The sequence below is a fragment of the Petromyzon marinus genome, chromosome 11 (genome assembly GCF_048934315.1).
Source record: "Petromyzon marinus isolate PM22_M1 ecotype Great Lakes invasive population chromosome 11, UKy_Petmar_22M1.pri1.0, whole genome shotgun sequence".
NCBI classification, from domain to species: Eukaryota; Metazoa; Chordata; class Hyperoartia; order Petromyzontiformes; family Petromyzontidae; genus Petromyzon; species Petromyzon marinus.
In genome coordinates, this window is record NC_133677.1 from 7,001,460 (window position 1) to 7,277,314 (window position 275,855).

A 275,855-nucleotide genomic window follows, 5' to 3' on the forward strand; every position below is an offset into this window, starting at 1 on the left:
CCTCCTTTACCAACATGCACTGGACCAGCACGGTGAAGTATGGTCAAATAACCCCCTTGGACTTGTCATGGCGTGGCGGGAAACCTGAATCCTGCGGTGAATTTAACAATGGAGTGCAATTATTCATCTGTTACAGAAAGGGGACACGTGGAGGAGCAACGCGACGTCACGTGGGTCAGGGGGGGAGGTTAATACTGACACCTGCTGGCCAGGCGTGCTCTACTGCACGTCAGCTGCGTGTTAACGTCCACAAACTGTGTTATAATGACATCGTACGTTGAACTTCTTTCGCACCGTACGTGGCCAAGCGTGCTAATCGGAGATTGTCGTGCATGCGCCGTTCTACGATTATTGACGAAACGCTGTATCGAGCCCACACCTGCCAGCACCGCCCCCCCCACACACACAAGACCAGCGTGCAGATTTGCACCGTTACGAATCAACGCATGCGTCGCGATGAGCGCGCACGTGTTCGAGCTTGCTGCATGCCGGTGCGTGCATAGCTCGACTCCCCGTCCACACACCCAGATCCAGCAGCCAAGGCCTCCCGTCAAATCCCACATACTTGGCGGGAGGTCTCTCCTTCTCTTGTGCTGCCCCCGAAAAATGGAACTCCCTTCCCGCAGTGATCCGTGCTGTCGACTTCCAACCCCTATTCGATTCCAGGCTCAAGATCTCCATCTGCTCTTCCCCCCCCCCCAGCTGTGCCCGACTGCCTCTTTTCGATGAATTCATTCAGATTGCTGTCTTCACGATGGACATCAGCCAACCTCCACCATCGGGGTCTTCTATACAGCCGTCGCTTCTTTTTGACCACTGTGCACTAACTTCAGCGATGGTCCCCCCCCCCCCCACCACGGAATTTCATCAGAGGGCCTCTTTTGCCAAGAAGGCGCCAGTGCGAGGGCTGCCACACATTTGAAGTCATTGGGGTTTGACAACACAGCGGGGTATTTTCACACGTGTCGCGTATTGTCGGGGGATGGACGTCAGGGGTCGCACTAAAGGCCACCAGGGGCGGCCAGTGGCATGCGGGCCTTGCAATGCAGAACGCGGTCCTAGCGCGTGGCTCGTCGATTACGGACTCCCTGAATGGACTTTTGTTGGTTGCGGCGTCTTGAGATAGACTTAGATTTGAACGCTATTTACATCCAAATTGTATTGATGGATCAGAGACAATGTGTTACACACCCACTTGCACTTACAGGGCATGGGGAGGCCCTCAGCCAGCAGTGGGTTGGCAAAAGTGCTGTACGTGCTTTGTGGATACTATCAATGCAAGACTCCTATTTGTTAAGACGATGCTGTTTGCTCAGTTTTCTTTCTCGGCCAAACTAGTTGACTTTTTTGACGTCAGTGATCGCATATATTAATCGAGCGTCTACTTTAAAGCACATTTATAACCTCACGGATGTTGCTTCTAATCTGCTGAAATTTCCATAATGTGTCATCATTGTCTTTTAGAAAGATTCCAGGACTGTGCCGAATGCAATAAACGGCCGTCGAGCGTACACACAAGTTACACTTTAACGTTCCACTGTCGTGAATAAATTTTGGACGAAAGATAAATGAGTTGCTGTTCCGTTATACTATTAATTTAGATGTGTATTTCCACGACATGACTGGCTTGAAACAGCATGACGTGGAAATGAAATCTCCTTATCTGGCAAAATCTTCAGCCATTAAGTTATTGGAAAGAATACAAAAAATCAGAGACACAAAGTCTACGTTGTCTCTCGTTGGCACGGCAACTTGTGGCAGGCGGCTTATTTGTTTGCTGCATGCGGCGGTGTAAAAAAAGTGCTGTGTTTATGCAACCTAAACGCATGGTTGCTTTATGCAACAACCCCTGTCGCCAAAGGAAAGGTTCATAAGTCTCCCACTTCATGGCTGTGGAGTTATCAGTCATGCCAGCCCCGTAGTATGGGGGGCAGCAGGCGAGTTGCTTGGGAGGGGCTTAGCGAGCCCCCCCCCCTTCCCCATCCATTACATTATTATATTCAAGATGTCCCAGACTTTCCTAACATATTGGAAGAGAGAGAGACCTACAGCGAAATTCATTATCGGGGCAATCAAGAGAACGGCGCGGTAGAGGTAAAAAAAAAATATTCCTGGGCCTCGCACACAAAATAGGGCCCCGCATTTGAGGGCTTTTCTTGGTCGCAAATTTGAGGAGGCCTCACGTGGTATTCTGCCGCGGGAATCCAGCCCCTGGGGCCTCCAAAATTCTCTTGGCGCCCCAGGAGAGACGACAAAAGCAGATCGTATATCGTTACTCATTCCGTTTAACGTTTAACATTTGTTATAATGTTTAACGTTGGCCGTGTCGTATGACTACCCCTTTTCAACAAATTCACTCCACCGTTGTTGAGTCATCCGCAGGGAATTTTTTTTTTACGTAGGAGAAATAACTCAACTTATTGCATGCAAAAAAACAGGCCCTGTTTGTTTTTTTATTTGCATGCGTTGTTATTTATCTCTGATGGACACTACGGGCCACTGTGTAAGCAGGATTCACACACCGACGCTACCACGGTGGCATGGTCACAATTGTCGTCTGTGATGGGATAACATCTGTCACATGTAGCTTATTTTGACTTTAAACTCATTTAGTGCGTCATAAATTAATTCATTCAACAACAACAACAAAATACACGTACCGCGCGTTTATTCTTATATCCAAATAAATGCCTCTTATTTAAATAAACAGTGAACTGGAATTCTAGATTTGAAGCTTTCGTGACTGCAAGGATCCATACTCTTTGGTTCTATTCGGTAAAGGCACGTAAAAGTATAAAAAACAAAAAATAAAAATACAAAATAAAAAATTCACGACGTTTCGGCCACAACACAAGTGGCCTTCATCAGGTGAAGGGACCAGACTGTCCCCGAAACGTCGTGAATTTTTTATTTTTTGTTGTTTTATACTTTTACGTGACTTTACCGAATAGAACTAAAGAGTAGTGAACTGGAAACCTGGTGGTGGTTTTGATGACCGAACATTAAGTATTAGGATACAGTAAGCGTATCCTGATGTACTTTTGAATAATACATTAATAATGATGTATAACCCTTTGTTAATCCACTGCTGGGTGAAGGCCCACTCTACACCAAATTTGACCATGAGTGTTATCTGACCATACTTCAACATACTGGTCAGTGTGGGTGGGTAAAGAAGGTGCAATGACTACTGATATTAGCCGTGAGTAAACCCAGGTTCAGTGTGCCACTGCTCCGCCTTTTATCGTTATAGTCGTGCCATTATCTCTCCACACGAGCTATTTATCAGAAAGAAGAACCGAAAGTATTGTGTTTTTGCACTAGCAGCAGATGATTCAAGAATTCGTAAAGCGATGACAAAACCACGCTTGGGCTGTCGCTAGGTCTCATGACATCCCAAGTAATCTCTTGCAGGTTCTTTCTTCGATTTCACACTTAAGGTGTGGATAATAAGTGGCGTTATTATTTTAAATATGCAGCGTTTTAAATATTGTGTGCCGCCAATGCAGTTTGGAGGAGACATTTGCTGTGAATAATGCAAAACATTACCTGCCATACTGAAGCTACAAAACCATTTCAGGCCCCAATTTTGCACATTAGGCATGGCATGATTCAGCTATTCTGAGATTGTCTCGGTACGGAGCTGCAAGTTGATCAAATAATCACATTTATTCTCCTTATTTTTTTCTCATTTGCACTGTCTTTGCTATACTGTCTCATAATGCATTGCTTTTTTATTCATTCCGTCTCATTATTTCATTCATTTGCCTCATTGCAACATTTGCATATCAATAGAAAATTATATAAATCTTTAATAGCCTGTTCTTCCACTTACGATTGAATGTACGTATGTATTCTAAGCCTAACAATTGTGATCAATTAATTGAAGGCCCTTCAAACTCCTCAGAAGAGAGCACCATGAAACTATTCCATAACCTTTACATAATGTATGTTTTTATTTATATTATTTTCCCATGTTTCGTGATATTTCAATGGGCATTAAAGGACTTATCTTTAGTGAGTACAATTGTATGCTTTGCTATGTTCTATGCGTTTGTTTAATAGCGCTGAATACAATACATGCTGTGGATACACCTGCTGAACAAACAGACCTTTGGAACTGCTTGAAGCCTGTGATAAAGGTGGCTTCAGGATGCGTTCCCACGAATGTTACTTAACATACACACACACAGCATTAATGTGTCCTATCTGGATAGCCAGACATGCACATTAGAATCTATGTTTAACATTCTACCATTGAAAAGATTCATTAATATAGCTTCTGTCGGCTTTTATCAGGTGCGTTACAAAAAATACTTTTTTTACAGCGTTGTAAAGATAAAGGTGCAGCACCGCAATTGCTCGCTCATGCCACGGCTGGCAGAAGAGCCTCCGCAGAGGGAGTTCGAGGTAACCCTTTTAGTGGGTATTCGGACTACTCTACCACGATGGCCAGATGTCTTCTGGTCAGAAGATATGGGCGTACGCACAGAAAATGCTGTCGTGGTGTAATGGTTAGCCACACTTGACTTGCAAGTCAGAGGCCACTTATCGATCACCTGGCAAGTCACTTTCGTAAATCACTTTGCCTCCGGCCAGAAGTACAGGGTGCTTCAAATTTCCTTTTTTTTTACTTCTCAGAATTTGCAACAACACCACGTGACATGTGCTGCTGCCTCCGGGCTCTGGAGACCACCTGGAGAATATTCCAGGCCACGTGTTGACAACGATGGCGAACAAGTGGGAGACTCTTTGACTTTTTGAAGCTATTTACATGACATTAGTTATCATGTTATCCGTTCTTTTTCCATTAAAAACGATCGTGCCATATATTGTGTAAAACATTTTTTTTAAGCACCCTGGAAACATCGGCACACCACAATTGATCGGCAGGTCACGTGTGGTGGGCTGAATCGTGGATGCTCCCACCTGGCGGAGGCTTTGCTGCCGGCAGTGATGCGAGCAGGAAATGTGAGGCCTCCCCACCTAACAGAGGACATCGCTACGTTGATTTTTTTTTTAAGTTCTTAAGCGGTGTATATTATCTGCTATGGCAAATGGAATTGGAGCATGAACATTGGCGTATAAAATGGAAAGGAAACATAAAACTGCACAGAGGTGTATGCGAAGATGCGAGCTTTGAATTAAACAGAGCAACAGAAAGTGGAACGCACGGAACAGAGATCATCAGCATGCTACATACACTTCGCTATAACGGAAGATAGCTCGTGGTTGAGACTAACAATGGAGTGGCTGCCAAGGAAGGGAAGATGAGCGAGAGGATCTTCACTGTGCACATGGAGTGACGAAGTCAGCTGGCGTGCGGAAGCTACGCGGATTATGCATCGCAAAAACGTAACAGATGGAACGACACGGGGAGGCCTTCATCCAGCAGTGGGTCGATCATAGCTGCTGATGATGATATGTTCATTTTAATAGTCACATACCTGCCGCGCAGCTACAGTTATGGGTTGAATATTAACATATATAGTATTAAATATTTCATGACTGCAGGAATTCATACTCTTGGGTCTTTTGGTCAAGTCACGTAAATAAAAAACAATAGATCACGTCAAATTTCGATTTAAAGCTTTCGTGACTGCAATGATTCATCTTCTTTGGTTCTTTCGGTAAAGTCACGTAGAATGAGAATAAAATAATAAATTGATAAAATAAAATAACACAATAATATTCTATGCTAATTCCTTTGTCAAGGGGTGCCTCTGCGGATGTGTATGCTTTAACTTAGCTATTTCAATGCTAAATTCTATGCTAATTCCTTTGTCAAGGGGTGCCTCTGCGGATGTGTATGCTTTAACTTTTAACATAGCCATTTCTGTGACCAGTCACAAGCTAATCACTCAGCCATTTCAATGCTAAATTATATGCTAATTCCTTTGTCAAGGCGCTTTGTTTCCTCTCACACAGCTTAAACGTCGTGATCTGAACGTGGCTTTTTCACTCCAGCGCTGTCCTACCAGACAGTCTCGTCCCTTCACCTGATGAAGGCCGCTTGTGTTGTGGCCGAAACGTCGTGAGAATATTATTGTGTTATTTTATTTTATCAATTTATTATTTTATTCTCATTCTACGTGACTTTACCGAAAGAACCAAAGAAGAATAGATCACGTCGTTTCGATCGCAACACAAGCAATCGTCTGCAGGTGAGAAGACGATTGCTTGTGTTGTGATTGCTTGTGTTGCGATCGAAACGTCGTGATCTATTATTTTTTATTTGCATGACTTGACCGAAATACCCAAGAGTATATATAGTATTAATAATGATGTCAGGGTTCAGAACAAGTTCCCTCTAATGCACCGAGCGAGCAGAACCACGAGTCATCAGGCAGGAATCAATACAGTAGCTGCGGCAAACCGAGGGTACATGTGGTGCTTGTAAGATCACGAAAAGTTTGGCAAAACATCCCCACAGGACCAAACCCAGATGCGATGCAATGGGAACAGAGGCATAGTGGTTATTTTATGAAATTTGTTTGAATCTTTTTTTTTCAGACCCACCCCCTCCCTACCTGACACGTCATGAGATGAATAATCTCCCCGTATATCTCTCAGAGCAGCGTCTCCTTCGTGGAACAGGATGGCTGCGGAGGAGATTTTTCGCAGAACGTCTGCCGAACAGTATTTAATTTACGCCATCGGCGTCATGTCCCGAGGTGAAGAATCCACTCGGAAAAAAATATTGCAAATGTGAGCCCCGTGTGTCAGATTGAGGCTGGAGAGGAGATTTTTTTCCCACTGGACATATTCACGTGACCTTCTTAACCTGAATACAGGAGTGGGCGTACTTTCCCACATGCCGTGTTATGCGATTGAATTTCTGGATTTTAAGAGCACAATTCCTGCTAAATAATAGGACTGGCTTGTCATCAGAATTCATCAAATGGTCTTACTCGTTTTCTTATCTTAATCACTAGAATCCAGATAATGCCAAAAACATAATTTTACTTATTCCATTGTATAATCTGTACCGTCGAAAGTATTACATATTCTGGCAGTCTAAAAATCTACCATTCACAAGTCAGTGTGGAGAAATAGGAATTAATATATGTGAACAAAAGTTTGGCAGGAAAAAATTTGAAATTACTGAATAATTATCACTGTCCATGTGGAACGATGTACGAAATGAAATCGGCGATGATATCAGCATGTGTGCAGAAGGTGGATTGTTCAATTGCGTGACCGTGAGATAAGGCGTTTGCCTGGGAGGCCTTCATACAGCAATGGATAGGTCATGGGTTAATTATGTTGGTAAAATATATATACCGCTTACTATTTGAAAACAGGGGGTTTAAAAACCGCAGAAAGAGATTGGCCAAACATGTAAGAGCATGGTTCCATGAAGATCATTTTTGAGACTCGCGGAGTAATTCCTGTGTCACCACGTGTATAATAATAATTATTATTTAAAAGGAAGGTCCTTTGGAGAGCGGGGATGCAGCGCGACATTAACGCCAATGCAAGTTTCCTTAAGGAGTTCTTGGATGTCTTGACGAATATCCACTTCGGTGTAAGGAAAGCCCGAGGGATGGAGAGAGAGAAGATTATAAAAAATGAGAAACTCGTCCAGCGCGATCATGACAGAGAGGTGCAGCATGAAGAATGATTATCCATGACCCAGTGGAGGCACATGAGCTCAGCGTGCTGCGGCGAAATAAATCTTTAAAACATTGTTATTGCTTTTTTTATTTGTTGCGTATTTAAAAAATAGGTCGTGTGTGTATTCTATCAAGTCACAGGTGGCTCAGCGGTAGAGCAAGCAGCTCGCAAATAGAAGGCCATGAGGTCAAATCTTGATTGGCTGTTGACTCGTCCCATGATCCTTTTCGCATGGATACAATCTGTAACACTTTGTAGGGAACTCAACAATGGTTATCCTATGGATATACTCGCCCCCCCCCCCCCCCCCGCCATAGGAAAGTGGAATTGCCAGGAAATGATAGCCGTCTCTCTGCTCACTTAAGCAAGAAGTCACCTTCACATTGACTTGTACATCTCGGGTAGGATGACTTGTCGTGACGAGTAATGGTGCGAATAATTAAGTCTCTTTTATTATTTTGAACATTAACAGAAAGACTTGCTACGCTGTTCAGCAGGCGTTGCTTTACAGAAGCATGCTGACGTTATGTTGTAGCATTTTTATCATCATGTTCCTGAGACCAGGAGGCCACAGCATGCCTCATGCCACGAAGACAGCACGCGGTACAACGGGTTCCTGAAAAAAGTACTCAACACTTGGAGAGAAATGTCCGGGCATTATGCCGAACAACAAGCGGCAAAAGCCGAAAACCCCACCGGCGAGCTACGCAGCACAACTGCGAAAATCTACAGAGCACCTGTCCATTGGCAATCGTGGTCCCGAAAATACGACGACTTGGGCATTGGTATTTGGTGTGCTGCGTGGAGAGATAAATGCCAATTGGTTCAGGGGTTTTGCAGTTTTTTTTTCCGTAAACAATGCAACGTGTGCCTGGATGGACGGACACAATAATTCCCGGGCATGGCAGTAAGCAGCGGCCTATCGGCTCCGTTAATAAAACTGGCGATGGGATGTTTTAGTCACGCCAACGTGCAAGCAGTGTGCCTTGCGAAATAATGTATTTCTGTAAAGTGTGCGCGCACTGCGCCCACTCCCTCACCTTCATTTAGATGCTACCGTGCAAACTCGCCTCCCTTCCCACCCCTATACACCACCGCACGGTGTTGCTGTGGAAATATCATCCATAGTACAGGTTTTTTGGGTTAGATCGCGTAAATATAGAAATGTGTCTTTAAACCCGCCACCACCCGACACAGCGAATGGTAAGGTTTGTCACGTAACCATCACATCTACCCCTATATTTAAGGAACGAAACAGGAGGATTTGTCCACAAATCTGGCTGTCGCCTGATGAAGCTAGTTGTAATTACTGGCGAAACGTCGTACTCAGATTGTAAATGTTGTGGATTTGCTCTCCAACACACCGGTGTGCTGTACTAGTAACGAATCGGCATGTTCTGTTTACGTAACAAACCTTGCTAATTGGCTGTGTTGGGTGGTGGTGGGTTTAACGACACATTTATATTTTACGTGATCTAACCCAAAAATCTTTATTATGGATGATATTTATCGCGAAAGTCTACGTGTTAAACTGGAAATATACCTCTGCAAACCGAAGGAATGTAAGTTTTGAGCTTGAAATTGTTACGATAATAATGATTCTGCTTGCATCACTTCACGTTTGGCGAGGCATTCATCTTCTCAGTGGTGGATTAAAAACTAGCCCCGACGATGACGTCACCATAGTTGTCAGCAAAATATTTTTCTTTGACACTGAAAACAGAGCTAGGGCACAATATATCAGCAGCATCCAGCGCCACAAAGTATTTCGAAAAGCACACACAACATAATTTGTGTTCATCATCTTTTACACAAACAGCACGTGCAGCGTATTTTATTTTTCTCCAACACACAGTGCTCGGCGCATTATATTTGAAGATTAAATCGAACACATACATATTTCCAGAATTAAGCCCTAACGCACAATTTCCGCCAAATCCAGTCGAGCCCACGATGATTATTTTTTAAAACTAATTTCTCTGCGCAATTTGCTTTGGCGCAGGAAAAGTCAACCGTGGCATTTTTGTTTGTTTACCAACACTTTATTTTGTCCACGTAACATTGAACACAGTGCACTCATTGCTGAAGCTGCTTGGGGTAACAGTGCTGACCGCTGAGATTTGTATCTATCCAAGCCATGTTCACGGCTCATGGTAAAAATGGTAAGTGGAGGCCCTTGTGTTCGCACAAGGGCCTCCACTAGAGGGAGCACCGGTGAGCTCGTCAAGGTAATGCCTACTTGTCCACGCTCGCCAGCTGTAATGGATGAGGTCAGAGTACCCACACTTTACCCCATCACAAGTGACACGCTGATTGACTAACAGTGGCGTGCCCATGTATACTGATGGGTTCACAGAGGTGGAGATTTTGATTTAAAGCTTTCGTGACTGCAGAGATTCATATTCTTGGTTCTTTGGGTAAAGTCACGTAGAAGGGAAACAATATTTTGGATTATTTTATTGTTTCCCTTCTAAGTGACTTTACCGAAAGAACCAAGAATAAGAGATGGAGATATTTAATAAACTTGTATTTTTAAACTGTTGCTCTGGAAAGACCTAACTGGCGATCTCTGGATTGTAAGTCATGAGTGCTTAACCATTACACCACAACCGCATTACTGACAAATAAAATAATGTTGATTTAAAGTGGGCTCAATAGTATAATATTAGACAGCAGTGTATCATCTCATCAGACTTGTGCACTGCTACCCTAGTACAACAACTCTTTATATACACAAAATATTTCTATATATATACTTCCAGAAAAATGTGCTTGACTTTGCTGCATCTCAAAGTCACTGGCTACATTAACACAAAGGACAGGGCGAAGGAGCGAGTCCTATTTTTGGAAACAGTTGGACACTGTTACTTGTGCAAGTCAATATTCGCGCTTGAGATTTTTCTCCAAGGCTACTGACCAACTCAATAACAAATCAAAACTAAAGTCTTTAGAGATCTGCTTTGTCTTCCATTACCACTTTAGTTCTTTGACTGATCTTGTTTTTAATTAAAACAATCCTAATTGACTTAATGAGCATTTAGACAGTACTCAATCTCCGGTTTCCAGCTCCGAACCAACAGTGAAAATTCCACGTTCTTGCGGTACGGGTTGAGTCTCCCCATCGGACAACTGCTGTTGACGCCCCCCAAAAAAGGTGCTGCCTATTTTATTGACGCAGGATGAAGAATGATGGGATGAGTCAACCCCCTCCTCGGATTTGAACTGGCAACCTTCTGACTGCAAAACCGCTCACTCTCCAATTGGTCGGATATCAATGTCATGCAGTATGCGGTCAGCAGTTATGAACTCGTCAGATCATTGTTAAAAGTACATGTGCATATTACGTGCAATTTAAAACGATGATTAACGTCTTAAGGCGGTTTTAATCGTCGTAATTGTTCACGTTGATTTATATTCTTGGTAAGTATTGAGTTTGCTCTATTGTTTTCAAAACAGGAAGTGTGCCATAATTAGTAAGGTTTCCTAAGAAACGTTAAATTTTGAAATGCATTGGCTGGAAAGATTGTAAGGTATATGGATCTTTTGGGGCAAACTTTGACAAACGGTTGCTGGAAATATTACTGTGTATAACTGAGTGATGGGAAATCTGACTGTTGACATTACACACCTGACACAGCTCGACATATATGTACGCTTCCTTTGAAATGTCATAAAAAATATATTTTTGCTTTCACTACCCCCCCCCCCCCCCAAATGTAAGATGACTGCCAGGCAAATTTATGGAATCGAAGGATGGCGTAGCATTGGGCACAATGGATTACGATATCACGTCTGCTTTTCCCGTTAACTTGGTGATAGGCGCAATGTCACCGTATAACCACTGTTACGCAACTGTCCTCTCATAGCCCTTGGTGGCTCTCATCATTGAGGGTTGTCAAATTGCAGTACCATTGACAACCGCTGGATGGAGGCCTACCATGTCGGTCATTGGCATTGTTCTTCCGTTTTTCACAAGGTTGGTCAGTGCAGGCTAGTGGAGAAGGTAGGACCGCTAGGGTCGGTTCGGATATAACTTATCAACGATGTTAACCATAGCCAGGAATCGAATTGAGGCCCCCAGGTTTATATGTCGCAATGTGCCACCGATAATCCTCCGCTTTCCAACATTAATTTTGCTTTGCAGTGCCAAAATCCCAGGTGCCACAAAACTTGTGCAGGCCCATTCCTTCAGATCCACTTTCCCTCTCGTGCATTTCCCTTCCGTGACTGCTAATACTGTCACGGATCTCATTTGTCTACTTCAAGAAAGTTTCCTTTTAGAATCAACTTCGTTTAAATCGCTCATTAATTGGAATCGTTAAATCGATACATTGATTAAATATATATGACTCGTTTTTTGGTGGTCTATTACTCAGACTCCTTTAAAAATGGATACCTAAGGCAGGAAACCCCGACAAGCCACGCCCAGCGTTAGGCGGTTGGTGATGTCGATGACGTCCCAAGCCGCGCCCAGCATCTCCCATCCAGTGGCACAATTGTAAAACGAAGGTGATATACTCGATTAGGTGAGTAATCAAACTCGATGGAATATTTGTGTACATCAGCCCAGCCTCAATGTGGGCTCAAAGTTCAAGCCACGCACCTGGATCTCTCAGCCCTCCCATGATGGGTTTCTCTCCACTCGACCAACCCAACAAACCGATAATACGGATTTTATTTTTGGGTTAGATCGCGTAAATATGTGTCGTTAAACCCGCCACCACCCGACACAGCCAATTAGTAAGGGGTTGTCACATAAACAGAACGTGGCCAATTCGTTACTAGTTACAAGCACACTGGTTGTGTTGGAGACCAAAGCCACAACATTTACAATCTGAGAACGACGATTCGTCAGTATTCACAACCGGCTGCATCAAGCGGCCAGCCAGATTTGTGAGAAATCCTCCAGTTTCTTCTTTATATAAAGGGGTAGATGTGCCATTTATATATTTACGCGAACTATTGGTCTCGAAAAGCCTACGTTGTTAAACTTACAGCAAACCGATCCTGCCTCGAACATGCCACCTTGCCTACAATGGCCTCTACTGGTCAATACGTGGAACTCTGGCATCACCGTTCACTTTTACGAGGACGAAGAAACCGTCCCTGTGTACAGCCGTTTATCTATAAACGCGTTGGTGAAAATCTGCAGGTAGTGCATTCCATCAACACTGGAACCGTGCCAGAATTGTGCACCAAAGCCCCAGAACCAGTTTCTCCAGCTGCACGGCGTGTTTCCAAACGATGTTGGCACGATGCAGATAATTAATAAGAAAACATAAACGCCCGCACATGTTTTGTTTTTTTGTCAAAGACAGCCTGCTGCTAATCCTAGCCTCGTTCCCGTAGTTGTGTCTTGATGTGCTCGACAAGGGCATGTGTTGAGACACGGTGGTGCATCTTGGCTCGGCGCAAGTTGAACCTTCATTTTTCGCGATACCGCACGTACGTGACTTTTCTTACATGTGCCGTGAGTTCAACCGAGCGGCAGACGTACTCTTGGAGGCAACACATTTATTTAACACCAACACACGGGGTAACTGCCCCTTAACAGAATAACAACCTATTGTGGTGACCACCAGGCTAACTACACGAATTACAACGTAACTGGCTACGATGGACCGCGGCCACAGCTCGGGTCCAGGTCCACGTGCTGGAGCCTCGGAGTAAGTAGAACGTTGACGAAGGTTTCTTCAGGATAAACAACAACAACAACAACGCCGGTCCCTCTAGGGGCCCGGCTGATATTCTCTGCGGCGTGGCTGGCTCCGCCCTTTGCCACGACCACCTTCCAGAATCCACGAGCAGGATCTGGACTCCGACCACGTGGCCACCCCTAGCCACCCCACTTGGGGCCCCTTTGTAGACTTAACTGCTCACGTGTCCTCTCGGGTCAACCAGAGTGCCATGGCCTTTAGTAACCAAATTCCGACGGCCGGCACCCCCCCCACCCTGTCCTGTAGGGCTGGCACTGCACGCCAAGCGTGGTGCCATCCAGCACTATCAGTCAACGCTCACCGAGCCCCTCTAGGGCCGGGACTACACCCACACCATTGTGGTGTCCGCGATGTCGTTACACCGCACGCCGTGCCTCTCTACGGCGGGCACTGCACAGTGACATCTCGCGATGTCACTACACATGGAACAAGAATGGTCTCGACAATGAAAATGACCCTGGACAAAGCCACGCCTTGTTTGTCTGGGTCATTGATGGATATTTCTTAAGGAACTGTCTTGGGTTTAGTTATAATCATTTCTCCTGATACAGAATTTTACACATGGATTACAGTACTTGTTATTGTGTGCGCTTGCAACTCACCCTCTCGTGTGTCGTAGGTGCTCGCGAACAGCACTTGTCACAAAAGTCGTTTGAGGCTATAGGAGGGGGAACTTTGTCTTTGTATACTACATATGGTCCTTATGGCGTTACCCCATGGTACCAAATAATGCTAAATGGGCCGAGGCAATGAAATATTTTATTTCTGGGACACTATTTTTTCCAGGGTAACTCCGCGACTGGGGTACCAATGAATCCGAAATCAGTGTCACACTCCGCGATGTCGAAACGTCAAACAGCATAAAAAAAATCCGTTATCGAAAATTTCAACTTTGAATAGTTGCATCGTGTTCAGCTCGTCGAGATGAGTCGATTGCCACATCGCCGACCATCAACAGACTAAACGTGACTGCATCACGGGACATTATGCGAGAGCCGGGGTCATAAACTACAACCCTGCAACTGCTTGCTCACGCCACTGCTGGCGGAAGCGCCTTCACTCGAGGGAACTAAATGAGAATACCTTTCGAGGGTATTTGGCCTACTCTTCGACGCTGGCACGATGTCTTAGAAGAGGGGTCAGCACAGCAGTCACACTTTACCCCACCACACGCCACCAGCTGATCGACTGACTCGTGTTTGCTGCTCGGTTTTCAGGACCGGGGGGAGATGTTTGGGAACTTTCACCGTTGTTTCAACTGCCGCGCTGGACGATTGAACCAGCGACATCTGCATTGCAAGTATACTATACAAACCATTACACCACGGCAGTATTCTATAATATATTACATATACCCTTAATAATAATGCAGCAACTCTTACGCAGGGACGTATGGCTGAGTCAAATGAACATTTTCTGGAGGGTCCTGCATTGACTTGTTTGGCCGGTTCCATGAATGAGTGTGTGGCTTTCCGTGGGATATACAAACGAAGTGCTCGTAAAAGACCCACGGTCGTAAAGAGAACACGCTCAGACTTTCACACAGATGGAGTTAACCCATCGCTGCACGGCGATCTTTCGACTACATCGCTGCCGAAGTCGACAATGCGTGGCTTATACCATAACAGCCTCCTCCTCCCATCCCAAGGACTAACTAACTCTGCTCAACACCTGCTTAACCTTTGAGAGGTGACAAGATCGGACGCATTTAATATGAATAAAAAAAGCTCTTGGCTAAGCATGTTGAAACGGGAATGGCCAACATTACCGTTAAGCATTTAGCTATTCAGAAATACGCATCGCGCGAACGTAAGTGTGATAACCACAATACAAAAAAAAATCTATCCACATTCATAAGCGGGCGCATTAATTGACAGAATCCACGTCACACGGTATTGCGCAAAGAGGGAACACCTTTTTTTGTCTTGCCCAGACTCATCCGCCACCCCCCCCCCCCACCATCGTTCCTTCTCCTCCTCCCATCCCTTCAAAGCACCCAGCCCCCTACCAACAAGCACCACCAGCAGCAGCACCACCACCACCACCACCTCTACCCCCATCCCACTCAGCGCTCAACCCCTTCCCGCTGCCAGCGGCTCGACCAGGCAGCCCCCGACTCCACCACACCACACGACCGTCTTTGCCTTCCTTTCATTCCGTCTAGCGGACAATCCACTGCGCTTGAATGCACCGCGCTGCTTATCAGGCACACACATTGGTACACGTATACTAACACGCGCAAGCCTTGTATGTGCGGAGTAAGCACATGCTAAAATATACATTCAGTAAGTCTACAGGATTATAGGCTGCGTTGCAGCTGCGCGCGTAACACGCCTTCAGGCCAGGTCCGTACCTTTACAACATTAGGGCATTCATATTCCTTTTACCGGACAGTGAATGCATCAACACATATTAAAACAGGGCATACATAATACATACCACGCCTGCATATAATACGCCTTAGACCGTACATACACGCGCAAAGACAAAGACACGTGCACGCGCGCACGCACGCACGCGCACACAAACGCACGCGCGCCACACACGCACACGCACGCACGCGCGTGAAGTGACATCGACTCGCACCGGGAGCTCACACACACACACAGCCGCTGACATCATCTCGCAGGCGCGCACACATACAAATCCGGCATAATTTATGAAAAAAACCCCATCCATACATAACATACACACGTACATACAGAGGGGACACACACACACACACTCTCGCTCGCACACGGAAGAAGGAGAAGCAGAGAGGGAGAGCAGCAACGTGACGAATCCAGACTCCCGTGATCCTGTCGTGATTTTTGAGAAGTGAATGCTGCTGCTGTAGCTGCTTGTCGTGTGTGCTGTTGTGTTGCTGCCGCTACAGCTGCTGCTGTAGCTGATTGTGGTGTGTGCTGTTGTGTTGCTGCCGCTACAGCTGCTGCTGTAGCTGCTTGTGGTGTGTGTTGTTGTTGCTGCCGCTACAGCTGCTGCTGTAGCTGCTTGTGGTGTGTGCTATTGTGTTGCTGCCGCTACAGCTGCTGCTGTAGCTGCTGTGGCGTGAGCTGCTGCTGCTGCTGCTGTGTGTTGACATAGCCGCTGTCAATAGCTGTGTGTTGCTGCTGTGTGCTGATATAGCTGCTACTGCTGTGGTGTGTGTAAGCTACTGTCAGAGCTGCTGCTGTTCTTGCTACAGCTGCTGCTATAGCTGTTGTAGAATCGACAAAGGCTGGGTGGGCAAAGCGAGGACTCATCCTAAACAAGAAGACGCACCACAGCCCCATCATCATGGGGAATTACGGTACAGCCGGCTTTTGGATCAGAGGAGGCTACAGCGAGAGTGGACACGGGCACGCCAATTATACCACTTACGGTAAGGCGAGACATTGTGAGTTCAATGATAACGTGATGGTGATGATAATGTTCGGAAATTGTTTTTTTTTAATTGATAACGCATGTCCGTACTCGAGATACTAATAATTACAATGCACGGTTTATTAAAGCTCCCAACGCTCGTTGCAGTGCACGTGTGTATGTATCCCGGGTGGCATTGTACACACGCGTGAATCTCTATGTGCCGTATTCTGCCGTACTGTTTTAAATAACCATTGTATTATTACAATTTCTGTTTCTTTCGGTAAAGTCACGTAGAGATATATATTTTAAAAAAATGTTTTAATGACGGACGCTTGTGTTGCGACCGAAACGTGTTCTTTTTTTTTCTACCTACGTGACTTTACCGATAGAACCAGAGAGCATGGTTTCCTGCAGTCACGAAAGCTTCAAATCAACACTTATTTACCATTTGCTGGGCGTTTCACGCGGTTTACAAATGCAGACTTGTGTCAAAGAGGTCGCGTCAAAGCGTAGCGCGTCAAAGCCGAAAGCTGCACGCGTCCCCGAACGGACTGGTGTAAGATGAAGGATTATGCTAACGGTGAATAACCCCACAATGGGATCTCGTTGTGTTTTTTTTCTGTACGTATAACGTGGAGTTGAATTGCTGTGTGTGTGGTTGTGTGTGTTCATTTGTGTTACCTTTAACCGCCGACCTTAATGGTTGGGGTTGGAGGTGGTGGTCCATGGGTTGTTTGAGGGTTGTTGTTGTTGTTGTGTGTGCCGCTCGCTCATCCCTCTCTCTGCCTCTTTGCTTTGCCTGGCCAGACGTTCGAGATTAAGTCACGGTAAAATGCGAGGTACAAGGGAGAGGGGGAGATTCACGTTGTCGGCAATCGACGGTCGACGCAGTAGTTTTTGTGTTCGTGTAAAATATTTGCGGGTGTGTTTGTCGCGACAGTTTGGGGTGGAATGGGTGAATCTATTCCGACACGTGTCAGAGCGTTTCCTATTCATATGCCACGCCGTTTCCACCGCGGAAAGGAAGTAATAATACATGGTGGCAGTGATCAATGCATGAAGGACAAATGGGTTTTTACCCCGTCACTGCCACATTTCCATTCAGATCACTCGATTGCATATATACTGTCCATATGGTACCAGAGTTTCCGGAGTACGAGACGGACTTATCCCCGTGTATTTTAAAACAAAAGTAGTTTGTTTGCGTGTGTGTGATCAGATGTGTATAACATGACTGATCTGATAGCTTGGCACAATTATAAGGGTTGCATCTCACTGACCGGAGGCTCCGTCTTGTAATCGGGCAAGAGCGATGAACCTCATTGTTACAGTCGTACAAGGTAGTAGTCACGCGTTTGAAATAATGTACACTGCGCATGAACACAAGCTGTTAATCATCGAGGCTCGCTCGACTTGAATTTAGCAAAATCAAATGTATCCGTGAAGACCAAAGAAACTTCGATGAAACTGGCGCGAGTGAGTGAACTTGTCCGCGTGATTGCAAATGTATATTTAAATTTATGTAAGTTGATGACTAACGCCGGAGCGTGTGCTTCATCATGCATGGCATGCGGCAGGAATGTCACATTTGAAGAAGAAAAAACGACTACTCGTCACTATAACAGGAAGGTGGGGTAGTGATCGGTAAAATGCAAAGCTGTTCGTACTGTATGAGAACTCGACAGTGTTTAATAAACGCTTGCGCCAGCATTCCCGGGCACATTAATCAAATATAATGCTTCACACCCGGCGTATGTAATAGGGTGTGAGGAGCGGTGGTGCAGTGGCTAGCACACAGCTCTGTGAATCCAAGTTCGATGATCATAAACACCTAATGTCAGCCTGGATTCGCCCCCCCCACACTCCACTACATCATCAACACGCAATAATAATCCTGGTGAGATATGGGCAAAACCCACCGATAATCGACACCCTAGCAGTGCCGGATTATCCCAGTAGCACAAGTAGCTTCATTGGCTACAGGCCCCGCACTTTCAAAGGCCCCGCGCTAAATGCTTTCAAGCTATCAATTCCGATTCAGTGATTCTGCACTTGCTCTATTACTATAGTACTATACTATCTTCAACTTTTATGAACGACTGGGTGTTTAAGGTTAGCGATTTGTCGTATTATCTGGCAAATGAAAAAAATACAATTACTATGCAAGTTAAACATTGATGTGTTTTAATATATACGTTTTAAAAAAAATATATAGGGCCCCTTTATAGCATATGCTACAGGCCCCGCGCTAGCTTAATCCGGCACTTCACCCTATGGGAAAGACCTTTAAAATCATCATTAACTAATGGCTGCCCGTAAATGAAAAAAAGTGGCAACCTGTTCAAACGTCTAAAGAAAATTACTAATTTATAGGGAGTGGGAGTCCTAGTATTTGTGTAAGTCAAGCGAAGAGTGTTTTGGATCCAATCGTTTTTCAGATAGAGCTTCCTGAGATAAACAACACTAATTTTAATGCTGCCTTAGCAACTGTGCTGTCTCCTTTGCCACCCTTTATACACGCAAACTGCCATCACCGAATCGCATTACAGTACTATCTTTGGGCACGTCATAACAAGTGGTTATCCCTACACATTTGACATTGTGACTGCGCGCGCCTTCGCAAGAGCCCGTCGTGCTGTGTTAAATTTTGTCGCTTGTTTTGCCCACCAAAAATTAACGAGCATAGTCGCCAGCGAGGAGCGTCGCGCGTTTAGCCGTCCGGCGGTTCATGAAGGAGGAGGACGTGGAACGTCGTCGTCGTCGTCGTCTTGACGTGCGCGTGCGGTGGAGTTTGACGGCGCCGCTCGTGGCACGAGGGTCACCGTAACCTTGCTCGGCGTTGCTCCGCTCTGCCGGCAAATGCATGCGCACGGATGCTACGCAAGGTGACTTCAAATACGGCTGGCTTTATTTTCAGGCGACATCTCGAGGGCGTGGAGGGGTGGGTGGGTGGGGTGGGGGGGGATAGGCTATTATTACGTCTCTCTGTTTTAAGAAGAAGGTGGGGGGGACCTCCCAAGGCCCCTCGATAGAAATAGAGCGATAATCCTTAAGCTGGTGTGTTGGTCGAAGCATGTGTCTCCCTAGCCAGGGTTATTTGCTGCGGTGGTATCGTCGGGCGTTCCGTTTGACGAGAGCCCAAATATGCCACTGATGTGAGGACGTTCTGTCACCGTATGCTCTTAATTTAATGTCCTCACTAATGCTACGTGAAACAGTTTCTTTGCGTTGACTACTCGATCGGTTACAGATGAGCATAAATATAGGGATAATGCTGTATTTGGGTGGCAGTGACGGTGCGGTTGTCAGTGTACTGCAATATGAACCCTGCGATCTAAATTCAATTCCCGTCCATGGGAAACATCAGTGGATAGTAATCTCTGAACTGGTCCTGGGCTTCTCTGCCTTTACCAATCCACACAGACCAGCGAAGTGAAGTTATGGTCAATCAATCGACTTGACTTGGAAGGGGCCTTGATCCAGTAGTGGATTTACCAAGGGCTGCACGTACAATGTCAAATCACATTTATATGTTTATGAGTACACATTTTTTGTAATATATAAACAAACCATATGAATATGTTCTTGGTTCATATTCTTGGTTCTTTCGGTAAAGTCACGTTGAAGGGAAACAATAAAATAATAAAATATATATAATATATGTGAAACATATATTTTATTATTTTATTGTTTCCCTTCAACGTGACTTTACCAAAAGAACCAAGAATATGAATCACTGCAGTCACGAAAGCTTTAAATCAAAATTTTAATCAAAATGTTTTTGGTTCTTTCGGTAATGTCACGTAGAAGGGAAATAATAAAATAATAAAAATAAAAACAATAAAATTCTCATCATCAGGTGTGAAAAACCTGATGATTGCTTGTGTTGCAATCGAAACTTCGTGAGAATTGAATTGTTTATTTTTATTATTTTATTATTTCCCTTCTACGTGACTTTACCGTAAGAACCAAGAATATGAATCCCTGCAGTCACGAAAGCTTTAAATCGAAACATATGAACATGGTAAACAATATATTTCTGTAGACATGTCTCGTTTTGTATTGGGTTTTGGGAAAATATTTAAGTAAATGTCATGGTATTTATGCAAGAGTTATCTCGTGGTTAGAGCACTGTACCAGTAACCTTTGACCTTTGCTTCCCAGCCATGGCTAACATCACTGGCAAGTGATATCTGAACTGAGGAGTGTGGTGCAGTATGTTCAAACAAGTATGGTCTAATGGCCACTATTGAGGCCTGAAATGATTTTGTACGGCAGGTAATGTTTTGCATTCTTCACTGCAAATGTGGCAAAAATTGCATTGGCAGCATATGATATTTCAATGAATGCTGCTTTTTTTAAGAACAATGCTGAGAATTATCCACACCTTAAGTGTGACATCTAAAAACCTCCCAGATATTACTTGGCATCTCATAATGTCGATTTACAGGCCAGCGTAGTTTCCCCATCACTGTAAGAAATATTGAATCGTCTGCTACCGGTGCTAAAAAAAAACGCTTTTTATTTCTGGTAAATAATCTGCGTGGATAGACAAGCACAATAACAACTGTAGGGAGTGGAGTAGTGGCACAATGGACTTGGGTTTACTCACGACTGAGTTGTTTTTGAACCAGTCCCTTACACCCCCTTTACCAACCCACACTGACCGGTATGGTGAAGTATGGTAAAATAACACTCATGGCCAAATTGGTGTAGAGTTGGCCTTCATCCAGCAGTGGATTGATAAAGGCCTCATAAAAAAAGAAGGCTACGTGATGTTTTTTTGTGGGTGAATCTTCTGACAAAACGGTACAAATTACCGTGTTATGTAGAGGACAACAACGTGGACTGTCCGGGGGCCTTGTAATGCAACAGTTATACTCGTATGCACATGCGGTGGCGACAGCTCTGGGAGGCCTTCATCCAGCAGTGGATTGATCACGGATGATAATGTTGATTAAATGAGTTGCTATCATCATGCCATTTAAAAATATATGTTTATACTTAGAAGATTTTTTTTCCATTCCAACACAAGCTAATGTGGTTCAGGATCGTTAGAGGGCAGTGCCAACAAAAATACCTATGGTACTGTACAGTACTTCTGTGCTCCCTACGTCCCTTCTCTGTGCTGTCTGCCTTTACCAACACGCACTGACCCAGCGTGCTGAAGTATGTTTAAATAACCCTCGCAGCCCACGTGGAATGCTGTGGCCCTCATCCAGCAGTAGAATGACAAGGCTCTACACGTACAATATATATTTTCCATAATAGTTTTTTTTGGGTTAGATTGCATAAATATTTAAATGTGTCGTTAAAACCCGCCACCACCCGACACAGCCAACTAGTAAGGGTTGTCACGTAAACAGAACGTGGCCAATTCATCACTAGTACAGCACACCGGTGTGTTGGAGAGCCAAGCCACAACATTTACAATCTGAGTACAATATATATTTTTTTCTTCAAGCACATTGCTGATTATAATAGCACCCACACACTGCTATGCAATCTTTCAGTCACATTGCACAGCCAAGGGCTGTGTTTTTAATTTAGAAAATTGTATCCTCACAATTAATCGTGTACACTACAATAAAGTGATAAACTTTCCAAAGCATTGATGCACTATTCGGGCAGATTGAATGGGATCCTCATGCAAGGCAGTGGGTTGCCGCTTGTGCATGCTAAGTGTTTCCAGTGTGTGTGGGTAGGGACAAAAGGCTCCATCATCATCACTCAAGCCAGAAAAAAAACAAATGCATTGTAATTTGATATTGTCCACCACTGCCAAACATCCAGCTCTCAGACGTGATCGCACCTCAGCGTCGATGACTGCAATATTGAACAAGTGCCTTCACCTGGCATAAAAGGCCCAATTAATCCTATTGCATTATTTAACCTTCGCCAGAATACGGAAATTCATCGCAGTCCGAATGCAGCGATGTTGGCCAAAACATCCATAATAGAGTGGATTGTTGACGCCAAGCATACATTTAACAAAGACAAAGATTTCCCCCGTATAGCCTTGACAGACTGTAGGGGCAAGTGCTGTTAGCGAGCCCCTATGAAGGCCAGCACGGCACACAAGGGGGTGGGTGGCCGTCACCACGCCTGGCCGTCTTTGTCTCCTGAGTGGCGAAGTTTTTACACATCGCACCAGGTGCTCGTGTGAGGCTGAGCCGACGTAGGGGAGGCCCAAGACCGGTTAAGCTAATCGTCACTGGTGTTGGCCGTGAGCGGGAATCGAACTCAGGTTGCTGGGTTCGTAGCGCAGCGTGGCGCTAACCGCCACACTACCGCTCCCCATATACATTTTACGGCAATGTATTCAGATGCGTCTACACTGCCATGGTGTACTGGTTACCACGCTGGACTTTAAATCCAGAGGTGGTCGGTCTGGTTTGATCTCAAAACAATGCCCAAGTTTCTTAAATCCCCCACCCGCCTCCAAAACAGGTTACCACCAGAGTTAGTCGATCGACTAACTCTGTCACGTGTGGTAGGGGTAAAGTCTGGGTACTGCCACCTTTTACAAGTTGCCTGGCCAGTGTAGAAGAGTAGGCCAAACATTCCCTCTACAGCTTGCCCTAGTGGAGTGGTGTAAGACAGAAATTGCAGGCTGCACCTTTAAGTTTACTGTGGGTAGTCCTCGCCTGGAGGCTGCTTTTGAGTGATTTAATCACGATGTAAAATGTCGATGTGTCCTAGCATGTAACTACAAACGTGAATTCAAACAAAATAACTTTAGTCGAAAATATTAAATAATCCATTTCTATGTGGGAAACGTGATTCAAATCACCAAGAAAGCTAATAATGGGGCATTGTTCCACAATTATGATGTAACGTGACATTTTTTACCTCAACGGATTGATATAGCAACCTAAATATTATAATAACATCTGTTTGGCGGTTTTGAATTTCTGCTCCCTCAATGGAAAATATTATTTAACATAAATGTTCAACTATGCAACAATATACGTGGGACACGTGTAAGAGGCTGTGAGTTTTATCTGTGCTAAATGTACAGCCCTTTCGCCAATCAACTGCTGGTTAAGGGCCTTCCACAATGCCTTCTTAAGTCTTGGGGGTTATTTGACAATAATTCACCACCCTGGTCAGTGTGGGTTGGTAAAGGCAGAAAGCATAGACGCGGGAGCATAGAAGTACAGTACACCAATGCTCTCTGTTACCCACCACGAAATCCCACAGCCTATAACACCTGTTGCTACGCATGGTGGTTGCACATTCGAGCAATATCCGGGTTCAGCTAGGCTTCGCTTTCAAGATGTGATGGGACCGGGCACATTTCTGGCGATTTGGTGAGAGAGTGCTTTCATATCTTAAATAAAACTCAAAAATTAATACTCTGTAATATGGTGCATATTACATCGAATACGTAGAATAGCAGCAGCAGTAAGAAGAAGAAAACCCACAGTCGTTTTTAATACGCAGTGAAAAAGTAGTGACCGATGTTTTATAGCTAGCTACGCGGTGGGTGGTTCTTTTTTTTAATACGCAGTGCCTCCATATAATTGCCGTATCGAGCTATATTTGAAGGGTTAGACATAGCACACTGATTGCGTCCACACTTAAGTTATGCCAACTGCTGATAACCGCTGCGGTAAGGGGAGACGGCGGTGGATGGAGAGCCGTGGAGTCCACAGTGGTGTTCTTGAGAATCTTATTAAAGCCAATCACTGACACGCGTTTTAATAAATTGCTTGGCCCACAGTCCAACTGGGAGTGAACGCGGACATGTAATCAACTTCTGCCAATCACAATCATTTGGATACTTTCTTTCAAGGTCATAATCCGTATGGTATTGGCACAGCAATCAATTAATTTATTATTATTGTGGTTATTAACAAGAACCCATTGTGTACGCACCGAGATTATTATTATGGTGGGGGGGGGGTCTCGCCTTATTAATGATATACGTGTATGGCTGTTCCTACCTGGCATGCTTTCGATTTTACTGGCCGAAAATGATTACTCTCCGTCAATTATCGTGTAAAAATTATACCCACCTCGACGTCTCATTTGGCTTCATTGTTTTGTGTATTTCTTATTCATTTTCGGAACCAACGAAGCACGTTACATTATGTAGGACCACGAGGGGTGGCATGGGGAGGCCTTCATCCAGCAGTGGATAGAGAATGTTTACGAGGATATTGATAGTCCTCAAACCCCTCTCTTTTTGTGGTTCCTGAAGATTTCACATTATACATCTTAGTGTGATATAACAATTTATAATAGATCTAGAGAGATTACTTTTGTAGTAGATGTGAAACTTTACATTACCTTGGTGAGAACCCCGCAGAGACTTCAGGTCTCTGTTGCAAGGGCGACCCGGGCCGAAAAGTGACGGCCAGTACAATGCGACCCGTTGTGTGAAGATCGGTCTAAGCATCCTAAGTCCAAACATAAAGATCGTAAAAGAGGAAGGCGATGGAAACCAGAGGACGCGAAGGAAAATGTCAAGTTAGTTCATGCTTGGTCTTGACTTGGGCAATGTGTTAGTGTGACAATTTGTTTTGGGCAGTATCCAATCCACTCATTCATAACCGCTGTGTAAATAGAGTAACATACTTATTGGCTTTTGTCTCTAAAACTCCCTTTTAAATGCACCTGTTGTTATTACATCAGTCCTTGTTTAATGACCGTGGGTTTTTGTTCATGGCTCTTTTGAAATACTTCTACCAGCGGTGCAAGGATGATCAGTTTGGTTTTTAATTCGTGATGAAAGAAAACGCGAGCATGCGCGGATCACGACTAAAGGACGTTCACTTAACGTTACAGGTGGCTCATATGATAAAATAATGAGTGCGCCTTATCCGGTAATATACAAGGTAATCTGCTGATGGACTTGTTTTGCTTTTTTAAAAGCATACTCTTGCGGGGAGAATGGTGATGCAGTGATTTGCAGCACTTCAGCCACCCGAGTTTGATTCCTAACCGCAGCTAATGTCAGTTGCGAGTGAAATCTGAACTGGTCCTGACTGCCCCCACCCTCCAGTCACCTCCACCAAGCTGGACTGGCCATTATGGTGAAGTAAGGTCAAACAACCTCCATTACTGACACGGCGTGGGGGAGTCCTTCATCCAGCAGTGGTTAGGCAAAGGGCTGTAGATTATCATCAATAGTCATTTTCATTCACAATCAGAAGCGCACGGCGTATGCCACCAATGTGAGAATCGCCATTGGAATAAATAATGTCTGACTTTGTAAGAGATGGCTCATCCACTTATGCTCTTTGTACTGACTAGATGCATAACATTGCAACAATTATATTCAACTCCATTGTGAATCAACTGCTCATGAAGGCCTGCCGACATGGCATCATTCGTGGCGCTCAATTCACCACAATGGGTCAGTGCAGGTTGGTAAAGGTGGATGCCCGGCACCGGTTCAGATATCACTCGCCACAGATGTTAGTCGTGACCCGGAATTGAACTGAGATCACCAAGTTCACAGCATCGTGCGCTGTCCATCTCAGTTTTAAGCTTGAACAGGCCAGAGCTAGCAGCGGCACGGCAAACTTTTAATCAGAATATCGTTGTTTGCTTGGAGCAGTTTGCAATTTAAATGCTTTATTCGACGTGCAATATGCAAGGGTCGGTATTGCTGGCTGAATTCCCGGCTGTCGTGCTCTTCAAGCACGAAGGACTTCGCATGGCTCCCCTTTTGTTTTTCGCATGCTGCTGTTTATGTGCATGCGTGTACGAATGTGATAGCATGGCATTTTGAAAATCTTGATTGATAGCAGTTATTTCCAACTAGGAACTAGCTTTTTCCCTGCCAAAAAAAAAGGAAATCCAATGTGTTCTGATCTGACACGGTGCTTTGGCAGTCTTCTCTTACACGTGTCTAAGCCAGGCTGGCTGCTGACTGCTGAGCATGCTTAGGAGCCACCTGTCCATGACTATGAGGTGCATAATTGTCCCATGTTTCCATACGCTTATGGATTTGTTGTTATCATCCCGCAGTCGATAGTGATGGACATTTTGCTCGTTTATCTTTGAAAATTTTACCCAGGATAATTGGGGCAGGAAAAAATGAAAATGAATCATGCTCCGGTTACCCTTTTGAAATCGCAATGAAGATAGAATAGAATCAATGGTGTTATAAATGAGGTCTGCATCCATTTCATAGTGGGGTGAATGCCACATGCATATATCACTGCTCTGCTGATTAAAAAAAACACCCCATTGTTTATTTGAAGTATGGTTGAAGGATGAATTTGAATGATGTCGTTGCTGGCAGGAAAGGCATGTAATGGTAGAGAGGGCAAAACAACTTATGAAAAACATATTGGAACAGCGAACATGTGAGAAGCATTTAGAAATATGAAAAGCTTGCTTTGCATTATGGCCATACGAGTTAAAAGCCAATCAGTCCAAAAATAAAAATGTGAAACATTAATTTTTGTTAGCTGAACAGACAATAACAGCTCAGCTGTCCATGATATGAAAGACCAGTCAAACGGTTTGAATAAATCATTCTAAAAAGTAAACACGCTCAATACTTAAGATGAATAGATTGTTTTCTGTCACTGCACTTGTTCCCATTATATGATTAGTGACTCAAGATGGGATGCCAAGATAAGTTAAATATTATTTTGTCTGGTGCCTTGTCTGATGTCGCTTTCTATAAAAAACACATTTTAACTGCACCCCTTGTGTATGCTGCATATAATCAACAGCAGGAGGCGGTCACTTTTTCTTGGAATATGCATTTGCAATGCGATTTGTTCCAAAGACAGCAGCATCTGGCTATAGCCTCGGTACTGTTTTATTTCATTAATGTGCCAGTAGTAGAAAGCAGATGTGGGAAATCTCAACCAAAGTCCAATAACTGGATGGCATCAGTTGAAGTCCTCGTGCCAACATTGTGCCAAATCCTCTCTGCAAGCATTGGCACAAATGTTTTTTTTTAAAGCACATTTTCATTGTGAGTGGTCCAACTTGTTAAACTGTACTTAGAGCCAGATTTCATATATTTTGCTCATCGCGCTTGATTATACGAGCGGTCTTTATCTGATTAAAAGCGCAGGCATCATGTGAAGATTTATTCTGCACGTACTCTGTGTACAATTGTGCTGCAGACTCAGGCCTAAATGTGGATCCATTGTACGTACTGATTATGTTAACGACCTTCAAGCTACAAAATGTGCTGTATCACCCCAGTAATGGAATTTAATAATTCAAGACCATTTTACCGTGGTTGTTGGCCAAACACAACATGTAGTTTACATGTGTAAAAAAAAATGGAAACACTCCAATCAAAGCTCTAAATCATGAAAAAAACATTTTTTTCTGTTAACAATCCTGTATTAATCCATGTTCCAAGTGGAAAAAAAAGATATTCACGTCTCAATCAGAAAATAGTAACGAGTTATTGAATGCTATATTTATATATATGCATAAAGAAAACTTGTTTAAGGGTTTTACATTATTTTTACTGAGCAGTATTGGATAACTTTCAATTTATCACAAATTTATAATGCGGTAGCAAAATGTAAACTAAAATTAAAAATAAATGTATTTAAAAATAATACATTATGGAATAAAAAAAAGTTATTTCAATAAATATTTATAAAATGTTTATGTTTGTGTTTAAATATCACGGTGATTTTATATGGACCAAATGATGAATTTACACGTCAGTAGCGCAAAATGAATATCTGTCCCATCCTTTGTATCATAGGGATCTTTTATTAACACAGTCATTCCATTTGGTTGTTGACCAGAATGTATTTTCATAGGCTTACTGTAATACGCTAATGTGTGTGCATTTCACCATTGTCAACTCACAATCAAATACCATTTTACAGATGATATATAATATATTAGTTATACTTTATGCTGTCAATATCATCATCAGCTATTGTCTATGCACTGCTGGACGCAGCCCTCCATATGCAATCGCCAATGTCATATTTTATTCCAGGAAATTAATCTTTTTTGCACAAAATCATGAATAAAAAAGAACAATGTTCAGCCTTTGCTGAAGTGGTGGTTCAGATATAACTCGCCAATTATGCTATCCATGGACAGAAATTAAACTTAAGACTGCCAGAGTTCACAGTCCAGTGTGCGTATAAATACACAGTGGTTGTATGTGTAGAGCTGCTTTATACACCTACTGCTGCATGGTGCCGGTTGTTGGGCTTATTTGACCACCACATATTGATCACGAAGCTTTAATTGCTGGACGTCACACTTTAACTCGGCGTGCATTGCATGCTTGGGAAATGTTGGACCACATCCAGGGCAATTCAAGTCACAGCGAATACAGCTCTCTTTTGATATGTATATATAACCACAAGGATATACTGTGGTCACCTCTGGAAAAGTCACCTGGAAACTGAGTAAAATTGGGCCTGGTTACTGCTTGCATGGGTGAACGCCACGCACTTGCAGGTTGTCGTAGGCAGCCGCTGGGCTGTGTTATGTTGTAGATATATCAGTGTGCCAAGATCCGTCGTTGTAATATGGTTCTATAATTTTACCACGTCTGTGTTCCCTGCCTTCACCAACCCGCTCCGAAGAGCATAGTTTGAAGTATGGTCAAATAGCCCCTTATGATCCACATGCGGTGGGAGAGTCCCTCGTCCATTAGTTGATTGACAACGGGGCTGTGCATGTGCACATACAGCCAGAGAATCTCATCGACTCTTAGATGCAGCCCGGTTGAGTATTTGGTTGGACAGTGACCAAGGCAAAGCAATGTTGCCGCACGACAACGACCGCCTTTGACCACTTAGTGGTGGTGATGTTGCCGCGGCATTTGTGCCAGGTTAGGTGCACCTTGAGGCCACGTCAAGTGCCGAAAGCTTGCTGGCAGGAGGGCACACAACTGACCCAGGTGCCATGGGTTCAGGGGTTATTTAATAATAATAAATTTTATTTGTGAGCGCTTTTCTGAATACTCAAAGACACTTTACATAAAATCATAAAAGCAGCAAAAACAACATCAAATGGTAAAAACACTAAAAACACATCAAACTTAGCTAAACATTAAAAGCAATTTTAAAAAGGTGAGTTTTAGTCAATGATTTAATCATACTTGGCGAAAATGCTGCACACACATGCACACACACACGCAGTGCCTGGGCCCATGGTGCTGGAGGAGGTGCTTGTCGTTTGAAAGGGCTGTTGGATCGAGGACCGATCTGTTCTGCAGACATTAAAGGTCCCGTGGTTGTCTTCAATAAAAGCAGCTGCATTGACCGCAGCGCCCCAACTGAAATCCCAATACAGGTCAATAACTTCCCTGTCCTGGTCAAATTTCGCCCGAGCAGACTAATTCACAAAATAAACGATTCCCCTGTTGAGGCTAGATATCTCAGTAAATAAGATGTATGCACCTCAGTGGAAAGGTATAGTTTACAAAAGAGTATATAAAGGGAATATGCATGCATTGACAAAAAGAGGCGTATATGCACAAGTGCATTTTACAGCTCGTTTGACCATCTAGTTCGAGGGGGTTATTTATTTATTTAATCGAATTTCACCACTGGTCAGTGTGGGTTGATGGAGGCGGAAAACGTGGATGTGGGAGCGTACAAGTACAGCACAACAATGGCTATTGGTGTACTGCCGTTTGCTGTCCACAGCGTAGCTCTGAAGCAGCCTATAGCACCTGCTATGCAAGGCGGTCGCCCTTACAAGCACTATCCAGGATAAAGCCTGCTTAGCTTCACAATATCTGACGAGATCGGACACGTGGTGGGTGATTTTCCCATCGGTATATTTGCTGTATAAGGAGGAGAAGTCAAATATGTGTGAACAACAAAATGTGAATAAATGTGTGGCACCAGAATCAATGTAATCATAGACACACTCCTTCTGAGGATAACCACATTATGTGCTTCTGTAGCCTATGCGGGCCATGGATCACCACAGAAGCCTCCGAGGCAATAAATGCGAGCCTAACTAGGATCATCCTGTCATGATGAGCACATCTTGGCCAGAAAAAGGATAGAAATCGTCATTAACGAGGGAGTACTCCTTTGAAAACTGTGACCTCTGTCATATATGATGCTAGTGACAAATGTGTGGATTTTGTTTTATTCTTTTATATATCTCATATCTGTTCTTGAGATAATACCATAAAGAGCTCGCCATGTTTATATGTAACATTTTTTTTAAAGTATATCCCGTTGCTTTTTGTTGTTGTAGAAAGAGTCTAAATTGGATTTGGTTGGATTTTTCAAGGTGCTGATTACACTATCCAGATGCATAAAGGCACCGGGTATAACATTTCCCCACAGACCTCCACAGAGCAATGTGTAAATTAAACTGGGGGACGTTCTCTGCACGACCCTTTGGGATTTATTAAACTAGGACAGGCCACAAATATCAATGAGACTTCAGCACCAAGCATGCACACACTGAACGGTCCATGCCTTCGTGATATCTTGTAGTCATCGCTCTATTTCCTTTGCGTGAAACCTATGGCTCTGTAATCCAAACACCTCAGGGAATCTGTAAAACATGGGACTTGGGGATGGATGCGGCCAATAATGGCAAGTCGTAGTTTGGTGTAATACTGTACTTTTTAAAATGTAATATCATACATCATGAAAAATCCCGTGGTATGCTTAATAGCTCAATTTGTTCATTAGAAAATTTAAATTAAATAAATCATGGCATTACCGTAATCATAATTGTCATGATCGTCATCATCATCTTTACATTTGAAGCTAGAGCATAGATCATCAGTCGTGATCTATCCACGACTGAATGAAGGCTTCCCCAAGCCATCACTATCTCTCACAGTCTTACGATGCCACAATCCAGCGAGCTCCTTGCATACGAGCTGGTTCCATCGCTCCGCCTCTACGGTGGACGAATACTTGGGGGATTTTCCTCCTTTGGCTGCCACTCTGACGTGAGTTTCAACCGCAAGTCATCATCCGTTCTATCGACGAATTCCCTGCCCAATCTCACTTAAATGTTTTTTTTTAACAGTCAGTACGATATCCCAAGCTTTAAATACGTTTTATAATCTACGCGCTAAGGAAGTATTGTTGCGTATACTGTAAGTGCATGTTTAAAACAAAAATCATTTAAAAAAAATATACAAATAAGCCGCATAAACAAATTCTGCCGCTACAGTTTTATAGCTCCGGGAACAACAGTACTTTATTTATCACTCCTCCCCAGCTCCATTAACTCGCACGAATGGCGAACTTGCAGTCGGAGGTGCTTGCACTGTGAGGAACACGGCGGAAAGAAAAAATAGTGAGTCGAAAAGAGGGGCACGTTGCCCCTCGTGCTCCCGGGACCGTGAACTTTTAAGTCACGCTCCAATTTGTAGATGTTAATCCTCATGGAAGCAAGCGGCGAATGGCAGGAACAACGTTTCTTTTTTTTTTAAAGAAAATGTCTCGTTAGGGCAAGTAAAGCCTTTTCGCCTTATTATTTTTTTGTCAGCCACATGGAGGGGGAGTGGGACGACTGTGGGCCAGTTCGTCCCTCGTCGCAGTACAAACAGTGTGCGTTTGGGGAAAGCCATTTGGGAAAGCCAGTTGGTTACAATCACATTGGCCATCTCTCTCGCTAACGAACGTACAGTGCCCGTTTTTTGGCTTGCTTGGGAGAAAGAGAGAAGGTGGTGGTGGGGGGAAGGCCCAAATCGTGTCACCTTCTCTGGCTTTTGTCCAATTAAAACAGCAAAAGAAAAATCGAGTGTCCAGTGCATATGTCAAGGGGCTTGGATATTGCCGATATATTTAACAAGGCTTCAGTAAGAGCCGTGCAAGCCGTGCACAGTGAAGGGGGAGCGGGGAACCCCATTCCCATTATGTAACCGTGAGCTGTGTTTATTTTTTGTGTTTTCTTTGTTTTGGTTTGAGTATTTTATTTAATTCAGGAGATCCTCGTTTGCCGTTGTTGCCATCGCGCAGCGGGTTATTCTACCGCGCAGCCCCTCTGCGCCTGTAAATGTCAGCTTTTTCATTTCCCCCGTGACGATCTTAGCATCTCGAAGCCAGACGCATCTCCCTACGGATAATATTACGCAATCTCTCTCCAGGAGCCCGATGAACGAGCCCCCTTTTACCGGCGTTTTGCGTTGCGCCGCGCATGCAGTCGCAAGCAGGGACACGCGTGCAGGACCCTCCTGCTGTTTTCGCATCAAATTCCACCGTTCTTTGGTTTGTTGCCGTTCCACATTCTTGTTTGCTGGTTAGATATCACTCCGTTGAGGTCATGCGAAGTAGAATGACGTTTTGGAGATTTAAAAGAAAAAAAAATGTGTAACTGAATTCTTGGTCACCGTTTCTTTAATTCGTGCCATTGTGTGCACGTATTCAATATAGAAACTAGCAAGACAGACCGCATGTCCTTTGGATGTGACCGTCCGTGAAGGGTTAGGGGAGGGCAGCACCGGTCTTAATATCGCATGCCACTGACGTTAGCCGTCGACGGGAAGATAACTCGGGTGGCCAGGTTCACAGCACAGCGCAATAACTGCCGAACCACTGTTCCCAAGTATTTATCGCATGTTCTGGTGTCCTTTATTAAAGCAGGTGACGGGCATGCCGAGCTACAACACCTCTTCTGCTGTAGACAAGTGTGTGCCTTAAAACAAAACAGCAAGGACTTCTTTCGCTGCAGGATATCATTTTTATATTTAGGTAATTTTTTTAGGGGGGAGGGGGGGCTATCACGTTAACACGGGGGGGGGGGTGCTATAATGCTGACACAAAGGGGGGCGGGCTCTAACGCTGACACAATGGGGGGGGGTGATATCACGTTGACACGGGGGGGGTTATAACGCTGACACAACGGGGGGGGGGGGTGATATCACGTTGACACGGGGGGGGGCTATAACGCTGACACAATGGGGAGGGGGCTCTAACGCTGACACAATGGGGGGGGGGGGGTGATATCACGTTGACACGGGGGGGCTATAACGCTGACACAATGGGGGGGGGCTATAACGCTGACACAATGGGGGGGGCTCTAACGCTGACACAATGGGGGGGGCTATAGCGCTGACACAATGGGGGGGGGCTCTAACGCTGACACAATGGGGGGGCTATAACGCCGACACAATGGGGGGGGGGGTGATATCACGTTGACACGGGGGGGGGGCTATAACGCTGACAATGGGGGGGGTGATATCACGTTGACACGGGGGGGGCTATAACGCTGACACAATGGGGGGGGGCTATAACGCTGACACAATGGGGGGGGGCTCTAACGCTGACACAATGGGGGGGGGCTATAACGCTGACACAATGGGGGGGGCTATAACGCTGACACAGTGGGGGGCTATAACGCTGACACAGTGAGGGGTGGGCTATAACGCTGACACAGTGGGGAGGGGGCTATAACGCTGACACAATGGGGGGGGCTATAACGCTGACACAATGGGGGGGGCTATAACGCTGACAGTGGGGGGGGGGCTATAACGCTGACACAATGGGGTGGGCTATAACGTTGACACAATGCGGGGCTATAACGCTGACACAGTGGGGAGGGGGAGGGGACTATCCACGTTGACACAATTGTGCCTCTTCCTGTGAATGACGTCAAAAGGTCCGTGGCGTTTATTTTTACGGCAGATGGCAAAGTTTGGTAATGTCTCGCAACACCAGCAGTTATCTGTGGAAAAAAAAAACTATTGACCCCGTGGAAATTTGCCGGCAAACACATTAACCACTGTGCTATTGAGCCATATTCACATAGGTCATTTTAATATGCGTTTTTAGTGGATAATATGAAAATGCACATTTGTAAGGCACATTTTATCCGTAGATCCCAATGCGCAATGCATGGAAAGCAGGGTATAAACAACCAAGGTAAACGGCCAAAGATAAGGCCAGTGTAAAGAGGTGAGTATTCAATACAGACTTAAATATGCCTAAGAAATGTAGTCCACCACTAGGAGATGGAGTGACAAAATGAAATGTGCAGAAGTTAAATTAATCGTTGCATTACCAGCCTGCGAGAAACCACAATAGCTTTGGAAGGCCTTAATCCAGCAGTGGACTTGTCATAACTGATGATAGGATTATATTTATCAATGTATACGTATCGACGTTATGAAAACCTTTAACGCCGCTTTCATTCGCAGCAGTGCCCTTTACATGATAGCGTCAACTTGTAACGCGCAAGGTATCCGATCGCACTAAAAGAGAGGACTCGAGTTCTGCAGTCCTCTATATAGTCAGATGTTTTCAGCCACTTGAGGAGTGTTTACGTCTGGAAGGAAACCGGAATTAAATGTATAAAATAATAGTAATATATCAGTGCCGTTGGTTACGTGATCCTTTATAAAGCAACGAGTGCAACGGCAGAAGGCCGTTCCTTTAATTGTAGCTGCCAATCTTTTTTTATTTACCATGTTATGCCGGGACAACTGCCCGTAAATTTGCAAAACGTCATTAAAAATAGTTGGTGTGAGCTGAGCTATAAAGTAGCATTTGTTAACGATGACTTTAATAAACAATTTTTCATGCTGTGTTTCTACACCACTGCCACTTCAGTCTGTGGCATTTCATTGAAGTTCCAAACATAGAGGAAAGCTGCTATGGTGTAATGTTTAGCACACTCGACTTACAATCCATACTCCCACACTCGACTTGCAACCCACACTCGATTTTAAATCCGCAGTAGGCTTACAATCCATACTCCCACACTCGACTTGCAATTCGCACTCCACTTGCAATCCACATTAGACTTGCTAGCTGGTTCATTCTGTTCTCCCGGTGCGGCAGTTGAAACAATGGGTAAAGTTTATTCAATCACCAATCGCCTCTGTCCTAGCGGTACGAACGGGTTCACCACAGTCAATCGGCATGTCGCATGTGGTGGGATAAAGTGTAAGTACTCCAACCTCTTCAAAGACATCTGGTCAGTGTGGAAGAGTTTGTCGAAAATACCCGAGAGAGGGTCGATATAGAGTTCCCACTCGTGGAGGCGTTTTCCAACAGCAGTGGTGTGAGCAAAACACTTGCAGGCCAGGACCTTTGCCTCACATGTGTAGCGCACACCCGGAGATACTAAACTGTTGCTAGCCTATACACAAGTAAAACGTGGGTACACAGTATTACTGTTGCTCGCCTATACACAACACCACGTGGGCACACATAATTACTGTTGCTAGCCTATACACAACACTATGTGGGTACACGCAATTACTGTTGCTAGCCTATACACAACACTACGTGGGTACACACTATTACTGTTGCTAGCCTATAGACTACACTACGTGGGTACACACTATTACTGTTGCTAGCCTATACACAACACTACGTGGGTACACACTATTACTGTTGCTAGCCTACACACAACACCACGTGGGTACACACTATTACTGTTGCTAGCCTATACACAACACCACGTGGGTACACACTATTACTGTTGCTAGCCTACACACAACACCACGTGGGTACACACTATTACTGTTGCTCGCCTACACACAACACCACGTGGGTACACACTATTACTGTTGCTAGCCTACACACAACACCACGTGGGTACACACTATTACTGTTGCTCGCCTACACACAACACCACGTGGGTACACACTATTACTGTTGCTCGCCTACACACAACACCACGTGGGTACACACTATTACTATTGCTCGCCTATACACAACAACGCGAGCCGTCTAACACCGACGGCGCTGAACCGAGACAGCCAACTACGGTCTAGCAGCGCAATATCGAGTGAAGACGACAGCGACGATGGCAGCGATCTTTAACAGCACGACGGGGATCCACTCCATACGACAGCCCCGAGCTCTCGCTCAGGGCTCCCTTTTATGCTCCCAGCGTGGCCACGCTCCGCCCCGGCCACGCCCCCTCTCAAGAACCTACCAGCGGGTTCCCCGGCTTCCCCCACGTGCCCCTTCTGTGACCTTTCCCCCAGATATTCCCCTCTGGTGTATCACCTGGCCTGCTGACGTCAAGGGCTGCTGTAAGCCGCAGATCCCCTTCCCCACCAGCAACCAGCGCTATGCTGCTACGTTACTTATTCTATGCCACTACACATGTTTACATACATCGCATTTAATGCGTGCAAAGCCTTGGCTTTGCAGTGCACCCCACCTATTGAACACATTGGCATTTTCCATGATGTCCTTTATCGAGTGCAAGTCGGAAGAGATTATTCTTCAACTGTAATTTTGGAAACTTTTCCATGTCCCCTGGTCTAGCTGAGGCCCTCGATATTCTCCCTGTGACTGACCTCTTTTTTTGTACACACATTCTACATAGGTGGCTCTTTGCGATGCTCATGCCCTGCTGTTTGTACTGCGTCTTGGAGATGCAGCTACGCGCATACACTTGCAGCCCTTTGTCAAGCCACTCAGAAACGAGGGTCCTCCACACGCCGTTGCGGCTCACGGGGGTTATGTGACCACACTTGCATTGTAGACATCTCCGCCGTGCGCCGCAGAAACTCCTTGAGACTCGCAAGGACAAGGGCCGTAATTGCTTCTCGTCGTTTCTCCGTTGCAGTTCCCGTCACCCGGAACGCCATCCCTATTCGTAACGATCAATAATTTTCTTAGTTCAAAAATCCATCCGAAGGCGCATCTCTTCAGCCCGACATTTAACCGAGTCTCACCATACCGCGCGACGCGATCTGACACTGAGCTCGGCTCCATGACTCAGAATTGCGTCTTCCCGTCCGTTTTAAATTGTATTATTATTGTTATTACTTCACCGTGCCGGTCAGTGCGGGATGGTGAAGACATTGAGCATAGGAGTTCGAGGGCTGTGAAGTACAACACTGGATATTGCTGAACTGCCCTCTGATAACAGTTAGCCCGAGAGCCTATAACACCTGTTGTGCGTGATGGTCGCTCATCCAATGACAATGCAGGCTTAACCTGCTTCGCTTTTGAGACGTCACGTGCAGCTTATACTGGGTGCTTCAAATACATGTTAACACTCGTATAGGACTATCGTTTTTAATGGGAAAAGAACGGATAATACACTGTGACATGATAATAAATGTCATGTTAATATCTTCAAAAAGTCAAAGAGTCTCCCACTTGTTCGCCATCGTTGTCAACACGTGGCCTGGAATCTTCTCCAGGTGGTCTCCAGAGCCTGGAGGCAGCAGCACATATCACGTGGTGTTGTTGCAAATTCTCGGAAGTGTTAACATGTTTTTGAAGCACCCTGTATTTATGTTTTATAAGTCCAAATAATAACAATTTGTGAAGTCAAAATGCAGTCTCTGAGGAGTGATGTCAGATCATGAAACGGGGTATAAAAGCGAATCATTTCAATTTAATGAGATATCATTAATCGTTCCCGCTGAAGGGCTGTAAACTCTACCAGCGCCAAATGATCGTAGTAGTAATAATAATGAATAAACGTAAAGCTGGCAGGTGGAGGGAATTGTAACCTTATCTTTTACTTCACCATTAAAACTGGAATGCCTCAAAGTAACACGCTTAAGGGCATTTCAGATGCTGCTTGACAGTTACGATGCATTACAACGATCGGCAGAAGCATTCAACGTGAAGTGTTTCAGCTCTGCTTGGAATTACGCCCCAATAATCTGGTTGTTTAGCCTGAAACCCGGTCTGAAATTGCACACTCTATGCTATAAATGTGTCTCTGTGTTTTGATATTGTCAATCCTTTAGTTTTGTGTTGAGTAAGGTCCATCGTGCTAAGAAACTCCTTTTCAGTCGTAAAATAAATGAATAATTAGAGTTTTAACAAGGAGCATGGATACATAAAAATGTGCACAAGGGAACAGTCAAGGTTGTGCATTTCTTTCAACTTCAATGTCCGTTTTTTGTCTTTTCTCTCAAATTATGAAGCATCTGTTGGGATCTCTTGCGGTCGAGTACAACCATCCACAGTAGAGAACATGAACTCAAAGCAGATACCAAAGAGTCACCTCCTCTGAGTTACCTCCTTATAAGGTCGCACTCATTACACAAAGTGCATCGCCATAAATGAACCACAGTACCTTGCTGATCTCGTCAAGGAGCATAAACCATCTCGTGAGCTCCGGTCATACTCGCAGCAGCGGCTTTTGGCTGGACATCGAACAAAGACGCTCACCGCATCGGGCGCTTTCAGATGCGATTCTGCGTCCGTCCGGAACGCTCTTCCTTCCGATGTTGGCACGCCACTGGAGCTACGCACTTTTGAACGTGGTTTGAAATACTCGTTTCTTTAGAACTGCTTGTTGTGTTCAGTTTGTTGTCCTCCCCGCCCCTCCGGTGAGCACGGTGTGGGCTACGTATGGTGCGAAAGAAGTTCAGCATGCAGACTCTGACGCATGCCATCACGTGACCTCTGGTGCGCACGGCAGGGGGCAGCATTTTGTCATCTGGGCTGCCAATGAGAGCGACGCTCGTCAAACTGATGCTTTTTAATTCTCTGCGCTGAACTTTAGCCAAAGCAAGCCACGAGGCCTGACAGTTGAATTGTTGCAGTCATCGTTGACTGGGCTGGAACCATCGACTGAACCTGGCTTCATCACACGTGGCTGGCTGCCTGTGCCACTTTCAACAGGACCAACATTGTTCGTTAAACCAACATTGTTAGTCCCTCAGCTCAATACTCAGCCGAACACTTGGTTGCTTTGGTTACATCAAGGTTGATATTGGGCTAGTCCTACAGTCGGCCAGTCACCTGCAATGGTACATAGAACACACAGATATCTAAACGTGCATAGGCACGTATGCCACACACACACACACATATGTTGCTGTGCGTGCGTTGTTCGTATGTGGAGTACATTTGCAATGCTGCTATTTTTCACCGGAGAGTACAGACATCCGCAGTGTTCATAGAGGGCCGTTGCCGAGTCTCGGAAAAGTCACACGTGGTCCAGTGTTGAATGCTGCTTGAAAAAAAAATGCTACAGAAGGCCTCTTTGCTTTGAGACCTACATTTTATATTGTTTATTTTTAAAAATGTTTGTTTCGTGATAAACTAAAGCCTCGTGTGTTTCCTTATTCGTTTCTTGAATTATTGCAGCCATTTGTCAATCCACGGCTGGAGGAGGGCTTCCCTGCTTTGTTGGCCATAAGGGTTTATGGATCATGCTTCACCACGCTGGTCAATGCAGGTTACTGAATGGGGGCCAGGAAGAGTCGAAATATCACTCGCCACTGATGTTTGCCAATGACTCGGAATAAATATCAGAACGTCGGGTTCGTAGTGGTGTGCGCTCACCACTAGGCGCATGACTCCATCAATACTGTAAATAAATACAGATTCGTGTGCTTTATGTAAATCTAAAGCATTATGTGAAAAAATTCTAACGGCATTTGGAGCATATTTATGCAACCTTTTTGTCAGTATCAAGATGTTGAATGGTAGAAAAGGCTTTACGATTTCTGACACAAATACAAATGTTAAGATGTTCAAACACCAAATAGACGCAAGTTATAAGGCATCAAGTCTGCATTAACCATACATACTTGAAGTAATACTCTTTGGGTCTTTCGGTAAAGTCACGTAGATCGAAAAATAATAAAATAAAAAATCACGACGTTTCGATCGCAACACAAGCAATCGTCTTCAGGTGAAAAAATACAGCAGGTGGACTGCTGAGGCAGGAAGAAATATGAAGTAATCTTTAAACAGTCTAGCTGTGGCCCTATGTAATGAAAATGGACGGATTTCAAGTTCGTGTGACGTAACATGCTAAAGTCAATTTCATGCATTGAGTTAGGTTAAGATTCATAGCTTCCAAGTTCGTACTACACAGTGTATAAAGGTTAATTACAGGCATTCCTTTTTGCTGGTCTTATCAAGCTTTAGGAGGTCGTGAGTTAAATCCCGACCCTGACGCCTATATATTTGGCATTTGCATTTCTCTCTCCACGTGGTCGAATGGATTTTTCTCCGGGTCCTCCGGTTTTCTCCTCCGCATTTTAAAATCAACGTGCAGTTAGAGTATTTGGCTGCTATGAATGTCCACGTGATAAGCCACTTCGTTGAGCTTATCATTTGTGGCCAGGTCGCTTCTGAAAAAAAGAGCTATATACAGTGAGAGAAAAAAGTATTTGATCCCCTGCTGATTTTGTACGTTTGCCCACTGACAAAGAAATGATCAGTCTATTATTTTAATGGTAGGTTTATTTGAACAGTGAGAGACAGAATAACAACAAAAATCCAGAAAAACGCATGTCAGAAATGTTATAAATTGATTTGCATTTTAATGAGGGAAATAAGTATTTGACCCCTCTGCAAAACATGACTTAGTACTTGGTGGCAAAACCCTTGTTGGCAATCACAGAGGTCAGACGTTTCTTGTAGTTGGCCACCAGGTTTGCACACATCTCAGGAGGGATTTTGTCCCACTCCTCTTTGCAGATCTTCTCCAAGTCATTAAGGCTTCGAGGCTGACGTTTGGCAACTCGAACCTTCAGCTCCTTCCACAAGTTTTCTATGGGATTAAGGTCTGGAGACTGGCTAGGCCACTCCAGGACCTAAATGTGCTTCTTCTTGAGCCACTCCTTTGTTGCCTTGGCCGTGTGTTTTGGGTCATTGTCATGCTGGAATACCCATCCACGACCCGTTTTCAATGCCCTGGCTGAGGGAAGGAGGTTCTCACCCAAGATTTGACGGTACATGGCCCCGTCCATCGTCCCTTTGATGCGGTGAAGTTGTCCTGTCCCCTTAGCAGAAAAACACCCCCAAAGCATAATGTTTCCACCTCCATGTTTGACGGTGGGGATGGTGTTCTTGGGGTCATAGCCAGCATTCCTCCTCCAAACACGGCGAGTTGAGTTGATGTCAGAGAGCTCCATTTTGGTCTCATCTGACCACAACACTTTCACCCAGTTGTCCTCTGAATCATTCAGATGTTCATTGGCAAACTTCAGACGGGCATGTTCATGTGCTTTCTTGAGCAGGGGGACCTTGCGGGCGCTGCAGGATTGCAGTCCTTCACAGCGTAATGTGTTACCAAGTGTTTTCTTGGTGACTATGGTCCCAGCTGCCTTGAGATCATTGACAAGATCCTCCCGTGTAGTTCTGGGCTGATGCCTCACCGTTCTAATGATCATTGCAACTCCACGAGGTGAGATCTTGCATGGAGCCCCAGGCCGAGGGAGATTGACAGTTCTTTTGTGTTTCTTCCATTTGCGAATAATCGCACCCACTGTTGTCACCTTCTCACCAAGCTGCTTGGCAATGGTCTTGTAGCCCATTCCAGCCTTGTGTAGGTCTACAATCTTGTCCCTGACATCCTTGGAGAGCTCTTTGGTCTTGGCCATGGTGGAGAGTTTGGAATCTGATTGATTGATTGCTTCTGTGGACAGGTGTCTTTTATACAGGTAACAAGCTGAGATTAGGAGCACTCCCTTTCAGAGTGTGCTCATAATCTCAGCTCATTACCTGTATAAAAGACACCTGGGAGCCAGAAATCTTTCTGATTGAGAGGGGGTCAAATACTTATTTCCCTCATTAAAATGCAAATCAATTTATAACATTTTTGACATGCGTTTTTCTGGATTTTTTATTGTTATTCCGTCTCTCACTGTTCAAATAAACCTACCATTAAAATTATATACTGAACATTTCTTTGTCAGTGGGCAAACATACAAAATAAGCAGGGGATCAAATACTTTTTCCCTCACTGTAGCTAGCTCAGTGAGCCTTACTTGGTAAAAAACTAAATGTTAAAAAAATCCAGCTCTTTCCTGTTAAAACACAGGGTATGACACTACATTATGGGGAGTGGGGGGGATGTGCGTAGAGAGGATGAGTGTCCTGTTCTCTTGGGCGACACATCCAGCCGGCTAAATCAGCACGCATCTCGCTCCCTTAGCTTGGGGTTCCACCGCCAGACTAAGCTTGCTTCGGCTAACCAGCAGGTGGTTTCTACTACAAATGTTTATACAAACACATTGAAGTAAGGTGAGTCATTGAAAGTCGTGTTTTTCCTTTTGAAGGTCACTCTCTAGGCGTTTTTATAGCTTGGTTAATATTCCAGTTTGAAGTATACAATAATAATAAAAAAACGAGTTACAACCGTGAAGAGACAATTTATGAGAATTGCTTTAGATTTTTATGGAAATGTGCTCCGGTAGACTCCCCGGCGGTTGATGGGTGCTTCTTAACCACAGCGGTGGTAACGATAATGAGTTGTGATGGTATTTATGTAACATCTGATGAAGCTGTTTGATCTCAGATGAGGGGCGATAACGTTTTATCAACTACAACGGCTGAATGGACACACTATTATTAGCATTTGCAGTGAGGAAAAAAAACACACACACTCAGGGGAGTGTATAGATTTATTTTTGTTGCAAGGCACGGGAAAATTACATTACCGCATCATCATTCCCAGCTAAGTGCAGAGAGTTAGAGGTGGCCGCTGGCTCAGAGGTCAGGGGGCAGTGGTGGTGCTGGCCCATTGGGGGCTCTAAGCAGAAATTCAATCCTGGTGAGATGACAGAAGATATATCGGCAGGACATACATATTTAATCAGATAAGATACATTTAGAGACAATAGAGATATAATAACATGAGATAAGAGATGCAGAACATATAGAGATGAATTGGTTATTAAGTTAAAATTAGCATGCTAAATGTATTACGATTTGAATTTGAGCTGATATTTGATGCACCCATATATTTCTATTTGTTATTAAACCAATGCCCTTTGAGCCTCATGTGGCCCTCAGCTTGCTTATGCTGAGCACCACACCTGACACTGCTGGCATCCTGGGTTTGAATCCAGGTATTCGCTTGTGATTGAGCCAGGTTCTCAAGTTGTAGTGAGTTCATTGTTTCAGCTAAGCTATCCGCGAATGTGCAAAAAGAAAACCCCGTCATATAAAAAGTTGAGTTTCACTTCATTTGGCTCAATTACAACTCTGAGAAGGAGAACTATCCGCATGACTGCCATGCGACGAATATTACTCTTGAGTGGCAGAGTCGGTGGGAAGAGTGCTACGCAGTTCTGTAGACCCAGATGTAACTTGTAGGGATTGTTGTGGTGATATCTGCTGGGCCAATCTCAAACACTGCTCTACTTTGTCCCATGGCTTGATACTGACAGCACAATGCGGATATAATTGGGCAAACGATATAACAATAAATAGGTGCTGAGAGTTTTGGAAAAATTATTGCCCAGTATTCAACTAATCATAATCTGGCTGAGTGGCACCGTGGTTGGCACACAGCCCCATAAATTATAATGTTGCCACTCCGATACCTGGTTGGGGGTTGACATGGGGTCGATAAAATAGGTGTCACTTTGTGGGAGGTTAAATTGCCCCCACCAATGTGGAAGTTTCCACCACTGACTCAGAGCAGCAGCGTGAGCGATGCGCCATGCTCAATGGAGCGTAAAAAAATCACTCTTGGCTTTGCCATCTTCAAACTAGTCGTGGAACTTGCATTGCAATAATATTTACTATCATGGCAGATATGAAAACCACCCAGATTGAGGTGTATCATTTAAAACATGAATGCGTTAACTTGTCCCAGCATATATTCAGATTGATGTGCTGTGCTTCTACGAGCTGGTCCAGATGTCTTGCGATCCCAATTGAATTCCATAAAACTTCCATCTTTAAAACAGTAATCAATATCCAAAGGAAACGAATGTTAGTGGTCGATTAACTGGGGAGGGGGGTCACAAGACATCTGGACCACTCTCTATTCCGCCTGCGACGCCGGGCGCCATCGTCCTCACGGCCCACCCGCCGGCGTCACCCGCAGGGAGGGGGTTGCCACGGGCGACCCGGTGCGGTGATGTCACCGTGACGCAAGGACGCCGCGGCGTTAATTGGGCGGCCGTGTCAGGTGTCTCTGGCCGTGCCCGCCGTGGTGGGGTGGGCTGGGGGGTGGGAGGGGGGGGCTGGGGGGTGGGAGGGCGGTGGGAGGGGGGGGCTGGGGGGTGGGAGGGGGGTGGGAGGGGGGGCTGGGGGGTGGGAGAAGGGGCTGGGGGGTGGGAGGGGGGGCTGGGGGGTGGGAGGGGGGGCTGGGGGTGGGAGGGGGGGGTGGGAGGGGGGGCTGGGGGGTGGGAGAAGGGGCTGGGGGGTGGGAGGGGGGGAGCTGGGGGGTGGGAGGGGGGGAGCTGGGGGGTGGGAGGGTGGGGGTCAAAATGAATCCCCGGGCCCCAAGCGCCCGCCAGCTGTCGATCCATGGAAAGACGAGAGCTCAGCGGCAGGCGAGTGAAGAAGAAGAACAACAATCATCACCATCATCACACCCGCACCTCGCCGTAGCAACGGCGGCTCGGAGAGAAAACGCCGCGAGGCTTCTTCTCTCGTTGCGTAGCCCGCGACGGGGGCCTCCTTTGTTTCAGTGTTTTCGTCAACGAACAGCGATTTTTGTGGAAGAAAAAAAATTCACACCGGATCTATGAGCCGCCGCTTGTGCAGACAATGTCGATCCCGTTGTTGTCAATTGTAGTTGCGTTCAATTAGACCGCGTTGCCGTTTGCGTGTGTATATTCGTGGCAAGAGATACGAGTGTCGTGGTTGGTGCAATGCGCTACAAATCCGGTGACATTGAGTTCAAATCCCAACTTTGGCTAACAGTGTGAATAAATATTCTGATTCTAAACAACAGTGGTGGCGAGCGATACCTAAACCAGTCCGAGACCTCCCTGTGCCTTCCCTTGGGTGGGTAACTCCACCTTATTATATGAGCGCCTGGCGCACTCATATAACATCATCAGCACTGGGGAGACAAAGGCTGCTGGATGTGTCTGAGGCTAGCCACACCATCCCCTGTGGTGCACCATGCCGGGCTTCAAAGATGGGGAGCCGCAGTGACACGATGTTAACGCCCTCGCCTGGTATGCAGGAGGTCTTGGGCTCGATCCCTACCCTGACGTCTGTATATTTGGAGTTTGCATGTTCTCCCCCCTCCCTGGTCGCGTAGATTTTCTTCGGATCCTCAATTTTTTTCCCTCCACGTTTAGAAACATGCGTTTATGAGTATTTGGCTGCTGTACATTTCCACATGATAAGCCACTTCATTGAGCTTATAATTTGTGGCCAGATCGCTTCTGAAAAAGAACACTCTAGCTCAGTGGGCCTTACCTTGTAAAATAAAAAAATAGTTTAGGTTTTACACTTTACTGACAGCACGATGTTGACTACATGGGCTGGTCTTTTGCCTCTGGTGTGCTCGCTCACACAACTTCAGCAGACATGGAAATGCGTTTGACCCGCAACTCAATGGGACGTCGCGTCACGTGAAATCGAAAAGGATAAATGGGCAGCGCCAGCTCATGCCACACTGTTCACGCCACACCAGAGCGGCATCATTTTCCCGGCACGAGGCAGCAAGCGTTTGTGGCGGCATCGGTATTTTTTTGTAATTAGCACAGTGGGAATCAATTCGATTGAGCGCAGATCGTTAACGTTTCACGTCCGCATTCCGTGTCGTGAAATGCCTGGAATAAATGGCAGTACGTGTTTCGATTTAATTCCTGGGATATAAATTAAAATTACCCTCATTGTAATCTTGTGGGAGCAGCTGGGGAGGGACGTGGTTTGTTTTCCTTCGCCCACGGATCTGGAGTACGCTGATTAACATTACAAGGTGCTTTGCTTCATGCGAGCTGCGTAGCAAAAGTCTGTGCCATCCCGGCACAGTTCGTCCAGGAGGAGGTGGTGAATGAGGCGTGCGGGACACACGTTTGCTACGCGCCGCTTATGCTCCAGGTTAACGCACCGTGGGGGAAACAGTGCCGCAGTAATTAGCGCACTGCGCTATGAATCCAACGACCTTCGATTCCCAGCCACGGCTAACATCGGTGGCGAGATGGTATCTGAACTGGTCCTGGCCACCCCTCCCCTTCACCAACCCGCTCTGACCAGCGTGGTCAAGTATGGTAAGGAAAAATCAAAACCCTCTAGCCGACACAGTGTGGAGGACTTGTAATTAAATAATCATTTACATCCTTTTGTCGATCCACTGCTGGCCGAAGGTCTCACGGGATCCAGTCATTGGAATTGTTTGACTATACTTCACCTTACTGACGAGTGCGGTTTGGTTAAGGGAGGGTTTTTGAGTCGGCTTAAATATTACCCACCAATGATGTTTAGCCATGGCCGGGAATTTGACTAAGGTCTCCGGGATGATAGCGCAGTGTGCAAACCATTGGGCTACCACCCCCCCACCTCCCAATCATTGTGGGCGCTAAAAACGGCTCCAAAATATTGTGCCATCGATGAAGGTCCTGCTGCTGGGCTCAAATACGCACAGTATTGTGAGGCATTGGATCAGAGAGTGACACCGATAAGTTGGTGTTGGGACGAAGGAAGGACACCTCTGAAAAACACACATTCATCACTCAGCGGCACACCATGTATCACGTTCATTACAATGTGCCGCACGGTTGAGAAAGTGACGTTCCATTCGCCGTATACACAACGCGGGACAGGAAACCTTTAATGCACGATGTACCTTTACGGTGACCTAAGCCTTAACAAAGATATTGCTGCTGCAGCTGCCGCTGATGTAATAGAATCGCTTTGTTATAGATTGAGCGTTGAGTCATATCGGTGTGAAATGAATAATTTATTTTGGGTTATAGATTTTTTTTCCTTCTCTACAGGACCATCCCTCATGCAGGGCATGCCATTATAACTATGAAATGCCAAGGTTATGCAGCATGCGGGCAGACACCTCTATACACCGCGCCATAAACTATAAAATTGGCCAAGTGTCTCAGTGGTAGAGCGAGTGGCTTGCAATCGGAGCATTGCGTGCTTAACCCCTCTGGTTGTGGTTTTGACTCAGCCCATCATCTGTCTGGGTGGGGGGGGGGTCAATATAATAAGTACCACTTCACGGGAAAGTGAACAGTGGTTGTCCTGTGGATTGCCGCAGGAAGGTAGAATTTCCACCACTTGCTTTCAGGGCTGTAAACCGGCAGTGGAGCACCGCCGCAAGCTAAACGATGCGGACGTGGCCACTGGGCCGGTGGCTGCGAGGGGGGGGGGGGCATTGGGGGTTTCACTTTCTGAGACGTGCCGTCGTTAACAGGGCCCACGCCGGTGTTTGCTTTCGCCCAGTCCGCAGCTCACCATTGTCCTGGAATAATGCCCGCCAATTACGCTGCATTTCCAATGCACGCCGACCCGTCTTAATTTGACCCGACCGGCGAGGCCCTCCCTTTCCCCGTGCTACCTTTGTGACGCGCCCGACAGGTGCGCCTCGTCCCGAACGCGGGCAGGCGGTGGCCGCGGTGGCCGCGGTGTCGGCCGTGTCGTCACGTGAGCCCCAAAGCGGCACGGTGGGCGGCCATGTCCCCCCAGACGCTCGCCGGCGGCGGTGGTGGCAGCTGACGACGACGCGCTGCAGCGGTGACTCTTGACCGCCAGCGGGATGCGTAAGGATGCAGAGGAAGCGCCTTCGCCCCAAACCCCCTCCCTCAACAACCCCGCAGTTCTGCGATTAATCAAAAATACTTAAACGACGTGCAAATTAGGCGGTTTTTTTTATTTATTTGACATCCGCACGTGGATTTTCAACAAATATTCGGCGTGAGCGTCATTTGATATTTCTGGGGAGCGTTCCGTAGCCAAGCCGGATGCTATTTGAAGTGAATTCGGCGAAGTGATCGAGAGCCACCCGATGCCAAATTGAGCTGAATCGCCTCTCGGGCGTCAGCCGCGAGTTTTAGCGTCCGCGCCGCGCGATGGACGTGAGCCGGGTGAGCGCGATGCACCTGAGACAGCGTCGGTGTGCGTCGGCGCACAGCGTCCGACCGAGAAGCCCTGCGCGGGGCCAACTCACAGGTGAGCCCTCAACTCAGAGGTGAGGGAGAGAGAGAGAGAGAGGGCTTCTTGTGTCGCACCACCGCTCTGCTGCTACGGGTTCGGCTTCTAATAATTGATGTAATTTGCATGATCCTTACTATTGTGATCGATTTTATTTTTTGTTGCTAACAATTCATGGGATTTACTGCAGAAGTTCCAGTGGCATGGCTGTTGGGTGTCCAGCCGGTGATAATACACTGAGGCCTACGGGCCAGAGTGGACCAGGTGCCGGCCTACGAAGAGGGCACACAGTGGACGTTAGTTTCCCATTGCATTCCTCACACCAGGACCCAGACAACTAATGCTACGCCACCACTGTGATTAGAGGTGTAACAAAGGATGCATTAATTAATCTATTTGTATCGATTCACGTGTATTAACATTATGCGTGTTATAATCAGCGTTTCTAGGTTTGTAGAAGCATGTACGGAACGGATTCATGCGTCCGAGGTCACGTCCACCAAAGAGATAGAGCGATGAGAGCAAGTCGTGTGCTGGTGCAAGGTGGTCCGTTACATCACAGGATCTGTGAGAGATACAGGTGGATTGGGAGGCTTTCATCCAGCTGTGGATTGTGCATGGCCGATGATAAATGGCTTCTCGTAACCCTTGCAATACCTTTCACAACGTTGCAAAAAAAATGATCGATTCAATTCACTGAGGTGGGATTGTTATTTGCAAAGTAAAAACATTATTTGAAATTGGACCATCAAAACAAAGGAATAAAATTGGAATAGAGATCAGTTGAGCACCCTATTCAACAAACATTATGCAAGCCAAGCTCATGTTTATAAATGACTAAACATCCATATCACATGAGTAATAATAAACACAATAATGCTGCACTTTATTAAGAAAACACAGTAATGTTTGCATAATGAGCTTTGCTTACTCGGCCAATTACTAAGCAAATTACAGACATGGGTAAAATAAAATAAAGCAGCCTGAAAACTAAGCTGTTAAATCTTACGAAAACAACCGTTGATGATTGCTTATGTTTAAGAAAAATAAATAAAATGCCCGTGTGTGTGTGCTGAGCATTTGCTTTGACATAAATACACAATGTAAGCAACGCAAAATAGTCAGAACCAATGCGAGCACAATTCTAATTTGCCTTTAGAAACTTTTGCAGAAGTTTTGAGTGTCTGCGCTGCATGGAATGAGGTACAGCATTGATCACGCGCCATTACTTACGTCCTCATTTCACAATGAGAGGCGTTGCCAAGCCACACCAAATAGTCAGCAATGCCAACTTACTATTACCAAGTTATTACATTTATTTCATGGATAAAGCCCACACAACGCAATTTGCCAAAGTAAAATAACGGTGAGTGTTTCTTAATGAAAATAATGCTGAATGTCAAATATATCACTTGAAAGATTTGTTCTTTATCTTATTTTAGATTTAGGAGTGGAGATAGCCAGGTGACTTATGGGTCAGGACATTGGGTTCGTACCTCTGAAATGCTGGGTTTTTGAACGTTGGTTTCAGCCCAATGTAATTAACCTGAGCTGCATCGGCCTCCGGTTGCCGAACGAACACATTATAAGGTCGCACTCATTACACACAAAGTGCTTGCCACAAGTCAACGACAATATCTTTGCTGATCTCGTCAAGGAGCATAAATCATTATGCAAACTCCGGTAATCCTCGCAGCAGCTTTTGGCTAGCCATCAAACAAAGATGGCCACGCATCGCACGCTCTCAGATGCGCTTCTGCGGCCGTCTGGAACGCTCTTCCTTTCGATATTAGGAAGCCACTGGAGCTATGGCACTTTTCAATCATCTAGATTGAAAATTAATTTATTTAGAACTGCTCTTTGCGGTGGCGCTGTAGTGGCACTGTGGCCCCAAGTGTGGATGAAGAAAACCCTTGAAGTGACTTCAGGTCCATGGTGTCATTCTTCAAGACTTTTGCCCGACACAGGGTGATGCACTGCTAGCTTGCAGCATTTTAAAAAGAAAAATGTCTTTCGAATCGGATATAATTGGGGAACAAGCAAAAAAAATGCAAGATTAATCAGCGGTTTTAAAGTTCACATTGGCTCTGGTAGTGGAGGTGGCTGTTGATCACTGCTGCAAATTCATCTAAATCAGAATCATCGTCTTTGTCCAGGAGGAGGTGGGCAGGGGGTTGGGCTGTTAAGGGTGGAGCAGCCGAAGACAGTTTTCCCTAACCGCAAGGGCATTGTAAACTGGTGCAACAGAAAACTCAAAATTCATTGCATGGATGTCTCTTGCTGCATGTGATCGGTGGCACTCGCGGGAGATCTGCCTGCCCTTCTGTCCAGCCGCGCTGTCATACGGCACGCAGATCTCTGCACAAAATCTAACGGACTCCAGCACAGTGCTTGGCAACTTCGGTCCCTCGCATTACCCCCCCCAACCCCCTCCGTGATTATCAAACATAAGGCGCAGACAGCGTGCGCAAGTGGCTTCGTTCGCTTGCCATCAGAAAATGTTTGTAAATCGTGAAAAGGTGGGTGTGATGGGACCACCGTGCAGGGTTGTGAGCAATGGAATTGAGAAACGCCGCTTGCGCTGGCATCTCCGTGTTGGTGTTTCGTTTCTGAACAGGCCTTTACACACAATGCAACTTACAAAAAGGATTTTTTATTTATTTATTTCCACTTAACCAGCAAATCAATAAATTACTACAAAAGAGTAAAAACATAATATTGTACGTGCTGGCCTCCTGCATCAACCAAAGTGGGGAAATATGAATTTGTATACTTGGGCCAAACGCAGCAAATTTGATGGATGGTGGTTTGTGAAAAGGGTGGCTCGGAAATGAAAGGAACGGCACTTTCTTTAAAGCTGTTTTGAATTATTTGTGCTCTCTGGGGAGAATTCCCTTCTCGACAATTGCAACACTGGACTGGGTTCGGTGGCTCCGAGGGAGTGCGCTCACCCATTACTGACTAAGGTTCTTTCGTCTGAACGCCACAGTCCCGACAGGCAAGTGCAAGATTTCACGCACACTCCTTCCCTAGGTTTAACATTTGCATCGCTGTCCCATTTGCCGGCTCATGGACATTAAAAACGCGCGCAACTGTCTGTGGAAGAAACCACTGAGGTGAAACACGTGGCCTGATCTCCCTGCTCGACACAAAAAAGAGACAAATGCATGCAGCTTAACAGCGCCACCGTGCATGTAAATAAATAAACACATACTTTCATGCATAGGATAATTAGATTACAGTATTCCCTCGTTATTCACGAACTTGCTATCCACGAATTGCATCTGGATTTTGAGAGAGATGAAGTGATGAGAAAACGTGATGATGCCGATCATAATTTAAGGTAAGTTCATATATAAACTGTTATTTAAGATATTATTTGGGTCTTTCGGTAAAGTCACGTAGATAGGTTCAAGGAAAATAACAAAAAAATAGCAAGACTTTAAGATTACATTTGTATTCACTTTATTTTTATTATAACAAATTATTTTGTGTTATGATACATTTTCACGTATTTAATAGCTTTTTTTTATATATTAACGGTAATTCATGAAAAAAGCCAAAATAATATGCAAAATGTGCTATTCACGAGCATCTCAGGTAGGTATCCCTGGTGAATAACAAGGGAACAACTATTCTGCAAAAAAAGATCATTTAGAATGGATTACAGTTATTATTAAGAACGTCATTAAGCATGGATTCTAAAAAAAAAATTTAATTGATCTCACGTGATGCTGATATTTTACAATGCTTCTCCAGGTGATGTGGGACTGCGAACAGAATGCCATGTTTATGCAGATTCCATAATTATTTTTTAATCCTTTAAATAATATTAATGGACTATCTGTGGCATTAGTCCTATGCAGACATTGCATGCACGCGCACGCGCTCTCATATTCACGTGAACATGCGCGCACACACACACACCGAAACGCTGCATTAAATTACATTTTACAATGTTATTTAATAACCTTATAAATTACAACCACAATGCCCCTTTTCATATTCATAGCCTTTGCTGTGCAGCATGTACAGCAACAACAGAGGCATTGCGGGGGTAAATTCTGTGAGCAAGCTTGGGTTGGAATTCTTTCCCATGGACCGCTTACAATGGCTATTTAGGATTGACACGATGCTTTGTAGCCTCACTTTGTCGTTCCCATTATGATAATGTGCCTCTTCTAACACCTAAGTATGACATATATTCCATTTTTAGTCCTCATGTTCTATTTATAATGTAAATTAGCTGACACAGAGGTTAATATTGTTCACGATCCTCTGTAAGCCGAAATAACTTGCTCCGGCACGGCAATTTATTGTAATTTGTTATAGCTTCAACCACTGTGTGTGTATTTTATAGCGAATGTATACAGCAAACCAATATCCCAGCCCGGTTATAAATATAGACATGCACATTAAATAATTACATTCTGCGGAGCCTGTGTTTTATATGTCTCAATGCGGTGCTCACTTATTGATATTTAAATTAAATTTTAAATTCATTCCAAGGCTGCACATAATGGATTGTATGGCTCGGCTTATTTAATCGCTACACAGAAACAGGGGGAAAAAAGATAATAAATATAAAATAAACATTTTAATTCATGAGTTTTATAGGTTAGATGACGCAGTTGGAGATTCGATCGTGTGGAATTCTTTGCGTGTAATCTGCAAAATTACGAGCGCAAACGTTTAACCATCTCTACATTGCTGGACATAACTGTAGCATTAGTAAACGGACAGTAGTGCACTTAACAATATCGACAACGATGAGAAAAGTGATGATGACGAGGATGATTGTGTTAACAATAGTAATAGCTGTGGTGATGGAAATGGTGGTCGTGGTGGCGGCGGTGTTGGTTACAGTGGTAATGGTGGTGAGCAGAAATGTTAGTGCCCTGCGCGACGAACCCAGCGACCCGAGTTCGAGTCCCACTCTCGACCAACATTGGTGACGATTATCTGAACTGGTCCTGCGCCTCCCCTAGATCGACTCGGCATCAAATGAGTAGCTGGTGCAGTGTGTAAATATCGCCACTTAAGGAGACAAAGGCAGCCGGACATGGCGCTGGCCACCCACCCCCTCGTGTGCCGTGCCGGCCTTCATAGGTGCTCGCTAACAGCACTTGCCCCAACAGTATGTTGAGGCTATACGGGGGGGGATCTTTGTCTTTGGTGGTTGTAGTAGCGATGATAGTGGTGGTGGCCATAGCAATGGTGTTGGTGGCAGTGTTAGTGACAATGGTGGTCGCGTGTCGGTGGTCTTGTTGGTGGCACTGATGTGGCATTTATGTTGCTGTTGTTGGTGGTAATTGCAGTGGTGGTGGTGGTGATTACAGGTGCATGCATGCAGGCAGGTGCCCATAAACTGCCAATCTGGGTGTATACCTTGAGGGTGAGCAAAGGGACACTTGGTGTTCTGCCAGCCAGATGGTGGGCACCCAGGGGGATAAGCTTCGATCAAATTTCGTGGCATTCCCTATCAGCTCTCCGTCATCGCTCATACACGGTGGGTCTCTGTAAGCAAGAGACTGCATCAAGCGGATCTTTAATTGCGCACACTTGCACAAAATTCTCACTAATTAATTATTTCCTGTGCAGCAGTGTGTGCCCTTTCGTGATCACACTGTTGTGGCATGCTCAAGCAAGAATACGGTCAATGATGATAACTACGGTATTCGTATAACAAAAAATCCAGATAATTGAAATGTGTGGCAATGCATCTCTTTGTGTATATATATAGCAAATTTAATTATTGCGCTATATAGTGCAAGTGATATCTACTCTATATGACATCGTCAGTTTTGTGTTTAAGTCAGCTGTAATTACGATTTCAAAATTTGTATTGGTTATTATTACACTTGGAGTGGACACTTGGAGTGGAGCGGTGATGCAGTGGTTATTGCACTGCATTATGAACCTGGTCACCTGAGTTCGATTCCCGAGAATATCTGCCAAAATTGTCTAGCGATAAACAAAACAACCATGTTCCCCTCATTTCGCCAAATTAGTAATGACCGGCATGGTGAAATATAGTCTAAAAATCCCCTCATGGCCAACATGGCATGGAGAGCCTTGCATTACTAAAGGGCCCAATATAATAATTATTAGTTTCAATTAATATTCTTTATACTTTTTTAATCATCATGTCATTGGTAATGCGTTGACTTTTTCTCGGTTAATAGCTTTGATGTTTACGCTCGATTGCGTGGCAATTTATGTTGCATTGTTTCGCAATAAACATTTGCTCACGAAGGCTCTATGCACGGCGTACAGTGAGGGAAAAAAGTATTTGATCCCCTGCTAATTTTGTACGTTTACCCACTGACAAAGAAATGATCAGTCTATAATTTTAATGGTAGGTTTATTTGAACAGTGAGACACAGAATAACAGCAACAAAATCCAGAAAAACGCATGTCAAAAATGTTATAAATTGATTTGCATTTTAATGAGGGCAATAAGTATTTGACCCTTCTGCAAAACATGACTTAGTACTTGATGGCAAAACCCTTGTTGGCAATCACAGAGGTCAGACGTTTCTTGTAGTTGGCCACCAGGTTTGCACACATCTCAGGAGGGATTTTGTCCCACTCCTCTTTGCAAATCTTCTCCAAGTCATTAAGGTTTTGAGGCTGACGTTTGGCAACTCGAACCTTCAGCTCCCTCCACAGATTTTCTATGGGATTAAGGTCTGGAGACTGGCTAGGACACTCCAGGACCTTAATGTGCTTCTTCTTGAGCCACTCCTTTGTTGCCTTGGCCGTGTGTTTTGGGTCATTGTCATGCGGGAATACCCATCCACGACCCATTTTCAATGCCCTGGCTGAGGGAAGAAGGTTCTCACCCAAGATTTGACGGTACATGGCCCCGTCCATCGTCCCTTTGATGCGGTGAAGTTGTCCTGTCCCCTTAGCAGGAAAACACCCCCAAAGCATAATGTTTCCACCTCCATGTTTGACGGTGGGGATGGTGTTCTTGGGGTCATAGGCAGCATTCCTCCTCCAAACACGGCGAGTTGAGTTGATGCCAAAGAGCTCCATTTTGGTCTCATCTGAACACAACACTTTCACCCAGTTGTCCTCTGAATCATTCAGATGTCCATTGGCAAACTTCAGACGGGCATGTATATGTGCTTTCTTGAGCAGGGGGACCTTGCGGGCGCTGCAGGATTTCAGTCCTTCACGGCAAAGTGTGTTACCAATTGTTTTCTTGGTGATTATGGTCCCAGCTGCCTTGAGATCATTGATAAGATCCTCCCGTGTAGTTCTGGGCTGATTCCTCACCGTTCTCATGATCATTGCAACTCCACGAGGTGAGATCTTGCATGGAGCCCCAGGCCGAGGGAGATTGACTGTTATTTTGTGTTTCTTCCATTTGCGAATAATCGCACCAAGCTGCTTGGCAATGGTCTTGTAGCCCATTCCAGCCTTGTGTAGGTCTACAATCTTGTCCCTGACATCCTTGGAGAGCTCTTTGGTCTTGGCCATGGTGGAGAGTTTGGAATCTGATTGATTGATTGCTTCTGTGGACAGGTGTCTTTTATACAGGTAACAAGCTGAGATTAGGAGCACTCCCTTTAAGAGTGTGCTCCTAATCTCAGCTCGTTACCTGTATAAAAGACACCTGGGAGCCAGAAATCTTTCTGATTGAGAGGGGTCAAATACTTATTTCCCTTATTAAAATGCAAATCAATTTATAACATTTTTGACATGCGTTTTTCTGGATTTTTTTGTTGTTATTCTGTCTCTCACTGTTCAAATAAACCTACCATTAAAATTATAGACTGATCATTTCTTTGTTAGTGGGCAAACATACAAAATCAGCAGGGAATCAAATACTTTTTTCCCTCACTGTATATGGGAGCCTGCCAGAATTAGTGTGGATAAATGCGGTTTTACTGGATTGCACTTTTTGTGGAGGGTTCAAACACACTTTGCTTAAGGTTTTTTTGTGTGTGTCACCTTCTGTCAAGGTCATTCAGTAGCCTTGGACACTCATGGGTATGCCGTGTCCTCAGATGTCCTCAGTGCCTTGGAGACACTAATCTTTTTAATAGCAACAGTTAGGACAGCTGTGTATTATTCATGATGACATACGAAACACATGCCTGCATAATATATATCCTCATCATCAGCATCATCAACTTCGATATAATCGTAATCATTGGGTTTGGCTTATTGTTCTCATTTTTGTTATTATCATAAATACATTTTTGGGGCAATATAAACAACCTATTGTAAATTAGAAAATGTGGCATGTCAAATCGCATAGATTGAAAGGAGATAAACATCTTTAAAATGAATTGAGCGTCTTTTTTGGGCCATTTATCAACAAGAAAAAATCGTCCCCGTTTTGAAATAAATGATATTTTGCAACGTGGCGCACATTTTTTTGACGTGCGCATGTCAGCAAGTTCTATTCTAAGACAATTTTCCTTGCAATTATTTAATTTCTTGCCAAAAAAAAATTTAGAGGGGAAGGGGGGAGGGGATCGCGCAGTGGGTGGGGAAGGGGGGGGGACAATGATTGTTAAAAGTTTGATACCTGAAGGCAAAAACAAAACTACTGCACAACTAAATTTGCTGAGCCTATATATGAACGAAAATGCATGGCAAGTGGCCTCGTGGGTGTAGTGCCCGACAGGAGAATGAGAGACTGTCGTAGTCTAAAGGCAAAAAAAAATAAGATAAAGATGCAGCCCTGCAAGTAGTCGCTCGTGTCACTGCTGGCGCAAGGGGCTGCACACTCGGGCGATCTCGAGAGAGTTTCCCCCCGCAGAGGGTATTTGACCGACTCCACCGTGACCGGCCAGACATCTTGGAAGAGGTGGAAGTACCCACGCTTTATACCCACCGTACACGGCCTACCGACTAGTGTACACATGCTGATGGGTGGACAGAGGTTGGCAGAGGGAGGAAAGGGTGATCGAAGCAGCTGGCACCATTGTTTTCAACCGCCGAGGTCTATTTATTTAAAAAAAAACGATAATGGTACAACTGAAACACACACGCGGCGCAAAAGCGACATGTTGGAAGCTTAAATGAGCCCCTGCGCTAGTAGGCTTATCGCCATTACTGTTTAACGTTCATGTCTATCTTGGGTGAGAGGATACGATCGCTGCACTCTGCAGAGGTTTGTGCTACCATTTGAACACCATCATTAGGCATTCAAATGCCATAAGATTGTGAAGAACGTTGGACGAAAATCAGTGATGTGCTTGCCAGCTAAGTGAAAACGCCAGGCTATCCAAAAATGCAGTGAGATCAACATTTTTTGGGCTGTAAGATTGCATTCAGTCTGGCCTGTGGTTTTGTAAGTATGCACACACACACACAAACTTGGATTCTGTTCGCATGACAATAAAAAAAACCCCACACATTATTTCGAATTATTATACCAGACATGATCTATCTACTGCTTCGCTCGAGTGTGCACTCGAGTACAGCTGTAATGCATCATGCTTTTATAGTCCATGAGAGCATGGAGGTTGGTTGGTACCAGCTGTGGTAGAAAAATCCACCATGGGCAGTGTCCACCATGGGCTGAAAGCCTGGCATAGATACTGCCTGTTTCATATATACTCTTCCTCCTCGGTTTTGATATGCCATGGATATTTCACGTGAAATTATTTTTGTTTATTTTTCAAAACTATATCCTCTGTCAAACGTACCACCGCACCTTTTATAAATGGCATTCATCGCGTAAAGTGCTGCCTGGTTGACTTTGCTATCGTGCATATTTATGATCTAAGAGATAAACATGTTGGAGGGAATCATTGTTACCATCTGCCACCCTGGGTGGTACTGAGAAGTCACGTTTGGACCAGTGGCTCGAGGACCAATACCTAGAATTAGCTGTGCACATTCCATTTTGTCGGGGCAGATCTACCGCAGAGTTATTGCCATATTTTTCATGCTCTCCGTGCAACCAGGAGTACGTCCTTAACCCTCAGCTGAACTTTCATGACAGAGTAGGGTCAATCAGCATTACAAGAATTGTAATGAGCGGCGCAAGATAAGTGGTGTAGATCTAATAAATCACAGGTTGCAGCCAAATAATCCTGAATGCACTCGCTCTCGTTAGTTTTTCGCAAGATAAGGAGGGTCAAATCTCCTTGTCGCTTGAATGAGTGACCACCAGTGCATAGCAGGTGTTATAGGCATATCCCTGTGCAGGCTGTGAAGTGTCAGTTGATGGCAGAACAGCAATGGGATCGGTCCACAATTATGGCATCAACTCACTGGAATGAATGTGTTATTTGTTCATATGTCTGAGTTTTCTCCTGGTGCTCCGGTTTCTTCCCATAATCCAAACACATCAATGGAATTGGTCAAACATCACATTAAAGGGAGTCTTGAGACTCAATGAGACTTTCCTGTGTAAATAAAGGACATTGTTATCTTTTGATTTAAAGCTTTCGTGACTTCAGGGGTTCATATTCTTGGTTCTTTCGGTAAAGTCACGTGACGTTACCGAAAGAACCAAGAATATGACATTGTTATCATTAGGAATAAGAATTTGTGATGAATGGGGCACCTTTTGTGGGCTGGAGGAGGGCATCTGACCACGATGGGCTTGAGACTAGGTGCCTATGGTGTCTGGATTTTGGCACCGAAAGACCAGAAACTGAAATAATACTGTCGGAGAAAAATGTTGGACTGTGCAACAGTGGATGAATCTGGTATTCTGTCCTGGGAATCAAAGCTGAAATATGATGTGATATTTGTATATACGACACGAAACTTTTTTTGTGTTCATTTTTTGGAATGCTGTAGGCTAAAGAATCGGTGCTACACTCACAAGGGTGTTATCCATGACAAAGTGGCCGGGTGGCTCAGAGTTCAGAGTGCTGAGCTGGCACCGCTGAGGTCCTGGGGTCCTGGGTTTGGTGCTGCGGTGGCGAGATGTTAACTACCTCGCCTGGTGTACAGGACGTGGGTTCGCTCCCGACCCTGACGCCTGTATATTTGGAGTTTGCATGTCTCTCTCCCTGTGGTCACATGGATTTTTCTCTGGGTCCTCCGGGTTTTCCCTCCACATTTAGAAACATGTGTTCAGAGTGTTTGGCTATCAGTTTACACGTGATAAGCCACTTCATTTGGCTATCATTAGTGACCAGGTCGCTTCTGAAAAGGAGCTAAATAGCTCAGTGGGCCTTATCTGGTAAAATAAAAATAGTTTATAGAATCTGGGGCAGCCACTTTCGGTTGAAACTGAGTTGTCAAGCATAGCGAGTCGATGGCCTAAACCGGTCACCAATGATTGCTCAATACAACCATCATGCAGTGTTACATTTGGTTTTGCACTTAATTTGACTAAATTCCTTTTTCGTGAAGGATAAAAAATACCCAATGCTTTAATTATCATGTGACAGTCAAATTACCGTGGAAAAGAAAACAGGTTGACTTATGGTAAACTGCAACCCCCATCTTGTGTCAAGATAAAATGCCACTTGATGGGTTTGTCAGAAGAGGTTTCAGTGAAGATATTTTTTTACGCAGCCATTCTTTGGTCACACATGGGGATCGCACGGCTCCGAGAGATTTCTGAATGAATTCTTTGTCTCGTGAAGTGCCGCCAACAGTGTACCAGGAATACGATGGGGTAAAAGATGAAAACATTTCAGAACATTAAATTTGACCTCAACAGCGATTGTGTTGTGGTTTAACTGAACCAGACATGTTTAAAACACAAAACCAAACCAAGAATTTGCATTAAACGCCAAAGGGCCACAAACATAACAATATACATTCCTCCCTATCTGAGGCTTTTCAAGATTTCTACTGCTCATAGAATGGTAATGAGTTATCTGAAATAGTACAAGATGTTGTGCCGTGCATATATACCTATGCAAATACAGGAATACATGAGGTAGGCAGGTAAGTAGGTATGTAAGGAGGTAGGGTAGTGGTCGTGGGTGAACTGGTCGGTAGTTAGATAGGTTGGTAAGTAGATAGGTACAGTAGTTGGGTTCCTGGGTTGGTGGATTGGTAGGTGAAATAGGTAGGTTGGTGAGTGGGTGAATTGATGGTATGTAAGTAGGTACGTGAATGCATAGGCATGTAGGTAGGTGGGTAGGTGAGTAGGTAGGTGAGTGCATAGGTAGGTATGTAGGTAGGTGGGTAGGCAGGTGGGTAAGTAATAATCAGCAAAGTGTTGCTCTAATGTAATTTAATGTAAAAATTGACTCCGAATAAACATTTATTCTGAAGAAAATGTGGATTTGATTGGACCAGCAACTCATGCGTGGAATAAATGCTCACCCATGTGATACCGGCATTCATAAGTGAACATTCTAAAACTAGGGCATTTTAAAATACATTATATATGATTTACATTATTTATTGAGAGTAGCAGCAGCACGAAGCAAAATCTTCGCTTGTCATTTTCGTTTTACAAATAACACGGTTATATGACCAGGAATGCATTTTCAGATAGTACGGAATATTTTTTTTTATAAGCCACAATATAAACACTAAAGCAATTATTTTTTCATTTCAATATATGTATTGTGAATGGCTACTGTGTAGCTCTATTTTATAATCCCCACGCTCCGTGCAGACAAACCGAGGCGGCAACGGGGCGGGGAAGCGAGCCCAGCCGACACAGATTCAGACAGATTGCGCTGCAGCTTATCTCTAGATTTAAACGTATCGAAAATCTTCTTTAACCCGTTGTAAAGGTAAAAAAAAGTCCACGAATATCAGAGACTGGAGTTCATTTTTTTTTTAAATCGATTTCTGGCTGCAAGTACGACAACTACAGTATGTATTTTTGCTTGTCCCCTCAATTGGAGAGTTGTATGCGACCTCACTGCCTGAATGCATCATCATCAACATCGCTCTTGCTGGACGAAGGCCCTCCTCTACCTATCATAGTCCTCACAATGCACACATTCACATAGCTCCTGCACGCAAGCCGATTTATGTATTCGCTCTCTGCTGGTGGATGCCCTCTCCCGGAGGGGGGTGGGGGTGTTTGATTCTTTTGTTGCCACTGTGAGTTGTCTCAGCCACACCCGGCCACCTCCCGTCCGAGTGGCGTGTGTGGCATCGTTTTTTAAAATTTCAAAATGAAAATGTTCGTCATGAACCGGATAACGATAATTCCGGGAGCCTAATTTGAAAATGATTACATTCCAAGACATTACTGTGAGTTGTGAAAAACATCACATTCCTCGCGTGTTGTTTTGAAGTCAATTCTGTAAAAGCTAAAAATTGTACACGTGCCAAATATGATAACACGTACAAATGCAGCAGATAAACACGGACATTTATAAAATAGTAAACGTGCATGTTTATATAATGAAGCACTCTACGGTTCGAACCTTCAAGAATGAACCGAATAAAATTAATAAGCAATAACACTGAATTATATATAATGTGCATGCATGCATTGTAAATATAATGAATTGCAAGCGTATACATTACACCAATGAATTCCATTGAACGGAGGGACAGGTGTTCCCTTAAGCCACTCTGTCAATGCAGTGAGGTCACCTGCTGCTGCTGCTGCTGCTTTTTCATCATTGGGCTTGCACAGCAGTGAGATGCGATGCGCATTCGTGGCCAACGCGACAAACTTCGCCAATCGTGACAAATGCGTTTGGTGCAACACTCTTGGGGCACGCGAACGACCTTCTTGCAAACCAGTTTTTTTTTTACACGCGACAGTGATTGTTGTTTGTATCTTTTTTTAAAATCGCAAACACGTAACCTTACAATTGATCCCTTTTCGTTATTAGTCAACTTGCTAAGACCAGATGCGGCTGGCTGATCTGCGTTGCGCGTAAATAGATTAAAAGGATAAAGGACACCTCATTCTGGCTTGCACAGGCCCCAGCTAAGCCCACGCCGGCTGCCCAAGGCGTCAGTCACATTCGGAAGGCCCCTGCCGTATATAGCAACCGGGCCGTGATTGGCCCAAGTCTCTGGTCTTCGCGTGCCATGTACCAAGAGCACACTCCTACCAATCCCTCCCCTTCATCCCCACCCTCCCCCCTCCAGCCTTCCCCAGGGCTCTGCTGCACGCCTATAAATTAATGCTATTTGTGGAGCAGATGAGGTCTGACGTGTGTATCTCCACGTCCAGGGTGGCTGTCCCCCTCCCAGCAATCTTCCCGTGTGGGGTTTAGCTGGCCTTCACGTGTGCAGGACACCCTTAACACCGAAGTGACTCCTCCTCTTCCGTCAGCCCCTCCGCAGTCAGCCACACTTACCTCTCAGAGCCCTCCCCAGTCCGAGCCCCCCTTGGGCTGCTCCTCCAGATTCTCACGGTTCTTAGTGTGCGCTGCTATTCTCAGCCCTGGAAGACGGCAACAGCAGCAGGAGCGGTTGAGCCCGTCTCAACAATTCTGTGAATATCATGGGTGGAAAGCAGGTCAAGCAAAAGCCATGTGGTAAGCAGGGGAATTGATTTTTTTTAATCATCACGTACATTGCGTGTGTTGTGCTAACAAAAAAATGTTGGGGTGGGAGGGGGTTGCGGGGATAAATTTAAGTGGAATTTTAATTATTTTTGCGGTTATGTTTCAGAGAACGACGTTTTTAAGAGGTAGCCTGTTGGAATTATTTACGCCGGTTGTTAAGAGCCAAAACTGGGAGGTGTGTGTTTCGTCAAGATGTTTGAATGCGTTAGTTTGGGCAGACATTGCTGTGTAACCGAGCTGTACTGATGTTACGTAGACAAAATCAATGTTTATCCAAAAATATCCATCTCCCTCTCACATTCTATAGAGCGAATATAACCCATTCATTGGCAATGTCATACTTAGGGCAGCCAGCTGTTGCTAATCAAATTTCTTTACGTTTAGCCTGCCGTTAACACTTTGACATGTTGTTCACTTCATATTGAAAGTGTTCACAGTTCCAATCATTTACAGCCCTTGCCATTCTGTTGGTTGATGGTCTGCTCATGTTGTGTCAGCCGTGCGAGTTGTTTGACCATACTTCACCATGCAGGCCGGTGCGGATTAGTTCAGGGGATTGTAAAGGATCCCATTTCAGTTAGCACCGATGTCCGGACTCAAACTCAGGTCTCCAAGTGAATAGTGCACAGTGATGCAGTGGTTTGCGTACTGTGCTCTGACACTGATCACTCAATTTAAATTCCTGGTCACAGATTGACAAAGGGTTGTAAATTATATATTATAACGATATTACGTTACCGAACTCACTATTTTGTCGATTTGAACTTGTTTGTTTAAACAGATGAAGGTTAAATACATTGAACTGGAAGTCATTTTAGAGGTTAAACTAACCTACTTACCTGTGTTCTTATTACATCTCATCAAAATAGCACAAAATCAATTTGAGCGTTAATGAACTAGCTGGCTGGCTGACCAGCGATATTTTTTTTGTTTTAATTTAACAAAGATTGACAGAGTATTCTTGGTTCTTTCGGTAAAGTCACGTAGAAGGGAAACAATAAAATAATAAAAACATAAAACAATAAAATTCTCACGACGTTTCGACTGCAACACAAGCACTCATCATCAGGTGATGAGATAATTTTATTGTTTTATATTTTTATTATTTTATTGTTTCCCTTCTACGTGACTTTACCGAAAGAACCAAGAATGAATCCCTGCAGTCACGAAAGCTTTAAATAAAAAATTGACAGTGTACTTAAGACGGTTTTTAAGTTTTGACAGATGCTGACATTACGTAGTGGTTAGCACACTGGACTTGCAATCCAGAGGTCGCCGGTTTGACTCCATCTTCTAGCGTAGCGGCGGAACCAACGGTGCAAGCTTCTCGACTTGTCCCGTTGCCTCCGTCCACTCGAACGGGATAATTGGGTGGACCACAGTCGGTCGGTCGGTCGGTCTGCAGGTCCGGTGTGGTAAATTGTGAGTACCCACGCTTATTTCAAGGCATTTTTGGCCGGCGTGGAGGAGTCAGCCGAAATCCCCTCTGGTTCCGTGTCCCCTCTAGTTGCCCTCCAGTTCCGTGTCTCTCAAACTTGTTTTGGGCCCGCAGACCACTCAGCTGATGCAAACATTTCCACGGAAACAACCCAGCCCCCCACCACCCAGCCCCCCACCACCCAACCACTGGTGACAAAACGAATTCGCTTATCTCTCTCAATATCAATAATTCAAAACCATTCATATTACCGGGACATTTTTTTTTAAAGCAGGTATAAGGTTGTCGTGTTTTTTTTAGGGAGGGCATTTAAATCTTAGGGTTAGGTTAGTTTAATCAGGGTAGTTTATCTAACTTCATGTTTTTTTTAATTAAGTATCGTGAGCAAAATAGAAATCAATGTCCGAAACAAAAGGTATGAACATTTTTATTATTTCCGGATCAACCTGGAATTGAAACGGCAACCCGCAGACCACCTGGAGGACCCTCACGGACCACCGGTAAATCCGGGGACCACACTCTGAAAACCACTGCTCTAAATTTCGATTTAAAGCTTTCGTGACTGCAAGGATTCATCTGTCTGGAGGACAGCGCTGTCCTCCAGACAGTCTCCTCCCTTCACCTGATGAAGGCCGCTTGTGTTGTGGCCGAAACGTCGTGAGAATATTATTGTGTTATTTTATTTTATCAATTTATTATTTTATTCTCATTCTACGTGACTTTACCGAAAGAACCAAAGAAGACCACTGCTCTAGTTGACGCCCTTCTGCCAACAGTCCCGAGAGAAAGACATATCAGGGCTGCACCTTGACCTCTTTTTATTTTAAGTTTGGGGGTCACATAACAGCAAAGTGCTCGGACGGCTGAAATTGAGGTGGGGGAGGCTTGTGTTCTGCCTTTCCTGCGAGAAAACCTCCCTGGCAGCTCTTAAGAGTGTACAGTAGAAATGCTCTTATAACTGGGTGTGCTTGGAGTGCTGTAGCCTCTACTCATTGAAATCACATTCGAGTACCCTTAAATATTTAAGCACCATCAAATGCACACAGTCGCTACTTTCATGTTTGTCGACAGCGGGTTTTTTTACCGACGTGCCGAGTGGTGCGGAGGCGTTCGTCCAGCAAAGATTTTGACAAAGGGCTGAAAGAAGAGAGAAAAACGATAACAGTTTCTGCATATATCAGCCGTTTAAAAGTAGTATAAACAAATGTCTCGGATTGACTTGTTTTTCTGAAAAATAAATCCCCCCCTCCCCCCGCCCGCTATAAACTACCCACAAAATGTCACGGTGTTTGTGTAAATGTGCACTTCAAATACGCAAAGCCGGGTTGTATGTTTTTCAGTGACCGTGCGCAGATTGATCGTGTTGGATCACGGAGCAATAATCGTTTCCTTCTCTCTCCGAGACAGAGAGCTCATGCCCAATGTGTTTTGTCCCTTGGATTTTTTTTTCTCGAGAAGGCATTAACTTGAACTTACCAAGTGTTTAAATACAATTTTGAGCGGATGCGAATTACTGTACATATCTCAGTTACTCGTCTCTAGAACAAAAATATCAATGCTTTTTTTTTCAAAATCGTTTGAGCTAGAGAAGATTGCTCCTAGCTGTAAAAATAGATATTTCCTCAATCTGATGCTGCATTACATAAGGAAATAATTGGATGTATTGGAATTGTATTTCTTGGATATGCAATTTATCAGATTCAATGCCTGCCTATCAAAAAGTGTTCATAGTATGCTGATGGGCAGCAGAGTTCATAGCGAGCTGCCTGCTGCATACTTGCCTGAGTAAGTAGGTGCATTTATAAACTCCTATAACCTAGATTATCTCTTATATCACGGGTTTGCTGTTTCAACGTTCATAAACAGTGCTGAATCGCAGGATCATGAGATACGACGCCTTTCAACCGGCAGTGGAATTGCCAAATGGCTGCTTGAGGACAGGGACGTTGCAGCGGCTGCTCCGCGTAGCACTTTGCTCCAGCGTCATCCTCGACTGCAGCTTTTTCATTCGAGCCTTTGGTGCTCGTGAAGTCCTTCGCTAGAATCAGCGCAGTTTCAAGGAACAAGTCTGCACTGCAGGAGCTCGGCGGTGAATAAAAGAAGCCCGGGGCAATGCTGGTCTGCGATAACTGCGGAGGTCTGGCCACATCGCCTGGACCCCACGAGCCACGTTTCTCTCTTAAGAGCCTTTACCTATTTTCGCACGGTGTCAACTTAATTACGCGATTCATTTATTATTCTTAAGGTCGGCTTCCCAACAACAACAACAAAAAAGAAACATGCCGCTCGTTTTAGTTTTTTTCTAATGCGGTGATCAAAACGCCAAACTGCAATTCCTTTCTTCCGGCGGGATTTCACCGAGTGGCTTTTTAAATTAGAAACGCGATGAAAATTCACCTGCGCCGCATCATTACCGCGGCAACACGAAAGCGGCACTGTTGCTTGACACGGACCTGTAGCGTGAACTTGTCTAAAGGGGAGGGGGGGGCATTGCAAAATCCTGCGGGTGGGGGGGGCGGAGGTGTGCACGACACAGCCAGTGTTGATTTTTTTTTAAAAACTGAAGTTGAACGCTACGCTCCGCTTTTGTCTATCGTTCATTCCCGTCCGAGATTTTAGTCCCTGCGAGGAAAGACCGCGATGTCCATTGTTTCATTGCACCCTGTTAGAATTTACGGGTTAGCCAAGGGGGGGGGGGGGGGGGTGAAGCCTTCATCAGGGTGGGTTCAGCCTCCTCCAATCTCCCCTTATGCTTGGGGTGGGAGGGGGGGGGCTTCACACTCTTCTCCTACAGCTTCGGCATACACAAGACAGCTGAACACAGTGAGGTGGGGCACGAGAGAACGGGGGGGGGGGTGGGGGGGGTGCAGCGGGGGTGGAAGGGCAGGGACGGCTGTGTGGGTGCTTTGGGATTTGGAGAGCAAAAGCACTTTGGTAAGGTCCCTGAGATGTGTGTGCCAGTCGAGCTCTGTGGGCCGTGGGCACGACAGCAGAGAACAGGTGTTGGGAATAGGCAGCTGAAAGAGCCCCTCTGCTCCCCTTTGCACGCAGCGCCCCACGCGCCTGCCTTGTGTACCCGAAGAAGTTTGATCGCTCGGCAGTGGCTCGGGTCAAGACCCAGGATTATCTTGGGGGGGGGGGGTGGTGGTGGGGGAGGGAAATAAATAACGAAGTTAATGCACGTCTGATATGTATATATCATTGTAACTGTTGTAAATTACAATGACGTTCAGTTTACGCCTTATCTCCCTCTCTATCCCATCATATTTTGGAGAGTCTATAATCTTAAACATATGATCATATGTCTGTAGGAATACAATGCTGTATCTTCATGTTTGTTTAGCAATTGTGGAGTGCAAATTATTCAATGGATTTTGTATATAATTTTTTGAAAGTATATTAGCAATTGTCATCCTACACATTTAAACTGTGGCGATAATAACGCTTATAATAATAACATTATCTCAGATTTATGTTTCGAGGAAGTTTCCTTCCAAAGTTTATAAAACATTCACGTGAAATAGTGTATATTTATGAATGCAGGTATTTGTCAACGAAAATATTATTACGTACATTACTTTGAATGTTGAATCAGTCTTTTTTTTATCTGACCGGGCATATCCGTTGTCGTCTCGCTCCCAAGAATGCAAACTGCGGTCAGCGAAGCATTGAAAACAAATACATGCCAGCGTTGAAGACAGCAATTATGCACACGTTTCTATTTGCCTCACATAGCTATAAACCTTTCAGAAGCATGTATCAAATTAGTTATTTGCTTATACCGTCCTGTTGCCAGTAAACGACTAGCATGAGGGTTTAGAGTTCATGTGAGGGTTAGAGTTCGTGTGAGTGAGGGTTAGAGTTCGGGCGAGGGTTTAGAGTTGGTGTGAGGGTTTAGAGTTCGGGCGAGGGTTTAGAGTTGGTGTGAGGGTTAGAGTTCGTGTGAGTGAGGGTTAGAGTTCGGGCGAGGGTTTAGAGTTGGTGTGAGGGTTAGAGTTCGTGTGAGTGAGGGTTAGAGTTCGGGTGAAGGTTAGAGTTCGTGTGAGGGTTAGAGTTCGTGTGAGGGTTAGAATTCGGGCTAGGGTTAGAGTTCGGGCGAGGGTTAGAGTTCGTGTGAGGGTTAGAGTTCGGGCGAGGGTTAGAGTTCTGGCGAGGGTTAGAGTTCTGGCGAGGGTTAGAGTTCGGGCTAGGGTTAGAGTTCGTGTGAGGGTTAGAGTTCGGGCTAGGGTTAGAGTTCGTGTGAGGGTTAGAGTTCGTGTGAGGGTTAGAGTTCGTGTGAGGGTTAGAATTCGGGCTAGGGTTAGAGTTCTGGCGAGGGTTAGAGTTCTGGCGAGGGTTAGAGTTCGTGTGAGGGTTAGAGTTCTGGCGAGGGTTAGAGTTCGTGTGAGGGTTAGAGTTCGTGTGAGGGTTAGAGTTCGTGTGAGGGTTAGAGTTCGTGTGAGGGTTAGAGTTCGTGTGAGGGTTAGAGTTCGTGTGAGGGTTAGAGTTCGGGCGAGGGTTAGAGTTCGGGTGAGGGTTAGAGTTCCTGTGAGGGTTAGAGTTCGTGTGAGGGTTAGAGTTTGGGCTAGGGTTAGAGTTCGTGTGAGGGTTAGAGTTCTGGCGAGGGTTAGAGTTCGTGTGAGGGTTAGAGTTCTGGCGAGGGTTAGAGTTCGTGTGAGGGTTAGAGTTCCGTGCCGGCAAGGTTATGAGCATGAGATTGATGATGTTCCCTTGAAGCCTTATCTCCTCGTGGCCACGTGACTAATATTGTGCTCATCACAAAATACCCACGATTGTGGAAAAATATCAAAAGCAATTCCACAATTCTCCCCCCCCCCCCCCCCCGCTGGAAAATGCTTCCGACTGAGGTCATGAGTGAATTTACGCACTCGAGTTAGTCACCTTTATTTGGAATGGGAACACTCTGTCTACACTATGTAAATAAGGCATACAACAATATGCTGAATCTTGACTTAAACATTTCGTGACTGCAGGAATTAATATTCTTTGGCTCCTTCGGTGAAGTCACGTAGATAGGTTCAAATAAATAAAAAAATGAAAAAAAAATCTTTTTTTTTATTTGAACCTATCTACGTGACTTTAACGAAAGACCCAAAGAATAACAATATGCTGCATTACAAATTACAGCCCTTTGTCATTCCACTGCTGGATGAAGGCCCCCCCCCCCCAGAGTCTCAGTTATGGTTGTCATTTGACCATACTTTACCGCGCTGATCAGTGTGGGTTGCTGACGAGTGTAGACCTCTACTGGTTGAGATACAACTCGCCACTGATGTCACCCGTAACCGGTAATTGAACTCAGCTTGCCGGGTTCATAGCGCACTGCGCTGCTCGCCACTACGCTGTCGCTTCACCACCAGTTTATTTAGAGATTCATTAAAATGAGCAACGCTTAAGTCACACGGGCAGCAAAACCATGAGGTTGCCTTTGCAGCGCAATTCATCTACAGGGTGTCCTTGAAAGATATTGTTCATGAAATAATTCATAATTGGACGGTAGCCCGAATGGTATGGTTGAATTGTGGGATTACGTTAAAGATAAAGTGTGTTTATTAAAAAAAACATGAAAAAAAGCTTGAGTGATCTTGAACAGCGCCGAGCATTAGCATTAAAAAAAAAATCTCAGCCGAGATGCTGGTGAACATCTCAATACGATGATGCTACGGCGGGCACGTGTGGGTTTAAATGTTCGCGCTGCCAAGTGCGAGTGTGTGTATAGCGTTATTGGCGGAGTTAATAACCACTGTCTAATTATAATTTAAAAAAAATGGACAATACCTTTACAAGACATTTATTTTTGTCACATCGGTGTGACTACATGAATTTCGAAACGTACAAAAAGACTGCAACATGTACGCATTGTGTAGTTAAAATAAGCCAAGATCAAACTGCTTTCTAATTATAATGATTTTATAATGTACGAGAGCTTGATGATCACCTTGTACTTGGCGACATTGTTGTCCTCGGGAAATGTAATACATTGAGGGCCGCCATCGTAGGTAGGACACTTAAGCACAATGCGGTGCGATAATTATTAACGTAAGGGGCCGTCCATAAATGACGTCATGCGATTTTAGACGATTTTTGACCCCCCCCCCCCTCGTCACACGGCGTCACAAAAAGTCAGACCCCCCCCCTCAAATATGACGTCACAAAGCTCTGCCCCCCCCCCAAATAAAACATGCTTCAAATCGGTTTAAACTATTGTCATTGTAGTGCGTATTTAATGTGGCGCAGCACTCTGATGCTGTAGGAGAAACATGTATTAAAAAGTCGATTTAATTAAGTAGAACGTGTTGTCTATATGTATTTAAAGTTGCGCATTTTGATGTGACGTCACAATTTCTCAAACCCCCCCCCCCTCGTCACACATCGTCACAAATGTCTGACCCCCCTCCCCCCCCCCAGGTGCGTGACGTCATTTATGGACGGCCCCTAATACCCCTCGAAACTTCCACGCACGCGTATTTCCGCACGTACACAGTGTTACCTGGGGAAACGGGACCTATCCAATCTGGGGACCTCCTTTCCGCCAACATCAGCAGTCGAGTTACTTTCACCAGACGATCCTTGCGTGCGCAGGAAAGAGAAATGCACCCCCCCGCCCCCCACACACAACCGTCTGCACGCCTCGGGAGACGATACTTCTCTCTGAGATCAGAAGCTCAGTGCCGTCACCCCAGTTTAGCATTTCCGCCTTCAGGCATCAATAATGCAGAGACACGGTCCACGTGCGAGGGAGTCAGCCCGAGAAATGATCTTGACAGACGTCGACCCGCGTTGCAATGCGTCTCGACAGCGAGTAGCCCGGCACGACAAAACGTCGCTGCAAGCGTTTTCTGCGGAATTGTTGTTGTCAGTGGGGAAGACTTAAGTGCTGTGATCAGAGCTCGAGAGGAGCTCGCGTTAAAGATGGGAGCTCCATTTATTTATTATTTTTTTAAACCCAGCCCTTTCATTTTTACATCGCGCTTAACAAAAAAAATTGTGGAGCAAACGTTGTGCCAGCTGGGGCCCGAGCTGCATTTGTGGTTGTGGCAGCCGATGTGAGGTGACGTTGGTAAAGACGATTATTGGATGAGTGGGTATATCTGTGCTTCATCATTACGCATTGTGCCTCCTCTGTAGGTACACACATAACATTGGTTTAGCATTGAGGAGCTTTTTTTTAGCTCATGCGTGTTTTATGGGTTCTACGTGTGTGGAGAAGGAACGGTAGTTTTGCGTTTAGAGCGCTGCGCTACGAACCTGGAGGCCCGAAATTTATTCCCGTTCACAGCCAACATCGGTGACGAATATCTGAACCGGTCCTGGGCCTCCTCTAGGTCGACTCAACCTCGAATAAGTACCTGGTTTGGTGAGTAAATATCGCCAACTGGGGGGGCAAAGGGTGTGTTGCTGGCCACCCACCCCCTCGCGAATTAAACTTGTTCCAAAAGTCTGTTTAGGCTATGCGGAGGATCTTTAACTTAGGAATTTTACGCGAGCTTTTATTCTAATTGAGAAAGATCTTTTACATTACATTTTTAGAGATGGTCCTAAAAATTTGTGCAAATGCAAATTAAATGAAACGTTCATGCAAATATAATACAAACACATCTTGCATATAAAAATTGTATTACCATAAGCAAAACAACTTTATTAAAAAACTTGAGTAACACATTTGCATACTTCTCCCAGACTACTCCACCAATGTCAATGAAGGAGAAGTCATTTTAAAGCTCAGACTATGCATTTTTAGTGAATGTTGTCACCGTTTCAAAATATTATTGATATTGACTCAATAATGTGGCTCACGGGTCTTAACACTGCGTATCCGGGCACTCTCCCACTTACAGTGGCCTAGAGCATGCTGGGCGAGGGTCAGGTGACTGGTGAATGTCTGACGAGGGTAATGTGGGTGGCACGTCACCTCACCCGCAGAACGTGCTGCTCACGAGCAAATCTTACAATGGCTGAGACAGAACACGGGACATTGGGGCGTGCAATGCAAAAACGCTGGAATGCCTCCGTCAAACAATCGCAAATTTTATTTTGCCAGGTAAGGCCCACTGAGCTGTATAGCTCTTTTTTAGAAGCTACCTGGTCTCAAATGATAGCCCAACGAAGTGGCTTATCACGTGGAAATTTATAGCAGCCAAATACTCTAAACGCACGTTTCTAAATGTGGAATGCCCAGAGAAAAAAATCCACGTGACCACTAGGAGAACATTCAGACTACAAATATACAGGCATCAGAGTCGGGATCGAACCCATGACCTGTATATCGGGCGAGGTAGTTAACATCTCACCACCGTGACACCCACTAACCCTCGCACCGCTCGCTTCGCGTGCCTTCCCTCCCGATTGCGTGCACGTGCAGACTCCGGCCACCGCTCTATGGTGCTGTCCCCCGACGCGCTGTGCTGCGACACGGCCGTGCGTCCCGTGCGCAAGCGCGGCTCCCAGCAGCACCCGGCGTCGGCGGTCACGGCCACCTCCTCGTCCGCCTCTTCTGCCGCGGCGGCCGCGGCGGCCGCGTCGGCCGTCGCCTCCTCCTCGGGCGGCACCCTGGCGCCGTACGGTCAGCTGCTTTTCCACCCGCGCGCGAAGGGTCGCAACGTGACGCTGGACGGCGGGCGGACGCGCGCCACCCGGCGCCACAGCTTCTGCCACGGCGTCGCCTTCGGCCACCGGCCGCTGCGGCCGTGCGAGCGCGTGCGCCTGCGCTTCACGGCGACGGCGCCCGGCTGGAGCGGCGCGCTGCGCTTCGGCTTCACGAGCCGGGACCCCGGCACGCTCGACTCGGCGCGCATCCCTCGCTACGCGTGCCCCGACCTGGCGGCGCGCCCGGGCTACTGGGCCAAGGCGCTGCCCGAGAGCTGCGCGGGACGCGGCTCCGCGCTCGAGTTCTGGGCCGAGGCGGACGGGCGCGCGTTCTACCGCGTCGACGCGGGCGAGGCCGTGCCGTTCCTGCGCGGGGTCGACGCCGCCGGCCCGCTGTGGGCGCTCATCGACGTGTACGGAGTCACGCAGCAGGTGACGCTGCTCGGTGAGTACTGTCCCACCGCGGTCACGCGCGGTCGCTTCGTAGCCGCGGCGTTCTCGGCGCGTGTTTTGTGCACAGACGGGAGCGGCGGTGGTGGTGGTGGTGGTGGTGACCCGCGGCAAATGCGCTGTGCTAGGATAAGAGGCTTGTTTGGACGAGCACGGTTGGCTACGTGTGGTACGAAAAAAAGTTCAACCTACACACGTGGCTAAGGATGGCTGTTGGCGGCCGATCTGGGTGACGTGCGTTTTGATGAAGCAAATGGCCGATCTGGGTGTCGTGCGTTTTGATGAAGCAAAGTGGATTCACTGGGGTTGAAACGACCCGTGGACTTTGTCCATTGGAAAATCGAGTCTCGTGCTCATGATAAACACTGCATTGACTTGTGCATATGGTAATCGGTTACGGACTATTTTCTGAAACAAAGAAGCCAACGAACTTTACAAACGAGCCAAAAAAAGGAACTGATTCGTTGATTCGAATTGCGAACCCGAATTGTGACAATTTGCTGGTTGTCTGCGAAAAAAAAGGTGGCGGGTTTTTTTAACGTTAAAAAAACCGCCACCTTTTTTCAAATTTTCTTGCCGTGGTTTTCACACCTGATGATGATTGCTTGTGTTGCAGTCGAAACGTCGTGATAATTTTATTGTTTTATATTTTTTATTATTTTATTGTTTCCCTTCTACGTGACTTCACCGAAAGAACCAAGAATAGCAAGATATAATTTGAACAACAGGAACACTCAAGCCGTCCCTGTAATGTTGAGCATCTGTATGGCTATATCCTTGCAGGTGTTTTATATAATTGTGTAATGACCGCAGTGTCTAGATTGCCCCATGATATATTTCCCATCTAGACCTGCATTCGCACACATTTGCTTAGATGTGCACAACAATGTTTTGTTTACACATACGCTCACACCCATGACCGATTGGGGAAGATTTTTTTTAAAGTTGTGGGAGTATCCAAATCATGGGCTCGAAGCCACGCTTTGCATCAGAAGTGAAAAAATTGCTTCTGATTATGTTTTTTTAAAAATAAAAAAAACGTAAAGTAACACAAATGGCAGGATCGTCACGCGAGCCATGTTGGCCCAAACTGGAATCGCACAAACACTTACATCATGGCCAAGTGTCGCGTATCAGAGGCTCTCTGCAATGTGGCGTGATTACGCGAGGCGGAGAAAAGCCACCGTTGACCAAGAGACATTTAAGGGCGAGCCGAGCGATAGCGGCGAGGGCTGCGTAACTTCATCCCCGTCGCCCGCTCTGCTTCCATGCAGCGACACTTGGTCATCGCCACCTCTTTAATCCGACCATATTTGTCCCATTGAAAACGGGTCCGATTAGGCAGGTGTGGTGTTCGACGGAAGGTGATTTGTCCCGCAGAGCCAGCTTTCGTTTCTGCCCATTTGAGCCGGCAAGGTTCAAAGCACGAACTCTGCGCTGCATGCGCAGCTTGAAAGCGGATTTTTAAAAATATATATACGGTATATTTATATACGGTATATATACGGCCATTGTTCGATCACACACGAGATGGAACTCAAGTATTTTGGACACAGCTGTAGGTGTGATGGGGGGAAACCTGTGGAAACTGTTGATGATGTAGACAGACTAAGTTTATATGCATAGTTTTGTGGATTTAACGGGGAGGACAGTTATACCAACGTTAAAGCAAAACTCAAAATTGCAGATAGATCATGGACACTCAGTAATGAGCCGACTGACGGAGAGAGAGTTCTTTCACACATGTAATACTCATTTACTTATTTTTCCGAAAAATTGGCAGTGAATATTTTTTTACCGGTGAAATCTCAGAGTTGCATTTCTAATCTTTCGGCTGCAAAAGTGCACGAGTCATTGTCAGCTTAATCCTTGGGCAGATGGATGCATGGGGTCTGGGTATCAACGCCACTGGGTTCTGTACCTTAAGCAGCCTCCCCATGTCAGCAGATGTCATGTTGAAAGGCCCTTGATTATCCATTACCAGGGACAGGTGCCTCCAGCCAGATTTCTACTTTGCCAAGTGTCCCCAAAATAAAGCTTATCAGTTGCTGACGTTTTTTTTTGCCCCACGCTCAATAATTGTAAATATATAAAAACTTTGGGGTGGCGGCGTTGAGCCCCAGTGACCCGAGTTCGATTCACAGCAACGACTAAAATCGGCGGCGAGTGATATGTGAACTCGCCATTGGTCCAACCTTCACCAACCCACGTTGACCAGAGTGGTGAAGAATGGTCAAACAATCCCCACCATTCACACAGCATGTACAATGGTAGATTGACAGAGGGCTGTATATCATTATTATAATTAAAAAAATATATATTGCATTGGACATGCTTGGAAAAATGAATGCAACCTAGATGTGCTACATGTGAAGAGCACGCAGGCAGAGTGCATCCGATTTTACAGTAACTGGTGAATGGAAATAACGTGAGTGCCTCCAAATTACCCCTAGAGGCAAATAAACGGGTTAATAATAGCTCGTGGCTGTAAAGTCTGCGGCGTATACCTTCGACAGCCCAAGTCTATTGTCCGTCATCCAGAATCAGCTGTGACGCCGGGGTGAGGATGAATGAATGTGGCTCCTTGTCCTGCCGAACAACGCTCTGCCTTGTAAAACCAACACGCGGGGTCCCCAACAGCTGTGAGGTCCCAGGGCACTTGACAGCCCACCAGATGAACGTCTCCCGAGACCGCATCTGTGGCTTTTAACCCCCCCCCCCCCCCCCCACGTCATCCTCCTCACCAGCAGCACCCACTCCGTCACAACTCCCACTCCCGACACAACCGCACATCTAATCGAGTGGCTCAGTCAAAGCCTAAACATTCCCTTTTTTTCCTGCGGTGCCCTTGCAGAAGTTGTTGGAAATCTGAGCGTTTGAAGTGGGCCTCCAGACGGAACATGGACATGTTTGAGAAGAGGCAGTCGGATTCACGCCTTCCGCCATCAAAACATGACCATTGGTTGTTCTGTCCGAGGTCATATCGGAGCTTGAATGCAGTATTTTGATTTATTCGAAGCAAGGAACCGTCGAGGGTGGTTGGAGAATAGTTGCCTCCAAAGTGGACAACTTGATCACATCCTCGTCAAGGAGCGTAAACCATCACGCAAACTCCGGTCATCCTCGCAGCAGCGGCTTTTCGCTGAGCGTCGAACAAAGGAAGCCACTGCATCGTGAGCTTTCAGATGCGCTTAAGCTGCCGTCTGGAACGCTCTTCCTTCCGATATTAGGAAGTCACTGGAGCTTTGTTTTCTTATACTAAATTGAAAACTCATTTCTTTAGAGCTGCTTTTTGTGTTTAGTTTGTTGTCCTTCCCCGCACCTCCGATTAGTAGTTGGCTACGTACAGTTTTGGAAGAAGATCAACACACATACATTATTTTGGCCAGTCCATCAGTGGGTGTATTGCTTCCGTCTCCGTGTCCCCAAGACGCCTGGTCAGTGTGGAAGAGTAGACCAAAATACCCTCTAGAGTGTCTCTGAAGCTTCCTCGAGCGACGGCCTATCTGCCAACGGTGGCTTAAGAGCAGGCAATAGTTGGGCTGCCCCTTTTACCTTCGCGTCTCTCCTGTGTCCCCGTCTGGGAGGCCGTGTGTCCATGGGGGAGCAAGGTAGGGGGAGGGCGCTCCGGTGTTATCCGTGCTTTGCACATTTTCGCCGGTGCATCAATTCACTCGGGAACACTCGCACTCGGTCGTCAAACTGTCTCCCGCGGCGGTGGTGCTGGTGGTTATCACGAAGCCCTCACCCTCATCGATGTAGGAGTCTTTGCTTTCTTTTCGATTGAAAGCATCGGTGCAATGTATAGCTCACAGGATGTACCGTTTTGTGAGGGGAGGGGGGGGGAAATGCGTCCTAGAACATATCCCTTAGAAGTCGCTTTTCTGGCGCTCTGCACCGGAGATTTTTTTTGAAGCACATTATATTGCCTGTGTTTCATATTCAGGTGCGTGTTAGCAATTATTATGCCAACTTTTTAGGAGTTCTTTGCATTAAAAAGCACAATGTACAGTCCACCTTGCTCCCCCGCCCCCCTTATCCCCAAGCCACCAGCATCTTTGCCAACTTAGCCGAGCGTGATTATCCCTGCAGGGAAATCTGCTGCAGCGTTTTTATATCTAAATTAATTATGACATACATCATTGCAGATATTTAATAAGCCCGGCCTCTCTGTGTTCCGGAAACATGTTGGACAGGGTTCCAAGCAGACTAATCAAAGTGAGCCCATTTATAACTATTTCAATTTGTAACGTGCCGCATAGTATTCTCTGAGTCCCTTGGAGAGAGAATGACTCAGAGGTGCGAGGAGGAAGGCAGCCAATTGATGAGCCAGCACCGACAATTACCCAAGCTCTACGTTTCTCTATATATCAAGGCGTTATCGACCAATGAATGAGTGTTTACATGCAGGAGAAATCCGGAGCACCCGTAGAAATCTCCGGGCATTCGACGGGGAGGGGAAACGCTTCATTCGATACAGGGCATCATGCCAGAACTCAAATTAATTTACGCTATCCCTTTGCCCATGATGCTATTTTATATTCTCCGCCGCACGTACACACCGTGACGTCAGGGTACTTATAATCACGCCGCGCCGTTTGCGTGATTAATTATTTAGGGTGCGGGGTTCCCAATCAATCGTACCAAATTTTTTGTTACTTTTTTTTTTGTCACCGTATAATTATATCGTTGTCTTCAAGGCACTCGACGGGCCATGATTCAGGGAGCTGTAAACGTCGGCGCTTTGAACGCGCTGTCAATTGGCCGCGCGCGCGAGGAACGGCGGCCGAGTGTCTGCGGCACTGTCGCGCGTATCCCTTCGCTACTGCTCCTATGATTGCTACTGCACAGCAACGCAAAAAGCCTCATGGTTTGTTTTCTTCTTCCTGTGGCCGTACCATATTCTTCAGATTATAAGATGATGCGGGGAGTAAGAAGCACCCCAGCATTTGCGGTATTTTTGTAAATAGTTTTAAAAAATATATATATTAAATATATATTTATTATGATCCGGAGAATATGCTACTGCCATGGAGAGCCGTCTCTCAGAAGTCGATTTTGAACGCGCCGCTTTAAAATAAGGGAGAGGCGTCTTGTGGAAGAGATTTTAAATGGCTGGTGGTGTTTTCTCTTCTCTGCGTAGTGACATATTGCTACGGAATTTGAAACACATCTTCTGGAACACCGATGTGTTTCTCCAGACTATGAGACACACCTCCTCTGCTTTTGCTTTCGAATACAGGGGAGAAAAGGGGGCATCTTATAATCCGTAGAATTCCGTCGCTTCTTCACGTACTTCAAATTGGCTCGAATATGCACCGCTCGTTCGAGAATTATTTACAAACAAGCAAAAGGAGCTGGTCAGCACATCTGTAGGCCATTGGAGCCACTTGCTGTGCGGCTGGCAGGTTTTAAAATAAAACCCTTTGCCGGATGTTAAAATAAGAAAGTCGTGGGAAAGTCGAGGATAGGAATGCCACGGTGAAGTGGGGTGGAGGGGGGGAGTAAAAAAAACGTGACGTCTGGCATCGGATGCTCGCCACACTTAAAATAAACAGGAGCGATGGCGTCTTGACCAGGAGATTCAAGATGGCGTGTGTGCGTGGAACACTGAGCAGAAACAAACGTCCTGCGGCCGGCCCCAGCAGAACTAAAGTAAACAGCCGCTAGCTGCCCGCAAACTCCGACTACGAACGAAAGAATCTGGGTGGTTTTTTTTTTTGCCCAGAGAAGTGTTTTAGTGTGGTTGTTTCCCCCCGCCCACCACCACCACCACCACCCCCTCTCAAAACTGGGGGGAGTGAGCAAGTGCGTGTGAACGTGGTCGTTGTCTATATTTGGTGAAAGTCGGTGCGGTTTGTTCTCACAAGTGCACCCGCGTCCCCAGCAGGCTTCGGTTCCCAGCCACGGTGGTGGAAGACAGTTGGAACAAAAATTGACATCTCGTCTCCCTCAGGCTCCACTCGGCCTGAAAATGGGCAGTGCTTGGCACGGTTCATCAACTTCAATAACGGAGGTGGCGGGGTTGGGGCGGGGAGACCTTGCGTACCTGTCCCAGCCGAATTGTGTCGCGTGCGTTTTTTTTCCACGGGTTGTGCTTCGACGTGCGTTGGGCTGTAACTGCGTGTCGCTCTACGTTATCTCGCCCCCCACCCGTAACGCGGAGCGACTCCTCGGACGTGACGCCCGACGACACGCGGCAAAGCAACCTGAAAATGCACGGCAGGGCCTTAATAGGTGTTCGGTAGTAGCCCTCGCCCCAGCAGCCTACAAAGGTTATCTGCGTGGCAGTGATTAAGCAATTGTGAGCAAGAGCACAGCCTCTGCAGTGCATTCCACTGCTAAGACAATGCACTTCTGCAAGGTCAGAAAGGACACAGCCTGAAGGCCATTCTTGATCCTTCTTTGAAATTATGATTCTTTGAAAAACCCTAAAAAATGTGATTCACGTGCTTTACAAGCCAGTATATCTTGCGATATATACCGCTGGGTCAGGTGTTGTGGTCATATATCCCCCATCCGCGGACGTGTTTTACTGCTGCTCAACCGTTGCCTCCCGCGCCGCGTGAATATTAATTGGAAAATAAACATCAGGAAGGATCATTGACGGACGCGGGGAAATGTCGAGAGCCCTCAACTGAAAGGACGGAGAGAAACCGTGAAAACAAATGTACGTCAAGTCGTGAATGATCTTTGAGAAAAAAATAAGCGAAAATACATCGAATAGCTTCACACTCATATGACGTTTATAAAACAAGCTCAGTTGAACACTCGTAATGAATGTAATGGAATTGCGACCGTTATGATACATATGGTCACATTTTCTACAAAGGTAGAGATAGATTTATGCGCACGCTTTTAATAACTGCACAGGGCCAGTGCAGACAAATAAATTATGTCGCACGGTCTGTTTGTATTAGAAAGAAATAGAGGGTGAGAGAGGTGGGAGTCAAAGTAGCCCTTAATGACAGAACTCTGCGGGCGATTATTTACACTGTGGCAAGGCTCTCTGAGCAGAAAATTATTTTCTGAACCGGCACAAATGATGCATGCGCAATTGTAAGCATGTGTGATGGAGGGGTGAGTTGAAAGAAGCGAGCAGGCTCTCTGGCTAGGTGCGCGCAACAAAGCCAAAGATACCCCGTATTGCCTTCACAGTCTTTTGGGGCAAATGCTGGTAGCGAGTACCTATGAAGGGCGGCAAGGCACACGAGGGGGGTGGGCAGCACCATGCCCGGCCGCCTTTGTCTCCCCAGTAGCAATATTTACACACCGCACCAGGTACTCATTTGAGGCTGAGTCGACCTAGGGGAGGCCCAGCACTGGGTTAACCGACACGCCACGGGCGCGCGCGCGCACACTTACACACAGACTCGGCGCGCACACACATATACGCACGCGCACACACAATATACACACACACAATACACACACACACACTCGCGCTTCCAAATAGCGAGCATGAGGTAATGCGGCCGCCGTTTGGCACCAGATAAGCGTATCAGAGCAGGGCCCCCCACGTGCCTCCACTCTCTGTGTGTGGCCGTGACCGTCTGCGGCCCGCCGCCCCTCCGTGTGAAGCGATCGTGAAAGCCTCTTCCCAGCTGCCCACGCCTGGCACACATCACCGCCTCCCCTTGGCCGACTGCCCCCCCCCCTTCTCTCTCCTCATGCGCGCTAGAGCCGTCGATTCGTCGCCCCGTCCTGTTGATTCGTATATGGTTGTGCGCTGTGCAAGAGCAGTGGCCCACGCCATTCGGTGAAGGAGATTCACTGCTTCGAGGAAGTTGCGTGTGGTCAGTCCGAGTTAAACACTGCAAGCCACTTGTGCGATCATCAAACGGTCAACTTGTGTACATTCCTGAATCAACTTGTGAACGCTGAATTGAGATAATTTATCAAATCATTGGGAGGTTGGCGATATATGATGCGAAAGAAGTTCAACGTACAGAGAGAGGGAGAACCATTGTACCTCTGGGTTACAAAATTATCCTGTTTTTATTCGCGTTAGTTAATTAACTTACCACTTTCCTAAACAAAATTGTTTTCCTTTATTGGTCACTCCCGGTATCATGTACTGCAATATATGCATTGTTATTATTGCAGTGCCCTCATCCTATCTATCTCCGACCGCATACAGTGAGGGAAAAAAAGTATTTGATCCCCTGCTGATTTTGTACGTTCGCCCACTGACAAAGAAATGATCAGTCTATAATTTTAATGGTAGGTTTATTTGAACAGTGAGAGACAGAATAACAACAAAAAAATCCAGAAAAACGCATGTAAAAAATGTTATAAATTGATTTGCATTTTAATGAGGGAAATAAGTATTTGACCTCCTCTGCAAAACATGACTTAGTACTTGGTGGCAAAACCCTTGTTGGCAATCACAGAGGTCAGACGTTTCTTTTAGTTGGCCACCAGGTTTACACACATCTCAGGAGGGATTTTGTCCCACTCCTCTTTGCAGAGCTTCTCCAAGTCATTAAGGTTTCACGGCTGACGTCTGGCAACTCGAACCTTCAGCTCCCTCCACAGATTTTCTATGGGATTAAGGTCTGGAGACCGGCTAGGCCACTCCAGGACCTTAATGTGCTTCTTCTTGAGCCACTCCTTTGTTGCCTTGGCCGTGTGTTTTGGGTCATTGTCATGCTGGAATACCCATCCACGACCGATTTTCAATGCCCTGGCTGAGGGAAGGAGGTTCTCACCCAAGATTTGACGGTACATGGCCCCGTCCATCGTCCCTTTGATGCGGTGAAGTTGACCTGTCCCCTTAGCAGAAAAACACCCCCAAAGCATGTTTCCACCTCCATGTTTGACGGTGGGGATGGTGTTCTTGGGGTCATAGGCAGCATTCCTCCTCGTTCAAACACGGCGAGTTGAGTTGATGCCAAAGAGCTTCATTTTGGTCTCATCTGACCACAACACTTTCACCCAGTTGTCCTCTGAATCATTCAGATGTGCATTGGCAAACTTCAGACGGGCATGTATATGTGCTTTCTTGAGCAGGGGGACCTTGCGGGCGCTGCAGGATTTCAGTCCTTCACGGTGTAGTGTGTTACCAATTGTTTTCTTGGTGACTATGGTCCCAGCTGCCTTGAGATCATTGACAAGATCCTCCCGTGTAGTTCTGCGCTGATTCCTCACCGTTCTCATGATCATTGCAATTCCACGAGGTGAGATCTTGCATGGTGCCCCAGGCCAAGGGAGATTGACAGTTCTTTTGTGTTTCTTCCATTTGCGAATAATCGCACCCACTGTTGTCACCTTGATTTAAAGCTTTCGTGATTGCTAGGATCCATACTCTTTGGTTCTATTGGGTAAAGTCACGTAGGTGAAAATAAAATAACAAAAAATCACGACGTTTGGCCACAACACAAGCGGCCTTCATCAGGTGAAGGGACGAGACTGTCTGGAGGACACTCCAGCGCTGTCCTCCAGACAGTCTCGTCCCTTCACCTGATGAAGGCCACTTGTGTTGTGGCCAAAACGTCGTGATTTTTTGTTATTTTATTTTCACCTACGTGACTTTACCCAATAGAACCAAAGAGTATGTTGTCACCTTCTCACCAAGCTGCTTGGCAATGGTCTTGTAGCCCATTCCAGCCTTGTGTAGGTCTACAATCTTGTCCCTGACATCCTTGGAGAGCTCTTTGGTCTTGGCCATGGTGGAGAGTTTGGAATCTAATTGATTGATTGCTTCTGTGGACAGGTGTCTTTTATACAGGTAACAAGCTGAGATTAGGAGCACTCCCTTTAAGAGTGTGCTCCTAATCTCAGCTCGTTACCTGTATAAAAGACGCCTGGGAGCCAGAAATCTTTATGATTGAGAGGGGGTCAAATACTTATTTCCCTCATTAAAATGCAAATCAATTTATAACATTTTGACATGCGTTTTTCTGGATTTTTTTGTTGTTATTCTGTCTCTCACTGTTCAAATAAACTTACCATTAAAATTATAGACTTATAATTTCTTTGTCAGTGGGCAAACGTACAAAATCAGCAGGGGATCAAATACTTTTTTCCCTCACTGTAGCTCACATCATCTTCCAACTCATTCACTGCATAATAAAATACATTTTTGACAACATATCAAGCAATGTAAATACATTTGTAATATGTTAGTTTTTTGCCCCCAGCAGTACATTTTCAAAGGCTGTACGTGTACATATATACTTAAGCCATCCATTCCCACACGTCGAATGAGCACATTTGGCTACATACGGCGTGAAAGACGTTCAACATACATGCATAAAACTTGATTTGAAGTTTTCGTGACTGCAGGAATTACTATGTGACTTTACCGAATAGAACCAAAGAGTACTATTTGGTTCTTTCGGTAAAGTAATACATAAATTAAAAGAAAAGACAAATACGGACATTGCTATTCAGCCACGCTCCTTGTTAAAACTGTAATGAAAGTTGACTACTTTCAGTGTGAAGTTCAACATTCGTACGTCCCATTCAATTTACAAATAAACTTGTATTCGAACTTCGGGAGAATTTCTTACAACACGTAAAAAAAACACACGCACACGAGCGCTATTTATTGGAAGACCCCGCAATCAGCCTTGCCGCCACGTCCTGGCACACCTCATCGCTGCTCTCCCACGCCGGGCATCGTCTGCAATTACACAGTGCACTCTTGCGATACGCTGGGGCGCACGTCGGCATGGCCCTATCAGCAATTGTCCGAAACGCGCTGGAGGGCACGTGTCTGGTCCATTAAAAAATAAAACAGCGAGACTATTTGGACGCTACACGCTCGCCCCGGCATTGTGCCCGATCTTCGTTCGTTTGTTCATTTATTACGAAAATTACGCGTTCTGCTCGCGCGCAGATGGGTTTGATGTTAACGTGCCGTTTCACCTAACGTTGCCTGTTTTAATAGCTTAAGATGGACATGCAAGCCATTTATGAGTACGCATATATTACGTTCATTAACCCGGACAATCTTTTATTGTTTCAACCGTCAAGTGCGTGTGCTCGGCATCAAATCCTGCATAATTCACAGATGCCATCATCACCACCACCACCATCATCATAATCACTGTCGTATGTTTATGTTACAAGCCCCTAAATCCCCTAAATTGATGATTAAATGAACCTTGTGCATCAATGCTCCCCGTCACCTTCACCAAGCCACACTGACCAGTGTGGTGAAGTATGGTTATACAACCCCCACGGCCAGCACCAGGTCAGGAGACCCTTATCCAGCAGTGGATGCACAGCCGGTACATGATAATGATGACGACGATGTGAAGCTTCCAAATCTTGCCTTTCTTAAATCATGGAAATGCATACGCAGTCTCTGTGTGATTGATGGCAGTGGCATATTTGGTTGTCACTTGCTGCTATGGATATATCAGGGTCCTTTTGCAGATGTTGTGTAGTAACTCTTGACACCCAGGAGACTTTTAGAGGAAGACGGAGACGAGTATTCTTATAAAGGGCTGCTTGCCGTGTATTCGCACTCTCGCACACTCTTATACACTCTCTATACACTCGACGCTTACGCACGTCAGAACTCTGTCCTTTACGCGGACATCCCCTCAGCTATCGACGGCTTCCCCTATGTCTATCGCCTCGTCTGTCCCGGGCGGGGGCTCACCCATCACCGCCCGGCGACGAGGCGAGGCCTCCACATCACTAGCCCTTCTTCGGTGGCGGCGGCGGCTGGGATGTCTTTCACGCGGGCTCCCGTTCCCATCTTATCTCTCCCCGCGGCGACCACCTCGCCTTCGTCCCGGGGTCCCCCTTAAGTACCCTGCCGCCTCGATGACATGACGTCATCACATTACGTCATCCCACTCCTCTACAGCTGACATGACGTCATCCCACTACTCCTCTACACCAAGGCTGGCACGGCCCGGTTTCATTCATTCGGGTTTTAACTGGTTTTTATATGAAACCGGAGCACCTGGATCCTGCCCAGATCCGGTTTCATTCGGTTTTATTAAAGTTAAGTCGGGATTTCAGTCGCACGCACCCATTAGCTTTCAGCTCCTGGCCAAGCGGAGGAAGACCCCTTCGCTAGAGTGGTGGCTGACTATCCCGCGCTCCAGAAGATGAGCCATCAAACTGTTCAGCATGGCCACGTCGACCGCTGCCGCCGCTGCTGCTGCTGCGTCTGAGCGAAACTTCTCGACGATGGGATCTGTCCATTCCAAGTTGAGGAACAGCCTGGCGCCCAAACGCAGTCGAGAAGCTCGTCCTCGTCAAGTCGAACCTCAACTCGTTCTACGACTGCCCAACGTCGGCGACGACAACACCGAGTCCAGCGGCGAGAGCGAAGACAACGAGGAGGAGGAGCAGGATTGAAGTGTGCACGAGACGCCGATAATAAAACCAGGTTTTAATCGGCAAAATCGGGTTTAATTCCATTACAGCCAATAACCCGATTTGTCGGGCAAAAAAAAAACCCGGGTTTTTCCCACCCTTGCTCTACACAGAGGTTGTGTTCATTCGTGTGTATGTGTGTGTGTCACAAATTGTGGGAGTGGTGGTGCAGTGGTTAGCGCTGCGCTGTGCTTCGAACCCGGCGACTCAAGTTCGATTCCCGCTCACGGCCAACAGCAGTGACGATTATCTGAACCGGTCGTGGGCCTCCCCTAGGTCGACTCAGCTTCAAATGAGTACCTTGTGCGGTGTGTAAAAGCATCGCCACTGGGGAGACAAAGGCAGTCGGGCGTGGTGTTGGCCATCCACCCCCCTTCGTGTGCCATTACGGCCTTCATAGGTGCTCGCTAACAGTGCTTGCCTCAACAGTCTGTTAAGGCTAACACGGGGGAATCTTTGTGTCACAAATATAATTAATGCATGGCTCTTAATGGTTTAAAAAAAACTGCGTGATCAAATTTACCGAAGAATAATACGACCACAGGCACAAATCCCTCATTGGCAGGGACCATAAATAGTCTCAAAGATATTGCGGGATCCTGCCGCGGTGAATCGGTCAGCGCGCTGGACCTGCAATCCAGAGGTCGCCAGCTCCATCAGTTCCTCCTGCCGCGAAAGTTAAAACACCGGTGCAGATTTCTTAATTGCCACCCCTTCTGCCGTCTCTCCACTCAGCAGTATAAATGGGCACCCTACAGCTCGTCGGTTGGCAGGTCGTGTGTGGAGGGATACGGTGTTGGTGGTTACTCTCACCTTTTCCAAGACGGTCTGGCCACTGTGTGTGTCTGTAGCTCTTAATCACAGATGGAATGGCTCCGGCCCACCTTTTGGCTGTGGTCCGTTTGCAGTGCAGTTTGCGGCTTGCTTTGAGTCTTTAAAACGGCTTTTTCGAAAGCCACCACAGAAAGCATTTCGGAAGTGTATACCCGCGACGAATGAGGCCTCATGGATTGTCAATAGGTCTACAACGACTCATAGCCTCCCTTATCCCCTTGTGATACGATGGATTGTCACATATTGGGGGCCACGATTCAATTCCAGAATTCGCACTTTTTTTCTCTTTTACATCGTGGCATATTGTAGCGGCTCTCGTGGCTGTAGGGAGCAATCCTCAACTGGATGAAAACCTCCCCTCTTCCATTGGTGGGGGATGTTATGACCGTACCTTACCACGCTGGTCGCTACAGGTTGGTTACAGGTTGCAATACTGGACATCTGTGAAAAAGAGCTTAATAGTTAATCGGATTCGTCCAGTATAAATAAATTTTCTGATTTCAGGTGAAGATGCTCGCCCAGCTAGGGGAATGCAGCACTCACGGTTAGGTGATTCTGGCCACTGTTGAGGATTCAGGGTGTACGGATAAAAAATAATCGATTCTCGCCCACAGCATTCAATATACTTGTGCCGGGATCGTAAGGATCGACTTTGGCCGATGAGTCGACGTGCCGTTTACCGCCCTCTGCTTGCCAGTGACCTAGCAGGTCCTCCGACATGCATGGTGACTGTAAGGGTTGGTTAATGTCACTGTTAGAGCGGCACGGCTCTGTGGTATGTGTCGAACAGAACACGTTAACTGGGAAATAAGAGCTCGACAGCGGTTTTGATCATTGCATCACTGTCGACACGAAGTTGGACTGAACAGATTTTTTAAAATACACAGTGTGGTCTGCGAAATATCTCCGCTGACATGCTCTGCTCTCATTTGTACGTACGGACCTTTGTCAACCCACGTTGTTTCACTATACTTCACCACCCTGGTCATTGAGTGTTGCTGAAAGGAGAAGTATCGCAGGACCGATTCAGATTTCATTTGCCAGTGACATTAGCCGTGGCCAGGAATCAAATATGGGTGGCCAGGTTCATCGCGCAGTCCGCGAACAACTGCACCACCGCTCCACCCCCATAAATCTTTCTAATCAGTACTTAAATTAATAACTACAATATGCACAGTGCTAGTTGCTGGTCATGGCTTGCTGAGAATTTCTTATGAAGCGAAACGTGTGGGGAGACCAGAACTGGTTCGCTCACCACTGACGTTAGCTACCAGATGCTCGCTTACCCCAAGACAAATGTGCCTGTCACACGTCACAGCACGGGCTGCGATGCCATCCATGCTACTTGCTCCATGTGGCACACTGAGGCTGGAGAGTGCATTCTGTCGGAGCAGTCGACTGGTTTGGGGCGCCACGGTGGAGAGATGTTAACTACCTCGCCTGGTATACAGGAGGTCGTGGGTTCGATCCTGACCCTAACGCCTGTATATTTGGAGTTTGCATGTTCTCCCCGTGGTCACATGGATTTTTATGGGGGTCCTCCAGTGTTTTCCCTCCACGTTTAGAAAATGAGTTAAGTGCATTTAGCGGATGTACATTTCCACATGATAAGCCACTTCGTTGGCCTATCAATTGTGGCCAGGTCATTTCTGAAAAAAAGCTATAGAGCTCAGTGGCCCTTGCCTGGTAAAATAAAAAAATAGTTAAGTTTTAGTTTGTCAAGTCATGCATGAGAACAGCAGGTCCTGCTTACGTCGGGGAAATTGGCTCTGTAATGGCATTTTCGTTGGCCCACATTTGACGCGCGCAGAGATGGCACGCGCCGCCTCCGTGACCTGGGCTTGTTTCAAATCATTATCGAAGAAGGTCCACATGTGCTCGGGCTAGAATTTACCATAAATATGCCAGACCAAGTGTCAGTGTCCGTCGGTGCGTGACCGCCACATACCGAGTGATTTCCCACTGCGAAGAAAATCTTCACTCTGGACACATTTCAATTTTTCGTAGGAATGTAGATGGGGGCAGGGGCAGAGCCAGGATTTTCAGCCCGGGGTGACATTCAACAAATTTTAATTTCAAGAATGATTAGAGAGTCAGGCTGTTGAACTAGAGTTCAGACGATACGATTGCGGCGCGGGCGCATCGACTGGAACTGCTCCATGATTTCGTCGTTGGTGACGCCTTTTGCGACGTCGTTTTCGACGAACAGGAGCATCGCGTCAGTAAAGTACTCGGGTCTTAATGTGCTTCATCGCGCTAAAGATGCGCTTGTCTGTGGCGGTGGCCACCGGTAGGGTCAACACGAGGCGCACCAGGCGGTAGACCAGGTGAAAGCGGGAATCTCTGCGGCCGCTTGTCGCCAGGTTGATGGACAGCATTGGCAGCGTATTCACATTCTTCAGCTCTTCATCTCGCCGGATTTCCTGTTCGAAGTGGAGCAGCTGCTGCTCGAGGAGAAGCATGTCGAGATCGGGAAAATCGCGCTTGTAAAAATCACAGGCCAGCTCCAGGATCTTGCTGACTTTGAACGACTCAAATCGATTGCGGGGCGATAAATGGACCGCCAGCCGCAACATCGAGCTCGACCAGCATATTGTCGATCGAGGCGTTAAAGAGGTTGATGTGAAACACGTGGTCTTTGAAGATGATGTAGGTGCAGCGCCGAGGACGTCCAGGGCGGGTGCAGTTCGCGTTCATGTCGACGACGGGTACCTCGTTGACGTCGCAGAAGGCGTTGACGTCCTTGAGCAGATCGTCGTAGCCGTTCTCGCGCAGCTCCTTCAGCGACTCAATGGTGCAATCGACAAGCCGCATCGCATTGACAACGTCCTGGTCCTCTTTCTGCAGCGCCACGTGCAAATCGTTCGTGATCTTAAGCAAGCGCTCCATCGGGTGCAGGCAGAACGCGAACTTGAACGAGAACATGTCGTTGAGAAGGCGATGAGCTTCGGCCCGTTGCTCTGCCTTGGCGCCGTCCTCTTCCACGTTCTGGATGACGACGGCAGTCGCGTTGAATATCTCAATCAGGCGGTGCAGCGAGCGTCAGAAAGGCGACCACCTCGTGTTGCCCGCCGCCGACAATGCCGTCTCCTGATTCTGACCGCGGCCAGTGGAAACCGCCAGCTCATCGACCAGGTCGTCGACGAGCTTCTTTTGCTCGGCGAGCAGTTGGTCGTTGCGCTTGCACGAGCTGGTGGCAGTGTGGATTATGTCCTGGACGAGGTCAAAGAACGCGGCAATGTCGGCGACGCCATTTGTGCAGGCAGCGACGAGAGCGAGCTGCAGCTTATGCGCCCAGCAATGCGTGTAGTAGGCCATGTCGTTCATGGCCTTGATCAAGGTCTGCAAGCCAGCGATCTCACCGCTCGTGCTCGACGCGCCATCGTATCCTTGGCCGCGGCAGGTCTCAATAGGGCGCTGGCGACTCGAGAGCAGGTTGACAATGGCGCTGCAGAGGGTGGGCGCACACGTGTCCGACACGTGCTGAATATCGACGAGTCGCTCGCGCAGGATGCCCGTACTGACCTCGACAAAGCGGTTGACGACGACCAGCTGCTCCTTCTTACTGACGTCACGCGACTCGTCCGCCATGATGCAATAGTACGCGTCGCCAATCTCGGTGTCGAGGCGCCGGCGCACCAGTTGAGCGTGAGCATGGATCAGGTCCTTCTGAACGTCGGGGCTGGTCATGGTCGTATTCTGCGGCGCGTTCTCCCAGGTGATGGCCGCAAGCAGTGCGTCGCGCTTGCGTAACATGTTGAGAATCTCCAGAAAATTGCCCCTGTTAAGAGAGCCAGGCGACTTGTCGTGTCCACGCATCGCAATGCCCTGGTTCATGCAGACGCGCATGACGTCGACGGAGGCGTCCAGGCGCTTGCGGTTGCCATCAATAGTTTTGGCATTCTGTCGGGCCAGCCCAGTGTCGCCCGTGATGACGTGCTGCCGGGCGTTGGGAAGGTCCCTGGCCTTCTTCACGGCGATGTTGTGTGCCGACTTGTGCCCACCCTGATGCTTATTCCAGGTTGAGAAGCCAGGGGAGTAGATGAATGCCGACGCAACGTTATCTGCGCTTGACGACGGCGGGAAGAGGTAGCAATAAAATCAGTAAACAGACTCACTGATGAACGAGTACTCGAGCCAGTCGAACTGAACAAACAAAGACGCCGTCGGGCGGCGGGCAGCGCCGCCAGCGAACTTGGACGGGTATTTCAACGTCCCGGTCAGGCCAGGTTGTGGAGCCGGAGGCGGTACGAACCGTCCCGCTTGCAGATACGCGTAGCGCAATACTTCGGCGTCCGACTCCGCCATCGCCGCCATCGGTAGCCTCGTGGCGGGGTCGCGATCCAGAGCGCGAACAGGCCGTAGCTGTCGCTCTTGCTCATCGGACTGTGGTTAAATCCGTTCTTCATCCGGCGGTGGCGAAGGCGAAAGATCACGCCTCCACTGAAGGGCAGGCTCGTCTTGCGCTTCAAGAGCAGGCCGAGGAGGACGCGCTAAGAAATCGGCTATACCCCACGCCATCGGTTGGCGGACACACTCTGACAATGTAGTTGCACGGAGTCCGCCAGACCGAGTGTCGTACACTTATACGCAGAATGTTTCAGATTTTCGATTTTTTATTTTTTTTCGGGGGTGACAATTGTCAACCCTGTCACCCCCCTGGCTCCGCCCCTGGATGGGGGTTAGGGGGCAGTAGGGGAATAAATCCGCCATCGTTGTATTTGTGTTCTTCAGGTGTTCGTTGTGTAATTCAGAGTTAATTTAGTGATAAGCTGCTCCTATTAATAACCGGTTCACTGTCGTGTGATTACTGTGGCTTATTTGGGTTAGGGATGTCCTTCTTATAGTTGTTCGTGTGTACTATTGACAGCTTACGCGGTGAAATGTGAGCTGGTACGGGAATTCATTCAAGCGTATGTGTGTGTTAATTTAGCTTCGTGTCCTCTGTGGCAATAAATAAATAAGTAAAGGATGGAATTGTGTTTCAGTGGGTCTCACAGGATGTAAACCGATAGACAAAAATGTGCATAAGTCAGGCCTACATTAAAATCCATTTTGTACCATTGGACTTTATTGACATTTTTTGTTAAGGAAGCCACGGTCACTTTTAATTAAGTCTGACAAAATAAAAAAGAAATCATCACAAAGGAATGCATGACCTCAAACACAAGAACTCTCCCAGGATCTCGCTGATGGTTTGTTGTATAATCCTGGTGCAATTTCTCAAGGATAAGCAGCGGTGAGAAGAGCACACATCGTTTGAACGGACACCTCACTTGTTTTCCCCGTTTTTCACAGAAACGGGTTTGGTGAAGCCCCCACGCCGGCTGGCATCCTTCCAGCTGTGCCCACGTCTGCCGTACGGTGCGCGTCACCCCCCAGCCTCGTCCTCTGACATCAGCCAAACCCAACGTGGCCGCGGAGGCGGCGCCGGCGCCGGCGGGGATGGCCGGGAGGGTGAGGACGACGAGGAGGAGGAGGGGGAGGAGGAGGAGGCGGAAGGGGATGCGGCGGAGGCTCGCCCTGGCGAGGCGCTCGAACGCGCCGTGGCTGCGCTGCGCGACGTTCGGATCGGCGGCGAGCCGGCGCCGTCGCGCGCGGCCCGGGCGCCGTCGCTCGGCGCCGTCGAGGGCTCGCGCCGGCAGCAGCAGCAGCAGCAGCAGGGCCCGGACGCCTCCTCCATCGCGCTGCCCGATGACCTCAACCCGGACCTGTGGTTCCACGCGATGCACGGCAGCGGCGTGCTGCTGTCCGACGACCGCAGCCTCGCCCGCTCCGCCCCGGACGCGGCCGGCAGCGAGGCGGGAGACAACGAGAGCAACGGCAGCGGCAGGTTCAGCGCCGGCCAGAGCTTGGTGTTCACCAACCGGCCCGTGTTCATCGGAGAGACCATCTACGTGCGCGTCGGTGGGCAGCAGCAGCCCGGTGACCCCATCACCTTCGGCCTCACGTCCTGCGACCCGGCCACGCTGCGGCCGGACGAGCTGCCGACCGACCCTCACTCACTGGTCGACCGGAGGGAGTACTGGGTGGTGGTGACCGTGTGCCCTCTGCCCGGGTCCGCGCAGCAAATAAGCGAGCAAGGTGCAGAGGGGGAGGGGGCGGGGGAGCGAAGTGTGCAGTGTGGTCACGCCACGCACGTGCTTCCTTTCGTTTCATTGCGAAGGCTTGCGCTGTGCCACAGTGGGTGTCAGCGCGACAGCAAAAGTGGCACAATGGGAAATAAAGGCAGCTGCAGCTGCTGCTACAGCAGCGTTGCCCGTAAATAAATTAATATTGTTTGCCAGCAATTCAGAGTGCTATATTTAGGCCGATCGAGAGTGATGACGGCCAGGCAAGAATAGTCGATAATTATTTAATACACGAGTGGAAGCACCCATTGGTGAGCGATGGTCCCCCCCGCACTCCCCCCACCTCCCCACCCCTGGGTGCCCCCAACCCTCGTGTGCGATAACCCCCAAGGTTAAAGCCCCACCCGCGGTCCCGTCCCAGGTGCCCCCCCCCCCACCGCCACTCGCCACCCCCATACACGTACCAGCCACCCGTACTCTCCCCCTGCACGCTGGCACGCGGCCTCCAGCCAATCAAAACGTGCGCTGAGCAGCGCGCGGCATGCAGCCGATCAGCATGCTGGGAACTGACGGACAAAGCCATTCGTTTTTTTGCACAATATGATTTGAACTTTGCAGTGTTTAATCCAAGTAAGGTATTTCTGAAGCTATTTTGCTACATGCTATCCAACCCCATTTTCTTGTTCACCAAATTTCCACATCTCAGCATCATGATTCGATTCAAGAATTGATTTTTTTTTTTTACATGGAGGTGTCTGTCGAATTTGTAGTGGCTGCAGGTTTTACTTGGGAAAATTAAATACAGCAGTCATGATCTCTCCACAGCTGGACGAAGGCCTCCGCAAGCCACTCCCACCTCTTAATGACCCTGCGATGGAATGATCCACAAAAAATAGGCGCACAAAGGGATTTTCATCGCTCCATCTCCGCGGTGGTTGTTCTCAGAGTCATCTTCCCTCCTTTGACTGCCACTCTAATTGTTAGTCTTGACCACCAGCCGTCGCAGCTGCCAGCGACGTGACGCCTGCAACGTATGCAAATATAAATCAATGGATTTGTTGCGTGAGTGCGATGTGTCGTCAGAACAAGAATCAATGTCAAACGATGACTGATTAAATAAATATGCATAGTACTGTGTTGCCAGGGTAGATCTTTGTATTATTAGTATTATTGTTAGCAGCATCGTTTGAGAGAAATTAGCCCACCAGTGTGTGTTCAGGACAAGACATCCGTCTTTTCAACGACATGCAGTGCAAATCCGAAAACACATCTTAGGGCAACACAGCACAACCACGGAAACCTTCACAGCACGCATTAGTGAACTCATTTCTCCATGTCAACAAATACTTATTTTTAATGCCCTTGTATTGATGCTTCCTTACAATAGACTCTATTCGTAGCAGGGGCCCTTCTGTTCAACACAGGGAGACAGCTGATTATTTTAAGCATCTGGACGAGCGCGGGTGAGGCGATCTGAACCACGACCCCTTTGGACCCCAGGCAGACACACTAACCACAGGGCGAGCGGGTCAGCTATTGATACAGAACCCAATTTCTAAAATTAGTCCTCCCGACAGCTGAAGCAACTCATCTTTTTTTTCATAGCGGAAGGTTATTGAGGCAACGGTGTTCCCGTGGGATGCCTTTATACGAGAGGCGATGAGTTGACATCCACAGGATTTTCGCGAGTGGTAATAGCGTAAGAGCAATGGGGTTGTTGTTGTTGTTGAAAGTGAGGCACTGTCGCGAGTGGAAATGAAAAGGCGCACAGCGGGTCGTTTATCCGCGTGGCGGGGTCGTCACCGCGCAGGCTGTCACGTCAGCCGCCCCTTGTTTCGCCTCTTCTCTTCCCATCCCATTTTGCTGCAATTTCCTCCGTGTGCTCTCCACTCCGGCTACCGCGGCCTCACGTCAACCCCACCCCCCCCCCCTCTAGCCACTCGGCTAAGTAGCGGGGAGCTGCCGTCTGAAACCCTTTTTCTCTTGCCTCTAGGCATTGTGGACTCTATTCTCCTGTTCAAATTCAGGCTCACAAACTTACTCTTCTCTTCCAACTATCACCGGTTGCTTTTTTTCTCTTCTGAATTCTTGTTCCTCGCCCCACTGCATTGCACAGGGTGTCCTGTTAACCCCATGTTATGCATTTACAATATACATTTACCCGGCCTGGTGGAATTTACCCGGCCCATAGGAATTTGGAATTTCGTCCACTGGCTTATGGCCGCAAACAGGAGGGCGCGTGCTGTCTAAATACTAATTTTACTAAGAAATCACATTGACTTTGACTATGCTATACATAACAAAAAAACTAAATCTATTTTTATTATACCAGGGTCAGGCCCCACTGAGCTATGTGGCTCTTGTTCAGAAGCGACCTGGGCACAAATGATAGCTGAACGAAGTGGCTCGTCACGTGAACCTTATGGCGGGACCCCAGGGTCCCGAATAAACGGAAGTCAAAATCGTAATTAATTAATTTATTTTTGGCGACTCCGTCCCACCGCGCACATAAACGCCGCGACTCACCAGAAATCAATCCTCTCCTTCTTCACCAAGCGCCCGTCGTTGCCAAAATTGTCGTAGTCATAAACAAAACTTTGAAACTTTGATTAGCGCATCGTGCAGAGCTCGTCGAGAGGAATAGATTGCCGCACCGTTCGCCTTCAACAGACATCAAATGACGTCGCAACGCAGTTTATGCGAGAGCCGGGGGCTTATGAGATCCCGGGGTCCCGCCATAAGGTTCACGTGGACATTTATAGCAGTCAAATACTCTAAATGCGCGTTATAAATGTGGAAGGAATATGCTGATACTGAAACACAAATTACGATGAGTTATTTACACAAACTTGACACCAACATTGCATTTTCTTGTAGCACTCAATTGTCCAGAGGCCCATTGTCTGTCACCATCCTCATGTAAAATCGATAATGCTATGCCACATTTGTGCATGCCATTTTTCCCGACCCTGTGTTATACTGATTACGTTACCTACAACATGCACAGCAAGCAGAGGTAAACCAAACAGTTTCGCTCACGTAGGTATAACCAGGACATTGGGGACACGCTGACGAATTATTTCCCTCCTTCGCCGCCTGCTTCCTTCCGGTGACACACGACGGCCTCTTTTGAACAATGCCTTGAAGATGTCGTATTTCAACATTACATCGATTCCAATTGCATTGCATTTCTCTGCACACCTGGCCTTTTGGGCTCACTATTCAGATGGAATGAGGCCAGAACGAAACCTGGAAGAGGTCCATTGATCATCTAAGGTACAGCGCCTGGTCGCAGCAGTTCAGGACTAACCCAGGCTTTGAGCCTCATGTCGCATTGAAACCAGAGCTTCATTTCAGATGGATCTGTCCTGGTTGGCAAAACCCGGAAATTATTTTTGGCACATAGCACTCAGAATACTACTTGCTATGGCTTTGGCTGCTATAGTTTAGTACCCACTCCGGTCTCCCACTAATTCGGAATGTATTCAGTGAGAAATTAAACCCTGCACGGAACGCTGTGTTTGACTGCTTGTTGTGGAGGTTGCGATGACACCCAGAGCCGGTCAAGCGTATTCGAAGTAATTTATTGGTAGCCGATTGATGTTTTGAGCGTTTGGATCTATGCTCAGCAACTGTGATGATGAGAAAAAAAATCAGCAAAAACAGCAGGGCTCAATTTTTTACTGAATATTCACTGGGTCGCTGGTAGACGGGAGTAGGTGGCACGTGACTATTAGCCACAGCCATAACGGAGAACATACTGTATGTATGTATGTTGAACTTGCACCGTACGTAGCCAACCGTGTTAATCGGAGGTGCTGTGTCGAGTGTGGGAATGTTGTCCCATCGTTGCCGACCTGAGCACACCTGACTGAATAAAGCCCCCCTGAGCAGTCGCAGTAATAGGAGTCACAATTGTGTTGCTTTCCTCCTCCGCCGCCGCTGCTGCTGCTGTGTCTGCAGATGAGGGCGGCTGCATGGGAGAGGCAGTGCTGGGCCTGGTGCTCATGCCAGATGGGGAGGTGCACCTGAGCCTCAACGGCACGAGAGAGGGCATGCTCGTGTGCGCCGACCCAGGCCCCCCGCTCTGGCTGCTCTTCGGATTCCGCAATGCCACTGCCACCGCGGAGATCGGCATTCTGGGTAAACGATGGCCTCTCTTTGTTGTTGTTGTTCTTGTCGTACGGCTGATGTAGGTGCAGAGCAACAACTACAAGTTAGCACTCGGGTGGCCAAGCGAGTTAACCGCGTCAGGAGCGGGAGGAAGTGTATCGCCCTGATGTCTCCTTCGCACGTGTGGATCGGGCATTGCGTTCGTGAAACGTTCTGGATGACCACAGTTGCACGTTGGAGAGTTTTTAATTTTCCATTTGTGCATCTGCCATGGTTTGTGCGGATGTGGTTTAGGGTGGACCATGAGAAGGAATGAAAGACCGGAGCACGGCATTTATTTCTTTTTAGCCAGGGAAAATTTACGCTGCTGGCCGAGGAGCTAATTACAACTGGTGCGGTGTGCGATGATAATCATACAGCTGTGTTTGGCGAGATCGGCTCGTGTGCGGGTGTAGGGTGGATTGTTTCATCGTGGGACCAGGAGGCGTGACGGTGGCTTGGGGAGACCATCCAGCAGTGGATTGATCGCGGCTGTTGATGATGATGATGACGACGACGTTTGGCCGGCCACTGTGCGTTAGTTGCGTTGCGAGAGCATTCCATTGGTAGGCGGTTTTTGTGGAGGCTCGGGTAATTGTAGGAATTATAAAATATAATAGAGTTTCGGGTTATAAAGGGTCAAAATGTGACCGCGTAACAAAACCGTGTACGTATGTATGTACGTTGAACTTCTTTCGCACCGTACGTAGCCAACCGTGCTAATCGGAGGTGCGGAATACAAATAGGGAGATGCGTGCGCATGTTTAGAGTTTTGAGAAGACGGGTGATTTTGTGCGTGCATTTTAAGAGGGGAAGAATGTTAGAGGTCAGAGAGAGAATTGGTAGAGGTGCAAATGAAGACATTTTGTAGAGAGGAACCATATCTATATATAAAAGGGAAATTTGTGAATGTGTGTCTGTTCAAAATGTTTAGCGTACTTCTCGACATGCAACCAACTTGAAATTTTCCATGTGGGTACTTTCCAGACTGTACACCATGCAAAAATTATAAAAATAGACTTTTGTATTTTTTTTGGGGGGGGTGGGGGTGCAATAATGCACGGCAAGTGATCTGTGACGTCACATCTGTCATGTGACCCGCGCATGTGGAAGCGTAACGCATTGTAGTGTAGCGGTTAGCGCGCTGCGCTACGAACCCGGCGACCCGAGTTCGATTCCCGCTCACGATCACCACCGGTGACGATTATTTGAACCGGTCCTGGGCCTCCCCTAAGTCGACTCAGCCTCAAACAAGTAACTGGCGTGGTGTGTGAACATCGCCACTGAGGAGACAAAGGCGGCCGGGCGTGGTGAATCCAAGTCCCGGGCAAAGCCGGGTAGTAAAGCTAGTATATTATAAACAAAGACCGACTACATTGATGGGTTATAGTTAGAGCCTTCGGAGGGATCGTGGGGTGCAGGACCTTCGCTCTTTCTGACCTTTCGCGAAACACATTGCTGAATTTTGCAATTACATTTATTGCCAGCAAACACACCTCTTTTTTCAGGTAAACAGACTTCACGCAGATCGCCAGAGATGACAGAGGCTTACGCAACACATTTAAATGCTGCCGAGTAAATGTCGCACGAGTCGCCGGCGTATTCTAGGTAACGGTGTCTTTAGAGGTATTTTCTGGGTAAAAAAACAACTGCACAGAATCCTAAGGCCGTGACCTCCATGGCATGCGCAGAGCTCTGTGTATTTTTGGAAAGCCAAGCTTGTCCATTGGTTGGGTGAGGCTTAGAATGTTGAACAGGGCGGGGCCCCCTTGTGGTGACAGGCTATCCAGATTATTTCATTGCGGGGCAGGCTGGTGGTTGGGGGGGTTATTCTGGATGAAGCCAAAAAGCTCGTTTAACATTCTGCGCAAGGGCGCCCCCTCACGTGCCATTAGTATTCCGTGTCGGGGCGTCTGGTGGCCCACGTTGGCATTTAGCAGCAACGCTGGAGTAGATGCGAATTGCCAGAGTTCTCACCTCAGCCGGTTTGGAAATACAACACAACTGTGGCCCACTCTTGTGCAATGGAGAAGGGCCATTTACAATTTCGATTTTTTTTTGTAGTCTATATTATTGATGACGTGTTGATTTCCCCCCCCCCCCCTTCTCTTCTGCGAAAGACATTAATAGGTGTTGGATGCTTTTTGTCATTTGAGATTTCAATCGGCACATTTCAGGACTCATTACATCTCGAAGCAAATGCGAAGGGGTGCTGTGTTGCGCACGCGGTTATAAAGCTCTACAGCATGTGTAATGCCTAAAAGCACATTTTTTTACATTTCCCTGGCAGCGGTCAAGAAGCACAGGTTGAAACTACTTTTGCAGCTTATCACGAACAAAACGTGTGTGAAAATAATTTTGTGTACATATATACACACCCAACACTTTGGTTGTGGACAGCAACCTTTTTTTCAGAGCAGAGAGCAGGTGGAATACAATTTTAAATACAATTTTGAGCTGTACTGAGGTTGATTGGATTTGGGGTTTGGGGTTGGGGGGGGACTGCAGCTACATGGATAGTTTCCATGAGAAGATAATGGGCACAAATAAATAACTAAAATATGCTGTGTCTGTAGCTGGCCCATGGCTTGCTGAGGATCCCTTATGGAGGTTATACACATCCTTGTTTACCATGCTGGAGACCAAGTAGCATTTTTTTGGAGGGCTTTAAGATAAACAGTTGAAACTATGTTTCTCAGCTGATAAATCTCACCACGCATTTGTGTAAATTTATACATTTTAGTGAAGCAGCGTTAACTTCACTTGTTACAACGAGTGTGTGTGTGTGCGTGCGTTTCTAGGCACCCAAAAAGCCAGCTTTCTGGGGTCGTCGTCTCCCTCAATGGGCAGCAATCTCCCAAGCAGCGACTCGGACATCACCATCAGCAACAGCATCTCCTTCTCCTCCTCGTCATCTTCCCTCGGTACAATAAACAACGACGACGATGCCGCCTGGTTGTGCCCCCGGAAGGAGGGGGGGTGGGGATAGTGCCGCGGTGTAACGGTCGGCACGATGGATCTCCGTAGTCACCGGTTCAATTTCCCGGTGAGGCGGTTGGAGTGTAGGTGCTCCCGCCAGCGTGGAAGAGTAGGCCAAAACGCCCCCCGAGAGGAGCTGTCGAAAGCTCCCTCCAGCCGAGCCCCTTCCACCAGCAGCGGTCTGAACAATTATGGATATTGATCATTAAAAGCGAGCGTGAAACTATTTGCTAAAATAATCTCATCCTAAGGATGAGACGAATTTTTTGCTCACGTGTTAAAAACAATATCTCTTTTGTTAGTCCGCTGCTGGATGAAGGCTACCTCATGCCACGTGGCTCACAGGGGTTGCTTGACCATACTTTACCACGTTGGCTCAATGTGGTCCGGTGGAGGAGGGGGCCCACAACCGCTTCAGATATCGCTCGCCACAAATGTGACCCTGTGCCGGGAATAAAACTCAGCTTGGTGCATACATCCTGCGGTGCCCTAACCCACTGCACAACAGCTCCCCCCCCCCCCCCTCATGTGGTAAAATCACAGCGTGCCGATCACATCACACGTTTGCTTTTCCTTACCAAGATAATGAACAGGCAGAACTCGCCGCATTATTAACGGCAAACGGCTTTGGCGTTTTTTCCTTCCCCCCCCCCTACCCCCTTTTTCCCCCGTGAAGTGACAGCGCCCGGCTCTCCGCTCGGCGACGGCCCGACCGCCGTCTTCCCAGCTTGCCCGGTGCCCACCACCACCACCACCACGGCGGCGGTCTCCGTGGCGGCAGTCTCCGTGGCGGTGGGCGCCCCGCCCCCGCGGGGGCACGGCGAGCGTGCCGCGTCCCCGCGGGGGCGTGGCGAGTGCACAATCTGCTTGGAGAACCCGGCCGACTCGGTGATCTACACGTGCGGACACCTGTGCCTGTGCTACGCCTGCGGCCACAGGCTGCGCCGGCAGATCAACCCGGCGTGCCCCATCTGCAGGCGCCTCATCAAGGACGTCATCCGGACTTACCCCATTTAAAGGATGGTGGGGGGGGGGGTCGCTCGTGTCCCCCGCCTTCCCCCCGTGCGCCATCGCCCCCCCCCCCCCAACCCGACTCTCCCGTTCGCCACGATTGCCGCATCCCGCCTCGAGCTCCGCGCTCCCCGCCGCTCCGCCCGTCTCTGCCAACCTCCGTCCCTGTTGCCCGTCGTCAGTGCGCCACTGCTCCCCCAAAGCGCCTCCTCGGCTCGCCGCTTACAAGCCCGCTTCGCTCCGGGCACCCGTCTGCATGTGCGAATGGTGTTGAGTGTCATACCTTGACTTGTGAGCCACACCCATTCACTTGCTCATTCATGGGCACACATGGGTATGGGTTAAGTGTGCAAGTTAGAGGATTCGTTTAGTTGCCGCTTTGATGGTAAAAGAGGATTATTGTTTTTTTTTTTACGTCGGACTGTCGAATAAATTGTTTCATAATAGATAGATCTATATTATATATAACATGCTCAGACATGCTTTTCAAGATGACCTACAAAGCTAATGTTACACGTACCTTTATCTGCAGCTTCACCTCAACTCATCCGATCGTGGCAGCTCCATCAGTGATTGAAGAGCTGGCTGCCAAAAAAACAAACTGTAATAGAATTAAATTATTCACGTATCTCTGCCATCTGCATGTGTATGAGGAGGCATTCTGTACATTTACACAGCCAGATGATTGTTTTCACAGTGCCCGTCCTTTGTTGGTTCTCATCGATCATTTTTAAGTTAATTTTTTTTTCATTTTATTAGAGATTTGTAAAACGTATTTGTGACCCACGACCGTGACGTTCTGTGCCTCGCAAACGAGGCGTACGTCCGTCGTCATGAAGCGGTTCTCATTATTTATAGCGAACGTGTTGCAGTAATTCCACATAGGTGTTAATATGCGCGTGTGGTGCTTGTTTGGAACTGGTAGTCATGAGATTTTGACCTTGACGCGTGAGTTTTCGCGGCCGCTTGTCCAGGCGTAGGTTTTAGGGGCTCGGCCGCGCGCCTGGCGTTTGTTCCCCCTCCGTATTTTGCCGCGCACTGCCGCGTTCATCTCATCCAACTCCTGAAGTTGCCCGCGTGGCGAAAGCTTGAGAGAGAGAGAGAGAAGAAGAAATGATCAAAACGCAGTCCCCAACCCGGTAAACCGCCCTGTGAGATTTCAACCTTTGTTCGGTCGAAGTCGTTATGAATGGGGCGGTGTGAATGTCTCTTTCACAGCGTACAACACCGCTGTAGCAGAGTGCGGATTCGACGATCACGTGTGGCGGTCCTGTCACGTTTATTTATGTTTCGTTGACACAGCCTGCTACACTCACTTGACACTTCTCCACCTAATTATTTCTTATCTGCACAAAAGCAATGCTTGGCTGAAGACGATGAAGGTTTGACCGGTCGCTAGTCCGCTATTTTATGGCTTTCGAAGAGTGCAATGAAATTAAGAGAATATACTCACTTAGAGCTCAACATGAATTTTAACTGTAACCTGTGAGCAGAAAATTTGGAGGCACATTCCTTTAAATACAATTGGATCACGTGGGTTTGTATAAATAAACAAAAAAACATGACAACTTTGATGTGCGATTGAATGCAATTTTAATCATAAAAAAAACAATCTGAAGAAAATCGTTGTCCACAATTGACTTTTTCCCTGTTTCTGCTGTACTTTGATAAAAGGGCAGCATTGTAGAGTGGATGATCCTGGCCTATGTGTTCAGAGCCAGCAATTTATCCCCTCATTCAGTTGTAGTTTCTCCACGCACTCTTGTGATATTCCTACACTGAAACACACGCACACGCTAAATAAACTGAAACTGTTCCCACACTAAAACGCACAATAAATGTATTGGCCGAACGTTCACAAGTATGACCGTCCCGAAAATAATATTATTCGCGCTCTGTAAAGCACGTATAGTGATATCAAAAGTCTCCCTGCCCACTTCGGGCTATGGGGGCTCATCTCTGGCAGAAATGGGGCGATCCTTTGGTGGGGGCCAGTCTGTCTCTAGATCCTGGGGAAAAAAAGAGTAAATTATTTATTATTGATATTATTACGCGATGCGACAATTTGGCGCAACTCGTGAGATAAATGTTACAGAATACGAAGCACTCACTATCACGTGGACACGTGGGATAAAGGGAAACTGACTCGCAAATTGTTTGAGACTCGACGTGTGTCTGGTTATAGAGCGGGCGGCTATTATGTAGTTGGAGATGTAACGATGAAACAGTTTAATTTTTTTTAATGTTCATATATGAGATGTGTTCGTTGGTTTCTTTCGTTTTTGCAATAAAAGAGAAAAGTTTGTGTTTTATGTAATAAGGTGTACACGCTTCCGTTGCCTTGTGGTTTTATATTGAAATATGCCTTCAGGCTTATTCTAGCGACGTACAATATTGTCATCGTATGCGATACAAACGGATTCTGCCGTTGTGTATAACTGTTAGCACACCAGATGTGTAATCCAGAGGTTATAGTTTCGATCTCCAGGCGCGGGCGGTTGAAACAAGTTTGTGAAAATAATTCCCCCCATATCTCTTCAAGCCGGTAGTACGACCCGGGGTAAGGCCCGGTTAAGTCGACTGGCATGTCGCCTGTGCTGAGGTATGGTCACGAGAGCTCACCTTCGTGGGGGCCTCTCCACCAGCAGTGGCGCGAGTAGGCAATTGCAGGGCTGCACCTTTATATGATGAAAAATGGCAACCAAAATTAAATTCGCTTTATACAGCAGGCAATTGTTTTTAACGTTTATTTTCAGTGATTGAAAGTTGTTTATATTTTATTCTTTACCTTGCTTCATAATTCGCTGAAACATTAGTTAGCATCATGCTTATCCTCATAATGTTGGTTAATTTAATAGCAGTAACTGTTTGGAATACTATAGACTTGTGGAATATGATATTAACATGAATTGAAAGCATATTTATATTTGATTCAATAACTACATTTTTTTAAACGTTTACAAAATATTGCATATATTGCACAAGGTTTTTTTTTTACGATTCTAACCTTTCACTGAAAAACAAAAGTTTTGGCACAAATTTAGCATGACATTTAAAAAAATTATGTTAAGTGTGCTATAGAGTTAGCTCGCACACAAAACGAATTGCTTATGAATATATTTGGGAAGACATCACTGTAAAGTACCATTTTTATTCTCTCTATTACATTTTTGATGCATACAGTATCTTTTAAAATTATATTGACAAATAATTGAACTATTTCCCCCAAATGTTGGTGAACCATGCCACAGGTACGACTATGATAAATTTATACATAATGTATGTTTAATGTTGCTTAGCCGTAGCTCACTCGTCACCACATTGGTAATTGGGCTTTGTTTGACCATATTTCATCACGCTGGTCACTGCAGGTTGGTGAAGGGGGCCCCGGGATAGGTTCAAATTATTACTCGCCACTGACATTAGCCGTGTCCGGATACCCAAATCGGGTAGGCGAGTTTTTACTGCACAGTGCGCTAACCACCGCGCCACCGCTCCACGTTACTGGGGATAATCACAGAGGAGATGTTTACCGACACCTGCAACCGAAATGTGTCCATCCTTCAATACGCGGCTGTAATGACAGAGGAGAAAAACCCAGCGTCTCTTGAGAAATGACCGCTCCTGCCAATGTCTCGCGAGGCCTGCCTCTCACAAAGCACACGCCGGCGAGAGAGCCTCCCAGAGCAACTTAACAGCTCAACACAGTTGCACGTCCCAGCGCATTCAATTACAGGAGCAATCTCGTACGTCTCACTCCCAGCGTCGGGCTCTGTGGAGAAAATTGAATATCCACCGGTCATGAGATGGGTGGTTTGCGAAGCGTGTGGGCGGTGGGGCAAGTGCGAGGCACCGCTGCTTATGAGGACGTTCGAAGGTCGACGGGGTCAAGCGTGAGGTCGGCGCGGGTGTAAACACGATTATTTTTAGGGTTAGGAGGGATTGTCAGAGAGGGCGGCTCTTGGTGTTGCGGTCGATGTCATGCTCATAATGTCACTCGTGTAGGGAAGCCTCGTGTGGTCAACGGTATCTTTCGTGAGAATCCTGCATACATTGCGATGTTTGACCAGTTCAGTTTTTAGAGAGTGGAGTGTGTGTGTGGAAGAACATTGGAGAACCCAGAGAAAACCCACACTTGCGTGGAGGGGTAGGGGGTGGTAAACCAATGTTCCGCATGGAAGAGTTCACGACTCAACTTTTGCTGTGCTTCCATCTTCTGGCCACATAGCAGCCCAGCGGGTTTCGGGAGTTTCACGAATCTCTCTCTCTCACACGACGTGATCCACCAATCAAGTGTTGGATCTTCGGCGTGCGTCACCATGCCAGGCCTTAACATGCCTGTCGTGTGTGCAAGCCAGGGCCGGAAGATAAATGTTGAGGTCACCCTTCACGGCTTCACCCCTGCTGCCGAATCAAGATGTAGCCCGCGGGAGATTTCACCTTGTCAACATAGGTGGTAGAAATGTACAAAAGTTCAAACACCTTTAGTCCCTGGCCGCCCCTCGTGCATATGTCACGATAAATACACCCGGTGGAAGATTTACTGTCAGGAATATATGGGCCATGACAAAGAGGCAACTGGAATGCACAAAAGAAATGAACGTTTTTTTTTTTCTGGCGTGATATATGGCAGCGTAAGACATTTTAATGCTTTACATTTTGTTTATGGCGTAATTATTTTGCAGAGTGACACAATATTTTTCTTTCCCTCTTAGCCGTGTTTGTGAATTACACATGCGCGTGCGAAGATCCCTGCATCGGGGTGATTACAATACATCGCTAGCTGTTTTTTTACGCCACACATTTCAAGGCATCGCTGGATTTTACACAGCAATGTGCTTTTTCTGGAATTTGCTCATTCAACAGCTTGGCTGCATCAAAGCTGAATCGTACCTGAACTCAGTTTTTCAACAATTTTAACAAGCGGTTAACATTACAGACACTTATGTATACGTTTATATGTTTTTTTTAAGAGTCTGTCATCATAGGAAGGTAGTGGCAGGAGGTGGCACGAGAATGGCACCATTCCCCGGGCACGAACATGTCAAGCTGCGGGTATGAACTCCACTCTATGCCCTGCTCTATATTCTGTATCCTGGTCGGTGTGGCTTGGAGTAGGGAGCCAGATCCGGTTTAGATATCACTCGCCACTGCTGTTAAGCCATGCCGGGGAATCAAACTCAGGTTCGCTGGGTTTAGACCTCAATGCACGAACCACTGTGTGCTTAGTTGTAATCGTTCCTTCTTCTTCACGTTGACATTTCTTCTTTGGATGGCGAGTAAAGAGGTAAACTGCCATGGCGTCCATGCGTGAATCTGATGTCTTTCTCTCAAGTGAAATCTGTAATAAGAGAGTACACCGACGGTCGCTGACCGGCTGGATAGGCTCCACTGTGTCAGCCATGAGCAAATCAAGTTAAGTCGGATCATCTGGGCCGAAGTTCAGGGGCGGAGCTCAAGGGTCCTTGCGGGGAACCATCGGGAAGGTTCTAGAAGGGGCGTGGCTAGAAACGGGGCTTGGCTCCGCGTGAGAGGGATATAAGGGGAAGCAGGAAGAGGCTAGAGGTCAGTGTGGGAAGTCTGGAAGCGGGACCGCGTCTCGCGCCTTCGGAACGCCAGCGGCCACGTGGCGGCTCGAGGGTTGCCTCCTTGCGCGCCGCCGGCCAGCGGCAGGCAGGAGCGGGGAGCGCGAGCGAGCCGTGCGCGGGACGGAGTCAACGCACGCCGCGCAGAGAAGAACGGAACGGTTAATATCCGAATGGAGGAGCGTGGAGCTGTTCAGCCGACACAGATATAATAAAGAAAGACACAAGTCAACGTTCGTCGTCGAAGTGTTTTATTACACATGTGGAGTGACATCGAATGGGTCACTACGTAGCATAGCGCGGGTTCCTGGCAGAGAAGGGGATCTGCAGTTGCAGCAGCCCTGTCTGTCAGCAGGTCACGTGATAAGTCCAGAGAGAGGGATGTAGGGGAAAGGTGATAGAGGGGGCACGTGAGGTAATCCCGGGAACCCGTGAGTAGGTTCTAGAAGGGGGGCGTGGCTGGGGCGGAGCGAGGCCACGCTCGGAGGATAAAAGGCGACCCCGAGCAAAGGCTCGGGGCTGTTGCTTGGAGTGGAATCCCGTCGAGCTGCTGGAGTCTTCGTCACCGTCTTCACCTTCTCGGCGTCGTCAGTCAGGCAGTCTGTTAGCTGTCCTGTTGTAGTTATCCCTTGTAAATAGAGTGCCTCCAACTCCTATTGTCTCTGAGTGCGTCACAACACATCCATGATAACACAAAATCACCGCCACCGCTGATGCGAGCAGCTTTGGCACTGAAATAGTGAGCACGCCACAAAACATACAAAAACCCATGACTAAATACACTTTGAAAAAACACAGCCTTGTGGGACAAACAACGCTTAATTCTGTTTGTGTACGTTCAATTTTGCCCTCATACGATTGATGCTTTAGCTTCAGTCGCAAGGTTCAGACCGCAGGGCGATAACCACTTGCGCCACTGCTTCACGCTTGTGTTGCGCCCGAAACGTCGTGATTTAATTGAAATGGTTGTTTATTTATTTATTTTATTTTTGCCTACGTGACTTTACCGGAAAAAAAACAAAGAATATTCATCCCTTTGTCAACGATACACATTTATATCTGCATGCGGAACACTTCATGTGAACAATGTGATTTTTTTTGTCCATCTTCCACCGTTGGACGTAGCGCAATGCGCTAACCGCTGCGCCATCCATCGCTACATCCATATAAAAGAAAACCCTAACCCAGTGATCTTCAACATTGTTGGTATGGTTGGCCCCCCAATCAACACCACTGGGCCCCACGCATCCGTCCCCCCCTTCACAACCACTTAGTGCACTTCCCTATTTGCGCGTGTGAGTTGCTTGAACACACGTATAACCGTCCGTAGATCAAACTGCAGTGGACATTCGGGAATGTTCTCTACTTTGGCAGCATGTCCATCATTCGTCTTGTCCACTGGCCATGAACGTGTCCTGCCAACAAACTCCCTTGGCTTTTCCTATCATGCAATATTTTTGTGTGTGGAATATTTGCTGGTTCATTCCAGGATGTTTCTGTTACGCGTTGTCGCTTTAAGATGTTCTGTGTTCAAATTGTGTTTGTTGCGGTTGCACCCGACTTAAGAGCCGCATGGCTCACAGGGCTATAACTAATAAATGAAACTTGAAACTAAGCATCCCTCAATATATGCTATCCTAACTTACATGAGGGAAGGCAATGTAATTTTTTTTTTACACGGTGGGAAATTTTGGCCCCTAGGAGGCAGTGCTAGGGGGCGCTGTTTAATTAAATACTCATTGGGAAATGTCGTTTTCTTGCAAATAAACGGATTTAAACAGGGGTTTCAACCCTTCAAAGATTCAAATTACTATTTTATGCAAAATCGCGGTTAAATAATGCCACCAAATGTCCAAAACTTAATGTGACGAGAAAAATTGGCATTGTTAATGAAATTGCTGTTTTCAGGAGATAATTGTTTAACAACGAATAAGAGAAAAAACATGATTTATCGAGCAAAAGTACTGTTAAATATTACTTAAACCTTGCTTTGAAATCGACAATAATAGTAACCAGTGGTGAAATATCGTGAAAAATCCCTCATCATCCACAGACGAGAAAGGCCTTCATCCAGCAGTGGATTTACAAAAGGACTGCATTGTGTACAATCTGCAACCAATAAAAAAGTTAAAAATGTGAACCAATACCAAACTCACTATATCCCTCTGTGTAACTCGTTAAAGACCATTTAAATATACAGGCCATTTTTTACGTAAAAATTACATCGACAAAACATTTCTTATCGACAAATAAATGGTGTCTAAAAGGGCAACCCGTAACTTTCATGTGAACTGCCATTATGGAAAAAAAACAGTCGGCAAACCCACGTGAGAAAACATTCAAAACCATTTTTATCTTATCTCTCCCCTCTCACCTTGCTCCACTCCCTTCCCATGCTCTCAGCTCCAGCAGACGAGACCTGTTCCAGCACTTTTTCTCCTCCACTGCCTTTGACTCTCTTTGTGAAGGTCATTCTTTCCCTGTCCGTCCTGTACCCCCCTGCCCCCTCTCCTCCTGCGCGAGTGACAGAACACGCCCTTCTATCTCTCCTTCGTTCCCAGGATCAAGTCACACGAAGACCCTTCATAATTCCAGTGCTGTGCCAAAGATTTTTACTGCGAGCGCCGCCCTCTTGCAGCACAGCACTGGAGACGCAAGCCCACTGAGTTTGGACAGAATAGATGGATCCCTCTGCCTGGTGCACAGTGCTACAATCCCTCTGCATCTGTCAGTCTTGAGGGCCCCGTATCCCCTCGTTGTGGTCACATGAGTCTGTGCACTGTTCTCATCTGGTTTTTTTTATCTTTACGGATGGGAAAAATCCGTGATCTGATCCCATCCGTAAAGGAAGTCATCACCTGACTTACAGTACCCCGGTGTTTACAAATAGAGTTGTATCTGCGGTGACTGCTATATCGGGGAGACAAAACGACATATTTCTGACCGAATTCACGAGCACAAATCAGATTTGAACGAATTCGTCGGCCGTAGCTGATCATTGTCTCAACACAGCGGGTTCTCATGAGATTGTTTTTCTCCGATACCAAGGTACTATGCAAACCTCCCGGTTATTACCAAAGATTTGTCCACGAAGCCATCCAGATATACAAACATAGACACACCTTCAACCGAGAGGATGGTTTTAAATTAAGCAACCACTGGAAAGATGTCATAAACCAAGTCAAAACTTTAGCTACCTTATAAGCACGCAGCGTATTCTTTCCGATCTTTGCCATTGTTGTTTCCATTTCCCATTGCCCCCGTGCAGTCACCCACCGCATCCCCCGCACCTTCAACATAACAAAAGACGGATTAACTTAGCCCCGCACCCCATCAATGTCCCCTACTTGGCTCCACCCCCCCTTAACCTGTATTTAAGCTCGAGGCTCTCAGAGCCTCCCCACTTGATGCAGCGATCTTGCTGTGACTGTTCCACCTGAAGACGGAAGCTTGTGTTGCCTCCGAAACGTCGTAATTTAATTGTTTTCTTTTATTTTCATTTTACCTACGTGACTTTACCGGAGGGGAAAAAAACCACAGAGTACAATGAAGTTTCCTGCACCGTGTGGGACATCACGTGGGTGCCGAGTTTCACACCTCCTCCCCGACTCTACAGAGCGTCACTCACCGCGCATCCAACACAAAGCGTCAGCCCCAGTGAGGCAGCAACTCGCGCTTGAGATGGCTCCGTGTAGAGGGTCCCGGCTCCACGTGCGGAATCTCTAGGACCCAAGATCGCTACGCGTCGTATGCACGGAGCTGTGTCTCTTTATTTAATTCCATGCCGCACCCCTCCTCCCACTGCGTGTTTTTAAATCTCCCATCTCAGTGGCTCTGCGCGTCTTGCAGCGATCGCTCTGTAAGCCACCTTGCTTGCGTCACCTTCACCTGCCACGCCACTGGCCAATCCTGGATGTCACGCCAGTCCTTTCAAAACTGGAAACATCTTCCCTTCTCCCCGTTTCTCTCCACCCTGTCGTAACCATCTAATTCCCCTCCCTTCTTCCTCACTACCCCCGTCTCCTCTGCTCGCCTCTTCAACTCCTACCCACTCCAACCACACATCTGCCACGACTCTCACTCGCCACCTTCCACCTATTCAATATTCGCATAATCCGTCCCTTTAGCTCACTCTCTGCTGCTAAACTCCCGGTTCACTTCCTCGTGTTCGCTCATCGTTGACTCCTGCAACTCTCGGATTCACCACCTTCCTGCCTACGCTGTGATTCCTACCCAACAACAGATACACAATGCCTCAGCTCGGGTCATTTTTACCCTTCCCCACAATTCCCAACACTTCTGTTCTACCTTCCCGACTCCACTGGCTCCTCCATGTCTGCTGTCTGTTTATGCTTCTCACTCAAGTCTACAAATCCCTCCATGGTCTTGCCCCACCTTAGGGTTCGTCCATAAATGACGTCACGCGATTTTGGATGATTTCTGACCCCCCCCCCCTCGTCACACGGTGTCACAAAAAGTCAGCCCCCCCCCTCAAATATGACGTCACAAAGCTCTGCCCCCCACCCCCCCAAAAAAACCTATATTTTCATTTTGAAAATAAAACATGCTTAAAATCGCTTTAAACTATTGTCATTGTAGTACGTATTTAATGTGGCGCTGCACTCTGATGTTGCAGGAGTGTTGTTATAACAATTAAGTGTTGTTATAACAATTCTATACTTATGAAAAAAGTTGTGCATTTTGATGTGACGTCACATTTCTCAACCCCCTCCCTAGTCACACACACATCGTCACAAATGTCTGACCCCCCACCCCCTAGGTGCATGACGTCATTTATGGACTGCCCCTTATCTCGCTTCTCTCATCTCTCACTATGCCCCCATTCCACCCTCTACGCTCCCAGTCCCGCTCCCCTTCACTGTGTAACCGGCCCGCACTATCCCTCTCCTCCCGTGTTCATTACGAGGGGAAAGGCCGGTTAATAAGTACACAAAAAAACAACATCAATAATCATAGATGAGTTCGGAGGGCGATGAGTGGATACTCTGCGTTGTGTTCTGCACTCCTTCTGAGAATCGGATGACTCCACCACCAAGGGACACCAGAGGATTGTGTGGCTGCAACTCTTTAATTCAAAGTGTTCTTCTGAGGAGCAATTCGTGCATCTGTAATTATGACCAGATGCATAGCAATCAACCCCAATTCACACCATCTCACTGTTCAACCCCTGTACAGCGTCCACCCGAATCTGAATAGGTACCCTATACCCTGAATTGATTACTCTACTGGTGGGCGTGGCCTAGTGTGCACTCACGTGACCCTATGGGCCCAATCCATGGTCATTATTACTTTCATTCACAATTCTACTTGTGGTTCATTTACATTAAGCCCATACTGGCTCCAATTGCAAAAGTCTCCCCGTGCACAAAAACAACCAATCATCTTCATTAAGCTGCTTTCGTTCCTCCCTTAAAATCGATCTCCTCCCCCTAACCCAGCCTACTTAACTCCCTGTACCCCGCGCCCGGCTACGACCAGGCATACCCCAACCCCTATGACGATCCCAACCTCTCTCAACAACAGCCACCAATCGCCACTCAGTGACGGTGACATCTCCACGACGCTTGTGCCAGGCTAGGTGCACGTTGAGGCCACGTGAAGTGTCGAACGCCAGCCGGCAGGTCACGGTGCAGACCCAGCAGGTGCCACGGGTCGACTGGCTGAGATGACCACTGGTAGACCACCGCCTGTGCCCCCCGAGTGTGCCAACTTGCTGTGTTTTAGCCACCCGGCGCTTCTCGCGTTGTTGTGAGCGTCGCTGCTCTTTCCCTCTCTTGTTGCTGGAGGGCGACTGCCTCCAATTGCCCAGTAGCAGCAGCAGCGTCCTTCACGAGCCTCTACCACTTACCCCGACCACTACCAAAACCCCTCCCGAAACTATTCCGCCCCTTCTGTCCACCATAACTACACCACCGCTCTTAATAAATAAATAAACCCAATCTTGAGCTAAACCACTGTCCATCGTATGCACAATTTTAGAATTGTTGTAAAGTGCCTGAAGGCGCTGTATGCATTCGTAAAAGGTAAGGTAATCAGATGTGCGGACACACCGCGGTTCGGGGAGCTTACCCCGATCTCCGTAAACCTCTCACCCCAGTCTGGGATCGAACCGAGACGCCAGCGTTCTGAGCCAGGTCCGTTCCCGCGTGGTGTGACGCTGGCCAACTGTGTAGAGACAACTCACCTGTGTAGAGACAACTCACCTGTGTTGAGACAACTCACCTGTGTTGAGACGGTGCTCACCTGTGTTGAGACGGAGCTCACCTGTGTTGAGACGGAGCTCACCTGTGTTGAGATGGAGCTCACCTGTGTTGAGACGGAGCTCACCTGTGTTGAGACAGCTCACCGGTGTTGAGACAGCTCACCTGTGTTGAGACAGCTCACCTGTGTTGAGACAGAGCTCACCGGTGTTGAGACGGAACTCACCTGTGTTGAGACGGAGCTCACCTGTGTTGAGACAGCTCACCTGTGTTGAGACGGAGCTCACCTGTGTTGAGACGGAGCTCACCTGTGTAGAGACAGCGCACCTGTGTTGAGACAGTGCTCACCTGTGTAGAGACAGTGCTCACCTATGTTGAGACAGCTTACCTGTGTAGAGACGGTGCTCATCTGTGTTGAGACAGCTCACCTGTGTTGAGACGGTGCTCACCTGTGTTGAGACGGAGCTCACCTGTGTAGAGACAGCTCACCTGTGTTGAGACAGCTCACCTGTGTTGAGACAGCTTACCTGTGTTGAGACAGCTCACCTCTGTTGAGACGGAGCTCACCTGTGTTGAGACGGTGCTCACCTGTGTAGAGACGGAGCTCACCTGTGTTGAGACGGTGCTCACCTGTGTTGAGACGGTGCTCACCTGTGTGGAGACAGCTTACCTGTGTTGAGACGGAGCTTACCTGTGTTGAGACGGAGCTCACCTGACTTGGCTAGTTGTGTGGGTTCCGTCTAATCTGTACGTGGCACGGCCACGTGTGTGTGTGGGTATCACAAACGCACCCACTTGTGTGTACATATGCAAGACAGTTTTTATTGCACACACACACGCGCGCACGAAACAAAGATAAAGACAAAGATCACCCGTAACAGCCTATTCAGGCTGTTACGGGGGAAGTGCTGTTAAAGAAGCGCCTATGCAGGTCGACACGATACACGAGGGGGTGTGTGGCCAGGACCACGCCCGGCCGCCTTTGTCTCCCATTTGCTATACAGCCAGATAAGACGACAAATCGCTAACCTTAAACACCCAGTCGTTCATAAAAGTTGAAGTCGGTATAGTACTATAGTAATAGAGCGTGCAGAGTCACTGAACCGGAATTGATAGCTTGAAAGCATTTAGCGTGGGGCTCTTTAACATTCGGGGCCCGTAGCATAATTATGTAATTACTTTTGCTCCTAGGTTAATCCGGCACTGGATGGGGGGGGGGGGGTAATGAATCAACGTACATTACGCATGCGCACTCCGCATATCCAGTCAATTCAAAGCGGCGCGCGAAGGATGCGCGTGGCCACGAGAGGGCGGTGCGTCCGTGCCAGCGACTTGTGGCACGCCAGCTCCTGCTCGGTGGGGGTAAGGATGTCTCAGCTCACGCACTGGAGGGACTGGGTGCAGACGCTCCTGAGGTCCTGCTCAACGGCAACACAGATGGAGTGAGTGATGTGACACTCGCCCGACTCCATAATATCGGTTTTTTTGGGGGGGTTAGAGGGCGTACAAATATAAATGTGTCGTTAAACCCGCCACCACCAGACACAGGCAATTAGTAAGGTTTGTCACGTAAACAGAACGTGCCAATTCGTTACTAGTACAGCAACACCGGTGTATTGGTGAGCAATCCACAACATTTACAATCTGCGTACGACGTTACGACACATTTATATATTTACGCTATCTAACCCAAAACAACCCTGTATTTTGGATGAAATTGGTCGCTAAAGCCTACGTGTTAAATTGACTCACTCGACTCCCAACAGTTACCATTCACTGGACAATCACACTCACCGCTCAGGTTTTTTTTTCAGTTTCAGTTCCATTTATTTGGTATAGTCCTGTGAGCCATTCGGCTCTTCAATCGGGTGCAACCGCAATAAACAAAAAAACAAAAACATGAATAAGAAAACATCTTAAAGTGACTATGTGACTGTGCAAACACAAAATCCAGGAAAAAAACAGCAAAATATTCCTGAAAAAGCACCATACACCAACGTTGTGTGCAAAAATCCAAGTGGGATGCAAGTCAAACAAAACAACCACAAGACAACTTAGATTAAGGCCATCAGTCTAACTCCGTACTGCAACAAACATGGCCAAACCAAAAAACGTTTTCGACATCACACTCCACACTAACTAATAAGCTGACACGAGACATTCACCACTCACCAAACACACTCGCCACTCGCGCCGACACTCACCTGACAATCGCCTCTTATACTCACCCAGTCACCACTCACCGATGACATTACGCTGCTTCGCCGTCACTATACTAGGTATAATTACCACCCTTATCCAGCAGGCGGCGCACCAACAAACAACCATGGAAATTTCGATTTAAAGCTTTCGTGACTGCAATGATTCATCTTCTTTGGTTCTTTCGGTAAAGTCACGTAGAATGAGAATAAAATAATAAATTGCTAAAATAAAATAACACAATAATATTCTCACGACGTTTCGGCCACAACACAAGCGGCCTTCATCAGGTGAAGGGACGAGACTGTCTGGTAGGACAGCGCTGTGGCCGAAACGTCGTGAGAATATTATTGTGTTATTATATTTTATCAATTTATTATTTTATTCTCATTCTACGTGACTTTACCGAAAGAACCAAAGAAGATGAACCATGGAAATGATGAGTATGATGAGTATACCAAGGTTCCCAAACGTCACGGTTTAAGAAAGGCCGTCCCACTCTCATTGAGTCCGGCTGTATAATTTTCTGGCTTCATGCACGAATACAGGCAAAGTTGTAGATGTTCGGGGCTGAGCGCTGGAAAATATTTCTCCTGCCCCCAAAGTCTAGGGAGATGTGGGGTTTGGCGGCTCCAGACTATATTACAATTATATATGAAGTCCAGGTGGGCGACCTGAGTAGTGGGCAGGGTTGATGAGTAGGTGGGTAGGGCTAGTAATTGAGTGTGCGTAGGCTATGTAAATGGAGGTGGAGCTCAGAGAGGGCAGGGGGCTGCCAAACTTATTGCGAGTCTCGGTTGAGCCTCCCAGAAATTCAGTAACCTGATTGTGTACAGAACTGTCAAATTGCTTGACATTATAGAGTGGATTCTGATTTATCGTACAAGTCGAAAGTCATTATTTTAGTGGCTTAGAATGAAAACTTGTACGCATTGCCACATATTCAAACGCGCACACATGATTACAATTTTTCCTCCGGCTGAACAATCACTTCCCCTGTTATCGCATCCCTCCTTCTCCCAGTGTCACCATCCAAGAGAAAGCGCCATGAAATTGTGCCATTTAATATTTTATTGACTTTTGAAAGCGACGTCAACAGTGCATACAGAAATAACATTAATAAAAAATAATTTTGGTGTGAAGCATGTAAAGTACTCAATACTTTACCGATTCATGCAAGCGGAGGTCACATAAATAATTTTTTTCTTAAAAATCAGACAATCTTTGACGCTTCCTACAGGCTATGGGGGCCAAGGGTTAAACGATTTGAAAAATACCACCGAAACATTTCATTTTGCATAAAATAGCTGAAATTCTAATAAACAAAAAATAAAGGTTGCACATTTGGTTCCTTCCTTTAAGAGTACAAAACAACGAGAACACGGCCATAACCAAAAAGCAATAACACCCCGCACGCTTCACCTACAGCAGTAATTAAAAGCATATTTGCCCGAAGAGTGTGTCCCCAAAAACGTCGACTCAAAACACGCTACCACAAGCAATGCGAAGGACCCGGTGGAAGCGTCATCCACTCGACAGCACAGAGATTGCGCTAAGCAACACAACACGACCAAGGGCAGCGATCGCTTAGGTTCGTTTCGCGCATTCGTCCTTTTTAACCGAAAATCCCTCGACGTGACCAACGCCTAAACTGCGTCGCAGACAAAGGGTTTGCTTGAAACGTGGCGGGAGACGATGGCCATCCCTCGCCGAGGTCTTATCGTTCCACATGTCATTTATTTTGTATATTTGGACGTACGCTGTACAATGGCCAATGTTTGGGCGATTGGTTTGGGCAGGTAGTGTACTAGTCTATACATCTGGAGACTGAGCACAGCTCTTGGCGGGACAAATCAGCTGAAAAACCTCATTGCCCCGAATGATGAGGTATTTCATAACTGTGGGTGATGAGTATTGGACTTCTAAGAAGTCACCTTGAATGAGCCCCATATCGTTGGAACATGGAAGCCAATGAGGGTCAGGACTGGAAAGGTGACCCACCGGTGTTGTCTGCATGGAGCTGCGATGGCTGCGAGGTGCCAACAGACGCAGGACAAGAACGGCTTCGGTCCGCAGATCGACTTTGGCCAACCCACTGGATTGAGTCCATCTGCAGGGAGCTCTTGAGTGATAGCCCCTCGTAAGCTTGGTGGGTTTTCGCTGGGTTCTCCGGTTACCTCTTGCATGAAGCCAAACACTCGTGGACTTGTCTAAATAGTGCAGGACCCCCCCCCACCCCCCCAACACATTATACGTAAACTCTTTGAGGCTTACATGGGTAAATCATTGGCATTATTATTAGTGTTCAACAATAACAATATCGTGGGACTCCCATCTTCGTGGGAATTCAAACCAATGATTACAGATGTCACAATGCAGTGCTTAAAAAAAGTCTTAATTCATCAGTCACAGCACTGCTGTTAAGTCAGTGTCTATATTTAACCTGCACATATATTCCTTTTAATGCCTTTAATATATACGCTACATTTCAGCAGCGCTTTCCTATTCCCCTGGCACTTTATTAAGCTTACATAGCCTTTTAAAAGCTATTAAAAGTAATTCCCTTGACTTATACCGCGGCGTAGGTGTTAGCAGTTGTGCTGTATGGCTCTCCTATGCGTTTTCCGGTAGGTCCGTATGTACCAGTCGTTCAACTCCACCGTACTGTGTGCTGCTTCTTGAGAAACTGAACGATGTCCGACCTTTCCAATACCGTTACCTAAAGAAGCTTCCAACATGTGGAGCGAAGCGTCAGACATCAATGCGAACAATGCGTGATACAACCGCAGAATGAGAAGTTGACTTCAACGAATCATTTATTCGCTCCAAGAACTATGTCACTGCAGTTCAAATGGCTGTGCCAGAACTACGCCTTTGGGACGGGGGTGGCCTGCGACTCCCAGTAATGTGATTGCACGAAACGTGCAGAGGGACAATTCCATTGTGAATGTCAGCCAAATGCAAACGCCCATCGGCAAGCCTCTTCCACTGGACCATTCCCTGTGAGCATATTAGAGGTCACAACTTGAATGGTTTTAGCCATCTTGTAGTAAATGAACAGAAAATAAGATTGTCAGGTATAAACAAAAATATATAAGTGAAATTACATTTTTTAAATACAAATATAGGGAATTTACTAAGAAAGTAACACTATTTTTCAAAAAAATGAAATGGTGCTGAGTATGGCTTGCATTCTGGGTCAGAATGTGTAAACGATTGTTGGATCGCTTTCCGATAAAAAATCAAGTGCTTCGCGATGGAGAATTTCAGTTAATTTCGTGTCGTTGCCACTCAGACCCATGCAGAATAAACAGGGCATCCCAAACTATTTAATTTCAAATCGCTCGACGCTGGGTTTTTTTTCCTCCCCTAAAAATAAATACATGTCCTTTGATGTTGATGATTTTTGTTTATATATACACATATAATTGCACATTACGGTTTATTACAGGACATTAAGCAGTAGTTTCTGCATATGTGTACACATTTCACTGCACTTGTGTTACGAATAAATCTTCAGGGACGTACATTTGTTTATCGTGGGCAATGCAGGTACATTAACATCCACAGGACACTGAGCAGTAACGGACTGCAAAGGGTGGTGGACAGGCACATTTAAGTCACGAGGCAACACTCAGAAGTGTCAATTGGAAGAATATAGGAGATGAACTGAAAATAATAACCGTTCCCGAAACGTCTTGCTGTCATATTAAGACCGCGATTGAACTGCTATCATGCGGACCACACGCATACGCGACATTGACTCGTTATGAGATGCTGCTTCAAACGTTTCAACGATAATCCATTTTACTCAAAGCTCACGGATTTTTTTTGTTTAAATTGAGAAGTCACATTTCCCCTCCCCCCCGCCCCCTGACACCTACACACGGCAGTAATCCACGCCTCACCTTTGACGTTATGAATGTACGATGCGCACGCGCGCGAACACATTAAACACCAACATTGCCCAAATTAAAATTACGCGCGACTCTCTCTCTCTTTTTTTTCTTTCCCTTTTGCCGACAAATAAAAAGGTGCCGCGATATAAGAAAGAAAATTACGCTTCCATCGCACGCGAACGTCTGTCAATGTGCTACCCCTCGGCGTGTGCGCCGCTGGTCGCCGGGGCAAGACCCCCGGACGGTGATGACCTCGCGATGCAATCAACGGCGCTGCCACGCTTTGCACTCCCAGGGGCTCGTTTGGCAGGCTTCGGACTGGCATCACCTTGACGCCGACGCGAAACCCACGCCGCTCCTCCTCCCGAGAGGGGGCCCAAACGAATTCAATTTAATCACAAATCGAGAGCAGCGCGTCACATTTTCAACGTCTATTGCGGTTATGAGCAAACTAAGCAAGATAATACTTTCAAGCTGGTTAAACATAGTTTTAATTATTATTTTTAAAATCTAATGATGAAATGGCATTGTTTGGAGATGTCCTCATGTGTGCCTAACATGACGTTTTTTACAGTGTCTGGGAAAAGTATGGTTTATGAAACAAACTTTTGAATAGGGACGAAACTCTGCATTGATTAATTGCTTTATATCTTTTCTTAAGCTCACGATGCACGGTTGTGTAATCGTGTGCAATGTTGTTTCGCTTTGTGTGACGTTCCATCTTAGGGATTTAATCTTCGCAGCCACAAGAGCTGCTGCCATTCGCTGAAATATTAAAAATATATATTATCGAGTCAAATATTCATTCAGTTGTCATGGAGAGGATGAATCATTCCACCTAGAGTTTTAACCCGTGCCATTCAATGTAAGCTGCCAGCTCAGGTGAATCTCACACGTACACATTTTGGCCCAAATTGATGTAGAATTGTCATTCCTTGCACTGTGAAAAACCGAATGGATTTTCTAACTCCACTCTCGATTGATATCACTCACAAATTCGTTTTTTTACCCTTACAGCTCAACCTACTATACCAGCTCAACATCATTTATGTATTAAAAATGTCAGTGGTAACCTTTCAATTACCACCAACATGGATAATCTGCATCACTCGAATTGCAGCCTGCCATCACACCCGGAGTTCCAAGGCTGAACACAAAGCGTAGCACCCAGGAAAGGAGGTTCCCTCGGAAACACGGCAATCTTGGACACGCGTTGGAATTAGATCCCATTGTTTTCAATTCCAATTTATTCAAATGCCAAATCAGGAAATTAACTTCATGTAGGAACTGAGCAACGGTGCCTCTGCACAGTGATAGTAGCCGCAACATTAGGCTGAATGCATACAAAGTAGATCTGTACGCAGAGGTTTTGGTCGCTGGCCTGTGTTAAATGTTTGACTTATTCTTCTCAAGTGTCACATGGGTTCCCAATGATAGTATTTTTATGGCTTGGTATATCCACTTTTGATGACCGTGGATATATTCCCCCCCAAAAAGTAATGTTTTTTTACATTTGAAAGGAATTGTTTTTTAATATTAAATATTGATTGCCATTGAGAATGTGTAATTGTTTTATTAAAAACTGCCCAAGGTAGAAAAATCAATAAGGCCAGTCAGTAAAATAATGGCCTTCAGCCAAACATTTCTTTCCAAGTCTTGCTTGATAAATTGTTACTTAAATTAATAATAAAATGCTTAACTTACCAATGTTTTCAAAGACTATCGTATGTTAACAGCACAACAATGGCCCGCCGAACCTTACTAATACATTGGAGAAAAAATCATCCATGAGTAACGAAGTGAGAGCGAGTATTATACATTTTATATCTTACTTACAAAGATGCGTCGACTGCAAAGTATAACATAAGCTATTTGCGTAGGTATTCAAAAGCAAATGCATACATCTTCAGCATATGGAATCACCTATTCGTACCATGCCTTTAAAGTAACATAATGGTATTACATTTGGAAAAGAAAACAGGCGAGCTATATTACATCAATGGGATAAAGATATGGTACACATATACGAGCCTTGAAATACACTCTTGGTTGCATTTGATTGCAACCTTTATGCACCCAAGAAAAAGAAGTGGAAATAAAGCATTCAATGTGGGTTTCCTATCATGAATTTTCTTAAAGCTTTAGCTACATTTACACTTGGGGTTTTAAAATTATTTTTTCTCACTTAGTTTGTTTCCACCTTTTTTTTTTGGTTCCTTTGCAACTCACTGTGGATATCACCGTCTCTAATCAAATTGGCCATGTATACATTCAGTGCTCGAGGCATACAATCAATCATGGGTTTTTTTTGTCGTTGTTGTGGCCAGAGCTGGGAGAACGCTGGCCCCAACAGATGTATCAAAATACAGAAAGCAGATAACAATGCGATAGGATGGAGATGACAGAGTGAACTCAAAAGACCCTGGCCACGTTGAGCAGTGACGTCACGTGGCTTTTTTCTGCACGAGCTCAGATTTTAACCCCTGCGAAGCTGTGCTTTATAACAACAATAACAATCCTTCAAGGATAACGGCAATGATAAATCAAAGCACTTATCATTTGGGCATTGCTCTGCTCCGAGACAAAACACGTTCTATCCCCGCTGTTTGTTTGGATATGGCAAGGCGGTCATTTGGTGCCTCAGTAGTCAGCACCGCTGACAACCGAGTCCAGTTTCAGTCACTCGTGGTTTGACAACTATTATTGTCAACAATGATTATCCTGTGCGAAGCTGGCCCCTGCCATAGGAATACCGAGTGGTCGTCACTTGCAAAACGCCACCCAGTTTATAATTTCAATAAGGCGACATACATTTTTTTTTCACAAATTGAAAAAAAATGAACTTGCGGTGGCTGACCTGTTAGTGACCTTCATTCCAGAAAAAAAAGCCTCGACTGTTTATTCTTCAGAGGAAACAGAATGCAGAACAGCCACCAAATGTAAGCGATAACATGAGCCAAATAATTACTTTAGAAACCAGATTCCAGATCTGGAGAGTTTAATGCAATTCGTTTACTCATCACGCCCAGTCAGCGGAGGTCCGTTGCGCCAAACGTCTGACCTCCTGCGACAGCGAGAGGTCAAATGCAACACCTTTACCATGTTACTTCGGCTACCTTTTCAAGTAACATTATCTGAGTAGAAAAGTAATGCTATTTTTTGCATAAATTAAAATAAAATTGTAATTTCAATTTCAGCAGTTCTCCATTCTAATTTAATTTACATCAGTTTGTACACACGAAATATATTTTCCTCAATTGCAAAATTTAGACCCAGACAATATCAAAGACTCAATTCATGAGTAGCACCAACAACTGTGCAAAATAACCCATATCGCGGCCAAAATGCAACGAAACAATTCGTCGTAAAATGCAATGTGCACCAAGAATTAACTAGTGAATGCTATTTCAAATTCCAAACGTACTAAGCAACTTTAAAACACTCAAGTACAGTTGGTATTTTTTTTTTATATTCACTGCCGGCATTCTACAACTGTCATGTGCTTACCCGACAATAAACCGTGAGACGGATTTCATCACTGTCATCAACAGCCATGCTGTCCCATCCTCCATGGTTCTGCAATACCTCAATCCATCTCGCTCCTGCACGTGAAACGTTCTCATCGTTCCCTCTCTGCAGTCGTCACACTTTCAGACCCTTTCTCTCCATTGGCTCCCAGTCCATCACCAGTCTCATCTATCAATCAAGATCCCTTCAAGGGATGTGTCCTGTCCAAGCCCACTTATTGTGCTTAACAGGCAACGTGATTGTTTCCTGATCATACATTTCCTCATGCTGTCTCTCATGCTTTGAATGACAAGAGACACCGAGAGATAGAAGGATTTGGTGTGGTATAAACACTAAAGTAACCTTATAAATCTGCTACTTTTGAAAAGGAATTCTTGGTAATTTGTAATATGCATGTGGAATTTTTTTTGTTTCACCACAACTTAAATGAGCAAAAAAATATCTTAAAATTTTAAAATAAGGCCCCAAAATCAGAAATACCGCAGAATAAAAGACCCACAATGTTAGTGCCCCCCAAATTGTAAGCCTCCAGCTTAGCTCTTCCTCTCCAAGTAGTTGGAGGGCACCCACCCCTCCCGTTCCTCGTCTCCTTCCAGCACCTTGCAGTACCACCATCCGTTCGGATTTCGCTCGATCACTTCCAGCGACGACCCCTCCAGCAGTCCCATCGTCTCCTCGTCGCCCGCGTAATCGGCAATCGCCACGAACACCTCCTCGGGCCTGCCGACCGGCCTCGAGATCGAGATGGCTATGGCACGAGCCGCGGGTCTTTTTCCCCCGGCCGCCCCAGCCTCGGACTTGGCGCGGCCCCACGACGGCCTGGCAGCTCCCCCTCCGGCCGCCGCGGCCGCTGCCGCCGCGGCCGCCGCGACTACGGCTGCCGCGTTCGACGTCGCGAGCTGCTCCGCTTTGCCGGCGCTGCCCCAAGGCTTGGGCCCGTTGAAGGAGACGTTGCGTCGCACCTGCACGGATGGGCGCGACGTCGAGCCCGCCTGAAACGATTCATTCCGTTTCACCGCCGCCGCCGCCGCCGCCATCGCCTGCCGGCCGCCGCCCTCGCGCCCGTTGGCGCTCCTCTTGGCGTCGCCGCGTCCCTGCTGCTGCTGCTGCTGCTGCGAGGCGGCGCTGCCCAAGTGTCCCGATTGCAGGGAGCCATTGGAGAGTTTCACCGGAGTCGCCTGAGGCTGCACCGACGCGTTCACGGCGGCCATCGGCTTCCCCGTGCCCACTGAAGGCCTCTTCGGTGGGGGCGGCCGTTTTGGCGGGACGCCGTTATTTGCCAGCTTTGCCCCTCGACCGCCATCACCGCTCGCGGCCATTCCTCGCGCCGCGCCCTCGAAGAGCGTGTCCCCTTCCCTCTGCTCAACTGGCTCCAGGTACGTAGACGGAACCCATCCGTCCTCGCCGCGGAGCCGCACGAACCACCAGCCTTCGTCCCGCTTCTCAATCACTTCCGCCTCCTCGCCGATCTCAAAGCCAACCTGAGACCTCTGGACGCTCTCAAATCTGGCGATGGTCCTGTACACCTCCCCGGCGCCCGCGCCCAGCTCCGACTTCGTCAAGATCTCCGACCCAGTGTGGTTCGACGGCTTGGGGCCGCCGCCGCCGCAAGCGTCCGCCCTGCGCAGTTCCGGCCCACCGTGCCTCCTGGAGCCCGCCGCCGCTGTCGCCGCTCCGTTCGGCAACTGCGCTTCATCCGAGGCCACCCTCCGCACGCCCCTGTGGCAGTCTGACGTGGCCGCCGACCGGCTCCCGTTCGAGGGCCTATCCTCCCTCCTTTCGGGAGGGACGTCCGTGCCATCGGATGAGGTCTGGTGCACGGGCTTGAGCCTATTTCGAAGGCCCAACATTTCCACCTTGCCCGGGAAGCCCTTCGAAGGCGACGGCGTCGCGGGCTTTGGCCGGACCGCCGGCTTCGCTGGGCTGCTCACATCCCTCCTCTCGTTGTCGCTCGACGACTCCTCCAACGAATCCGCTCGGCAAACCGACGGCAGCCCCGGAGCGGCGTCGAGAACACCCCCGGAGATCTCCTCCGAGGAGTCGTCTTTCCCCAGCCTCGGCCTCGCGGTCACCTTTTGCGCTTTCGGCGACGCCACTACCGCCGCCGCCGCCGCGGATAACTTGGGGAGCACGACCAGCGGGGACTTCGGCGTGCCGTGGCAAGACGAAGGGACGACGGAGGGGCTCACGGTCACCGCGGCGGCTTTCGGATCGTCCCGCGACCCCGACGCCGACGTCAGGAAGCTCGGCCGCTTCGTCAGCGAGCCGGGGCCGGTGGAAACCGCGGAGGCGTACTTGGAGCCGAGAGGCGAGTTCTGCGACGCGCCTCCCGGCCGCGCCCACGACGACTTGACGGGCGAGGGCTGGGCTCCGGGCGGGGCACGGTCGCCTTTGGCGCGCACCGCGCGGTACTGGCCCGGCGAGCCGCGCGGCGACAGCTCCACGTTCTCATAGTGGGCGCTCGCCTCCTCGACGGCGGGAACGTCGTAGATGTGCGAGTCGCTGTCGTTGCTCTCGGACGACGCGCCGCCCACGCTGCTCGACGCCCCCGAGCGGCCGTCCACCTCCGAGTTCCGACGCTCGTCGGAGCCGGAGGAGCCGCGCGACTGCGCGGGCGGCGCCGGGGGCGGCACCTTGGGCCTCGCGATGTTGCTGTTGCGCCGCACGAGGTTCGTCTTCTTCCGCTTCTCCACGAAGGACGCCGGCGCCCAGCCCTCGTCGCGCCCGATCTGCACGTACCACCAGCCGCTCGGGCACTTCTCGATCACCTGCCACCAGGGGAGCGGGCAACCCGCACTTAGGTCAGACAGACGACGCGCAGTGACGGGCCCCGCAAGATCCGGTGCTCGCCGAGCCGCGTTGGCTTCCCGGTGCCGAATTAATAGGTTATGAGGTCGCGCGCTCATTGCACACAAGGTGCTTGACACAAATGAAACGCAATACGTCGCTGAGCTCGCCAAGGGGCATGAAGCGTCACGCGAACTCCGGTCATCCTCACAGCAGCTTTTGGCTAACCATCAAGCAAAGACGGTCACTGCATTACGACCTTTCAGATGCTCTTCCACGACAAATAATGGGCCTATTTTGTGGCCTCCCGTCAGTGAGCCTAAGACTTGGCGTGGCCTCAAAGTGCACCTAGCCTGGCACAAGCGCTGCGGTGAGGTCACAAGATACGTGCCCATTATTTCAACAATCGAACTGGCGACCTTTTTATTACAAGTCCAGTGTGCTAATCATTACACCACGGGAGAATCTATGAATAGCAATGTACATGTCTTTCCTTATCGTATATATTTTGTTTTTATTATATGCATGCGAGTCGGTGATACCCGTATTTATGACAGTAGTCAATGGACATTTATGCAGTTGTTATGTTTACGCAGTTGTAAATTTAAATACAGAAAATCAGAATAGGAAAAGAAAATCCACTTGTATAAATATACTTTCGTTTAAAAGTTGGGCTACCAAATAGTTTTTTTTATGCAGCATAACAAATCATTCTCAAAGTATCCACTGAATGATAGGAACATGTCACTGAATGCATCCATCGCAGGATTAACACAGGAGCCCTTGTTCACTAATTGGTGAGCGTTGACGTTTTTAGTCCCTCAGCTGAGGGTCATGGGAATCGGCTGTTCCGTGCCACGTGGGCTGGGCTGGGCTGGAAAGGAAGGCCCGGCAGGAATGGGAAGAATGGGTTGGGTGGACTCTCAGCCACGACACTTCCCTCCATTCTCGCACGAGTTGGCCCAAGGTCAGGACGGCGCAATTTCAAGTGGCACGGCAAAACAAGGACGTACGTGTGTGCGCCAAGCCTCTCTCCGTGACCGTTATGTCAGCAGCGAGTGTCATCAACTTGGCCTGCGGAGGACCTCGAAGGGTGCACTGTGCAAATTCCCCGGTCGTGGCAAGAAAACATCGAGGGCGTGGCTTTGTTTTTTTTGCTGCGCAGACTCCAAACAAGCGCGGTGGTCTGTTTTCAGCGGGCAGGAAATACATCCTGAATTAATCTGATGAACCGAGTAGTGGCTCAGATAAAGTGGGAGCAATAACAAAACACTCCCTTGCTCTTTGTAACTTCGATGTAAGCAAATGATAACGGGCATCTTCTCATTCCAAACAAAAAACCCCATCACGAAACGGAGTAGTGTTTTGGACTGATATAATTGGTCAAATTTCCTTTGTTTATACAATCGTCCTGTTGTTTATGTCGGAAGCCACTAAAGTGTGGTGCGTGATATAAATCTGACTTTAAATACCATGTGCTGACGTTGACGAGAATAAGATATTGCATATTGGCTTCAGATTAAATTTTCATATCTAAAAGTCGAGAGATAAACCGAAAATGCCGTCATTAATTTGTACGGAAGCAATTACAGCCACCAAATTGTTCCCGGTGAACAAGAAACGTCGAATGGAAATGCACCGATATGCTAAGTGCAACATACCAGGTTGATCATGCGCATTACGTTATTGTCGATCCGCTGCTGGATTAAAGGCCCTCCCCCCACAGCATATCGCTTGCCAGGGTCGTTAAACCAAAGGTCACCATACCGGTCAGTGTGTGAGCTGGTGAGCCCACGGTGTGACTGCGGTCACCAACCTCAAACCACGGGCCTACGCGCTGCACACTTCGATCGTTCACCGGCAGAATTTGAGATATCCACCATGAGACTACCCCCCCCCCCTTCCCCAAAGCCATCGACTGGCTCGCTCACCAACGTGAATACGTCAACGTTGCTGATCAACTGCCCGTTCGATGAAAGAAGAAGTGAGAGTCGGTTCTTTCGCCACTGATCAATTCAGTTGCGCTAACCACTGCGCCACCACTCCACCCTTGGTTGTTGTTCGTTTTGACGTCAAGGGCGAACAAAAACCGAAACGTGTGCAAAGAAAGCGTGGCGATGTGCATGCTTGGAATTCCACTGAGAAACAGAAAGAAGAACACGTTAATGAGAAAACTAGTTAATAGCATAAAAAATTCTGAAGAATACGAAACTGTTAATAAAAGTAAGTGGGCCTAGGCGGGGGACATCGCAAGGAAGAATGATGGCCAACGGTCAAGAATAATAATGGAGTGGCAGCCAAGGAATGGAACGCGTCCCAGAGCACATCCACCCAGGAGACGGAGCGATTGTAACCGCCCGTGTGCAGGTGTTGGGTGCATTGTTACATCGCAGGATCGTGGCAGATGACGGCGTCTTGGGGAGGACTTTTGTCCAGCAGTGGACTGACCAAGGCCGATGATGGTGGCGGTGGTGGTGGTGACGATGGGCGGCCCTCACCTCGACGCGCTGCCCGGCACGGAAACTGATGCCGTCGGCAATGGTCGTCTGGAATTCGGCGATGGTGTAATACTCCATTTCCACCGGGGGGGGTGCCGGAGGCTTGGGCAGCTGCAGCCCCCTGGCCTGCAAGTACGGTCACACGAGGGAATGTAAAAAAAAAATCCCACACACACACAGACGAAACACCCCCCCCCCCCCACATAGCCTGCAGCAGACTGCAAGGGGAAAGTGCTCTGAGCTAAACACTTATGAAGGCCGGAACGCCTCACGAGGGGCGGGGGTGCTGTTGTGGCCATGACCACGCTTGGTCGCCTTTGTCTTCCCAGTGCTGATGTTTTCGCAATGCACCGGGTACTTATTTAGGGCTGAGTAGCCCTTGGGGGAGTTCTGATTTTTGCCACTTAAGCCAGTCATTTCCGGGAATGGAACTCAGCTCACCAGGTTTTGTAGGGCAGTGGCGCTCCCTACCACGCCACCCTCCCCCACACATACAAACACAAAGATCCCCCGTATAGTCTCAAACAGACGGCTGCAGCAAGTGCTGTTAGCGAGAACCTATTAAGGCCCCAAATCATACGTAAATACACACACTGGACACATACTTATACATACACAGGCACCATAGCAACACAGCGGTGCTTTTGGCACACGTGCGCACATCACGCACACGCCAGCACTGATGGAAGGCGAACCATAATTTAACCATGCATGGTTACAGACTGTTGAGGCAAACGGTGCTGTTGGCGAGTGCCTATTAAGGTCAGAATGGCGCAAAAGAGAGTGGCAAGTGTACGAGTTCGGTGCCATACCCGACCGGGTGACCTGTGTGCAGTTATTTCGGCATGCAATGATTCATCACCACTGCGCACCCATGTGATTCAATGGATTGTTATGATTCAGGTTTGCGATTTGTATTCAATAATCGATTGTTTTGTCTAATTTTAGTTTTTCCATTATGATTGCACTGCTTTCCGTGAAGTTCTGTGTGGTCCATCGGGCTAAATGTAATATTATTTGAATACATCACGATCAACTCTGAAACACATGATGTGACCCAGGCGTCACGCGCAAAAGAGTCGATGTTGATTGCTGATTCGATGCTTCGTTACGTAGCTAATGGGCACTCATATTAGGCGGAGCTGACTTAGAGGAGCACCTAGGGTAGGAGCAGACTCCAAATGCTACTTGTGACATGCAAGGTTTGGAATCGAACCCCAGACCTTTATTCCTCACTGAATATTTTACAGCTCGCCGGTAAGCGGGAAGTAGGTGGAACCTGACCAGTAGCAACAGACACATCCAAAGGTATAACGGATGTGGTGTGCCGGGTGCGGATGTATTTTCCGGGCAGTCTTCTGGCTGAAATGAATCCTGGCCAGGAACTCGTGTTCGTAGTCGTAATGCAGTGAACTAAACAGCTTGCCACTATGTAAACACACACGCGGAAATGCGCGCACACACAGGCAGGCACAAGCACTCCTGGCTACCTTAATTTACAAGCCTGTCGCTGACTTTTTCTACACCAGGTTAACCAACGTGTAAAAATAACTCCAAGTTACGAGTCGGCGTAATTCACAATCAACTGCCATTGGCTCAGAGTGCCATGGATATTTGTGAAAGTACACAAACTATCATTATTTAGTTTAGTCAGCCTAGTCGCTGGAGTAAAACATGATGCCCGTCCAAAATCGTAGACTACGCATGCGTTTATCTTTTTTTAAGGCCACGTGTTTACTGCAGTTTTGCAATATTTCACCCCTTTCAATTTAGATTTTGTTTAAAAATACTGTGCTGCAACGGTAAAGCTCGCTCCATAAACTCCTGGCCACCTTTGTCTCCCTCAGTGTTGTCACACTACACCAGACGTTCATTCTTAGGAGAGGCCCATACAAGGTACACACATTAAGCCTCACACAAACACAACGATCTCCCTTTAGCCTGAACAGACTTTTGGCGAGAGTGCTGTTAGTGATCACCAATGAATCCCAGCAAGGTACACGAGGGGGTGGGTGGCCAGCATCACGGCCGACCACCTAAGTCTCCCGAGCGGTGATGTTTACACACTGCACCAGGTACTCCTTTGAGGTTGAGTCGACCTATGGGAGGCCCACGACCGGTTCAGATAACCATCACCGGTGTTGGCCGTGAGCAGAAATTGAACTCGGGTCGCTGGGTTCGTAGTGCAGCGTGCTAACCAATGTGCCACCGCTCCTCATAAGACTTACACACACACAACGTTTTTATACACACACACACATAAGTTACCAAGGGGGTGGAGATACCAAAAATAAACCTGCCACTGTACTTGCGAACAGCAATAAGCTGCTAACGTACACAGCACAGAGATAATACGAGAATTGTGAAATATAAATTAAGTCGTGTATGTAACTGTAACACTGTTTACAGAAACAGTCACAAAGTTCTCAAAACAAACCATTTGTAAGATTTATATCAAAGAGGATATATCTTTATATTAGCTCAAAGTTATATACACACTGCGATTGTTGGAACACTGTGTTACTCCACTCCTACAGTCGGCCCTTGTGGCTTCCTCTTTGAACAATAATACCACCACCCTAACGATATCAAAGTCACCACCACCACCATCAGCCCTGATCTAGCCACCAACTGGATGGAGGCCACCCCAACGCCACTGTGATCTCACACCTCCTTGGAATGCCATGATCCATCTACTTGGGCAAATTCCCTTCCTGTGGCTGCCACTCCTTCAACAGTCTCTTCCATCAGGCATCATCTCTCTTAGCTGTGTCCTGACCAAGAGCACTCACTTTTCGTGACAAGTCAGTATGACGTTCATAACTTGTGAACGTTCCCTGATCCACGTATTCCCCTTTCTCTGTCTCTCAGTGCGATCCTTAGCATGCACATCAAAAGTAAAACAGCCACATTTTGTGGCTGAGAAACTTTATTCAATCAAAACCACAATCTCTGTATTCCCCGGACTAAACTCCCTTCGACAGCAGAGAGACAGCAGTGCAGGGAAAATGTTTGTGAAAGAATTTAAAACAGAGTAAGAGTGGAAACGTTATTTGGTACACCGCAAGGCACAAAAACAGAGATAAGAAAGCTAAAGACAAAGTTTATAGCCATAAAAAAAACATCAGAGAAATTCTTTCCAAAAGCAAAAACATGACCAACATTGATCTAAAGCAGAACATCACCTTGAGCGCAAATTTAACCCTTCTCTCCATGCCTCCAACGTTCCGAGGAGTTAGCCGCAGTAAATTTACGAAACCGTAGAGAGCGGTGAGAAACACAACTCCGGGGACACGGAAGCTCGACAATTCGCAACGAAAGTAACTTCACGCCTGTGATAACCTCACGTCTTTTAAGCACAAAACACACACACACGCACACACAACAGAATTAAAGTGCAGAGAAGCTGAGCGGTAAGAATAAGAATACTCTGCACAGGGAGAGGCGAGCGGGCGGCTGTTTGTGCGCTGAACTTCCTTTTGCGCACAACCGCGCGTAGCCGACCGCGCTAATCGGCAGCGTGTGCGCTCGCTCGTCCATTCCCCGTTCCCCGAGAGACGGGTCTCCTCGGCCTCTCGTGCAAAACATTTCCCCGCAACGGGCAGAGAGCGGGAGCTCGCGGCTACTCACGGTGATGGAGGCATAATCGTTCTCGGCGCCTCCGAGACAGGCTCTCCACATCGGCGCAGCTCGACGCAGTCGCGCTATTGTAGTAGCCCGACCGCGAGTCCTTATTTTAGTCCGCCTCCTCGCAACTTGACACCCCTCTGTGACGGCGATAGCCTCTCCGCAACAACGGCGGCGGGCCGGGGAAGGACGCCCAAAAGGAAATATGCCCCCCCCCCCCCCCCGGTTATTTATTTAATTTACTTTCCAAGCCTCGCACAGCGGCGGAGAGCGCCGTTTTGTGCCCGATCGCAGTTGTGCACAGGACGGCGGAAGCCGGGAAAGGAGCGGGGAGCGCGCGTGCGCTTCACTGCGGAGCCGCTATGTAAACAGCCATTTCCTTGTACTGCCTCAATGCAGTGGTTGGGCGGGATTCGAGCCAAGGAATATATCATCATCGTCATCAGGAAGGCTTTAGAGCAAGCCATGGGAAAAAAACGTCCGTCTGGGATACACGGCTCGAGTTACAGCGAAATGACGCCCAGAGAGTGTGTGCTGGGGGGAAAAAGACGTCAAAAAAAACGGCAGTGGGTTTTCACAAACGGTATTAGATGTGTATCTGCTTCAAGAAAAGTCAATTCGACTTCTTGTTTGAATGAGCATCGAAACGGTCGCTCATCACCCGTTTACAGCTCTGAGCCAGTGGTGAAAATTCCATGTTCCTATGGCAGGGGAGAGTCCGTCCTAAGGTCAGCCACTGTTGACTTCCCCACGAAAATTGTGAGAACGTGCGTTCAGTATTTGGCTGCTATACATTTCCACGTTATAAGCCACTTCATTGGGCTATCATTTATGGCCAGGTCACTTCTGAAAAAGAGATAAAAGCTCAGTGGGCTTTACCATTTAAAATAAAAAATAGTTTTGTACTCATTCTATCGAACCTGGAGAAACGGTGGGCTGACTTTAACCCCAAACCAGTCACAATATTCCAACTATGAGCAGCTCACTCAATCACTGAGAGCCCCCTGGCCGGTTATTATATATTCGCTCGAATAAAAACGAGGCAGTTCTAATTTTGCAAAACGTCAAAAACACATGATGTCACGTGGAATTGTCTTACACAGACACAAAAAACCCCCACAGATACTAAACCAGCTGCGAGGAGAACTAGAGTTAAACGCATTCGATAAAAAATGTACACTTTGCAAAAAAGGAGTCAAACTGGTTAAAACGTGAACGCAGCACCCGCTGTAATTGTGAGGCCACATCTGGTTAAAATTAAGTGCGGACGTACGTGCGCGCACACACGCACACACACGCACAACACACGCACACACACGGCGTTTCATGAAACAAAGGGAACCGTGTGTACCAATTGCACAAAATGCCAACACCAGCAGGAACACCTTTGGGGATAAACTGCGTTTTTAATGACAAGGCTGCCAGGCCAAGCTTCATGAAGGCCCAACCAAAACGCACTTAATGCAATGATTGTTCTCAAATCTGGAGTTCACCTGGGTGGCACAAAAGGCAGCTGACAGCAGCACCAAAAAGAGGCAACCAATACAGTCCAATCTTTTGAGCGAGTTATTCTCGGGGCATTTTTTGCGCGTTCAAATCTGTGTGGAGTCACGCATAGAAAAGATGGAGAGGTGTGTGCTCGGATCTAAAGGCTGACAATCAGCAAAGGGGGAACCACGTGGGTTGGAGAACGAGCAGCAAGTTAAAGACATCGTGTTGACGGCTAAGTAAGCCGAGTGGTTCTCGGGCGGCACGCGCCACAACAACGGACGGCGGCCGGTGGTCGAGACGAGTGTTGCGGTGGCAGGCAAAGGAGGGGACACGCGTCACAGAGGACGTCCGATAACGGAGGCGGAGCCATGGAATCAGCTTGTGCTGCAGGAGCTGGCGAGGCAGTTGCATTGTGACATCACTGCGAGATGGCGAACGGTTTTGCAGACACCTTCATCCAGCGGTGGAGAGAACGTCGCTCAGGATGATGAAAATCGGTGGCCAGGAGGGTGTGATGTGTTACTCAACGGATCTGCGTACGATTTTGCCGAGATTGTTGGCGCATAGTAACAAAAGGAGGCTGTATCGGCCGACTGGATAGCCGAGCGATGAGAGCGATTTCCACTCGAGGAAGCAGATCCCACGGGGTCCCCCCAGTGGCTGAAATCCTTCCTCTGGCAAGTAACGATGTGGGGCACGTATGTGGAGAGCGAGAGTACCGTCGTGACGGTTTTAAAGGCTTCTCGGAGTTTATGGGGGTCTGGCAGCAGAGTTAAGGGGCCTAGTGGGCTACCGTTGAGGCCTTGAGGGATGTGAACAACATGAAACAGCCTTTGTTGCCTTATACTGCGGGGCCTTCGAGTAGCTTGAGCTTGCGCGCCGTGAACACACACTGCAAAATGTGGAAATGATGTTACTCTGGTGAGTTGTCCTGGAAAAATAAACATCCAGCCTCAATGGAGTCCTGATCATCATAACCACCACCATCACCACCATCATCATCATCATCATCCGCCATGATTTATCCACTGCTGGATGAATGACGGACTACCCCAAGCCGCCATCATCGTTCACGGTCACACGATGCGACAACCGATGCAGCTCTTGCACAAACTCATCGCGCGATCTCCACAGTGGCCGTCCTCTCGGGCGCGCTCCCTCCTTCGGCTGCCACTCCGTCGTCAATCTCGACCGTCGGACATCGTCCCTTCGAGCGACGTGCACTGCCCAAAACCCACGAGCTCTTCTCGACAGGCAATACGATGCCCCTAATTTCCATTTGTCCTATGACCATGAGGCATAGTCAGCTGAGGGACCGTTGCGTCAAACGTGCGACCTCTTGCCGACAGCGTTTGCATAGACTCCTCTTGCTGCCATGCACTGTTTGTCTTCAAATGATTTGTTGTATCCACGGAACACGGGGGGAGGGGCCACCACGGGGGTGATGCCATTCCTTTGAGAGGAATCGCGGTCCTCACTTCGAATGCCGACCGCCAACTGGAGTGAGCGCAGTTTGTTGGAGTGTGCGCATCAATACGGGGCGACGTGTCACGACGAGGCGACAGCCGTCTTTCTCCTCTAGAGCTAAGCCCTGGATCGCTAGGAGACCGGTCGCAGATGCAACGGTGACGTTTCCGACGAAGTCGAACCATCGAATGCCAAGAGGGCGTCTTTGGCCTCGCGTGTGGAAGGACGGCAGCCGATCAAAATCAGCTTGACACAATGTCCAGGCCTCTGCACAGGACGACAAAACTGGCGAAACAAAGAGGCTATCTACGTATCTATCAAAGTGCGAATGAGGAGAAAAATAAAAATAAACGTATCCTTGCTACGTGAGGGGAAGACGGAGGGGTAACGCTTCACTTTTATGGCTGTTTAGAAGGCCGATGCAGGACATCTTAAGTCGTAGCAACTGCTTGGGAGTTACGGAGGCTGTCCTGTGACGACTGTCTGCTAGATCCTGGAGATAAACATGTACTAAATAGACGACAATAAACTCCACACCTTCGTCAATAACGCTGTGGTCGTAAAAGGAAAAACATATAATCGGAGACGCTTCGAGCCAGAAAGATAAAGTGAATCACCACGCTGTAAAGCACACACTCCAACTCCAATCCACGTATTCACTCTATCTCTCTCTATATATATACGTGCTCTCTATGAAGAAGGGGCATTCTTAGAAACGTTGCTTATTATATACTTCTCTTATTAAGGCCACAGTGTTGTTGATGACTGTGTTGAGTTTTGTGTTGTTACATGTGCTTGTGCGCCACTGCAAACGCAGTATCTCCAATACTTTGCTTTACAAGATAGGCCACTGCACGATGGTATCATGGCCCAGAGATGCCCATTGATAAATTAGGCCACAAATAAGGGGTCTGGCCGTATAGAAAATAAATAACACGTAATTGTTCCTTTGCACCGATGAAGGCCCCTTTGATTTCCTTCTTTTTTTGTTCCAAACTACTGGAACACAGCGAGCATTGCTAACTCGAGTTGCAAGGAAAGAGAAGCAGAGGCAGACGAGTAATGAGACGGACCAACAGTGGTAAAAAGTGACGTTGACCGAAAGGCCGCGAAGGGTGGCTGCAGCAACAAAGCTGGTAGGGGAGAGACAAAGGTGGAGGTGGTTTATAAAGCCCCATTGTCACCCTCGAGCCAATGGAAAGGAAGAGAAGACTGTAACACGATTAAGAGATATACATAACACACAATCATTCCTTCCACCCACGCCTGCCACTTTGTAACCCTCATAATATTTCCAAACAAGGCTGTACTGACGAGCTCAACGTCAAAGTATTTCGTGTAGGTAAAAAAACCTCACCACATGCATCGTTAATAACTACAATCAATTATAATAGCCACATATAACAAGCTAATGTTTCAGGTAATGGGCCTTCTCAAGGGCCCTTGATATTTCTTTCTTACGTACAAAACTACTGATGACTGTGCGGCCGGAAGCTACGATACATCAGTACATACAATAACAGAATACGTATTTGCCACATAAACAATTGAGTAAGTTATACATTTGAAGGGAAATTTAAGGTGGGCATAGTGGGACACATACATGTAATAGAGGTTTTTTTTGGGGTTAGATCGCCTAAATATAAATGTGTCGTTCAACCTGCCACCACCCGACACAGCCAATTAGTAAGGTTTGTCACGTAAGCAGAGCATGCCAATTCATTACTAGTACAGCACACCGGTGTGTTGGAGAACAGATCCACAACATTTACAATCTGAGTACGACGTTTCGCCAGTAATTACAACTATTTACGCGATATAACCCAACGGAAAAAAAAAAAAAAACCTATACAGTATTATGGATAATATTGGTCGCGAAAGCCTTTGTGTTAAACTGATAGTGGGACACGTCTGCAATCCATCGCCTCGGAGGAGAGGGTTTTCGAACCGTGCAGAGATTCGTGAAACTTCCAACGCCAGCTGGGTTTGTGAGGGGGCCAGGATACGACAGCACAGAAAGCAGATTGAATCCATCGGTACGGAGCTCCGAGGGTCATCCTCTCGTAGGTGCGGGTTTTCTCCAGGAAATCTGGTTTCCTCCCACTTGCGAAGTGCTCGCACGTGGAATTGAAAACGAGTCTTACGAATCAGAATCAGAGTATTTATTTATACTGGAGGAATCCAATGAGCTTTCGAGCTCTTTTTCACAGATGTTCAGTAGTTTCACAGACGTCCCAGTAATTTCGCAGATTCGGGGAGGCTTGAATCGACGTTGTTTATGAGCAAATACAATGCAAATAAACGTGCCAATGAATTCCCTTGCATCTAACAAGCTGACAGTGAGACGCACGAAACGGCAACCGTCTCTGGAATACGTTCAGACGCTCCGCCTAATTAGACAACCACACGAACACGTGAAGCGCAAGCAACGCAAGAGACCCAAAACGCAGCGGAGAGTTGCCGTTGTCACGTCGGAATGTTTGCTGCGGAACAAGCATACATGTGCCTCGAGATGAAATGAAAGACAGAGAACGAACCTGCAAGTCTACACTCACCAAACTGGCATCGCGTTTTGGGGAAACGGACTTGTACAGCTCAGGAGAGCCTGAAAACACACACGCGGGGAAAAGACAAAAAATCACACCGGTGAACGCATCGCAGCAGCGGCACAATTTGCTTCAAATCCAACACAAGACAAAGATTCTAGATTTAAAGCTTTCGTGACTGCTAGGATCCATACTCTTTGGTTCTATTGGATAAAGTCAGCGCTGTCCTCCAGACAGTCTCGTCCCTTCACCCGATGAAGGCCGCTTGCGTTGTGGCCGAAACGTCGTGATTTTTGTCATTTTATTTTTTACCTACGTGACTTTACCCAATAGAACCAAAGAGAAAAGACAAAGATTCCCCCCCCCCCCCTCCGTACAGCCTCAACAGACTGTCGGGGAAAGGGCTGTTAGCGAGGCCAGCAAGATACACCAGGGGGTGGGTGGCCAGTGTCGACCTTTTGGAGGGCAGGACCGGTTCATGAAAATTGTCACTGGTGTTGGCCCCGTTAACGTGAACCGAACTCGGGTCGACGGGTTCGTAGCCCGGCCCGCTAACCGCTGCACGACCGCTACCAAGACACACGCAAACACACGCAGGGTAGTGGCGTGATGCGAAACGTCATGACTGCAGCGTTGGCTTTTGCATCCATAAATTTTAAAAAACTAAGATCAGCCAAAAGGGGGGAGGAGGAAAAAAAATAAGAAACAAAGCCAGTTTAAGCAAGCGCCCTGGAGCCGAGTTTTCTGGCAGCGGAGGAACATGTGACCCCCCACAGTGCCGTCATGTGCAGTTCAACTCAAATGCTTGTACAGTGAAGCTCTTCTTATCCGTGTTGATGTGGGAAAGGTTCCTATTATCCGCGCTTATCCGCGTTAATCATTTATACTATCAAGCAGGCGTATGCGGATAATAGAATGACTACGCCACAACTTTCTGGTCACCCACTTTTTTATTTGATCCGTGAAAAACTGCGGATGAAAGGACGGCTGGGAGACCACTTCCTGTGACACCTCACCCACTAATTAGCACCGATAGCAGGAGGAATTGTTGCACAGCTTTTGGGGCACGCCTCATATTATCTTATCCCGCACCTCCGATTAGCAAGGTTGGCCAAGTACGGTGCGAGAGAGGTTCAACATACATACATCTGCTGATATACGCGGGTAAGAGTACAGAAAAACAGGACAGCTGGCAAAACCTAGTAGCAAGGCATAGCACAAGTAAAATAAACTAAACTTTTTTTTATTTCACCAAGGCCCACTAAGCTATGGAGCTCTCTTTCAGAAGTGACCTGACCACAAATGATATTTCAACGAAGTGGCTTATCACGTGGAAATTTATCGCAGAAAAATACTCTAAACGCGTGATGTTGACCCGGAGAAAAACCCACGTGACCACGGGTAGTCGTGCAATGCAACGATCCATATGGCTCCTGCCCAAAAAACTGATTTTTCATTGACCTGAGAATTGAGAGAAGTGAAAACGGTTCTCTCTTGTGTCTCCACGAGCTGAAAAATCGCATCTTTACATGGAAACAGCCCGCATAACCCTCCGTTGTTGTGGGTGACCAGAAAGTTGTACAGTAGGCATCAGGGTCGGGATCGAAACCCACGACATCCTGCATACCAGGCGAGGGAGTTAACATCTCTCCCACCGTGGCACCCCTGCTTGAGCGAGGGGCAAGCCGGCGCAGCAGCAGAGGAGGAGGAGGAGGCGGTAATCTGACCTGTCGCAGGCCTCTGCGGGGCGATTCTTGCTACGGCGGGAGACCCGGGGGCGCGTCTCTCGGTGCCACAGCCCGCCGGCTCGGCGCACTTGGCGGTCGGCTTGGGCGCCGGCGTCGGCTTGGGGCTCCCCTCCTTGGCGGGCGGTGGCTCCTTGCCCGGTGAGGCCTGGCGCCCGGGCAGGTTGCTGACTTCCATCATGGTGCTGATGATCTCCACCGGGTGGAAGGTGGTCTTGCGGCGGGTGGCCGGCTCCTCCGGGACCTTCTGGAGGCACGAGGCCGGCGCCCAGCCCTGCCGGCCCTGGTGTCTGCTCGCGAGAGTTTGGGTGGCGCCAGGTCAGTCGGTCCGTGTGCTCGATGGCTCAGAGCAAGGAGGGGGGTCGGGAAAACCCGCGGCTCCCGAGCCATCTCGTATTCACGGAGCATTGGGGCTCTTGAAATATTTGAGTTTCTTACCGAATACGAAAAAAATGGCTCTTTTCGTTGTTTCGGTTGCTGCCCAAGGGTGGGGGGGGGGGACCAATGGCGTTCCTTCACGTGGGCCGAATAGGGATTTCAAACACCGTGCCTTTGGTGGTCCACGCATTAACGCACACCTACGCACTGCGCAATAACAATGTACGTGAAAAATAATTATGGCTATACCTGCACTGCACTGTTATGCTCTGACCAGCGTGGTGAAGTATAATAAAACAACCCCACTGACTGGCAAGGCAATGGGGAGGCCTTCATCCCTTCAGCCAGCAGTGGATTTTAAAAGGGCTGCACATTATTTGTGTTATAAATTGAAATCCAAACTGAGCTGATCGTCAATAGCACGGTCCACAAAAGACAAAGATCTAAACAAACTGTTGGGACAAGCGCTGTTCGCGAGCACCTATGAAGGCTGGAATGGCACACGAGGGGGTGGGTGGCCAGTACCACACCCGTACACATTTGTCTCCCGAGTGGCGATGTTTACACACCTTAACAGGTATTCATTTGAGGTTACGTCAACACTAGGGGAGGCCCAGGACCGGTTCAAATATTCACCACTGTTGCTGGTCGTGAGCGGGAATCGAACTCAGGTCGCCGGGGTTGGTAGCGCAGTGCGCTAACCACCGCACGACCGCTTGCCGCTGCACACACGTGCACGCACGCACAGACACAGGCGGTGGCTTCACGTCCTCACCTGACGAGCCACCAGCCCTCGGTGTCCTGCTGGAGGACGTCTAGGGTGGCTCCCTTCTCAAAGCTGATCTCATCCTTGTCCTGCGCCGTGTACGACTGCACTGCCAGGCACCGCTCTTCTGCGCGAGTGAACAATCGGAGGAGACGCCAGTGTTAGGGTTGACGAGCCATGCGATGTATCGCAGAAGGGCAATCGTTTCCCTAACCCTCGCTAAAGCTGCCGAAGTGAACGATTTGGGGCTTTTGGCTTTCCATCGGAAGTGATTTACAAACAAAAAAATAACGGCCATCATTGTAGCAATTGTCTTGAATATTTCTTTAAAATCCACGCCCATAAATCCGAATAATGGTATCGTACAAGATATTTAATTATTTGGTTGGAAAACATTTCCGATGCTTTATTATATTCTTCTACCATTCGCCAAATGTCACACGAGCGGGGAACCTAGCCAAGACAAAGGAGAAAAAAAAAAACCCGGAATTGAATATCCGGGCCTTATTTTATCGCCAGTAACTTTGCATCCAAAGGCTGGCGACAGGAAAAGAATTGCGCATGCAGGAAATTCAATGAGGCCTAAACTACAAAAAAACAAAACACTGCATCCTTACCCACGACTTGACAAAACACCACTTAAACAGGGGTGTCACAGCCTTTGTAATCCCTTACGTGCAGTAACTGTTTCTGCATAGCGTTGTTTACTTTATACACCGAGGGGGTCGAGGAAATAAAAGGCTTGACCCCTTTATCAACAACGGAGGGTTATGCGGGTTGTTTCCATGCAAAGATGCGATTTTTCAGCTCGTGAAGACACAAACTTACGACTGTTTTTTTTCTTCAAGAGAGTACCACCGTTTTCATTTCTCTCAATTCTCAGGTCAATGAAAAATCAGTTTTTTTGGGCAGGAGCCATATGGATCGTTGCATTGCAAGACTATTCGAGATGATGATGGCTTGGGGAGGCCTTCGCCCAGTCGCGGATGGATTGTGGCTGATAATTTATGAATGTTTACCTTCATTGTACCGGTTATTAGTGCATAAATATTCTGTTTCCGGTTGGGTGGTACCTTGGGTAAAGCGCGTGGCTTGCGGCCAGAAGGTTGTGAAGCTCAAATTCAGTTTAGGAGTTAACTAAGCCTCTTTCATTCGCTTATGGTCATTATAATTTATGGGAAGTCAAAAGCGGTCATTCTATGGGTAGACTTGCTTTCCGCGATGGGAATGTGGAATTTCCACGAATTGCTCTTATATGATGAAATGACTACCACCGCACATGCATATGACTGGCTTTTGAAAGACACACCCTCATGGTGCATCCAGTATCATGAAGTCGAGGGACCTTATTCCCAGTATCAAAGTATGAAAAATTAGAAAAGGTTTTACCCTTTCTGGCAATAAAACATCTTAACACCTGTTTTTTTGCCAGCAATGTAAAACTTATTCTTATTTTTCATATCATGAAGTCGACAACTGTATTCAATGTCGCGAACAGGCACTTTGTGAATGCCCATCGTTTAGTATGGGTGAAACGACGCGCAGATTTATCGATTAATATCAACTTTTCAACCATAATACAATCACTAAATGGCACGTGTAATAATCAACGCTTTTCAAATCGGTATACGTTGCATGCAATGGAGTTACGTGACCCTTAACATCTCTACCAGTGCTACCATTTACCGCAACGTTTAATGTCGACCTTCGAATCAAATTGTGACCCCGAATGTTGGCAATTAATTGATTTCCTAGATGCAAGTGAATCACTCCACCCCAAGTATATGGGTTTGACAATTCCACAAACAAACTGTCACATGCACATGGTCCATTCAGAAAGCAGTCCCGTTTAACACCGCATTGATATTGGGTCGTGAATGGCCTCAATTTGAGAGAGTTCCCATTTCAATCTGGGCCAACGCCACCTTCGTTTATGGAGGTCTCCCACAGGTGACGCAAAGCTGAGCCATACTCGTAGTGTACTGAGGAGGCGTCTATGGCACAGTGGCAATTCAGCTCAGAACTGCCCTTCTACAGGAACACATGCAAGTACGATCTGGTATAAACCAGCCACAGCAGCGATAGAAACGAGGCATTAACTGACTTTATAATTCCACCGACAGAAGTCGCATTACCCGACAAGAGTAGCAGCAGCGACTAATGTCCTGGCTAGTGATGGCCGCTCTGATTTCGTTGTTTTGTTTAATGTCAATTTTTTTCGTGCATCGTAAGGCAAGTGAAAGTTTTCGCAAACACTGGCTGCCTTCAAACGTGCAGCGGAATGTGTTCAGTGATTTGCTCGGTGTAATTTCATGTTCGCAATACGAGTTTCGTGTCATCCGACCTTACGCCGCCACCCCAATTTACCGGAGTGCACGATGAACCGAATTACACTGACCGAGTGACAGGCAAACACCTGGGTGGATGCGTAGAAATTCAAAGCAGAATAGCACCAGCCAATGCAAATATCCTTGCAGATTCACACCAACTCAACGCACCACCGTAAGACACCCTTGTCACGTACTTTTAGGAAGTATGTCCTGATCAAAAAAACTCAAAGACAGCATTTGCTTATACCACACCAGGCATTTAAAAAGTGTTCCTTTACAAATAAAGTGTGATGAGAATACTCGTACGTTCAATAATATGTATTTATTTAGTTGCACTTTTCACGTGCCATGTGATGAGTGATGCCCCTATCCAAATAAGATTTGATGATCGAGCAGTTTTTTTCTCGAGATTTGCTCCATGCTCTCTGCATCAGCGATCACATGTTCAATCTCTGTTATTGATCCTCTTGTGCCGGGCTGATGTGACAACGAACACAATACATATGTATACTTTCTGCTTTGACTCGGATTTGGCTCAAGTAGGTTACAGATAATAGATGTGTTTACAAATCTGCTCGGAGACGAACGTACGGTTGTCGCGTTTGCACTCTATGAATGCGTTTCCTGCTGATGATGATGCGGAGATGTTTGGTGATGCCATTCAGTGGCTGTATAAAACACTGTCCTTTAGTCAAATGGTAAATAGTGGTTTGTGAAAATTGTTCCTATACCTCATAGCCAATCCTGCTCATCAGAGGTGCGAAAGATAACAGTGACTCTACCTCTCTCTGGCCTCTCCATGCACTGTGAAGGGCCATTGTCAAGAACGTCGCCTATTATTTCCTTTTTCTTTGGAGGCCCAAGTGTCTTTGACGAGCGCCTTGAAGATCTCTGTTTATTTGTGCTAGTTTGTCCACCGCTGCCAAAGCAGCGTCGCGAAACAAATGACTTCGTTGACGATCTAATCGACGACCTTAAAACTGCGAGGCGTTTTTGTCGCAAATTCATTTCGAAGGAGGCAAAGTTCTTTGGTTTCGCTCACTTTAAATCCTTTTCACTCTTAATCGCGCGAGGGTCGCCACGCGTAACTTCCAATAAACGAGGCGATCCCCTGCCGGGGTGGGGGTGGGGGGGGGACAGTAACACCCCCCCCCCTGCCCCTCCCCCACCTTCGTCACGGGATTGCCTCGGCTAACGAGGGAACGATCGGGTGTCGGTTTTCAGACCGATCGAGAGAGGAAATGAAGGGCGAAGCTGTTGTCTCTTTACGGCCACCGCTCGCACCTCCGATCAGCACGGTCGGCTACGTACGGCGCTAAAGAAGCTCAACGTGCACGCGCACACTGCCCCAGCAGTCGCTCTCTCGAGCTCGCGATTCGTGCACCAGCACTGCGCGTGCGATCGCAAAATGCTTCTAGATATTTGCACACGTTGCAATATGGGTTAATCTGACCGCTGCAGCCACTGGAGGCCGCTACGCTAGCCACCATATTGCAGCGAAAACAAGAGCCGTCTCTCGAATTGAATCGTGACAATTCATCCACTCGCCGGGCGGGGTGGGGGGCGACGGTGGGGGGGGGGGGGGAATCGCTCCACAGAACGAGTGAGTACTACAGAAGCCAATGGACGATGAAAAAAAAGACTCAAACATCAGAGTTTTGATCAGCACCAGGGGCCCAATTGCAGGGCTTTGATCATGGCTCACTGGGCTTCAGTCGGCTACACCTCAATGCACAAGCGCCCTCGTCGTGAACACGCACACACAAGGCAAGCCGGCGTCAAAGAACATTTGTTCCACCCCTGAATGTTCACTTCCCCAGGAACTTATTCATGAAATCGCTGTTTAGTCCGCCTTCGTGTATGTGTATATATTGAAAGTCTTTCCCACCATACGTAGAGAACCGCACTAATTGGAGGTGCGGGAGAAGGACAACAAACTAAACACAAAAAAGCAGTTCTAAAGAAATGACTTTTCAATTATATTTAAAAGTACATAGCCTCTGTGGTTTCCTGGAGCCATACACTTCTTCACACCAGCTGTTTGGTCCTCACGATGTTTGAGCCAATTTAGCATCTCACCCAAACCCTAATTTGGTGATAAAAAATATTATAATAATAATAATAAGCGGCAGGGTAACAAATGTTGACTGGGGCGGAACGAAGATTTGTCCTGGGAAGAACAATTATTGTGCGGGAACCAAGATTCCTTCATCATCATTGTCATCACCACAATCCATGGGCAGATAGCCCGTAGGTGTCCACCGCACATTTCGTGATTTGTTTCCACTTTTCTCTGTCTTGTGCCAATATTCTCAAGCAGTGCGCACATCTTTCTGGCACCAACCTCTTATGCCGTCGTCGAGCCATTCTCTGCGACGTCTTCCTCCTCTCTTTCCGGTTCCTTACATTTTTACGAACAACAACAACAACTCACTTTTGCTTTTCCTACCCTTGTCCATCCGTACATGTGTGTCAAAAAAGTGCCAGTTTCCTTCTCATCCCTGCCTGCATCATCAGGTTGCCTTCTTCCACGCGCAACTTTTTTCTTACTTCTACGTTGGTCACTCTTTTGGGTCCAGTTCGGACGCAGCATCCTCCTATAGCGATACATTTCGAATGCCAAAATCTTATCTCTGTTAGGGGCTTGCCCATCAAAATTCCTGCACACGGGCTCAATTACAGGGGGGTGGGGGTGGAAGAAGCAGACCGCCAGCGTGAGAAGTTTGATAAGAAGCATGCAAATCGACGGGGGGGGGGGGGGGGGGGGAGAATAGCAGGGGGCGCACCTCTGCTCTGGTGCCGGTTCGTGAAGCCCCCTAGGGTCCAGCGCCGATCCAGCCTCTTCAAGTGCGGCTTTCGCCGCTTAGCCACTGACCACGAGCGAGGAGGTGTCGGGGATCGAGGAAGAGACAAGGAGGGGTCGTGGATGGGTGGGGGAGGCAAGAGAGGTGAGGGCAGACCAGTGATGTGTGGTGGGAGGGGAAGGCGTGTGGGTGAGAGGAGAAGGAACATCCACTAGGTTGGGTGAGGAACGGGAAAAAGACAAGGACGGCCTGCTGGGCAGATTCAATCAACGCGTGGTGGGGGGGGGGGGGGGGGTGTGCAGGGGCTTTGTAATCAAGCATCAGCGACGTGAATAATTAGGTGAGCAACATTCACAGTGAGGCACAATTTGATGTGTGAAGGTTGATCAGAGCAAACAACACAATGTAGGCAGGCAACTGCCCGATCACATCATCTTCTTCTTCTTCGTTCACATTCACGGGGTCAAGCCAGGTAACCGCATCACCAGCAGCGGAGTGTATCGCCGTGATGTCTCCTTCGTGTTTGTGGATCGGGCGTTGCGTCGTTATAGGTTGTACGCTCTGTTCTGGATGACCACAGTCGCACACTGGAGAGATTTGAAGTTTCCATTTGTGCATCAGCTATCCGCATCAGCTGCCATGGTTCGTATGGATGCAGTTTAGGGTGGACCGCGTGTTTTCGTGGAAGATCAAACCCAGGGATCTCCTGCTTTGGGTCTTTCTCAAGGTGTTTGTTTGCGAGTTATTTTGAACTCCATTCAGCTCTCCAAGCTTCATCGGGGTTGAACTGCCTGATGATTGTTGTTGTGACGGCTGTAGCGGCGAAACGCCTGCACCCGATTCTTAAAGGTTGCGGATCGCCCTCCAACAATAACACGACCGCAGTGGTGCTGCTGAAGCAGTCACAGATTGGCCACTTTTTTTCACGTGACAACTATCATCAATTGGCTGTGTTGGGCGGAGGAGTGTTCTACGACACACATTTTGCTCCAGCGATTTAACCTAAAAATGTATTATGAATCATAATATTGGTCGAGAAAGCCTTGCGTGCCATAAAAACAAACCACTCACACTTACAGTGAGGGAAAAAAGTATTTGATCCCCTGCTGATTTTGTACGTTTCTCCACTGACAAAGAAATGATCAGTCTATAATTTTAATGGTAGGTGTATTTGAACAGTGAGAGACAGAATAACAACAACAAAATCCAGAAAAACGCATGTCAAAATGTTATAAATTGATTTGCATTTTAATGAGGGAAATAAGTATTTGACCCCCTCTCAATCAGAAAGATTTCTGGCTCCCAGGTGTCTGTTATACAGGTAACGAGCTGAGATTAGGAGCACACTCTTAAAGGGAGTGCTCCTAATCTCAGCTTGTTACTTGTTTAAAAGACACCTGTCCACAGAAGCAATCAATCAATCAGATTCCAAACTCTCCACCATGGCCAAGACCAAAGAGCTCTCCAAGGATGTCAGGGACAAGATTGTAGACCTACACAAGGCTGGAATGGGCTACAAGACCATTGCCAAGCAGCTTGGTGAGAAGGTGACAACAGTTGGTGCGATTATTCGCAAATGGAAGAAACACAAAAGAACTGTCAATCTCCCTCGGCCTGGGGCTCCATGCAAGATCTCACCTCGTGGAGTTGCAATGATCATGAGAACGGTGAGGAATCAGGCCAGAACTACATGGGAGTATCTTGTTAATGATCTCAAGGCAGCTGGGACCATAGTCACCAAGAAAACAATTGGTAACACACTACGCCGTGAAGGACTGAAATCCTGCAGCACCCGCAAGGTCCCCCTGCTCAAGAAAGCACATATACATGCCCGTCTGAAGTTTGCTAATGAACATCTGAATGATTCAGAGGACAACTGGGTGAAAGTGTTGTGGTCAGATGAGACCATAATGGAGCTCTTTGGCATCAACTCAACTTGCCGTGTTTGGAGGAGGAATGCTGCCTATGACCCCAAGAACACCATCCCCACCGTCAAACATGGAGATGGAAACATTATGCTTTGGGGCTGTTTTTCTGCTAAGGGGACAGCACAACTTCACCGCATCAAAGGGACGATGGACGGGGCCATGTACCATCAAATCTTGGGTGAGAAGCTCCTTCCCTCAGCCAGGACATTGAAAATGGGTCGTGGATGGGTATTCCAGCATGACAATGACCCAAAACACGGCCAAGGCAACAAAGGAGTGGCTCAAGAAGAAGCACATTAAGGTCCTGGAGTGGCCTAGCTAGTCTCCAGACCTTAATCCCATATAAAATCTGTGGAGGGAGCTGAAGGTTCGAGTTGCCAAACGTCAGCCTCGAAACCTTAATGACTTGGAGAAAATCTGCAAAGAGGAGTGGGACAAAATCCCTCCTGAGATGTGTGCAAACCTGGTGGCCAACTACAAGAAACGTCTGACCTCTGTGATTGCCAACAAGGGTTTTGCCACCAAGTACTAAGTCATATTTTGCAGAGGGGTCAAATACTTATTTCCCTCATTAAAATGCAAATCAATTTATAACATTTTTGACATGCGTTTTTCTGGATTTTTTGTTCTTATTCTGTCTCTCACTGTTCAAATAAACCTACCATTAAAATTATAGACTGATCATTTCTTTGTCAGTGGGCAAACGTACAAAATCAGAAGGGGATCAAATACTTTTTTCCTCACTGTAATGTCATTAGTTTTGCGCCAACACAGCGCAGAATTGTCAGGATAAAATATAATGCAAAAAAATCAGTTGTTTATGCTCTCATTGTAAAGGTTATCTGTATTCACATGTGCACACATATGTGTTATCATGTGCACATCTTTGTGAGTGACTGGCTCAAAATGTGTAATTGTTCAAGCGTAACCACGATTTGAGATTATCGAAAAACAACTGGCCAAGACAAAAAAAACTATACAAACTGAAAACATAATCAATGACTTACAGTTAGAAATAATAATATTATGAAGTTAAACGTTAAATTTGTTACATAATCTAAAATACTAAATGGCATTTTTCAAAGAGAAGTTTACATTTTATGAATATTCAACCTGGTGATCGCAGGTGTAGAAAACATAATGATCAAGTTCACCTTCATTGTCGTGTTATACATTCAACCCCCCATATACTAACTAAGTGACATTATATACCACTGAATGGAATGGTGGTGCAATTATTTTTGCACTACACCATGAACCCTGGGAACCGAGTCACATTCTCAGCTAAGGCTAACACAGAAGTCTTCACCCAGCACTGAACTGAAAACAAAGGGTCACGAATTAACACCACGAAATTAAAAAATAAAACACCGCATCTGCTTCTGCTTCTGCCGAGACCGAACTTGCCACGCCCGTGGGCATCACGTGCCGCGGCTGGATTTGTAAAGATCCCGCTCAAGTGAAGCTCACCTTCTCCCGTCTTGCTCCCTCCGTTGGCGACGATCTCATCCTGGGTCTCCTTCTGCGGCTCGAGAAAGGAAGCCGGTACCCAGCCCTGCTCGTCGGAGCTGCTCACGAACCACCAGCCTGTACCCCAAGCAACAGACCAAATCACACGCCAGCCACGACCATCCGTCAGAAAACGGCACACCGATGCTCCACCAGCCAACAGGAACGTGCCCAAAAATGACTCAGGATTGTGAAATTCTTCACGAAAATTCCTTCGCGATTACTACCTATACCGACGGTTGGCAAATGTTGTGTAATCTAACAGATTTTTTTTTTTACAATTCACTAAAAGTCTACAAAGTACAATTATTTACTCTTGCAAAATTACAGTATTTATTCGAGCTGAGTGAAAAAAAAGATATTTTTTAAAAACTTGTTTTAAGGGCACAGCACTTCCCCCGCACACCCTGCTGCTCTAGAAATGTTAGGTGGCAGTCAAACCGACATGTTGAAGTCTCAGAGCTGGAATTCTGACAAATACGTCAAACACCAAATGTAAATTGTCTTTATTTTTCGATTTAAAGCTTTCGTGACTGCAAGGATTCATCCTCTTTGGTTCTTTCGGTAAAGTCACGTAGAATGAGAATAAAATAATAAAATAACACAAACGTCGTGAGAATTTTATTGTGTTATTTTATTTTACTATTTTATTCTCATTCTACGTGACTTTACCGAAAGAACCAAAGAAGTTGTCTTTATTTGTTGTGAGATGTCGTTGTTGATCATGCTGAGGTTCTCGACTCTCCACACTTGAGAAAACCCATCTTAATCATGGGCAACTGAAAGCCACATTCAAACACAGGATCTCAGCGGTGCCAGATTAGCACTCTGACCCCTTAGCCGCTTGGCCATCTCTGTGTTTTACCCCCAAAAAATCCCACTTAAAATACTACCATTAACCTGATGAAGAACGTGAAAAGGATTGACAGGACATCCCATGCAATGGGATACTCTCCCAGCGTCCAATTCCTCGTGAAATGGCTAAACAAGAACTCTTCCCGCCTGTTGGCACCCATAGATTTGTGTCGGTGACTTACACGCAGCTGACAAGTCACGCAAAGGTCCGAAATTACTGTCGTCTGTGTATGAGTTCAGACCATTCTTCCCAAGCAAATAAGAATTCTTACAATGAACCCAACATTATTTTATGATTGTTTGTACGTGTCGACCATCACTTTTGGCTCAACGTCTACGGCTATCACTTGCCACAAAATCGTAAAGTCGAGATCGTATATTTTGACATTATGTCCCATTATACATACGCAACTTAGATACACATATGCACCGTAAATTTACTTCACAACAATAAAAACATTTTTTAAAAGTGCACTCAGTACGTACAAAAAAAAAACCTCTCCCAATATTTTTCAACAATTCTGAACCGGCACAAAATTTACAATAAAAAATAAAAACAATTAACTTGAGTTTGCTTTGGGATACGTTCTAACGTAAACGCTGAGGGGGGGGGGGGGGTGAGAGGGCATCCCCTGAGAGGGGGCAAAATAAACAAGGCCATGATTAGCCCCCCCACGGAGGAAGTGATGGCGGTCGTCTGTCTTAAGGCAGCCCCCACTTGTGCTCTGCTGGAGTGCGTCATCGCGTCTGGTCGCAGGTCTGCAGCGAGACTCGAGACAAAACACTCCACACCGCAGTCTGACACCTTAGGCCCGAGGAGCAAGATGCAACAAATATTTGGGTCGCGCAGACACGACAGACGCGTGGAACGCACGGACCAGACCGGCTTCTCCCGCCGATAGCAGGGGGCAGTGATTCATGGTCAAAGTGCGGCATAGGTGCTGCCCCCCCAACCCACCACCCGCTCCCCCCTCCGCCGTTCCTGCTGAGCATGGCTAAACATGTCCAGGTTGAGGCTTCCATAAATCACTGCCCCCTTTAATGTGGGAGGGACACGTTGCGCGAGACGGCCACGAATTCTTAAGAGAGAAAACAACATTACGCGAGTCAAACCATGGGTGAGAGCGATTGTGAAGGTCCGTTGAAAAGATGGCTGGCTGCTTTAAGGTTTAAAAACAATTTGCTGCGTATGTGCGTGTGTTGAACTTCTTTGTGCACCGTACGTAGCCAGCAAACTAAACGCAAAAATCAGGTCGAAAGGAACTATATGAATGCTGTATGTTTGGTGAACTTCTTTCGCACCATACGTAACCAACCGCGCTAATCAGAGGTGCGGTGTAAATCACGAGGCAGTGAATGACACAAAAACACTGCTATATAACACAACAGTGTTAAGTAAAACAGAAAATAAATATGAAAGTAGGACCTCACCACCACTATTGAACTGTTGTGGAGTGATTAACTCAGCTTGTATGTATAGGCGAGACGGATTATAGCATTGTAGTAGGTGCACGGAGTATGGCAATGGCTGGGCGAGGCATTGATCCAGCAGTGGATGGATCACAGTTGATGACGATGCGATGATGAGATGGTATACACTAAAAGCACTTACAGTCAGAATCACCAAGCAAACGAATGCACTTTCCCATGTAGAACTGTAACGGAATAGAACACTGCGTAACAAAATTTGTTTTTGTTCCTCGGTAGTAAATGTTATTTTCTAATTGCTTACGCCTCAAAAGTACAGAAAATGGCTATTATTATTCCCCACAAACTTTGCTTTTGTGACCAGGACTTTATGTGAAGGAATGACAAAGGCACACCACGTTTTCTCATTGAAAATAGGTACATTTCTAAATATCATTGTCCTGGTCCCAAAGGCAAAGTGTGTTGGGAATAATAATAATAATAGCCATTTTCTGTACTTTGAGGCATAATCAATGAGAAAATAACGCTTACTACCCAGGAACAAAATACGTGTTACACCGTGCTATCAACCTGTACGAGGCATATTCAATCCTAGCCCATGATGTGTACACACACACACACACGTGCTGCTGTGTATGTGGGAAAACATCCCCCGCCTGCCCCTCCCCAAAACTATTTTGGAATCAAGGAAAAAAAGATGACGCCCAGCCAACGTTTGAGAACGCTCATCAACCGAGGCGACCACAAAACTCTCGCCAGACTGCATGCATCCCTTGAAGCTGGAAGCGTCGTCACATGACCGGCCCTCTCCACAATCCCGGCGCTGTGTGTACGCTACCAACGGGGCCAGCGGCACAGCTAAATGCACTGTTGGGAGCCGTGCGGAGCACAAAGAGCCGCTTCTTGTGTGGTGGAGCAGCAGCAGCAGAGCCTGAACCCCTGCAACTAAAATACTCGATAACAAGCACATTTGTGCCTCGCCGCCGATGCATTTCTGATGCAATTCTGTGCATACTTCAACTGACCGAATCACTCAGAAATGCGGCCAGTCTCATCATTGCTTTACACTTTCTCTGTCTTGCTCTCGTGTGTTTTTTTTGTATCGTTTGTTGTTTGTGCAGCTTGCTGACCCGTCCCTACTGGACGTCTGTGAACAAGAGCTTCATAGCTCATCGGATTCCACCCCATCTACATAAGGACTCTGATTCTGGTCTCGCCAGCGAAGCCGGATTGAGCCTAACAACAGGTGTTATTGGCTGCTGCAGGGTTGATGTATGCAGAATTGGACACTACAGTCATTGATTATTTACAATTTAAGTGCAGCATATTCACAGTAAATGCTGACGATTCTTTGAGGCTAATAGCGTGAACTTTACTGTGAAAATAAGACCCAAAATACGAAGAATACAAACGAAAGGGAACAAATGAGTCACCAACAAAATCGATTGTTCCATTTAATCTCAACCCAAGTCGTGGAAATGCTGGAGGGGCATAATGAATGAATACTTTGCCTGACATGCTGTTTTAATAGGATACATGACAACACAATTTACCACTTGGACTTGTGATTTTTCTTTTGTTAATGGATCTCAAAATCTTAAATCATAAGCAAAGCTTGCTCTTAAATACGACTTGTAACGCAACATTAAACGCATGGGATTTAAAAATAATACTCTGGCGCAAGCTGTGAGACTGACGGCAATGTTGTAGTCTTTACTATTATTTAGGGTCGTGCTATCATGGCAATGAGGCCCTCAGGGGTGAAGTGGCCTGCGCTGTATTATTCTGGGATTTTTTTTACGCTTTCCAACGAAGGCGAAGGGCATTAACTCATGAGTTATGTTCATTCGCTCACGCAAAACAAATGCGCGCACTATAACCCTCATCAAGACGATCCAATCTGAACCAAATTAGGGTGTAAAATGTGGCTATTTGGGATTTACCCCAAAGGTAAGCTGGCCAAGTTTAAACAAAAAGGTTTCCCCCCCCCTAACTTGGAAAGGCAAAAACTTGAAGAGGAAAAAACGCGACGACCGTGTGTACAAATATTCAAAAGTGTTTCCCCCCTCGTGAGCTGCCCCTTGGGCGATGTGTTGCTAATTAAATATTTCTGAAGACGAATGCACGTGGGATAGCATCACATCATTCATGCACACGCATGTTGTAAAGCCAACGAAACCAACTAACAAACCTGCCAATCGTACTGTAATTTCAAAACCAAACGTTCCCAAACAATAACTAAATCTCACTTCAAAATTCCAATTGGATTATTCAGCAAAACGAGCAGAATTCCTTTACCATTTGTAGCAGGCGTATTTGTTTAAACGCTGCAAGAAGGAATTGCATGGCATTGAATCGCACGATGTGCGGAGGCCCTTATCTGCTAGCGGATTGACAAAGGGCAGTACATACACACGTACAATGAACACGATGCAATTATAGCTCATCACTACCACAATAGGAATGAAACAATACCATAATGTGCACAATATTTGCAGTGGCAAAACAGCTCTGCTGTGAGTAAAGGATTTATTGCGTATGGTTTTAACTTTTCACCTGTTCTTTAAAGGGAGATGGTTTTAAGTTCTAACAGATGTCTCTTAATGACAGAATCTAGCAGGTGCTTGAGGGTTGTTGATGGCCTCAAATCCGTATGTAAGCTACAACACTCAATGGGGCTGTTGTATAGCAATATATTTCAGTCGTTTACCAGTTGCCATTTAAAAATGATGTCCTTGTAAAGAATCACGTGAGACACGATGCTAAATAAAAATGTGATGGTTTTAAAGTTGACAAAAATGCTGATAATGCATAAATCATGTTTGTTTTGTGTACCATCTTACACACACCGTACATTTGCACTCAGAATGAATTTCTGGAAATAACATACTTAAAAGATGAATAATGTTATAATAAGCAATACAAAACATTCTTTATAAGCAGTGTTTGTCTTATTGACATTTAAATAATAGCATTAATAAACATTAAAATATGTACATCCTTCTGTTAATCCACTACTGGATTAAAGCCTCCCAATGTCATATTATTTTGGACCATACTTCACCACACTGGTCAGTGCTGATTGGTGAAGGTAATTTGCATGGTGGGGGGAGGGGGGGGAGCAGAAACCCCACACACACACACCACTGTCCTTTATTTATCCAGGAAAGTCGCACTTTCCTGTCTCTGCTTTGGGGGGGGGGGAGGGGCGATATTAGGCCAATCCCATTAATGAGTGTGCTTTCAATCATTTTTATTTCGATACAACTTAGCGATGGTACAGCGAGACTTACGTGTTTCCACACTTACAAATCTGGAAGATGGCTGTCAAACACCAGTCCACGTGTGGCAATCATTTTTAGAGACAAAAAGGGGGGGGGGGGGCTATGAAAGCAAAAAAGATCAAAAAGCGGTTTTAAAAATAAATAAGTGAGAGTGCTTTTGATCTTGGCAGAGCTTCACTCAGGTGGGTGGCAGACTGGTCAATGGGACCCAGGTGGAAAAGACAAGGGGAATAAAAACCTCATGTGCTTACATCTCCGCGATCTGCTGCCAAGCAGGCAATCTTACACAGATTTCACGGAATAGCCGTGGCAGGGAGATAGAAGTGACGCACTTGGAGTCTGCAGACAGCAGGTTCAGTTCCAGCGAAGGCGGTCGGAACTTGAGCCAGAATGATTGACATCGTTTCGAGCGGCAATTTGGTGACACCGAGTCGTCGCCGTGATCGTCAAGTTTATTTTGAACCAATTCTTTGTTCATGTGACACTCCGTTGGCAGTTTTGCACAAAGCATAGTACTACTGCCAGAACGCGTTGAGATTTTGCTGTGAACGACCAGCAGCAGAAGCAGCGGCAAACAACAGATGCAGCCTTTACACGCCGTAACCCTGGGGTCATGAAGGCCCGCAAATAATTTTTGGCCCGATATTTTTCACATATGAAAAAAACCCCGCAAGGAATAAAAACAACATGGAATCTCTCAACGTATTTGTCAATAAATAGTCTGTCTAAGTTTATTAGCTTTTACAAGTTGAATATTGCATTGAGATCTCACTCCAAACTTTACGCAGAGGAGAAATGTCGCTCTTCAAAGTTACTGTAAGGAGTCCCATAATATGCTGCTGGAGATAAATGTTTATTACATTTAGCAATTATTGTCAATCTGGAGAGCAATATCCATGACATTTACGAATGATTGTTTATCTGGAGTTTTGCCTAATTGGTAAAAAAGGCATTTTCACAAAGGGTGCATCATCAGGGCTGTACATTCATGCCATGATCATTTGCAAGAGTCGGTGATCTTCAACGTGACTTTACTGAAAGAACTAAGAATATGATCTACAAACCCTTGTTGTCAAGCCAATGGAAAGTTGGATCAAATGTACATGACCATGTTCGTCAACATCAGTAGCTATTGTCTCTACACTGCCATCCATCACGGTCCAGCGATGCTGAAATCCATCTCACTGAAATGATCTCATTGCCCCACGTCCACGTTTTGATCACGTGATCGATTGTCGTGGGTTGGCGGCACTCGCAATACATCGGGCCTAAATGTGGGCAAGGAATGGTCAGAATGGTCAAGTGGGTTCGCAGAGACCGTACGAGTGCTTGTCCGCTCGTATGTGCACCGGTGATTTTCTATGGAAACTCCAGTTTCCTCCAACATGAATACAACTCACTCAAATGGAACTGATAAAACATCCCAATGCGGGACCCTCCTGAAAATCAGCCTTGAGACTCAGGTGTGCTTTCCTGGATGACGAAATGGCATTATTATGAATAACATTGCATGCTACAACACTAGTGCAAAGCAGATACCAAAATGAAGATGTTTACATATTGCCAATAATAGTATATTTACAAAAGCACATGGTGAATATATCTATATTCCTAAACTCCACATTTAAATATTCTTTGGGTCTTTCAGTAAAGCCACGTAGATGGAAAAGCATCTATCTACGTGACTTTACCGAAAGACCCAAAGAATATGAATTCCTGCAGTCACGAAAGCTTTCAGTCCACATTTAAAGTGCCCTTAATAAAGTATTGCTCCCATACCAGAAACATTAGTTAATCTGACTGCATAATTACGTGTAATTTATAGCCAACTTAACGAGGTCATGGCTATTGTTCATAATAACCTTAAACATATGTTCTGAGCGCTGCTGTGAACCGGCTAAGACAATATTTTTTAATTTATTTAAGGTGGTTCTCGTTATTGTTAACTATTTGACAGAGAAGTGAAAGGTGAGGTCTTGGAGCTTGACTACTTACAAGTAACAAAATGGCAAAGGTGCAGCCCTGCAATTGCTTGCTCGTGCCACTGTTGAGGAAATAGCCTCCACCAGAAAGCCCCTCCCAGAGGATATATTGCACTCTCCCACACTGCCCTGACATCGTGGAGAAGGATGGGAGGACCGACACTTTACCCCGCCACAAGACTTTGATGACCTGCGAACGCTCCTAAAGGCGGTTTACGAGATTTTTCATGTGGAGAGCCGAGGTTAGGTCCGGTGCATTGGCCCTTGAGGATTCGCACTCCTCCTCACGTTTGCTCTCCGCTGTCCAATGGTTGCACTTTCTGTCTGAGAGCCTAATTATTGAGCTGCTGGGGGCCCGGTAGTCACATATAAAGCGAAAAGAAAACATTTAAGGGATTGAAAGAACAGCAACATTAAAATGACAGAATAAATAAACGGCTCGTGTAATTGGTCCACGAGGGACTGTGCTCGCAGCGTTATTGCAGTGCCATCTCCGATTAGTGTGTATTTAGCCATTAACGGTGGGAGAAAAAAAACAATGACAGTTTGAATTACAGTACACCCAAAATGCCAACTGTTTAAAATAACATAATTTATTTCACAGGAAAAGCCTGACTGAATTTCAAAAAACTCTTTCTGCATGGGGATGTTTGGCCAATATAATTATTGAGTATTTGGCTTCGTGTGGGAGGAAACCAGAGGAAACCCACCACGCATACGAGGTGGAGACCCCCACACCTACAACTTCTGGCAAGCCCCAGTCGTCACCAAAACCACATACTAATATTAAGCGGGCTCAACTATTCTTGGCATCCATGCTCATATAAGATTGGGTACAACCAGGGTTATGTTTAGGGGTGTTACAATTCAAGAGTTGCAGGCTGGTTCTAGAATCGATTTTCTTTGTCAACACTGGACTGAGTATGACCACCTCTGGCGAATGGGGAGAGTCACACAAACCCTTTTCACGCAACGTACAAAGCGGAAAAAACATTGAGTCTCACACACCCACGATTCAATGCACCGATCATGAGCTTTAAGAATCAATGTAAAATGTTGGATCAACGTATCATTAAAACGCCTGGGATTTGGTCACAAAAACCTTACAGTATGCCCGTATGCTTCCAATGAAACTTCATCATCATCAGCATCAGACATGATCTATCTACTGCTGGACGAAGTCCTCTCCAAGGAAGACATTAGTTAAACTCACATGAAGCTACAATAAAACAAAACTGCACTTCCACGTACAAATAGACAGAAATAATCCAACAGTGCCATATATTGTGCAAAGCTCCTGAGGATTTCCCCTGAGGCATCTTTGCAAAATTAACAGAGAACTTACTGTGGGAAGAGTGAATGCTCTGTCAAGAAATTCCATATACTACACTGTACAGTCAAAACGTATTACGTTTATTTTTGTTACAAAATTTCCTTGCTACTGCAGTAGCGGGGGGGGGGGGGGGGTGGTATTAATCGGCTCTGCATCGGAATTACATTCCCAGACTGAATTATTTTCCATGAGATCAAATGGGAAAAATGCACTCTCGCGAATGCTTTCAGGGCATCACCAGGAATTTGCTCCACTGCAAGACTTGCAATGAAGAAATGTCTATCCAGGCAACGCAGCGTATGTACTCATTATCCGTGCATATAGTCGGGTATGCGGTAGTTGGGTTCCTGAAGAACATGGCGTTATGGAAAAATCGGGTCGTACTAAATAATATACAGGGTGTTTGAAATATGGACCCGATTTGAAATCGCTATATCTCTGCAACCACGAACTGCCCATGAATGAAATTCTTACCACTTGAAAGGGGCGGGGCATTAAGTTTCAAATGATTACTGCGAGATGCCTCTCCCAGCGCACAAACAGCCCTTAGCCTCAGTCATTCGCAAGATGGTGACGCCGCAACACAAGCGGCGTTTTGCGTTCTGCAGATCAGCAAGACTGAATCCGTTATTGCGGTGCAGCGTGCGTTTCAACGGCGTTTTGGCATTGATCCGCCAATGTCAAAGAGCATGGTGGCACAAAAGACCGTGGTGTTTTCGTGCCACCATTAGCGACTAATCTGGATGACCTCAGAAACAGAATCACGGCAGCGGTGACTTCATTGGAAGGAGACACTTTGAGAGGCGTTTGGGACGAATTCAACTATCGTCTCGATGTTGTCCGTACAGCAGGTGGAGGGCACATAGAGCATTTATAAAATGGTTAGTAAAACTTAATAACTCATTAAACCGTTTGTAACTTTTCGTATAAATTTAACATCTTTCCATGGTGAAATATACTGCTTTGCAACTAGGTCCATCCTTTTAAAACACCCTGTATTTAACAGAGGGTAAAGCACAGTCCGCGATAACACGTAGGATGCGTACGTAGGCTGAACAAAGACTGAGGCGCGTGGGCAGCACCTAGAGGCATCCAGCAGCATCCCGCCATGCATGACGCTACGCAGAGGCAGCCGTACGACCGCTTATTCCTACTCGCGCGACGTAGGTCCGTCCACTCGATCGCGTTATATATCCAATTCGCATCCGCGTTATATATATTTTTTAAAACACGTGTTCCCTAATCCATTCATCGCGTTATATCGAATTCACGCTATGAAAAGACGCGCGGCGTTATAGGAGAAGAGACTATCTCTCTCTCTCTCCATGTGGCACAGACATCGGCACTCCTGGCCTCCTTCCATTTAGCGCCGTCCATGATATTTACTCAACACCGTTGGTGCATTCGATTCTCCCACTTGTGTCCTATTGCTCAAACTGCTCATGTTCTAAATTCACTGTCTTCTCCGTCTTTAAGCACCGGTAATTTTCCCAGTCTCTCGTTTTCCCATTACGTGTTTCAAGAAATAGTACTTATATATTTTCTTCATGTACCTGTTGCTATGCATAATACATTTAAGTTACTCATCTAAGCATATGCCCAGCACATTTTATTGCACCACTTCACTTGTTATTCTAATTGCCACACAACTACAGTGGGGCATGTATAGTAATTCAGGTATATAGCACGACTAAACTACGGCCAAGGACTGTATAATCTTTGATCTGAATGTAACTTATTTCGCACCGTACGTTGCCAACCGTGCTAATCGGATCTAAATGTAATGTCTAGTGCAGACCCTGTCCAAATCTCCATGAATGCCCCCAATCGCACCAGATCTCCGAAGCGAAGTAGCGTCGAGTCAGGCCCGTACTTTCAGGGTAGACCACATGCGGATGTCAGTTGTTAGAGGCCTGAGCTGCAATGTTACCTGAAGATGGCAGTGCAGCAATGGATTCTTGACATTCGGTGCAAATCTTTGGGTGTTATCCCCTCAATTGTGAGCAATTTTCTCCAGGTACTCAAAATTCTTATCACATTGCCATCCCACTTTTTGGAGCAAAAGGCCAAATATCCCAGTGTAGCAGGACACAAAATAGTCACCTTGATGCTCGGTGAGGCTTGCGTGGCTAAATAGAATGCGCCATCATTATTCTTCCAACGTGGCACGAATGTGCATTAATGGTCAAAGGTATCACTTACCCGCGAGATTCGAGGCCATGCTTTATTTACGTGCCGCCGATGCGATGACGCAATCCTATTAATTATTACTGATGGGGCCGCCCGTAATGCACTGGCCGTGCGCCCTAAACGAGGGAGCATTAATTGCCAAGTAATGTTCCGAATGGAGTGTCATGATGCGCATTTGTTGATTATTTTCCCAGTCACGGTTGTTTATTCTATGGCCAGACCGTGGTGGCACGAGGCAAGGGATGTGTGTACACCATATGATCGTGTAAACACATCAGTAAAAATATCAATAAACATGTGAGGCTGGATTCCGTCTCGACCTCGCGGGCATGCGCACAGGAAAGGCTACGTTGCACAACAAAGGGGGCATCGTCTTTGTGTTATGTCCGGTTCTCCGCTTAAAAACAGAACGGAAGACAAGCGCATTTGCAAATGCATCTGTGGTCCCGTGTGACGGCGATGACATTTCGATGAGTCAATGCAGCAACGCGGTTTTGAAATATCTCGTAATTCAGCTGTCCGCCCATAGGGGTCTCTTGCGAGTAGTCACAACCAACCATTAAAAGTCCCTGCCCACTCTCCAGGGTCAGGTCACACGCAAATCTCAAAAGGCAAAACTTGCAATTTGAAGGCGGGATTCTTTTTTTTCGTGCTGGTATTTTGTGCGTTGTTCGTCCTTGTACGGCTTAGCTATGAGCGGAACGATGGACTTATTTACAACTAAATACGGTCGAAGGAGGCAAAGAATACTATAACACGAGAAAAGTTCAATCAAGGTTTTAAAATAAATAAATAATGTTGTCCTCGATAGCGTGCAATGCGCAAAAGGGCAAATATATAAGTTTGGTTCGCATGCCTGTGCAGGTGTGGCTCTCACTGTTATTACCTCGTGCCCTTCAATTACAATGTTTAATTTTACACCCTTAAGAGGATCAGGCTGACTTGCTCAAACTCGCCTGTCCAATCATAAGAGCGCACAGTTTAACACACACCTCAGCTGAAAACTGAAAGCACGTAAAATGTGGAGTATGCCACGACAGTGTTATTTTATAAAACGCTGGTTTTTTTAAAAGGGATTTTAACACGTGTATTACTTCGAAAGCTCTTCCGTTGTACACATTGGAAAGGTAATGTAACAACAAAAATAATAATGAAATGGCAATAATGCACCCTGAAATGCCCCACTGGATTTCAAGACAACTTTACAGGAGGGGTCCAGCGGTGGGGAATGTTTCACCAAAGTAAATGGATGAGAGTTTGGGCTTCATGTGGGAGGAGAAAGTGGAGAACCCGGAGAATCCCCACGACACAAACGAGATGGTAAAAAAACATTCGGCAACACAGCCATCTCCCGGGGCTAACTCGCAGAACCCAATGTCAGCGTAAGAGGAGGAGAGCGTCTTTCGACGAGCCCCTCTGTGCGACGACGTTTTTGGGCCGAGGCCCCGGTGTCGTTCGGAACGATGTCCGACGTTTCGCTCCAATAGCGCTCGGGGAGAGCTCTCCGCCGGAGCGAAACGTCGGGCAATGGAGGCGAACAACGCGCGGCGGGCGAGCTGGCGCGGCCAGATATTCCGTAAGTCGACGGTGGCGACGAGCGAGGCCTTGCACTCGAAGTAACGTCTTTGTTCGGCTTAGATGCTCTGGAAAATGAGACACCCAAATGCCCTCAGAGAGAAACCCGCAATGGGGATTACGCTCAGCCCAAGTGACGGCTGCGGAGGGCACTTGGAAGCTTTATGGTTTCCTGCAGAGTATCATGAAGCTATAAAAAACACTCGTCCATTCGCTTCGATAGAGGCGTTTACAGCAGGCCGGGAGGGAAAATGTACTTGCTCAAGCAGAATCATAGAGAAATAAATACAATCAGGCCGGGTCCGATAAACAAAACGTTTGTCCAATAAGAGGGGTGAAGGGTTTAGTGGGGGAAACACTCCCAGAGCATTTGTCTCTGTCAGCTCTTTCGTCGAGATTTTGCTGCCCTCCGGAATGTTTTATTCGCTTTTTTCTCTCTCTCTCTCTCCCCCGCACCCACCCCCCCCCCCCCAGAAAAAAACCCCCCCAACAAAAAACTCTCTTCTGACTAAGAAAACACGAACTGTCCCGTCCGAGCTGCACCGCACCCCGCCCCGCCTGCACCCGCACGACGACATTAGTCCGCTATCTTTGTTAAGTTTCTGCAGCCATTACCTACGGCGGGAAGACATCCGCGGAGATGCACGCGGCAGCGTCGCGACCCACCGCCGGGAGAAACGTGAAACTTTTTGAAAAACGACCGCGGATCTTCGAGATTTTTTTTTCTGCTAAATCCCGACACTGTTATTGTCCTTGCGCGAGACAGCGCTGTTCTTCGTCACGGGCTGCAAGGGGATACTTAAATGTCCGACTTTGACAAGGGGCTCCGGAATAATACCTCGTCTTAGGGCGCTGCTATGGCGTACCGCTTGCACCGCGCTGGATCACGATGCAGAGGTCACCGTGTTTGCGACCTCCCGGCGCGGCGGTTGAAACAATCGGCAAGTTTCTTAAATAACCCTCCGCCTCGGTCCACTCACCTCGGCCGTATCAATGGGGGTACCGGCGGAGTTAATCGATCGGCAAATCGCGCGCAGCGGGTTAAATTTTGGGTAACCCCCTCTCCCTCCTCCTCCTCCTCCTCCTTCTCCTACCTCACCCCCGCTTTTCCAAGACGTCCGACTAACGCGGAACATTAGGCCGAAATACTCTCGAGAGGGGGCTCCCCAGAGCTCCTGTTGGAGAGCCCCCCGAGAGCTCCCCCTCTCTCGTGGAGGGCCTTTGGCCAGCAGCGGCGCGAGCAAGACATTGCACCCTCGCGTGCCTATTCCCCAGCACCGGATGACCTGTGGTGCAGAGGGGAGGAAGCCTCTGCACCGGTTAAGCAGCGATGCATCCGCACAGCCCTTCTGTCAGTCCGCCGCCGGATGAGGGCCGCCACGCTGTGTGCGGGTTCGCGGTATTTATCGGACCGCACTTCACCACGCTGAGCAGTGCGGATGGGTGAAAGCGAGGAGCACAGAAGTGGGAGACAGGAGTCGAGGACATTTTGCTGCGCCGCTGCTCTGCAGCACTGCGGAGCCCTAGGGCAACCTATCGGTGCATCCACGAAATTCTCAGGCTCGAAGCCTGCTCAGCATCCGAGATCTGACGAGAGCTGGCGCATTCAGGAATGATTTGGCAACAGGCAAGCGGTACAATTCACGAGGTTATTGCTCGTGGTATTAAATAACACTGCGGGTAACAACCTTGCAGGATTATTTGTTTTGTTTGCACGAAACCCACACATGACAAGGGCCCGGGCCCGACTCAGCTTCCAAGAGATGACGAGACCAGTGAGATGCTTCCAGCTGCTTCCAGCTTGCTTCGTTTTAATTTGTCTCATTTCTTGGCTGTGCAGATTTTGATTATTAGTACATTTTCCCAAGCTTTCCATTCCGCTCCTTTGATGTAATGTTTCCGAACGGGACTGCGCGTGAAAGCTGCACCGCACGTTATTGAACGTGCGCGCAGGGTTTTGTGGCATGCTGTGATCATTGTCAAAAGGTATTGGGCATAGTGAGTGGGTGGGTGCTCTTATAAAAATAAACGCGTACCAGTATGTTTACCAATGTGCTCGCATACCCGGTGGATTCAGCCCCTGCGCAACCGGGGGTTAGCACCCCGAATCCAGAGGTCGCTGGTTCGATTTCCCGGGGTGGCGGTCGAAACAATGGTGTAAGTTTGTGAAGTCACCCCACCACCTCTGTCCACCCAGCGGAATATAAAGGGTGCAACCACTGTTCGATGATTGGAAGGTCCCGCGCGGTGGGGTAATGTCTTAGCCAGCGTAGAAGAGTAGGCCAACTACCCTTTGGAAGGGGTATTTCTTCTCTAGAGCTGCCTATCGACAGCATTTAGCATGAGCTCAAAATCGCAAACCTGCACTTTTACTTTTTTTATTACAGTATCCAGAGAAAAGGAGAAATTCCTGAAATATCCCAAGCATTGCTGCCCAATAGGAATGTTTGTATTCCTTCGAGGTTATTAAATTATTTACCCTTAAAGCAATCTGTTAAAGTGGACGTCTTGTCTGGTTGACCCTGCAGTATTAAGTTACAATTAGACATTCCATTAATCTTCCAAGACACAGCATCTTAAAACAGTCTACTCTGCAAACCACAATCCCAATGAACAACTATGGTGAAGGCAGTACAGCAAGCAGGTTTATGAACCATATGTGCATCAGTTTGTTCTCCTCTCAAATAATTGACATTTTTCTGGGCACTATGGTTTCCTCCTACAATTGAACATACTAATAAAACGATCTGGCCGCTGTGACGAGATGTTAACTACCTCGCCTGGTATACAGCAGGTCGTGGGGTGTATGTTTGGAGTTTGAATGTTCTCCTCCGTGGTCCCGTGGACTTTTATTCGGGTCCTCCGGTTTTTTCCCTCAAAATTTAGAAACGTGCGTTTAGAGTATTTGGCTGATATAAATCTCCACATGATAAGTTATCATTTGTGGCCAGATTGCTTTTGAAAAACAGCTATATAGCTCAGTGGGCCTTACCTGGTAAAATTAAAATAGTTTGTAAGTTTAGTTTTAAAAGTTAAAACAGGACTCTCATATAAAGAAGTCTCTACACCCAGCGGAAGCGTTGCCTGTGCAAATAAATAAATAAAAATAACTCTATCAGCACCTTTGGGACCATCGCACCCCTCCGTGGGCCCTGCACAGAGGTAGGCAGCCTTGTACACCCGAGGTTAAAAAAGAAAAATGGATATTATTGCTTTGATGATGATAATGAAAACTTCAAAAGAAAAATATCACGACCAACACAGCGTGTAGAGGCCTTCAACCAGCAGTGGATAGACTGTAAATGAATGAATTAATGAACGATGAATATGATGATGATGATGCAGCATTTAAAAATGCACTCCTTTAAATGTTTAGATGGGTCACACTCACTCGAATCACCAAGTTACATTTCTGGAGTGGACAATTTTTATTTCCCTGATTTTTTTGTACATTGCTCATCCTTAAATTTCGATATAAAGCTTTCGTGACTGCAAGGATTCATCTTCTTTGGTTCTTTCGGTAAAGTCACGTAGAATGAGAATAAAATAATAAATTAATAAAATAAAATAACACGATAAAATTCTCACGACGTTTCGGCCACAACACAAGTGGCCTTCATCAGGTGAAGGGACGAGACTGTCTGGAGGACAGCGCTGGAGCGAACACAGCCAAGCTCAGACCGCGACCTTTAAGCTGTGTGAGAAGAAACAGAGCGCCTTGACAAAAGAATTAGCATAAAAATTTGCATTTAATTGGCGGACTTAGCATGATGAACGGTGTAGAGGGGGTGAACATGTGCAGACCGGCGAGGGGGGGAAGGGGAGTTTACATATTGATGGTGTGAAAAGGGAATTTAAGCTGCTGCGAAAGTTTGGGATACCACTACTTGAAAAAATATACTGTACCATTGAAAATTAGTTTAATGTTTGGTTCGGATAATTTAGCATTGAAATAGCTGCGTGATTAGCTTGTGACTGGTCACAGAAATGGCTATGTTAAAGTCAAAGCCTACACATCCACAGAGGCACCTAGTACAAATCAAACAGGAGAATTTAGCATTGAAATTGCTGAGTGATTAGCTTGTCACTGGTCACAGAAATGGCTATGTTAAAGTCAAAGCCCACATATCCACAGAGGCACCTAGTATAAATCAAACAGGATAATTTAGCATTGAAATAACTGAGGGATTAGCTTGTGACTGGTCATAGAAATAGCTATGTTAAAGTCAAAGCCTACACATCTACAGAGGCACCTAGTACATGGACGCCAAAGGGGACTGCAACCACTCGACTATCATATAGCGCCTCGCAGCTGTCTCTCTCCCCCTCCTCCGTTCCGACCATGGATGAACTCGTCCATCTGAATGGGGCTCGTAGCTATCCGTGGTGCTAAAGTTGAGGGTAAGAATCCACCCATTTTTTCGCCATATAGCATTGTGATATATAACGACTTATTGTTGGTAGCTTAGCTGATTGGAGAATATATAGAGTTTATTGATAACATTGAGGTAGTTTATATTTTAGTTTTTTTTATTGGTTTACTATATGGTATTCATTATATGGTGTAGTGTATACCCAGTTACTGTTAATAGCTCAGCTTATTGAAGAATAAATTGAGTACATTTATTATATTGATGTAATTTAGACTTAGGTTTTTTCACATCGGTTTACTGTATGATAGTCGAGTTGTTGCAGCCCCTTTGGCGTCCATGTACTAGGTGCCTCTGTAGATGTGTAGGCTTTGACTTTAACCTAGCTATTTCTGTGACCAGTCACAAGCTAATCCCTCAGTTATTTCAATGCTAAATTCTCCTGTTCGATTTATACTAGGTGCATCTGTGGATATGTAGGCTTTGACTTTAACATAGCCATTTCTCTGACCAGTCAGAAGCTAATCCCTCAGTTATTTCAATGCTAAATTCTCCTGTTTGATTGTACTAGGTGCCTCTGTGGATGTGTAGACTTTGACTTTAACATAGCCATTTCTGCGACCAGTCACAAGCCAATCACGCAGCTATTTCAATGCTAAATTATCTGAAACAAACATTAAACTAATTTTCAATGGTACAGTATATTTTTTCAAGTAGTTGTATCCCAAACTTTTGCAGCAGCTTAAATTCCATTTTCACACCATCAATATGTAAACTCCCCCTCCCCCCCTCGCCGGTCTGCACATGTTCACCCCCTCTACACCGTTCATCATGCTAAGTTCGCCAATTAAATGCTAATTTTTATGCTAATTCCTTTGTCAAGGCGCTCTGTTTCTTCTCACACAGCTTAAAGGTCGCGGTCTGAGCTTGGCTGTGTTCACTCCAGCGCTGTCCTCCAGACAGTCTCGTCCCTTCACCTGATGAAGGCCACTTGTGTTGTGGCCGAAACGCCGTGAGAATTTTATTGTGTTATTGTATTATTTTATTATTTAATTCTCATTCTACGTGGTGACTTTACCGAAAGAACCAAAGAAGATTGCTCATCCTTGTTTTGGTTCCCAGGTTATACGCGGAATGACAAAACACCTTTCAAAAAGTTGCTCAACGCATTTCAGGATCCAGCTCAGGACCTTGAACCCATCATCTGGAGCACAACATATAAGCATCTAACGATGCCACAAAAAGTAACGAAACTGAATTAATATTAGTCCAGCAGAGGCTGGATCTAAGTGCGCCCCTGGGTGGCAAGGCCACCTGTACGTATGCTTCCATAAGACATTTCCCTTCGCCTTATCCCCATGCATGTCACGTGAGGATGTACTTGATATCAAATCAGTTGCGCTTTCGTTCCCCGCATCAACTGCACTGCAATTGACTGTTTCCCGTTCCGAGACGTGTGCAACTTGCAGGGTGGGCTCCGTTCACCGCTGAATTTCGGACCGTGCAAAGTGGTTCAGCGTGAATTTTATTTAGAAAGGCGTAGCGCCGTCGTTTTAAAAAGACATTGCACTTACCGCAGAGAACTGTAACGGACACGGCTGCACTGTATAGCTGGCGCCAAACTGTGGCACGCCCCTCCCGCGTGGCCTTGTGGGAGCCTCGGTACCGATAAAGTTATTTTATTTGAGTGTACGTCATCGGAACGGAATCGGAAAAGAAAAACCGATGACGTACAAGGACGTTATCGGAATTGGAAAGGGCTCAAAGTGCCCGTGACAAGGGAGTAACCACCACGACGCCTCTTCCCCTCCCCTCCGCCGGCCACGACACGAAGGACTCACCGGTCTCGCTCTTCTCGATGACCTCGACGGGCTGGCCCGCGTGCAGGCTGATCTCGCCGCCCTGCTGCCGCTCGTAGTCGGCCACCGCCACGCACATGTCGTCCGCGTCGCCCTCCGTGTCCCCGTCTGCCGGGGGGGTCAGACACGCCGTGAGCCAGCGCGACGCCATGGCCGGCACGCGAGCGGCCGCACGGGCGGCGCAGAGCCGGTGGGCGCACGAGCGGCGACCGGGGGCGTGCGGCGCCGTGCCGATCGTGCTCCGGTTGAAGCGGAGGGCCACCGCCCCGGCCGGGTCAATCGCGTGAACCGGCCGGGTTTCAAGCGTGCGGTGAATAAGTTCTTCTTTATTTTGTCCAAGGGTCCACTTTTTGACGATTGTCACGACGACTGAAATAATATATATTGTCTCTGATATTAGGGTGAAGCGATGCGAGCGTTGGCTTTTATTGGTGAACGCCAAACAGTACGGCGGTTTTTCCTTCGCAGTTTACTTTTCGGACCAAAAAACGATGCCAAATCCTAGGAAGCTTGCAGCGATAAAACTCCGTCCTTGAGAACACGTTGAAACATCAAAGGATTTTTATTTTTAAATCAAAATAATTTCCCTGCGAATTATTCTTGCCGATTTATTTTTGGTCTGGCTAATCAGCATTACTTTTGTTTAGCCAATGATTGTTCATTTACTTTTCCATTATTATATTTTTGTTTCAGCCACGATGCCTCGCGTCCCTGTTACTTATTCACGCGCAATTGAATGTCTTACTTCACTGGGATGCATCAAGTCACGTCAAGTGGTGGTCGCTGCCCACACTCCCACACAGCACTGTTTGGTTTTTCAACCCCCCAATGTTTCTGTTTATTTTTCCCCCCGAATCGATGCGCTTGCGAGTGTTCCCGGCAAAACACACTACACGCTCTCCTCGCGAGTCTCCGGCTATTCTGCTGGCCCAGCTATGATGCTCACGGGCCACAACGAAAGACACTTCCCTCCCTCCTCCTCCAGCCATCTTTCAACTTGTCTTCCTCCTCCAGAGAATCCATCACAAAGCTGAATAATGTTTTTATGAAGTTCATTCATTCCCATTTCCTAGTAACTGGCTACCACTTTCACGAAGCCTGTGTATGTTACAATGTCTGTTCTTTGTCCTTGTTTTAAATAATATTATTGTTGTGTTCCCCACTGCACACAATTATTCTTATTTGCTCTGCTCTAATCCCTTAATCTGTCTGTTTAATCTGCTGAGCTTCACGTATTAAATGTTTGGATTTGTATGACACGCACAGGACACGGGCTGTGTGTACTCCTGTGAAGATGAATCTCTTGATGTGCTATACCACGTTTCTAAAAGGCATTACAAGTACCGGCTACTTTGCAGCTGAATTAGCCTATCATTTATTTTACCGCGTCACCCGTATCAATTACAGTGGTCACTCCTAATGGCTTGGCAGCATTCTAACAGTAAGCTAAACCTTTCTAAAGGCATTAAGCCATTCGAAAATGTAAAACATGCCAAAGTAATTTAAAAAAAATCACATTAAAAAAACACATTTTGCATGCAATGAGACGAATAAAATGGAATGTGTGTAAAACACACGGATACTTGATGTATTTATTCAAAGACCCATTCCGATAAAGTGATCTTTACCGATTCATTATAATCCCCTGTAAAAATTACAGTGCAGATGAAAAAACTTGTGCTCAAAACGATGCGCAAATCACTATTCTGACCTAGCTTTAGCAAAAAAAGCAGATGTCGACCTTCCCATGATTATGGTGTTCCCAGTCAGTCTCAGTGACCCACATTGCAACATTACTATCAACACAGTCCATCCTTAAGCCCCCCCTCCTGCCCTGCCCCCGCAAGATTTTCTTTCTTTCTGCAATTGTTTATTTCTCCAGCGCACGCTGAGGGGCAACACGTTGACTCCTCGGCTCAAAGGAAGAGAAACAGCCATCCCGACGGGCAAGCGGCCACGTGAGCAACCAAAGCCCTCTCCCGATGGTTTTGCCACGTGTTGGGGGGCGAGGGGAGCCTCTCGCGAGCGATTCCCTGATTTTGCCACGGAGCGCGCGGGATCTTCAATCGGCGCGAGAGTTTTCCTGTCGGGCGAGGACAAACAGCTCCTCGCCCCCTCTCGCCCTTCTCCTCCTCCTCCGCAGCGCGCCGCTCGAGCCAAGCATCACAAGCAGTCCGATGTTTGGCACCGCTGCCGTTTGCAGCCCCTCCCCTTGTCGTCTCTTTCCACCCGTCCTCCGAAAGGTGACACCCCCGACGGCTCAGTAGCGCCTGCAACAATGCCCGGCCAGTCCGCCACGGTCACCGTGTCGCCTTTGCGTCCGGCAAAACGGCGATGACAGCCTTCCACCCGACGATCGTAGAGCCTTTCATCTCGAGCGGTGTGCACGGGGGGGGGGGGGGGGGGTGTGGGATGGGGGAGCCTTCGCAAAAGTTCCGGGCCCCACCGGTGCTTGCTTGCTCGCTCGCCCGCTTGCTCGCTCGCTCACTCTTGCTTGCTTTGGGCAAAGTAAAATCCCACTCGGGTGCGCTGGCCAAGAGCAGACGCCTCGCGCGGGCAGCGCAGCGGGGCCGGCAGCGGCAGACGAGCGGCCGTAGGAGTCTCTGCCGGCTGCCGCATGGCAGCAGGGACGGAGCGCGGATGAGCCGCTAAGTCGGAGGGGGCGGAAGAGGTGGGGGGGGGTGGTGCTTGCTCCACGGTAAAGCACAATTGTTGCGATTCGATCACATGGCCCGGATTGAGTGCGGTGGGATCGTGCTGCTCGAGAGAGGAGGGCGACTGGGAGGAGGGGTGGTGGGTAGGCGGAGCTCGGTCGGCCCACTTAGTTTTTTTTGGGTCGAGTGACGCCGGACTTACGCAGCCCACACTTGGGTTGCTCGCTAAGTGCCGGAGGGGCCCCCACGGGCACGCTGCTGCTGCTGCTGCTCGGTCGAGACACAAAGAAGAAAAAACGAGGAGTGTTTTTTTTATTCCTCTACCCCGCCCCCTTTGCGCCGTGGTGCTCGCTCGTGGATTTTTTTTTTACCGGAGCGTCCGCAACGAAGCAAAGCCAACGTTTATTCCTCGCAGTGTTTGGTTTGAAAATCAGTTGTTGCACGTGTTAATAATCACTGTCAGCTACAATCGATGCGCTCAAGCAGCTGCGGGTGATTTTGGCGTAATTGAAGTTTGGGCGATGCGCGCTTCAAAAAACGGTTTTGAACTTTTCCTTTCGCGGACACGTGGAACAAAGCCAAAACAAAACGGCTATTTCCGTCGATGACGCCCGATGGACGCTCGTGATGAAGCCAGAGGCTGGAGGCTTCCACCCTGGCAGCGTTTCGAGCTGAATTTGTTGTTGTTTCCGTCTTGTTCAAAACGCGAAATTAATTTAAAAAAAACGGCCACATTTTGTTGACGCCTTGCACCCGATTTGTGGACAGCGAGAGACAGAGAGAGACAGAGAGACAGCGAGAGAGAGAGAGAGACAGAGAAACGAAAAAAATATTTGGCTGGCGGTGGTCGGACAGAGAGCAGGAGTTAGTTCTGCATTTGCAATCTCGCCTTTTTGACCCTCCGCCAACCAACGCTGTCGCTGTAACATTTGGAAGACTGCTCTTGGCAGGCGGCCTGGGGTGGTGGGTGGGGGTCGTCAGCGATTCAAAAAACCAGCGCCCTTTTTTAAATTTTGTTTTGACGCTAGCTCGCCGAGACGAACTTGCCTGCACGGGGTTCAGCGGTTTATGCGTGCAGAGTCCTCGCGTGCGGCCAGCCGGACGGAGAGGGATGATTTTAATGTCTTCCCCCTCGGAGCGCCGTGGCGTCGTAAGCAAAGTGGCTCTGGCGATAGCGCGAAATGCTCGCAAGTGGAAAATTGCTCGGCGGTCGGGGGACCGGCGCCCGGTGATGGACTCGGGGGGGGGGGGGGACGAAGCCAGCCGAGACAGCAGATTCAGACACCGCACGCATCAACGAGAGACGGTTTTTCCCAGCCCTTGCACGATTTAGATACGCACGTACGTATGCACGCCGAGGAATATATCGCGTTTGCTATTCCACGCACCTCTGATTAGCGCGGTTGGCTATGTACGGTGCGAAAGAAGTTCAACAAACGTCCTGTGCATATTCCGTGCAATGAATGCACATTACCCGCCACGACGTACGGGATCACAAATCCATGGATGTTAACAGAGGAACCGATCAGAAGCTGAAAGGTACACAAATGACCACTGGGTGGTGCATGCTTATAATTACGCGAGCAAGTTGAAAGGGGAACACGCGGACCAGAGGACAAAACAAGTTGGAGATGTCATTGATTGTTGAAGAAAATCAAGTTGGCTTGGACGGTGCAGGTCACGAGATGATGGCCATGAGACGAGACTCACGACAAAGTGGTGACCAGAGGAGGAAAAATGTGGAAGAGGCTTCCACCATGGAGATGGAGCGATGAAATCAGCTGGTGTGCTTTGCGTAGACGGATTGTTACGTCCAGCAGTGGATTGATCACTGCACTGGGGCACGTTGTACTGCAAAACACAACTGACTATTACGTTGTAGGATCGTGGGAGATGGGGGACAGCTTGGGGATGGATTGCCTTCACCCAGCAGTGGACTGACCTCTGCTGACGACGACGATGACAATGATGACGAAACAAAATAATTACTTTGTGAAGAATGCGGGGCATGTAAACAGCTGCTTGACTGAGTGATATGTAATCACTTGGGTCCAATGGAAATCTGCTCTGCGTGCACCCAGCACCAAGCACACACGGCACTGGGACTTTTGCGCGCATCTACGCCTGTTCAGGCGATGATGACAAGGTAACAGCGGCCGTCTGCCTCTGCTGGGCGGTAATGTTTGAGCGCCGTAACGCCCTTGACAGACGTGCACCAACACGTCAATTTCATATATCCTGCTGCGGGAATGCGGTCCAGAGAATTATCCACTTCTGCCGTCCCAGTGGCGCTTCGCGGATGAAGCTGCGAACCGTCAAAGCCGATAGAGAACATCCGCTATTTAGCGACGAATTTGCTCAAAACACAGCGACGGCAGATAATTACAGAAACACTCTCGCGAAGGCAGATAAATGCAATGGGAGAGGGGCTTGGGTTGGTGGTGTATACCTTCCACATGACCGGTATGAATAGCAATGCTCCCTGGGTTATGAGGAATCGCTGAGTGCAGGAGATAGGCAAGGACAGCTCGCCGTATTGACTCTGGCAAACAACCGCCCACGTGGGCCCAAACAGCGTCAGACGACACGGGCAGCTGGGGCCACAAACGTCTCGGTTAGTGTGAAGCTGCACTGGCAGGCACATGTTTACACGGGCAACAAAAAAAAACATTAACCTTCTGCCCCAAGCTGCCTGCCCGGCCCAGATAGAGAAAAGATGTGGTTCATTGCTCTTGATGCCAATGCCGTGGGCGGCTGTAATGAATGCACTCCGCTTGACTGATTGTGGTAAATGTCTCATGTGGAGCGGCAAAAGTTGATGCACGTTACAATATTGCCAATTATAAGTTTGCTCGCGTTCGCTGAACTTGAGCCTCAGACTTCACGAGATGAAACTTCACGAGCCGACGTGCGGTTAATGAGAAAATCTGTCCGTGTGACAGCCACCACAAATTATTTAAATAGTTTGCTCGCGAATCGCTTAATCCACATGCGAATACATTATACTAATTTATTATGTGGACGTTGAACAAAACGCATTTTCACGAAAATATAAATAAAAAAACGCCAATGCATAATCTTCTACCAGCAATGCAGCGGTGCAAATGATATAACGCCAATTAATTTCAACAATCACAAAGGAATCTCTATCTGGTTCTTGGTAATTACAGCGAGAGACACCAAATCCTATAGCAGAGGGCTCTGGAATGTTATCTCGAGGGCAGGCCTTTGAGATAAAAAGGTCTTCTCAAATTGGGAACACATGCTGAGCCATTATGCGCACATTGATTTCCAGGCGTGACACCATTGCCCCGGGATAGATCCCACTCACATAGCATAAAGGAAATGAGACTTAAACGTGAATGCGTCAACTCGAAATTGACCGTTCATTAGAAGGACACAAGCAGGGCTTGTTCAGTGTGTAGCTGTGGCAGTGAAGACTCAATAGGCAACACACAACGGGCTGGTTTTAAGAACCAAGACTTGGGCAATAAAATTTAAAATGTCTTATGATTTTCATCTGCAAAAATGCAACACTAAAGACTCTAAACACGTTTAAGGGTCGGCGCAAAGCTGCTTTGGAGATGAGTGGCTTTTAAAATCTGGCAGCGCTTCTTCAAATATACAAGTTACGTGATGGACACGGACGTGTATGCCGTGTAACAACACGCACAACGCCTGTGCTGTTACACGAGGGTTTGTGTGTTTTCTCTTACTCCTTGTTCGCGGTGCACACGAGCCACGAGTGTGATGAGCACGAGACCCCTCGCGTGGAACACAAGAGGAGGAGGGCAAGCGGAGATGACGCGAAAGAGGCCCAACTTGTGAACAGTAACATCGGCCGTACGCACAGTGCTTCGACAACGCTTTCCGTACACACTTTCAATTTTCCGCACAATCCCGCCGCATACGCGCGAGGAATACGACAGGGATTTTTTTTTAATGAAGCCGAAATGTATAGCCAAAGCTGTACTTGAATTTCCACAATGCTCTGTCGGAGGTGACCGAAGGAAGTCAATGTGCGGCTTTCAAAGCAAAAAACCGGCCCATCACTCATTTTTTTCTTCTTGCTTGCACGAAGTGGCAGGTTTATGGCAACATCAGAGAAAAATCAATGCATGCCACATTAGGCCCCGACAATAAACACGGGCCAAACTATGAATAATACATGCGGCTGAGAGGTACGAGGAAGGAGGGAGGCATTATAGACTCGTATTAAACGACGCGCATTCATCGCCGCGCAACTTTCTCAATCTTTCGAGGGGCGCTTCACGCGGCACCACCCTACGGATTCGATTTGAGGCGCATTCGTTAAACGTGCCCGACGACGTTTAATACGAATACGAATTGTAGCGCCGCGGTGGCGCACTTGACATTGGCTGCGCGCGAAACCGTCACATTGACAGCAAAATCCGTGAGAGCATGAACATTGTACACAAGGTATTGAGCAATGTGGACATGGCCAATGGTGGCATGCAATGCGATAATAGCGTAGATCCAGTCAATGCCCTTTTTGGTCGTGAACGCCTGCAACCATCCCTCAACTCTTCCTCATGCTCAGTGATTGATTTTTGATTTGTAAACAGGCTAATTGGAGCATGCTTCGCATGCACGAAGTACGAAGACAAAGATCCCCCGTCCAGCCTTTAACAGACTGTTGGGGCAAGTGCTGTTAGCGAGCACATATGAAGGCCAACACGACACACGAGAGAGTGGGTGGCCAGCATTGACACAAGCCACCTTCATCTCCCCAGTGCTGATGTCTACACACAGCAGCAGGTACTCATTTAAAGCTGCGTCAGCATAGGGGAGGCACAGAACTGGTTCAAATATCCAACACCAATGTTGGCAGTGAGCAGGAATCGAAGTCAGGACACAGAGTTTGTAGCTTAGTGCACTAACCACTGCACTACCGCTCCCTGCTACACAGGATACACGAACAACATGTATGTACATAAGAGACATTTGAAAATTATATCTACAGCATATTAAAATAACCTATGGACCAACTGGTGTGTTACACAGTACTCATGATTGTATGTATATAGTTAACGCTAACACAACTGGATTATTTCACTTTTTTTCTAGCATATGTGGAAAACGGCTTCCTAATATGCCTAACGTAAGATTTGTTGGATCTTTAAAATATATATTATGACTGCCAACACAGTGGAGTAGTGGTGCATTTTTGTTCTGATATCTCTGCTTTCTATCTTCAACATGGTGACTCAGGTCACTCTTGACAATGACGCTTAATGTGGTCTCTCTGGAAGACTCACGGTTAAACAAAAATATTTTTTTTACTCGAGTGGTTCGCTTACTGTACTATTATGAAGCTAGCAACCCGAGGTTGATTCCTGGCCGGCGTTAACATCAGCAGCAACTGGTCCTGATATTTGAATCTTGGTCATCTCACAACAACCAACGTGGTGAAGGAAAGTCAAACAACTTCCATCTACAGTGAGGGAAAAAAGTATTTGATCCCCTGCTGATTTTGTACGTTTGCCCACTGACAAAGAAATTATCAGTCTATAATTTTAATGGTAGGTATATTTCAACAGTGAGAGACAGAATAACAACAACAAAATCCAGAAAAACTCATGTCAAAAATGTTATAACTTGATTTGCATTTTAGTGAGGGAAATAAGTATTTGACCCCCTCTCAATCAGAAAGAATTCTGGCTCCCAGGTGTCTTTTATACAGGTAACGAGCTGAGATTAGGAGCACACTCTTAAAGGGAGTGCTCCTAATCTCAGCTTTTTAGCTGTATAAAAGACACCTGTCCACAGAAGCAATCAATCAGATTCCAAACTCTCCACCATGGCCAAGACCAAAGAGCTCTCCAAGGATGTCAGGGACAAGATTGTAGACCTACACAAGGCTGGAATGGGCTACATGACCATTGCCAAGCAGCTTGGTGAGAAGGTGACAACAGTTGGTGCGATTATTCGCAAATGGAAGAAACACAAAATAACTGTCAATCTCCCTCGGCCTGGGGCTCCATGCAAGATCTCACCTCGTGCAGTTGCAATGATCATAAGAACGGTGAGGAATCAGCCCATAACTACATGGGAGGATCTTGTCAACGATCTCAAGGCAGCTGGGTAACACACTACGCCGTGAAGGACTGAAATCCTGCAGCACCTGCAAGGTCCCCCTGCTCAAGAAAGCACGTATACATGCCCGTCTGAAGTTTGCCAATGAACATCTGAATGATTCAGAGGATAACTGGGTGAAAGTGTTGTGGTCAGATGAGACCAAAATGGAGCTCTTTGGCATCAACTCAACTCGCCGTGTTTGGAGGAGGAGGAATGCTGCCTATGACCCCAAGAACACCATCCCCACCGTCAAACATGGAGGTGGAAACATTATGCTTTGGGGGTGTTTTTCTGCTAAGGGGACAAGACAACTTCACCGCATCAAAGGGACGATGTACGGGGCCATGTACCGTTAAATCTTGGGTGAGAACCTCCTTCCCTCAGCCAGGGCATTGAAAATGGGTCGTGGATGGGTATTCCAGCATGACAATAACCCAAAACACACGGCCAAGGCACCAAAGGAGTGGCTCAAGAAGAAGCACATTAAGGTCCTGGAGTGGCCTAGCCAGTCTCCAGACCTTAATCCCATAGAAAATCTGTGGAGGGAGCTGAAGGTTCGAGTTGCCAAACGTCAGCCTCGAAACCTTAATGACTTGGAGAAGATCTGCAAAGAGGAGTGGGACAAAATCCCTCCTGAGATGTGTGCAAACCTGGTGGCCAACTACAAGAAACGTCTGACCTCTGTGATTGCCAACAAGGGTTTTGCCACCAAGTACTAAGTCATGTTTTGCAGAGGGGTCAAATACCTATTTCCCTCATTAAAGTGCAAATCAATTTTTAACATTTTTGACATGCGTTTTTCTGGATTTTGTTGTTGTTGTTATTCTGTCTCTCACTGTTCAAATAGACCTACCATTAAAATTATAGACTGATCATTTATTTGTCAGTGGGCAAACGTAAAAAATCAGCAGGGGATCAAATACTTTTTTCCCTCACTGTACGTATGTGGAACTTCTTCCGCACCGTACGTAGTCAACCGTGCCTCCCCATGGCCGACGTGGAATGGGGAGGCCATTATCCAGCAGTAGATTGATAAGGGCTGTAAGTAATAATCATTGTTATTCTTGTATTATTATTATGAATGTATTGTTATTATCATATACTACATATGTTGGCAACCGTGTAATGGTAAGAACAAAGGTTCCATTTAATCTCTTAGCGTGGCAGTTGAAACAGTGGTGGTGAGATGTTAACTCCCTCGCCTAGTGTGCAGGAGGATATGGGTTCGATCCAGACCCTGACACCTGTATATTTTGAGTTTTCGTGTTTCCCCTGTGGTCGCGTGGATTTTTCTGCGGGGCCTCCGATTTTTCCCTCCACATTTAGAATCAACGTGCATTTAAAGTATTTGGCTGCTATAAATGTCCACGCGATACGCCACTTCGTTGAGTTATCATTTGTGGCCAGGTCGCTTCTGAAAAAGAGCTGTATAGCTCAGTGGGCCTGACCTGGTAAAATAAAAAATAGGTTTTTTTTGTAAAAAATGTCTCCCGCTTTTGTCCACCCTGCGGTATTAACGGGTTTTCCACATTGCAGTCACACGGCAGCTCTCACATGCCGTGGTACTCCCTTCGTCTAGCCAGGAGCGCAGGTCCTTCTGCCAGCGGCGGCGTGAACACGCAATTGCAGGGCTGCCTTCTACGACTGACGACGACGCGCGTCGTCTCTGTATATAATTACAACGCCCTACGTTTTCCGGACGTGGTCCGACTCGGATGGGGCACAAGTAACGCGTGGTACATGTTGCACCGACGCGCAGCTGGCAGATAACACGCTCAACAGCCCCCGTTTTTTTTCGTATCGGTCAAAATTAGGATCAGTTTAACACGTAGGAGGCTTTCGCGACCAACATCATCCATAATAGAGATTTTTTTGGGTTAGATCGCGTAAATATATAAATGTGTCGTTAAACCCGCCACCACCCGACAAGACCAATGGGCTCGTATAATGCGCATGCATAATGTACGCGCAAGAGCGCACACAAGCGTGGTCACCACATCTATGCCTCTGTATGAGAAACAAAACGGGTGGACTTCTCCACAGATCCGGCTGTCGCCTGATGAAGCTAGTTGCATTTACTGGCGAAACGTCGTACTCAGATTGTAAATGTTGTGGCTTGGCTCTCCAACACACCGGTGTGGCTGTACTAGTGACGAATTGGCCACGTTCTGTTTACGTGACAAACCCTTACTAGTTGGCTGTGTCGGGTGGTGGCGGGTTTTAACGGCACTTTCATATATTTACGCGATCTAACCCACAAAAAACCTCTATTATGGAAAGTTAGGATCGTTCCTCGGGCGCTGTGTGGAGGGTGTCACCGTGACGTGACGGGAGTGCCGGAAGTCAAAGCCGCCACTGCTCCAGCGGTTTCATGCTGCCAGCCGCATTTCCCTGAGACACGCCGCGATGATGATGGCAGCGTGTGGCATTTCTGTTTTGTACGCGGCTATATTTGGTAAATGAAGACTGGAGGGACGTTTAGAGAGCTATAATAACATCGGCAGTGGGCAGCCTAAATTCGGATTATGTAAACATAAATATAGATATTGGTGTCCCACGAAGTGCGTTTACTTTCATAATGTGATTTTCCATTTCCCGATATAGAATTTTTTGCTCATTCTATTTTCTGGATATGAAACCGATTGCCTCAGTGACTCAGTTGCATGCACACAATGGCTTATAAAATTACGAGATAGAAAGCCACTTTACAAATAGAAAATGTTACGCTGCTTACATTGATGTATAATGTACAGCATTTTGTGAATGCGCTGCTGGATGAAGACCAACCAATGCCTTTTGGTCATTTTTTTTTCTTCAAAATACTTGACCGAGCTGATCGGTGCAGGTTGGAAAAGGCGGGCACCCAGGTCCTGTTAAAAAAACTATAAAACTACACTACTTTTTTTTATTTTCCCAGGTAAGGTCCACTGAGCTACAAATCTGTTTTTCGGAAGCGACCTCGCCACTAATCTTTGCTCAACAAAGTGGCTTGTCAAAGCGGAAATGTATAACAGCCAAATACTCTAAAAGCATATTTCTAAATGTGGAGGGAAAAACCGGAGGACACAAAGAAAAATCCACGTGACCACGGGCAGAACATGCAAAATCCAAACATACAGGCATCGTCAGGGTCGGAATCGAACCGACGACTTTCCGCGTACCAGGCGAGGGAGTTAACATCTCACCGCCGCGGCACCCCTGATGTTCGCCACGACTGGGAATCGAACTCGAGGCGTCGCTGCAGCACTGCCTACTCGTGAAAATTTAAACAATGACCAACACAGCCATTTGTTTCCCACCAACAAAAACCATTCACACGTTACCTGACACGCAAAAGCACCGCAACAATTACACATATATATAATTTCTTGAAAGTCGATTACCTTGGGAATTTCTCTTCTTATCATTCTCCCTGGAAGAAGAAAAAAAAACACACAACACAAGCAATATTAGCTGCGGTCCATTCACATCGTCTTGTGACTGTAACTACGCTTGTAAGCCAGGATAGCCTCAACCGAATGTCTCAAGACTGGCTTGCAGGAGGGTTCCTGCCAAGATTTTCACAGAAGGTGCTGTGCAATCCCAAATGATGAATTCAGCATTGGGATGTTTAGCCAATATCCGTTACTTTAACACGTAGGAAGCTTACGAGACCAAAACCATCCATAATAAAGTTTTTTTTGGGGTTAAATCGCGTAAATAGATAAATTTGTCGTTAAACTCGCCACCACCCGGCTATTTTAGTACACACACTCGACAGGAAGTACAAGAACAATGGGTGTGCAGAATACACATGCGTAATCTATGTTGATTACCATATAAATAAATCAAACGGCAATGGATACCCATAGTCATTGATATGCATTAAGCCCCAACCCCCATTTCGTGCAAGAAGAGCACGCGTGATGCCATCACATCTACCCCTCGATTTAAGGAACCAAACAGGAGGATTTCTCCACAAATCGCTTGTGTTGCGATCGAAACGTCGTGGGTTTTTTTGGTCTTATTTTTAATATAAATGTTTTTAAATCTTTATTTTCTATCTACGTGACTTTACCAAAAGAACCAAGAATATGGGCACATGTATATACTTCCACGATCTAACCCAAAAGACACTTGTATTATGAATATAAGTTACATTTTATGTTTTTTTTTTCATCTCTTGGAGGAAACCATTGAAAACCCACGCCTAACCGGGGGGGGGGGGGGGAACATACAAACGCCGCATAGAAAAGCGTCCGAGTCGGGAATCGAACCCAGGACCTTTCTTGCTGTGTTAGCACCGTGCCCATCCTGCCTCCGGGAAGCCAAAGGCACAAAGTGCCCCCTACTGGCCATCCAAATAACGCGACGCGAGATCACATTGTCAAGGGATTGGAATCGGCAGTGACCAGTGATATAGGAAATGTGCGACCGAGTTTTTTTTTGTGTTAAGGTTATTCAACCAACGGATGAAATAGGAGTATTTTCAGGCAACGCAACCCACGCATTATTCTGTGTGCCATCATAAATGGAGTACAGGCACACTCGTAAGGCCACGGTAAACTGAAACATTTAAATTTGTAATGACCAAAGCGTTTCAATTTAAACACTTCGTTCATTTAAATGACACCGACTTAAACGACCGAAGAACACAACCATACGAGTAATGTACTCGGATTATGAAGAAGCAAGTATTTGTTGTGTGCCAAGGCAAATGTGTGTTGTTTATTCCTGCCGTGGATAGAACACCAAATTAATTTGAAGTGTTTGTCTAAAGAGCAATTAATATATCAATATATGCCGAAGTGATTAATGACTGTATACTTCGCACTATAACGCATGGAACAAAATTCTGAACACCGATATCGAGAATTAAACGCACGCTAAATAAATGTGCCAAAAAGAACAAGCGTGGAGAGATGCGTGCTCTGAATTGCACTGAGAGCAACACGGGGGTTAGGAGAACAATTGCAAATCAATGGCAGTTAGCCAGCTTGGGCAGGACACATTCGTTAGAGAGGGATGACGGATGAGACTAGTGAAGGAATGGCAGGCAAAGGGGGGCAACACAACACCCCCTCAAAAAAGATGACCGTAGCAGAGATGGAGCGGCGTGGTCGGCTCACGAGCAGACGTCAGATGGATTGCCGCATCACAGGGACACGAGTGCAAGTTTCAAGTGCGTTTGGTTTATCTGGAGGTGAGAACTCCAGGGACCAGGACAGTCTAATCTGCAAGATTTTGAGTACTGTAATTTGGCGAGGGATTTTCGATTTTGGACCCTGACGCAGGGCACACTCTTGCCAGGGCATCTTTAAAGTTCACTGTGAAGCAAATGGCGTGCAGTAGAATTGTAATGGTCACGGCACACCGCAGTAATAACCAGGGTGGCCGCGAACCTCTTCAACGTACTACCGCTGGGCCACGTCACCACCCTGTGAGGGATGGTGTCGGATTGTGGAGGCCTTCATCGTAGTTGACCATGATGAATAATTTAATATAGAATAAGAGTATTGTGTGCACGTATATGATTTCAAAATATGATACATCGCAACGATTCCACGTCACGATTCGGTCCATGAAACTTTTTTTTTTTACTGGGAGAGCAATGTATGTTGTATTCCCAGCCATGATGCTCATAATCAGCCATAGCTATTCCACTGCTGGATGAAGACTTCAAAATCCGTCACCATCTCCCATGATCGTACGACGTGACAATCCGCCCGGCAAACTGCACACAAGTGGATTACATTTCTCCATCTCTTCGGCTGTCGAACCTCTTGGACACGGTCCCAACCTTGGCTGCCGCTCGATCACTGTTCGTGAACACCGGCCACCATCCCACACCGCGACACATCCTGCCCCAAGCCCGGCCATGGAGGCTTAAAAATCCGGTGGCAAGATTCGAGGGGCACGTATGGCTTGCACGAGAGCACTTCGCTGGGCTAAATCGATGTCCCGCGTGTGGAGAGCCACTGCCAAAGCAAACAACTTGGTGAAATGATTAAATGCCACCGTTGTCTGCCCGTTACATCGGCTCAATTAGCGACAAAGGGGGGCAAATCAAATTTCAGCTATGGTTCTCTTCCTTTTTGGCCGGTATCACCGATTCATTCAATAGAATTCTTCTCGATTATTTAGCGCTGCATCTATCCAGCTGTTTTTTCTCTCTTTCCCCTATTCCTCGTTTCTTTCTCTTTCGTTTGCCACTGCATCCTGAGCCTCTGTCTTTCCCTTACTCCGTTTGGTGTGCATTGCCAAGTGGGGGGGGGGGAATCATTTCCCTGTGGCTTAATTCAATGCGCCGTGTCTTTAATGTCAGCTCGCAGCCACCAAGTGGCGCTGCAGCCTATGCGTTGGCATGGCGCTGTGTAATGTATGTCGGCTTTTCGGGGCCGGTTGACAGGAAACAATACGTGAACCTAATGGGGAAGGTTACAGCATAGCGGCGTGCTTGATAGAAAATGGTTAATAAATCTCCGGTTGCTTTATTAGATTATGTTGGAGGCGTACGATATACGAAGGTGGCTTGTTTTTTTAAACGCAACGCTAATTAATTGACAAAATCCTCCGTCACAATTATCTAAATGTTTTTCGTTTTAATCGACAACAGCAAAGTACATCTACACACGTGCATGTACACACAGGTACATTGTGCATAACGGATATATATTGAGAGCAAACCAGTTGGACGCGTTATGCCATTTCAATTGTAAGCGTACCCCATAAAACTCCATAAGTGAATTGTATTGACGTATCGCAACTAATTCCGGAAAACAGCAACGTCGAATGTCAAAAAAACCATTACAATTCCACCCCCCTCCAACCACCCCCCCCCCCTTCCCCCTTTTCTATGAAATCCATCACAAAGCCAAACACAAATCCATTTCACGGAAGGACGATGGAGACGTCAAACATTCGGAAGGTTTTAATGGGTTTTGTGCCACTGGCCTGTGCCGTCTGAAGCCACCAGCGCCAGTTCCTCCGGAAAGAGGGACAGAGAGAGAGAAAAAAACCGCGCTCTAAAATTGCACAGCCAGAGGCGGGGATCGGGCATTCCTCTGCCTCGTGTATTGTGCCAATAAATCCAGGTTGAGATTTGAACGACAGTTTAAATGCAGAGGAAACAAGCCATGCACAAGGGTGGGCAGCACCTGGGCCGTCGCTCTTACACATCTGGCCTAACACTAAAAAGGGGGGCTTTGCTTAAACGGTGCATTTAAAAATAAATGGCTGCTTTGCTTGAGGCCTCGTTGTAAGAAGACTTCTAAACACACTCTCCCGATGGAGGGATTCCAAACAGTTCCGAGCGCCCGTCTCAAGAAGCCATCTCCTTTGCGATAAACTCCAATCCCAATAGCAGAGTCGTGTTTACCAGCGATGTCTATGCCCAAGTCACCCTGAACACCACCCCATCTCTTTGGATCTAAGCAGAGAAGCTAAGCAGCTAACTGAGGCCTGGATAGTGCCTGGATGGTGCTTAAACAAAAATGACCTCCACCCACAAGCTGGTTGTTATATAGGGCCGTGGGTCTAAGTGGTGGACATTCGTTGTTGTACTATACTTCATCTCTACGGCGACGGCTTGTCATTAGGGTCCGGTGGGGTCAGGCGCCACGAGTGAAACACTGAAAAAGGTAAAGGACACTGTAAACAATACTTACCTGCTTCTTATAAAGATTACAAACTGCATCCTCCTCCATCGTCCTCCTTCCTCTCCCTCCCCACCTTCCCGTGCAGTCTGTGGTGCCCCACCAATACACTGAATTTACCCAACGGCCACCACTGGACATCTAAAGCTGCATCCCTTCCTTTACGCACTGACCCGCAGTGACCAGCGTGGTGAAGTATGGACAAACAACCCCTGCAACACCAGCACGGCATGGGGAGACCCTCATCCATCAGTGGATTGACTGAAAAAAATAGCGGTGCGTGGTCCACATGCGAGCCGTTGACGCCAGGGTCCGCTAGAAAAGAAAAAACGAATTACCCCGTTTAAGCCCAGCTGTTTAGGAGAACCCCTATAGAAAAATAATAAACAAGACAGTGGTCAGTTTAAAACGTCAAGGCTCCCTTGCCTCAACACTATGGAGTGCAGAGAAGAAGACATCACTGCAGGGACACACGGGGAAACTGCACCCTAAGCGTTTCTACAATATGAACAAAATCTCAACACGTCCGTCAACAACAACACCGCCCATGAAGAGGGACACACACGTAACGGTCGATGTCTCAAGCAACTGGCCGTCGTAGAAGAGAGATAGGGATGCCAGTGAGAGATTGACCACGTGACAGTTGGAGACTGCGTCACACACCATGGGTGCCAATGCAGGAAACACACTTCATTTGTTACCTTTCTAGAAAACATCAAGCAAAACGCGTGCGGTGTAAACGTTGCCCCCTTGAGTGCCGGACACGTCCAATGTCTTGACAAACAGGTGGGAAAGCAACCGTGCACCCCCTCTCCCGGCGAACGGAAATCCACAGCCTCGGCCCGGAGCGGAGTAAAACGAACATTTCCGTCGTAACAGGATCGCACTGTTTAGCAAAGTCAGTCTCTGGGGACGGTGATGGCCAATTGAAGGTTATTGTCCCAGCTTTCCTCCGCAGTAAAAAAACCATATCCGCCAAACACCAAAACATGGCGCAAAACCCTCCCCATATCGAAAATAGCCGGCACACGAAGACAAAGATCCCACCCCCTCCTCCCCCATATAGGCCCTCTGCGTGCTGTTAGCGGGCACCTATTAAGGCTGCCACGGCACGCGCAGGGGTGGGTGGCCAGCACCACACACCCGCACCAGGTACTCATGTAAGGCTGAGTCGACCTAGGGGAGGCCCAGAAGCCGGTCAGATATCCGTCACCGACGTTTTGGCTGCGCGTGGGAATCGAACCCGGGTCGGTGGGTTCGTAGCGCAGCGCGCTAACCACCGCCCCACTGCTCCGCATAGCCGGCGCTCACACACGCGAGGGATGTCGCAGACATTTTAAGTGTTTCCATATCTCGTGGATGCTGCGGTGGGCTTCAATTGGATATCCCGGCTCAGCGGTTGAAAGAATGCCGCGAGGTTCTCAGATCTCCCTGCCTCTGTCCACCCGGCAGCGTAAATGGGCACAGGGCAGTACGTCGATCGACAGGTTGTGCGTGGTGTGGAAGAGCAGGCCAAAAAGTACCCTCGAGTGTCCTCTAGAGCTACCCCTATTGGAGGCCCCCCTCTGCCAGCAGTGGCGTGAGCAAGCAACTGCAGGGCTGCACATTTTTTTTTCTCTTTCCATTACAGCTCTCTTTGGGCAATCGCGATGGAAACGAGCAAGTGCACGACTGGAGGAATATCATGATGGATTGGAATGAATATTTTACTTGGAACAAACACAAACGCAATTTACGATATACGACCGACGCTTTCAAGTGTCATAAAGTTGCCACGAAGTTTTTTTGATTCACCCGCAAAAAAAAAAAAGACAAATTTCGCACACACTCTCTCGCTCTCTCTCTCTCTTTTGCTTTGCCAAACCAACCGTTACCAACAACTCGCCCGGTAACTGCGGGCGCGCGCGGTGGAGAGCTGGCGGCTGCGGTCGGTCATTTTAAACCCGAGCTGACGGCTTTGGGAATTAGGATTGGCGCGGATGCGCGGGCAAAGACAAAGATCGCCCGTATAGCCTGAACAGAATATTGGGGCAAGTGCTGTTTAGCGGGCACCTAAGAAGGCCGGCACGGCACACGGGGGAGTAGGTGGCCAATATCACGCCAAAACGCCTTTGTCTCCCCAGTGGCGATGTTTACAATCCACACCACGTACTCATTTGAGGCTGAGTCGACCTAAGGGAGGCCCATGACCGGTTCAGATAATCGTCACCGGTGTTGGTCGCGAGCGGAAATTAAACTCGGGTCGCCGGGTTCGTAGCGCAGCGTAGCGCTAACCGCAACACCACCACTCCCCACAGGACGCAAGGGCACGCACGCACACGCTCATTTGTACCCTCGCTGTGGATTGAGGTCTTCGGGCTTGGTCTCGAAGAAGTTGAGCACGTCGGGGCACTGCGAGATGTGGGCAGGCAATCGCACCAGAGCCTGTGGGGACAAACAGACGTAGACTTGTATCCTAAAACTAAAATAAACTCTTCTATTTTCCCAGGTAAGGTCCACTGAGCTGCACAGCTGTTTGTTGGAAGCGAGCTCGGCACAAATCTTAGCTCAACGAAGTGGCTTGTCAAGTGGAAATGTATAGCAGCCAAATACTCTAAACGCGTGTTTCTAAATGCGGAGGGAAAACCAGAGGACCTGGAAAGAAATACACCACGGAGAGAGACATGCAAAGTCCAAATATACAGGTGTTAGGGTCGGGATCCTACCCACGACCTCCTGTATACCAGGCGAGGTAGCTAACATCTCGCCACCCTGGCACCCCATCCTGTTGATGCACCAGTAGCATCAAAGACAAAGATCCCACGTATAACCTTAACACATTATTTGGGGCAAGTGCTGTTAGCAAGCACCTATGAAGGCCGGCATGGCACACGAGGGGGTGGGTGGCCAGCACCACGCTCGGCCGCCTTTGTCTCCCCAATGGGAGACAAAGGCGGCCAGGGGAGGTTCAAATAATCGTCGCTGGTGTTGGCCGTGAGCGAGAATCGAACTCAGGTGGCCGGGTTTGTAATGCAGCGTGCTATACACTGCACTACCAGCAGCATCATCATCACCATGGTTAATCCACCGCTGCATGAAGGCCTCCTCAATCTGCTACCTCCTCTCATGATCCTGTGATGTCATAATCCACCAAGGACCTACTCCGTCTTCTTGGTGGACGTCCTCTACTTTGAGGTGGAGAGGCTCCACTGCCTTGTAGACCTGAGTAGCTCGACCGGATAGGGGCACCCATATCAGGCGGGTACTCTGCGAGACTAACTGTGCTCCCTTCAACTCTTACAGAACTAGCGTGGTGAAGCATGGTCAACGCCCATACTCACTGCGCACGAAAAGGCCCCGGAGTTCTCGATCTAACGATGGTCAACTGTCAAGAGGAAAACAAACAGTACTTCCAGAGAGTCCTTGTTGCTCTGGTATGTGTGTCTCCAAGTTGTGGACAGTCCCAACATCAAACGGGTAAAGTCCCCACGACCTCAATCGCCATGAGCGTCATAGAAGTGCTCCCTCATTGCGGGCAGAGATGATGCATTAACGATGTCAGCCTGCATGCAGCCTTAGCCGGAAAGTGTTAAATATCGGTCTGACGTGAATTATTCATCGCAATGGACAAGGTAAAGTGGGCCCAACACAACGGGCAACGTTTTGAAGCATGAAGACAATTTTTGTTCCTCGATAGTAAGTGTTATTTTTTAATTGCTTATGCCTAAAAAGTAGAGAAAATGGATATTATCCCCCACAAACTTTCCTTTTGTGACCAAGACTTTACGTCAATGAATGACACGAATGCACATGTTTTCTCATTTAAAATAGGTAAATTGCAAAATATCACTGTCCTGGTCACAAAAGCAAAGTTTGTGGGGAATAATAATAGCTATTTTCTGTACTTTTGAGGCATAAGCAATTAGGAAATAACACTTACTACCCAGGAACATTTTTTTGTGTTACACAGTGTTATCAGTGCAAGCTCTTACACAAGGCTGACACTCGACTACGCAGCACAATAACAAACCCCCACCTCGATCCCATCCTAAGGCAACATTCCAGCACAATTTCTCATCATCTCCGGTCACATCCAACAGATAAGATAAATGCTCAGGCTGCATGCTGTGCTGTTTGGGAGAATGACGAAGCTGCACTGGAACAATGGAGTGAGACGTGAAAGCAGGAGACAAACTGAGAACCATAAATACACGGGCGGGCGATATTGCAGCGACATTAGGAAGCTTCCTCCCAAACCTACAGCCGGTCCGGTTGGCTCGGCTGGTGAGTGAGGGGCTCGCAAGTGGGCAACTGACGAGTTCAACTCCTTCTCGGGGGTTAAGCTGGACCATCATCCCTCCGAGGTTGATTAAAAAAAGAGTACTTCTTTGTGGGGAAGTCAGCAGCGGTTGTTCTTTGGATAGACTTGCCCCCACCACAGGAATGTGGATCGTCCACCACTGGCTCAGGGCTGCATACAAGCGATGAGCAATACCTCAATGCTCTTTTGAGCAGAAAATCACGCAAAAAATAAAGTGTACCTACAACCTTCAAATGTCTAAATGCATTTGCCTCGCAAGGTCGAATCGAGATGATGTAACCAAATATAGAAATCAACCACACTCACGAGGCGTCAGGGCTCGCAGGGTTTACAGAGAGGAGACAACTGCTGTGAAAGGATGTGTTCATGCCAACAAATCGGCTGCTTGTAGCTCTGGGCTCAAGAACAAAAAGCAACTTCCAATCTACACGAAGCGTGTTTATTTTTCGCCAACGTGACAATAACACTGACGCACAGCTGGGTAGCTCGCAGCTAGAACAAAACGTTATTAAGTCTATCATTAACAAAGGCATGAAACTCATTTTCATGATCACACATACACAAATATATAATAAGCAGTACAAATATCTCATCTGAAAAATTGGATATTAATTGTACACACCGACTCGCACGGATTTCTTCGAAATTTTAGTTAAATATATTAAACCCATTGCGTCGATTCTATTGTTTCATCATGCTAGGAAGCAGTGGTACAAGTAAATTTAGCGTCGCACCACGAACCCGGTAACCTGAGTTTGCTTTCCTGCACTGGTTAATATCTGAACCGGTCTTGATGCCACGTCGCCCACAATTCACCGATCCACGCTGATAAGCATGGTGAAGTGTGGTCAAGTATGACATGCAGATTATGGGAGAGGCCTTCTTCATACAGCAGTGAATTGGCAAAGAACTCCGAAGTATTCTGTAAATTATTATATATTAGCAGTAGAGAACGCGATCTAAATAAACACAGCCTTAGATTTGTGTGAGAATGTCCTTACATCCCTTCGTGAATATATGCACATGGTAGGATGGACGCTATACTGCAGATAAAATATTATACACACTGTGTGGATATATTCTCAACCCAGCTTTCCTGAGATCAATTTCCAATGCTGCCAATGGGCCCGAGGGACCCGCAAACCACCCACCAGAAATTTACCATCAACACAGCCTCGTGAAGGATTGACATTTGTAACCTACGCTGCGGAACAGTTGAGAGCATGCAATTAAAATTGGTCCTGACGTGCAGGCAAAATTGTGACGTCGACTAGAAAGCAACCGTGTAGCATCACCTTGGTTAAGGGGAGGGAGCTTATTTAAACTTACGAGGTGGGGGGCATGACAGAGTCAAGATACATTTTAAACAAATGTTAACGTTAAACAACCTGATCCGCATTCATCTTCCTTGCATTCTGCTCTAGCTCTCACCCCCAGTGTAAAAATATTGTTCCGTAATTTTGTTACTTTGCTCTAAGAATGTATAAGCCCCCAGCGGGGCTGGAAAAAAACACACTCCTAGTCGCCAGCTACCCCACCGAGAGACAATCACTTTGGGGCTCGAATGATAATAATAATGTTAATGTTGCTATGGTTGTCACCGTGCAAACGCGTAAATATTTAATTATACTATGGCCGCCACGTAGCTGAAATGTAATTCCACCAGCTGTGTCACAAAAGGTTAAACCAGAAATGCCTCCACTTTCCACCGACTGACCTTTGGTAAAAGGCAGCCCAGCCGAGTTGGGTTGAGTTTTAAGATTTCTGGATATTTTTCAGCATTTCTTCCATCATGCAACTTTGCAATTCCACACTTTTCCCGTGCATGAGGCTTTTTTTCAAGTTATCAATGTTTTCCCCCAGCTATTAAAAAACGCTGAGAGCAATTAGCAAAACATGAAAGGCACAATGTAAAAAGCCAAATGCAAACCAAATATCACTCTACGGGCAGACTCGAAGAATTCTGCACACTATAAACAAGCGGCACATAAACACACACAAAAAACAAAAGTGCTGAACAATTTATATTTAATGATCATAAGGGCATAAATCCCATGCAGGTAGAGGGGCAGCCCCGCAATTTCGTGCTCATGCTGCTGTTGACAGTAGGGACTCCACTTGCAGGAGCCACAGGGAGGCCCTCTAGATATTATTTTGGCCTATCCTTGGAAGAGGTGGGAATACTCACACTTTACCCCACCCAACACCACATGCCCCACATTAGCCAGTGTTTGTTTTTTTTTCTTCTGATTTTTATTTGCTCTGCTTTTAGAACATTTTTGGTGACCCAGGGTCAGGCACTCTTGCCAATGCGACTTCTCTATCCTGTTCTCTTGAGTTCTCACCCTGGCTAAACACATACACTTGAATCTAAACACATCACCTTCCCGATCCACTACGGTGGAACCCGTTTAAACTACTGGATAGACGGAAGTCGGGCGGGTGGAGGAGGGGTTAAGAAACTTGCACCGTTGTTTCAATTGCCGTGCCCGGGAGATCGAACTGGCAACCTCCGGATTGCAAGTCCAGTGCGCTGGACACCAGGGCAGCCATGCAACGCGGGTATAATGGGTTTGGATGTTTATTTTACACCAACAAAACCATTTTCATAGGTCTGTTAATAACACAGCTAATAAAGTTAGCAACATGCCACCAAATGGCACTACTATTAAACACAAAGAAAAACTATTATTAGGTTTTTTTTCCCGTCTGAATTTTCCAGTGGTAAGCATGGGTTGATAAAACTTATCTGAATTATACAAAGATGGCATTGCCATAGGGTTGGGTGGGCATTGTTAATAACAAGTGAACTGAAGTATACTAAATCACTCTACAGGCCGTAATCTTCAATTCCTGCCACGCTGAAATTTGAATAGTATAATTATAATGCTCAAACCGTTTATTTGAACGTACTGCTCTATTACAGGCAAGCTTCTCGGATTTACCCATTAGCATTGCGACAAAGGGAGCTGACAGTCTCCATTAGAACCAAACAAAATGTGTAAAATTCCAGTTCACAACCCTCAGCATTATTACCTAAGCTAGAATGTGACTGTGATCTGCCTACATTTTTGTCAACGAGTTGCTAGCACCATATGAACTCTGATCACCTTCAGTAATTGCATTTTTCCATAGACGGTTGTATCTAGGCGTTGTAATTGCTAATTTTCGCACATCATTTTCGCATCATTATCGTCAGCAGCAGCCACGATCTAGCCACCGCTGGATGATGGCTTCCACAAGCCTCGATGCAATAATCCCTCTAGCTTCTGCACGCAAGCTGATTGCACGAACTCCATCTCCACAGCGAATGTCACTTTTGCAGGGAGGCCTATTTCGATGACGTAAGATACCTTCACTTAACTAATCGGTGCTAAAGCCATCCGGGGTGTCACGATCCACCAGTCCCATGCAGGTGATTCAGGGTTGAACATAGATTTAAGAATCTGTTATTCTTTGTTTTTTTATACATGTACATTTTAAAAAATATTCTGGTTAATTTTGTGTCCTCTAGCACAAGACCTATTTTTGTTACCACCTCGACAATGCCACCACAGTTGATCACAACACAACCACCACTACCACCACAACCCACCCCAATAATCCACCACCACCACAAAAAAAACCACTGCAACTGCAACCCACCACTTAAAGTAGTCGATTACAGTACTTAAACAATCGGACAGCCCAGGTCTAGACTCATTGCATTCCTAGTAATCATATATACTGTAAGTTATGGCTGACTAACTGTCAGAAATTTGTTTTAAAACACTAAGGCCACTTATGTGTGAGGAATCCGCATATATACATACAATGGAAAAGTAGATGTGCGAGTGTGTGGAAACGTGTATGTGTGTGGATGTGTGTGGATGTGTGTGGATGTGTATGGATGTGGGGAGCGGTAGTGTAGCGGTTAGCGCGCTGCGCTATGAACCCCGCGACCTGGGTTCGATTCCCGCTCATGGCCAACACGAGTGACGATTATCTGAACCGGTCATGGGTTTCCCCTAGATCGACTCAGCCTCAAATGAGATCTGGTGCAGTCTGTAAACATCGCCACTGGGAAGACAAAGGCGGTCTAGGCGTAGTGCTGGCCACTCACCCCCTCGTGTACCGTTCCAGCCTTCATAGGTGCTCGCTAACAGCACTTGCCCCTACAGTCTGTTAAGGCTACACGGGGGATCTTTGTCTTTTGTCTTTGTGTGTGGATGTGAGGAGTGGTAGTGTACCGGTTAAGTGCGCTATGCTACGAACCCGGGGACTCGGGTTAGATTCCCGCTCACGGCCACTACCAGTGATAGTGATTATCTGAACTGGTCCTGGGCCTCCCCTAAGTCGACTCAGCTTCAAATGAGTAGCTGGTGCGATGTGTAAACATCGCTGCTGGGGAGACAAAGACGGCCGGGCGTGGTGCTGGTCACCCATCCCCTTTTGTGCCATGCTGGCCTTCATAGGTGCTCGCTAATAGCACTTGCCCCAACAGTCTGTTAAGGCTATACGGGGGATCTTTGTCTTTGTTGTACATGTGTGTGGATGCACTGCAGAAGCTGCATTCATGCATTTAAAATGTCGTCACTTACCCTGCAATACTCGTTGATGGGTTTCAGCCTCTTCACTGCCACATCGCGGATGTGGCTCCTCCGAAACAGGATTTTCCCTGCGAAGGACAGCACAGCAGTGAGATACTCTCCGTTTTCTCGCTCCGCCTTAAACAATTCTAGACATCAAGGGCCGCGTTCAACATTGGTCGGAATCCTACTGAGATTCAACGGCCTCTCCCAGTCATCCCCCCCCCCCCACCAATGCTGCCCCAGGAAATAACTCTACCCCAGTGACACATGCCTATCTGTTGTATGCGACTTTAAATGGAAGAGTGCATAAGCAGTGCCTCAGTTGGTAGGCCGAATGAGCTAAATAAATAAACCAAGGGGTATTGCATTTTTTGTAATTGAGACCTCATTACATAAAATACAGATCAGAAACCTTTAAATGAATTGCCATGCATTGAAATTGGAGAAGCAGTCTCAGATTAATTTTAGAACAAACATATGTACATGAATGATTTGGTGATGCTGCATTGGGCAGTGGTGCACAAATACAATGAGAAAAACAGCTCAACACATTTGTCAAGAACTTTGTGGCCTTGAAAGAAAGAAATAAAAACATGATAATAATAAATTTCGATTTAAAGCTTTCGTGACTGCAGGGATTCATATTCTTGGTTCTTTCGGTAAAGTCACGTAGAAGGGAAATAATAAAATAATATGAATAAAACAATAAAAGTTATGATTATTGTTTTATTTGTATTTTTTTATTATTTCCCTTCTACGTGACTTTACCGAAAAAAACAAGAATATGATAATAATAGGCAGTAATTCAGGCAATGTCCCTTCTCTATAGCTTCTTCATAGGATGTGCTATGAAAAATGGTAATTGTAAAAAAAACACCGCCTATTTTATTTTATTTATTTCATTTCAGGCCACAGTGTTGTCGGCATGTGTTTTTTTGATATATGAACACAAATTGATGAATTATTGTGCAGATCTGGAGATAGATATTGCCATAGGTCTGGTAACAACAACAAAAAACACCATTAATTGCATCTTAAAAGGATTACACGTAAAAAACAATCGACTGTTTGGGTAGAAGTAGCTGTTAGATGGATTTTCGCACTTTCTATTGGCTGTAGCATCACACTCCATGGGAGGTAAATTACCTTTTTCACTGATGATGGACATTGCGTAGCTTTATAATATTAGAATGAGACTTTAAAGTAGATCAGACATTTAGGCTTACTCTGCCCTACGAGTAAAAGCAATCACCCTCTAGGTTGTAATCGTTTGGGGCCCGAATTGTAATTTTCTCATACATAGATACAATTATATTCCTCGACTTGATGAGATAAGCAGAGACTCGGCTACGTAAGCATATACTTAGACATATTTGTGCCACGATTCAGCTTTCCAGCTCCTTTAGAACATCATTATAATTAACATCAGTCACTCCGTTGCGAGCACCCCCATGTATTAGACACGTGCGTGCTGTAATCCTTTTGCAAGGCTAACCCTTGCCCTAACCCCGACCATACGACACATTGTTAAGGCGATGGTTTAGGGCGAGCTCTGGGCTTGTTAACGACAAACACAATTCCTTGGGGGGGTCACTCCTGTTTAGCGCGTCACATTTTTTTGCATGGCAGCCTCTCTTGGAGTGACACCCGAGAGACTTCGCATTCAAACGACTGGAAGAAGTTGCGCGCTGTGTTTGAAGTCGACCCCTCTGGGACTTGAAAGGTAGAGAGGCTCGCAAGTTATGATTGTAATAAAGCAACATTTCAATGTTTATGCATATGTACGGCACCGTATGTAGCCGACCGTGCTGATCAGAGGCACAGCGCCAGCATAGATTCCATTGCATGCATTTGATTTCTGCAGTCGTTTCTACATGAACGTTGAAGGCTCGGTGCAGCCGACTGTTCCGTCTCAGCTACACCATGCTCGCACCTCCGATTAGCAGGGTTGGCAACGTGCGGTGGGAAAGAAATTCAACGTGCGTGCATACGACCACCACCACTCTGCGGGTCACAATGCTTCTCCGGCTGCCATTTCCCACGCACGGCTCGATTTTGGAATTTCCCTCCCATGATCTATAATGCTCAGTTCTTCACAACTCCGCTGAACAAATCAATGGACATGGCACGGCAAAAGTCTTATCTTTTTACACCTTCATCTCGTGCCAACGTGGGTCCCGTGCTCAGCAACCGTGATTTCTGTTTTGAATGCCGTGCGATTTGAAGCGATCCGCTCCTTTGAAAGCAAACTCCCGGCACGGCTTTTGCATTCTAACAAGCGACCGTTGGTGGTGCGAAACAAGCGACAACTCTGACCTGAGGGACAGAGACGCCAAAGTTAAAGTACGGGCAGTTTTACCGCTCGCAAAAAAACAAAGACAGGATGCCCCGTATAGCCTCAACAGACTTTTGGGGGCAAGCGCTGTTAGCGAGCACCTATGAAGGCCAGAGCGGCACACGATGGGGTGGGCGTGCAGCACCACGCCTAGCCGCCTTTGTCTCCCTAGCGGCGATGTTTATACGCACCAGGTACCCATTTGAGGCCGAGTCGACATAGGGGAGGCCCCAGGACCTGTTCAGATAATCGTCACTGATGCGGGAATCGAACTCTGGTCGCCGGATTCGTAGCGCAGCGTAGCGCTAAGCGGAGCACCGCCGCTCCCCACCACGCGTGCACACACACACACACGCGAGGGGGCTCCCCGGAGGTGATGCAGAAGGGTTGCCTCTCAGGCTTTTCTGGAGGAAGCCAGCCCATCTGCTATCCTCTGACCAATCTCACAAATGGTTAGGCGTAAATCGGTTTTTACCAGAGCGCTCCCCACCCCCCTTCCTCTATTGAGCAAGGTGCCCTGGGAATGGGATGGCTTGTGGCCCACAATGGGGAGGTCAGTATCAGGGCAGCGGCCCACAGCAGTCATTGCCTCTGTCTGCGGAAAGACAGACGCTGGTAGCTGCGTGGCCCGATGTGCCACTTTAGTTTAAATAGGAAAAAAAATGTTAACGCTTCTGAGCATTTGCAACAAGACCACGAGAAATGTGCCTCCTGGCTCTGGAGACCACCTGGAGAAGATTCGAGGCACGTGTTGACAACGATGGCGAACAAGCGGAGACTCTTTTGACTTTTTGAAGCTATTAACATCCACTTGTTATCATGTTACAGTTTGTTATCCGTTGATTTGCCATAAAAAACAATTGTCCCATGCAAGTGTTAACGTATTTTTGAAGCACCCTGTATATTGCTGTATTATGTCCACAAAGCTGACAGCGATGTGCAACCATGTTTGGATTTTTTTCGTACCTTACGATTATTTTTTAAACACTGACAAAGAAAATGTTTAGATCTGGGGAATACATATTGATTATGTAACAAAATTCATGTGTGTATCTAAGCCTATATTAATTCTATCCCTTCCATCAACTTCCATAATGGATGGAACCGAATGAATTCCCTCCACTTGTGTCCGTTATATAAGCCTGTTGTGAAATTTTAATTTGGAAATGCACACTTAAATTATAATCATTTTATGAATATTACGAGAGAAAATTGAAACTTGACTTGATGCAGACTCGCCATGAACCACAGCTTCTTTTGAAAGTTTTGACGGTTGCTGTAGGCATTCGTAAACTACTTCAGCTCTCACCAGCTCAAATAGCGCTTGCCTAATGTAAATTACGCTTTAGCCCCCCCTACCCCCCCCCCCCCCCCATTATTGCAGCTATTTTATTCAAGTAATTGTACACGCCACTGACGGAAATTCAGAAAATGATTCCAAGAAAATGAATCGGAATACGGGCTTTCTCTGTGTGAAGAATGAACACACAGCCTATTTCATATTTACATTCCAACATTTCATTCATGCTGTCACTAGATTTTTTTTACGCAGCACTGTACTCGGAGACATACCACAAGAGTGACTCCATTGTAATGGGCTCCTCGCCATTCCCAGGACAAGCAGCATTCCAGCGACGATGTGAATGCATTCTTTGTTAACGCGAAGCAATTTTTAATTCCTCACACTGACTGCATTGAATTGTACTGCATTCTACGATCGGTGTGTTAAACTCCGATGGTCAATGTGAAGGTCAGGACTCTGTCCAGATCACCCCGAATGCTCTCGATCTCGTGAGATCTTTGAAGCCGAGCAGAGACGAGCCCCGTACCGCGCTTGGAAGCTTCACCGCCATGGGCGCCTAAGGCAGGTGTAGTCAGCGTTGTGCGCAAGTAGAGGACACCGCAGCAATATCCATTGTTATTCCGAAATTCACAACCCCACCTTCATCAACTTCATACCAACGATCGTGGTGAAGTATGGTCAAAGATCCCTCGCGACTCGCACTTTCAGATGCGGCCGTCTGGAACGCTCTTCCGTCCGATATTGGGAAGTCACTGGAGCTTGTGCACTTTTAAATCTAGATTTAAAATTCCTTTCTTTAGAACTGCTTTTTTTGCTTTAGTTTGTTGTCCTTCCCCCGCACCTCCGATTCACGCGTTTGGCTACATATGGTGCGAAAAAAGTTCAAGATACATACATACACACAGGTGTAGGAGGAGGTCATCATCCAGCAGTGGAGAGATAAAAAAACAAGATGCACCACATGACCTGAGTGTGTTGCAATGGACAGCTAGAATGTCTTGGCTCAGGAGACCCTTGCAAAAGAAATGGGTTCTCACCTGGTAAAATAAAGTCTGCGACGATGTATCGTGTATGTACACGAACAACCCTTTAGGCAATCCACTGCTGCATTAAGATCTCCCCACGCCTGTGCGGCTCGTGAGGATTATTTCACCATACTTCCCTACACTGGCGGGCGGCATTAGATGCGGATGCATTGATGTACAGTACAACAATGGATTCAGCTGCATTGCCATTTACTACCCACCACATAGGCAAGTCCATTCCTGCATCACAAGCTGCATGTGCACGGTCGGCGACCATCCAAGGACTATGCAGGCTCAATTCTGCTTTGCTTCCACGGGTCTAAAGAGAACAGGCATATTCCGGGCGATTTGCTCATAGGCCTATGACGATGATCAATTAATTACCACAAAGTCTGCCGGCTGCATGGAGACAACCAATAGGCAGGTGGGCCACTCAAGTACACGAAACGGCAACCGTGAGAACAATGCAACAGACGGGCACCTGCTGAATGGCAAAACCCGAACGAAGTGAAGCATGATGGCAATGCGCGGATATATTCCGCGAGCCCGACACGAACTCACAGAGACCGCTGCGCGAATTGAGCTGAACTTAGCGGCTGGCGAGCGACCAAGTGAGCAAACGAGCGATGACACGGCGGCACAAACGAGGCCTTGAAGACGGCGGGCGAAATTCGCGGGACGGACGTCACTTCCAAACCAATAAACAAACCTTAACGGAAGGAACGAGGCTGGAAATGGCACCGGCGCCTTCGCAGGGGCATTTATTAACTTGGCACGCCCGGGGGATTTTGGAATGCCAAGCCAGCTCAACGGAGCTATAATATAGAGAGCATCCATCTAATGTCCTTTCAGTTGTGCATATTATTTATTTACTTTGATAAAGGTTGACTTGGCTGCTCGTAGGCAACAGTCTGCTCTTGCAACAAGTGCGAAAGGGGCCGTTTGGCAAATAAAATGTATTACGACGGGGACCGGAATTTCAACCGCATTCTTAGAAGCCGCGAACTCCACCGTCGTCGGCAGCTATGGACAATCCACTGCCGCAGGAAGAATCTCGACAAGCCGCCACCATCTCGCGCAATGATCCTGCGACGCAATGATCCTACGACGCAATGATCCTGCGACGCAATGATCCACTGCGCACCTGTGCAGAAGCTACAGCTCCACCACGCTCGACGTCCTCTTGGATGCATCCCACTCCGTGGCTGCTGCTCCGTCGTTGTTGTTGTTATTATTCGTTTACCTTAGACCATGATCCCTTCTAGCAAACGTTTCTTTGCCCGAGCACCCCTTACTTTTCTTAACGGTTTGAAGTCTGTCGCTAGCTTGCGTATGGCACCCCCACCAATCCATGTGTTTCCAGCGTGGTGGATGTTGTCCATTGGATTTGTCATTCTCAATTAGCGGGTGCAGTGGTGAACCATTGATAAAACCTGCCCACCTGAGTTAGATTCCCACCAACGGCGAACATAAGTGGCGAGTGATGTTTCTGAACCGGTCATGGGTCTCCATCACTCTCCCAACCCACACTGGCCAGCATGCTGAAGTATGGACAAACAATCCCCATGGCCGACAAGGCAAGGGTAGGCCTTCATCCAGCAGTTGATTGTAAAAGGTCAATAAATTGAAAGTCAAAACTACTTGGGAAATACCATCTGTTTAATAAAATAATAATAATGTTCAGAACGTTGTCAATCCAATGCTCGATGAAGGCCTCCCTATGCCGTGTCGGTCACAGGGGTTGTTTGACCATACTTCACCATTCTGGTGAATGTGGGTTGGTAAAGGTTGAGTCAGGAACAATTCAGATTTCACTCTCCACTGACCATCAGCCATAGCCGGTAATCAAACTTGGGTCGCCGAGGTTCATAGCATAGCGCGTACCGCTACCACTGCTCCACCCCCAGCATAATTAACAACAGTTAATTGCATTAGACCATGTTCTATTGGATGCAAAATGGAACAAATATTGGCCATGGAAATACTTCAAATAGAAATGTTGGATACAGCTAATGGCTTCACGGGCTGTCGGGTAACCGGTGATTTATTACGGCCTGTCCAGATATATTTGTGCTCAAGAACATAAAATATGACGTGAGGTGCACAACAACAGCCATTTCTTGGTTTGATTCGTAAAATAAACAAATTTGTACCCATAAAACGATTTATAGGTACGCATCACGACAGTGAATGATGTGCGAACCGCCTCTGTTCACCCAGCGGTATGAATGTGTACACCGCAGTTCATAGGTCGGCAGGTCACGTGTGGTGGGGTCAACTATGAGCACTCCCAACTCTTCCAAAACGTCCGTCGAACGTGGATGAATAGGCCAAACACCCTCTAGAGGCACACTATAAAACTCCCAATCTCAGGAGGCATGTCTGCCAGCAGTGGCGTGAGCCAGCCATTGCAGACCTGCGCCTTTACTAAAACTAAACTATTTTTATTTTACCAGGTCAGGCCCACTGAGCTATATAGCTCTTTTTAAGAAGCAATCTGGCCACAAATGATAGCTCCATGAAGTGGCTTATCATGTGGAAATGTATAGCAGCCAAATACTCCAAAACGCACGTTTGTAAAATGTGGAGGGAAAAACCGGAGGACCGGGAGAAAAATCCAGGCGCCCACTGGGAGAACACGCAAACTGCAAATATAGAGCAGCTGTCAGAGTCTGGATCGAACCCACGACTTCCTGCATACCAGGCGAGGTAGTTAACATCTCGCCACCGTGGCGTACTGTTTACCTATCAATGGAATTATGGGAACTGTAAACAGTGGCAGCACGAGCGTGGCCGTTATGGATAGGATAGCGGTCTTGATCCCCAATGCTTGGCTTGTCACGTCCCTGTCTCCGTGTTGTTTCTTTGCCACTGGAGCCCTCTTTAATTTGCTTGCACTCGTGCTCTGTGGGGGGCTCTCTCTGCGCGAACACGCCTCAGCTAGTGGCGAGCGTCGGGGCGAAAATAAAATGTTAATGTGAATATGACGGCGATCTACGTGAACCGACAGGAGAGGCGAGGTGGCCTTTGTGTAATAAACTGTTGGTCTATGTGCACATACACACACATGACAGAGTCCTCTTTACCACCCAGAAGCAGAAACACAATTAATTTTGAAAGCACTTCATAGGCACAGAGGGCCAAATTTGTGCTGTCACGGAAAATCGGCTTTGGTCTTCTTTTGCTCGAATTTATTTAAAGAAGTGTAGTCGTGATATTTATCTTATATATTTTTTTTTAAGTAGAGGGTGCAATTAAATCCAAAATGAAACAGAAACATTTAAGCACGTAGTTTGTTCTTTTGTCGATGCACGCCACTCAATGGACAGGGCTTTTGTTTCGATTTGAAGCTTTCGTGACTGCAAGGATTCATCTTCTTTGGTTCTTTCGGTAAAGTCACGTAGAATGAGAATGATAATTTTATTGTGTTATTTTATTATGTTATTCTCATTCTACGTGACTTTACCGAAAGAACCAAAGAAGAGGGCTTTTGTTGTTTGTAGAGTAATAAAGACCTGAATCTTGACTTAAAGCTTTCGTGACTGCAGGAATTAATATTCTTTGGGTCTTTCGGTAAAGTCACGTAGATAGATTCAAAGAAAATAACAAAAAATTACGACGTTTCGATCGCAACACAAGCGGTCGTCATCAGGAAAAGGGGGTTAGCCTCTAAAGGCAAACTGTTTATAAAGGTTTGAAATGGGCGTAGCCCAAGTGTCATCAGCATGGGCGGGGCAGCTAATGTTAATGTAAGTGATGGTACTCATAGAGGGTAACGACGGTGCTGGTGGTGGGTTTCCACCAATTAAAGAGCTGCCAAGTAATCATCGCACTTCGCTTTACACACTCACACTGTTGACGGTGGAGGTTGCTGCTGGACGATGGCACAGGTAGTGGGCTTCCACCAATAAAGGGCTACTGCTAGTGGTGATGGTAGTAGTGGGCAGTGATGGTCCTGGTGGTGGGCTTTCACCAATAAAGGGCTACTGCTTGTGGTGATGGTAGTAGTGGGCAGTGATGGTCCTGGTGGTGGGCTTCCACTAGTAAAGGGCTACTGCTAGTGGTGATGGTAGTAGTGGGCAGTGATGGTCCTGGTGGTGGGCTTTCACCAATAAAGGGCTACTGCTTGTGGTGATGGTAGTAGTGGGCAGTGATGGTCCTGGTGGTGGGCTTCCACCAGTAAAGGGCTACTGCTTGTGGTGATGGTAGTAGTGGGCAGTGATGGTCCTGGTGGTGGGCTTTCACCAGTAAAGGGCTACTGCTTGTGGTGATGGTAGTAGTGCGCAGTGATGGTCCTGGTGGTGGGCTTTCACCAGTAAAGGGCTACTGCTAGTGGTGATGGTAGTAGTGGGCAGTGATGGTCCTGGTGGTGGGCTTCCACCAGTAAAGGGCTACTGCTTGTGGTGATGGTAGTAGTGGGCAGTGATGGTCCTGGTGGTGGGCTTTCACCAGTAAAGGGCTACTGCTTGTGGTGATGGTAGTAGTGCGCAGTGATGGTCCTGGTGGTGGGCTTTCACCAGTAAAGGGCTACTGCTAGTGGTGATGGTAGTAGTGGGCAGTGATGGTCCTGGTGGTGGGCTTTCACCAATAAAGGGCTACTGCTAGTGGTGATGGTAGTAGTGGGCAGTGATGGTCCTGGTGGTGGGCTTCCACCAGTAAAGGGCTACTGCTTGTGGTGATGGTAGTAGTGGGCAGTGATGGTCCTGGTGGTGGGGTTCCACCAGTAAAGGGCTACTGCTAGTGGTGATGGCAGTAGTGGGCAGTGATGGTCCCGGTGGTGGGGTTCCACCAATAAAGGGTTACTGCTATTGGTGATGGTAGATCCAAAGATTAATAAAGACCTGGCCTCATCTGCTGCCCATTTCATGTCGAAGTTAAAGGCAAAAAGAAAGCGCCTCATTATGCACAGATAATCTATTCAATTAAGCAAACTGAGACATTTTTCCAACAGATTCTCCACACTTTGACATTGTTAAGAAAAAAACACTTAAATTATTTTGTAATTGAGATATGCTACCCGGGGTAACACACTTTAGAGCGTGGCTGAGAAAACGTCAAAAGGAATTCACTTGATGAATTATTTCAACAGGCTGCAATCGCAACCGATGACGCATTTAATAACCTTCGGCAACTTTGATGTTAAAAGAAGGGTCCTTAAAACATTAAATGATTTTCAAACGACGAGCGTCAATTTTGGCAACAGACACGCAGGCTTTGCTGTTTACCAAAATGAATCCATTCGGCAGCTGCGTGGTAACACAGTCGGCTAAGGTCTAACAGTGCTCCTTTATCTTCATCCTCACCTCCTCTTCGCTAAACACGCACGCGGCGTTCAAACTCAGGGCGCGGGGGGACGCTTCGCCGCGCGACGGAGCGAAGCGTCCCCGAGGTGCACGTGTGATGCCACGCTGCTGCACGTGTCGTCCGCACGTGGCACGTGTCGTGAGCACGTGGCACGTGTCGTCCGCACGTGGCACGTGTCGTCCGCACGTGGCACGTGTCGTCCGCACGTGGCACGTGTCGGGAGCACGTGGCACGTGTTGTGGGCACATGGCACGTGTCGTCCGCACGTGGCACGTGTCGTCCGCACGTGGCACGTGTCGGGAGCACGTGGCATGTGTCGTCCGCACATGGCACGTGTCGTCCGCACGTGGCACGTGTCGTCCGCACGTGGCACGTGTCGTGCGCACGTGGCTCGTGCGATGCCACACCGCTGCACGTGGCGTGCACATGTGGCACATGTCGTGCGCACGTGGTCTCCATGTCCAATGGCTTAGCGCAAGCCAATTAAGAGGGACGGACACAACCAACTGTGGACACATGCATGAGTCCGAGAGCCAGGTAAGGCCCACTGAGCTATAAAGCTATTTTTGCAGAAGCGACCCGGGCCTCAAATGATAGCTCAACTACGTGGCTTATCATGCGGAAATCTACAGCTGTCAAAAAACTCTAATTGCACGTTGATTCTAAATGTGGAGGGGAGAGACATGCAAACTCCAAATATACAACAGGCAATCAGGGTTGGGATCGAACCCACGACCTCCTGTATACCAGGCGAGGTAGTTAACATCTCGCGACCGTGGCGCAATTAAGAGGTCGACGCAACCAATCGCGGCCACGTGCATGAGTCCGCGAGCCCAAGAGCTCAACAGCTAGCCCATGCATGCAAGCAAGCACGCAGGCACGTAGACAGTAAGCCTTGTTACCGACCTATCACCGCCTGACAGATGGCCTCGAGATCCATGCTGTGCTTTTGTATTAATAGCATAATTTCATACAGCATGCCCCACGTTTGCCACATTTCGCAGGCGCCGTCAGCACAGACGACCGCGTGCGTGTGCGCCCCATGATAAACGAGAGCACATGTCAATTTTGCAAAAAAGTCACGCCCTTCAGGGAAAATGTACACCCGAAATATATTTTGCACGTGCTTGCACAGTATCTATTTTTTTTAAATACATATTTGTGTTACAGTGAGGTGTATGCGCTGCTGGTGTATAACGGTTGACGCAATGGTCACCGGTTTCGATCTCCGGGCGAGGCAGTTGAAGCAAGGATGCAAAGTTTCTTAAATCCCGCCCCTCCCCTCTCCTCCCGTGCCTCTGTCCTCCCAGCTGTGTAACTTTGTGCAACGCAGCTCTACTGAATCGGTGGGTCGTGTGTGATGGGGTAAAGCCTGGGGAGTCCATTCACTTCCAATATGACTGGCGAGCTTGCGAGTGTCGACCAAAATACCCTCCTATAGGGCCCCCCCCCCCACCACCCCGCCCCCCAATATATGAGACCCTTCCTCTAGCAATGACGTGACCAAAAACTTGCAGGGCTGCACCTTTACCTTTTTACATGCGTTTACATGTTATAATTCTGGTTAAGCATAAGGGCAATTGTAAACAACAAATTATAGCCAATTGACGAAGCTTCGGTGTCATCGATTGAGAGTCAATGCACTCCCCGGCAAAGTACGCGTGCATGTCTGTGTTATTTAAAACACGCTCGCTATGGATTTATAGGGTTATCATTCAGCGGGAATTGACCTATGCGAGGAGACCAAACTGAAGCCCGCTAATGAGGTGTAAGGCGGTGGTTTCCATCTCAAGAGTCACAGACACCGCGTGAGCTGTGACACTTTCATTACGATCTTTTTTTCGTGAGAACTATTGTTATCGAACAAAAGGTGCGAGTTCAGAGAACGCAACTTAATGACTGGCGGTGAGAGAAAACATATTTTAACAAAAATACACGGCAACGCAGATATTAAAATGCACCTCCCTCTCCAAACAAAAACTTCAAAGCCAAAAATATGGTCCGTACTCGGCGTCCTGAATACTGATGTTCCCGTGCCGCTCAATCGCGCCGGTAAGACTTTGCCTTGCGTGGGGCTCGTGGAGAGAAACGATCTCAGAATTCGAGCACCGCGCGGGCCATTTTCGTTTTGTACGACCTCGTTACGCATCCTGTTGGGATCGGCGGCACCGCCACAATGACAGGCCGAGCGAACGAATGGACGGTCGGTGTGCGTGCTTTCGTTATACAGGAGGCTTTCCTGGCTGCGAGCCACAATACATAAAAGCCGGAGTTGATGGCGGGGGGGGGGAACCCAAGTCACACACTGACGATTCAGCAGCATTGACCTCAAGGAACAGCACTTCCTCAAAATTACACACGATCAGCACGTCCAACCCATACGATCCTCTACCATGCTGGGCGATACAACCACGTTCTGACAAAACCTCGCACGCACGCTGTGCTGCCCTCTCACACAGCAACAACAACAACAGCAGCAGCAACATAACGCATCGCAAGACACTATTCAATCAGGGCAATGTGCAACCTGCCCGACTCTGCTTCAGGCCAGTGCCGGATTATCCCAGTAGCAAAAGTAGCTACATAGGCTACGGGCCCCGCACTTTCAAGGGCCCCGTGCTAAATGCTTTGAAGCTATAAATTCCGATTCCGTGATTCTGCACTTGCTCTATTACTGTAGTACTATACTGCCTTCAACTTGTATAAACGACTGGGTGTTTAAGGTTAGCGATTTGTCGTATTATCTGGCTGTGTAGCAAATATGAAAAAAATACAATTACTTTACTATGCAAGTTAAAAATGTGTGTTTTAATATTTATAGATATTTTTTTTTTATTTAGGGCCCTTTTATAACATATGCTAAAAGGCCCCGCACTAGCTTCCTCCAGCACTAGCTTCAGGCCAGTGTATATGAACCACCTGTCTTTTATACGTTCGGTAAGCATATGCCTATGGTGTGACAAAATCACCCGGAATGCGCCTGATCTCGTCACGTCTCAGAAGTTAAGCCGGATTGAGCCTGGACTGCACTGGCTTGGATGGATGACTACCATGCACGTCAGATTGTTGTAGGCTGCAGTAGGGCTGTGTTACGTGCTGGACAGCAGCAGAGGGCAGTACAGTGAAGTCCCTAGCTGTACTGTACGTCTATGGTCCCACATCTATGTTCGCCACCATTACCAACCCACACTGACCAACGTGGTAAAATATGGTCAAACAACAACCCAGGCCACGCACGGGATTGGGAGGCCCTCATTCAGCAGTGGACTGACGTAATAAACTGATGGACATACTTCCTTCATCCCAGTGGTAGTCACACGTGTTCAGCCGACTAAAACACCTGTACAAACCATCAATAATTTATCTTTGCGTATAAAACTCTTGACGGCGGCTGAATTGCCAATTTAAAGTAATGCCCAAGTACAGCCCGTTGGAGGCAAGTTTTTATTATGCATACTTCTTTTTTTGCCCGTATACCGGTAATGGAATTTTAAATTCCCACAATAAAAAAATTGTTTTACTGCCACCCCAACAGTGATGGCGCGTCACACACTCGGGGGGGACACACACGATACCCTTGAAGCCGCCAGACTCAATCCTCACCAGCGAGCCGGGCTCAAGGATACGCGGCCACTCCTGGTGCTGCTATCGCAAGAGTGACAGCTGGCATTCTATGCGATGCATTTTTGTTGCAATTTAATGTAAAGCGTAACCAAATAAAACATCCAAGCAGTCGACTTCTGCTCCTCCGAAAAAGCAGGAGGACTTCGGTGTCTGTTACGTGGTCAAGTTATGTACTTCCAAAACCCTCACACGATTACCTTATTATGTCACGCTTACCCGTTATATATTATTGCTATAAAAGCTGGCAGCGGTGCTGAGGGAGGACCCGGTCTCGAGTTGGCCAAATGACTCCGGGAGGAATATAATGTAGGCACTGAGCTGGCACTGCTAAGAACCTGGGTTTGAACGAAGGCAGCTACCCGTGATGAAAGCGGCTTCTCGAGCGTACTGAGATGATAAGTCTTGGCGTAGTTAGCCAATGGCTGCACACCCACACACACACGCACACACTCCAGCATATTCAAGTTGTGTTCACTTAATTTGGCTTATTCCTGGTTAGAAACATATTTCTTGGTTTGACTGACATGTGACAAACTCACTTTGCAGGGCACAAAAAACGGCTTGCCCCTTGTGCGTACTGTATAAAGAGGGGCTATTTAAATTCCTTCAGAAGCATTTCTGTGTGAGTCACCTCCTGGGAAGACTTACACAAGCTGGTGCACTGATAACTGCAAAAAAAGTTCTTGCAAGGCCAATGCTCACAAAGCACGCAGACACACAACTATGGAATTAAAGCAAAACACAACATTAAAGAGAACAACAATAACACAGAAGTTAACCTGTGCAAGAGCAGCCTGTCATATAAAAAATTGGCAACGTTTCAGGCAATGTTTTTTCCAGTACTCCATAGCTACTATTAGATACCGTACATATATACGTGACTCAGGCTCACCTCGTTTGCTTTTCTTAGCCAGCAATGCAGAGCACTTGCTCAGAAGAGACAAGATTGTGGTCCTAGTGTAACCATTGTAATAATTTCCAAATAAATCTCACTTTCATGATAATTGTATTTTTCGATTTAAAGCTTTCGTGACTGCAAGGATTCATCTTCTTGGTTCTTTCGGTAAAGTCACGTAGAATGAGAATAAAACACGTAGAATGAGAATAAAACAAGAAGAATTGTATTTTTACAAAGTGTGCTATTTCGCATAATGTTTATTAACATGACAGCTTGGCAAAGACTTCATCCGACAGTGGATAGATCATGGATTGTGATGATGATAATGCTGATGAGGATAAAGTTATTTTTCAGTCATGGGAGTTGTTTGATCATACTTCACCATTGCCTTTCTCAGTGCGAGGAGGCGACCGAGGAACCAAACCAGATATCGCGTTCGCCACTAATGTTAACCGTGGCCAGGAATCAAACTCAGGTGGTCCGATTCGAAAAGCAGTATGGGAACCCCTGAGTCACTACCGCACCCCCCTTTGTAACACTAAAGACAGACAGATGGGCACATTGACCAGAGAACAAACACACTTTAGGGACATCATAAAGTGTTAATAAAAGTCAGTAGGCTCTGGCAGGAAACAACATATTGACTGTTAAGAAAGTAGGCGGGTTTGGGCACGGCAAGTTGCAAGAAGGCATGCTGGCTGATGGTTCAGACTGGCAGTAGAGTGGCAGGCAAATGAAGGATAATGCTCAAGAAGGCCAACCACCCCGGAGACGGAGCAATCAGATCAGACCTTCCGCAGGAGGTGGATGGAATGTTGCATTCGCGAGGGATGACGAAAACAATCCTGAGGGAGGCCTTCATCCAGCAGTGAATAATTAAAGCTGATAATGGACGAAAGCTTTGCAAATATGGAATTAAGTGAACTATCCAGCAGCCCACTGTGAGGCACGTGACACTTTCGCAACACCATCCTCGTTGGGATTGTTTTTAATTATCGCCGTTAAAATGTTACACCGCCCGTGCATTGCGAGAGGCCGGATGAGACTCACGCATATGCACAGCGGCACGATTGGCGATAACTGTGAAAGCTTCCTGGCATAGGGAGAGATAAAACCGCAATACATCAAGCAGGTAGATAATAACCTCATTCATTTAAAAAAAAGAACGGGTACCAACCTTCTCTACTGCCCCAAACATTAATAAGCTTTTGTAATTGCAGAAAAGAAATCTATACTTTAAATTCAGCGAGGGCCTGAAGCCTCACAATTTAAGAACTGGAGGAAATGTCCACCTCAATATGTACACATAACAATAGACGTCCAAATGATGAACATGAATGTGCCGCCTAATAAACCACCAACCCGCCGGGGGGAGCTGGCTTTGAGGGCCCTCGGTGCACAAGTTGCCCAGAAAAGGCGCAAGACCCTTCCGAGCGAGACGGAACCAAGAGACCGATATAACATTTCGCCATTCCTGGCGAAGGAAAAACGATGTCCAGCTATTTTGTTTGTTTGTCAACGACAGCTTTTTTTAGCACTTGCACAGGAGCCGGCCAAACGCGCCCTCGTTCAGTGTCCGCTCACCCCACTGCTCGGCTAGCAAGTTGCTCTAAAATTCCTGGCGCTTTGCTTCTCCTGAAATACCTCCTGATGCATAAAAAAATAATGCCGCTGTTATTTCCCTCACCACCCCGCCCCTGCCCACCCTCCTCCAAAAAAAACCCTTTTGTTGACTTGGATAATAACGCAAAATTATTGGTACCTGCTAGATCTGTTGGGTGGCATGATGGTGCAGTGGTTGACTCAATGCCCTATATGAACCTGGCGACTTGGGTTCGATTCCGAGCTACGGTTAATATCAGTGGCGAGGGAGAACTAAACCGGTCCTACTCCTCTGCACCAGCGTGGTGAAGTATGACCCATATGACTAATACTGCATGGGGAGGACTTGATCCAGAAAATTATTGACAAACAGCTATGAAGATATATATTTTAATTAACAAATTCTGTACAGAATGTGTCCCCTTGGGATGTTTATTGCTACGATTCAACTCAAGAATAAATTCCTTTTTTATACTTAAATAAAGACACACTGTATATGAAGGAAAAACACAATAATGATTAAACTTACAATTCAATACACGTATATCATATCTCGCTAGCACACGAATCAATTCTAATCGATTGTAAACATTGCATCATTACACCCCGAGTACGAATTCATGTTCACAGCATGCAATGGAGATTTCGCATGGTTGTGTTGAAACGTCATGAAGATGACCTCCTTGAGATCATGTTTCAAGTTGTTCGGCTTGGAACTGAATAAGTTTGACATCTGACACGATGAAATATTGAATGCCTTAAACATTAGACCGAGGGGTGTTGGTACAGTGATCAGCGCAATGTGCAATAAACCCCAGCGAAACCTCAGTTCAATTCCTGTCCCAAGCTAAAATCAGTAGCAAGTGATACCTCATTCATGCGGTCCTGGGCCTCCATACCCCCACCACCCCCACCACCACCGCCCTTGCTTCAGCAACACGAGCTGACCAGCGTGGTGGAGTATGGTCAAATAAAAGCCCCAAGACCCACGTGACATGTTGAAGCCTTCATCCAGCAGTGGATCAGGAAATGTCTAAAAAGAATTGTATTGTTATATCCTCATCAACATTTTGATCAGCCATGGGCTATCGACTCCTGCATAAACACCTCCAACCCCCAACCACCCCAAGCGCCACCATCAGACGACTGTAAACATGAACAGTCATCCAAAATGGTGCACTTTGCCAAAATAAATGATCGTGCAAGCTCAAGCATTATTTTTTAAGTGTTCAACAAAGGTTCCAAGACTTTAGTCTCACGCAGACTTAAAAACACAGTTTATCCTTCACTTTGATACTGCGGGCATCTTTAAGGCATTAATCACAACAAACAAACAAAAAATTGCCCCAGATTATCCACTGAGAATTTACATTCATAAACAGAAGCTTTAATATCGTGCCCCAGAACCATCTGAGTAAATAGAGTTTCAGTGGGGCTCAAGCCACGGGCAGTGTTTGGGTGCAGGGGAAAACCACACACCAATGGGGGGGGGGGGGGTTGAACTTGGAAGCAGAACACTCATTTGTCTGATCTCAAAGAGATGTCAGCCCTTGGCAAAATCCCGACAGCCTTTTGGCTCTGGTCAAGGCAGGTATACTAAATTAATATGTGAAGGATCCATCTGAAAAGAGAGAGGTAGAGGGGAGATTGTCTCCCCCCCCCCCTTTGTCAAATGTAATAACTATGTACTTATCGGTAAATCTATATTGACACTGTTACCCCCAGACCAATAGCCTTTATGGTTTTCTGTCGGCGGAAAGAATGGGAGTAAAGCGGGTTTTGAAACAGCCAGCGCCGACTGGCACGAGCAATAAAATGATTTCATAAGGTGTGCAAACAAACCGTATGAAATCTCTCGAAGGGTAATGATTTGTTTTCCAGCCCAACCCCCCATCGTATACATCTGGAAGTGCAATTTGAGCGTGTATGGCGCGGAGCGATCATTGTTTATTTGACTCTAAAATAAAAGATAATTGCAACTGCAGCTTCGAATTGTTGTATGTGTACAGCTTTGGCCACCAAACCGATCCACAAGGTCTCGCTCTACTTCTGTAATACAATTTGTACTTTGCGATATATCGCGCAGTAGCAGTGGAATGAAACCCCCCAAAAAATGTCAATGTTGACTTTAAAGTGCATGATAAAGTCTATTGTGATATTGCATGTGTTGATATTGATTATTCTCCCATTTCCGGTAGCATTTTTTTTTAGGAAAAGACACTTATAAAATCAATAGGGTACAGAGACTATTACAGAGTACAGTATCGAAAATAATTAATCATTTACATCCCTTTCGCCTATCTGCTGCTGGATGAAGGTCTTCCCACGTCCGTACCGGTCATAGGGGCTGCTTGGTCAAACTCCATCGTGCTCGTCAGTGAGGGTTGGTAACATGATCGTCCCAAAACCGGTTTTAGACTTCACTCGCCACTGATGTCAGCCGTTGCTGGGATTTAACTCCGGTCACCAGGTCCGTAGCGCAATTAGAATAACCACTGCGGCATATAAAGTATTTAGGTTTTTTTTTTATTTACAGGCCTCTTTCAAGGAGCATAAGCCATCATGCAAACTCCGGATCATCATCGCAGCAGCGGCTTTTTGGCAGGCCGTCGAACAAAGACCGTCACCGCATCGTGCGCTTTCAGATGCGCTTATGCGGCCGTCTGGAACGCTCTGCCTTCCAATATTAGGAAGCCACGAGGAGCTATGCACTTTTAATTCTAGATTGAAAACTCATTTATTCATAACTGCTTTTTTGTATTCTTAGCTCTTTCGGTAAAGTCACATTGAAGGGAAACAATAAAATAATAATATATATAAAACAATAAAAATTCTCACGACTTTTCGACAATAACACAAACGGTTGTCATCAGGTGTGTCGGTTTGCATAAATTTATTTATTTTAAAACGGTGTATTTATTTATTTGTAAAAAAAACCCGTCAGCGCCACGCGCAGCGATTTTTTTTATAAATAAATACACCGTTTAAAAATAAATAAATGTATGCAAAATCGACACACCTGATGACGACCGTTTGTGTTATGGTCGAAACGTCGTGAGAATGTTTTTATTGTTTTATATATTTTTTATTATTTAATTGTTTCCCTTCAACGTGACTTTACCGAAAGAGCTAAGAATATGAATTACTGCAGTCACGAAAGCTTTAAATCAAAATTTAACTGCTTTTTGTATTTAGTTCGTTGCATTTCCCCCGCACCTCCCATTGTCACGGTTGGCTATGTACGGTGTGAAAGACATTCAACATACATACATACAATCCACTGCTGTATGAAGACCTCCCTATGTCAGATGGACCATGATTAACGTTTGGAATACTGAACGACGCTGGCCAGTACGAAGGACCTGTCAAGGCCGGTGGGCGAGACCGGGGCCCCGGTTCAGACATCATTCGCCACTGGTGTTAGCCGTGACCAGGAATTGAACTTTGATCATTGAATTCACAACACAGCGAGCCAACTACTGCCCCACCACCCTCAGTATGGAGTTTATATACCTCACAAGAAGAAAATGTGCTAAATAGCACCATATGCAGCTTTGTAGACCAAATCGTAGCCCAAATGTTAGAGTCTCAGCGGTGCTTACGAGGAAAGGTGGCTTTTATTTGCGCAGGTGCCTCGCGCAATCTCATTCAAGTAGGCACATACCATTGGTGGCATTACCAGCTTAGGTTTCCAATTCCTGCTCCCAAAAGAGCTGTGGTAGGCCACTTAAAATCTGTAATGTATTGGGATGTTTTAAAAATTGTGTATTTTACCGAAAGCCTCATGAATCACTACAGGAATGGAAGTAAGCCGTTATATATTTTATAATAATAACCATGTCCTTTATCCACGAAAGCCATGCTCAGTCTCAAGATTATTTTTCAAGAGTGCCATGCTTTGGGACATTTGGACAATTCCAGTTCTCCACATTTGGCTTCATGTGGAAAGAAACCGAAGTCCCCACAGAAAACCCAAGCACACATGGGGTAACGCTCTAAAATCTCCACAGGTAGATTCAAGAAGACGCTGTTGTGCTGCCATCTGGTCATCTGAAACCCTCATTTTTTTTTACTCGCAGTCTTCAATCCAAGTGGCTACGGATAGCGATCTAACTATTATCTCCCCCCGTGAGGAGCCACCAAAATTGTCGCGATTCTGAGTCGCAAATTGATTCCAACAACACTTTTTTTTACTGTGGTAAACGTCGCAGTCTCTAGTGGCCGGAGGAATGAAGTGAACTCATTATATTCAACACATATGATCCACAGCACGTCAACTGTAACACAAAGAAAAGCGATGCTCGATTGAGCATCACAACCGTGAACTTGAGATTCGACGAGTCGACGCGTTCGTTACATCCATGCCAGGCCGGGCTCAATGCCGCGTAGCGTCTGAGATCCGGCGAGGATGGGAACATTCACGGTGCTTTTGGTGGTCGGTAATAAATTGAAGCATCCGCTCACAGCGAGTGGCCGCTTGCACAAAGCACGCAAGCCACAAGACGAGTGACCAACCTACGGGGTTGAGCTTACTTCTCTTACATCTCTCTCTCTCTCTTACTTCTCATACTTCTCCTCTTCTCTCTCTCTCTTACTTATCATCTTACTTCTCTCTCTCTCTTACTTCTCTTCTCTCTCTCTCTCTTACGTCTCCTCTGACGCCTCCTCATACTTATCATACCTCTCCTCCGCACATGGGTTTCTCAAACAGAACTCCGGTTTCCTCCCAGTTGCAAACAAGTAACCGAGGAAGAATTTTCTGAAGAAGAACCTTGATTGGAACGTCCCATTGCATCGCTTCGTCCATTTTTACACCCGCTGTACGCCCGTCGCACCTCCGATTAGCACGGTTGGCTACGCACGATCAGCGCGGTTGGCTACGTATGTTGCGAGAGAAGTTCAACGTACATCCATCGGACTGCGGGTGCACCAAACCAATATTTGCAATTCATGAAAAAAAGGTGTATGCAAATGCTCAGGTCCAATTGAGGCGCGAGGAATTAACAAAACTGAACAAGCGAAATGCAGCCAACTGGGAAACAATAGAAACGAGCCGATAAAAAATTCACCGAATCACTCCCATGAATCGTTACGATTCACCGAATCACTTCAGCAAGCGCGTACAGTGAATTGTTGTCACTGGCTGCCTAAAGTCCTAGCAGGACCATCCTGAAAAATATTCCAGTGATCTTGTCCTCGGTAAAGATTTATAACGACGAAGCCCTTTGTAATATATCCGCTGCTGTTTCTACAAACAAACAAAAGCGCCGAGGCAATAGAGAAAGTGGACCCATATTTCGTGACTACTCCTGAAAGCCACGCGGCCACATGGGTCTGTTGTGAAATTCATATTGGACCCACCTGGCAAGAAGGGGATTGTCCTCAGCTTGGGGTCTCTCTGCCCTCCCTCCACTGGAAACTTGTCCAACAGCTGCATCTGTGAAAGGCAAGAATAAAAAAAAACATAAATCAACAAAAGCTGTTTGTCTTCCCCTTTGTGTCTTGATTTTTTCCGCCTGAGGACGACCGCTTGTGTTGCTTTTTTATTATTTTTTTATTTTTTTATTTCTACCTACGTGACTTTACCCAAAGAACCAAAGAGTATGGTTCCCCTTTGTAATTTTTTGCCATCTTTTTTTGGTTTATCAGATGTCTGCTGACATTTAAGAATTGCCGGTAAAGGGTTGAGGTGCAACCCTGCAATTGCTTTCTCGCTCCACTGCTGGTGGAAAAGACCTCCACCAGAGCGAACTCTCGGGTGCCCCTCTACAGGACATATTTGGCCTACTCTTCTACGGGGGACGCTTCTCTTGATAAGGGAGAAATCCTCAAAATACCCCGGTGCGGGGCGTACTCAGGCAAATGGACTTAAAAAAAATCCAATCTGGGACGTGATGGTGCATTTAGTTTTTATACGTGTCAAACCACTGACACATTCTACAATTAAGCCGCCGCATTTTTCAAATCAATACATAATTACCTTCAATGTGCCACCACCACACACGTATATATTGAGGAAGATTTTGAAATTTCGACTGTCAGGTTACCTGATTTGTATAACTTCCCTTCATCACACCGCCAGGGGAAGGGGAGGGGGTGTGCAGTATTGGGTGAATAATTACATGACTACATTACAGCATATACATTAGTAATATATATATAACATAGCATAAGTAAACATTGCGTGGGTGAGTGCTATATCAAAAGCGAGCAGGACGAGAGGAAAAAGCAGCGTTTTGGCCGATAGCCACCATGAGTAACATATAAATATAAACCGGTCATGCCCCACCCCCCCCCCCCCCATTTCATTAGAAAGTGACTCCAAGGTACAAGATTGAGCTTTTAATACAGGCCCCTGAGCGTTTATTGAACCGCGTGTAATCCATCATGCTTGCATTGCCGGCGCTATATGCTCCAAATGTCATCGCAGCGTTGCGGCGCGAGGCATACAAATAAGGGGGAGGCGGGGCCCTTGCCACAATCCTCCTCCCGTTTGCTGCATCGTCGGGAGTCGACGGCGGGCGTTTGCGAAAAACCATCCTCGGGCAGCCTACGACGCCGCTAAAACTTCTGAAGCCCGCGCGGCAAGCCACTCCATCCGCTCGGTGGAGAAGCCCATCGATGGCTGTGAAGGGCCAGTGACGTGTGGAAGCAATAAGTTGTGAATGGGGGGGGTGGGGGGCGGGCGAGCGGGTGGGGCTTAATTAACGAAGCGTGGTCAATTTTTCGCTTAGTCCACCAGCGATGAACACGGAACTATATTGGGGGGGAGGTTGTTACCACCTCATTTCGTATTGTTTCTCACCATCTCTGTTTTGTGTTACAGGTTTGTCTGTCCCGTTAATCGAGAGGTAGCATGGTTTTCATGCATCATTAATAACCGATGGTTGTCAATGCATATATAATGATCGCATACAAATATGAATCCCATGAATCTCATATTTGTTAATCGAATATTTTACATTGTTTGCACACTTTGATTCATCCCATTAGCCTAAATACAGTGAGGGAAAAAAGTATTTGATCCCCTGCTGATTTTATACATTTGCCCACTGACAAAGAAATGATCAGTCTATAATTTTAATGGTAGGTTTATTTGAACAGTAAGAGACATAATAACACCAACACAATCCAGAAAAAAACGCATGTCAAGAATGTTATAAATTGATTTGCATTTTAATGAGGGAAATAAGTATTTGACCCCCTCTCAATCAGAAAGATTTCTGGCTCCCAGGAGTCTTTTATACAGGTAACGAGCTGAGATTAGGAGCACACTCTTAAAGGGAGTGCTCCTAATCTCAGCTTGTTACCTGTATAAAAGACACCTGTCCACAGAAGCAATCAATCAATCAGATTCCAAACTCTCCACCATGGCCAAGACCAAAGAGCTCTCCAAGGATGTCAGGGACAAGATTGTAGACCTACACAAGGCTGGAATGGGCTACAAGACCATTGCCAAGCAGCTTGGTGAGCAGGTGACAACAATTGGTGCGATTATTCGCAAATGGAAGAAACACAAAAGAACTGTCAATTTCCTTCGGCCTAGGGCTCCATGCAAGATCTCACCTCGTGGAGTTGCAATGATCATGAGAACGGTGAGGAATCAGCCCAGAACTACACGGGAGGATCTTGTCAATGATCTCGTCAATGATCTCAAGGCAGCTGGGACCATAGTCACCAAGAAAACAATTGGTAACACACTACGCCATGAAGGACTGGAATCCTGCAGCGCCCGCAAGGTCCCCCTGCTCAAGAAAGCACATATACATGCCCGTCTGAAGTTTGCCAATGAACATCTGAATGATTCAGAGAACAACTGGGTGAAAGTGTTGTGGTCAGATGAGACCATAATGGAGCTCTTTGGCATCAATTCAACTCGCCGTGTTTGAAGGAGGAGGAATGCTGCCTATGACCCCAAGAACACCATCCCCACCGTCAAACATGGAGGTGGAAACATTATGCTTTGGGGGTGTTTTTCTGCTAAGGGGACAGGACAACTTCACCGCATCAAAGGGATGATGTACGGGGCCATGTACCGTCAAATCTTGAGTGAGAACCTCCTTCCCTCAGCCAGGGCATTGAAAATGGGTCGTGGATGGGTATTCCAGCATGACAATGACCCAAAACACACGGCCAAGGCAACAAAGGAGTGGCTCAAGAAGAAGCACATTAAGGTCCTGGAGTGACCTAGCCAGTCTCCAGACCTTAATCCCATAGAAAATCTGTGGAGGGAGCTGAAGGTTCGAGTTGCCAAACGTCAGCCTCGAAACCTTAATGACTTGGGGAAGATCTGCAAAGAGGAGTGGGACAAAATCGCTCCTGAGATATGTGCAAACCTGGTGGCCAACTACAAGAAGCGTCTGACCTATGTGATTGCCAACAAGGGTTTTGCCACCAAGTACTAAGTCATGTTTTGCAGAGGGGTCAAATACTTATTTCTCTCATTAAAATGCAAACCAAATTTATAACATTTTTGACGTGCGTTTTTCTGGATTTTGTTGTTGTTATTCTGTCTCTCACTGCTCAAATAAACCTACCATGAAAATTATAGACGGATCATTTCTTTGTCAGTGGGCAAACGTACATTTGCACTTATTAGGCATCTTTCACAAGGTCTCAATGCACCGTAAATGATATGCTAATACTACACTGGCATATCGTTGTAACATATTTTGCATATATTGTAAATACAGTTTGTACTTTCACGCGCCCAGTTTTCAAGCCTGTATCATGAGTGAATTTCCCTTCTTCTGGATGTTGACACTGATTCAGGAGGTTGGGGTTTCCCCAGACATTTCACGTTTCACATGGCTTCCATTACAATTACACGACACATCCACCCATGCGTATTCAATTCATATGGCTGTGCGACATGTAAACACTGATTACATTTTACAAAGGATGGAGAGCTATAATTTAGCGCACATATACATGACCTGTGATTAGTAAAAAAAATCCGTAAGTATTGTAATTTAGCTCCTGTCAATCTACTGCTGGATTAAAGCCCCTATCCACATTGCAACATTGTGGAGGTTATTTGACCTTACATAACCGGTTCAGATATCACTATCCACTGACGCTAGCCGTGATCGGGAAACGAACTCAGGTTGCCAGGTTCGTGGTGCCTTTCCAGAAAAACGAATGTTTTGAACTTGGGCCCCAAAAAATTACGGCCCTGGGGGTCGATTCATTCTTCTAGGGCAGGGTAGGCCAACAGTTTTACTGTTTTTTAGGTCTCACGTTAAACACTTATTAATGTATGATCCCCATCATCAGCGAGCCACGTAGCTCACCTCCAGTGGATTCTAATATTAAAGCTGGTAGAAAGCAAACAATAATAAAAAGAACCCACAAGTTTCAAACAACACCACAAACATTTACATATCACTCAGCCTTGCCAGTCAGTCAGTTACATTCGCTCAAATGTTTACTGATGGTGACCTAAGACAACAGAGGACCATAATGCAGTTCTTCAGAAACTATTGGTGGCTTTTGCATAATGCACAAAGGCCGAGCGCTTTTTAGACGTCTTTTGAGTTTTTCTGAAACTTCAAGCGGACAAAGTCCACTTGCGATTTCTGCTAGCACGAATGTGCAGCACAGTACTCTACACGCGGCTGTACGCATATATGCATGTATGTATGTTGAACTTCTTTCACACAACACGTAGCAAACCGTGACAATCGCTGATGTGGGTGAAGGACAACAAACTAAACACAAACGGAAGTTCCAAAGAGATGAGAGGACGACCAGAGTTGGCGTGATGGGTTTCTGCTCCTTGACGAGCATGTCCATGCACAGGACAGTACTGACGTGCGACGTTACGAATGTTGCACTGGAAATGCCTAGAGAGGCAGCGGATCAGAGTGGGCTCGTCGCGAAGCGCAGCGGAGGAAGGCGGTGTGTGCGTAAGAATTACGTTTCGGCGCACGACGAGGAAAATATCTGTAGTGAACGTGAATCAAGCTTTTCATTAGTGCGAGCCTCTACGAAAGGGTGCCGGTAAAACAACAAGAAGAAGAAGCACGGAGACCGCACTCGGCATTCATCTGACTTAGCAATAATAATAATAATGACTATCATTTACAGCCGTTTGTGGAATTCACTATTACGTGAAAGCAATCCTCTACAACTTCGTTGATCATGAGCAGTTCCTTGACCATACTTCACCAAGCCGGTGAGTATGGACAGGCGAAGCGGAGGGGTTGGCGATCACAGGGTTGGTGAAGCAATCAAATTAAGCAATCGCGAACCAGAGTTTTCAAAAGCAAGATCAGGTCAATGTGCATTGCAGTGGGCAGTGCCTGTGGCAGCGCTGTGCTGTGGTCAAGAATACGCCCAAACTACCCTGAATACAAACTCACAGAAGATGGAAACCGGTCCAGACTTCGCTTGCCTAACAAATTCTGCTGGGATATTGATTTTGAAAGACCGTAATTTAAAGTTTTCAACATTAGTTTGTTTAACCGGGTGACGACTCGAGATCGGCTGGTGGGACTAGGAAACATTCACATGTATATATGGAGACGCAGAACAGACTTCCGCTTATATTTGCTTTAATACCATTCTGAAGTCAAGAGTGTGACGAGTCCAGAGATGAAGGCCTCAGCCTTAGGAGCTCTAGGACCTGGGTTTGAGATCAAAGTCAAGGCCCCCACGGACAGCTTTCCCGTCGTGCCACATTCACGTTCAAAGCAGAAGGCGAAGAGTGAAAAATAATAAATAACATCGAGAAGAAAAGCAACCACCCCACCGCCACCTCCATCACCGCCACCACCACCACCACCACCCGCCGACCCTCCAGCTAGCTACACACACACACTGACGCCACGTGGAGTTAGGGAGTGTGCTAAATTTAGCTCGACATCCGGAAAGCAACTTCAGGTGGGGAGTAAAACCATCCATCTGGGAGCAATCATGGCCACATGCCCTCCTGTCCCCCCCCCCCCACCACGCTGCCAGCTTCTCACCACGAAGCCCAGTTAAGAATATGTGAACGATTCTGTTGATAAACTAAAGGACGTACGAGGGATATATTCTGCTGCTTTCTGCAGATTTCACAGAGGTCCTTGAGGAACGAAAATGTGAAGAAGATATGTATTTTTACTCTCTCTCTTGCTCAAAACTTGTGTAATCTGTTGTATTGGTTGATAGAGCCATAGATATTATTAAAGTTTCGTGCCCAGCATCTTGGCTTCTCTCCTTACTCGCGTCGTTTAACTGTGTGCAGACAATTTTTGATTTGACCGAAATTAAGTGAGAACGCTGTTGAAATGAACAGTGAACTGCAACATGTCTGACAAATGTGTGCTCAGAATATACTGCCTAGCTTGTACACACAAACAGCAGCTCAATGGTGTGATGTCTCGTGAAATTTTAAAATGTTAAACCACTGCCGGATGGTCAATCCGGGTTGGTGTAGAAGGGGTTGGCCCAGGACCGGTTCAGATATTGCTCACTAGTTGACGTTTTCCCTGGCCAGGAATCAAACTCAGGACGCGAGTTAATTGCACCGTGCATGAACCATTGCCATAACCATTGTGCAGAACTGCAGACGTTTTATATTCCTCATTGTGTTTTTTTTTCAAGTACTACCTTTGGTGGGCTACAATGTGTGATGTCCAGGGCTCTCTCTTCTCACCCAACCGGCCAACAATTCTGGAAGTTTGTGAGGATTTCAAAACAAATTTAAACCACGTGAGAGTCCACAGAGACCGTATGTCTGCTTTTCAAGGCAGTCCCGGGGTCACAGAGCAGAACGGTAAACTAAATGGTCAAAACAACATCGTAAAACCTCTGAATGAAATGAAGCGTTCCTCAACAATAAACAGAGGGGCATCAAGTGCAAACATAGAACGGTGCTTCCGGTAATATAGGCGTCAACTGTGGTATATTGTGTAGTGTAAAAAGCAATTACATTCACAGCGACCAAATAACAATCCCAATTTCCCATTACAAGTCGACCAAGACGGAATAGTTTTTTTTTTTTAAATATATGCACGAGGTGCATCATGACAAAAGGAACAATTGTGTGGTTGAGCGGTGGCGCAGTGGTTAGCATACTCACTCACTCCACCATGAGCCGGGAGACCTGAGTGCAACTGCTGGCCCGTGCTAACGCCAGTGGTGAGTGGGTATCGAAACCATTGCTGGGCACCCCCCTCGCAAACCCGCACTGACCAAAGCGGTGAAGTATGGTCAACTAACCCCAATGAGCGAGACGACGTGGAGATGCCATCATCCAGCAGTTGAATTGACAAAGGCCCATGAGCAAAGTCATTTACTCGTGGGACAAATATTCCAAAATACGTAAAGCGTTTCACCCACCGTCTTGATTAACGTGCAGTGTGCGGGTTTCCCTTTACATTAACCGCACCCAGCACAGAAAAAGGTGAAATGTATAAAGATAAGCTGAACGAGTATTACATATGCAATTTAAGACACGAGCAGATAGCACAAGCAACATATAATTCTTGCTCGCTAATGCATGATAATCACTGATTTAAGAGATTACAAGGCATTGACAAATATATATACTAGGACTGCCAAAATGCATCATCCTTTTTGAGTACCATTCATGGCTCTACTAACTGCTCATAGCTGCCCGTGAATTTCGCAAAAAAAAAGTATTTTCAACAGCAACAGAACCTATCCGTCCAAAACAAAGATGAAGGAGATTTAAGGGTCATGAAATGCATGAGATGTGTGTTGGTTAATTCTTTTTTAAAGCAATCACTTCATTAAAATGTACTTTTTTTCTTTTTCACAAGAGCATTTCATGTTTTATATACCATAAAAAAATCAAAGCTGCTCCTCCCCCCACACCCATTTCATTGGGTATCTTTAACCTGCTGCAAATCACAAATGTCCATTAAAAATAGGTCAACCCATTTGAGAAAGTTTGCAGTGCAGTGTTTGTGGAAGGCTGTTAGGAAACAAACACTGAGCCATAAATCAAGCGACTAAATATCTGACAATGCTCTACGAGAAAGACGAAGCTGAACATTAAATAGTTCACCCATCTGACCTCCTATCCCCTAGATGCTTAAGAGGCCAAGGTGCAGTTCTTGTTGAGCTAAGGCTCCCTTGTATAAGCGTTACCGGTCTAGAGTGATCAGGCAACTTGTAATTACTAGACTTTGCTGTAACGGCGCTGGCAAAGGTGCAGCACTGCAGTTGTGCTCACTCAGGCCACTGCTGGTGGAAGGGTCTTCCACTGGAGGGATCTCCAGACAGTCCCTTCGGATAACTGTGTTGTGTTCTTATACAATTCTGGGCTCGATAGGAGTACCGGGTGACCAAATCACCCCGAAGGCATTGATTTTGGTCGGGGTGTGCGGTTTGTCGGCGTCAGCTCAGCGCCATGATTTCTGAGCAACCCAAAAGCTTCACCGCCTCAGGAGAAGACGTAAACTTATTTTTTTATGATGAAAAAAAAAATAGGATTCACCCTTTCCGGCAACGAACATGTTTCCAACGGCAGAAGTCTGAGCGTGATCAAATGTCGCCCTGGCTGTGAAACTTATCTGGCCCCACTTTTGTTTCTGCGCGAAGATAACAATAACACAAACAGCCATCTGCCCGTCTGTTTACCCTGCCCTCCCCTAAATGTAAAACAAGACATTTGACACCGCTCCCCTTGGCACAGACAAATCGTGGTCGAATCTACACTGGGCAGCTGCTGCGGATCATCGCTGCCCCCCCGCCCCTCCTCGCCACACCGAAAACAGACCCCGCAGACGGCAACAGCTGAGCGGCAGCGGTGGCACAAGCCACAAAGAGGGCTGCCTTAACCACATGGATCCCCGCGTGATTCGCCCTTCTCGGCGCGTTTCATCGCCGAGTAAATAACGAGCGGGCGTCGACTTTTTTTTTTTTGACAGCGTGCACTTCATTACGGTTGTTGCGAACGGGTCTGGGTTGTCGGGCAACTGCCAAGTGGGCCGCGTTAACAACCGGCGCAGGAGCCGCATCCGACTCGATAAGGGAGCTAAAGTTCAGGGCGCAGCCTGTCGCCCACTGCCCGCTGTCGGCGAGGAAGACTGTGACGTGTGCAGTGACCCGAGTGGGACCAGGCCGGTGATTCTCAACTCCATTCCTCACAACATTAAAGCCTCACAAATTTTACCCAATTGGGATTATACTCAGCAATCATCGCCCCCCCCCCCCCCCCCCCCACAGAATAGTGCCCCAGGTCACTGTGGCAAATCCCGGTCTCTTCAGATCTCACATGATTAAACGAAAGAAATCAAACCTTTAAAAAAAGGTGTCACGATCCGCACGATCGCGATTTCCGATCGTTGTTTTTTATACGTATGCAAATTCAGCCACTGCACACCTTATGAAGCCGATTGTTTTAACCGCTCGCAGCCTAAGAAGTGAAAAAGCCACATAATTGGATGGTGAACTGCAGAAGTCTGACAAACACTTGCTCAGAATGGCCCAGTCTGTATTGCAGACACACAAAGTACAGATTTTGTATGCTCATGCAAAGCAAAAAAAAAGTCAACCCACTTCTGGATGAATGGCTCCAAATACCATACAGTGAGGGAAAAAAAATATACCTTTTTCCCTCACTGTATATATTAAGTAACCTGATTATGTCAAGTGCATAATAAGTGTCATTAATAGCAACGTTCTCTCATCTAAGAGGGCCCTTTTAAACCTAAAATACAAAACAATACAATTTCAATCCGTGAATCTTCCGTGTGTGACCACAGCTTAATGCATGGCACGGACAGGACCAAGTCAGGCATGCCGTCAGATTGTGGGCAAAGACAAGGATTATAATTTTAATTTCCAGATTTAAAACGACTGCAATTGCAGAGCATTTATTTCCCCCTCCGGGGCATCTCGCGCACGGCAGTTTATTTTGATGAACAATCTTTCTATTAAAGGCACATTTCCCCATTTCCTAGAACGGTTACATTAGAGGAGTTGCACATAAAGGGCAGCTTAGCGTTAAAACAAAAATGTTTTCTGCTCCCTTGGGTAGTCTTTATGGAGGGAGGGGTCCCCTCCCCCCCGCTGTATTCGCACTATGGGCGGTAGGTCCACTACAATGCATATCCCGTTATTTGCTACAGCTCTTCGGATATTGGGGAATATTATCTACCGTGCGAGTCCAAGTCAAAAGGGCACCCAGACCAGGGTTGCTGTCGAGCTGTAACGCTCAGAACACCGCCCTTGCAATCCATATAGTCTGTCGCTTCCATCTCTCGGCACGGGAGTTGAAACAGTGGCACACGTTTATTGAATGCCCACCTGCCCCCCCCCCAGCAGCAGTATGAATGGATTCACCACGGTTAGTCGATTGTCAGGTCACGTGCGGTGAGGTAAAGTGCCGGGTAGTCCCAGCTCTTGCAAGATTCGTCTTGCCAGCGCGGAAGAGTACGCCTAAATACCCTTTACAGGGGGCTCCGTAAAGCTCCCGCCAGTGAGGACCCTTCGACCAGCAGTGGCGTGAGCGAACGATTGCAGGTCTGTACCAGCAGCACCCGATGGCATTCTCTAGCGGGACATGGCAAGAGACCCGTTCAGCTCCCCTAAGCATACGGGACAGCCGACCTAATGAGGAGTGGTTGCCCTCTATCACGCCCTTCCTCCCGCACAGCAGCCGCGCCGGGAGCTGGGATTGGGGTTTAAAGAGACAAGCCTTGAGCTGCTAACCCTTGCTCTCAGAGACACGTGCGGTTGTCTCCGAGCCAGCCCGTGTGATAAATGGATCGACAGCCGAGAAGCGGGCCATGCGTTTCGAGACGTAAGCCGTGCTTGCAGAATGTGTGTTTCCAATAAAAAAATAAAAAGATCTAAAACCGCTCGCGAAATGTCAAATGTGCATGAGTTTATATGCCACATGTCAAATGGATATGCTTGCTGCGTTGTTAAAATATTATTACTTTTTACCAGAGAGCATGAGTGCATGACAAACATTGCATATGACCATATAAATATAACTCAAGTTGCTCACATTGAACAAGACAGAGGAAGACACAAGGTATTGCACGGGTAGAATTCTCGCGCGTAATGAAATGCAAAGAAAATGCTTCATAATGGTATTATGTCGAACGGGGAGGGAGCCTAACACTTCACTCCTTTTGTCAAGCTAAGGGGCGCTTATCCAGACATTTATTTGAGGACGCCAATTGGATTTGGATTTTAAACAGTTTTAAAGACCATCAATTCCTGATATAGGCCCAGCGCATAAAAAAGGGTTGCAGAGAAACGACTGCGGGTAAAAACTTCGGCTGATCGTCCGTCAATGCTCGGTTTACCTGGAGGTCAAAGAACTTGCTGTAGCGCCTGAAGATGGCCTGCGAACTTCCGTCTGACCACGAGACACTGATGATGTACACCTGGAAAGACAGCAAAGGGTGCATTGCACGATGTCAGGAAAGATAACACTTGCGCACACATAGATAAAATAAATATTTTAAAAAACCTGCACATTTCCACAGTTTATCCAAAACATTCCGCCTGAAAAAACATTGCTACACCCTCCCCCCACCCCAACAAAGTTACATGTACTGTGTTGTTGTTGTTCCTTAAAGCAAATAAACAAAAACCACAACGTGGCAAACCTCACGGGCTATCAGCTACATAACGTGCAATGCTGCCCTTCACGAGACCAATTATTGCCAAGCAGGGCGGCTGCCAAACATTTTTTTGTAGAAATGATTCGGAGGTTTATTTCAGTTGGCCATTGCCTTGGCGCCTTAAACGTAATTAGCAAATTTAGATTTTTTTTTTCATTTGACCAGGAGATGGAGAACAACCCATACAGGCAGCGTCTTGGGTTAAATTACAAGTTGAATTTACAAATAAAGCCCACACAGTGTCTGTCGTGCGGGTTGTTGGCCATGCTTCACCACACTGTTCAGTGTGGATCAGTGAAGTAGTAATGGTATGGAGTGGGGAGGGGGGGGGGGCTATGATACCTAGAACCATTTCCAGCAGGTCCAGATGTGATACGCAAACAAATGTTATCCAATGCTGCCGGGAATAAAACTCAAGATTGCTGGGTTTATAGCACGGCGCGCTAACCATTGCGCCACCATTCCACGGCCGGCGGGGGATCAATATCTCACAGTGAGCCTGTCGTGGGCCACAGACGTCCGAGCTGGCACGACAAAGCGAACCCCCGGGACTCCTGCCCACAACTCAGACGGAGAGGGGCAAAATCCCGGAGAGCGAGCACGCTCGCGGAGTGTGTGCTCGCCGAGACGGACAACAAAAAGGCTCCCCGGTTTAGAATGCGCCTAAACAGACAGCTACTTTGAAATGCGATTTGGTAACAAGCACCCACATATTCTTAGTTTTTTCGGTAAAGTCACGTTGAAGAGAAACAACAAAATAACAAAATATATATAAAACAATAAAAAAAAATTCTCACGACGTTTCGACCATAACTCAAACGGTCATCATCAAGCACCCACATGTATGCCTCCTCCTGCCAAACCACAAACAAGAATGTTGAAGATGTGCCCTACACAACGACGTGGGTATTGGATGACATTACAAATGCACAAGCTGTACTCCTGCCCCTGCCCCATCAATAAAAAATTATAATCAGATATGGGAAATCTAACCAGCGATTGTTAAAAAAAAATTCAAATTGGACAATACTAAGATTATTTATATTGGATCCAAAGTATAACATACTTGGCCTGTAAGCGATAGGAAGATGCGAACTACTAAAATAACTATGCTTATTGTAGTCAACATGAAGCTGTGCATTAGCTATTTCACAATTCCACATTCACAAATGTAAGAAAAATCTTATTATTTTTTAAACGATATAGATCTCAAATATAAACTCGTAAAAAGTGTGCACCTCCGATTAATACGGTTTGCTACGTGCGGTGCGAAAGAAGTTGAACATAAAAACATGCATTCAATATAAATTCAATAAGTGTACAGTACTCATTATTTCCTAACCCACTCATACATTGCTTTGCCGTACCATTCACTATCTTACTTTATCCATCCACCGGCTCCCCTTATATGAAATAAAAGTGAAATTCTACGACCCTCCGCCAACATATACGCTGCGTGTGACTTACCCAGGAGCCAGAGCAGAGGTGAATAATATTCGCCTTTGCACTACGGGAGAAGAATATCAAAAAACTTTGGAGGCACTCGACCGAAGATCAGCGTGCAAGCCCCACGCTCATCTCGGCCACGAGTGAGCCCACCGCTTCAACCAGGGATGCAGGGAGCCCCCTTTCTATGAGCCGTGCGGAGGGACCCACGTGACCAAGCATGTGTTGTCTGTAGCACGTGTTCCAAGCAGCTGCAACCGTTGTCACCGCTGGCATTTCGACACATCTCATGGGCCCTATGCGATGCTTTGTGTGTGGGGGGCGGTGGCGGAGCTGGTTGGGCGCGAGGGGGTTGTGGAAGATGTGAGAAAAGTTGTGTTTTGTGTTTCTTCGCACGGCGAGGCTTACTATATAATTGATGCTTTGCACGCGCCGGCTATTTAAATGTTGAGCAAATGTTTCACACAAGCACGATCGTGCATCACCAACATTTCTCCACTGCCAACTAACTAATTTAGACTTTATATTTATAATACAATAATGTATGGCCTCGGCCTCAATCGAATAGTGTTGACAGTGCAATATATTATTCGGGATTAATAGGAAGGCCATAACAAAAAAAATGCTGAATGAGATCATTAGCATTTATTTTGTGCAATTCTTTTTTTGGCCAACACACATTTTCAGCTGACCAGAGCACAAGCGTAGGTTTTCGCAGTTTGTGCTCTATACCTCTCCGATGTGTTTCCGTGCCGGCTAAAATATATCCGACATTTCGCTCATCGTGATCGGAGCTTCTTCAAGAACTCAAATGAAGAAGCTCTGAGCACGTGAAGTGAAACGTCGGACATCATTCCGAACAACATTGGATGCGACCCAAGGTTGCTCTCTTCCTTCACTAACTGCTAAGGCGAGCAATTACAACTTGTACTGAACCAAAAAAAAATAGCTGGCTTTGCTCACACACTGGCAGCTGCCGAGAGTAAAAAAAAAACCTTCACGGCATTAAGGTGAACAGATGGACTCTGGCAATGGTCTATAGGATGCAGTGTTGAATAACTAATTGTCCTCGGGATTATAAATCAAAGTCGACAAATTTTATAGTGGCAGAGGATAGAGTGAGCGAGTGAGCGAAGATGGGGAGTGGCATTACGAGGATATTCCCTTTACCAGGTATTAGCAATCAGGCTCATCTCCCCAAATAAAAAAAAATAAAGTGATGTACACATTTCTATACAGCAGCCGATGGTTTACAACCATCCTTCACACTTGTCCATGAGCTCCACAGTGCACCGTCGAAATATCCAAGCTCCCGTATTAGACCGCGCACATTCGTGAACCAACGATAAGATATTGATCCAAGAACGAAACCAATGACTGACACGAGTGAAATTTGGTTTCTTGCGGTGCCCGTTGACCAATCAACACGACTGATGTGTGCGAGGCAGTGTGCGTCTGTGCCGAGCACAATTGTCAGATAGATTTTTTTATCTCTAATTTAAGTCAATGGCATAAGCACTACGCATCTCTCTCACGTCCCGTTTGCAAATGCCCAAGACTTGCCCAATATTTTATACACGGCGTTATTTTGCAAAAAAACAGCTTATTAACATTCAACCACAAATGCTGGCTTACGTTTTCGCGTTGTCATAATGTGACGAGGAAATATGCACGCTTGGAATTACAATAAGAGACAAGAGAGAGGAACGTGCGCATTCGAGAACACGCATATGCACGATTTCCAATCTATGAAGAAAAGTAAGTTGGCTTGGGTCAAGAATAGCAACGGAGCGGCAGCCAATGACTGGCGACGCTGGCTTGGGCGGGGGGGGGGGGCCTTCATCCAGCGGTGGATTGACCAGAGCTATTGATGCTTGTCAAAAAAAACTCTCAAAAGTCATCGTGAATCCATCCATCTGCGTGGACCTTTGCAGTGTTGTCCCCCCTGTTACGTAAAGAGGCAAAAGGTGTGTGCCTGGATCGCAAGTGCCGTAGCAGCAGCATCCCACTCCCCCCCCCCACACCGCATGTGTGATGGGCGTTCTCCAGATACTCCACACTCCTCTCGCACGAAGACAAACACCGATGAGTGGAATTGGTCAAACGGGCCATCGCCGTACTGAGACTCAGCGAGACTTTTCTGTATACCGACATTCAATTCTTTTATTACCATTATTAGTCTAAGCTGCGAGTACAACGCTGTATTCTTTAACGTGCGCATAAGCGAATCACCAGGGTATGATAATAGGTTTTTCCCCTTTTTTTCTGGCAACAAAACAGGTGTTAAGATGTTAAAAACACCTGTTTTAAGGGGAAAAACCTATTATAATATTTTGGTACTGGCAAAGGAGGTCCCATGATGAATCACCAGGAGTGCACCCAATTTTTGTCACATCTCAGGAGCTAAGAGGGGTTGAGCCTGGATAGTGCGTGGATGGACGGCCGCCATGCGTGAACGGGTTTTTATAGGGTGCGGATAGTGCAGAAAAATCCAATGTTGTACTGTACTCCATATGGCCCCACATGTATTCCCCCCACCAAGGCCGTAGCCATGGAGTCAATATGGGGGGGGGGGGCAAATCTTCCAGGGTGTCTGGGGGTCCCAACCCAGAAAAAATTGTCAATTTGAAACTCATTTCCTGCCTAAAATATTTTAAAATTCACTAATACATGGGATGGATTTTTGTTTTTACAATAATGTCTAATAGTGTATTGTATTACATTGCTCTGTTTTAACGTTTTTTTACCATTTCTTGTTTCATTGTATGTAATGGCAGAGATTAGGGATAAATAAAGTACAGCCATAACCACAATCATATGAACAGAAATCTATGCATTGTTATATGAAGACAAGTCCAGATATTGTGGCCAAGGTTTATCAAATTGTTGTTTTTATTTACACAGCATAATAATAATTTGTTATATATCAATATATTTTTGCGGGTGACATTTTGAGCATATTTGAATATTGGGGGGGATGTGTCCCCCCAAATATATATTATAATTACGGCCTTGCCCTCCACCTTCACACAGCCACATTGACTCGTAGAGTATGGTGAAATAACCCCCACAACGTGCAGTGTGGGGAAGCCTTCATCCAGAAGTGGATTTACAATACGGCTGCATGTGTCTGTTCATTAACATTTGATGGTCATGACCAGATTCAAAATGTTTCCAGCGTTAGATAAATGCTTTGGAGCCACCTAACATCCACACAGGGAGACCGGTGATTCCAGAGATGGCTACAGATTACTGCTAAATGCACATTCTGTGAGACATATGCTCCATTCGAGTGTATTGTTTATTTGTGGATGCAAAGACAGGGGAATCACAAATGGGTCTCTGGTGTAAAGAATGGCCATCGAAATGAGGACCTCAAAGTTCTTTTATGGACTACCTTTACTGAGATAGGAGAACCTTGTTTTAACAGTGATCACAATGGGATGGGAGACCAATGTCAAAGCTAAAGGTATACTGAGCATTGCCATTTCATTATAAAATACAGTCGCACTAGGATTTATCCGTAGAAAGGTCCCCCCCAAAAAGACAAAATTTGTGACACGTTATTTTATTAATATCGCAAAAACTATTTTCAACTCTCAAAGCACAACATTTAGGAAATGGTGAAAATGTACGGTCATGTTTTTTTTACACTTGGGTTAAAGCTCCCTCGTCATGCATAGCTCATCATCAATGCCGAGGTCCTTGGTTATTTCCGTTCAGACTGATCTCTCATTAAACTCCGTACGACAACAAAATACAGGACTCAAATTCCGCGACCGCCAGACTGACAGGATATAATGAAAAAAAATATATAATGCATATATTAGTAATAATATATATAGCCAGAAGCCAACTATGGAGCTTCAAAAAACCCTGATTGAGCTGTCAAAGAACGAGGTGCAAGTGCCCTCTTGCACCCTAATTTCCACAGTGCTGCAACCCACTCGGAAAAGGAAAACGTAACGTCACCGCAAACTACAATACTGGCCCATACTTCGAGTATAGCGGGACTGTATGTACGTATGTTGTACTCATCAGACGGGCCCTCACAGACTTGCAGACGTCCGCCCGCCGTCCGTCCACTTAAAATGACGCTTCCCTGCATAATTGCCATCAATACGTGCGCACTCGAAAAGCCTCCACGCTCTCTGAATTGGCAGTGCAATGCAAAGGGCACGAAGAGAAATCGTTACCACCGCATGTTGAAGTGATCACAGTCTTCAGCCAAGTGGTTTGCGTCAGTAGCAGCAGCAGCAGCGAGAGAGACCTAACAATAACTCTGCCACGTGTACGCACGGAAAGTATATCTCCATGAAGGAGTTTTACTGCTGCCCATTTTGCTGTCCGAACACTCAGCCATTCCGAATGAAATGCTAAATTTTCCAACTTTTGAAAGCAACGGAGCGATAAATTTGGACCTAAAATGTACCATCGAGTGTGCTCACGAAGAGCAACGTTGTCCTCCTTAGCAGGGTTCAAGTATGGCTGTTTTTAACAAACTGTCAGTCTGCAGGATATTTTCATCAGGTCACTCCGTGTGTGTATTTTTGAAGGAACCCAAGTCACAATGTTACGTGATTTACAGTTAACTAAAAATGGACGTTTATAAATGTACGTATCTATTTATGCTGATCGGCGGTGTAATGGTTAACACACTGGATTCGAAATCCAGAGGTCATCCGTTCAATTTGACCTCCCAACTGGGCGGTCGAATAATGGTGCATGGTTCTGAACCCACCCCCCGCCCCCTATTCACCACTCCCTCCGTCAACCCAGCAGTATACATGGGCACACCACAGTCAATCGCCAGGTCGCATGGAGTGGGGTGAAACGTGGGTACTCCCACCTCTTGCAAAAACGTCCGTCCAGGATAGACGAGTCAGCCAAAATACCCTCGAGAGGGCCTCTCCATTCCCTCTCTCTCGTGGCGGCCCTTCCACCAGCAGCGGAGTGAGCAAGCAATTGCAGGGCTGTACCTAAACCCTTTTGGGGTGCCGTGGTGTCCAGATGTTAACTGCCTTGCCTGGAATGCAATAGTTCATGGGTTCGATCCCAACCCTGAGGCCAGTGTATTTGGAGTTTGTGTATCTCTCTCCCCGTGGTCGCGTGGATTTGTTTCAATCCACGTTAGAATCAGCGTGCATTCAAGAGTATTTGGCTGCTAGAAATAGCCACATGATGATAAGCCACTTTGTTGAGCTATCATTTGTGGCCAGGTCACTTCTGAAAAAGAGCGATGTAGCTCAGTGGGCATTACCTGGTAAAAATAAAAACGGTTTTAGTAGTTTTAGTTTTTATCTGTTGATATGGTTGAAGCGTGAGAATGTCCCTGAACCTGCTTTATGTCAGCATGCCAGTGATAGGACAAGGTGGGGTCTGTGAGCAGTGTAAACACTCAATGCCCACAGAGTCCAGAGGTTCACTCGAAATACTGTGCCCAGTATCCATCGTCAAAACGACGGCTAGACACTGCACTAGTCATTTGTGTTTTACTCCCTGCGCGACGCAGTTCTACAATCAGATGCGATTACTTTACATTAAATTTTGATTTAAAGCTTTCGTGACTGCAGGGATTCATATTCTTGGTTCTTTCGCTCTCCGTGGTGCTAACGTTAAAAAACGCCACTTTTTTCAAATTTTCTTGCTGTGGTTTTCACACCTGATGATGATTGCTTGTGCTGCAGTCGAAACGTCGTGACAATTTTATTGTTTTATATTTTTATTTTATTGTTTCCCTTCTACGTGACTTTACCGAAAGAAGCAAAAATACTTTACTTTAGTTTAAATTGGTCTATATGTCCACGCATTGGCTCTCTAAGGGTGTCATTCGATACTCAACGTCGATGTACGGGCACACGTTTCTTGTGCCCACTGTTTCCGGCAACGTCTTGGGATATCGTTGCATTTGGGCGCTGTGCAAATCCACGCTCCAGGAGCGTAGTGTGTCAATTCAAAAGTCATTCGCTTGTCAACTTCCTTGAATGCCCCCTGTCTCCTCAGAGACCCACGGTGGAATGTGCACGTTCTCAATTGTAAAGCCGGTCAACCTTGCTGCCCTCTCTTTGCTGCTCTGAAGAAGGCCCATTTCCTGAACCATTGGACAACTATGTTTTCTTCTCTGTTATACGACAGTGTTGAAGACGAATGTGATGACTTGTTTTTTACTCGTGCAGTATTCATCTGCATCCTCCCCCCTCCTTCACTAACGAGGCACTGCCAGCGTGGTGAAGTATGGCCAAGCAGCGCCCATCACTGACAGGGTGTGGGGGAAGCTTTAATCCAGCGGTCGATTGATAAAGTGACGTTGAACAAACCACGTTCATCTGGAAGCCACCCGCACCCCAACACAATGTAACGCCGTCTCTCTCGATCGTGCATGTCTAATTCCCTCCACGCCTCACCCCTTGTTTATTTCCACAGATATATTAGGCTGCACGCAACTTGTTTACGGAATAGGCCTGACCCACCTCGCACCGTGGGGAGTTTGCTCGCTGCAGGAAATATTTATTGGCAAATGATGTCATGACACAACACATGATGACCTACTATTGGTAAGAAGGGAAAAAACCCGTCCACAAGGAATCGGGTAAGATAGCAGGCTTAATGTCTTCTCAAAGCAGGGCAGGCTTCTTGTTGATAAAGTACATGCAATTTATTATCTGAGGGGGGGGGGGGGGGCAGATCGTGGCAAAAAATTAGGCCAACCAGCAAACCCTAGTATCAGACAAGAAGTACAATGTCAAAATAGACAACCGCTGGAAGCACTATGCACTATTCTCTAAGCATACTAATATTCACTAGCCAACCGATATTAAACCTGCACACAACACAAATAGCGGACTATTACAATATATTAAAAAGTATTTATCCTTGATTCAGACAGATCCACAACATACGTACAGACCACCGCTGGAAGCGCTATGCATTACTCTCCAAGAATACTAATATTCTCTAGCCAACCAATATTAACCCGCACACACAATTCAGATAAAAGCAGGCATCATCAATAGATGTTAAAATGACTTTATGTTTCGTTGTGGGCCATTTGTGGCAGGGTGTCGCAATGGTCACACTTGTGGCTCACGGCAAGAAGGGTCTGGGTTCCATACCCGACTGGAGCACCTTTCCGCACGCCGTTTGCATGTTCTCCACCTTTTTTTTGTATCGTTCGCCTCCCATAGCTACAAAGGAAACATGCAATGTAACTTGTATTGGCCGTACATGGCAATGAACAAAAAAATTACTTGCGAATGAACTCAATCGGGATTAATATCCAACAACCGGACATGACCCTCTTGAAAATAGTCATTCGGCTTAGCGAGAACTTTCCTAGGTAAGCAATAAAAATAATAATAATAATTGTGTAATAATGAATCCGCCTCCGTCCTTTATCAAGACCTAAGAGATAATGGCTTGGCGACGACATAAGAAGTGATTGGTGCCAGACAGATGTGGCACCACTTGAGCATATTGGCACAAGACAGAGGAAAGTGGAAACAAATTACGAAACGTGCAGTGGACACCTACGGGCTATCTGCCCATGGATCGCGATGATGATGATGATTCTCCATCTCCGCATTTAATAAAAATGCACTCAGCATATTATCCTTCTACATTTAAACTATACTAATCAAAAGCATTTTGCGAAAGCAATTCGAGGACTACAAGTCTGGGATTTGTGTGGTTAAGCAAATACGTATATGGATAACAAGTCCACAAAATCAATATGCTTATAAGACTAAAAAAATATAGTGTCTATATGTGGAGATGCGTAAAGAAGGTCGATTTATTTCATTTTCAGGACAACGTTCCCGTACGAAATGGCCGGCCATATACGGAATGTTGTGATTTGGCACTTAATTTACAATGTTGGAAAAAAATAAGATTTTTAATCCGCAGTTTCTCGGTATGTCATTCCCTACCAACAAAACACATACACATGTTTTTCCCTCTCCCTGTTATTTCGAGAAGCATAATTCTGCAATTTTGGACATACATTTCAGACACTTTAAAGAAATGGGTAATCATTACTGGTATCATGAAGTGGCTTTGTACTTGGGTACAGTGTGTAAACCAATTAAGACTGTGGTTAAGAAAGCATTTGTCGGACGCACTCAAACGAACCGATGTTTTCATCCATGCTGTGTGTAGTGATGGTGCGTTCATTTTCATGGGTGTGTTAAACTCTTGACCTTTTCCACAAATAAACCAAATTTTACAAAATTATAGATAATCACCTCCAAAATTACACCCCATATCTATTATTTGCACAAATGAACTCAACACATTCGTCAATAACACTGTGGCATTAAAAGAAAAATATATTATAAGTGACATTTCTGGCAACAGCGCTGTTTATAGCACGTAAAAAGAGGGATAAGAGAGAGAGTTAATAAGGGCTGCAGACTACACTTAACACCATGGGGCCTGATGAGAATTAACTTTTTAAAAAGTTTTCTGATGACCGGTATTATGTATAATTAGGCTGATTTAGAAAACGAAACAATGACATTGTCTAAGAACTGCACTAATGACAATCACTGATTTTTGCAGAGTGTTGCCAAATAGAACCAGCCAATGTTAGCAAATTGGGAAAAATCACACACTGGCATGGATACGTAACGCTCTCCGACATGTGTTTGTATTTGAAAGTATTGGATTAGCAGCACGGAAACCAACAGGTAGCTAACAGAGCACAATACATGGGCAAAGTGGCAAATGCTGAAGGGATGTTTGCTCTGATCTGTGCTTCCAAGTTTGGGGAAAAGCTTTGGACATTTTTCAATACAGTAAGCTCCAAACAACAACAAAACGTTACACTCCAGATTCATTCATGTTGGATATTTTTTTCCTGAGAGTAACAGTGTATCAGCCTGCCCACTATTATGCACGGAGGGATGGACAGAGCTGACATAAGTTGTAAAGCAGCATTTAAAAATGGTGTGAAGGCACAGGCACACAAAAGATGGGTCAACACGGCTGAAGGACATTGACGGGCACAGCCAAGTGACTGCGCATCTGCACACAAAGACAAAGATCCCCCCAATAGCCTTAACAGCCTGTTGGGGCGAGTGCCGCGAGTGAGCACCTAATGAAGCCCAACACGATCAGCACCACACCCGGCCACCTTTATCTCCCCATTGCCGACTGTTCACACACAAGGTACTCATTTTAGGCTGAGTCGACCTAGGAGAAGCCCGGGAACCAGTTAAAAAAAAAAATTCCGTTGCTGTTGGTCGTGAACGCAAAATCAAACTCGGGTCACCGGGTTCACGGCGCAGAGCTCCAACCCGCTGCACAAACCACTACACGGCCGTTCATGCGCACGCACACACACACACGCAAACACACACACACGCTTTCCCTCTTTCACACACACACACGTGCTTGCCACAATCACGCATGCCACACGCCACTCGCCCAGCGGCAGTTGTCAAAATCCACGCAGGGTGAGGTCAGCCATGCACAAGCGGTGGTTGGTTGGGGGGGGGGATCACACGAGTGAAAGGAGACGCGGCAGTGGCAGCGGAGTGTTTGTCTGGCCCCCCTCAACAGGTGGCGGCTATCCAGAAAGTGGCACTGAAGTGACGAGCAGCTGGGAGGGGCGGGGGGGGGTCACTTGCGCATGGCATTAGCGCGTGGGTGCCGCCTGCCACGCGCCCAACCGATGTCTTTTATGGCACATTTTTAAAGGCCCTCTCTATAATCTTAAAGAGACTGGAGGCACGCTGCGAATGCAAACGCAATTTCTGACGCGCTGTGTACGCATGACTCTCATACAAACACACGCTACTCGAACGGTATTTTCAACCCGGTATTTGTGTACTGGGTGGACCGGTGTCTGCGCAGTGGTTAGCCCGCTGTGCCTATGAATCTGGCAATCCTGGGTTTGATCCCTGGCCGTGGCTGTCAGCTGCGGGTGATATCTGAACTGGTCTTGGTCCTCCCTCCAATTTCAACAACCCCACTCTGACCAGCATGGAGTACGGTCAAATTACCCCAACGACTAACATCAAAGAGCTGTACATTATATACGTTTGTACATGTCGTATAAATGTTGTACTGTCATTGGTTTTATTGACATTTGCAACAACAACAAAAAAAACTCCAGTCAATTAGGAGCTGAACGATGCACTCCCCACACATTTGATGGTCCTGATTCAGGGTCGCGTTTTCACGCATGAATCAATTCTCATTGCAGTGAATGGTAGCGTCTCTAGTGGCTGCCGGGCAATGTTAACCCATTGTATGCAACATATTGCACATGTTTCTTGGTTCATTTTCTTTGGTTCTTTCGGTAAAGTCACGTAGAATGAGAATAAAATAATAAATTGATAAAATAAAATAACACAATAAAATTATTTTATCAATTTATTATTTTATTCTCATTCTACGTGACTTTACCGAAAGAACCAAAGAATATGAATCCCTGCAATCACGAAAGCTTTAAATCAAAAATGTACTGCACATGGATGGAAATATATCCATGAACTCTTATGCTTGCAAATCATTACATGTGTCACGAGCGTTAATTAACATCAACATAAAAAAATATGCTTTCACTACATCCCTGCAGCCTACGTATGATTAAAACTGACAGTTGAATGGAAAGATGTTAGGTTTGCAATAACAACACAAGTCTAATTAAGGGAAATAGATTTGCACTTGCGAAATGAACTTTACACGCACGTTGATTCATCTCCAGCAAGGTTGTAAAAAAATAGGTGCGGCAACGGTAAGTTGTCATCGCAAACGGAGTGTCTCATATCCTGAAAGTGTGTGGCGTCCCACCAAAAAAACATTCTGTTGGTGCATAGCATGAGGTTGAGCGAAGCCAAGGTATTTATCTATCGTTTGGCCTGATGCGTGGCCCGACAACAATTAATTGCGCTCCTTCTTGAAACAATTTCTCCACCTTTGAAAGGCGGCACGTGCGATAAACGCGACGAGACAATCGCCCTTCTCACCATCCAAACGCCTCTGCGCTTTCTCCAGCTCAGACTTCCCTGGAATTGGTGGCAATGCAGGCGGACGGAGACGGCGGGAGGAGGGGCGGGGGGTGCTGAAATATTGCCGTTACATTCAACACCTTTAATGAGGCAGCGTTGCAAGCGAGTAAGCCAGCAGGCAGGCAGGCAGGCGAAGGGAGCGCAAAAACGCGGTTTCTAACACAAACGCTGTTCTGAGCGATAAACAGCGCGCCGTGCTTCGTATCCTGTCGTTGCGCAGTCGTCTGTGGCGGCGCGAGTCTGGATTAGAGGCCGAAACGCGCAGGTTTAGCGTTCGCCGTTCGAGACGGAGTCGTGGGTGATGGGCGATCTCCATCTACCACAGTGGACGCCACTCCACTGTCAGTGCCTTAACGACTTGGTTCTGGCTGCGCACGGCATTATGGGGCAAGGGAGAATACACAACCACACACACACACGTACACAGGCTGTTGTATGTCACGGTGCAGCGCGTGCTTTTATCTTTAAGTCTGGGGGGGGGGGGGGGTAACACTACGGTGTGGTTTGCTGTCAGCGTTACTGCACATATGACTTGTGTTTGCAGCTGCCTGACTTGGCCAGTCTCGTCAGCCATCAAAACCGTGAATGCCAAAACGAAGATAATGACTCTTCCAAGGCCACACACCGGCCACGACAAACAGGATAGTTGCACCACAGAAAGAAACTATAAACTTTATGACCATCTATTTCTTGAAGCAAGCATTTGTAATAAATGAATTCCTACACATGCAGGGTTACTCGCTTTTATTATTTACTGCTGTTATCACCCTCTGTTTATTTGATTCGAGGCAGCGTAATCTTCCCTCGAACCAAATTATGTACGTAAAGAATTTATTACCTTGGTGTACAAGGATTCGGACTAGCTTGCTTGGCAATAACCCATCACAGAATAAATGTTTAAACAGCGCTATAGTGAAACAGATTTACACGTGTATCGTATGCACCCAATCTAACCTTTCCCCATGAAGTTCATTTTGACATCTTACCCACACATAACAGTGTACGGTTCGGTACTTGGTGTTGACAATGGTTGTACGAAAAGTTACATCTTTAAAGCTGGCGAAGGAAATCACAGCTAATCATCCTCCAAATTAGCGGCACACATTCAGCAGCATCCACGAACGTGACCAATCACGTTCGCTTGGTGCAGTCAGCTCGGTTATGAAGACGTTTACCATTTTACGAGGAAGGGTATGCGTACCCATAACCGTAAAGTGATTGATACAAAATTGAACCATTTTAAGCGTACGGTGACTTTGAATTCATGGGGGCAAACGCGTCGCGTTGCGCACGGACCGCGAAATTTGTGGCAGTTCTTAAAGTGATACTCCCAATTACGCGAAAAGACACATTCGGACGTGTTGCAGCCAGCGTAATTGAGAAGGAATGCATTTTCAAGTTGCAAGTCTTCCTGGCTCGTGGGAAAAAAAACGAGAGTTTTAATTCTCCCCAAAATCATGTTGAATCAAGAGAGAGGAAACGAACGACGTATTAAAAATGCACGGTCGTTAACTAAAATTAACGGTGTGGGTTTTTTTCTTCTTTCTTTTACTTTTGTCAGGAAAGCTCATCTGTACGTCATTCCAAGTCTTGAGATTTACAGCCACTGCCAGGCAGTAAACAATGCACGCCACTGTAGCAGCGTCTCGCTTTATTCGGAGCGGCGGTTTAAGTCTTGCGGGGAAGATGAAATTCTCTCCGAAAATAGCGGAAGGCATTGACCGCTAAAAAGTATGCGGACGATCTGGGATTCATCTCAGCAACAATTGCATAGAAAGAAACCGGAGATACCGCATTGAAAGACATTGCCTGCTGCCTCTGTCTGTTCGCAACCGCAGTGAACAAGAGAGAGAGAGAGAACCAACGTGTCGTGCGTGGTCAGCTCTAACATTCATCCCGCCCTGTGACACACATACATGAAGGCGCATGTCTTGTACTCTTGAAGGACATTTGAGAAACAGGAGCTGCCGAACAAAAAAAAACCGTTCACTGTTTACGTTCCGTGACTGTGAACAATACGAAAGCTATGTGTACGATACATACAGTACCATAAGGAGAGAGAATATAAAAAACCCACTCAATTCCCTTGGCAATGCAAGTCTTGCGTTTATTTTCGGTGGTACAGTTGTTTACGACTGAGTGAATGAATGAATAGCTTCATAAGCCATGTGGGAGCCAACAGAGATGCATTTGACTATATTTTTGTTCTCTACACTGCACCTTTGTGACAGGTTGAGCTTATTTTCTCTCACCAAACATGGCAAATTTTCACGTGAACGCGAATGCTAATAGGGTAACTGAACGCGCGTGGTGTTTAATTGCATCACTCCTGAATATGAAACACGGGGATAGTGACACCCGTTCCAGGAGACTTGAAAGCTAACCTGTTTAAAAAAAATATTATAGAATAGAAAATTGAAGGTGTGTGCATTCATACTTTGCCTGTGACCAAATCAACCAGCGTGTGCCTGATCTTGTCAGACCTCGGCGGCTAAGCAAGTATGAGCCTGAATAGTACTCGGATGGGTGTAACTTTCTGACCCGCCCCTACCGGACATCTGTGAAAAAGTGCTTTGTAGGTCATCGGATTCCTGCAGCATAAATAACGATTCCGATTCAAATGGGCTCCCAGGTAGTGCGCGGGGCGATTCGTGGTGGACAGCTGAGGGCCGTGTAGCAAAATCAAGTATTGTGCTGTACTATGCACCCACGTCTATGCTCACTTTCTACAACAAGAGGACCACAGACGAGTACATGTGGCAACGTGGTGAAGTATGGTCAAGTAACCGACACGACTCGCGAGGCGTGCAGGGAACACCGTCAATTCAGCATCCACGCATCGATTCCTACAACCATGTTGAGGACCCGGGCTCATCCCCACAGTGTGCAGCCAGCACGCTGTGTTCACCAACCACCACCAACCACATTGTGTTCACCAACCACATTGTGTTCACCAACCACATTGTGTTCACCAACCACATTGTGTTCACCAACCACCCCCAAACAGTGTTCACAAACCACATTGTGTTCACCAACCACATTGTGTTCACCAACCACCACCAGTGTTCACCAACCACATTGTGTTCACCAACCACCACCAGTGTTCACCAACCACATTGTGTTCACCAACCACCACCAACCACATTGTGTTCACCAACCACATTGTGTTCACCAACCACATTGTGTTCACCAACCACCACCAAACAGTGTTCACCAACCACATTGTGTTCACCAACCACATTGTGTTCACCAACCACCACCAACCAAACAGTGTTCACCAACCACATTGTGTTCACCAACCACATTGTGTTCACCAACCACCACCAACCAGTGTTCACCAACTACATTGTGTTCAACTACCACGCTGTGTTCACCAACCACCACCAAACAGTCTTCACCAACCACATTGTGTTCAACCAACCACCACCAGTGTTCACCAACCACATTGTGTTCAACCACCACGCTGTGTTCACCAACCACCACCAAACAGTGTTCACCAACCACATTGTGTTCACCAACCACCACCTGTGTTCACCAACCACATTGTGTTCAACCACCACGCTGTGTTCACCAACCACCACCAAACAGTGTTCACCAACCACATTGTGTTCACCAACCACCACCAAACAGTGTTCACCAACCACATTGTGTTCAACCACCACGCTGTGTTCACCAACCACCACCAAACAGTCTTCACCAACCACATTGTGTTCAACCATCACGCTGTGTTCACCAACCACCAAAGTGTTCACCAACCACGCTGTGTTCACCAACCACACTGTATTCAACCACCACGCTGTGTTCAACCAACACACTGCGACGCCTTAAATCGTGCTGTTTGTTGCTGGTCGCTTGGCATTTTGGGATTTTGCAAAGCACCGCAAGTTTTGTTTTAAGCTGCAATTGAACATCGGGCTGTACATGTGGTTATACACAAGATACAAACAGCAGTACGCGACAGTGTTTGCCCAGAAAGGTTCAGGGGTGGGTCGCATGAAACGCATTAAATTGTCTTCACTTGGTTTGCAATGTAAAAGGGGAAACACGCAGTGATTGAAAATCGCATGCAACTGGCCACGCGAGACTTTAGGATGATTCACCGTGGCACTCTTCTGCAATGGGCATAACACAAGGATGGAAACTGGTGTAGCAGAGCCAACTTGCACCATTAAAAGCAGCCGCGACACACACTACATGATTCATAACATACACTCCACAAACACATGATGTATAACATACACTCCGCAAACACGGGTGAACACAGAACGTGCGAGCCTGACAATCTGACAGCCGTTACAAAGCTTTACAAATTCCCAAAACACCAATCAATGAATCAAGAACACATTGTTTCAGCCATGAGTGCAGTCCCATACATCAGCTGATGCAAGTGTTCATGATTGCGATCATACACGTGTCGTTCAATACAAGATTGTGAGTGCGTTTTTAGAGTACACGCGCGTTGTACATGCATTGCATTGAAACGCGTGTCGCGATAGGATGTTGACAGTAACCGGATTTAAGGTTAACGACGCATATCCCTCCAACACATGCAATGTTTCACCACGTGTGCACGCGTGTGTGCCATTTGTATCAATACAGTTATACAGATGTGTGCATGCATGGCCACTCGTATATGCATTCCGTTCTATGTGTGTTGGTGTATAGGGAAAAAAGGCATGCACATTGTGTTTGTGTGTTATGGTCTACTACCTGTGTGGTTTTTTTTACGGACTAGTGTGCATTGTTGGGAGTGTGTTTGTTTTGCTCTGTTTGTGTGCGGATGAGTTTGTACAAAATAGAGTCTGGTGAAGGAGAACCGTGGATGCATTGTGAAGAGTGGTGACGTTGTCACGTTACATATACGTACATAGTGCTTGCTGGGTGATCGCCTCTTTTCCACATCTTCAACTTTCACATCTTCTAACGTCCTCCGTGGCATCATCTTGCCAACAGTCGTGTGGTGTGATTGGTGGGTTTTTTTTTGGCACTGACCCCCCGATTAAATATTTCGGGTCAAAATAACAAAGAAATAAACGTGTACCTCCCCCCCCCCCCCCCCCAAAAAAAGTATAATTAACGCGGCATAAATGCAAGATATACTACTGACCAGTCAATGCTGCCGTAACCTATTCGGTGCTATTCCTGGCTTTGTTTACCTATCAGGTTGCGCTGGTGTGCTCACATTGCAAGACGTGCGAGTGTGCGGTCTCCAACATCTGCACGCATGCGTCCTGCATGCACGCAGGGGATGCTGTGCACGTATATACATGTGCGTACGTGCGTATGTCTACTCTCGTGTGACGTTAACCCGAGCGGCTACGCTTGGACACGCACGTTAAGTACACGCCGTGGCATCTGTCCATCATAGGTGTGCGATGAATAAACGCGCACGTGTGAGCGTGTGGCGTTAACAACTGCGTATGATTGATTGTGTATACGGTGTGTCTGTGTGTGACCTGTCTATGTGTTACGTGCGTGTCCAACTGGGCCTGTGTGTAGTAAGCAGTGTCTCAAGTCCTTAATGGAGATGTCTGAAGGTAATCTCTCTTGGGGAGCGGCGGAAAAAAAACAGAAGGAGGGGGAGGGAGATGAAGGGAAGAGTGGAATGAGGAGGAAGACACCGGGGCTAACTCGTCGAGAAGAAATAAAACAAAACAAAAATAGTGAAATAAAATAAACTGCAGAGCTATCCCGCAACAGAGCAATACTGAGAGCGAGGCAGATCGAAAGGATATAGAGTGTGGGTGTACACGAGATCTGTCTAGATAAGAGCTAGCTCTCAGCACTAAGCCTACAGCTAGCTAAGAGACGCAGCAACTCTGGCGTGTGCGTGATTGTAGACATTACCAAACAGCAGCTTACTACGGCGGTGATGGTGGTGGTGATGGTCAAGATGATGACAACGCCAAAGGAGGTGGGAGAACGCTGGGTTGAGAAGAAGAGTGGGCGAGCAGAGGCGAGAGGAGAAGCGAGAGGATGGTGATGATGTGGAGCAGGAGAGGAGGGTGGGGGGGGACGCGCTGAGTCGGGAAGAAGAGCGGGCGAGCAGGAAGACGCGAGAGTGGGAGAGACCGAGAGAGCGAAGCCCTGGATTGTGGAGAAGCGCTGGGTTAGGGAGAAGCCTTGAGCGGCCGGCCACAGGAGGAAGGAGGATGAGGTGAGGATGAGGAGAGAGAGGAGGAAGAGAGAGAGTGGGGGGGGGGGGTGCGCAGAGGAGCGCGGACGCGACCCGGGCGCTCCGCCCTGCGCACTCTTAGCGCACGCGCACTGCCCTGGCTCTCCGGAAACATCAACCACTGCTGATGGCGAGAGAGTGTGTGTGTGGTTGTGTGTGTGTGTGTGTGGTTGTGTGTGTGTGTGGTTGTGTGTGTGTGTGGTTGTGTGTGTGTGTGGTTGTGTGTGTGTGTGGTTGTGTGTGTGTGTGGTTGTGTGTGTGTGTGGTTGTGTGTGTGTGTGTGGTTGTGTGTGTGTGTGGTTGTGTGTGTGTGTGGTTGTGTGTGTGGTTGTGTGTGTGTGTGGTTGTGTGTGTGTGTGGTTGTGTGTGTGTGTGTGGTTGTGTGTGTGTGTGTGGTTGTGTGTGTGTGTGGTTGTGTGTGTGTGTGGTTGTGTGTGTGTGTGGTTGTGTGTGTGTGGTTGTGTGTGTGTGTGTGGTTGTGTGTGTGTGTGGTTGTGTGTGTGTGTGGTTGTGTGTGTGTGTGGTTGTGTGTGTGTGTGTGGTTGTGTGTGTGTGTGGTTGTGTGTGTGTGTGGTTGTGTGTGTGTGTGTGGTTGTGTGTGTGTGTGGTTGTGTGTGTGTGTGGTTGTGTGTGTGTGTGGTTGTGTGTGTGTGTGGTTGTGTGTGTGTGTGGTTGTGTGTGTGTGTGGTTGTGTGTGTGTGTGGTTGTGTGTGTGTGTGGTTGTGTGTGTGTGTGGTTGTGTGTGTGTGGTTATGTGTGTGTGTGGTTGTGTGTGTGTGGTTGTGTGTGTGTGTGGTTGTGTATGTGGTTGTGTGGGTGTGTGTGGTTGTGTGTGTGGTTGTGTGTGTGTGGTTGTGTGTGTCGTGTGTGTGTGGTTGTGTGTGTGTGGTTGTGTGTGTGTGTCGTTGTGTGTGTGTGGTTGTGTGTGGTTGTGTGTGTGGTTGTGTGTGTGGTTGTGTGTGTGTGTGTGGTTGTGTGTGTATGTGGTTGTGTGTGTGTGTGGTTGTGTGTGTCGTTGTGTGTGTATGGTTGTGTGTGTGTGGTTGTGTGTGTCGTTGTGTGTGTGTGGTTGTGTGGTTGGTGCGGTGGATAAAAACATTGCCACTAAGGCGGTCGGGCGTGGTGCTGGCCACCCACCCCCTCGTGTACCGTTCCGGCCTTCATAGGTGCTCGCTAATAGCACTTGCCCCTACAGTCTGTTAAGGCTATACGGGGGATCTTTGTTGTGTGTGGTTGTGTGTGTGTGGTTGTGTGTGTGTGAGTGGTTGTGTGTTGTGGGTGGTTGTGTGTGGTTGTGTGTGTGGTTGTATGTGTGTGTGGTTGTGTGTGCGTGGTTGTGTATGTGGTTGTGTATGTGTGGTTGTGTCTGGTTGTGTTGCGTGTGGTTGTGCGTGTGGATGTGTGTGTGTGGATGTGTGTGTTCCGTGTGGTTGTGTGTGGATGTGTGTGTGTGTGGTTGTGTGTGTGGATGTGTGTGTGTCGAGTCAGTCGACCCGTGGCACCTGGGTCTGCCCCGTGACCTCCTGCCAGCGGGCGTTCGACACTTCACGTGGCCTTAGGGTGCACATAGCCTGGCACAAGCGTCGTGGTGACGTCACCGCCACTTAGTGGCGAATGGCGGTTGTTGTTGTGTGTGTGCGTCTGGTTGTGTGTGTGGATGTGTGTGGTTGTGTGTGTGCGTCTGGTTGTGTGCGTGGATGTGTGTGTGTGTGGTTGTATGTGTGGTTGTGTGTGTACGTGTGGATGTGTGTGTGTGGTTGTGTGAACATTCAAGCACTGAGGGAGACAAAGGCGGCCTTGGTTGTTGGCCACCCACTCCCTCGTGTGCCCTGCCGGCCTTCAATAGGTGCTCGCTGACAGCACTCGCCCCGACACCAAACCTGTCAACCCCTTATCAGTGCATGCCTTAGTAAAGACCAATTCAGACCGTATTAGTCACCCCAGTGCCGTTATAAATGTCAACGTTCATCCGGGAAAGTCCCATCACAAGGGAGAAACGCAAACAAATAGACAAAAATAAATTTTGCCCGTTGTGAAACGGCTGTACGCAGTATGGACCTGAAAACTCAATTTCCTGCACAAGACTACGGTGTAAACCGTCTGGGTTGACAGGTATGCGAGAGTTATGTTAAAGGCGACACGGGGGGTCTTTGCATTGATGTGTAACGTGAGGGGGGGGGGGGTGTTATCTGAGTGTGTACGTGTGTAATGCTAGGGTGTGCGAGGTGTAATCTGAGTGTGCGATTGTGACAGTGTGCGTGTTTTGTGAGACGTGTGATGTGTGCGAGCTTGTGTGACAGTGAGCGTCAAGTGACATGAGATATGAAACAGTTGATCGTGTCGGTGTGTAAGTGCGGCCCATGTGAGTGAGTGTGGGTGACAGGAGAAGGAGTGACACGTGGATCGGGTGTGATACCATGTGTGCGAGTGTGTGGGCGTATAAGCAGTGTGAGTGACGTGAGGCAGTGATAGTGTGGGTGGGTGAGTGTGGCTGATTGTCACAGTGAGTGCCAGGGCAAATTGGCGTTGTGTGGTATGCGTGAGCGTGTGAGCTCCATGACTGTGAGTGGAAGTGGTTCGTGAGGTGTGAGACAGTGATCGTGTGGGTGATGTAAAGCGTGTTTGATTTAGATGTGATATTTAGTGCACTGCACTGGGTGATGTACTGAAAATAAACATCTAAAATACGCTTAGTTTCATCGTTTCCATTGTTATTATTTCGTGTGGCGCTGTCATTTCTTGAGAACTGATGTTTACGTTTAGTTTGACCTTCCGCGGCACCTCCCATCCATGTAACTTGCTGACCAGCCCCTACATCTGTGAAAAATAACTTCATAGCTCATCGGATTCCTCCGGCATAAATAGAGAGATTCTGATCTGCATGCGTGTTAAATATGTTTAACCTTGGATAATATGTTTACGTTAAGTACAGCACGTAGCATAGAATATATGTGCCTCAATTGTCTCATGTATGCGCGCTGGTAATGAGAGAGAGGCTTGATGGATTCTTCGGAGGAATTCAGATTGGAGGGCGACGAGTCACAAATCTTCGGTATGCCGATGACATAATTTTGCTTGTCGGTTCCGAGGTGGAACTGCAGCAGTTGACAGATCGCTTAAACCGGGTCAGTCGCAAGTTTAACCTCCTCGTCAATGTGGACAAGCCCAAAGTGATGGGCAGTTGATGGGGGCAGCGATGGAGCATCCAGCTGGAGCAAGTGGACACCTTTCCATATCTTGGAACGGTTATCGCTGAAGATGCGAAGTGTTCAAAAGAAATTCGAGCGAAAACTGAGTTAAGGGTCAGGCGATTGGGGTCACCCCTGAAGACAATTTGGAAGAGTCACAGCATCCCCGTTTGGAACGAAGATGAGACTTCTGCCAGCCCTTGCGTGGCCAGTTGCTTACGTACGGTTGTGAAAGTTGGACAATCAATGAGAACGACGAGGCACTCCGTGTCTCGTGGACTGAAAATAAAACTAATGAATGGGTTGTGGAGAAAGCTCGCCGACTATGGTCATGTCATGAGAAACAACAATTGATTGGGGAAAAGCAGATTATGCAAGGCTCAATGCCTGGTTCACTTGCGCCAGGAAGACACGGATATATACAGTATCACATCAAAGCATGGACGAGGCCCACGCTGGAACAGAGAGTGAGGATAGCAGAAGACAGATGTCAGTGACGAAATATTGGCCATGGTGCGGCCAAACCTCGGATCGAGGATGGCTGAAGGCAAGAGGCAAAAAATCGTGATGCACAGAACTGCGAAGCAATGTAATTTGAATGAATAGTACAGTACTGCATGCACTATCTAAGCTGCATATATAATTAGAGTACTGTATAAGAACTGCTTATCTTGTATACGGTAGGCCTACTGTATGTAATTGTTGTATTGCTGGACCGTGAGGGATGACGACGGCTTCAGAAGTCCCCCATCCAGCAGTGCATATATCATGGCTAATGGTGACGATGGCGATACACAGTCTTCTTCTTCCACGCGTTTGTCCCACTGATGTGGGAGTGTCCGCTGTCCTTGCCAACCTTCTCCACGCTGCGCTGTCCTGCGCCATCTTTCCTCTTCTCGGGCCACCGTGGTCCCATCGTACCACATCCCACCCCCCACCTCCACCTCGTCTTCTGCCTTCCTCTTCATCTCTTTCCTTCCACTTGCATCACTTGCACCTTCTGACCCACATAATTTTCCTGCTGTCTCTCCACATGTACGAACCACACCAGTCGTTTATCTCTCTCTGTCATCTTCTCCGTGATTTCTACCACTTTGAGTCTTCCTCTCACTTCTTCATTTCACACCCCTTGTCCTTCCTTGTTAAACCCCAAACATCAAACAGCAACATCCTCACCTCTGTGACTGCCATAGCTTGGTCCTCCCTCTTTCGTGTGCGCCAGCACTCGGCCCCATACAACAGCACCGGCCTTACCACCGTCATACACAGTGATACCATTAACTATAATATATGGGGTATTACATCATGCGCCGTGCTACATTTCAATTCTAGCCCGTATGTGTAGCACTCTTGTCCCATGCACATGAACTGTATTTCTTGTGGGGTGGGGTGGGGACTTAATTTCTCGTTGGATATTTTTTCGGGCGAGGAATTTTTTTTTTATTCCTCCAGAGATCAACCCTGGACGGCTCCGGCTGAAATTAAGCCACGATTATTGACCACATTCTCATTGTTACAAAGTGGCCCATAGCACTTCGTCAAACACACTTCACCGTGCCGATTTGTACCGGCTGTTGGTGAGAGGAGATGCTGGCTCTCGCGCTATGTGTAAAAAACAAGATGAAAATTACCGTTGGTCAACCAAGGCACGTATCAATCCATTTGCTTTACAAATATTAGGTAAAAGCTTGACATTTCTGTATTTCTTAATCACAGTTTGTGCTACACGCTATTGCTGAACTGCAATACAGTTAATACTCGAATATCCACGGGCAGATTTGTGCGATCATAACCGTGGTAATCCGCGCCTTGTACGCGCAGGCTTGTTCTGTCCTGAGCTGCCTCTCTGTCACTCGTCGACAGTCAGTCACTCAGTGCCCACGTGGCCGCAAATGTCGGCAAGAATGCCAATTTACTTTAAGGAGTAACACAAACGATGGAACATTCAACGTCTTCACTCCCATCTTACGTCGATAAACAAAATGGTTTTTACATTATGAGACCTCCTTTGCCAGTAAAAAGATATAGGAATAGGTTTTACCCTTTTAACTGGCACAAAAAAACTGACACCTTTATTCAAGGCATCACGTCTGCAATAACCACAACACAAGTAGTCAAAATGCAAACAAAAAGTCAACTCTGATAATAATATGCACTGTCCTTGCATTGTCTGTAGCTCTGACCTCAAGGACAGTGCATATTATTATCAGAGTTGTCTTTTTGTTTGCATTTTGACTACTTGTGTTGTGGTTATTGCAGACGTGATGCCTTGAATAAAGGTGTCAGTTTTTTTACCAGTTAAAAGGGTAAAACCTATTACTATAAAATGTTTTTTACATCCTCATTTTCACGTTTTGGATTATCCGTGTTTTTTGTTTGTTTCATCCAGATCATTCCTCCCTACTACTACCCCAGATAATCAACAGTTGATTTAACTCACGACAGCTGAAACACCAAGATCTGCAGAAATCTGCTGGCAACGCCACACGCAGGACACTTATTGTGGTTAGGTGCAAAGGGGGCTGGTATTTTTGGGTGTCCCTATCAACAGAAAATTTTCAAAGCTGGCACATTTCTGCCAGTACAATTTGCACTGGGACACTGAGAGTAGGCTTCATCTTAATATAGAAGTTACTCGGAGGATGTATCTGCTCGGGCCGCTCATTATAATCACGTACGCCGGCCTTGGGAAACAGTCAGCGCCTCTGTAGCGCATCCTTCCATCTCCACCTCTGTCTTCTGTCAGCCCTTTTCATTTTGCTGCTCCGAGCTCCTTCGTCCACATCTATTTGCAACTCTGTAGTGTGAGAAAGGAGGGGAGTTGTGGGGCACGATACGGTTGTAATGTTAAACAAACTTTAACCGAATGTTAAACGCTGAAGACGAGTGAAAGCACGATCTGGTTTGTATTATCTTGCATTGTCTGTAGCTCTGACCTCCTCCCACTCCCTGCATTAGGAAATCCTGTGACGCCCATCGTTAAATTTCTACCAGTGTTAAATAGTGTAAGCAGCATGTTTTATGTATGCGTTTAATATTGATTTACGTGTGTGCAGTATGTAGATTATTTCATATTTCTCCCGCGAGGCGGATGTTGTGTGTCTTTGTTGTGATTTCTATTTGGGCTTCATTGCACTTAATTTAAATTTTGCTTCATTGTTGCAATTTATTTCTGCTTCCCCCCCCCCAATAAACAGAAACAGTACAAAAAAAATCAAACATGGCAACACCCATCACTCCATAGACGAGACCATCCTGGCATTTTGAGTTATCACCTGGTTAAATAAAAAGCCTTGAATTTAGAAGGGGCAACTAGCTGATCCTTGAGCACAAGGAGGGTGGTGTGGAGTGTCGGGGAGGGGCAGCCACCCAGCCCCTGCCCCCCCCCATCCTACACTACAGGACTGTTTATGTGTCACGTGTGTTGCGGTGGGTGCAAGCTTGCTTGTAAGGCTCACGTATGATTGACATAAAGAAAGCCACTGAAACGTGTTGTTATGCACATTAATGCGACCTCTCATTGTAGTTTCTTTTATAAAGCCAGGATGGAAGCCCGTATAATACAAGTAATTCTCGCGGGACTTCATTGTTTTGGCAGTAAAAGCTTTCACAAAGTTGGCATTTAATATAATTGACGTTGCTTTTGAAAGGTTATCGTGTAACTCCCAGCACCAAGTCGACCAATGAGAATTGAGCTGCGCACGGATATGTAAAGCTTTGAAAGTTTGCGCACAAGCCATCGTTTTGGCACCACTGCCCTCTGCTGTTAAGCAAGCCACGGTGGAGTCACAGCTCTCCGATGTGTTTAATTCCAGTTGTTCAGTTGTTCAGTTTTCAGTTTATTTATTTTGGTATAGCCCTGTGAGCCATTCGGCTCTTGAATCGGGTGCAATCACAACAAACAAACAAACAAACAAAAAACACGAACAAGAAAAACATCTTAAAGTGACTATGTGACTGTGCAAACAGAAAATACATGAAAAAAAGCAGCAAAATATTCCTGAAAAAAGCACTGTACACCAACGCTGTGTGCAAAAAAAATCCCAGTGGGATGCAAGTCAAACAACAACCACAAGAAAACTTAGATTAAGGCCATCAGTCTAACTCCATACTACAACAAAACAAACATGGCCAAACCAAAAAACGTTTTCGAAATCACCAAAAAATAAAGCCATAAATGCAACGTAACAGTGATCACAGGGACTGTGACCGAATTTTTTTTTATAATAAACTACATACATAACATGTAACACCAAATCCTAGAGCCATAGCTGGCTGCATGAGTTACTCCACAACAACAGAAGCATCAGTCGGAGTATCAAAATTTTCCGCGTCTTGTTCGCCACATGATGTCCCGACGTTTCGCGATGAGAGATTTTTTTAGTTTGTTCTCGGAACAGAAGTGCTGCTCATCAGAGGCAAACAAAACACGCCCACGGGCGTGAATAATACGGCCCCGTGTAATTGCTCGCGCGCGCCATTCCTGGCGGAAATAACTTCGACTAAGACGGCGAGCTCTTGAAGATATGTTGGTGTCCCCTTGCAAGTAGACCAGACGTGTTGCTAGAGGTGGGCGTAACCCACACTTTACCCCACCACTCGCGACCAATCCACTGTTGTTGTGCCCATTTATACTGCGGGGCGGATAGCGGCGGCCGTGTTTTGTGAACTTTGCCCCCCATTGTTTCAACTTACATTCGGAAAGCTGAAGTCGAACCGGCGACTATTGGGATTGCAAGTCTCGTGTGCTAACCATTGCACTCTCTTCACTCTCTTGACTCCACGCTACACCCCCCCCCCCCCATATAAATGGGTGTTTTTACACAGACATACGTCAATTTCGACACTTTATTGCATTAGTATGTTTCTTTCAATTCCTGGTGGATGTTTAGTTTTATTAGGCTCTGCAGAATGCCCTGCATTCTAATCACGCGGCTATTCTTGTGCATCTGGGACCAATGTGGCCACTGGCCGGTCCAGTCACCCAACACCGTGCACCACGGATGCCAGTCATCACTCCACTGCATTCCCAGAGCCCTTGCTTATTGGAGCACGCATTTACATATCGCTTTTCTTAGGAGCTCTGAGAATATAGTTCACCTAGTAGCCCAGGCAACCAGCCCCTTCGTTTGTCACTGAGAGATATGCGCCTTGGTTCCTTAATATATTTGAAGATAAGCAGTTATTTAAATTGTAAAATTTCAGCCATTTAGGCAATCCATCGTTGGACTAAGGCCTGCTAATACTGTGTCGGTCATTGTTTTTTTTACCATACTTCACCGTGCTAGATTATAATAATGTACAGCCAATATAATGCTGGATGAATGGAGGAAGGTTTCCCTGTGCCTCATCAGTCACGGGGATTGTTTTTCGTACCATACTTCACCACGTTGGTCTGTGCGTGTTGGTGAAGGATGTGACCAGTGCCGGGACAGAGATCACTCGAACTCCAGATTTGTCAGGCCACCACCGTGCCTGAGCCAGACTGGGTGCACTCTTGAGGCCGTGCGGAGTGTTAAAGGCACGCCGGGTTTACCTTTCTCATTAATTCGTTCCTTTTGAAAGCATGGCAGTAATTGAATACCGGGCTTCACTCCTGCCTTCTTGCTCAATCACTCCTTTGTCACTAATGAACAAGACCGCATAATTAAATTTAACAACAGCGCATATTTTCTCATCCACCGTCAGCCAGCGGAATATCAAACACGGTGGTACAAGAATGAGTCACGGACACATACTTTAGTTCCTTCTGACAATTACGGATGAGACATTTGCCACGGTTTATTGTAGCTCTGAGAACTCCTGCCGTGTCCTCGTTATACAGTAATGTACTTATAAAACACGATTCAGTTCGTCACCTTGTCACAAATACACCTGAATGGTCCTAACGTTGTTGGTTCTCCAAAGCTAAGCAGGTAGGGCCTGGCGAGTAATTGAATAAGGAGACTTGGGCTGTAGCCAGGGGAAGAAAATCTAGCAATGCATTGTGGGGTTTCTTCAGACACCCCTCTTTCCTCCCACATGCCATACATTAATGGACAACACATACTCAAAAAGGTGTCTTAATTAGCAAAAAACTTAGCAGGAATCGTGCCATACTTTGCACGTCAAGATGACATCGCTCTTGCACACATTCTCCACACAGCGCTGTGATGGCCACCATCCAGCAGCAAGACAAGGCAACTGTAGATTTGTTCCATTGTTGTTAGAACTCATCAGCACATCGCAGTACAGTCCAGGCACCATTGTCCACTGTTGCCATGCGCCTGAGGAACTTATGTTGATCAGCTCCCCCCCCCGCGCCCAACTTCACTGTGGGGGCAAAGTAATCGCGTTGGGCCAAGCTTTTCAAATGCAGGACACTCCTGTGAAAAGAGTCTTGAGACTCGCTGAAGCTTTCCTGGACGAATGAATTTTTTTTTGCAAGTGCGGGTTGAAGCAACGGTTTCTTTGTAAACGTTTCTCGCTTGCTTGAGCGTGCAGAGGTGCGCCCCATGGGTTATAAGCAGACCGCGTTGTAAAACGCAGCGCGTAGAGTTCCATTCGCAACCGCGGCTGGAACGTCGGTGGTTCCTTTGATGCGCGACTTCGGTCATAGCATCGGTGGCGGGGTGATACTCGAACGGTTCCAGGTTTGCCCACCATCCCGACAAACTTCACCACGCCACACTCACCGGCGTGGTGAAGTATGGGGAAACGATTCCCCATGATCCACGCGACACTGGGGGGAGGGGGGGGGATCTGCAACAGGGGCTCGTGCTAATCACGCTAATCCGACACGAGGGAGACACTAGGAGCTATTGCACTTTTAAATCTTTTTAAATCTGGATTGAAAACTCTTTGCTTTAGAACCGCTTCTTGTCTTTAGTTTGTTGCCCTTCCCCCAACACCTCCGATTAGCACACGGTTGGCAACGTACGGTGGTAAAAAAAAAGTTAAACCACTACACTAGCTGTGCAGTGCTAGCCGTCAGGGTGATGGACGGGCTGCCTGAAAAGTACAACCAACTTTCGTCAAAGTGCTCACAGAATGTAGTTTACCCCCCCACCCATCACTTGAATTTCCATACTCTCCGTGTGGGAGCATCTCAATCCAACACAGACAGACACGCGCCCTTCCATATACGGTTTTGATTTTAATTCTTGAAGCTCTGGCAGTAGTGCACTGCAAGATAGACAATACAAACACGCACGCACACAAGTAAAGCGTTCCATTAGAATACTGTAACAGCAAAGCATGTTCCAACAGCACCGCAAAAGCGTAGGCCTCACCCAAATGTCCCTCTCCACTCTTTAAGCTCCCTCCAAATTCCCTCTCGCTTTACACTCTCAATGCAAACTGTACTTTCATGTGAATGTGCATTGCCTATGGATCGGTGGGCACAGCGTGATTAGCACGAGCCCTGGTGGAAGGGATGCTTTGAGGCCCCATGTTCTATGTTTACGTTTTTATTTTATTTTAACAGCTAAGGCCCACTGAGCCACATTGCTCCTTTTCAGAAACGGCCTGGCTGCCACAAATGATAGCTCAACGAAGTGGCTTATCATCATGTGGAAATTTATAGCAGCCAAAATTACTCACAACGCGTGATGTTGATTCTAAATGTGGAGGGGGGAAAGACGGACGACCCCTATAAGTAGTCCCAGCGCCTTGGCCCCTATGGCCTGTGGGCTCTGGTGCAATTGCACGGCCTGCACGATATATAATTAATAGTTACTCCACAATGACCAGAGCTCTAAAGCAGAACAGAAATCCAGAAAAAAATTGCACTGTATGGTGGTGGAAAGAGGATTGTTATTCTTTGTGTGCGAGATCTGTTTTTTTTTTCTGAATTAAGTCCCAAAGCTGCTACGGTTCTACAGGGATCAGTATTTTTTTTAATTGAGTTTGTTTTATTCTATATTGTTGATGCAGAACAGAGACGCGCGGACCTGTTGTACCAATACTTTATATAGTACGAGATTCCAGCTCACCTTTTAGCGCACTTCCAAAACAGTTACGTTTAATACCAAACGCATTATAAATTAAACGTGTCCCTTTATATTTGGCGAATAAATGTATTTGTGTCTAAGTGAATACATTTTATGTAAAGAGTAAGCCACGCGTGATGGATTATATCAAATTACAGACAGAGTATCATCAGGACGGTACTATGAAACACAACACAAATAACATTGTACGACACCAGTAATGGCTGTTGCAGAGAAACGATTTGCAAAAGGGTGCGATGCTCAGCTGAGTTATTTTCCCTAACTCTTAATGCAATCCAATTTTGTCTGGAGACGTTCGTGGTTATTTCATTGAACGTACTGAGACTGTGACGATACCGATTGTAATCACACTAATCACTCAGGTTACAGGGGACAACATTGTTTGTGCGCCAAGCAATACGGTCTATAGAATCATCATCTTTCGTAATGCCGGCTCAAAAAAAAATCATCTGCGGATTTCTCGTGGACGCTGGGATTTCATGGGAGGTTTTAGCGATGACACAAAACGTAACCTAACATGATTTTCTATACTTTACATGATTTAATGGTGTAATTCATCTTCATTCATTTCTTTTTTTTTACATACACCAGCAACTTTAAGTTACTTGGCCAGCACAAAACTCCTACTCAAATAAAAATGTGGGGCCGTCCATAAATGCCGTCACGCACCTGGGGGGGTGGGGGGAGGGGTCAGACTTTGTGACGATGTGTGACGAGGGGGGTGGGGGTGAGAAATGTGACGTCACATAAAAATGCGCCACTTTAAATAAATATAGACAACACGTTCTACTTAATTAAATAGACTTTTTAATAAATGTTTTCTCCCCTACAACATCAGAGTGCAGCGCCACATTAAATACGCACTACAATGACAACAGTTCAAAGCGATTTGAAGCATGTTTTATTTTTTGGGGGTGGGGGGGAGGGCAGAGCTTTGTGACGTCATATTTGAGGGGGGGGTCTGACTTTTTGTGACGCCGTGTGACGAGGGGTGGGGGGGGGTCAAAAATCGTCCAAAATCGCGTGACGTCATTTTTGGACGGCCCCTTGTCCACACACAATCTTTGCATGGTTGAATTGTATTTACACTATTCTTGCCACGATTATGTGGACTAAAGAAGCCCGGTTTGGTATCCAAAGCGACCTTTCATACCCCGCCCTCTCCGTCCCTTGACGCTCGTGAGGATCAGATGACAAGATCGGTGGCTTTTAATCCCGGGGCCTCGCCACAGCGCCCTCTGCTGGAATCTAGCGGGAAATTAAGCTCCACAGCCCCATCTCTGCAGCCCATTTAACCTATCCTCGTGACCATCATTCAAAGCAATTCGTCAAAATATGTATCTTTTTTGCACAAGTAGCAGACAATGATATCATCAGAATGGAAACAGACTCTTGCACTCGCACACTGAAAGCATATGGAAATATTTCCGTTTTGACAAAACACACACACACACATATATACAGGCAAGAGGTAAAGACACAGTGAGACGTTGAAACTGAGCAGAGGGGTTTCTGCACGTCAGGTTTGGTGCCAGACTTCAACAGCAAGTGCTCCACATCCACCAAATCATCGCGGTAATTAGGGCCTTGAGCAGATCACCGACAATTATAAAAAAAACAGTTTGACCCCGGGATGAGCACCCGCAGGTGCCTTCCTTCCTTGTCGTGAGTAGCTATGAAAGTTCACAGTCATCAGAGAGAGACACAGTCCAGCACACCTCCTGTGTACCGCAATGCTTGGCATGAAGTGAATACCCTCTCGAGGACCTACCCGAGGTCAACCCAGCTTGAAATGAGCGTGCTATTAATGATTAATTGAACACTGGGGTAGCCGTTTCATTGGCCTTTCTATTTGTCTCCTTTACAAAGAGTCTGAAGTTCATCATGGCATTGTTTCGCTTTTGAAATCGCAAAGAGAATGAGAGAGAAAAGTTGCTTGACGTCTTGCTCAGAGTAATTTATTTTCCCCCATCTTGGCACCGCTCAAACATTAATACATCATATCTTTCGGTCGCACGAGCTGACGTCAACCCCCAAATAGAATGTCTGCAAGAATAGAGCATATTTTAACGAAAAAACAACAACAACACTCCTTGCGCCGAAGGGCAAACGATCTATTTTCATCCTTTGAATTGAGTAGACAAATTAAAAAGAATACCCAAAGGCACATGGGCACGCACCTTGCGGGCTCTTTACACAGGCACGGTGCCAGTTGGATATATTTCCTTGCACTCCGTGAGTGAGTAATGGTCGCTCATCCCCTTCATTACAAATCATTAGCGCTGCTCTTGCCAAATGCAAATGTGCTGCGCTGTCGGCTGGATGTATCGGGAGTCTTAAGGGGGGGGGCAACCCTCATTGATTGCGCCTAGATCTGTACATTCTCTACGAAATGACTGTGCAAAGTGAAACATTTGATAATCGAGGCCTAAATAATAGAACTGTTACAGACGCGGAGCCATTAAGTGGCAAACGTGTGAGAACAGAGGCGACAGGGCCATACTAATTTGTTTATGAAGAAAAGCTTCAATGAGATGGACGGACATCTGTGGATATAAATAGATGAACATTTGTCATCATCATCATCATCATCGTCAGACATGTTCTTTCCACTGCTGGATGAAGGCAACGAGTTGTCGCCAACCTTAATGATCTTACGATGCTCTAATCCCTCGAGCTGCTGCACCTCGAGGCGATCTCTTTGCTCCACCTCCGTGGTGGTCACATCATCATCTCACGTTTGCGAGACGGGATTGTATCATGGGCGACGTAATTTGAAGCAGATCTCCATAGCAGACATCATATATGCCCCAGCGTTTAAACGGTTCAACCCCAAATCAGAGAAGCTTCCAGATGTCACACTTGACGAAGGAAACAAACAGCCCTTTTGCTCTGTGAGAGAGATGGGAACTCTCTTGGACCGGAGGGAATAACTGTAGACAACGGTGGAACAAAATATGGCGCCCTTTTTTTGTGTTGACCATCACCGACGTGAAATACCACAGCACAATCAGAGAGCATTTCTCAATCATTAACCTATTAAAAAAGAGGGAGACAAGTCTGACGTAAAGAATCATGTGCTATGAAGAAGGGCCATTGAACAAAGCATCGCCAATTATATATATTTTCTCTTTCTGTTAATCAATTGTTATTGAAGAGCATGTTAAGTATTTGTTGTTAAAGAGGCACAGGTCCATTGGCCTCCAATCGCACGTACATACGAATTGTCGTCTGTCATTCACGGAGGTCACGTGTCTACTGTGCAGCAGCTGCGGATTTCTGGCGGAGGGCAGAGCGTTGGCGATGAGGTGTCGTGGTGCCATCAACGGCGTTTTCCCACGATAACATTTTGATCTTGATCTCATGTCATGTTTCAATCGCCAGGAAAGGTGCATTGAATTTCAAGAACCTTTTTTTAGGAAGACTCTGCCCCTGCAATTTTACAATTGCCCATTATATTCGTACACGTTTGTCGCATATTCAATGCAATGAGCAATGTACAATGAACACATTTGTTTAAATTTCCGTGCGCAGAATAATTATTTGGAAAGGTAATTTTGCCAAACTGTACACTGAACAATTGCTCACACGTGGCGTATAGTATTACCCTCTTTCGTGCGAGACGTTCCGATTGTATTCCGCGCCAGAACCTCGGTGACCAGGGATTTCTTAAAGGCTGCTTCACGGTATAAATATTTTTCCAGTATAAATTAAACCCGGCGAATGGAAAACACATCTGACACAGGACAATGTTACGCACTTTTTTTTTTGCGCAATCTCAGCATTTCCTTCACCGAGGGGCCATGTAAAGAAAGGGGCCTTTTTGTGGCGTTTTACAGCCAGTAACACTGCCTACCTGACTCTTAATAAGCAAGAATTCCGCACCATCGTGGTGCATAATAGGCATTGTGTGTGTGTGGGGGGGGGGAGGAATGTTCGCTGTTGTTTAATGCCACGTTGTGCTCCTTTCCTCTTGCCAAATCACCCGGAATGCGCACGGTCTCGTCAGCTCTCAGAAGATCGGTGGGGTTAAGCCACCTCTTAATTACTTTCTCCGTTGTGATCACGTTTTGTTGTTGTTTGTGCCCTTTTTTGTTTTCGTCCCAATTCTTGATTTGTGCATTCCTTTTTATCTTCCGAGGGTTTTCATTTGCTTGGTAGTTGCTATAAATAGGATTTGCACCCCATATATAATTAATGTACGGCGTTGTGGGATGCAATTCGCATGAATGACGCTATATACAATTTAATTATTTTTAAATTAGGTGATTTAGGCTCATGCTGGTGTTGTGCTACGTCGTCAGCAGACGGAAGTGCAGAAAACGACAGTCGTACTTTGCTATGTTTCAACATCTATGCGCCCCCCCCCCACACCATCCCCTGCGCCTTCATAAACCCGCTCTGCAAAGCAGGGTCAAAATATGGTCAAACAACCTCATTACTCGTACGTCGTGGGGAGGCCCTCATCCAGCAGTAGACTGACAAAAAGGTATGTACGCATTAGAGGTGCTACTAATTTTTCCTCTCTCCCTCCATTTAAAGAGGTCCTAGTCCTGCTCAGCTAGTAACGTCCAACGAACATGTGGGAAATAGTCTTAAAGTAAATTGACCAAGTGAAAATATTTGTTTTATCTGAAAAGAGTAAGTTACGGCTATAAAGTAAATGGTTCGCACACGTGTAGGAATTTTTTTTAAGAAACCCAATTTTTTTGTCAAGAGCCCCACATTTTTTTTTAAGAAACCCACATTTATGGAAATAAATGAGACTTGAAGAATACTGTGTGAAAAATTCGGGTTAGTGGTTCACGTGAAATTGGAGCCCTTTCATCATCAGAAAATCCTTGGCTTGGCTAACAAATACCCTCTCACCAAGTTCGCATGCTCAATTTGCCATCAGTGAGCTCATAGGGCTAAACACAGAGGGCAGATTGTCTGCCACATGCTTCAGTCAGGTAAGAAGCTTACGGGAGGTGGGAGGTGGAATGAGACCCGGTATACATTTAAGCTCCAAAAGCCCGTGTTAAGGCACATCTGTTTTAATTTGTTCTTTGAACTAAATGTGTATTGATACGTAGACCCATAGTGACATTGCAAGTTTCACCCCTCTCACAATTAAGGAATAGCTTGTCTTAAATGGCTTTCATTAGCGGTACATTTAATATATGTGTGTTAAGGGTCAGTGCGTTGGTTGGCAGACTGCACTGTGATCGCGGTGACCTGAGTTTTATTCTCCTTCGTGGCAAAAGTGTTTAGCGAGAGCTGTCTAAACCAGTACTGGGGCCCACTCTTCACAATCCTGCACTGATCATAATGGTGAAGTGTGTGTGGCTGAATAGCCCCCATGACTGACGTGGCATCGGGTGGCCTTCATCTCGCAGTGAATTGACAAAACAATGTAAATTATTATAAATAGTATACTGCACTTATTGGAACGAGTGAGGGCTTATTAAATGCAATCTGTAAGCCAGGATTTGTTCTTTATATATCTACGCAAGTCACACATACCAAAGGCAACATTTCAAGTGTGATTCTGATGATGATGATAATAATAATATTCCCACATGAAGGCTGCCTTGATGTTCCCAGTCAAACTGCATTCCGTGGCTTTTCCTGGTCTGCTTCTTCTTTTTATAGGATGGGGCGGAGGGAAGCAACAGTTTGTATCCATCATGTCATAGTTGAATGTTAAGGTCCTTCGACCAATTCAAAGTGGCACGAGACGCTGTATGGATTGCAGCGATACCGCCGCCAGGGTGTGCGTGGATGGCACACTCGTCGGTGGCGCGTTTTATGGTTTCTGCTTCACCATAGTTGCAGTTGAGCGATCATTTTTAGTTTCCGTTTTCCATCTGTTGCCACCATGGTGTGGAATGCCCTTTTCCCAGCCAAAAGTGCCGTCAGTTCCCTGCCGCTGATCAAGTCCAATCGCACGATCGTTCCCCCCTTTCTTTTTTCTTTGACTGTCTCTTTCTGTCTATTATTTTATGTCGCCATCACCTTCCCCTTGGACGCCCATGTTCCCCCACTGCTTTGTAGAGTCGTGGGATAAAGGGTGCACTTTGGATGTCATATAAACACAAATTGTATTCTACGTGTCCCTTGCAAAGATATATGATGCTGTGTGTCAATGCCAATTAGCTAAACCATGGTACCCAAATAAGATAAGATAATAGGCCATTGCAACGTGGTATATCATTGAATCCCTGTCTACAAGCTGCGTTTTCATTAATGGTGTAAAAATGCATAGATGAACAATCTATTTTAAGCTCCTTTGCACGCTTTGAACCACGTGTAATAAGAATCAATGTTTTACATTCGCATTAGAGTTGTTAGTTCATTGCGCAATGAACCCAGTGACTCGAGTTTTATTCTTGGCCTTGGAAAAGCATCAGCGGTGAGAAATATGTGAACCGGTCCTGTCCCGCCCCCACTATTAACAAATCCGCACTATCTTGGTGAAGTATAGTCAAACACCCTCTATGACTGACACGACATTTGCAGACTTTCATCCAGTATTGGATTGAAAGGTTTGTACATTATTTTGTTATATTTTTTATATATATACAGAACTATACTTGTATTATGCCATGGATGTATGTGACCTCTGCGCCACTAGAGGTCACTACATTCACCGCAATGTTGAAAAAAATATGAATTATTCAATTGTTACTGCGACAATGAATCGTGACAATTCATAGAAACACCGGTCCAAGGTCGAGCAGTGTACGAATCATTACACTCCTAAATGTAATATTGTTGGCTGGTGTGAAACTTTGACCTGCATAAAGATATATAATCCCGTAAGCACGAGCTCATATTTAACCTCTGAGCTCAGGAGCTCCCAGCATGTTCACTCGATAACCATTAATATTCATATTACTGATCCAGCCTATGACCAGATCAATCGGAGAGCGCCCTACCTAGCCAGATCTCAAGAAGCTAAGCAAGTTTGAGCCTGGTGAGCGCTTGGATGGGTGACCACCAAGCACAAGCAGGTTGCCAAAACGACTTGTATCGCAAGATTACGTAGTGGACATCAGGGTGCAATTCAGCAAAACTAATTAATTTATTGTGCTTTTAAGCATCTGCACTGACCAGCGTAGTGAAGTATGGTCAAATGGCACTCACGTATAGCGTGGGAAAGCCATCATCCAGCAGCGGATTTAAAAAAAATGGCTGTACACATATTTATCACCGATCAAAATGATAAGAGTACCCATTTCACAAATGACAACATTTTATATAAATAGCAACGTCTAACACACGCACCCCAACTCCTCAAGAGGCATCGTTGACATTTGTATGCAATACTCATTTGTTCTCAGTAGAGGGCATTGCTGTACGGATTTCCAATCAACAGCCCCAGGGTTGACAAATTTCACCTGGAACTCGTCCAGAGCACGGCAGTCGACGTCAGCATAGGAATATCTCGTTCGCCCCTCATACCATCATACTTTTTGTACAATAATACGACTGAGACCAATACTCGGGGCAATGGAGTATTGATTGCGGCCCAGCAACATCTGGTCCATTAGCACAAAGGGCCATACGATTAAAGTGCCCGCATTATGTTACTGGTGCAAATTAAAAGACAGCCTGATATAATAATAACACGCTTAATTATGTGGTAAAACAGAGTCAGGTTATCTTGGAAAATCCCGGACATAAGAAGGGGCTATTAGGCAGCAGCTGTCATTAAAAAGGGTTTACCGCAGCCTTGTGTGTACTACATGAGATGGATCGCCACGCAATAAAACTCGATGAGGCAGCGTTATCCCCGATACCGTTTTCCCTAAACATTATCACAGAGGGCCCACTTGCCCACAGCATTCCGAAGTGAAATGGGCTCGTGTAACAAGGCACGGAAAAGGGAAACTTGAGTCTAATCTGCGCTTTTGAGTTTTTTTCGGAGGCCGAAAATAAATATAAAAATTATGAAACGTATATATGTATCACTTTTTTTAAACATGGCCCATTAAAAAGGCACTTGACCCACATTAATACCACACTCTTATTACTGCATTTCAAATTGAGTCTATGGTTAATGAGCAACAGCATAAGGGGCTGCCATCGGCAATGGTGCAAAGGTGCAAATGGTAACGCTTTGTTCGCCATTAACACTGCCTCGTGAATCATAAAGGAATAGAAAAAAAATAGATTTATTTGGCTGACGTTTTAGAAAATGGCCCATCTTCAGAAAGAGAAAGAAGTCACACAGGCGGATTGACTTGTGCGCGATAATAATAATAATAATAGTGGTGCCAAAATAATCCTCGCCGAGTTTCAAGGCTGTTTGTCAGAAAGGGTTCTACTTTGGAATGAAAGGGTTCTACTTTGGAATGTTTGGCCATTTCCAATTAGTGCAACGCGGGAGGAAAACAGAGAACCAGGATAAATCCCACGGCACGTTATACGAGGGGGTGACACTCAGCAATTACCATCGATTGGCCAACCGTACGGATTGCACCTCCAATCAGCACGGTGGGCTACGTACAGTTCGAAAGTTCAACAGACATAAATAAGTACTCATCTTGCAGCCCCATGCCTACAACACATGGCAAGCCATGTGGTGGTCACGCATTCAAGTATTAACCAGGTTTACCCGATGCTTAGCGTTCCAGATCTGACAGGATCAGGGAGGTTTAGGGGTGATTTGGTCGTAGGCGTGCTTAGGCTTATAGTTCAAGTTAACTTTTCTGTTCTTTGTCCACTATGAATATGGAAACTGGCCTGAAAGAGTAGCCTGTGACGAGACAGTATTATTAATGATGAAGTGGTGTTACATGTTTTACCCTCGGTGTATGCTTGGTCACTAATGAAAATAAAAAATAAACCACTCTTAGCTTAAAGGCCTTTACGACCAATAGTCCACTCTACCAGATCTTTGTGGAGCTTGGCACTTGAGCACAAACCAAAAAGCCGGGCTGCATCACCGGCAAACTGCACACACAAATACAGCATTTCAGGCAAGAGACGGCACCAATACCACGGGGAGCAGCTAAATGCAGAGCTAATTGGCCAACCGGTAAATCTAACACAATTGCCGGGGAAAACAGGTTTCTTTCGCACCCAGTCACATGCTAATAATTTGCAGTTCAGTTTTGGATTCACACACAAAACAGCTCATTTAAGATCATGGGTCCTTGCCTTAGTGTTGTCATTGATTTATTTTCTTCTCATTGCATTTCTACGCTTAATTTAATGACATTATTTTTTATATAAATACGTTTATATGATGATCCCGTTTAGCCAGTTGCCCGGCCACTTTGCTTGGGAGATCTGTGGTGCCGTGGGCTCAGCAACAACAAAACATATTCTGGTTATCGCCTGATGAAGCTGGTTGCAATCACCAGTAAAACATCGTACTCAAATTATAAATGTTGTGGGTTTACTCTCCAACACACCGGTGTGCTGAAATTGTAACTAATTGGCACGTTGTATTGACGTAACTAACCTTACGATATGGCTGTGTCGGGTGGTGGCGGGTTTAATGACACATGTAAATTCATGCGATCTAACCCCACATTTTTTCGTAGAAAAATAAAATACCTCAATAATGCAGAGTACGAGTACAGAGTCCGTAATTAATATTGCACACCTAACAAATGAGGTATTTAAAGGTCTTAAAAGAAACACACGTGAATCAAAACACAGTGAAAATGTAATACGACAGCAGGAGATTCCAGAAAAAGATTAGGTACTAGTGCAAGTAACGCTCCATATTTTAGTCTAACAGCGACATAAACGCACGCAAATCGAAAAAGTCAGTGCAAACCTGTGGGAGCAAGATGAGCCAGAAAAAACTTAGGTACAGGTACAAGTAAGCGCTGCGTTTTGATGTAATAAGGACATGACAGGGTGGGGGGGGGGGGAGTGAAGGATATTCCAGAAATGTGGAGCAGCAATTCGTAAATACTTTTTGTGAACACAGTTTTAGCAAATGGAATATTTAGTAGTCGTAAGGAGGCACTTATGAGGCTATTTGAAGGTGATAGAGGAACAGAGTGGCCCTATAGGTTAATTGGCGGATTTGTTTAAGAGGACCTTAAGGATGAAGACATCCAGTGGTGGTCTCTAAAGATATCCAGGGTTGAGTTACTTTACTTCATGTACAGGTTGCAAGTTTGAGTTCTACAGGGAGTGTCAAGAGGAAATGGATAGCAGAGTGGTATAACGAAATTAGACGTTTTAAGGTATATTCAGAAGCTTAGATGGTCTCAAAATAATTAAATATGGGCAGGATGGTGGCTTTATATTCAGATGGAGTCAAGATGGATTATAGTGTTTCTTTCTGCAGAGCAACATACGCTCAATATGTGCTAAAATAAAATTTTTATGCGTCAATAAAAAACGTGGTTCATTTATCAATGAATAATTTTGAGAGTTGTTTTCAGGGCCTTGCAGTGTAAAGTACGATTTGCAATTGCAAAGTGAGTCTTTCGTATTACTTAAAAACGTAAGCTTTAGTATTGGAGTTCTTTGGCCATACTTCACCACGGAGGTGGGGGAGCGGGGATGGACCGGTTCAGATATCACTCGCCACCGATGTTACCCATAGCCAGGAACCATTGTACTACCGTTCCATTGTTCAAAATGTGGACGTAAGTCGTCGAATACACCACCTGTTCATCAGGTGTATAGACGTTCATTCAATGGAGTCATCGCTTTATCTGGGTCCTGCTTGCAGCTCAACTTAAAAGGCTTCGCGGACTGAAGAAACAGATTCTGTCGAAGGGCATCACCAACTCTGTCGCCAATCCCCTCCTTTGGGCAACTGATGAACTTGAGCGTACACCTGTGACAAATACCTCCTGTAGAACATTGTGTCACAACTTGCACCGCACACCTTCCAAAATAGTCCGTGTCATTGGAATATGGGTGGTGTAAATTATTCAAGTCTCCAACCCATTAAGTTAATGCCACATTCCGAACACGTAATAATAGTAATGGTCGTAAAATAAGTAAGTTATAGCCCAGTGTCACTCCACAGCTGGCTGATGGCCACCCAACGCCGTGTCTGCTGTGGGAGCGGCTGTAACCATTCTGCATCACCCGGTCTTGAACGCAGGTGGCACGGCATGTGAACAACCCACGCACCCACCGCTCTCCCTCCTTATCCGTGCAGGTGTCGTATTTACAAAAGTCACACCTTATGTTGCGTGCATCATGGAAATGGCATTTGTTACAATGTTATGGCCCTGTAATTATACATATCCTGCAGCATGGGAGGCAACGTGCTCTGCATGCGTACAATACATTGAGTTACAATAAAAAAGTGACGTTTCATAAAGCAATCTCATGCTTGGGGACAATGTTTAATGATCTAATAATTGTCGTCTGCTCCTGCTGCCTGACCAGTAATGAGTGCTCAGCCTACACTTGTCGGTCTTGTGCGAAGCTCTGTTCACGTGATACCTTTTTGCCCTGCTTGATACCAACTCGTCGGTGTATCAAGACTCAGACGAAGGCCCGCGTGTCCTTCTCTCTGGTGCCACGTGGCATGGGTAAAGGAAGATCACTGCAGCGACTGGTGGAAGGACCTCCACGAGAGGGGCCTGTTGCAGTGGCGTCACGAGAGTTGGTGTCACCCAGTGCGGTAACTCACGGTGTCACCCCTCATGGACCTCTGCCCGTACCAGACCATACAGAATCCTTAGTAATGTTTTTTTTGTACTAATGTTACTCGTAAATCGTAATTACCGTATACCACTGAATGCCATGGCAATAGTAGTGACGTAAACAACTAGCAATATTAAAATGACACCTTTAAATTACAATATTTCCTTTAATTACTAAATCATTCGAAAAAAGAGTTATTGATATAGGTTCACAATGAACTAATTACCACAATATTGTAGCTAAAACACCAGAAAATTTGACAAAATCAGCGACTATTAAAACACGAGCAGCAACGAAGACAACAGCGCGTGCTTGCAGCGCGTGCAGACGAAACCACGTGACTCGAAGCGTCACTGTAGTTGGGTAACAATGACGGCTCTCACCAGAACGCATTAGAATTTTATTTTAAAATTTTTATTTTTATTTATTTTGGTATAGCCCTGTGAGCCATTCGGCTCTTGAATCGGGTGCAACCACAACAAACAAAAAAACACGAACAAGAAAACATCTTAAAGTGACTATGTGACTGTGCAAACAGAAAATCCATGAAAAAGAAACAGCTAAATATTCCTGAAAAAAGCACCGTACACCAACGTTGTGTGCAAAAAATCCCAGTGGGATGCAAGTCAAACAACAAAAACAACCACAAGAAAACTTAGATTAAGGCCATCAGTCTAACTCCGTACTACAACAAAACAAACATGTCCAAACCAAAAAACGTTTTCGAAATCACCAAAAAATAAAGCCATAATTAGGTTCAAAAAGTAAATTAGCACAGAGCTTTAGTCCTGTAAGTATATTGATACGGTACATGTAAGCTGGGTTTACGAAAAATGTTTTTTGTTGTTATAACCAACAACAGGGATATTTAATTTTTATATAAAAAAATAATACATTTCTGCTGAAACACTGCACAAAAATTGTATAGACAATCTGGATTTGAAGTTATCGTGACTGCAGGAATCCATACTCTTTGGTTCTTTCGGTAAAGTCACGTGGGTAGAAAAAAATCATAGATCACGACGTTTCGATCGCAACACAGCCTGTTTCAGCAGTTCCCCTGCTGTGATTGTCTCACCTGATGACGGTCGCTTGTGTTGCAATCGAAACGTCGTGACCTATTATTTCTTCTACCTGCGTGACTTTACCGAAAGAACCAAGGGGTATTCGTATAGACAGTCATGTTGGTGTCACCCCCTGTGATGGTGTCACCCGGTGCGGTCCCGCTAGTGACGCCACTGGCCTGTTGTTCCGCGCTGGGCCAGCGTCTTTTGAGTTTCGGCGGCAGTTTCCCACCCTTCATGCCACCACACGCGAACCGCCAATCGGTCGAGTGCGGCGCAGCCATTTGGGTGACGTTGAGAAAAGCAACTTGGGGGCCGTCCATAAATGACGTCACGCGGCGTCACAAAAAGTCAGACCCCCCCCCTCAAATATGACGTCACAAAGCTCTGCTCCCCCCACCCCAACAAAAAAAACATGCTTCAAATCGCTTTAAACTATTGTCATTGTAGCGCGTATTTAATGTGGCGCTGCACTCTGATGTTGTAGGAGAAAACACTTATTTAAAAAGTCTATTTAATTAAGTAGAACGTGTTGTCTATATTTATTTAAAGTTGCGCATTTTTTATGTGACGTCACATTTCTCAAAAACCCTCCCCCCCGCCCCTTGTCACACATCGTCACAAATGTCTGATCCCCCCCTAGGTGCGTGACGTCATTTATGGACGGCCCCTTGCCCGTGCTGCCGCGCCGGGTGAGCGAAACAGGCCACGTCCTTGATACCGCACAATCAGATTAGCACGGTTGGCTACGTACGGTGCAAAAGACGTTCAGCATACATACATGTAGGCCACCTCTAGGATTTGCAAATCGGAATGTGCTCACCATTTCGCCACGGCAGCTTCCAACGAACTACTGTGTATGTAATTGTTTTTTTCACCCCGCAGACGCAATACTAATAAAGCAAACACTGAATCACATTGACAGGTTTGTTTAATTACATTCTATGGGGGATTTCGTGAGATCATATGTTCCGCCACATATGTTGTCGTCATGGAAACTCATTGAACATAACAAAACATAGGCGCGTGCCTGCTAATTAAGGAACTATATGCGCACTAATGTGCACCAAATGTAAGCAAAGACGAGCTTGTTGCAGGGTTGAAGTCACATGTTGACAAAGCCGTCGAGTTTTATGGGGGTTATTTTGTTAGGTTTTTTTTTGGTATTTTCTCAAATTCAGTCCCCGGTGTCCTGTTGATGCCTTGCCCGTAAGATACATTTTGATGCATTTGAGAATCTCACAGAGCAGTGACCCCGCCCACCCCCCCAATTGTCCAAGAATGGCTGTGCAAGAGATTTTCAGAGTACTTCAGAGAAGACCTTTCAAGCTGCCTCTTAATCCTTCGTGGGGGGGCGGAGGGGGGGCACTTCGCCACGCGCTCTGCTATGGCATTGGTGTTTGTGGCTTGCAAGTCGAGCCAATGCAGGAGACTCGATTATCCGCGTGTGGTTTATCCGATTTGGGGATTAACCTCGCACTCGAGATTTTTACATAAATTAACAACTCAGTGATTTTTTCCTTTCAGGCCAAATAAAAAAATCCAAAAGTTTTACATTGTTATTCTTATAAAATGCTTATGAAAAGTCACGTGCATAAACTGAACAAATATGTTGCTCCGATCGATCCGAAATCCACGTGATCGCCTCTACAGTCGAGTATTTGCCATATCTTTATACCAGTGGGTGGAGTTTGATTGATGTTGGAGTGGCTCTGCTTCCACTTCGTGGGTCGAGTCTTCTGCGCGGGAGCAGGAAAGCGTTCTCCACTACACATGTTTGTTTTGCTCATTAACAAACGCAATTTTCTTAACTTAAACGTTAGTGGGTTTTTTTTTGGCATACAGATCCGCGGAACAAGGATAATTCTGGATTATCCTCGATTTTGTATTGTCCCAGGCCGTCCTCCCCATCATGAGCGCGGGTAATCGAGCGTCTACAGTATTTAAATTCTTCAGAACTGGAATCTAGCCAATTAAGTGTGTTTGTGGGGGGGGGAACCATCCCTATATTTTCCAATTTGAATAAATTTTAATAATGCACGACATTAATGTGAACTATAAAAACGAGGCTTTTGCTTTTCCTGGGTATGCTTGGGGCAGTCTGATGTGAGGGTTATAATTAGACACGTAACAATTCTATCCCAGGAATTCTATGTCATGTCACGAATTGGGTGTTGCGGTCTGATTTCAATAATCCAATCGTTTTCAACAAATGTTTTTACCGCCTCCTTTGCATTGTCTCTGTTATTTTCTGTCTCATTTGTGCAGTTTTTTTTTAATTCCATTGTGTCCGTGTATTGAACTTCTTTCACACCATACGCAGCCAATCACGCTAATCAGATGTGCGGGGGAAGGACAACAAACTAAATACAAAAGGCAGTTCTGAAGATATTAGTTTTCCATCGAGATTTAAAAGTGTATAGCTCCAGTGACTTCCTAATATTGGAAGGAAGAGCGTTCCAAACGGCCGCGGAAACGCATCTGAAAGCGCGCAATGTAGTGATCAACTTTGTTCAATGGCTCGCCAAAATCCGCTGCGAGGATGACCGGAGTTCACGTCATGGTCTATACTCCTTGAAGAGATGAGCAAGGTATTGTGATTAATTTGTGACAAGCACTTTGTGTGCAAAGAGTACTACCTTATAACGTATTCGTTTGGCAACCGGAAGTCAATGCATCTCAGCGAGCACTGGCCGGACATGGTCAGATCTTGCATTCGCTTAAATGTTATATTTACATAACACTGATATAATGAATGAAACATTTATTTTCTGATCCACAATTCTACGCATGAGCAATTTTAAATCAATGAAACGATACATCGCTATTTTGCCTACAATTTAATCATCTACCAAAATATTTGTGTTGCCATGTGGGCAAAGTTTTTTTTTTAATTCTTAAGTGATGGATAATTTTCAACTTGACTGTGATTAGTAGATGCACCAAAGGGAATTGTATTAAAATGAACACTTACTCCACTGATCACCGAAAGTACAAACATGAAGTCAAATGCCAAGGGCACTTCATGGCCAATGCTGCTGATGCCACCACACATCTCCATGTGCTCGGCCTTAAGGTTCTTGTAAAGTCAACATCCGACCCTCAAGAAGCACTCATACAAGTGTCATATTCTGGCTCACCAGGAGCGTACAGTCCAGCAAAGTGCGGACTAATATCATGTCCCTTCTGTATGGGATAGAGAGTTGTCCCCCTTGCATGCATGGGATTTCTCCAGATTCCTCAGTTTGTACCAATAAAAAGATCCCCCGTGTAGCCTGAAACAGACTGTTGAGGCAAGTGCTGTTAGCGAGCACCTATGAAGGCCAGAACGGCACACAAGGCCAGAACCACGCCCGACCGCCTTTGTCTCCCCAGTAGCGATGCTTACACACCACACCAGGTACTCATTTTAAGCTGAGTCGACCTAGGGGAGGCCCCGGACCGGTTCAAATAATCGTCACTGGTGTTGGCCGTGAGCGAGAATCGAACTGGGGTCGTTAGGTTCCTAGCGCAGCGCGCTAATCGTTACACCACCGCTCCCCACACACACACATGAAAACGCATTAATTGGCTGAACACATCTTAAGATGTCTAGCACTGCGGAGCTTGGGAATTTGTTGCCGCCGACTCACCGCCTGGATGCTGCCATCCAGCTTGTCTGTCTCGTTTGCCAGCGATTGTGAGTCGCAACGTGAACGACAAAACTTTTTAAAACTCAATCATTGTTTTTGTATTATGATTATTATTATTTACGTGACATAGGGGACAGGGGCGGGTCATTTGTGATCGGAGTTTTGAGACCATCGACTCACTTGCACCGGCTGGCTGCCTGTCTGCCTGCCTGGTTTCGGACGCAGGGATCTCAGCGGTGCCAGCTCAGCGCTCTGCCCGCTGAGCCACAGCGGGCACCTCGCGACCCCGACGGGGAAAAGTCCTCGTGCGGCAGAGCACCGGGGGCCCGCACGTCGCAACAGACATTGGAGCAACCCTAAACCCCCCAGGTGGGGGAGGGGGGGGGGGGGGTTGGATCGTTGTGCCTCATCCACGGCCCTGCTAAACGGTCGCTTCGTACAACAAATGACGTCGCCCAGGCCCGCGAGGGTGCAACCGCTGGAAATAGAGAAGAGCAGACAGCATTGGGAGGAAAGGGACCTCGCGTGTCCGGATGGAATAGGACGTCTGGCCAATGTTACACCGCTGAAGTGACAGGGGATCTCCACGGCATTGATTTTTGCAGCTTCAAATGGAAAAAAAGGTGTACAGTAATACACCTGATCCGTACACTTGCAAATGAAAAGTAAAAATTGGCCAAAGTGGAGGCCGTCGCTTCTTCTTTCTCCAAAAGCCTGCATCAAAAATAATAGATCTTCGAGAAAATCGTGAAAACCGCGCGTGACGCACGCGGCAAATTGTTTGTTTCGAAACGTAGGTCGGTTTTTGTTCACAATTATACTCCATTTGCAAAATGCACTCGCCACACGTTGTGAGCAGTACTCCGATGTGTACTCGCACTTGACTATTTCAGTTTACTCCCCGTCCGCTGTCATGAATTGTGTTTTCTACGTTGCGTGCAACATTTGCCGTCTCCCCGCCTAAATGATGTGGGTAAAGGTGAAGAAAAGGTGTTCTTGACTGCAATATGAATCCCACAACCTGTTTTCCCGCATCCCCAAGTCCAAATCATCGCGGGTCTCCGTTCGCCAAAGAACGATAACAAAACAATAGCGCAGCGCGAAATACAACTTCGAGCGTAAAGCGGGACAGAGACGGCTCGTGCCGATAGCTCGTCGCGGAGATAAACACCCTCCGCCAATCGAGGCGGCGGCGACTATCCTTGACCGAAGCCTGCAGCGCCACGATGTTGCACGGCTTGCGTGGATTTTCGTTTTCTTCCACGCGCGAATAGACCACCTCGTGGCACGAGCGCGAGGGGTTGCGTGTAACAAATCTGCCCCGAGGCTTGGGGCGAGCTCGATAACGGGGGCGATTTTTCAAGATCGCTTTTCAGACTGCCAACTCCGTGGAAGGGCACACGTGTGCGGCCACTTCATTATTATCGGAGCCCCCTGCTCCGGGCGGAGATCGCTTTCCCCTAGCTTTGTGCAAAAGCGGAGGGCGCTTGGGCCCACGGAAACCGGATAAATTATCACGTGTTTTAATTACAGGGACCATTCTCCTACGTGCCCCTCCCAGTCTCCGGTCCACTTCTGTGTCTAAGCCCCACCATGCCTGCACTTTCTTGGCATTACACTTGACATTGCTGGTCATCATTATATGGGTAATTCACTCCACATTTACGGCTCATGTTATAATACTCTTTTAAAATTCTTTGGGATTTTTTTTACAAATTTAGTGATTTTTTTACTGTTAATGTGAATCGTTTACAAAGCTGTTGCTAATTGAAAAAAAAATACGTTCCTGTTGACAAAAACAGGACATTTTTACTGGCATGGCCATGCTACTGAACAGAGAAATGTGGTGTGTTCTCGTACAGTAAAAAAATATATTAATGTAGCTTTGAAGGAGGCTTTTGGGATTTTTAGCTTTTAAAAACATTCTGCAAAAAAAACATTTCAGAATGAGAAATCACCAGGATACAGACATTCTTACTTGTATTCATTAATGAATATTTGACGTCACTTTTTCATAATGTGTATATTTGTGGTACACTTCGTGTATTCACTTCATGTGCACAAATGTGGCTTCCAAATAAGTCTCCTAAATCGTTAGTGTGGTTTGCGGCACTGGTACTTTTTCAAAATCTTTTTGGTCACCCTTTACGTGTCTGTGCCCATGTTTTGCACGCAACAAAGATCCCCCGTATTACCGTATAGAACAGACTTTTGGGGACAAGTGCTGTTTGCGAGCACCTATGAAGGCCGACACAGCACACGATGGGGTGGGTGGCCACCAACACGCCCGGCCCAGTGCTAATGTTTACGCACCGCACCGGGTACCCATTTAAAGCTGAGTCGACCTAGGGGAGGCCCAGGACCGATTCAGACAATCGTCACTGGTGTTGACCGTGAGCGGGAATCGAACCCGGGTCGCCGGGTTTATAGCGCAGCGTAGCGCTAACCGCTACACCCCCCCCCCCCCCCACACACTCACACAAACGCCCGCAAAATGACAAAACTTCACACAACGACGATAGACATCGACGGCCTGACAAAGTCTCTCCGTGTGCAACGATTACAAAGCGCTCAGCTCTCCGGGGTGGGCGGTTTGAAGAGGGGTTGGTAGGGTCGAATCTTAAAAGGGGGACGTCAAGTCTAAATTAGAAACCAAAGTCCTTGTCGGGGCGTTGGGTTCGGTGCAAAAAAAAAAAACTCCGCCTCTGTGCTGGCGCAGTCATCCCTAACTCCCTCCGAGGCCGCGGCCGCGATTGCGCCCGGCCACTGGCGGATCAAACCGAGCGCGACGGGGCGACGGGGGGCCCCAGCGGAGCTTAGAAACCCAAGACGCGGCTCGCCTTTCCGATCGTGGCGGAGCGATACGCGACGAGCCACTTCCTGTGCACGCCACCTGGAACCTGGGGGTGGGGTGGTCGGTGACGGTGGTGGTGAGGGGTTTCTCGCTTAAACAGAAAATGAGTCGTAAAGAAAAGGGCCACGGTTTTGTTTTATTATTATTATTATGTATTATTGTTGTTGCAGCGCTGAAGTGAGCGATGGAGGAGAGCGACAACAAGGGACCCCCCCTCCTACCCGCTGCAATGTGAACGCCAAAGCGATGCCTTTGCTTCGGCGTTTAATTCAGCCACCGCTGCCGCGTGAACTTGAGGGCTTCACGCAGTCTCGCTGTTGACATTGAACGGCGCGATGTTATGACCGAGCGAAAGGCGATTGCAATTTAGGGGAGCGTGTTAACAGTTCGATGCAGCAGCATCGTCATTTGCATATGTATAAGATGTTATCATCAGCAGTCGTGGTCAATCCACTGCTGGATGAATGCCACCCAATCATCCTGTGTCGTAATAAGCTGCTGAGAACCTACACATGACCATATTTCACCGCTCCATCTCCTTGGTGGTCATATTTCCAAATGAATTACATTCCAAGGCTGCCACTCCAATATTGTTCTTGACCATCGGCCGTCATTCCTGTTAGAGGCAAGTCTTGCCCAAGGGCCTCTTCCATTTGTTATTTCATGTGTACACGTATTTGTGTTGTTGTAGCTCTACTCATCATTATAATCTGCCATGCTCGATTTTTGGCACAAATGGATACTTCTTTGGGAGAATGATGGAACCAAGCCACGTGATAGCGATAAAATCCTACTGTGAGTGGAGCAATTTGATCAAAATCTCTAAAGCAACAAATATATTGCAATCGTCAACACATTTATCGTAATGAAGTTCTAGATGTGACATTTGAAGACGTAGTTGTGGCTAAATGTGTTTATTAACGACTCTTGGTCTATTTTCTTACGGATGGGGTGGCACAGTGCTCGAGTGGTTGACACGTAGTTGGAAGGTTACGAGTTCAAATCTCGGTCAGCAGTCGACTCACTCATTCCATCAAATCCGCCAAAGTTGATCAACTACTTAATCTAAACTATAGTAAGCTCAACGACAGTAAAATATTTTATTTGACCAGATAAGGCCCACTGAGCTAGATACTGTACAGTAGCGATTTTCCAGAAGCCACCTGGCCACAAATGATAGCCCAATAAAGTGACTTATCACGTGGATATTTATATAAGCAGTCAAATAGTTGAAACGCGTGATGTTGATTATGCATGTGGAGGGAAAAACCGGAGGACCCGGAGAAAAATCGACGCGACCACAGGGAGAGAGAGACAGAGAGACACGTAAACTCCAAATATACAGCAAGCGTCAGGGTCGGAATCGAACCCACGACCTGTATACCAGGCGAGGTAGTTAACAACTCCTAGCCACCGTGGCACTCCACCCGCCAGCTTGCCTACCTACCTACGACACACAATATATTCCAACCTCTCTTCCTACCTACATCCAAGGCGACCTGCCTATCAGCTACAATTGTTCTCTTGTGTCACTTGTGCCATGTAGTTACATTAAAATATGATTTAAAACACGGTGCATATCTATCGCGCCTATAGGACACCTCTTTATCGAGCTAAAGCTGTTTCAAGGACACACACACACACACACATGTCAGCTTTTTAACATTCAATCCATCGTCCGAGGAAGTCATCAGTGGATGTCGTATGAAAATACTTTTTACTTGCCATAGCAATGTGGAATTTCCGCCACTGGCTCGAGGCTGTAGACAAGAGATTAGCGCCACCCCACACACAATTGAGCAGCAGGAAACCTCTCAGACTTAAGACTTTGTGACTCGGTCCATTTCACACGCTTGGAACCTAAAGGCGTCATGCCTGTTCTGCAAACACAATAACAAAGATGCCCCGCATAGCCTTTAAGAAGTGCAGTTCGCGAGCACCTATGAAGGCCGGCACAGCACACGAGGGGGCGGGTGGCCAACATCACACCCGGCGACCTTTGTCTCCCGAGTGGCGATGTTTACACGCCGCACCAGGTACTCATTTGAGGCTGACTCGCCCTAGGGGAGGCCCAGGACCCG

The 275,855-nt window shown here is 46.5% G+C and overlaps 2 protein-coding genes across 10 annotated transcripts; one reads left to right on the top strand and one right to left on the bottom strand.

Moving 5' to 3' along the window:
- Window positions 1-15,348: 15,348 nt before the first annotated feature.
- Window positions 15,349-102,989, top strand: LOC116941281 (E3 ubiquitin-protein ligase NEURL1B). Of its 3 annotated transcripts, XM_032952166.2 has the most exons (7): window positions 15,349-15,679; window positions 16,519-16,695; window positions 72,603-73,271; window positions 91,751-92,536; window positions 96,487-96,666; window positions 99,477-99,599; window positions 100,331-102,989. In XM_032952166.2, the coding sequence occupies exons 2-7, from the start codon at window positions 16,611-16,613 to the stop codon at window positions 100,669-100,671; spliced, it is 2,184 nt and encodes a 727-aa protein (XP_032808057.1). In that variant the 5' UTR covers window positions 15,349-15,679; window positions 16,519-16,610; the 3' UTR covers window positions 100,672-102,989. The 3 variants fall into 3 exon arrangements, with proteins under 3 accessions (XP_032808057.1, XP_032808056.1, XP_032808058.1); XM_032952165.2 differs by having other exon boundaries at window positions 15,349-16,695; XM_032952167.2 differs by lacking the exons at window positions 15,349-15,679; window positions 16,519-16,695 and adding an exon at window positions 62,357-62,772.
- A 12,734-nt stretch (window positions 102,990-115,723) lies between these two features.
- On the bottom strand, window positions 115,724-243,425 carry SH3PXD2A (SH3 and PX domains 2A). 7 transcript variants are annotated; one of them, XM_032952159.2, is made up of 15 exons: window positions 243,114-243,424; window positions 242,119-242,797; window positions 224,473-224,553; window positions 213,560-213,635; window positions 192,117-192,193; window positions 185,569-185,660; window positions 178,986-179,014; window positions 166,832-166,957; window positions 147,935-148,051; window positions 144,519-144,602; window positions 139,412-139,529; window positions 138,241-138,548; window positions 136,505-136,572; window positions 127,383-127,508; window positions 115,724-124,865 (listed from the first exon to the last, which is right to left on the bottom strand). In XM_032952159.2, the coding sequence occupies exons 2-15, from the start codon at window positions 242,191-242,193 to the stop codon at window positions 122,631-122,633; spliced, it is 3,612 nt and encodes a 1,203-aa protein (XP_032808050.2). In that variant the 5' UTR covers window positions 242,194-242,797; window positions 243,114-243,424; the 3' UTR covers window positions 115,724-122,630. The 7 variants fall into 7 exon arrangements, with proteins under 7 accessions (XP_032808050.2, XP_032808049.2, XP_032808055.2 ...); XM_032952158.2 differs by having other exon boundaries at window positions 243,099-243,424; XM_032952164.2 differs by lacking the exons at window positions 242,119-242,797; window positions 243,114-243,424 and adding exons at window positions 219,794-219,856; window positions 226,261-230,986.
- Window positions 243,426-275,855: the final 32,430 nt, after the last annotated feature.

What these genes read in the sequence shown, in the direction of transcription:
- LOC116941281 (XM_032952165.2), top strand. Translation starts at nt 16,611, where the DNA reads ATGGGGAATTACGGTACAGCCGGCTTTTGGATCAGAGGAGGCTACAGC. An exon ending in GCAGCAGGTGACGCTGCTCG is followed by an intron (nt 73,272 to 91,750) that starts GTGAGTACTGTC and finishes CGTTTTTCACAG; the next exon opens with AAACGGGTTTGGTGAAGCCC. An exon ending in GCAGCAAATAAGCGAGCAAG is followed by an intron (nt 92,537 to 96,486) that starts GTGCAGAGGGGG and finishes CTGTGTCTGCAG; the next exon opens with ATGAGGGCGGCTGCATGGGA.
- SH3PXD2A (XM_032952159.2), bottom strand. Translation starts at nt 242,193, where the DNA reads ATGATGCCACGGAGGACGTTAGAAGATGTGAAAGTTGAAGATGTGGAA. An exon ending in GACAATCCCCTTCTTGCCAG is followed by an intron (nt 192,194 to 213,559) that starts GTGGGTCCAATA and finishes TGTCCTTCGCAG; the next exon opens with GGAAAATCCTGTTTCGGAGG. An exon ending in CCATCAACGAGTATTGCAGG is followed by an intron (nt 185,661 to 192,116) that starts GTAAGTGACGAC and finishes TTGTCCCCACAG; the next exon opens with GCTCTGGTGCGATTGCCTGC.